Source organism: Stegodyphus dumicola, chromosome 5 (assembly GCF_044657685.1).
Source record: "Stegodyphus dumicola isolate Sdum_Otavi_A_Nest chromosome 5, ASM4465768v1".
Lineage (NCBI taxonomy): Eukaryota > Metazoa > Arthropoda > Arachnida > Araneae > Eresidae > Stegodyphus > Stegodyphus dumicola.
In genome coordinates, this window is record NC_140772.1 from 53,479,048 (window position 1) to 53,767,405 (window position 288,358).

Consider the following 288,358-nt stretch of genomic DNA (forward strand, 5'->3'; position numbering starts at 1 on the left):
TAGTCAATTTCGATGCAATTTCTATACATGCATTTTATTTGAAGAATTACCTTCAGAAATTTTTTGTATTTGTAGTAAAAGTAGAATTTCGACAAATGGGAGATGTTGATCCTAATTTTAGTAGATAAGTAAAACTTTGCAAACGAAATTAAGATGTTATTATATAGGTGTTTATACATCAGCATCTCAACTGATTTGTTCGATCTTTGTGGTTTGGTTTGGTTTATTTAATTATGGCAAAGCACACTAGGGCTATCTGCCTAAGGGGAGGGATGCCTTCGTGGAGGACTTTCTAAGGGAAACTGGCTCGTATACACGTTACACATGCGGAAAACCAGCCCGTTCGCGTGATTAGAACCTCGGACCGAACTACCAGTGTTCAGCGACTTTACCGCTCGGCCACTGGTGGTTCCTCAATATTTGTGATAAGCCATGTTTACTGGCTTCCATCAAGAAAATGTCGAGAAAAATAATAAATTACAAAACCATATAGTTTAGATCAAATTTGTTCGTGTACCCATAAAAGCATAGTATCAGTATGCCGTATATAATTAAAAGGGTCTATATTCCATCAGTATATGTACTCGGGTACCAGCAAATCGGTTTACCGACAAATAGCAAAAAATTGTATATGATGTTTACCGGTAAACCGACATCTTTTTAAACCAGTAATTCGGTAAACAACATAGAGTAGTAATGATGTGTGTCTGTCTTTTTGCTTTTGTTCCAGTGGAAGTTACAATAATAGCAGTCTCACATTGCTTATTATGAAAGAGAACTTTAATATTAAATACTAACAAACTTCAGTCTTAGTTGATTTTATCTGTAATAATTCAGGATGATTAATATATTTTATTCGGGTTACTGATATAGTTTCAATGTTTTCGAAGTTTTTTTCCCTACAAATAAAATTCTTTTGAAAGACGCTGATAATTTTCTGCCTCTTTTACACTTCTCCCGAATGTTAAAAATTTTATTTAAAAAGGCTTTATGGATTAAAATCTAATACAAATTTTGCAGACAATAAACATGCATTTTTATCTAATATCTGATACAATATTTAGGTTATAGTCGATAAATATTGCTGTTGAAACACTTCCAAAATACTAATTTATGTATCGCTGACCTTACATTGAATTTCATGCTTGACGAACTAAAAAATCAAAAAACCGCTTTGAGTAATGAATTTAAGAACGTTATGAAAACCACATAAAAAGAGAAAAAAGAAATATTTAGTCTGATGTTCCGCAAGGTCGCAATGATTTAAAATTAAAATGACAATGATGTCAACAAAAATAATGATTAAAATTACGAAAGTGTTCATAAAATCAAAATTACTGTAATTAAGAAGGTAGTCGTGAAATTAAATTGAACGCATATAATGCCTAAACACTAATACCCCAATTTGCGTTGTCCTTGATTTAGGCTGATTCGTTATGACAAACGTATGTTTTGGGAAAAGATTTTTGAAACTATCCTATAACATTAGAATGGGCCTGGTTACCTTTTTGAAGCTTTTAACTTTAAAGAAGACGATTTCTTAGTACATTGTGAAGGTAAAGGAGGCAGTAGCTGATCCATAAGGTGAATTAGTAGCTGGAGGGGAAGACTATATGTCAATATTAATTGAACATAATTTATCCATAAGTTTATCCAATTTATTGCTAGATTTATAGGGTATATGTATCAGTTTGTTTCTTAATCGGAACAAGAAATTAGACCCTTGCATTACCTGAATTGATTATGTAATTCCGAATCTTGTGTATCTTAGAGTACAGAATCAAGTTTACAGTAAATAAAGTAGTATTTCATTTTCTTTTTTAGTTCTACTTTTCACGATACTAAAATTAATTTTTTTTATGAAAGGGTTTTAATATACTCTTCATTTTAAAAGCATCTTTAATTTTTATTCGATCTTTTCCCTGCTGACATGTCAGTTTTTCAAATTAAAATAGTGCGCTGCTTATCAGAAAAAAAAAAAAAAAAAAAAAAGCAGAACCGTATGGGAACAATACATTTCTGAAAAGCAACTTTATACGTTTCTGTAGCAACAAGCATACTAATATAACATTTAATTCCTTTTGAAATGCGTATCAAGTGCAATAAATTTTGTTATTTTACCCTATTTGCCATTTTATACTAATTGTTAAAGGATCTTAAAATATTAAAAAAGAATATATGTTAAAGAATAACTATTAAAGGACTTTTCTTGTTAGTGACATATTTGCATTCGTCTGTATTTATTGTTTACCGAGATGACTTCATAAGAGTTCCCCATCAAAGATGCCAGTTCCGTTATTCAGGTTCGAACAGTGTTCACCAACTTAGAAGCTTTCACAAGAATATTATGTCATAAAACTGTCAGCACCTTTATCATGTTCATATTTTTGTCTTCAAAAAGTAACCTATATAAAGAGACGAACACCCTCTTGACAAGGAATGTAGTTTATTATATAACTTATTAATCTGATAATGGTTAATTTTTATAAACATTTAGGTCATTAGTTTAATTAATATAAGATATTCTAATATCTTACGTATCTAAACTTATCAGGTTCAATGTTCCGTCTAACCTTCTTCGGGAACATGCAAGGACCTGACTCGGAACAGAGAGCTTACTAAAGCTATGTTCAAAACTGTGGGAAGTAAACAGGATACACAAGAAGGGTATACAAAACCCTTTATTTTTCTCTATTTACAATAACTTCCGTACTTCGGAATACACAGACCCGCTACTTGGGGTCTAACGTAAAAATATAAAAATAGAACTAAACTCTAATTTAACTTTAAAATAATAAACGTGGAAGATTGGCCTTATATTAACAGGAAGCCGTATGTAGTACAGAGAACTGTGAACACTACAATACGTTTAAAAATTATCAAGAGGATTAAAACCTCTGGCCTGGAAGGCAACCAGCAACTGAGTAAACTTCTAAGGTAAGCGGCCTGCTTCGACTAACTGCTTCCTCCTTCTCGCTTGGCAAAAAGCCACAACTTAAGTACTTGGCGTTCGCCAGACAAACTTTGCATAAATACTTTAATGCTTATAATTCTGGCCGGAAGTAGAAAATGAGAAGTGATAGTAAAGATTTAAAATAAAATAAACGTTAGTAAAACTTAAGATCCTTACATACTTCCCGCCAGAGTTAATTAGTTTGAAACTGAGGTCTAAAACGATCTTGTTGAAAACTTTTAGCTCTAGAATCTAACGCGAGGCCAATCTTTTACAAACATTTTTCGCTAGAAACTAGAAATTTAAAAGAAAGATATTTGTTTTTACAATAGCAGCTCCCAGGATACACAATTTTTTCATCTGTACTGCATCTAAACAGGAGCTTTTATTCAAATATGGTTCCTTCCAGAGATCTGGAAGGAAAACTAGTTTAATGAAATGTTACACAAAGAAATGGCAAGTAACATGTATTTCTCTTAACATTCTTATTTCATTCATGACTATTTTAATTATCTCTTCCCGTGCTCTCTGACATGTGTTGTAAAAGAACACCAAACACGAATGTGTTTATGTCTATGTGTTCAACACTTCCTCCTACAATCAAAAGACTAACGTGTTAAAATTCAACATACCAAGACCTCGTAACACACCCTAATTTCAACTCTAAACCCTGAGGTACTATTCTGAAAGTGGCTAACTCTGAAGTGTAGCGTCAGAGAGCCTAACTACATCATTCAACCTTTAACACATATTCACCATGATTTAGTCTTTTTACAGTCACACGAATAAAACAAATTGTAACATTACTTTCACTTTTACCATATCACGGTATTTCTTAACATTTAAAATAACAGTTCACATTGTATATAAGAACATATTAACATGCCGTTGATTTTATACATTTGAAAACATACATTAGTAGTACATTGTTAACTTCTATTCTTTTCCAAGCAAGTGCCAATTCTTTCTACATTGAAATAATACATTTCAAAAAGTCTTTCAGACTAAAACTTCTTTCTTGCCAGAATGTTTTAAATAATATTTATGCAATAACTTTTTACAATATTTAAGTCTTTACACAACGCTATTATACATCAACTTTAGTTTTACACGCGAGTAATTGAAAAAACATAATACCAAAACCGGTAACAACTCATTTCTCGCCCTTTTGGCGATAAAGGTAGACCTCGCATGAGGTAAAACTTCTTGAAATCTGCCACTTGCAGTAAGAATGAAAGATTAACTTAAGTTTGCAAAGTAACATAAAATTTTACTTATCTTTGTGATATTCGGACATTCTTTTCTGGGCCCAGTCCTTAAAGGTAGTGCAGATAGTTGTTTGATTTATCCTCCTTCTTGTACGGGCTCACCCTTCAGTTCCTTCCTCTAGATGCTTTCTTTTTTCTCCAGTTCCGTCACCCTTGAATACCATCTTTTTCGCTTCTGCCTGTGGTCTTGGTCGTTTGATGGCAGCTGGTCTTGGCGGAACCTAGAAACTTCTTTCGTGTTCCTGCTTGGACCTCGTTGCTGGCCGTTCAAATTTTCCTTGTAACTTTTCCTCCGCCGCTGGTGGCCCTTCCGCAGTTCGGCGACATTTGCTGCGGAGAGTCCTGTCGGATGAGTAGATCTTCCGTTTTAGAGACGGATTATAGTTGCCGTCATTTCCCCTGGCTCTCTTTGCATACGTCGTCCTTATCCCTTCTTCATTCTGGGGGTGTTCGTTAGCTCTCTTTTCTGGACGGTGGAACGGCTTCTTTTTCTTGCCACCTTAAATTTTTCCGCGGGGAAACTTTCTTTTCACTTGCTCCTGCCTTTTAATGGCTTGCCCTTGTACTTGTCGTTTTTCCACCTCTGGAGCTTGTGCCTGCGGTGTCTGCCGTGCCGGATTCTGCAAAAGATCTTTGAAAACTTGCATTTTATTACGATCATAGTAGGGTTTGATTTGATCAATGTTTGCGGAGCAGGTTTCACCATTTCTAGCTTTTAACACTACTACAGCGTGAGTTATTTTTTCTATGACAAATGGTCCTTCAAATCGTGGAAAAAATTTGGCAGTTTTATCTTCTGGTGCTGAAGAAAGTGAATGCTTAATTTTTAAAACTTCATCCCCTACTTTATAAGTTACTCCCCGTCGTTTCAAGTCATAATAGAGTTTCTGTTTTCTCTGTGCTACTTCAGTATTCTTCTTTGCTTCCTTAATTAGTTTTTCTATATCACCCATTTTATATTCTGGGGCTCTTTGTTGCACATAAAATAATTTATCTAACGGCGTTATAATCTTTCTGCCTAAAAATAACTCAGCAGGAGTTTTGCCCGTCGTATCATGTTTTGCGGTCCTAAGGGCGAAAGCAAATTTATTGACATAGTTATCCCAGCTTTTATGAAAATTTTTAACATAACTACGGATAATTTTCACTATATTTCTGTTGACCCGTTCCGCTATATTTGATTGCGGCCGATACTGGACCATTTTTAAATGACATATGCCCAGTTTTTTGCACATGTCTTCAAATACATTACTTACAAATTGAGGACCATTATCCGATATAACTTTTAGGGGCGCCCCGTATTTTAAAATATATTTATTTAAAATAGAATCAGTAACTAATTTCGCGGAGGCTCGTTTTAAGGAACAATTTCGGTCCATTTACTAAAATGATCAACCATAACAAGGAGATAGCGACTTTTATTTAACTGACTTTTTCGGAAAGGGCCCAATAAATCGATGCCAATTATTTCATTTGGAAATTCGGATTTAATACTATTTAGAAACCCGGCAGGGCGGAAATTAATATAATTAACTGCTTGACATGTTGGGCAGGACTGGACATACGCCCTTGTTAACTTTTGCAGTTCAGGAAAATAGACTGCCTCGCGTACGCGTTGGATAGGTTTTCGAATACCAGCATGAGAAGCTAAAGGGCTGTCATGGAGCTCCTGCAGGATATTTAATCTAAGACTAGCTGGGATAACAGGTCGAAATTCGTTGTTGGAATTCGTAGTTTTTGTATAAAATAATAGACCATCTATTAGTTCGTAATGGGCCGCCCTATTTCTTATCGCCACAATATCTTGGTGCCTAAAATTTTCAGGATCCTTTAAATACTCATAAATGCTTCCAAACTCAGGATCCTTACCCAGTTCGGTTATTACAGTTTCTCGGGAATTTATTGTACATGCTGTGAGCATTTCCACCTTTACAGTATTACCTTGTTCATCTATTTTAATTCTTGATAGGGCATCTGCTACGATATTTTCCTTTCCGGGGGTATGCTTGATTACCAGATTATATTCTTGTAGCTTGAGTGCCCATCTGATTAACCTTGGGGATAAGTTTTTCCCTGAGTACAATCTAGTTACCGCCGCATGATCAGAGTACACTGTTATTGGCGCCTTTCCAAAATAGACTCGGAACTTTTGCACTACTAACAGAACTGCAAGTGCCTCTCTCTCGGTCGCGGAATAGTTTCTTTGTGTTTGATTTAAAGTTCGGCTAAAAAATGGCACGGGCTGCTGATTTTGCGAAAGTAGCGCTCCTACCGCATAATCCGAAGCATCCGCTGAAATTTCTAAATTCTCATCCTTTTCAGGAAATTTCAACACAGGGGCTTGCGTTAATGCTTGTTTTAATTTTTCGAAAGCACTATTGGCTTCGGCCGTCCACGAGAATCTTGCCTTTTTCCTTTTTAATTTTAACAATGGTTCAGCAATAGCTGCAAAATCTTTTATAAAGGACCTATAATATGAACAAAGTCCTAGAAAAGAAGAGAGCTTCTTTGCCGTGTTTGGAGTCGGATACTTTTGTACAGCGATTATTTTTGATTCGTCTGTCTCTATTCCTTTCTGAGATATTTTGTAACCTAAATATTTTAATTCAGGGGCTGCAAATTTGCACTTTTCGACATTAACTTTTAGACCGGCCTCATTTAATAAAGAAAACACCTGTCTTAAATCCTGTACATGTTGGTCGAGATTATCACTAGTAAATATGATATCGTCTAAATAGATAAATGTGGACTTTCCAAGAACAGGTCTTAACACAATGTCCATACATCGCTGAAATGTTGCCGGCGCCCCTGAAAGACCAAACGGCATACGCAAAAATGCATAAGTGCCAGACTTGGTTATAAAAGCAGTCTTAGGCACGTCCTTAGGCCTAACCCCTATTTGAAAATAACCAGTCGTCAAGTCTAAAGTCGTCATATATTTGGTGGATGTTATGTTCCTTAGAATTTCTTCAATTATAGGTAACGGATATACCGGATATTTAGTTATGGAGTTTAATTTACGGTAATCGATTGCGAATCTCCACCTTTTTGCATGCGTCAAAGGATAGTCATTATTTTTCGTACATAAAACCACCGGTCTAGCATAACTACTTGAGATGGGCGTTATGATCTTTTTACGTAGCATATCGGTGATATGCCATTCTATAATTTTTTCCTTATTCTTATCATACCGGTATGCTTTTTGGCGAACTGGCATTGAATCTCCGGTGTCAATACTATGGTTAGTAACCTGAGTAAATCCTGGAATATCACTAAATAACGAAGCAAATTCACTTACCACTTATCGGATTCTATCTTGCTCGTCATTAGGCAGGTGGTCAAGATTTAACATCGGCGGTTCAGCCTTTTCTGCACTAACTGGTTTCATTTCAGCTTAAGGGACGCTTCATTAAAATCCAGCGTTGCTTGTGCGTCTGAAAGAAAATCTATTCCTAAGATTATATGTGCTTGCAGATTCTTTACTATAAAAAACATCACCTTTACTTGTTCGTCCTTGATACGGACATATAGCGGTACTTTACCTATACACTTACATAGTTCTCCTTGCGCCGCTAACACTGTCGTATTATCCGAATTATATATGCGGTATTTCCTAAAATACTTCCTAAAAAAATCTTCTGCCACACAGGAACACTGCGCGCCGGTATCCAGGAGTGCGGTGGCTGGGATATTATTCACCAAGACTTCAATCTTCGGAAGAGTCAAATTTTTCACCATTACTGTATTTAACTTGAAGGAAGAGGAGTTTTCGTGGCCTTCGGATTTCCACACCCTCTCGTCAGCAGAAATCCGTTTTAGTTTAAATTATTTTTCATTTCCGTGCTTTCCTTCTTTTTCCACTGGCCTTGAGACTTTTTTCCTGGATTGCTATTGAACTGTCGACGTTCGCCGGCTGTTTTTGAATGCTCGGGTTTTCTTGCCAACTGATTCGCTTTGCTTCCGTAGCCGTGTGCTTGAGTTTGCTGTAGTCTTGGCGCACCAAATTGGTTCCGCTGTTGATATTGGCGTCTTCTTTCAACGTCCGCCGTTCTTCTACTTTCAAACTAGCTCAAATAACTTTTCCAGAGTAGTCGGATTTCTTAATTCAATAAAGTCTTGCACTTGGGGCAGTAACCTCGGCAAAATCACTTGAATTATTTCAGGATCCGGACGGTTTCCATACAAGAGTTTGAAGACGTGAATTTTTCTTAAAATAAAGCTTGAGAGGTTTTCGATTCTTTGTTGATATCAACAAATTAGAAACGAAACAACGAAATTAGAAACGAAATACTGAAAAGTTTCGTTTCTAATTTCGCCCGATCCCTTACAACAGGGAAGGCTTTTACTAGGGCAGTCTTGAAATTCTCGTAAGTATAGGTGGGACTTCCTGCTTGACCCAAGAGACTTCTGCCTATACATTTGAACCAGTTAAGCGCTTGGCCCCTCAAAGCGCTGGTAGCTAAGGTAACTTTTTGAAATTCGTGCACGGGGTAGAGCATGAAGTGGTCATCCAATTTTTCCAAAAAACTGGTTACCGGTGTGTTTCCATTAAATGTTGCTTCTGGTTTCATCGAAGCGCGTATGGTCTGGACGATGTAACCAAATCCTTCCAGGGCGGCAGCTGGCATTTCTGGATTCTGAGCCGCTTCTGCAGGCAGCACAGGTTCTTCTTGAAACTCGGCCATGGTTATTCTTCTTCGTTGGGCGCCACTATGACAAACTTTGCATAAATACTTTAATGCTTATAATTCTGGCCGGAAGTAGAAAATAAGAAGTGATAGTAAAGATTTAAAATAAAATAAACGTTAGTAAAACTTAAGATCCTTACAAACTGACACACAATAATCGTTTCACTTTCCCTAACAAAGAAGGAATGACGAAAACCATTACTCATTTCACAGAATAATTAGATACGGATTAGCCGCATGTGGATATTGGATTAGATTTATTTGATTAAATGCCATAGCACACTGCATCTATTTTTCTAATCCAAGCAGTGCTTTCGTGGAGGACTTACTGAAGGTTAAGCTAGGCTATTTGAACATGGCAAAGCAAACGAAGAATATCTGCCTAAGGGGATAAATGCCTTTGGGGAGGACTTTCTGAGCAAAACTTGCTCGTATTCATATTGTACATGGAGAAAACGACAAAAAACACCCATACCGCCGGCCCGTTCGCCTGGGTTCGAAGCCCTGCCGAACTACCAATATTCAGCCTTCTTAACCACTCGGTCACTATAGTCATATTATGTTATTTTTTTTTAAAAAAAAGCACTTCAAGACAGTTTCCCCCCCCCCGCATTTTTAAACGTAATGCGTGTCATTCATTGCACATCATTTATGGTTTTCACCTCATTTGAAGGCGTAGTTCGAGTCAGTCTTGATTCTCGCACTTTGTCAAATTTTTTAGCGTGCAGTTGAAAGCTGATTTAAATCAGATAATCTATGTTCCAAACTTTAATTTCGTTAAACCAAAGTGGCAACTAGACTTAAGAAAGAACCAGAAAGTAGTCTTTAATTTATTGACTATCATCTTTTCCATTTAACACCTTTCGTTAAGTTTAATATGAAAATTATCAAAGGTATTTTCTAGTTCTTCTGAAGAGTCAGCACAGAACAAAAGCATCATGTCGTCTGTACATGGCACTACATCGACTTCCTCTCCATAAACAGTTCTTAAAAGTTTATCCATAATGAGGCTTCAGAACAGAGGAGCGCTGCATGAGATTTGAGGACAACCACGATAAGCGTCTTCAGAGCCACCTTCCAAACTCGGACTCAGCTTTAAACAGAATTCTCTGCTTTCTCTATAAAAAAAAAAAAAAAAAAAAAAAAAAAAAAAAAAAAAAAAAACATCAGTTAATGAGTTAAAAATATTTTCGAGAACTCCTATGGTGTACTAGGAGGGAAAGTGAATGGTTTCAGAATATGGATGGTAAGGCATTGACTAGAATTCATTTCAATAATAGGGACGTCACGTATTGATTTTGAAAGGAAAAGGGTGCACGTATCGCAAACCGAAGAATTGTAATTGGCCAGACGGTCACAATAAAGTTGGTTGCAGGAGGGATGAATAAGAAATGATGAAATTTCTCAAACACTGTTCTCCATGGAATTATTGGGATTTGAAAATTCGTTTGATTTGGAAAACAACTTTTGACAGACTTTTGACGTGAGGAAGCTAACTCATCATGGACTTATTGAAATAGATTAACATAAAGGAAGCTGCATAGCTGAGCCATAATCAGAGGTTGCCGAATCTACAATGGTAAAATCTCAGCGGAAACTTTGGTCACCGTATCAAAGAACCACTAAAGGAGAGGCAGTCACCGCAGTTGAAGTGACAGACCTTTCTATGAACAACTTTGTATTGTGATTAAAGTATCTTAGTGGATGTCAATATGTTGCAGCTGAAGATGTGGAATGGCATTTGACCCGCAGACAGGGATGTCAGCAGGAAACTTTGTCGGATGATGTCATCATCGAAGCTGTCGCTGATGTGGTTTAAGATGACGATGATTTCGACATTAATGACAATACGATTTCCATTATAGCGCATACAGACGGAGCAAAAACATTGGAAATGGCTTTACGATTTGTGGAACAACAAATGGCTTTACGATTTGTGGCTTTACGATTTGTGGAACAACTTCGTCCATTCAGGTGATGCTTTTAATAAAATAGCAAAATTATACAGCGAGCCGCCGAATTTCCAGCCTTCAGCAGAAAAAAAAATGACTGAATTTTTTAAACATTACTACTAATAGCACGTAAAATATTTATAATAAATTGACACATTGAATAAATGCTTATTTTAAAAAAGTGCATTTCCATCAATTAAATAAATAATTTTTGTTTCATTCTCCACTTAACCGGAATTTCGCTTAAACTGCTTAAACCCGGTTGCATCTAAGCCTAAAACTAAACACTTCACAGATAAATAAAAAGCTGACCGAATTTCCTGCCTTAGACATATGAGTACCTGCACATGTAATATGACATGGTTCAAAAGCGCAGTTCTTGGAGGTATGTCCATGCTGCTGGCAGTGAAACGTCTCATGAGTGTGACAAAATGTTTTAATCGGTACGTATTCCAACCAGTGGAAACTGATCCATCCCCCAATGTTCGAACCTGACATTTGGCCAAGACAGAAAATGCAGTCATTACGTTTATATCTCATTTGAAATAGTAATTGTACACAGTCCTTTTTGGTACAGTCACAGTCCCATTTTTATGTCATTATCATCGATGCTTTGGAGATATTATATGAGACGAAAAGTCATAAATTTTTCGTCTTATAAAAAGTTTTTAAGGATCCTCAGGACCCTCTTCAAACAACACTCATTATCAAACTTATCTATTAAGCTTCATCGCGAGAACATAATTGTATGACGACTTCGCCATTCCTCCAGTAAATTGTGCATCTCGGTACACGTTGCACTGGCTCCGAAGAAAACGACTGAGTCACAAACGTCAATACCCCTTTGTGAATGCTTAATCAATACCTCGTTATTATCTATTTCTACTCGTTTAATATGCGCTCTGGGCGTTCTTTGCCAATCAATACATCATTTCAAAACCTCGCTCAATTTCTTAAAAAGAAAAGGATATCACTGGGAGGCAATCTTATAGACTGGTTAGACTAGTTTCTAGACTTTGATGGACAGCTATAACCAAGATATTATGCATGTTTTTTTACTTTCATCTTAAATAAGTCCTGCTCATAAATTTCATAAGTAATTTCTCAAAGATAGGCTGATGACATTATAGCCAATTAAACAAAAAATCAGCCAATGACATTATGGACATTCCCTAAGATTATAGCCCTAACATTATTATTATTATTAATAACCTAATACTAATCCCTAACATTATTATTAATAACATAATATTAATCCCTAACATTATTATTATTATTAACATTCCAATGACATTATAGCCCCTCCTCCCCACTTCTGTTCGTGGGTCAATAGTTTTCCTTTTTTAGTTAAATGAATCATCCGAATCACTCGAGAGTTTCCGAATCACAAGAGGAATTTCTGTTACTTCTTTATTAACGCCAACCTTCCCAAATGTACTGCCATCGTCTTTCGTAATATCGATCACTTCGATCACTACACTACCATGATAATTATATATTATATAAACACAGAGATACAAAAGTGTGGACCACACAGACATTTCTACTTTACAAAAATATTAAGTTAAGAATATTTCTACTTTACAAAATAATTTCTACTTTACAAAAATTTTAAGTTAAGAATACATCAGATAATTAAAGTAAAGCTAAAAAGATAAAATCACATAGTAATCACAGTAAATAGCCCATCAACGGCCGAGCGGTAAAAGCCGCCAAACGCCGGTAGTTTGGTCCGGGTTCGAGTCCTCGCAAACGGGCTAGTTGTCTGAGCATTTTCGTGGTTTTCCTTATGTGTATGAATCAGTTTCCCTTAAAATTTCCTCCACGGAGCAACCTCCCTTACCGTGAAGTGGCTAATGGCGGAGCACATAACAAAAAGACAATCACGGAAATATGGGTTACGGTTTCTCAAACTCAATGTTACCTCCTCATAAGGGCTTTTTACAAACACAAGAAAAGCATTTTATGACACCTTGAATAGAATTAAAAAACACAAGGGAGTGGACACCACGCCTACAAGGCGTTTTATGATACCTTGAGTATAGTTACCTAGTTTACAAATGGGAAATCTGTGAAGTAGAATCCTGAAATCATGTATCAGCTAGTACCTGAAATGAAAATTTTATATTGCCTTCAAGATGGATGCAGAGTTGCTGAATATGGTGGTTTATGCGGAGTTCTCCGGTCGAACTCTGTCCGATAGCCTTTCGGACCATTATAAGGTCCACCTGGTTCACGGAGTTATTTGTATTTAATCTTCTATTTCTTGTGTATACGATGTTATTATTACTGAATACGCAAAGACCACTGCCAATTTTAGAACAGATTGTTGATACGTACGTGTAGCTTAGACATGGAGGCTATATAATACTCCACAAGATCTATTAATACTTTATTTTGGCTGGATGACAGGCTGGCATCAGTTTGTTCCGCTCTTATTCCGTCGGGGAAAAATAGTGGTTTCGTATCGTGCAGGCTGTCTCCAGGCTCAACAAGCTGGCAGTTGTTGCCTCTCTTTTAATACGTATAGATGGTAAAACCTGTAATAATCTGAAGAGCTTCTGTGACAGTCGTCCAGCGGAGTTTACTAATGTGGAGGACGTGTACGCATTTGTGATGGTGTTCAAAAGTCACCTGGCTTTTGTATCTTCAAGTTTACTTCAAATATTGCAGAATCATGCAATGTTATGCCATTTATAGCCACTCTTTCCCAAAGCATAAGATATCTGGAGAGCCCCTTGGCTTGATGCGGATATTTGATCTGCACGATAGATGGAATTGGTGAGACAGGTAACATTTTCTTTGATCTACTGAATATGAAAAGTGGCAGATGGCTCAAAGACTAACAGTTAGGTTGGATCGGCATTTGCGTTCGGAGGTACTGTGAAACGTCTTAGGTTTCTTGAAGCGTTTTTGGTTTTATCCTCAGAAATGTTTTCCATATGTAATTGACACTTATTTCTAGGCAACATCGCAAGAAACGTATCATCTTTAACATTAAAAAAAATCTGTGATTTCGATGAAGGCATTTCATAATATTGACAATGATTTTAGTTTGGGAAGCAGTTGACCTCGATCCAAGTGTGAAAGGATCGAGATAACAACATCTTTTGCTGCTGGGCACTTGGATATGTAAGAATGTAGGAGAATGAATTGGCTGATATTGTAGCTAAGGCGCTTGTTGAAATTGTGCACCAGTCTATTGGTGATCTATCTATATTCTCATGTTCAGAAGCAAAAGCAGAGTGTTATATGAATGGCGGCAGATAGGGGAGACTCTTAACATTAACTGAGACGTGTCAAACACAGGGTGAAATGCTGGGAACTGAACGGAAATGAAAAATATTCTGTATATCAGAAAAATGAAAAAAATATATAACGTACAGAAATATTTAACGTTTGTAATCAGATATATGATATTTAAATAAAAAGGCGTTTGGCTTTTTATTGAAATGAGATTAAGAAGTAAAAAAATAATATTCTTAAGGACTTCATATATTCCTTTTAAAATGACTCAGTTTGTTAATCAATTACAGACAGAGTAAATTTGAATGATAAATATGTTACAATTTTCATATGGCAACAGACTCGAATGATAAGTGAAATAACGCAAAATCGTGCTTGGAGCCTAATAGCCATTTTGGGCAAAAAATGCGAAAGGAAATCTTAGTTTACAAATAAGTAATTAAAAAAAATACATCTAGTTAATAAAAAATATTGTTAATAAATGAATTAAAAAATAATAGAGCAATGTTTAAACAGCTTAAGTCCCATTCTAATACTGTGCATGTAAAAGATGAATACTTCCAACATAAAAATTATTTTCTAATTTTTGCATAGTACAGTCATGGGAAAACTACGGCTCTTTAGCATCTTATTTAATAATTTTAAACAATTTCCGACTGCTTTGAATCATCATATTAAGAAAAGGAAATAAAAAGTTAAATAATTCGGTTCTTGCCACTTGCTGCTTTGAAATTATCATTTTAGAAGAAACAGTGACTATTCGAACAGCAGAAAAGACAAATACATTGGCGGTGTCCTACGCCCATGATGTATCCCGAATGTAGAATGAATATGTGCAGTTGCAACTTGCAATAGAAAAACATATTTGCTGGCCCAGTTTATATCTCATGAATTAACTAAATCTTTTAAGGCTAAGTTTTATCTGTGTATGTTGATTTGCACATGATCTGAGTATGAAGAACTAAATTACTATTTTTATGCAAGGAAATTTTTCTCAATGTTCTCTGTCCTATCTCACTTGTTCCGGTCTTCTAAATTATTACGTTTTCTTTTGCTTTCTATTGCTTTTCTTTTGCTTGTTTTCCTATTAAAATACATTAGCAATTACAATAAGGAAAAGAAATTAAAATCTAAAAGAAAATGCTTAGATTAATATGTGAAAAGAGAGAGAGAGAGAGCGAGAGTTGAATATATGGCATATAATTTTAAAATTTAAACTTCATGTATTTTCTTAAATATAGATAAAAAATAACTTAATTTCCACATTGATTAATAAAATTCAGAATCCAGTTTGTCTCTAACTTTCAAAGCATCTAGATTAATTCCCAAGCATACGATTAAAACTAAAATTTGGTGAAATATGCTTTTCACCATCTTTGCCTTTAATTGTACAAACACACCATAGCATAATATCATAATCGAGAGGATATGATGTCTTTCATTTCCAAATGAAAAGAAATTAGGAAACAGGATATATCTGAATGTTTTTTGTGAAAATTGTGAATTAGAATTATTGCTCTCTAACAAATATTGTATAGATTTTAAAAACTGGTCGGAAAAACGTGCTTTTACATTTTCTTTTTCTTTTACCTCAAATTTCATATTTCATTGCGGAAGACAGTAATTATCTAGATCTGAAGCTAAATGTTTTAAATGGAAACTTCAAATATTTTTCCCGTTTAATTTATTGTTTTCCTTTACATTATGATTTTAATTTGTGAGCTGTGCCTCAGCAAATGTGCTGCAACATTCAGCAACAGATGGAATTATTCTTTTCTGTTCTTTTTTTTATTCTTTTAGTGAAGATCTGTGAAGTACTGAAAAATCGCGCCATCTCATATTAAGAAAAAATAAAGCTGAATCATTAGTAAGCATTGTTGCTGGATCATATCAGTTTTTTAATCTTTTTTTATAGTTCATTTAGAGAATCAGAGCGCAATCGATTCCAAAATGCGGGGAAAATGAAGTTCGTAGTATTTCTGTTACGCTACCGTGAAAAAAGTCGCGATTGTTTGAAAAGAGAGAAGAGATTTTAAATTACTCGAATTTTCCGTCTGCTGTGCAGCCATCAAACAAATCAAAAAGAATGTAAAGTATCCTAAGCGTGCCAATAACACCATTATTGAAACAATACCGGAAATCGTCTGACGTTACACTGCGCATGTCTCAAAATTCTCTTGTGCATAACCAATGAGTAAAGAGGCAGTCGTTCCACAAAGCGGGGATATCAAAGTAATTTTTTCCCTTCGGAACAGAAGTAAGTCCCGCTAATCTTCATATAATTGCTGTTGCCTTTCGTTAAATTCCGAAATTTATTTAAGAATATTTGAATACAAGCGCTTTGCTTATGGATTATTTGTGCATTTATTTTCTCTGTTATATAAAATTAATTTTGAAAATAAATATTAAATATGTCTTTCAATATTTTTTATATAGAATTTCTGCTTCCTTAAAAACAACTGTTTAAGACTGTTATCCAGAAGGTTTAATAAATTTATAATAAATTAGATTTGCTTAAATTTTCTAATATTATTATACAATTAGTTAATAAATTAAAACCATATAATTTAGATTATTTTTCCATAAGCAATAAAAGTAAATTTTATTGCGGTAGATAAAGAATTGGTATAAGGATAAAAGTTTGACTCAAAGAAAATTATTTTCTTAGTAATAAATACTTCAAAAAAAAAAAAAAAAAAAAAAAAAATGCGATATTGAACTGAAATTATAGAATAATTCGTAAAAATAAGAGATTTAGATTTTCAAACATGTAATAATTTGAAAAAATTTATAGTACAGAATGCTTTTGATGTTATTTCTGTAAATGTATAACTTGGGACCATATTACTTTTTTTAAATACCTCCAGTAAAGTGTTATCGTTTTAAGCGTTATCGTTTTCAATTTCAATAAAATCAAATCGGATATAAATAGATATTGTGGTCAATTCATGATAAATAAGATCTTTCATTTGCCTTTACTGAGTTTTTATATGAGTACGTTACTGAATGTAATATTACAGTTATTTTTTAAAAATTAACTTAATATTAAGTTAATTTTTAAAAAATAACTTTGTCTGGACTTCTTAGTACCATGTTTACTCGAAAATAAGATTCCTCTCGAATATTAGATTTTTCTTACATTTTATGATGCATTTTAAGAAATAAAAAGCGTATTAAATATTTATTTAATTTTGCAGTAATTCTGGGGAAGAGAATCTTATATTTAAACATTGTAATTATTCTATATGGCATGATGATTAAACTCCTTGCTCTAATTCTGCAGTTTCATTTATCAAAATATCCGTTCGTAAAACCTATCAAATTTTAGGGAAAAAAAAAAAAAAAAAAACTTAGTAAAAAAATGGAGGTCTTATTTTTCGAGTAAATATGGCGATACTTTTCAGCAGTTGTTATTTTATACATGAATATTATAAATAAAGTAAGTTTCTAGTACCCAATAATTGTTCGAGCTCAATTTTTGAGTACACTCTTGTCTGCAATTAAAATAAAATCTAATTTATATGGTAATATTTTGTATTAATAAAAAGACTGTCGTCATCTTTCAATCCCTCTCCTGATTTTTATACTAAAATTTAATACTTTTTTATAACATGTTGTGTTCAAAATTGTGATTCATAAACAAACGTCTGAAAGCTTTAGGAATTGATTTTTTTTATTTAATTTTAACATTTAGTTTTATGATATTTGGTTTTAAGAGTTGGCAAAAATAAGTATTACTTTATTTAAGATGAAAAGCGAAATACTTATGCATTTTCTAAATTTTAAAATTGTTTGGTATACTTTCAATTTTAAACATGTTTAATGTTAAACTCTTCTTTAAGTTATTAAACTATAATCTGAAGTCTTCTCAAACTGCAGATCTTTTCCTTATTTCGTGTAGATACAATTTGTCAATAATTGAGACAATATAAAAAGGGGAAATTTATCAAGTACTGTTGATTTAAAGGTGTAAATTTTATGAGATCGCTGATTTTGATTCAGTTATTATTAAGATGATCTACTTGTACTTATGTATGTGTGTGTGTATACACACACACATATATGCACATACACACATGCGGTATGCGCATACATTTTTTAATCTGGTCGCGATAACAGAAGAGTACCAGCTCTTCTTTTCTTGTATTTTTGTAAATGTTAATTTATTATCGCATTTAATCATCTGCTTAGATGCTCAGAAATAATTTATGTTTAAATTAGTTTAGCAATTATCTAGAATTGCTAATAATATCTAGAATTACTAATAATAATTTGTATAGTACAAATGAGTTATGTTTCATCTTTAATCGCAAAGTGTTGCCAAATGCAGCAACTAAAATACCTTAAAATGATTAAAAATTTTGCTTCGGCATTTTTATGTATAAACAGCATCAACAGAAAATTAATCCGATTGTTTCCTAAATTTACTAGTTGAGATATATTGTGTGTCGCTGTTTTAAAATTACTGAAGAATTAATTGATTTAATAATTTAGTAATCACCTATTTAACACCGCTTGTAAAACCCATTGTCGTGTAAACGAATTATGTTTCATGTTTAATCTGAAAGCGTTTATAAGTGTAGCAGCAGAAATACCTTAAGATAATTAAAGAAGTTTTGCTTCAGTTCCTTTATGTGTACACAATGTCAACAGGATGACGAAAATTACATTCTTTTTCCATTTTCTGTTTTCATTTCTTTTAAGTCGTCATGTGTCGCTCATTAAAAAATTTCTGAAAAATCATGAACTTAATAATTTAGCTTAATAATCACTTAGAATTACTATTAAAATGCATTGTCAGTTTATATACATAAAACAAAGGTTTCTGTATTACTATACTTGTTTGTCTATTTACTTTGATGTAAACGATGCCAACAGAATGAACAAATCCTGTTATTTTTCCTTTGCTGTTCTTGCGATAGATTTTGTGTCGTTATTTTAAAATTTAAGAATTTGTTTTCTACAGGATTGGAGGATTTTTTTCAATTTATTCGTATTTTCTTATTATCTAGGTATAATTGTGCGTCTTATAGCGCGGTTAATCAGAAGTCAGTGAGTCTTCATTTTCTGTGGCATAGAATTATTATTGAGTAATATTATAGTTGGGAGCTGACTAGTGAACATACGGGTTGAAAAACCACAGAATACTATTAGTTTAAGTCTGGATTAATTTCGAAGAAACTTTAAATGGTTTGTCATGTAATCGTAGTGGTATTTGAGGTGTTACGATGAATAACAAACATAACCCTATAGTGACACCAAACAAATGGAGTGGAAAGAGATAAGTGGTGAGGATTTACAATGCTTGATTAAGTATAGCAAATTTAACGTAGGTGACATATGATTCCTAAATTAATTTATTTTATTTGGTGGGATTGATGAGTGTATTAATGTATTGAAAATGATTAAAATCTATTGTAAAAACTGATTTGAATCAGTTTCTGCAACCAACTGTGAAATATGAAACAATGCAAACAATATTTAAATTTAATTTAGTATGTATCTGGCAATCGGTTAAAGAATTATATCTTCTGAAAGAGCAAAAATTTCTTCTTTCATAATTCTTTTTTCATTCTTTAATTACTTGAACCCCCTTTGATTCAAGTTTAACAAATCTTAGGAATTAAAACAGATGTTATGTTACATAACGTAGTTTCGCAATATGATATTTTCTCCATGTTAAGACTATCATCACGGATAAATAGTAACAAACAGAGGCTCTATTTAAAGCTATTCATACTTTTCAAAAAATAATCCCTTAAGAACATATTTAGAAACTCTTAATATTTTTTAATTGGATTTCCTTTTACTAGTTGAAGGAAGTTAAAAACAAAAAAATAAATTGTTGTCAGTATTTAAAGAAAACACATCCTTATCTTTAATAACCAGGAACTCTTTTTTTAATGTGCCTGTATTTATTTATTTTTTTTAATTAAACGATTTTTAATTTTCTAGATATTCAAGTCTATGAGGGTACACACGGTCTTCTAACAAAAAGCACTTTTTATATATTTGTAGTAATTCGGACTGAATGTTGCTGCAGAGGAAAAATAATAACGCATCGGGAAATTAATTACCTTAAATATTTATTTTTCAATGCTATTCGGCGATATATTCCATTTCACTTTCACTATACATTACATTTACAGGAATTTTAGAACAATACTTTAAAACATTCAATAGTTCACAGAAGATTTGGGTTTTAGAAAGTTTATGTTCACAATAATAGAGTCGTATCCTCTCCTTCATTCTATACAACTGGTTTTCGCAATTCACTGAAAAGTATACACTTAAGAAATAGTTCCCCATTTTTAAGGCCAAACGACAAAGCCAACCTGTTCACAATACGTTCACGGAGATACAAAACAAAATTCGAGGATGAATGTTGAAACCTCTCCGAAGAATATTTTTCTGATAAGTTGTAGATAGACTTCGCTGCGTCTCGGTATCTGTGAACGATGAATTAGTAGAGATCATTAAGTTTTTCAAAGCAAGAAGACTTGAAAAATATGTTCTGCTCTCGCCAGGATTCAAATTGCGAATCTTTGGCTTGCTAGTAGAATGTGTTATAATCACTTATATCACAAAAGCACTTTCAGTTAGGTTAAGTTACATTAGGTTATTCGAATATGGCAAAGCTACAAGGGCTCTCTGCCTGAGAGGAGGAATGTTTTCGTGGATAACTTTCTGAGGAAAACTGGTTATTCAAGTTACACAAGGGAGAATCATGAAAACCAACAATACAGTCGGCCCGTTCGCTGGCGACTGTATTGTTGTATTCTAATCCAAGCGAGGTCGAACTATCAATATTCAACGGTCTTAGCCATTCAGTTACGAGAGCACGCGCGGAGAAATACGATAATTCTTTACAATCTTCCTCAATGGGCTACTGGAGAGATACAGCAGACTAGTTAAGCAAGTCTAATAGTTGATGAATTATGATTCATAATGTTTTCAATCAGCCACCACTGAAGAAACCCCTAGGTTTTTCAGAGTCACGTGACGCGAAAAATCACGTCATCGCGATTCGAACCATGAATTTTCCTTTAGGATGTGCCAATCACTTAACAGCATGCGAGTAAGCACAAATGAATACGATACCTCTTTAAAAATTTATTCATCTTCAGACTGGCAAATTTTTCTCCTATTGAGGAAACAGGAGAAAAATTTTCAGATCTTCTAGAAATTTTCAAGGACTGGGACTTCTGCTAAGCGGCACAGGGAAGGATATTTCAAAGCAAACACAATCTTCATGTCAGGAATTAGATATATTAAGAATTTCAGCTTTATGAAAACTGTCAAATCTCTTGAAAGTAAGGAGCTTTTTTGCTGTACTTAGAAAATCATTGCCCATATTTCCGGGTCTTTCTAGTGAGATTACAATGAACTGGCGTTTCTGAAATTCGGTCTTCCCCGCGAGCTCAACTCTAATAAGGCGGTTGTGTTGAATAGTGGGTAAACACATAAAAAGAAAGGAAAATATTCCTTACCTCGTAGGTGGTATTTATTTCTTTCGACAGCGAAAATATCTGCAGTTTTTCTTGGGGAGCTGAAAATACTAATTCCTTAAACACAACCCTGGAGTTGCAGTGTCTGACAGTTACACTCTGTTGTATTTGAGAGATCTCAAACTTTTTAATAATCGGACAGGAAATTGTAGAAATTTTATGCAGTATGGTTAACCAGTTTGTAGAGCTATTTTTTTTTTCTCCTTTCCTTTTTTTTTTAGTCCAAAGGGATTTGAATCCCGAAGGACTATTAGTTTCGTTTTGGCATTTTGCGTCGGACTCATAAATGTCGGTTCACTTTTCAAACTGTTGCCACAAAATGTTAGAGTCCTGCATTATATTTGAAGAAATTAAATAATGAAAAATCTGCATAAATGTATGTATATTTCTCACATTGTCATAAAATAACGGTACATAGAGTCATCGAATTTTGAATAACGTAATCCTCCAACGAATATGAGCATGTGGAAGACCAAATTTGAAATTTGAAATTTGTTTTATGATCGATTTCCTATTTTTTAAAACTTTGACAAATTTTTGATTAACAAACTGAAGGATTTCAAAGCGAGCAATGGCAACGTTGTGGTGATCCACGGTTTGAAAATGGTTTCTGAATCAGAAGAGATTCGTGCACTAACCTAGTGCTTCGCATTAGAGAGTAAAGAACATCTATGATATAAAAATATACTTTTATTTACACAGCGAAAACGCGCAGCAACATTATTAACGAAAGCTAGTGGCGTCCGTCTAACAGGACGCATTAGTTGGGTAAAGGACACTTTTGATGGTTTAACAGCAGAAATGGAAGCCTTGAAAGTAAGAAGAATACCACTGCGTGCAGCCTTCACGAAAGCATATAATAGCCTACATGGACATTTGAATGAGTCAGAATTGAACAGTGATGTTCTATTATCGTTCCTGGAAATCCTGGAAGATAAAGGAATTCGACTACAACAGTTGGATGAAGAAATATTGGATCTCCTATCAAAATCGAAAGAAGTCTCGCAAGAAGAATATACTAAAGAATTTGAGTCATGTGAGACTTACAAGGAGAAATTAATAGCAGCCAGGATGAAAGTGAAGCAAATCACTGTGAAACTAGAGAAAAATTTGCTGACTCATGCATCGGTAAATGAAACCAGAACTGTTGATTCAAGAACAACGGCAACGAATTTGAAGCTTCCGAAAATAAATTTGATTGAATTTACAGGTGATCCACGACAATGGTTGAATTTCTGGAATACCTTTAGTAAGATACACGAAGATCCAGTGCTAGATGATCATTTGAAATTCGTATATCTGATCCAGGCTACTGCTGCCAAATCGAAAGCACGGGAAATAGTGCAGAGTTTCCCGACAACTAAAGAAAATTATCCGAAAGTCATCGAACATTTAAAGAATCGTTTTGGACGTGAAGATATTCTTATACAAGTGTACGTTCGGGATTTATTGAATCTTGTGTTGATAAATAATAATGCAACCAAAAAGGACTTTGCGCTATCATCGTTGTACGACAGTTTAGAAACAAAACTGCGTGCTCTGGAATCTCTCGGTGTGACTGAAGATAAATACGCTAGTGTTATTTTTCCGTTAGTTGAATCTTGCCTGCCCCCTGACATCTTACGCGTGTGGGAGAGGGAACGGGAGAGCTCGTCACAACAAGGTAAGAGCGATCTTGAATCTATTCTTCTGTTTTTGAAAAATGAAGTGATATCTGAAGAGAGAATTAAATTAGCGCGTTTTTCTTTTGATAAAAGTAGAAAATCTAAAAGTTACATTAATGATGAGTCTAATATTCCTACTTGTAATGATTTGTATACAGGAGACAAATTTAAAGAAAATGCTCCTATTAAGAAAGTTGAGGAATCGTGTTTATTTTGTGATAAGCCACATTTAACAGAAAAATGTTTTAAAGCTAGTACGCTTACATATCAGGATAAAAAAGATTTAATATTTAAGAAGGGTTTATGTCTATTATGCTTGAAGAAAAACCATATTTCTCGTAACTGTAAGTCCAAGGTTAAGTGTTTAATTTGCCAGAAAAGGCATTTGGCAGTAATGTGTCAACAAGTTCCTTCTCAATTGAAAGAGACTAAAGAAGTAGAGCCTTTGGCGAAAAACGAGGTCAATGTTTTGGCTAGCAGATCCGCGAGCTCCGATGTGTTACTACAAACATTAATCGTAAGGGTAAAAAATGGCAACAGGGAAAGGATAGTCAGAGGGATTATAGATACGGGTTGCGAGAGAAGTTATTTAACGAAAGATATTACAGATTCTTTGAAATGTAACAGTGTTGGTGAAGTGAAATTAGTTCATAAATTATTCGGAGGTGTAGAAACAAAAGAAAAATTGCATTCTAAATATATAGTTAATTTGAGTAGCCTTGATAATAAATATGTATGTAGTGTGCATTGTTTAAGTGAATCTGTTATCTGTTAAGAAAATACCTAAAGGTCCTTGGTTGAAAGAACTTCGTAAATTAAATATTCAAGTGTCAGATGTAGAGGGTAATGCTCTCGAAAACGAAAGTGACATTAAATTGTTGATAGGTTCTGATATTGCTGGAAAATTATTCACCGGAAATATTAAAGTGGTCCGGTCGCGATGGAAACAAGTTTGGGATGGATTTTAATGGGTAAAATTCCAGCGAAGGAATCTTCGGATATAAATGATTCTCTTGCATGTGTTTCTTTATTGCTAAACGAAAGATCAGCAGAAAACTTGTGGAAGTTAGACGTTATTGGTATAAATGACCCAGTTGAGTCTAAAACGAAAGCTGAAATTCATGAGGAGACCATGCAATATTTTGAGGAAAATTTGAATTTGGATTCAGACGGGAGATATGAAACTGCATTACCTTGGGTACTGGACCCCTCTCGCTTGTCTAATAATAAAACGTTGGCACAAAAACGCCTGACTAATACGCGAAGGAAATTATTAGATTCGAATCAAATTAAAGTTTATCAGGAAGTATTTAAAACTTGGTTGAAGGAACGAATTATTGAAGAGGTAAATGAAGGCGAAGTAGATAGAGAGCACTATTTGCCTCATAGGCCGGTTTTTAAAGAATCTAGTGAAACTACGCGAGTAAGGCCAGTTTTTGATGCTTCGGCACACGCCAAAGGAGAACTTTCCTTAAATGATTGTCTTGAGAAAGGTCCCAACCTAATAGAAATAATTCCAACATTGTTGAATCGTTTTCGGAAATATCCTCTTGCAGTAATTTCAGACATTGAGAAAGCTTTCTTGCAGATTGGTATAAGAGAGAAGGATAGAGATTATTTGCGTTTCTTTTGGAAAGGTGCAGAAGAAGAGAATACTAAAATTTACAGACATTGTCGCGTGGTTTTTGGGCTTAACTGTAGTCCATTTTTGTTAGCCGCTACGTTGAACTATCATTTAAATCGTGCCCCTGATCAGTTTGCAGTTACAGCCAACATTTTGAAGGAGTCCTTCTATGTTGATAATTGCCTGACTAGTTTTAAGAATGTTGAAGAATTGAATAGATTTGTACTAGAATCGAGAATGTTATTGTCACTGGGAAAGTTTAATCTTAGAGGATGGCAGTCGAATTGTGAAACCGAAATAATTCCCAACTCTAAATTAGATACATTCGTTTGCGTTCTAGGGTTAAATTGGGATTTGAAGGATGATACTTTTCTTGTAAAATTGAGTCACTAAAGAAAGAGGAGATTGTCGCGAGTAAACGAACACTCCTTTCTTGCGCGCATAAGTTATTTGACCCAGTAGGCTTCCTTTCTCCCGTTACCCTGTTCCCAAAGGTGATATTGCAAGAGTGTTGGAAATTACGATTAAATTGGGATCAAAAATTGCCAGAACATTTAGAAAAGAAGTCCATACAATGGGTAAAGGAAATGAAACTGCTGTCTGATGTCAAAATTCCTAGATGGCTTAATATTGACAGATCGGTTAACGAAGATGTAAGTCTTCATGTTTTCAGCGATGCCAGCAAGCATGCCTATGCTACCTGCATTTTCTTAAGAGTGAAGACCGAAAATAAGGTTTATTTAAATTTTATGCAAGCACGCACTAGAGTTAAGCCTTTAAAGAGTATATCCATTCCTCGTTTGGAATTATTATCCTGCTTAATCGGAGCACGCTTGGGACGTATGGTCTTTTCAGATTTGAACATGCCAAATTCAACTGACTCAACAACCGCTTTGTGCTGGATCCAGCGAGACGTACGGTGGGGAACTTTCGTTTGGAATCGTGTCCAAGAAATCAGAACACTTACAAAAATAGAAGATTGGCATTACATCCCTTCGGAGCTGAATGCCGCCGATCTCCCTTCTAGAGGCTGTTCAGTTAAACAGTTTTTGCTGTCGAAATGGTGGGAGGGCCCATCATGGCTGTTAGAACCAGAATCGTCATGGTCAAAAGGCACCGATTTGCCGGACGAAGAGATCATAAATTCAGAAAGGCGTAAATCAGTATTGACAACTCTTAACAAAGATTCTAAACCTGACAATTGGTATTACAGGTACTTTTCATCCATAAAGAAAATTGTACGCATGTTAGGTTGGATTCTTAGGTTTTACTTTAAATTACGAAGAATTACAAACGAAACCTCCAAAATTTCGTCAGTTTCGGAAATTGAAAGAGCTGAGATAACTCTTATGTTATTGGTTCAAAGAGAATCATTTAAGAGTGTGAACGATGATAAAATTAAAGACCTCAGACCTATAGTTGATCGTGATGGTTTGATCAGAGCTAAAACCAATATTTCTTATCGCGACGATACTGATGACTTTAAGTTTCCTGTAATTTTGCCATCTGATCATGCAGTAGTAAAATTACTAATAATGAATGCACATAATGAGCTGCTGCATGCTGGTACTTCTATGGTGATGTCTCATTTGCGGGAAAAGTATTGGATCCTCAAAACTCGTAAGACAATACGAAACTGCATTAGAAAATGTGTTAAATGTCAAAGATTTAAATCCAAAAGTTGTGATGTAACTCCAGGAATTTTGCCGAAAGATATAGTACGTGATGCAAATGTTTTTGAGATGGTGGGTGTCGATCTGGCAGGACCCCTCTGCCTTAAAGATGGTCGAAAAGCTTATATTGTTCTTTACACATGTGCGGTCTATAGGGCCATTCATCTGGAGTCAGTAACATCCTTGACAACTGAAGCTTTTTTCCAGTCATTGAGACGTTTCATTTCTCGTCGCGGAAGACCATCTATAATATACTCAGACAATGACAGTAATTTTAAAGGAGCGGAGAGCCTTCTGCATACAATTGATTGGGAGAGTCTGCGATCAAAGACCGCTGAGCAAAGAATTCAGTGGAAATTTATTCCTCCTTCCGCACCTTGGTGGGGCGGTTGGTGGGAACGTTTAGTTCAAATGGTGAAACAGATTCTGAGAAAAGTTCTAGGTCATGCTGCCCTGGATTACGAGGAGTTGCTTACAGTACTATGCGACTGTGAGAGAGTAATCAATACTAGGCCACTTACCTACGTGTCGGAAGACGTTGAAGATTCATCCCCATTAACTCCAAAAATGTTCCTGCGGGAGATTTCCAAATCAGGAGTACCTGATATCGATACAGTGGATAAGGAAAAACTGAGTAAACGAGCTAAGTATCTACAAAAGGTGAGAGAACAACTTAGAACAATATTCCGTGTGGAATATCTAGGACAGTTACGTCAGCAGTCCATTAAAAACTCTATAGCTAAACCTCTCCAGGTGGGTGAAATTGTTCTACTTGAAGATAACAACAAAAAACGTGCTTTTTGGAACCTGGCGCGTGTCATAAAGCTGCTACCTGGTCGTGATGGACAAATAAGACTTGCTGTCATAAAAACGGAGACTTCTGAGTTTCTGAGACCAGTGCAAAGACTGTACAGACTTGAGCTGGATAACCCAGTCCAAAAGGATATGACTGAAAATATTCCTATGACTACCAGCAGTGGTAGAACTGTGAAACCAGTGATACGTCTGTGAAATGTTTTGTACTTGTTTGAATACTTTGTAATAATTTGATTTATTTTTATTTTTCTAGGTTTAGTATTATCTGTTAATATGTCTAGGAAATTATGGAATGCTGCATCTCCAGGTAAATTTGTATTTCAATTTAATTAGAACATCTTGGTAGGCATAATTTTATACTTCAATATTGTATACTGTACTATTATGCATATATTATACTTAACAGATGTGTGAATTTACCTCCCAGTAAATTCAGGTGGGAGGAATATGTAGCGAATAGTTTATCCAACAGATGGCAGTATCTGCCAAGCTCCTTTGGTAATTGTCAATGCGCATGCGCAAGTGGAGTGTAAAAAAGAAGTATGTTATTAGGAGAATGAGCTTTCGTTAATAATGTTGCTGCGCGTTTTCGCTGTGTAAATAAAAGTATATTTTTATATCATAGATGTTCTTTACTCTCTAATGCGAAGCACTAGGTTAGTGCACGAATCTCTTCTGATTCAGAAACCATTTTCAAACCGTGGATCACCACAACAAACGTTGTGCTGAAAAAACATTTTTATCTCCAGCGCGTGAGTCTCTGTATCGGAAATTCTAAAGATATGCTCGTTTTAAAACTATTTTGCGATATTGCTGTTGCACTGGATCTTATGGTTTAAGTGCGAGGAACATGATATTTAATAAAGAAAGGTAACACACAAAATGTTAAAAAACGCCCCTTTGGACGTAATTTAAAATCTGAAACATTTCAGATTTTTTTTTTTTTTTTTTTTTTGAAGTAGGAGATGTAAAAAATGTGCAATGACCTCATCGGGACTCGATCCTGGACCTCTCAAATACGAATGGCCTATCAATTGTCATTTATTGGAAACTGTCACTCATTCCAGAAATTTAAAAACGAATTAAAGATAAAAGAAAATTGATAGTTATTATGGTAGAGTAGTTACTCGACGATGCAGAGTGCTTAAAAAAGATTACGTTACGAAATGTATCTTTAACAATTGGCTCCAGACTCATGGTTTCCAAGTCATGAAACAAATCAAATAAGAGAGGCTTTCATATTGTGGTAATTTTAGTTAAATGTCTTTTAGTAAAACTGGGTGAAATTTGAATTTTTATACGGCACTTAACAGAAAATCGTGCCAAATGAGAAAACTGTTTACCAATACCGAATTAATGAAACGAAAAATTCTAATCTCATTGCAATGAAAATTACCAAGTACCTTTTTTTATTAATTATGGTTACATGAGTCCTTTTAATAAAATTCTGTGAAATCTGATATTTTATGTGGCAACTGACAGAAAAACTTGTCAGTGAGAAAAATATTTACCATAATTCAATTAATCAATCAGTGAAGGTCCATTCTGATACAATGAAGATTATCCCAATGATTGTTTTTTAATTTCGGGGAATGCACACAACATCACCGAAACTTGCTAGGTATTTTAACCTTTCCAATGCAAATTTGTAAAAATATTTTTTACAGCAAAAATATTAACATATAAAAAGGGTTTTAAATTCACATTCGGAGAAAAAATTAAAAATTTCTTAACTAACGACATTTATTTTCTATCGTACTCCTAAAATCAACATTTTTGATTGGGAATAGAATGATTTATATAAATTCGATAGTCTCCATCAGGCCAATTTTGCATATTGCGAAACATTGGAAGGGAGGAGAGAAAAAGTGCTTAGCAGGATGTGGAAAATAATAAGTAGAGTTTCCTTTGTACAAACCTATATACAAATTTTAATTTGTTTATTTTTGACAAAAGTTGCCACATGACTAAAGCAACTAAGATAGTTCAAAAGTTTCAGTTATTTGATTCATTTTTTAAACCGAAATCATGTGTCTATGACCAGCTGTTCCAGAGCAATTTGGTTTTACAATCCTTTTTGAACACTTGTGTAGTAGCTTTCTCCATCTTCGAGTGAAATAACAAATTTAAGTATGAGAAGATTTCTATAACAGAATTTCCGACCGTTTAAATAGCTGAGATTTGATTTAATTTGGCTAGATATTGCGAGAGTTAACTAGCAGATTAACACTTTTAGTGCTGGCTACCCAAAGAGCTGGATTTATTTGCATTTTACGTGTACAGTTTATCAAATAGATATTGTAGTGTTACTTGGAACAATAGAAATTTAAGTTCTAATTCTCTTTGCATCTTGGTCACCAATAGTATTTCATTTTTATTTAAATTTTTTTTTTGTGATTTATTTAGTACTTTTAAATTCTGCAAAGATAATAACTCATTTGTTCATTCAAGTTCTACACGGAACGATATCACAAAGTAAAGGTGAAGTCAGATAATTGGTTGCTAAAATGATTTTTATTTTGAAAACGGGTTATTTATAGCTTATCTGTAAAGTCTGAGTTGGTTAGTTAGATAAGAAGACAACATTGGAGACTCACAGTATTATTTTCTAACAATAACGTCCTGCTTTAAATTGGTGGCCCACCAGCGGCCGAGCGGTAAAGTCGCTGAAAACTGGTAGTTCGGTCCGAGGTTCGAATCCCGCGAACGGGCTGGCTGGATGGGCGTTTTCGTGGTTTTCCCCATGTGTAACGTGTATACGAGCCAGTTTCCCTTAGAAAGTCCTCCACGAAAGGCATCCCTCCCCTTAGGCAGATAGCCCTCGTGTGCTTTGCCATAATTAAATACACCACACCACACCACACCTGCTTTAAATTGTCTTAAGTTTCGAACATATTAATTTATTAGTTTTGAAACTCTGAAGATTAGTAAATTTGTCAATAATTTTCTATTGCTACTTTTTTCCGATTTTGGCTTTAAAAAAATTAAATAGTTACAAAAAAAAAAAAAAAAAAAAGAAATTCTTTCAAAGTTAAATATACAAAATAATTACAGTTATAATTTGTTTTAGATTAGTTTGTGATTAAATTTATATTTTCTTTTCCTGCAGATTTTCCACTTCTTTGAATAACATGCTCGAAATCCGATATTTGATTCCAAGCATGTAAAGAGAAGAAAGCAATAGCTATGCGTAACGTGTGATCTGTTGAATGCTTTGAAGTTATTAGTTTATTTATTTTCAAGTAGAAAAGTTAAAACGTAAGCACATGCTTTATAAGACTATTTGACATTTCATTGATTTTCCTAATTGATCTCTAGAACTAGTTATCAACAATTATAAATAATAGTTGTAAATAGTATAGTTTCCTAATCATGGACATAGATTTTTAAACCTGTTTATATAAATAAAACTTCACTGATGAAGCAGCTATTTGCAGGTGAGAATGAGTGCAACTTGTAAAAATAAATATTGAAGTATAATAGCAATTCGCTATTTATTTTATTTTGTACATTTGCCTAACCAGGCTAGTTTGTATAGTTTCTTCTTACACCATTAATGTGTTTCTCATTTACTTTTAACCAGCGGACGCGTCGGGAAATGAAGCAGAGAAATTGAGACTTAAGTTTTAATAGGTTATTTTGTCGGTTAACTAGTCAAAAGGTTATTTCGTTCAGTCTGAATTCTTCTGTTTTGACGAAACGCGATATGGAATTAGCTGGATTCGAAGATCATTGGGCATTTTCCCTGAAGAGCCCGTAATGAGATTCGAATTAGGCTAATTTACCATTTACCGCTTCTTAGTATTTTTGCTTATGTCTTAAGTAACTTTTGTGTTTATGTTAAAATGTTTTAGGATTGTTAAAACTTTAATCAATGTTTTTTAACTTCCAATTTGAAATTTTTAACTTCCAAGTTTTACATTCACTTTTTATTTGTCAGTTTTCTTGTAATAATTTCTTTTTTTTATGTATTTAAACTTTTAATTGCAATTAATTTTAACTTAGTGTTAAAAATTATTCACGGGAGCTTTAAAGCAATAGCATGAAGAATTTCTTTTTTACCTTGTTTTCTAATTTTGCAGCTCAATGCGCAAAATTCTTGACCGCACAGGTCTTTTTTAGTTTGTTCTCCTTTCTTAAATTATATATACACACATACTACTACTACTACAAAATAATCATTAGTATTCGAAGTGAAAGTAGAGAAAATTTTAATCTGCACCTCGACTGTATGTCCCGAAAACTGAAACTAAGCTTGAATGAAATTCTGTACAGAAAGGAATCGGGGAAAACTGATTAAATTGTACAATATGCGTTTGATGCACTGGGGGTATCTTCGAGAATGTGAGAAAGAATATATGGGTATATAGTCTAATATGAATTTTTTACTATCTGTTTTCTTCGCTACAAATAGAGGTAATACATCTCGCTTAGAAAGCACTTTTATGATATTACTAATTTATTATGCTTTAAAATGTCCGTAGAAATTAAAAAACTTAAGGGCGATGTGGCCTAGTGCCACAACTGTAAACGTTTATACCTAGAAGCTAATTTGCATTCACCCTGCCAATGCAAATTAGCTTCTAGGTATATTAAATATTTACTGCCTCCTAAAAAGCTCGGAATGCGAATCTAAAGGAATTCTCAAACTAACTTGTTACCGTTTAAGTCAGTCTCACGCTGCAAATTACGTATAAAGTCCGAAAAATTCATTAACCTCAAAAAAAATTTTGAAATATCAGATGTTTCCCGTGCAGGATTCGTGGAAGTTCGTGGTGTACCATGTGGATATTAAAAATATCCAACCATCCTGGGTAAGACCCAGAAAAAATTAATAAGCCCTTTCAACCTAGCGGAAATTTGAAATTAGCAGAAAAACCTCCGAATGCTGCCCAAAATATGATGCCGCAGAATAGGGAATTGAGAAACCCTAGGAACAGTGATCTTACACTAAGAAAGAAGAAAGCTTGTTTAAAAAGTGTGTTATGCGCATTTAATAACGTTTTAAAATCAATGAGGAAGTTATGGCCATATTTCCGGAACTTTCTATATTTGACTTGATAAAAACCTTAGAAAAAATTCGTAACGCAAAGGAACCAATAGATAAGTTGCTTGCTTAGTACTGCTTTAATATATTCTATGAATTTTTCAATAGAAATTCCACAAGTGAATAATTTTTCGCATTTTCAAACTCATTTTTTTATTTAGGATTTATGGTTATTTTGGTGTACTATATTTGAGTTTCACTTTGTTTACAGTTGTGATCTTATATTGTTTTGTATTCATTTCGCTACGTGCTTTCTTAATTCTCATACCTTCTTATACGTCTTGATTTAACAGCTTGTGTCGTTAACTGGTGTTGATTTTCTCGCAGAGCAACTGTAAGAAAATATTCACGTGAACTATTTGGCGATTAACTTTCGAACTATTTAGCGACATAATCGAAAGTATCAAGTCTTCTGTGGAGTTAAGGTTGTAGGACCTATGTACTCCGGTATTGCACAAATCAACTGCTATCAGTTAAAAACATATATTAAATGGATGATGCACTAGAACTCAGACTGACGGAAAAGAAAACACAGGCACCAAGCATTTGCAAATTCGAACCAAGCATACGCATTTTCTGCTTACAGAAGACCAGAATCTTAATCTATAATGCCATTTGCCACTCTGGTAAAAACAAACGAAGAAGATATTTTGTTGCTTGATTGATAGTAACAAGATGCAGAACGACTGCTTTGAGGCTAATTGCTAGTCTAAATCAAGGATATGGATCAAGGCTAGTCTAAATCAAGGACTCACGATTTCCGAATCGGTGTTGGATAGATTCCTACATAAGGCTTAGCTGTTCATGTGGACCCTTTTTTCCTTCTCATATAATATCGGTTAGCGTTTTCAGGTTACTATGGATAAAGATTTCAGCGATGAAATGGCTTAAAAGACCGATGGGTTAGGCTATTCCCAACAACAACCATACGCCTTCGAAGAACTGTACGCCAGTTGAAAAAACGTGTATTCCGTCTATCTCGTCACATATTAATACTAACTTGAATTTTGTGAAATGAATAATTGCATCCTACAACCATTAGATCTGGAAAATAATTGACCAAATATGAAACCTCTAAATTAAAATTTTAAACACTAGTGTAGTTTGGCTTTACATTTCACTTCAACTTCAAAAGAACAAAAAGTAAAATTAACCATGTGATTGTTAATGGTTACCAATAAAAACAAATAAATAAAGTTTCAAATTCTTGCCTCATCGGAAGAAAAAAAATATCCTTTTAATAATAACGGTATAGCAAATTAGCTATCGAATGTGTCAAGTAAAAGCAAAATGGCGGAGTACGAATTAAAGGGAAAACTGAGAAAGTTGAAATACATATGGAATTTAATAATCAGTTTGTTCATTGATTTCATTTCTTAGGAGTTCTTTAAATGATTTTTAATAATTGAAGATTGTTTGCTAAAATATTTTTCCAGAATTTATTGCTCTGTGGAATTGTACAGCTTAGACCATTTTCTCTGTTTCCAGATTAACTTTTAATTTTAGTTCTTAATAAAAATTTTATTTATATATATTTTAATTTCAACATTTAATAAACATTTACTAACCACGTGGTTAAATTAGTCTCACATTATATTTTATTTATTTAAGTAAAGTAATAATATTGGAAAATTTACAGAAATGAAATATATTATTATTGGCGAACATGAAAATCGAAGATGACACATGTTATTTTCTTTAAGATGGCAAGCATGGAAGAAATATTTCCTTGCGCACACATCAATAAACAATGGAGTGAAACTTAAAATTTCCTAGTTATCAATTTCTTTATCAACTTATGAATAAGAGATGAAAATAGGGAACTTCGAGAATTTTTGTTTACTTTACGCCGTTTTTATAAAACTTCCGTGAGTAAGATGACTAGCGTTTTTATTTTCCTTGTTCGAAGTCTTTCGTAATCTTCTGCATGTAGCTAAGTAAGGCACAGAATGATAGACTATGTTTATGGCTGAGTAATTCTTATTGTGAAATGCTCACACAATATCTCGAAATTTCGTTCCCCGTAAATTGTTTCTAATTGCATACTGGTGGAAAATCCATTATTTAAGAATGAGAGAAAGCTCTTCTTTATTTCTTTTTTCAAATCTTCATATAAAAAAATTCTGGAATATTAAAAAGGAATTACGAAATTCACGGTTAAATCTTTTTAGGAATTTCACGACAAGACAGAAGGCTCTCTGGAGAAAGTATAAAACCAACAAAACAATAAAATAAATCTGTTGTTAAAGTAATAATCAACCTATTGTTGAGCAGAAAAAAAATGTTAGATTGTTATAAATGACATGTAGAAATAGAAGACTCACTTATATTAAAATTAATTCGTATATTTTCAAAAGGAATTATTTATTGTTCTGAATTGAAAGATAAATTTTAAGAGCTATTTTAAGTAACACTTTTTAATCTGATACCGTATGCTGAGAAAAATTTATATATATTTTTTTACTTATTCTCTTATATTTAAATTAAGAAAATATTTGGAGTTCAGTCAAATGTTACATATTTTTTAAAGTATTTTTCTTGTGAAAGCTAAAAGCAGCTGTTGCTAATTCTTGAAATAAAAAATCGTTCATTCTCAAAATAAAACATATTTTATTATTCCAAATTACAAGAAAAGCAGTATAAAAATTTCAGTAAGTAATTTTCAAAATTAAGTTTTTCCAGTTTTTACTCTCATCTAGTAATTAATTAATCAATTACAAAAACATTATTAGGCTTAGCGGCACTTAATATTAATATTGCTTTTTACTTCCTTCTACGAAGTAAACAGGAAGTATTGTAATCGCGAAAAGTTTCAGGCAGCATATTTCAATGAAAATATCCATTTTGACCGCTATCGAATGAAATTTAACGATGTTTTTGTGTGATATGTGTACGTAAGGACAGAATAAAAGACTCTTTTTTTCCAAAAAAATTATAAAACTGCTTTAAAATGAATTCTGAAGAAAATTTTTAGTGGCGTCTGTATGAACATATGTACGTACATATCTTGCATAACTCAAAAACGAGTAGCCTCAGAACGCTGAAATTTTGTATATAGGACTGCTATAACATGTAGATGTGCACCTCGTATTTTGGTTGCAATCGGCCGCACCAAACGTATATAAATATATTTATATATATATCCACTCTGTTACACGGCTCAGTGAACTCAGGTTCTTTACTCTTATATGTTTGTAAATTGTACATTTTTTGCTTTAAAAATGATTGAATTATGTTTTTTTATCTTCCGGTTAAGGTTTTTATGCCTTTAGTAAATCTGTATGCAATGTTTTCAGAATTATCAACAATTTTAAAGCTGTTTAAGTGGCGCTGAGACTTTTTTTTTTTATGGCGGCCATCGATTGCTTACATTTGAAACAGCAGACCAGTGGATTTGTTGCCAATCTGGAGAAACTTAGCTTCGCAACAACAAAGATAATGCCTTCATTTATTACTGCCAATTAAATCATGCTTAATCTTTTCTGGAATTTTTTCGAGGAAATAAGTGTTTAAGATTTACTTCGTAATTTTTAATATAGATATTTTGAGTTTTTATGTATTTTTGTCTTCTCACGAAGTGTGAACTGAATTAATTCAATGAGAAATACTCAATCGTCTGTGAAAAACTGTTTCTTTTTTGTTTTGTTTGCTTAATTTCTTTTATACATCCTTCTAGCTTTATTATAGAATTTGAATAGAATATGTGGGAACGATTAGATAATTCTTTAAATGATATAAATTTTGTGCATTCTGAATTATAATATGAACGAAATATAATACTGTTATGTGAACCTAGCGCCAGACTCTTGCTATGGTAAACAAATAGAGTGAATTTTAAAGATTGCATTTATTCTATTGTGGTTTATGCGCTGTCGGCGAAGTAGATTTAATTCCATCCAATAAGTTTAAACGAAATGCAAGAAAAATGCGCATAATTTAATATTTCGTACAAGGTAGTCATGTGGTGTACACATCAGATTTTTTAATTATACGATCGTGATCAGACTACCAGAAATATCTAAAATGTTTGTTTTTTAGTGAATGCACTGGGTTTGATGATCTAATTAGCGTTGAAATGTACAAAATTACGAAACTTTTCTAAAAGAATTTGATTATTTAAATGTTTTAATTGCATTTATTTATATTAGAGGAATTTTTATATACTATAGAAGCCTGATTGTATGACTCTGCTTTAGAACTATCACTGTCACAGGTCAGCATTTTCTTAAATTATTACGAAACATTACTAACCTTGAGAAAAGACAAGTAAGGGGTTTTATGCAAGACAAAAACATGAATCCCATGTTTGCCTCTTCCTTAAATAACGCTTAGTTTCAACTTTAAAAAGAATGAAATAACAGAAAGCTCTTTGAAATTTGAATAATCATATACATCTCGATAATTGAAATTGAATGATTTTTAATTACAGGAGCTAGCTTTAATCCTGGTAGGCAGAGATCTCCCATTGATATTGACAGTATTAAAAAGACGCTATCAAGTATCAACAGTTTCCTATAGAAATGTTATTTCGCATTGCCTATAATGTTTTAGCGCATCTTCGGCTAGCATTCGATAATGTCTATAGATTCAGTTGGATTGTATTATTTTAGATTGTGGCAAAGCTCACGAATATTAGTTATCTAAAGAAAGATATATCTTCACTGATATCTTTTTAAAGGAATTGGCTCATGTTCACCCTACACGTGAAAAAAAAAAACACGAAAACTTCCAAGAAGCCAGTTCGTTTGAATGCGATTTGAACGTGAGTTATTTTAGGTTATTTTGAAACAGAAGTACATGAAAAATGAGCAATTCTCTCGCCGGGACGCGTAATGGCAAACCGCACATTGAGTTGATCAATGTTAGGGAAATTTCGCTTACTGCGCATGCCCAGAATATAATTTGGTGCAATTACAACTTTGGGGCAATTTTAAAAGAAGATAAATACGGTATATGGTTGATATTGTGTTATCTGGGCGTAAACAGTTCGGTGTTTTAAAACTTGTTAGGTTGTAAGTTGCTTCATTACATAGAGTGCAACTACCGATTGTACACTATGCAAATTTTAGTTTAAGAAGTATTACAAAACAGGAAACATTACAAGATATATTAGTTGAATGCCTATTGTTTATAATTCTGAGGAAAAAAAAAGCAATTGAGTATTTATCATAGGTTCCATTTCTATATGCTTTAATAAATTAAGGAATAAATTCAGTTTAAATTACTGAATTAAAGTCAAATAACTGATATTAAATGTAATGTTTATAAATAAAATAAACCAAAACAAAATGAAACAGGAGCACACGCAATAAGTACACACAAATTTCCGGAGTATTTGAATTGTAAACAGTAAATACAATATGACAAACAGGCTTGTGTAGGGTTGCTTATGACCTTAGTCGCCAGTATTTCCTCCCACGCCAACGTTACACCATTCAGCATGCGCAGTAAGCGAAATTCTTTAACATTGACCAACTCAATGTGCAGTTTGCCATTACGCCGCCGGGGACTCGAGCCTAGACTTCTAGAATACGAGCCAAGTGGGCTACCGTTACTCCACGAAGCCATGCAGAAAGAAAATATCTTATAGTAAAGTAAAAAACAATAATAAAACGTGTTAAAGCGCCTGCCTCTTACGCCTTTGGTGATGTTTTTATATTTGCTCATTATATATTGGGCGGTTAAGTTTTCTACGTTTAACGACCTAGCGTAGTGTTTTGTTTCAACAAGAAAGAAACATATTATAAAATGGAACGAAACAGAGTTTTATGCATCTCGGCGCTAATTGCGTTATTATGCAAATACTCTTTCTATTTTAAAAAATAAAGAAAGCAATCACTATCTTATAAATGTTTAGGGAAATCTACCTGTTTTTGCTCACTGAAAAGGAAGCCTCATGTTTTCCAGAATTTCAAAGAGCCTTTCTGTAAAATCAAGCTCGGTTTGAAGTTAAATTTTATCTAATATACCTAAAGGTATATTAGATAAAATTAAGTAATTTATCTAATATACCTAAAGGTAGTTTAGATAAAATTAAGTAAGTATAATGTAATACAGCATTTAAGTGATATTAGTAACTGGATATAAAAAGCTCATTTTTAATGTTACTTAAATTATAGCTCAAGTAAGATTTCAAAATAATGAAAAACATGTTAAAAAATCAAGTCTTTTTTTAAGCATGAATTTGAAGTTGTATTACTCAACATAAACGACACCTTACAGATATACCAAGCAATAATAACAATTAGAGCTGAAACATTCCATAGATGGGTTTCATTAAGAATGAATATAATTTAAAACCTTAAAAAGACTTAATTCGGATCAAGTATAAACTAATTTATTATCTACCTAAACCCAATGGAACAAGGTTATCCATTGGTATTATCATAAATAAGGTTTAGCTTTTAAGCAGCACAGATTTTTCTTCTGGACGCATTTATTTTTGAAGTGAAACCTAATTTATAAAAGAAGATTAAAAGTGCTCTGTGGCATAATCTTTCTCAATTGCTACTGATCTATCACGCGCTTATGCGTACATTATTTCTGCATTCTTTTACTTTGGTCAACTTTAAAACCTGTGCATATAAATCTCGTACTAACAGTATAACTCAACAGCATAGAAGAGAGATATTTTATTGTAACACTTGATGAAAATATCGAGCTTTAAACGAACTTTTCCTGCTCCCGCAAATATGGTCTACGCAAACAATTCGCGTTGGTGTGTTTAATCATATTTTGTCAAACTATTTTTGGCATTTGAAAGATATAATATTTATAGTATTTGTTTGAACAACCCTCTTTATTTCACATTAAGAATCCATTATTTTTTTTATTAAAATTATTGGATATTTGAGCTTGTTATAGCAATCTACGTCTCGATAATCCCATTTAAACATTTTAATTAATCTTCCCATAAAGAGGTTGAGAAACCCTGTCCAATCTTTTTATATGAAGGGTCGCTTAAACCAGTGGTTTCCAGTTGGCGGCAGCTGAAGCAATTTTATGGGCTAGTGAATACATTTTATTTGTGCATTTGTTGCAAGTGTGGTGTTAAAAAGTTTTTTTTTAAGCCCAAGTTTACATTATTTTCATTGCCATAAAAATGAAAGTAAATAAAGCATCAGAAAATCTGAAAAGGTACTAATTAATTTATATCATGATATCATTCTTATTCAAAGATTTGATGACTGATTACTGATTGAAGATAAACTGATGAAAACTCATGATTTCATTAACTTTCATTTGTACTTGTCAAAACTTAAAAACGCTCAATTAAGAATAAGCGCTTTGTTTGAGAATACATTTTATGTGAAGAGAGTTTTTTGACAGTTGTAAATTAATAAGAAAAGAAGAATTAATAAAAATGAGAATGAGCGTCTACAGTCCGTGATGAAGATAGTTCCCAGTAATTACTCTCTAAGGTTACAAAATTTATCAAAATCAAAACGCCACCAAGTGTCGGGCTGCAGAAAACAATAATGATGTTTATAATTATTTACCATGCATATGTATTTTTATTTATGTGTTGAAAAAGAATTCAGTATATAAGAGAAAAAGAATAGGTTATCATTATTTATTCTCAAGTTTTATCCCACTTGAAAATTGTTCCTAATTTGTTTATTTTTAGTTTAATTTCAAGTAACTTATTAATTAGTATACATATTAGAATTATTTGAAATAGATATTTGCCTGAAAAATTTTTATTTAGCTGTCAATATGTTTGAATTACAAAGTGTGACCAACAAAAAAGTCTTGCAGGTAGAAACTTCAAGTTTCAGACTGAAAATAAATATTGTTGAATAAAGTTGAATTTTTTACTTTTGACAGTACATATACAATACACTCAAGTACTTTTACACTCTTTTCTGATGATTCCTAAAACACGTAAATTCAAAGTATAGGTACACTAATATTAATATACAAGTGTATACAAAATATAGGTACACTGCGAACTAAGATGCTCGATGAAAGATAAATTAATTAGCAGATAAATTGCAATTTTTATTGGATGACAATGGATTCACATACAGTATTTTATTTCACAAGAATGTGTTTCAAAATAACCATCTTATATTTTCCGATCCATAATTTTAATTTTTTTATTTTCTTAAATAGGCTTATGTTATTTATATAGGAAAACAATAATTGTTAGTAGTCTCTGAAAATTAAAGTTTAGCATATTTACTGATTCAAATATGTTAGACAGAGAAGCTTTACTTATCTCTACTACATCTAGCATATAAGATCATGTCCGATATGTAAATAAATATTTCTAGAGAATTCATGAGGTGTTCTCAGGGTTAAGGATGGATGGAAAAGAATAGAAGTAATTTTTAATCAAAATCTATTCACAAGCAATTTACTAAGCAACAAGTTTTAACATTTTTTTTTTATTACAGAGACCTTCAAATACAGAATTTTATTATCTTTTCCTATTAATTTCTAATCCGATTATAAAACTTTCCTATTGAGCATTATCTTTGAGTAACTATGTACATTTTAGAAACCCACAAAAAGCTAATTTACATGAATAACATCTGATATTAAAGAATCTATGAGCCACTATGTGAGTTCGCAGTTCTGGGGAAAGGTCATGCCATCTAAAGGTAGCAAATTTTGAACGCATGTAGTCTTGCACTTGAATATATGCTCCCCAAATCATTCGGGATCGGGTCTAACGATACAACAGCCAGCGTAGTTAATCACTGTACTCACAAAGCCGCAATTACAAACTACAATGCATAATTCATCAAGCATTAGATTAACTTCTGCGGATTGTTAGTTGCTAAGGACAAGTAAAAAGTTCATTTTCACCATAAAAGTTGCCAACATAAGATAAAATACAATATTATATAAATTCTCATTACTACGTAATTGTTTAAATTGACAACGTTTTCTTATACGTTAACGTTATTGCAAATTAATTTTAGCATTCAACGAGCACATTTAAAATAAAACTTATAGAAAGTAAAACTTAGTTCAAGTAACATACAATCCTTTTTGCCTCCCCCCTGCTCTGTTTCATATTACTATATTTCACTTTAACCGCAGCTGCGAGCACAGGTGTTTTGCAGAAAACTAAACACCATAGGCTACTAAACTGTGACAATGCTCTTTTTCTTACAGGGAATTGAAATAAAACAGCGCATTTCATTCTTCGAGGAAGACATGCTGTTTTTCAACATCTGTACTTCGTTTTCACATTCTTTTTGAATGATGTATATGCATTCGTAACAGAAGTGACGACTTCTTTATACACAGGAGGGCAATTTATATTGTTTGCGTGTTTGCAGAGAACGCAGCGCATTTTCTTTAGCTAATATTTAGGATTACATTTTGGAAAAGCAAGATAATAGTAGCATTTAGCCAAAATGTCTTTGTATATAGTTTAGTAAATGCAATGAACTCCTGACTACCCGGGAACGGATTAATCGTGCTTTGAATTACTCGAATTAAAAAGATTGTAGAGACATTAGGTTATTTTTTTGGAAGCAGGTAAAATGAAAAATGAGCAAACGCCTTCGCCGGGAATACCGACAGAGCGTGCAGAACCACTACACCACGAAGGCACACTAGAAAGGCGGGAGAAGTACCTTATAAGATAAAACCTGTTTATTGTAGAACGGCGGAAAAAATTACTATCACAAATCATTTCAATATTAAAAAAAATAATGATAAATCAACTACCATTCCCAAAATAATGTGTTCCATTAGATGGGCATAATAGCGTAAAATTATCTGTGAGGAACACAAAACGGAAAAAAAAAGTGTGAGCTAACAGCAGTTATAACACATGATATAACGGGACTTGGACCTTGTTTTCATTCACAATAACACGTAAATTGACTGTGATTAATCCGCCTATATGAACATCGTTAAATTACCAATTAAAATAAATTTTTCAATCTGCAGTACACTTGATTTATAATTAAGCTTCTGTTTCACATTGCCTCTTATGGAAATATGAGAGTAATGTCAGCACGTGCACCATGAAGCGAGAAGGAACACAGAGATTTTCTCCAAAGAGTAACGTGAATAGAAGCTTATTTCCCTTAGAAATTCCTCTACGAAAACATCCTTCTCTTTAGGTAGGTAACCTTAAAGAGAGGGATGTCTTAATATGTGTGCTGCATTAAAAGCGTATAATTCCAAATCCATGCAAAGGGTCAAGAACAAAGATAAGACAAAAGTGAGTGTATTCTCTATTGTTCTCTCTTTCTCGAGAACTTTGAATACTGATTTAATTAATTTAAAAAGATGTACCTATTTTACCACTTTTAGCTGCTTAAAAATAAAGATAAACTGCTAATAGTAATTTTCTCTTTTTTATAATACTGATTATTCTTAGGAGATATGTAATTTTTTGCGTTTATGAAATAGATGCCAATAAATAGGAAATTAGCCATTATTAGCTTTTAAATCCGAAATGCTTTTTATTAATTTTTGGAACGAATTTAGAAAACAAAAAATAGATATTCAAAGCAATTCGTTTAATTTGCATAGTACTCGTTGTCTAGTGATACGCTGAACGCTCGCATGTTATTCGGAATCTCTTGTATCTCTCTCTTAGGCTATTATCACACTTCCAATTGTTTCGGATAAAAAACTGTTTCAAACAATTTTTCTACTAAACGGCGCAAATTTTCTTCCTTTCGAAAAAACAAAATTAGAAGTTGCTAGTTTTCAACAACCAGTTAGCTAACAGCATTGAACTCCCCATCATCAGCCATCATTTGTAGAGGAGAACTAGTTTATTTCGGCTTAAAATGTGAAGTTTGCCCTTTACATGGAAATCCTTGGTGATTGGCTGGTTTATATCATGTGACAAAGCAATTAATCAAGATGAGCTAATCACGAAACCTTTCAGCTGTTATGCTTATCAAATGGAGTTATTTACAATCCGCTGGATCCAGCCAGAATTAGGTCCAGCAGTTATGGCATTTATTATTTAATCAGAGATTATGTATTTACAGTGGAATTGTTACGACATTCTAAGAATTTAGTACATAGATATTCTTAAGATTTAATTTTTAAAACTGTATATAATACATTTTTCTCAGTTCTATTTTATGTTCTGCAGTCTTCGGCCTTTATAAAATTTACAGGTATAATTAATTCAAAATAATATTAATCAATAAAAACAATGGCCAGCACAAAAGAAAAACTGGGCTAATATAAAATATAGCCCCATTAGTTCTTTCAAAATCTGATATTTAGCCTATACTGAAAAACTTACTCCGAATCAAAGCGAACTATGGAATAACATATTAAGGGTTTATATTTGACTCAATATGAATCTTGAAAGTCCATTTAAATATCTAAAAAGTCCATGATAAGTTCATATAATTTGTAACACAATGGGAATATTATTTAGCACTAGCTCACTATAAATCCAAGTCACAGTCACTGTAAACATTTAATTTTTAATAATAAGAATTTTGAACGCCATTAAAATTCTGTGCACTTTAAACAGCATCGAATTTTCATTATATACATTAAATTTTGTCGACAGTAATTGAGCAGTGAACAACTATAGTATTAAACTCAAAATAAAACAGTATTTATTAAAACAAATATTATATCATTTATAAACCCGAACCTATTATCTAAGAAAGTACATGTTAATTAGTTAATAAATTTTTACTGTAAAAGTAGAAACCACATTAGCAAATAAATACAGAATAAATAAAATCTTCAATAATATGTTCCATATTAACAAAATCAAGTCAACATTATCGACATTTTTTATTCAAGTAAAATTATTAGCCAATTTCAAAGTTATATTAATTAATATAAATTAATTAACTGAAATTGTGATCCCAGCTGATGAACGGAACACTGTCTTGAATTAGCAACATAATTAGTGATACATTTTGTGCTTTTATATTGATTCAAGAGAATACAATTGTTGCAAGAAAGTTTGTACATTACCAATTTTTTATATGTTTTCCATGAGTATGTGCAGAGTGTGCACAAAATGAGATATTCTTACAGTTTCTAATAATGTGACCAAACGCCGTATTATATGTATAAGTTTTCGAAAGGGACATTAATTAAATCCAACATAAGTCTTCCTCGAAATCCAACTTAGTCAAGTAATCTTTGTCAACTTTCAACCAATTTTTTTATCTGATCGCAAAATTTTGAAATTTCATGCTGGGAACAAACAATAGCACTTTTGGTTTTGAGAGAAAAGACTGCCTCAAAGCCATGGCATCTACTGCTGTAATTTCCAAATGAATATAAAAAATTACGTCTGAATCCATTGGAACCTCGGCTTTCTTGAGTTCAGAAGTAGCTTATTTAGAAAAAAAAAAAAAATGGTATTCTAGAATTTTTCACGTCGTTGCTGTTGCACAGCAAACCAATAATTCTTTACACTTTATTTCTTGTATGCCGAATTGAAAGTTTCAGTTTTTGAGGATTCATTTATTAATTGCGTTAACACATAATTATATTCGATTTAAACCCAACGTGGAAACACTGATGAAACAAGAGGAGTTTTCTCTTATTTCCCTGTCTAAATTTCCTCTGAGCATTTATTTAAAAACTATGATATCACATTTAGATATTTATCGCTGTTTTATTCATTTAAAATTTCCGCTGGATGCAAATTAGCATTTTAAAAAATTTTTACTTTTATTTATTTCCCTCTCTATTTCCTTTTTTTTTCGGAGGGGGGGGAGAGATAGCGTTCCCTGACTTTTACAGAGCATTGAAAATAATAATCTTTGTTAAGTCATGAGAAGTTCAAAGAGTGTGTGACTGGAAAGTAAATGTTCACAGTCTGCATCCTTATTATAATAAAGACACAATAACACGCCGAACAAACACTAATTCAGAAGCCAAACAACAAAAATCAGCGTTATATTTTCAAAATTTTCACATGCCTAGTTTCGATGCTTTTATCGAACCACCATCCTCAGCTGCAAAACGGCAAATGAGCTGAGGTATTTGCAGTTTTGCAGCTGAGGATGGTGGTTCGGTAAAACCATCAAAACTAGTCCTGTGAAAATTTTGAATATATAACGCTGATTTTTGTTGTTTGACTTCTGAATTAATCCTTATTATAGTTCGTAATTGTTTTACTTTACTGTAATTTCCAGAGCACCATAAATGAAATAAAAGGAATTTATTAAAAATAATGCTCATCAATAAAAAGTTCCATAGAATAAAATTCTAATTTATGAAAAAAAATTAAGGTATTTTTTGTAGAATAGTGTAGCTATTATAAAAATAGTTAACTGCTGCCAAATTGGTCAATAAATTAAAAAAAATGTTTTGATTTATTCATAGTTTTCTGCTATTAATAACTAGTTCTTTAAATTACTAACTGAAGCTTTTCTGCAAAATTATTCTTAGAGAATATACAGGGTGATCAAAAAGTCAGTATAAATTTGAAAACTTAATAAATCACGGAATATTGTAGATAGAGAGGTAAAAATTGACACACATACTTAGAATAACATGGGGTTGTATTAGAAAAGCAATAATCTGCTCAGAAAAGCAATAATTAGCATAAATTAATACAAAGCAAAGATGATGTTCTTTACAGGAAATGCTCAATATATTCACCATCATTCTTCAACAATAGCTGTAGTCGAGGAATAATGTTGTGAACAGCACTGTAAAGCATGTCCGGAGTTATGGTGAGGCATTGGCGTCGGATGTTGTCTTTCAGAATTCCTAGAGATGTCGGTCGATCACGATACACTTGCGACTTCAGGTAACCCCAAAGCCAATAATAGCACGGACTGAGGTCTGGGGACCTGGGAGGCCAACCATGGCGAAAGTGGCGGCTGAGCACACGATCATCACCAAACGACGCGCGCAAGAGATCATTCACGTGTCTAGCAATATGGGGTGGAGCGCCATCCTGCATAAAATCATACATTTTTTAAACTTTTTTTTGGTTCTAATAAAATCCCACGTCATTCTAAGTATGTGTGTCAATTTTTACCTCTCTATCTACATTATTCCGTGATTTATTAAGTTTTCAAATTTATACTGACTTTTGATCACCGGGTATTATAAACTCGGCGGTTTATAAACTAATAAAACTTGTCGGTTTATTTGCCTGAATATGGAAATGCATACGAGAGCTATCTTCTCGACTTAAGGCCTGATATGGAAAAAACCTCATAACAACCATTATACTCCTGTTTGAAAGGATTCATACTCTGGTCGGCTGCATGGGTGTTTTCGTGGTTTTCCATCTGTAACGTGTATACGAGCCAGTTTCCCTTAGAAAGTCCTCCACGAAAGGCATCCCTCCTCTTAGGCAGATAGCCCTAGTGTGCTTTGCCATAATTAAATACACCACACCACACCACACCATCATACTCTGGTCGAACTACCAATGTTCAGCGGTCTTATCCAGGCAGCCATTAACACGTTGAACGCAGCGTCGGTAATTGCTGTGCTTCAGCGACTGAGTATTGGGGGAGCTTGAACAAAGGACTACATTATTTCACCTTATTTTATTATGGTTTCACCTTCATCTTTTTAATTTGTTTCATCTGCTTTTTTCTTGTTATTGTTTTAGTATTTGTCTTTTGAACTGGGATAACGATGCAGGCACTGCACGCGTATACAAAACGGAAGCAGGTGACCTCCTAGAGTTACGCTATGGAAGTGTATAGATTATTTAAGAATAGAAAATTTTGATTTGTTTTTGAAAGTATTTATTGCCTATAATATCAAAAATGCTTGGAAGAAAAGAAGATAATGATATATCGAGTGAATTATTTTTACCATCCAAACGTCGACATCACCAAGTACTATAGTTTTAATCGTTAGAAAACGATAATTTATTAGACCAGGTAATGGAACTTGACACTGACAGTTGTGGCATATATGCTAACGAAACTACTAACCAAAATGAATGGTTTGATCTAAAAGGTAATTAGCCAAATATCGTGGCATTTATGAGTGCCTACAGCTGCTCAGAAACTAACAAATGATAAAGAATTTATTAATAAATTTAAATATATATTTTTTAAATAAATTTCACTGAAACTACTACATTTCATTTTTAACTTTCAAACTGTCGGTTCCTGGCGAGCGACGCCGGCCAAACGGAAAGTTCACTGCCGGTTCCCTGAGATTGACGCCTAGCTCAAAGCGTTAATAGATCATTATTCGGCGAAAGTAAGCCATTTGTACTTTTCCTTATGCTTTCAAGTTGACTTTACACTTCGAGCACAGATCTCTACGAGGATTTTTGGATTAAACTCCACAACTTAATTCATCTCAGCTTGTGGTCATTTTCTTTGATCAAAGAGTGATAAAGAAGAGATTTATTACGTTTTCGATTTTGAATAAGTTACTTACGGAAAGACGGGAAAATTTACTGACATTTATTTTTTTTTTCTTCGACAATCATACGAAAAGAACGTTAAACAGCAGAAATTTCGGTAATATCCACAATATAGCGAATCACAGAAAAGAAAATGGTAAATATTTTCTGTATTTATTGTACTACATTTAAACTATGTATAAAAATTTGCTTTCTTTTGCTGTAATAACGATTTATACTACAGTTCTAGAAAACAAATTTTCTTTTTAACTTACAATTTGTTGGCAATTCTGTGGAGGTCATAGTTCTTGAAAGCTGAATTTCTGATGTCGAATATCTTCAACAAAATTGAGGTATTAAAATATTTCTAAACAAAAGACGCAGGATAACTAACTACAACTGACTTAATTCAGGCATTTCTATGTAGCAGAGAAAATTCACGAACAAGTTTCTTTATATACAGGCTTTCCCGACAGCTCCTTTTTCGGTGGAAGTAAAAGTTCCTCAGAGCTCGAAAAAAAGTGGCATGTATTTTATCCGCAGCCCGCCTATATATCGCTTGAGAGAAAACAACTTAAAACGAGGAAGTAAAAACCTCTGTCCTCAGAGTGGCAGTTTCGAATTTTATTTCAAACTTCTAGAGCGCTTAGTACACGCCCTGCTGTTTTTTTACTGGTGACTAGAAGTCAGTTTAGACCTCAACTGGTGAATTCATTTGTTTGTCAGAATTTTTTGGGATTGTCAGTTTTAAATACACTCATGTCCATAAATTAAGGATAATTCGAAGTTACGCAGAAATCGAACTCTACAATAAATATATCACCTGTAAAATCACTACATACATCTTCAAGAATCATATGCAAATTTCAGGAAGTAACCAGATGACACCGATGGTACGTCACAATGACGAGAGTGTAAGAGAGTGATATATAAGGAATACAGGCAAAGAAGTAAAATTGTTCGCAGGTGCTTTATAAGCATTTCAGTGCAATAACCGAATACTTATGACACAAAGGACGCATTTGGATGATTTTTTACATGGTAGAATATCGGCCGTCTGGAATGTGGGCGTACCCAACTGGAAGTATCAGACGAACTTGGAATTGCCCAGAGTGTCATCTCCAGGCTTTGGCAACGATTCCAAGATGATCGTAATGTAAGTAGACGTTACAGCACAGGTCACCCCAGAGTTACAACGCCGAATGAGGACCGGTATTTGGCAGTTACTGCCAAAAGAAACAGGCGGAGCACAGCCTCAGACCTGTCTCGTCAGCTCTCTTCAGCCACTGGTATGACAATTTCAAGGCAGACCATCTACAGACGCTTAGGGCAGATTGGTCAATATGCTAGTAGACCTGTCAGATGCGTTCCACTTACTGCAACTCAATGTCGCCTGCGTTTAGCCTGGAGTAGAGAGCATGCATTGTCCTCACCGTGCAAACATCGAAAGCGAATGCCCTCAATCGGAGGATATCACCCGTATGGGCTGGCCAGCATTCTCATTGGACTTGAATCCAGTAGAGCACGTGTGGGATATGCTTGGCCGACGAGTTGTAGCCCGTCAACCTCCTCCTACATGTCTACCGGAACTTCGGAGAGCATTGCTTTTTGAGTGGGGTAATATCCCCCAAGATCATATCGATAATTTGGTACTCAGCAGGCCTAGGCGTTGTACGGACTGTATTGCATCGTCTGGGAGACATACAATGTATTAACAATCATATCAACCATGTAATATTTTTTTTTTTTTTTTGTAAATAGATTTTTTTTGTAATTTGCTCCAGGGAGAAAAAATCGTTAATTTTTTTAATAATATCAAACATATAGCATCTTTTTTTGCTCTTTACCTTTTTTTAGTAAATAAGCTTTACAAATAAGTCAAATTTGGTTTGCTTCTAACTCTTCCTTTGCCTGGTTTTGAATTATCCTTAATTTATGGACATGAGTGTATTTTATGACGTTGAGAAAATTCTTAGAAATTTCAGAAAGGGAAATGCACACGGCCAACTATAAAAAATGGGCGTCAGGGGTTTAAATTTAATGTGTGCGTATTGTATAGAATTGTAAAGTTACAATTTGAAAGACAGGATTGAAAACGTCTTAGATAGAGCGTTCTTACGCCCATGTTAAATTCTTCTCGAAGCTGCTAGTCTTTAGAATTAAGCTTTTGTGTGACTGCCATGATTTAGCAGCGAAGGGAAGGACACTTGGACCTTCAGTTAGGGACGCACAAAGACTGCTCGAAGAGCGAATTCGCTAAGTAATTGGATCATGAAGGCGCACAAAAATTGCACAATTGTAGAAGTAATCGAATGCTTTAAAATGCAGCAAACAGAATATAAATGATTTTTTATTTTTCATACCTCGAGTTATTTTGTTTTTCAGCAATTTTCGGTGTAGGTATGTCCATTAAAACTTTCAGAGTTAAGTTGCGTTAACAACTAATGGTATAGTTTAGTTTATATTTTCGCTTCAATTGATCCCATTTCAGTAGCAGTAGCCTCAGGATATGTTCTGGCAATTATCAGCGAGTTTGAAGGCGATACGTGCGACTCTCAGTACTTTAAAATCATCCATAAAATTTCTACAGACTAAGAATAAGAAACTGTAAAATAATATATATTTGGGAAAGCATAAGTTAGGTTTTTGTATATTAAAGAGCGAGAGATTTGTTGGCAGGTAAGTTAGAAAATTCGCTCGATTAGAAGTCCGAGAACCTAACTCGTGTTTTAGTTATCTCTACAGTTAATCCTTAGTCTTTGGTACGATTTTGAAAAATCTAAGTTGCATTTTAGGTTATTTGTTTAGCTATAAAATGCAGACTTGTAGATTCATTAGGACTTTAAAAATGAGCAATGCTGTCGACACGACTCGAATCTGGAACTCTCGAATACGCGCTGAGTCTGCTACCTTTACACCACGAAATCATGCAGAAAGAAGAAGAAAATGCCTTATATACTCTCCCCTTTTAAAGGGCGACTGGAAATTAGGGGACCCAAACGCCAAGTTCTGACGGTGAGGAATCATCATCCACCACCTTTTAGTTCCGGCGAAACTGTGTAGAGCCTTTAGGATTTTTTGAAGCAGAAAACACGAAACATGAGCATTGCGCTAGCGGAAACTCGAACATGGATGTTTCGAATACGTGCCGAGTGTGCTACGTTACACCACGAAGGCATGTAGATACGAGGGAGAAAGTACCTGATAAACTTTCCTGAAAACAAAAATACCTCTTTTGAATTTTAAACACCAAACAACTCGCTTGTATACGGATATTTTAATAATTTCGTAAGATTAAAAATAAAAATAAAATAAAAAGCAGAAATCTCGTAGCTAGAGACGATGACTGAGCACATATTTTTTAGGCTTATGAAAACTATTTCTAGTCATGTGGATTTCAGTGCAGTAAGTACAAAGATGTTACAGATGCGTAGAACAAATTTTTTATTTAGAAAATAGCATAACAAGCAAATTTCATCATGTTAATGTAAATTTCTCTGATAATAAGCTATGTCATATGAGTACAAATACACTTTTTTAATGTGAGAGTGATTCATTTCCATCTTGAATGGAACAGCACTGTCACCGGAAGAATAGTCGGAACAGTGGAATGATGCATTTATTTGTATTCCTCTTTACTTGATGCATTATCGGCTTTTTTTCTATTGAATACAAATAAGCTGATAAGTGATATGCGAGGAACTTCAGATAATAATAGTACGAGGACTGGAACATCTATTATGAAGGAAAACAATAATATTCGAATTCCAAGGTAAGTATTAACAATGCTTATTATATGATTTGGTAACCTTTGATTGATGACTTACGTAAAAATGCATATAACCGAAAATTTCTCCTTTCCAAAAGAATTCCAGAAAGTGCATTTTAGCTTGATGTGAAGCAATATACGTAAATCTGCATAAAGTTTGATGTGAACAATGCGAATCTGATAGATAAGGGCCGACTGAGAAAATGCTTAGAAATAACGAGAAAAACATACCTTAAACATTAAACTGAAAGAAAATTAATAAAAGCTCCTAATCCATAATTTTCATATATCTGCATTTTTACTAACCTTAAAATTGTTATTGTTGTTTTTGGACTAATCTTTCTTGTCTGATATCAGACCAAGCCCAATAAATTCATCGTGGCAAAGAGAACGATTGCTCCTGTCGTTGGCAAAAGTCTTGAGCACCATACAGGACTTCATTTCCGCCCCAATTTTGAAGGAAAGCACTCCGGGGGACGGGTCCAAGTGTCTCCCGCCTCTCTTCCTTTTTCACCAATCTCGAGAGAGAACTTTAGGTTCGCCTCATATTTTTAGTGTCCTCATGCCAGACACTACAAATTTACAAACATCCGTACATTCTCCGGGATTCGAAACCGGGCCTTTCGGTACGACAGGGTCACTAATCACTATCTCACTTGGGTGGCAACCTTAAAATTATACATTTTGATTCATTTTTAAAAAGTAACGGTTTGCTTATTTTTGTAATTTTGTTTCTCTTAGAATTCAACAGAATCTGTAGATATGTTTGAGGTAAAGTGAAATTTGTCAAATATTTAATGTTTTCAAAACCAAAGTAAAATAGCTCTTTTTTTAAGGAAATAAGCACATACAATATGCGTAAAAACTGATGGTTTGGATTATCCGTGTTTTCCAATTATCGGTGACCTGCTTCCCCTGCAGTAACCTGAATAATCGAAACTACACTATGTTAGAAAATTCGCATAGTTGTCATAAACTCGTGAATTTTCTGCCACCACCCCGTGAGGTCTTTGCTTCAGATGAAAATTAAAAGAGATGTAAATTCAAAATATAATAAATTAAACATTAAAGTGAAAAGAGTAAAAATATATTTAAGTGAGCATAGCTCGAGATTTGTTTCAGAGGAATTAAAATGTGTTGGCAAAATTCTGCCACCAAATATGCCTTTCTCATGTTCTAACTCCCACAAAAATGTGAATTAATTCTCTCTGAGATTAGTGTAAATTAATCTCATATTTTTATAGCTGTCTGTTGGTCCTACGTTTTCTCGAAGAAGTAATAAAACTTTAAACATATGAGCCAAATAACTGTGCATAACAGCTTCCTGTACTTGATATTTTTCTGTTGTAAATTTTTCCCATTTCTATAATTTCTCTGCAATGCTACCGTTTAAATACCTTATGTTTATTTCAACCGAATTCAGTTACCTTATTTTCTCAAGAAAAAGTTTAATATATCCTTTCTGTTGGCTTAATAGTATCTGATAGCTCTGTTATAAAATGTAGAATATGGTAATGTAATGTTTCATTTCCCAGCGAAGTTCAGTGCTGTAAAATTCATATGTTGTTCGGGTAATGAAAAATACATTTTAAAGCGATTTTACTAAAACTTCAGTTTACGTCTTTTTAATTTATTGAAAAAATTTTTTGTTGATTATCCCCACATATCTTTGCTTAAGGAACAAAAAAAAATTTGAATCTTTTAATTATAGAATTTTTAACGTCAAATACGGATTTCGAACAATATTCGAAAATCGTTCGATTTTCTCACCAATTCAGGTTTAATTATTTTAATATTTCAACATACAGAAATGTATTGTTGCGTGCGTACGTGTTCGTAATAAATTGAAAGCACAATTCCGATGAAAAGTGAATAAAATTTATTATTATCCCAAGAAATAAAACAAAAGGCTTAAATTTCCTCAGATATTCGTACAATATTGCAATATCTCACAGTAGTTATCTTTTAAACTACTCAAACGTTAAACAGAACTTAATTCAAAGAGCTAATCTGCTAATGTGAGAGAAATCTAATCTGATTTTCACCGCCAGTTCGCCACACTAAACAACAGTTTCTAAACAAACTCACAAAACAACTGAGCTGATATGTTTTCCTCCAGTTCTTTATAAGCTTTTTAAATGCACGAGAAAATTCTCGTATTTTCTCAATATTTTTCCCAAAAAGCAAAAGTGTACAATTACGAGATATCTATTTATTAAATGCGTGTGCTCCTGTATTTTTAATTTTTCGGCGTAGCTTTCTCTTCAACTAAGTCTCGTGCTGCATTGCACGGGGATATAAAACAATTTTAATTAATTCTATTTAAAAATAGCTAAATCAATATAAAAATCGTAACAGTATCAATAATAACGTTTTGAAATTTTCACAGCTTCTAAAAACTACCTCGTTTTGCTTTCTCTTAAAACAAGAATGATAAAATTTGCTAATTGGGTAATTTTATAGATTTTTTTTTAGTTTATGTTGTGTTATGACTTTAAGCAACAAGGGAAGTTTTCGTTTTTCTTTGTGCATCACGCACTTTCCCTCAGGTTTCAAGGATGTGATGCCATAATACATTTTTTTTTCATTAAGGATATTATTTTCTTTTCCGCATAACCTTCCGTACACATTATCTTTTTCCTTCCGTATATTATTACATATTTCTCCAATACTGATTTTATTTTACGTCTCCAACCCTTTTATAAATGCAATTTCGTTTTTCCTTAAAAAGGTAGATTTAGAGTTTTATTAATTTTGTTTTCCTTTTTTAAGTTTCCGTATAAAAAGATAGTTTAAGGATCAATTCAATGTTTAAAACTATGCAATGAAATCTGCAGTGTCATTTATATATTTTTTACATTTTATAAGCTTATGTACATTTTCCTCAGCATTTTATGTTAAATGGTGATTTTCTGGAATCTATAAAGCTTGTAAATAGATTTATTTAAAAAGACTTCATGCGCTGGCTGTAATGATTAAAGCAAAACAATTAAATTACTAATAAATTTATTCACTAATAAGTTTGACTCGTCAAAAATACATTTGCGGGATTACTATGGGTAAGTTTTTTTTTCATCATTACATCCATTCATTAATGCGAAAAAAGTACTTTTGTGGCATTCTACAATTTTAATCTGGTAATCCGGCTTCGCTAAAATCCAAACATGCCGGATTCTTGGACTTTTGCTGCAGTCATAAATATCTTTAATAACTAAGAAAGAAAAACTAGATTTTATCTACCGAAAAAGGGAAGCAGAAAGTTTAATAATTAGGATATTATTTTAACTTTTATTATTTATTTTCGCAGCTTACAAATCTTTCGTTCATAATTTTAATAGTCCTTAATTATTTTTGTTTGTGAATTATTAGTATATATCTGTGCACATTAAACGTTTTAACATGCAACCGAATGTTATATGTCTCCAAAAAAGGTGGAAGGTAGATAAAAACACCCTCCTTTTTCAAATTGGTACCGGTAAACGGATACTGGACATTTCTTCGTTCATTTTTTACCCATTTCTTTGACGGTTGAGGAAATTTCTTAGTGACATAAAAAAGCTGCAGAACAAACAAATTTGAGAAGGCTTAACCTTGAAGTTTTCTTTCTTCGCTTATGTATCGAGTAGATCGAATGTTGATATGGGTGTTAGTGCAACTTATAAAACTGGCAGCATCATTAAAAGAGGTACCAGAAGCTATTTATATAATCAAAATCGGCTGTGTCATTCCTCTAAATTAATTGTATTTACTTAATGTATAGCTTCTGGTTTAGGCTGTTCCATTCTTATTTATCTCCTAAAACAATATCATAACACGAGAAAATTCTATGTCATTTTAAAAAGAAGTTATTGGTATTCTTTATTGTTTGGTATCTTTTTAAAAACAGATGTAAACATTTATTTGAAGTTATTCATGTAATTCCTCACTCAAGATGGTCAATGTTTTTCTGCGATTAATTTTTTTCTATTAAATAGATTGATTTTTTATGAGATAAACAAACCCTTAACTGTTGACTCATACGAAAACCCTAAAATTATAAAGTTAGCGTTTTGTATAATCTATTAATATGTAGAGATATTAGGTTATTTTTGAAAGCAGCAAATGTGAAAAATGAACAACGCCTTCGCCGGGAATCGAACCACGGATCTTTAGAATACGCGTCCAGCGTTCTGACCACTACATTACGAAGGCATGCTAAAAAGGCGGGAGAAATACCTTATAAATCTATTTCTATTCTCTTATTCTAAATAGCTGAAGGACAATTAAAACAAAAATTTGGCAACTGGTATTTCTCATAAGCAAAATTGACTTGATAATAATTTTCGACTTATTTCATTAAATGAATTTCAGAAGTGCATACTTTTCATTAAAAAAATATACTCTTATTTTTTTTTGTACTAATTGCAATTCAAAGCCACATTTTTGTAAGCAAACGGAGCATCGTTCTTTTTCTCCTTCTTGACTCCTTGTCAGACTAACGATATAATCCTTAATTGTTTTAACTATTGGAGAAGTCATCTTCTCTTTTCCTGCTTTGACTATTTTCATTATGTTGAGAAAAAGTATTGCGGTTGAAATATCAAGGGATATTTCAATGACTTTACCTATATTAACATAATTTTCAAAGCATATATTTTTTGCATCGGTTCGAACAACTTTTCCTATGAACTTCGGATTCCAGTTACAGCTTTAATCTCATCAGATTAATACAGTTTAGCTTTCTGGAAGTAATTTGTATTTACGGTAGAGTGCACTGCAGTCAGAATTAAAACAGTGCGTCTGAGCATTTTCACGTCAGTTTCTGTTCCCCCCCCCTCATCTAAGTTGAAAATGTTATCTTCGTTATCTTTCTCTTTAAAACTTGGATAATGCTTCATCAAAAGGGTGTTACGAAATCCGTTTAATTTAACCATAAGCATTTACTGAAGGAAACAATTACGGAAAATTCGAATAACATCCGGTTTTGTAAATTTGAAGTCATGATATCCAAATCTATTTTTCAAAGTTACTACACTTTTCTTTCAAAAGAGGCACTGTTGATAAACAAGTTTCGATCCCTTACTTTCCCAGTATCAGGATATGTGGAATTACGAAATCGTTTGTTTGTTTTTTCTTTTTGGGGGTTCACAAGTGAGGGAACGTATAATACCGATGAGCATGAGCACTGAGAGTTCGATTAAGATCAATTCGCAGCAAAATGCGTTGGCTGCATTTGCTGGGATTTTCGCAATTTTCCTCATCTGTAACGTGAATAAGAGTCTACTGCAGAGTCGTAGCTAGGGTTTTCAGCGCCCAGGGACAACTGAAGATTTCGCGCCCCCTACTGCTTGCCAAGGTTGGAAAACATTTAATTCTAAAATGTCATAACATCAGTTTGGCGCCCCTTGGATTCGGCGCCCAGGGACAGATGCCCCCCTCTCGCTACGCCCCTGTTCTACTGTATAAGGTTTTAAATCTTTCCCTGTTGTAACTTATGACTAACCTTCGGGTAGGCATTAAGCGACTTATCGCTCATTCTGAAGTAAGAACAGAAACTTGGAAAAAGCGTAAAAGACAATTTAATTAAACTAAATAAGAAGAACAGAAGACACTCCTGGTGCTTATAAATCTGCCAGCATTTATGATGAGAACTCAAAGTAGGAATTCAGATGTAAAGCTAAGTTTAAATAACGAATAGCCAAAGACTACACAGAGTAATTCACCGCGAAGTTGGCTTAGACTTCACTGGCGTGAATTTAACTATCGGCAAGTATAATGCGAAGCCGGAGATTGAAATTCAAAACTTTAAAAAATTCAAAATTTAACATGTCTTACATTCGAATTTCATATTGAGGAACTCGACTGCATTCGACGCATTTTCACTGAAAAGGCATTTACTATCAATATAAATGGGGTGACCTTGGAATATAGGTTTAATTCTGCCCATCCTACAATGTGACAACATGTTATAAATGTTATAAAGACATATTATAACAATGTATATAACATGCTATAACAATGTTATAAAAAGATGAAAAAAATATACGAAAATATAAGTGGAAACATGTTTATCGAAAGGTAATCGCATTGTTACGTTTTTCTCTTCTGACACCAGTTGTTACGTTTTTCTCCTCCTTCGTACGAGATTCGTGAGTATTTGGAGTGAATAATGACAATACTACTTGATGAAGTATCGAAACACACTTTATTGGCTAGTATTGTCAGGAGAGCTCCAAAACACGTTTTTACAGTCGTCGATGAACTACTAGTTCGTTTCGTCGTCGAACGCTGACACGATCAGCGACACAGCCTCCATGTTATCAGGCTATCACGGTGGAGACAACTTCACGGCAAAGCGCTAGAGTACAGCTCCCGAATCTGCTTGGTCGTTCTCGAAACTCCACGTACTCTCGAGACTCTCCACGCTACAACTCGCGATGCACTCGACGACACACAGAGCACAGCATCCGACTCTTCGGTTCAGTCTTTCCCGGAGCTCAACACTCTCTCTCGACGATGCGCTAACCGCAATACACTACGAAACTCTTTCGGGGCACTCGACGATCCACTCGGCACTCGCTGCTCGGCTGTCAACTCTATCGACTCCGCAGGGATTGACTGGCTAGACGAGACACCAACGCGATACTAACTAACTCGCACTCTTGATGAGGCACTCCCTAACTGACTGCAGACTAGCAGGGTTTATATAGCTTTCGGCTTGTGTTCGAGAACATTCTGGGCTAAACCGTTAAGAATTCGTAAGGGTGGCAACCATGCCTTCCCTTGCCATTTTATGGCAACCCTAAAACTGCTTTGCGGGGAAGCCATCTTACCGCGCCTGTACATTTCGTAACAGTATTTATACATAAGGGGTACCAATAGAGATTCTTATGAAGTTTCTATAGTTATGGCTTATATGAAATATTACATATTCGTTGGGTGTAGATGACCAAGTTTACCTTATTCTCTGTTGGCATCTTCTTTCTGTCAACATTTTCCTCGTGCTTTGCAGGCCTTGGAACAATAACTTGCTGAACGAGTATTGATAGTAGACAAATAAATACTGCACGAGAATTTAACGAATGAATATATTTAATGAATTTTAATGAATTCATTTAAATATTGTATGAGAACGTAATCCTCAAAATTGCTCTACTTCTTTACGTTAGGCATAATTCTTGCTTCATAATTCTATGTTACAACTAGCATTATCAGATTTCACTAACTAAGAATCTTTTACTTTGAAATTCTATCATGTGATCAAAAGTAGTGAACCTTGTTGATGCATGTGAAGCCATTTACTTTACTTTCAACGGACAAATGCAAAAACTGTTCAAAAGAAGACCGAATTTCGTTGATCTTGCTTTATTGCTAAATATAAGCATGCTCGTATACAAATTTTTAACCACTGTCCCCTTCAAGGTACATCTCTCTAGTGCTATTACACCGCTGCCATTGTTTCTTCTATTTTAAAATGATATTCTTCTTCTTACTTTCTTCGATGACGTGCATTACTCTCGTCGCAGTTTCCTGAATTTCCTCTACGGACTGGAAACGATATCTTTTCAAAAGAGTTTATAGTTTGGGAAAGAGAAAAACCTTCCGCGACAAAATCCAAGGAATTGGGTGGGTTGGGAATAACAGAACTGCTATGTTTTCTCCTATAGTTGATAACAAGGGATGATGCGTGAGCTAGAGCATTGTCATGATGCAGCATTCCTGATTTCCCCCAAGTTCAGGTCTCCTCATACGTAGAGTATCGTTCAATCGTATCAGAATTTTCTAGTAGATTTCTTTAATTACTATCTGACAGCGTGGTACAAATTCATCCTGCACTCCAAATATGTTGGTCGTCTGTTGACGTGGAACGTCGTGCAGTCCTTGGATCTTCAGCAGCCGCACTTTTGCCCTCTTTAAAACGCCGAAACCAATTATAGCCCTGCATTCGGCTCATGCAGTCATCATCGATGCTTGGTTAAGCTTCGGAATATTTTTGTGGATTTATCACAATTTTACGAAAAATATGCTGCTAATGGCACTAGAATCGTGACGACTCCAGTTTATACAGAAGCAAAGGGCATCTTCTCTTCTTTTTAAAATCCAAGACATCCTACGAGGGCTACTTTTCATGTACCATTCAATCTAAAGTTCAGTAAGGAACTCTGTAATGAAACCATAAAAACTATCTGGAAACCATAAAAATAAATCCTTACTTTCCTAATGATGAAGGTCTTCGACATTTCGTAACGTGTCTTAAGACATGGAATCTCGGACGTTTGAAATTCACTGGTCAGTTTGAATGGCGCATCTCCGTAGCTATCGCGAACGTCCAACGGATGCCCCGCGCACTTCAAAACATCCGAGATTCTACACTGTGCCCGCGTTACGAAAATTCAGGTAACTCCATTATCAGGAAAGGTCATGACTTATGATCTTTAAATGTCAGTTTGGGATCACGATGTATTCATATTTTCCATCCTCTGCGAGTGGCTGTTTACAGTTTTCCTACGACATTCCCTAACAACCCCTATCTCGTTAGGATTAAATGAAAACTACGCGAACTGGTGAAACAGCGTAATAAAGGACAAAACTCGTATTTGAGAACTCGCATTACTATCTGATTGCAACTTTGCCTTCTTTTGCAATACGTTACCTTATAAGGTTTTTTCTCCCGCCTTCTTAGCGTGCCTCCGTGGTATAGTAGTCTGCACGCTCGGTGCGTATTCGAGGTGTCTGTGGATTGATTCCCGGCGAGGGCATTGTTTATTTTGCATCTTGCCTGCTTCCAAAAAAATGCCTAATGTCTCTAATTTGGCTTCCGAACTAAAGGGGTGATGAATGATGATTCTCCACATTCAGGATTTGGTGATTGGGTGACCTAAAACCCCAGTCGCCCTTTGAAAGGGGGAGTATATAAGGTATTTCTTCTGCTTTCTTAGAGTGTCTTCGTGGTGTGGTGATCTGCGCGCTGAGCGCGTATTCCAGAGGTCCGTGGTTCGATTTCGGCTAAGGCATTGCTCATTTTTCATCCCTCTTGCTGCGAAATAACCTAATGTCTTTACAACCTAGCAAGGATGAATGGGTAACGTAACTAATGTAGAAATAATAAGAAGCTCTGAATCAGGAAACAAAATTAATAAAGTAATAATAATAAAATTAATAACTAATTCAAATTTATAAAGTTATAATGACTTACTATGAAGAATCGTAAATTGATTTAAAATGCATAAATTAATCAACACATTATTAATTAATTGCAATTTAAGCAAAAAATATTTTTAAAGTCATACCTTTTGATTAAATTTAAAATGTTTAAGTAAATAAAAGAGAATTTTTATTATTGCCAATGTTGTTTTTCAAGATGATTATTTAGCAAATTTTAAAGTATTTTCGGAAATTTTGCTGAAATTTCTGAGCATTATTTTGGCAACTTACATTCATTTTCTGCAAAAAGAAAAAAGAAAGAGAAAAACCAAATTTTCCTGTATCCAGCAACATTAACCTTTAAAACAAGAAGAAACAAATGAATGGATATTCCGACTACCATCTAGTTTGACTTGATTGCACCTTTTTCTTTCTCTTTGTGCCATCGCAATGGCCATGAAAGCGAACATCTTTAATTTTTTTGTTGAAAAACATTTACAGTCTTCTCGTTACTACCTCACATAAAAAACAGTATTATTTCTAATCCTCGTTTCCTATTAAAAAAATAAATAAAAGCACACCATGACCTTGTCATAACAACCAATTAAACTTTCATTTTTCCCCAAAAAAAGGATTACTGACAACTATAGATATATATTATCAAGTTAACACGCTAAAGGAATTCTTTTGTTTTACAATACTTAGGATTTTGAAGGTATAATACATGTTGCGTGTTTGAAAATTGAAAAGGAAACTATGTTTCAGGGTCTTCTTTTCAACTTAAAATCTCTAAATTAAGGAAAATAAACGCTTAAAATTATATTTTTGCTAAAATGTAATATTTTTAAATTGAGATACTACCACTTTACTTTCATACCGAGAATACGCAACTTATTAAAGTAAAATAATTTTGAAATGCAAAAACTGCTGCTGCGTTCTGAAATGTAATACTAATCTATGAATTAGACAGGAAAAAATATTTGTTGAATTTACAAATCTTCTTCCTTTGGATCCTATTCCAAATCAATATTCATAATTTTGTAAACGGTTTAATGGGTGGCATTCAAACTGGGATTATCCGAGCCTCTTTTTGTCGCCATAACATTTTTTTTAGCCCAAAGGAGAGTTAGCCCAGAAGGGATTCTAGTCTCAAAACGGGATTTTAGTATGAATCACTTTTCAAATTGTCGCCACCAAATATTATCGCCGTATATTATACTTAAAGAAATTAAATAATGAAGAATTTGCATAAATGTATGCATGTTTTTGCATTGTGAAAAGTCAAAGGTACCTAAAGCCATCAAATTTTACACCTAGTCGTCCACCCGAATATAGACACCTGAGCCCGAATTTCGAATTTATTTATTGTGTATTTCAAGTTTTGTAAAACTTTAACGAATTTTTGATTAACGAACTCAGCGATTTCAAAGCGAGCAACGGCAACACTATACGGGAAAAAATTTATTATTTATTAATATTTCAAAGAGATGGTTTTGGTGAGCGGATTTTGTGTCATAGCAAAATGAGACAAATTTTCAGTTTTGAGAGAAATATTTGTTGCAGGTAGTTCAGAGATGTACAACTGTCTCTTGAATAATTTAAGTCTTTCATTCATTAAAAAAGTACACAAATTTTCGGACAGCAATAATTTACGATGAATATTACATACGGTTAATTTATAATGAAATTTTACCCTATTATTTCGCAAAGCCAAATGCTAAGAAAATCTTTAAGCAAATCATTTGAAACAATAGAGTTTATGTTCTACATCTACATTGTCAATTTCTGAGAGACTAATTTTTTAAACTATCAAACCAAGGTTAAATTTTAATTTCCTCTTATATGGTTTTTATATTTTTAAATTTTTATGCTTTTTGAAATTTTAATACCTTTTGAAGTTTTAAGTAATTTAATATTTTTACTTTTAACTCATTTAATATTTTAAATTGTAATTTAAATACTTAAAAACAAGTCGTGATTTTTTTTAAATTATTGGTAAATCTTTCCAGGTGTGACTGGAATCTGAAGCTTTTATATTGCATTTTAAAATTTTTTTATTGTTTTGGGATCCAAAATCTAATTTTCTGTATAAAAGCAGTTTCCTTAATTTGAACTAAGCGTAAAAGCAACTCATTTTTAACAATTGTTCAATACTTAATTTTTGCAACAAATTCTTAATTAGTATTTCAGGTGAGTGCTTTAAAATATTTATTTTTAACAAACCGATTTTCTTCCTAATTTTTTATAAAGGGCAAATAGGAGAATAAACTGAAGATGAGTGATAAGTCACCGAAATGATACATATTTAGATTTGTAGCTTGCACCAAAAATTACAGTATGACTTTTGACTTGACTTTGAAAAGAGAATAAAATACGCACATGTTTCTTAAAAGCAGGAAAGGTAAAATAGAGAGTTCTCATTTTAGTTGCAAGCATTTGTTTATTCGACGGCTTTTAATCTCTAACGAATTTCAGACAGTATTTCACAATTCTAAATAGCAACCAGCCTCATCCTAGGTACTGCACCTGCGCGAGCAGAACACCAGAGTGTTCTACGTTACGTCTCCGTAAAAGATAGGAAACTCCGCCAGCCAGCTTAAAGAGGTGCAGATTTCGTCTGCTGAGGACAGGTGTAACGGGTGCCATCATGGCCCGCTTTTGTCGTCTTTCAGTGTGTCATCAATTCGGAAATTTATTAATATTTTTAAATGTGTGTAAATTATAATTTATATCTGTGTCTATGCGTTGTGATAGTGATGTGAATAAAAGATTGATGCATCACTTCGTCACTATCCTTGTGTCTAGGATATTCATGACATCACAGCCATAATTAAACAAACCAATCAACCAACGTTCTGAGAGGAAACAGTAAAAAGTTTTAGGATTGAATTGTTCTGACTGGCGCGATGCAAGTAAAGGCTGTTTAAGGGTTTGCGTTGGTTTATTTGATTATAGAAAAGCACTCTAGATTACCTGCGTAGGATAGGGATGTCTTCGTGGTGGACGTTCTAAGGGAAACTGGCTCGTATTCAGGTTAAACGTGAAGAAAATTACAGGAGCCAGCCCGTTCACCTAGAATCGAACCTTGGAGGGGTGAAGTAGCATTCTAGAGTGTGCGACATGTTTAATATAAATTAAACATTTTGTTTAAAATTATACGCACGATATTGATGACCGTGCAAAAAATATTACCTGCGCTTGCGTTGATTCTAGTTTTGCAGCACACATTATTAACGTCTGTCACATTTTGCAATGTAATGTATGCTAGTTAATTCTTCTCATTGTGTCCTGCTCATTTCTGCTCTGTATCTGATAAATAATAAGTATACTGACAGTATAGAATCTCCAAAATATATTCTGACCAAAAGCTTTAATCGCAACAGAATTCAAGAGTTATCGTAATTGTTAAAATTACCAATCAGCAACAAGACACAGCGTATCGAGCATAAATTTACTGTACTGTGGTTTCGAAGAACAGAACTTTTATCTTCAATTGCAAGAGTCAAAAGGATGACAAATAAACATGTGCTCAATTATATTTTTTTAACCGCTTGGTCATTAATGCGAGATGAAAACATTTTGTCAGATATTTTCATCTCAACACAAGAAAACATTTTCCTTCATGTTGAGCCATTATAAATATTCAGTAACCATTTCTTTCTTTCCACGGATTAGCTATAAAAGTGCACCTACTTTTATAGCAGTCTGATTTTCATGTCTTTTCTTCCCCTTAAATAAAATTCTCAGTTCGATACTTAAAAACCCCAATCTGGATATGAAATTCTCAGGTATCATCGGTATCTATCAGGTATTTTTCAGTGCGGCTTAATATTCATTAGTCAAGCAAGGACAGTCTTGAATTTTTACACTGCGGAGCATGAGACATATGGTAGGAAAAAAGGAAAGTCCGATATCACCAGTACTGGCTGGCCATAAGAATCCCATTTTCTGTTTCTGTGCAGCCAAAATTATTTTTTAAAAAAATCTTCCGTCTACAAATTACATCTCCTCGATGCGATTCACATTCATAAAAATCTTTCAGTTTTGGTTAATGATCCCAAACCTAATCTATCATGCATTAAGCTTTTCAAGATATTATTTCATAGTTGCTTTGTGTTCACGTTTTTGTAATAAATGACGTCAGTATCTTTGTTTCCTCTCAACTGGAAACTTCTCGAATTCTTCACGTTATTTTCACATGAGCATACAAGTACTTTTGACACCTGTTCTTCAGCGTGTTCAATTCATTATAATTATCGTTATTAATAATTCAGATTTCACTTTGAACTATGTTAGCGCACTAAATAGAAGAACTAATATACTCACACACATACACCCATAAACAGGTGTAGAGCTATTAGGTTATTTGGAAGCAAGAGACTTGAAAATTGAGCAACGCCTTCTCCGGGAATCGAGCCGCTGACCTCTGGAATACGCGCGCAGCGTGCAGAAAACCACACCACGAAGGCATGCTAAGAAGGTGGGAGAAATACCTTGTATACTCCCCCTTTTAAAGGGCGACTGGGGTTTTTAGGAGACACAATCGCCAAAATCCTGGGTGTGGAGAACCATTATCCAACACCCTTTTAGTTCGGGCGCCACTGTAGAGACATTAGGTTAATTGGAAGTAGGAGATGTGAAAAATAAGCAACGTCTTTGCCGAGAATCGAACCACGCTCTCAATAACGCGCTAAGCGTGCAGACCACCACACCACGAAGACACGCTAAGAAAGCGGAACAAATACCCCTTATAGAGGAAAAGAAAAAGACACAGAAAGAAATTACCTGTCTGAAAAAAGACTATGCTCCCAGATAGCTAATAATTTAATTTTTATTTACTTATTTGAAAAAAGAATAAGCAAATGAAACTGTACCCACTTCAGCGAAATTTAACAAAAGTGAACTCTCATCTGAAAGATAGATGATAATGCACATATACGAGGATGTTAGCACATTACGAAACGATTAAGAAAAACCTTACTGTTTGCTTGTCCTCAAAAACATGCAAGTACCAACCTCCCCCCTTTCAAAGCACGAAAGCTAACTTTTAATAAAAATGCGATGGGATAAATTGATTCGGGCACTTTCAGCAAAATCATCATTTCCTCAAAGGACATCGAGATTTTGTGAAACATTTAAAAAAGGAAAATGCAACCATTTTAAAAAAATGTTTAGCATGAAAACAACGGATAAATACCCATAATCTCTAGACATGCATTTTTTTTTTCTATTATTATGTCTTTCCAGATGCATATCCTGAATTTTATAAAGGGCATGTTTTGCATCTAATGGTTCTGTGAGACTAAAGGTGCATCCAAGAGATAATAAGAGGTTTTGTTAACAATAACAACATTTATTTACAAGAAAATATACGAAAATTTCAATCAATTAGAGATATATTATTAGGCATCTCTGCCTTCCACGTCTTACACCTTTAGTATCCTGCCTGCCACTGACTATTAGGACGAACGCAGCGCCCTCTAGTCAGAATGACTCCGGAAATACGTAATACTCCCCACCTGAACTCACTTGAGTTCACTTACCATTGAATTTCAACTAAATTTACATTCAGGAACCATTTAAAATTACAAGATAGCATATTATATCAAATACAAAGCTCCAAAATTATTCAGTGACTTAACATACAAAAACCAATTACACTTTTAACTTCCAAAGAAAATTGTTCAAATATCAAGCATTAAAATATAAGCACAATTAAACTATAATTAATACACAGATAGAACATTAACAGGTTGCAACTCAATTAAACTAACACAATTAAGGATTAATTTCCAAATTATACACAAGTTGTACTGAGCGTCTTATTTGTCCTTTAGGAGTCTGAATAAGAAGAGAACGAACTTTTCCATCTCTTCCTTGATATAGCTCTAAAATTTTTCCCATCATCCACATATTTCTGGGATAACGCTCATCATTAATCAAAACAATATCATTCACTTTAAATGAAACTATTTTACCTGGTTGTGGAGAAATATAAGCTGATCTTAGATTAAGTAAATATTCCTTTCTCCACCTGTTCCAGAAGTGATTCAAAAGTGTTTGCTGATATTTATATTTCTTTACCAAAGAATTCCTACTAACATTTAAATTTTCCTTTTTATGTTTTATTACAGGTAAAGACACCAATCTTTTACCAATAAGAAAATGAGATGGGGTGAGTGGAGAGGGTTCTGAGGGTTCGTTGTACAGATACGTGATAGGCCTGGAATTAACCAGAGCTTCAATTTCCGAAAGAATAGTTTCCAATTCCTTCAAAGAGAGAGAGGATCGTCCAACAATTTTCTTTAAGCAGGTTTTAACCGTCCGTATCTGTCTCTCCCAGAAACCTCCCCACCATGGACTTTTTTCAACTATAAAATTCTAAACTATACCTTTAGAAGCAAATAAATTTTTAACTTGATCATTATCTATCTGATTCCACCATTTTTTCAATTCACTATTTGCTTTTTTAAAAGCTTTGGCGTTATCAGAATATATAGTGGAACATAATCCTCGACGAGAAACAAATCGTCGGAATCCTAACAAAAAGGAATCAGCACTTATGTTAAGAACTACTTCTAAGTAGATAGCTCTTGTCACTGCACAGCTGAATATAAGTAAATAACACTTTGAATTAAAATCACGAACAAAAAATGGTCCGGCAAAATCCACACCACATACATCAAATGGTGGATGCTCTTGAATTCTATCAGGCGGTAAAGGGGCAACCACCTGCATTACAGATTTCACTTTGAATCGTCTACAAATCAGACAGTTATTTAACACTTTTTTCACAAATTGACGACCTTTAACAATCCAGAATTGTTCTCGTAAATGTGTTAAAGTTGCATCAACACCTAAATGGCACATTTTAGTATGAGAATCACAGATAAGTAGTTCGACAAATTTATCATTAGATGGAAGAAGCTAAGGATGTTTAGCTCGCATATCGTTACATGAAAACTGTAAACGTCCCTTTAAACAAAGTAAGTTATTATCATCAAGTTCAGGATTCAAATTAAATATGCGTGAACTCTTATCGATAGTTCCTTTCGAAAGAAGTTGGGTAACTTCTGTACTATAATGTTTGAATTGAGTAGCTTTGATCCAAAAACGCAAAGCTTGCTCGAGTTCTGGAGCACATATAGGTCCATTTAATTTTGTAGAATTAGGTTTAGAATTGTGCACAAACCTTTTAATCCAAGCAGTAACACGCAGTAATCTACTTAATTTGCTGAAGTCATTAACGTCCAATAACGACGACATAGGTAAGTTTCCATTAGCTGAACTGGTTACCATGGAATTAACCAGTGTAGTCCGTCGCTCTTTCACTACAACGCGTTCATCAGAGATGTCATTAAAATGTTGTAGCGATTCTTGAAGAGGCCACGAGTAAAGTGGTTTAGACAACCAAACAGGGCCTGACCACCACAGAGAACTTGTAAGAAATCTCCTAGCTGATTCTCCTCTAGTAGTAAGATCTGCGGGATTGTCGGAGCCACTGCAATGGTTCCAACACTCTGGTAGAGTCAGCGACTGCACTTGAGCTACTCTGTTGGCGACAAATGGTTTCCATTGTTTAGAAGATCCTTTCAACCAATGAAGGACGATTTGAGAGTCGCTCCAAAAGAAAATTTGTTTCGCGAAATTAGGAAATAGACCTTGTAAATAATTTCCTAAACGTGCAGCGAGGAGAGCTGCCATTAACTCTAATCTTGCAAGAGTCAAAGTTTTTAAAGGAGCAACTTTACTTTTTGACATTATAAAGCTCACTTTGATTTGGCCATTGTAATTCACGTACCTTAGGAACGCAACAGCCCCATATGCCTTGGGACTGGCGTCACAAAACACATGAAGAGAAACTTCACTTATTTCTACACTTTCAAAAAACCTTCTTTCAATAGATACTGATTCAAGTTCACAAAGTTCAGAACACCAGGTTCTCCATTTATTTTGTAGGTCACTTGGCAAATCTTCATCCAACTGTAGACCACGTTCCCACATCTCTTGCAGAAGAATTTTCACAGTGATTACAAAGGGACTGATCAGTCCACATGGATCAAATATCTTTGAAATAACTCTCAAAACGTGACGCTTGGTGATTCTAGCATCAATGGAATCCCTAACATCTCTTAAATCTAATTTAATTTTATCCTCAATCGGATCCCACTTCAATCCCAAGAAACCTGTTCCTTGCCCGAGGTCAGTATTTTCCTCATATCCGTTTTCATTCCAAAGTTTATACAATTCCGGACAATTAGTTTTTAATTTCCTCAAATGAAATCCCGCTGCTTTTAATATCTCTATTGCCGTAGATGTTAAATGATAAGCATCTTGAACGGTATTGGCTCCATAGCAGAGATCATCAACATAAAGAAAAGAATTTAACATGTCATAACATTTTGGATGAAGTTCCTTAAATTTCTTTATGTGAAATTTCAAAACACAAGCCGAGGAAAATGGCGAAGTAGTTAAACCGAATGGGAGACGATTTAAATGGAGAGTTTCGGTTGAATGACCTACCTCTTCGGAAAACCACAAAAATTTAAGGTATTTTCTATCTTCCTCCGCAATCTCTATCATAAGAAAAGCTTTCTCTAAATCTCCGCAAAATGCAACTTGATATTCTCGGAATTTAAGAATTATGTCCAATAAATTTGCATAAAGATTTACTCCTGATTCTAGAGACTCATTAAGAGATTTATTATTTTCATTAGCTTTACTGCTACAGTCATAAACAATTCTAACTCGAGTTGTTTCCTTGTCATCCCTAATTACCGCTCTGTGAGGCATATAATATCCTAAATTTTTATCTTCATTAACACATTTTCCCACAATCTGACATTCTAACTGATCCGATATAATTTGTTTATACTGGTCATAAATTTCTTGATTTTTATTTAGTTTGTGCTTTAACGAATCAAAACGCTTTTTCGCAACCTCATAATTAGAATTCAACCCAACTGCAGGTCCCAAGTTTTCCTTCCACATCAATCTACAAACGTACCTTTCCCCATTAAATTCCAAAGAATTTTCAAATTTTTCAATCAATTGCTTGTCCCATTCAGAAAAGTTTTGTTTGTCTGACTGAAATTCTTCTATTTCCCAAAATTTTTTTAAATCGCACAAAATGGAAGAAGAGTCCATGACTAAACATACATTTTCATAATTATTAGTTAATTTATTACTTCCTTCCACTCCCGCTAGTAACCAACCGAAACAAGAATTTATCGCAGTAACGTTTTCATTTAACTTTACTCTCTCGTCATAAACAATATCCCAAAATGAATCGCATCCGATAAGTATTTCCGTCTGGCAGTCGCCAGAAAATGAATCAGCCAAAGGTAAACCTCTTTCCTTCAACGCACTGCGAATAGATACATCAGGAATTTTCAAGGACAAATTAGATATATAATCCGTTATGACAGCTTCTAACTCGTACGATTTCGAACTTTGATCCCTATTGCGCAACGTCAATGAAACGATACCGTATTCCTTCTCACGTGCTATTTTGTCTCCGAAAGCAAAAATAGCTATTCTTTCGTAGCGTATTGGCTTTAATTTTAATTCTTTAACTAATCGAGATGAAATAAAACTTCGATGACTACCATTGTCTAAAATAACATTAGTTAAGACTGAATTTTTATCCGAACAAGCTAAAACTGTACATGTTTGTAAAAAGGGCTTATTTTTGGTACATATATTACTATGAGACACAGAAATATTCTCGGCGCTTTTATTAGATTTAGATTGTGAGTCATTCAAAACAGTTTCGCTTTCCACTTGCTTCTCATAACCTTTCAAAGTAACATTAACGGGTTTATTTTTTCTACACACTGACTCATGATGAAAATTGCTTAAACAATTTTTACACCATATTTTTTCCCTGCATACGCGAGACCTGTGATATTTCTGGAACAACACCAGCATCTAGCTTCAGTCCTAAGCTTATTTATTTTTTGTTCTACATCCAATTTTTTACAACTTACGGAATCGTGATGACCGTCACAGAATAAACAAGCATTTTTTATTTGTGTATTTAACGCTGAAGCGGTTGATAAATTTTTAGGCTTTGAATAGTTTTTCTGATAAGTTTGACCACTTTGATAATTTTGGGAAAAGGATCGTTTTATTTCGTAACCTTTTAGGGGGCTCATCACAGTTTCGACAATTTCCCTAGATTCGACTTCATTCCTCAAAAACGTAATAATTTCCGAAACCTCACAATTCACTTCCCTGTTTCGTTTTCGGTGAAAATCTAACACCAAATCTTGTGGTAGCAACTTCAATAATATTGGATTCAATAAATGCCCATATGAACCCTCCGTTACATTTAATGAACGCAAATTTCTTATATTAACTTCTATTTCATCGTATAATTTACGCAAACCCTTAACATTAGACGAACTTCTCACGGGTTCTAAGCTTAATAATTTAGTCATATAAGAATTTATAATAGAATCAGTTCTACCATATCTTTGTTTTAAAAGCTCAAGACATGAGTCATAGTTTTTCTCATTCAATTCAAAACCCGCAACTACGTTATATGCAGGACCAGAAAGAAAAGATTTTAAATATTGGAATTTTTCAATTTTCGTAAGTGAATTGTTTGAACCGATTGCGCTATCAAAACAGTTTAAGAATTCCATAAATTTGCCAGAATCACCAGAGAATCGCGAAATTTCTAACTTTGATAATTTTAAAGCCGTAACAGTGTTTTCCGAAACACTAGATGTGTTAAGAACTGAAGAAGTCCGCTGAACATTTTCTGCTGCTAATTCTTTAATTTTGCTTTTTAGTTTAATCTTAGCCAACAATATTTTGTCATCGTATTCTTCCGAAGCTTTTAATTCGCTTTTAAATTTTTCCGGATCGTCTATGAGTGCTTCCACCTCTAAATCATGGCTTTTCAAGATCTGCTCTTTCGTTTCTAATAGTTCCAGTAGTTCTGATAATGAACTTACGTCTTCGACGGCTTCATCAAGCTTCTGCACTCTTTTAACTAGTTTAGTAACACTAGCGCGAACGTTACTTCTTTTTTCAATTATTTTCGAAAGCTTATCCATATTAACTCCGAATTTGTGAGTTCAAAAGGTCTTACCTCCACAGTCCAGTATGCAATGTTACGTATCCAAAAGCGTGCGTAAAGTATCCAAACTTCTCAGAAATATAATCCAGTAATGATGACTAATTGCTTCCGATATTCCACATTCGCGGACAAGATGCACCAATTTTGCATCTAATGGTTCTGTGAGACTAAAGGTGCATCCAAGAGATAATAAGAGGTTTTGTTAACAATAACAACATTTATTTACAAGAAAATATACGAAAATTTCAATCAATTAGAGATATATTATTAGGCATCTCTGCCTTCCACGTCTTACACCTTTAGTATCCTGCCTGCCACTGACTATTAGGACGAACGCAGCGCCCTCTAGTCAGAATGACTCCGGAAATACGTAATAGCATGTAGCTGAACACCAATTTTAAAAAAAAATATATATTAATGAATGTAATTTAGAATTACATGTATTTGAATGTGAGCGAATTAATAAAATGAAAAAAATTGCATAACATGTAAAATAATGAAATGCGCGTAGTAAAAATTTTAAATTCCTCAGCTTTAAGGTCTCAAATAGAAAATTTTCCGGTGAGGCTTGCAAATAATTTATATCCTACGTTAATCAAAATTCAATTTTGCTTCATTCATGTCGATTGCGCTATAATATATTAAAATTATAATAAGTAAATCCAATCTTTTAAATATCACTTATCATGTTACGAATACTGCTGGTGTTTATAAATGGTATAAATATACGTACAAGTTTATTTTCAGTCTCAAAAGAAAATCAGAGAACATTCAATTCAAATAATTCGTAAGACTATTGATGAATCTGCTTAATAAAGTTCCGAGAAAACTGGAATTAGAAAAAGGAAATTTCACTGTGTTCACAAATTTGATAAACGCCCACTTATGATTAGAAAAATATACATCAATCTCTAACATTTCTCGTTACACATTTCTTCTTGTTGGAGAAAGGGAAATTTATTTATTTATTAGCCCAAACGGGCAACGTGCCGAAAGGGTCTCTTAACTTCGTATTGGCATTTTGCGTCAATTCACTATAAACGGCGTTTCACTTTTCAAACGGTTGCCACCGAATATTAGAGCCCGGCATTATATTTAAAGAAATTGAATAATGAAGAATCTCCATGAATGTATGTATGTTTCTCACTCTGTGAAAAACAACGGTACCTAGAGACATCAACTTTTGAATAATGCAGTCTTTTCCTCGTATACGGGCATCTGGAAGCCCAAATTTGGAGTTTGTTTTATTACCTATTTCCTATTTTGTAAATCTTTAACGAATTTTTGATTAGCAAACTCAACGATTTCAAAGCGAGCAATGGCAACACTGTACTGTATGAAAAAAAAAATATCTCCAGTAAGCGAGACTGTGTATTGGAAGTACTAAAGATGTGCTCTTTTTAAATTACTTTGTGATATTGCTGTTGAACTGAATATTATGGTTTAAGTACGAAGAACATGATATTTAATAAATAAAGGTAATACACAAAAACGTTAAAAATCGCCCCTTTGGGCGCAATATAATATCTGATAGCTTTCCGATTTTTTACCGATTTTGTTTATTTATTTTATTTTTATTTTATTTATTTATTTTATATTAGCCTAAATGGGTGTTAGTCCAGAAGGGCTATTCGTCTCAAAACGGCATTTTGCGTCGAATCACTTTAAATGTCCAAATCACTTTTCAAATTGTTGCCACCAAATATTATCATCTTGTATTATATTTAAAGAAATTAAATAATAAAGTATTCTGCATGAATCTATGCATTGAAAAAGCAGCTGTACCTAGATGGTCATAAAATTTAGAATAACATAATCCTCCATCCGAATATGGGCACGTGGAAACCCGAATTGGGAATCTGGAATTAGTTTTGTTTTCTATTTAATATTTTGTACAACGTTAACGAATTTTTGACTAAAATACTCAACAATTTCAAAACGAGCATTGACAACCTTGGTAGGAAGTAAAACATTTTTTCTCTACTGGGTATTCTAAAGATATGCTGTTTTTAAATATTTTTAGCACAATGTGGCGTTAGCCCAAAGGCTTTTGAAACCTGTATGTGTCTGTAAATGAAAAAATGCGCGTTATGATATTTTTTCTATATTTTTTACTCTTACTTAAATTTATCGATTTTACCTAGTTTTATCTATTTGTGGAGCCAGTAGGTTTATCAAAGTCTCTAAAATCAACTCTTTTTTTATGAAGGCATATACATAACTTATCAATCGATTTAATATTTTATTGTTTCATTATCATATCTTTATAATGTTTTATGAATATGTTTTTTGCTTATTTTACCGAGGATGTATTCTTTATCATTCTTATGTGAAACGCTCTAAACCAATATTACAATCAGTGCTTAACTTTTAAATCAGAACAGCTTTTATATAGTTCCAGCAGGAACGTGAACAAAAATAAATAAAGCAATAAATAATGAATGATTACATGAAACAAAAATCTGATGTGTACACCACATGACTTTCTTGTATGGAATATTAAATTATACGCATTTTTTTCTTGAATTTCATTTAAATTGATTGGATTGAATAAAATCTACATCGTCGACAGCGGATAAACCACAATAGAATAAATGCACTCTTTAAAATTCGCTATATTTGTTTACTATAACGACATTTAGACTTAGACTCTATAATTGACCGAGCTATTGCGAAGAGCAATGTTGCCGGTTCCAAAATTAAAGCCCAAGGGCACTTGACATAAATAAATCCGGACGTGGAGAAAATCTCAGATGAGAAAACGGAGATAAGGGGAAGAAGAGAAGTACCAAAAGGAGCAAGACAATCCAATCGGACAAGTTCGCAAAAGGTGACGAGCGATCATAGCTTTCAAGGAGGACCCAAGACAATGGAAATCAATGACAACAATACGAGAAGATACACTACAGCAATAGTTCCAATGTCAAATTCAAATATAATTAAACAACACCAATCAGTAGTGCTAAATACAACACAATACAAAACAACTATACAACACAATTTAAATACAATTATTCAACGAAGCAACAGAAGAACTTCAATCAAAATCAGATGCATTGGAAGTGTAAATAGCTAACAATTGAGGATCTAAGTGAAAAAGTTGTCGTCTCCTCCCTGTGGGCTGCAAGTGGGCTGACGCTTCTATCTTCGAAGAGAATTTCATAATTAAAAACTTGGGAGTAATTAACAAAGTCACATTGCACAGCTTTGTTGAAGAATTTTTCATTAGATCTTCTGATGTAATCTGGAATCGTCTCAAGTTTTAAGTCTCTGTGTAAAAGTTTATTGCGGATAAGATAGTGAGAATCAGTAATAATGCGCAGAAATTTGTTTTGCACTACTTGTAATTGATGCAGTTGAGTTTGAGTGACCGTGTTCCAAGCAGGAGCAGCATAACAAAGTATCGGTCGAATGCAAGTGGTATATATATGTTTTTTGGTACGCAAGCTAAGATTTGAATGTTTTCCAATGACCGGGAGAAATCTGCATATTATGCCCATGGCTTTGCTCTTGACACTATTAATGTGATTAGACCATGTGAGCCTTTGGTTCAAAATAATTCCTAAGTATTTGGCCTTTGTGACCAGAGGAACAGCTTCCTGAAAACGGTAGAGGTCTTTAAAAGCAATGTTTTTCTTAGTTTTGCTAAGAATTAAAAGTTGTGACTTGCTAGCATTGATTTTTACTCGCCAATTTGTGCACCAGTCTTCTACAGCATAGAGGTAATTTTGCATTTTGTCTATTGCATGATTAGCTTGAATGGATTTAGTTGCAATCGCCGTATCGTCGGCATAACATGCTAACAGAGAGTAATTGTCCAAACCAGGGTGAGGAAAATCTGATATGTAGAAAAGATATAGTACTGGACCGAGAATACTTCCTTGTGGGACGCTGGATCTTATAGGTCTTGAATTGGATTTTTCATTTCCTTGAGCGACGAAGAAAGTGCGGTTTTGCAAAAAGGAGAAGATCAGAAGAATGAGCTCTCTAGGAAGTCCCAAGTTGATAAGCTTGAAGACGAGCCGCTCATGCCAGACGCGGTCAAAGGCTTTTGCCACGTCCAGCATAAGGAGCGCAACACTTTGCTTGTTATGGAATGCAGATCCCACAAATTCTACAATTCTTACTAGTTGTCGAGTAGTACTGAGGTTTTTTCTGAATCCGTACTGATCATTAGGTAGCAGGTGAAGAAAAGGTTCCAATCTAGTGAAAATAAGTCTTTCATAAATTTTACCAGGGCTGGATAACAAACTGATAGGACGATAGCCATCAGGCTTGGTCACATCTTTACCCGGTTTGGGAAGAAGAAAGATCTTGGCTTGCTTCCAAGGATCAGGGAAATAGTTGAGAGCAAGACAAGCGTTGAGAATACTAGCGAATTTACTGATAATTTTTCTAGGTAAGTTACGAAGCATTTTATTTGTAATTTGATCACTTCCAGGAGCTTTTTTGATGTTGAGATATTTAATAATATTAGTAATTTCCATAGGAGAAGTAAGCCTTGGGATGTTATGAGCCGAAGAAGAATGAAGCCAGGAATACACATAGTTTTCGAGAACATCTTTAAAGGTCTGATTCATAGGCTCCATATTAGGAGTAAACTGCTTTTCCAGGTATTCAGCGAAAATATCGACTTTATCTTTAAGCGAGTAGGCAATTTTAGTATCCGTATGAATAGGTCTGTTATTAATACTACTTCTTTTAAGATTTTGAAGATACTTCCACAGAGAACCATCATTAATATTAAGTTTAGATATAAAATCTTCTCTTGTTTCCTTTTTAAAATCAGTGATAAGTTTCTTGATTCTTCTATTAAAAATATTGATTTCTCTTTTAAGGGCAGGGTCCCAGTTACGGTGCCAAAGCTTCAGCAATCGGTTTCTTTCTTTGATAATGTCTCTGATACTGCGAGGAAGTCGAATATTATTGTTAGTTAATTGAATGGTAACTGTAGCATCTCTGAAAGCTTTCAGTATACTGTCAGTGAAGATATGAATGGCAAGATCGATATCCTGTTTGGTAGAAAGTGAAGTGAAAATAGGAGGATGTTTGATTAAGATATAGTGAAAAGTAATCCAGTCAGTATTATTTCTGGTAATAGGAGGGTCTTCTTTAGAAACACCAAGAGAAGCAATGACAGGTACATGATCAGATGTAAGTTCTGCCTTGACTTCCAAGGAAATAGGGATAGAAGTATTTGTAAGGATAATATCCAAGATGTCCGAGAGATTTGGAGAGGCAGGACGATAAGTGGCTTCAGAAGGTACATGTAATGCGACAGGATGATTGCAGATAAAATTATGCATAACACGTCCATTGGTGTTAGAACGACGACATCCCCATTCGAGGTGCTTAGCATTCATGTCTCCGGCAATAATAACTTGCTGATCTTCAGGAAGTAAGTTTTTTAACATATTTTCAGAAAGTCGGTTTCGTGGTGGATTATAAATAGCCGTAAAATGGATGGTACCAAATTGTGGGAGTATAACAGCAACAGTCACACTTTCGAATCCAGAAGCAGAGTTTGTCGAGACAAGACAGGATTGCAGAGAGTTTTTAACAAAAATTGCAGCTCCTCCTCTTCTTTGTGAAAGTCTATCACCTCTGTAGGTGCGATAATTAGCAATATACAGTCTATCGGCAGGAACAACATGCGTTTCAGAGATCATGCCAATATCTATGTTATATTCTATAAAAAAGTCCGAAAGTTCATCAGTTTTGTTAACAATGCCAGCAGCATTCCAATAGCAAAGTTTAAGCGAATCTGACTTACTGAATATGCTGGTCAGACTTAGTTTCATCTGATACTGTATTAGTGGCATTTTGGCGGATGTTTTGCGCAAGGAGTTGTATTCCTGAGTTTTTCAGGAAGGTGACTAGAGTATTAAGGTCATCAAATATCTTTTTTGCTTCTGCAATAAGATTTGGGGAAGGATTGTTATTAGCTTTGATGGCTTCAGCAAAAGACTTATTGATAATAAACCTATCAGCATATGATTTGATTTGTTCTTTTTTAGCTTGCTTCGGAAACTTTTCACAACCTTTAAATGAAGCTGTGTGGTCTAGACCACAATTTGCACATTTAGCAGGTGCATTCTTGTCTTTTTGACAGGTTCTTGAGTCATGGTTATCACCACATTTAACACATCTAAAGTCATTGTGGCAAGCAGCTTGTGAATGGTGAAATCCTTGACATCGGAAGCACTGGACTGGGCCAGAGCGTCCTTTATATGGTTCGACTTTGATATGTAATCCACAAATTTTGGTTTCTTTAGAAATTTCTTTAGATTTTTCATTTTTCTTCAGATTGATAAGAAAAAGACTATAACGAAACTCTGAATGCACAAAATTTATATCATTTGAACAATTATCTTATCGTTGCCACATGTTCTATTCAAATACTATAATAAAGCTAGAACGATGTATCAAAGAAATTATGAAAACAAAACAGAAAAGAAACAGTTTTTCACAGACGATTTAGTATTTCTCATTCAATTAATTCAGTTCTCACTTCGCGACAAGGCAAAAATACATAAAAACTCAAAATATCTGCATTAAAATTACGAAGTAAATCTTAAACACTTATTTCCTCGAAAAAATTCCAGAAAGGATTAAGCACGATTTGATTCGCAATAATAAATGAAGGCGTTATTTTTCTTGTTGCGAAGCTTAGTCTCCTTAGATTGCCAACAAATCTACAATTCTGCTGTTTCAAATGTAAACAAATATGTCCGCCATGTTATTTAAAACTTAACCGCACTTAAACAGCTTTTAAATTCATGATAATTGTACAAATATTGCTTCCAGAATTACGAAAGGCATAAAAACTTTAACCGGAAGATAAGAACAACATAATTCAATCATTTTTAAAGCAAAAAATGTACAATTTACAAACATATAAGAGTAAAGAAACTGAGATCACTGTGCCGAGTAACAGAGTGAATAAATATATAAATATAGTATTTATATACGTTTGGTGCGGGGGATTGCAACCAAAATACGAGGTGCACATCTACATGTTATAGCAGTCCTATATACAAAATTGCAACGTTCTGAGGCTACTTGTTTTCGAAGTTATGCGAGATACGTACGTACGTACGAACGTACGCTCGTACGAACGTATGTACAGACGCCACGAAAAATTCTCTTCAGATTTAATTTTAAAGCAGTTTTATAATTTTTTTGGAGGGAACGACTCTTTTATTCTGTCCTTACGTACAGATATCACGCAAAAACATCATTAAATTGCATTCGATAGCGGTCAAAATGGATATTTTCGTTGAAATATGCTGCCTGAAACTTTTCGCGATTACAATACTTCCTTACTTCGTACAAGGAAGAAGGGGATAAAAATATTAATACAATAAGGACGACTTACGAATGAACCCGCTTTTTCGTGCATCACGTTCCTTACGGCTTAAAGAGCCGAAGATCGCTTCTTATCAAATATCGCTTCCAAACATAAAACTCGTATTCTTTTCATGGTAGGGGGGGATTTCTCCATCAGATTGGACTATGCATGATACACTGAACTATAGTTAATTTTAATACCAAAGTGCTCCAAGAATTCGGTTATCAAAATGCTCGTAAATAATTCCTTTGATAGCACAGAACTTCTTTATCAAATCCCATTCTAGTAAATATATTTAATAACGCATCCACAATAGTAACAGACGTGATATCTTTACCGAAACAGCATCCAGATGCTGGGAAGACAAACAAAGTGCTATTTTTATATCATAAGGTATTTCTTCCGTCTCACTAGCTTGCCTTAGTGATGTAATGGTCAGCATACTCGATGAGTATGCGAGAGGTCTTGGGTTCGAGTCCCGGTGAGGGCACTGCCCATTTTTCACATCTCCTGCTTCGAAATAACCTAATGTCTGTACGATATATTTTTCCACTAGACATGGTTAGAACAGTCCTCACGTATGTATGTTGATTTACGAAAAAAAAAAAACTGTTCGGATATCATGGGGGGCAGTTTTGACGGATGCCTCTTCCTTGTCATTTGAAAGTTTTTCCTGAGAAAAGAAATCCTCTCATTAAAAACTCATGCTGTCATGGTACAGTGTTTAGCATCAAAGTATTAGATCAAAGCAAACGATTAACTGAAAACTCCATCTCTAAGCAAACAATATTTTAGGAAAAGCAAATTAAAGTATCATAGTTTTAGATATTGTTTGGTAGGTTGTAACATCTGTATTAAACTTGAAGTGCTTGTGTATAACTCAATCATCTTCCAGCTATATGTAAGTTCTAACAAGCATAAAAAAATCCCTTAGCGGGAGTTTTCGTGAATGGAGTGAATTTCAAAGTTCAAACAGAAACACAGAATAAAATGAAATTAGCTTTTGAGGTTTAAACTTAAAAGATACTACAAGGTAACAGTCTACTTGACTGGTCACTAAATGTAGAATAAAAATTTAAACTCAACTGAATTCAACTTTGTGACAATTCAGATTAATCTAACAGGAACCACAGTTTCCTAGCGAATAATAGCGCATTTAAATTTCAAGCACAGTTTATCATTTGGAAGAGATTTCCCTGGATTCTCTCACGCAGGCACGGTTGACCTTTAGTCCTTCGCCAGCTCTACTGATTCCAAGCTTACTTCCTTTCCTCTTCGCTCACATTTCTACGGTTTCGAGTAAGATGCTTTTTATACACCAACGCTTGCCATTTAAAATCTGCATAACTTTCTGGAAAGAACGAGTTATGCAAGAAAGGATTTAAAGATACAAATTTAAATAATTTTTTAATTAAACTGAAACAAAATTGTCACAAAGTTTTTTTGGAATTGCTTGGAAAAAATTAGTATTAAAACTCGGTAGATGTACTTTGTGTGTAGGAACTTCTAGATGAGATTTAGACAATGAAACGATTTCATTTTACTTCCGATTGCTTACTTTACAATGGAAGTGATGTAACTGAAGACGAAATGTTGGATGATATTCATTCGAATTCAGTCAGCTGTAAAAGTGACGATTCAGATCTGTTGCTTTCGAGAAAAGTTAATTTTTTTACCTTACGCAAGGTGACAATGAATGAAAAAAGATGTTCTTTTGTTAATTTATAACTGCAAAGCATGCGAAAGCTATCAGACTTAAAAGGGATGACAAAGAAAAAAAATTCTAAAAGAATCTTGCTCATTTTTACCTTACACATCGGGGAAACCATAGAAACCCCATATACTCTGCCCGTTTTTGCCAAGAAACAGAATGCGGAACGAAGTGCTCCATTTCTATCTCAAGTCTTATCCTTTCTCATCTTTAAAATAAAATGGTAAAAAAAGTACGCAGCTTTCTTTGTGTACGAGGAACGAGTAAAAACCGTAGCGCATAACATTGTCACAGTAGAATTGTACTTGACTGACTGCTTCTGCATGTATAATTTTTACGAAACTTTGAGTATTTTATATTTTAATAAGAAATGAGTTTTCAGATTTATTATTTTCAACATAAAAATTTCGAAATGTGAACAAACTTTAGCGCGCATGCATATGTTTTTCCTTCATATTTTACGTTTTTTTCCTGTATTATCGAAAAAAAATGTTTCTGTTTGTTAACTTTTCAGCATAACAGAATTATCGAGGCTACATTCTGATTAACTGTCGAACAGGGATATATTATAATGAAGCAAGTCTCGATATTCAGTGATGACTTTAGAGCATGCATAACCACTTCCGATCATAGCATATGATCTATTATTGAAGTCATCCAATAATTTTATGTTCAACTGCAGATTTCTTCATCTTCTATTTTAACTGTTTATAAACTTCACTTTCAAATGGACACTGAACAAGTGAAAAGGAGACGGAAGTATGGAAACGTACTGAATAAAAATACAAAAAGAAAACAGAAGTGAACCTAAAATGTATATTATATTCTTATACGTTATTCTTCATTTTGTACCTTCTACCTAAATACTGATAAAATTTCAATGAATTGCAGGTTAGTGAAAGCGATTGCAAGTTCGCGGTTCCGTAACAAACTAGCATCATTTTTATAGCAGATGTGAATGGTACTCTATAAAAGGCGTATACGGTACCCTATAAATTTCGTTTTAATTCAAAAAAGATTATTGACCATTAAAGTGGATCATCTCTGAAAAACTACACTGATGGTCATTAAAATAGCGACACCAGTAAGGAATGATCTGACGAACGTCAAAATCACGTGAAAGGAAGAAGAGGTTGGAATATGCAAATGATTATAATTTCAGCGCATTCAGACGAAGCAGGAGGGAGAAATGGCATCTGAAGCACTGCTGCATAAAAGGAAAGTTGTGTAGTGGATTTCTCATTCGGAAAGCGCTTTGTGAGGTCGAAGTTTTCTCCGAATATCGTGTTATGCCTCGAATAATAAGAAGAGATGCTTACCAGCAAGTGTCGAAATTCGATAGAGGCAGGTTCGTTGCCTATCGAGAGTGTGGATTATCATTCTGTGATATCGCCCGTCACGCTGGTCGACATCCAATTACTGTCATGCGAATATGGAATCAATGGATTGCTGAGAATTATACTGAACGGCATGAATGGTTTCAACACCTTCCCATGACTAACGCCCGAGAGGACAGACATATTGTGACGTCAGTCCTGCAAAACCGTACAACCATATCATGGACCATTAGTCAGGAAATGGGCATGTTTGCAGTACGCCCAGTATCAGCTCGTACGGTGCGTCGACGTTTGTAGCAGCATGGACTATCAGCACGGCGACACTTGACAATTCGGTTTCCCTTGACAATGCAGCATAGAGTGAGACGGCGACTTTGGTGCACCGAACGATAAAGTTGGATACAAGAGAGGCATAATGTCGTCTTTTCAGACGAGTCCCGATTCTGCGTGCAGTATTCTGATGGCCGTCTGGAGGCTCCGAGGAGTCCGCACGTCGCCTCCTTGTATTCAGTCTGGGCATAGGGACTTTGCACCTGGTGTGATGGTTTGGGTAGCCATTGGGTACACAACACGCACATCTCTAGTTCGGATTGACCGTAATTTGAACGCATATCGGTACATTTCTGGCATCTTACGTCCAGCGGTTGTACCCTATATTCGAGGCTTGCCGAATGCCCTCTTCCAACATGATAATGCAAAATAATATATACGTCGTGCTCTGTCCTTCTTCAATACACAGGGCAACAACTGAATACACAGGGTATTCAGTTATTGCCCTGACCCGCATGGTGTCCAGATCTGTCACCTATTGAAAAGATCTGGTCATAGGTTGCTGAGAGACTGACTCGCCACCCCTCTCCAGCTAATGCGGTTGATGAAATGGGACATATACTTGAAGCAGCATGGAATGAGTTGACAGTTTCTGTCATGCAAGCTCCGTTAAACTCCATGCCTAACCAGATAAGAGCTGTTTCTACTAATTTCGCATCCCTGTATATCCCCAAACTGTTTACAAATTTAATCATTTTGTTTTCATGCCATACTGTTTTCTTACAATAAATATCTTTTTTGTATTCGCATTCCATCATGGTGTTGCAATTTTAATGGCCAGCAATGTATAAAAAGACCACTGTATTCGCCGATGTGTGCAAAAAGAGGTTTAAAAGGTTAAGAAATTACGAATTGAATGCTAATGGCAGTCTGTATTCAGGATGACTAAAAGAATTCCAAAGTGGCGAATTTCAGGAATATCTTCATAAAGACCAGACATAAGTGGAAAAGTAATATAAATGAATAAGGGTATTTAAAAAAAGCCAACGATCTTTTACACATGTTAAATATATGATTATGACATTGATAATATTATTTTTGGTGGATAAATTTTGCTGTTTGTGGCAAGAACGGTGTAAAGATAAACCTAGATCATTATATAGCAAAACGCACATTTTTGATAGATAATACTGTAAATTTGATTATTGTGAAAGTTTAAAAATTACAGAAAAAGTTTAGTTATAAGGTAAACCTTAATCATTACGTCCTAAACCCGAAATACATTCAGAGCTTTGATTTCCAATGAGGAACCACTGAATTACTCTTTATCATTACCTTGCACGAAAGGAATTAATTATTGTACATATGTAATGTAAGAATTATTTTAGCATGTCATAAATATCGTTTCCTTTTTGCTTCAGGTCTTATAATATGGCTCATAATAAAAGTTACACTGTCTCAACAGGGCCAGGATGCCCACAGCCATACGTGACTGTTATCCCTGAGAAAGGAAGGCACACCGCGTGCTGCTCGGGTTGTGAGTATGTCGAACAATTTTTTATATTTTTTCATGGATAAGAATATCGAACAGTGTTGTGAAATTCATAGAATAATCTTTTGATTGTTATTAAATATAGTGAATTCAGTTTGATAAAATGATTCTGATTTAGCTTAGTATAACATAACTCCAATCCAAATATTTGGAACTCCAAATATTCAAATTGATGGTTGCTAAAATTAAATTGTCTGTTAACTTATGATTTTTAATGCTTCCATTTTCTGGTCATTCTCATTCTTAAATTTATTTCCAGAGAAACTGGCATGTATTCAAGGGAATTCATTCCAATGGGAAGGGATAACGAAAATCTCTCTCATCCTGTCCTTTTCCAGGAGTTGAACTCCCAGCGATTAACAGTCTTGCTCTGCCATTCGTGAGACACTTAGCTGAAGAACTAATTAAATTGAAATCTTAATAGTATATATTAGTTATAATAAGGGAATACCTCCATTTTTATAAGAAATTTATTTAAAAGTAAAAAATATTTGAAACGGAACTCGAGTTTCAAGATTATTTAAATTCTAATTTAAAAGATTTTCGCACATTTTTACTCGTTATATGTATCTGGGCTAAAATTATTTCATATTATCGCAGGTCGTGAAATTTGTATAATACAATTTTTTAAGTTGTAGTAAGAATCCAAAATATGTACTTAATGTCATTTCATACACGGTGCCGTAGAACAAAATAATGGTAAATATTGCTGATCGTTGTTTTTTCCATAGCTGTAAATAAAATTTTTAAAGTTCCCTGGTTGATCTGTAATTTTTTTACAAATTTTACTGAATTTATAAATCATATCTGTATTTGAATCCCTTGGTTAAATTTTTAAACTGCGTTATTCAGATTTTCTTAATCAGTTATGTCCTGCCAATGACTAAAGGTAAAAGATGATCGATACTAAAAATTCGGTGATGTTATGTCATGCGATGATTTGTAGGTACTTTATTTTTGTCCACGATATTTTCGACGACGATGTTTTTAAATTGCGAAGTTTCTGAACCGCTTTATTTTCGACCACGATATTTTGCAACACGATATTTTAGAACTGCGATGTTTTCTCGTTGCTTTCTTTTCTCCTATGATGTTTTGTACCACGTCATATTCGCCTTGCGTTGTTTTCTCCGTGACTTTTTTTCCGCGATGTTTTCGGCTGTAACCAAAAATTCGCCTCAACTTCATTTCCTAGAATCCAGTCCCTAGCTGAATAGAGTTTTTATTCCCTCTTCAGATTTATAATGTGAGTACGATCCAGTTTTTCTTCAGACTTCTACCATGAAGACTATCTTTTTGAGGCACATTTGCCCTGGCATACTCTATTGAACTCATAACTAGCATGGCATGCTCAGCTTAAGTGAAACAAATTGAACTAGCTCAATTTGATAACAAAGTATTATATTTTGCAAATTTTAATAAATTCAGTTCAAGTATAGAAGGCCAACAAAATGAATAACAAAGTATTATGCTAATATTTAAATTACCGTGCATAGTTAAGTAGCAATGTCCGGAAAAATAATGATATGATGTGTTAATAATTAAACTCTTAATTTTAGAAATTACTATCTTAATTTTGGAACTGAATATTATTTTCGTAATCGACTGAAGTTGAATGCAATACTTATGAATTACATACTCAGATTCAGAACTAATTTATCGGAGCATAAAGTTGTAGAGACATTAGGTTATTTCGAAGCAGGAGACAAGAAAAATGAACAATGCTCTGGACGGGATTCAAACCACGGACCTCTCGAATACGCGCCGAGTGTGCTGACAATTACACCACGAAAGCATGCTAAGAAGGCGCGAGAAATATCTTATAGGTTGTTCAGAATATTTTTTAATACTGAATTTAAGAATGGAGTTTGAATTTAAAATGAGAATCTGTTCTACATCTCCTCACATAATTATGAACTTTCTTCAAGCACAATCATCCGGCGAACGGATCCGAGTGTCTTCAGTCCCTATTTCCTTTCCACCTAGTTCTCGAGAAGACTTGCGGTTTGACAGTATTTCAAGTACTTACCTACCGTAAAGACACTGTACACTTATTTAACATCCATGCCATCTTCGGGATTCAAGATCAAATTCTAGGTTGTGGCAACCGGCTCTTGTTACCATCATGCCAAATGTATGACACTCTTATCCATTTTGTGATGTATCAAAAAGGGACTTTAGAATAGATTTAATTTAGTCCATGTGCCAGAAATTTGGCTTCTTATATAGCTTAGTTGGAGAGAGAATACGCATTTGAATTTTGGTTTTCACCTTACCTTTTTAACTAAGCTGATTTAAAAGATTTAAGATTAAGATTGAAGATTGAAGAAACAGTATGTTTTTCAATATATGCTCTATAGAAGGCGGGAAAGCAAAGAAAGAAAAAAAAAAGAAAAGATGCATTAAAAAGAAGTTTGAGTTTCCTGTTCCTCCTAATTTCAGTTTCCTGCAGGAATGTAAATTTGATATGACGTAGTAGTTGAATTTAAACGCGTTTCACAAGCAGTATTTAAACTGCGTGTCAAGAGTTCAAAAACGGTAGTAGCGGACTTAATTCCGATGTTTATGCTGCGACTTTAAAATTAGCTCTCTAGTTCGGTGTTCGACACCTTTCAATTTATACTGATATTTCTCGGCTCGGCTTTGCTGTTTGCGGTCGATGTAGCGTTAAGTTAAGCTAAGGAGCTAATCAGTAGATATCTGAATTTACTAGTGATTTGTTGCATTTTTATTTTATGTTACGTAGCCACAAGTGGGGGTGATTTGTGAGCACGAAGTGCCTGCATTTTTTTTTTTAATTTAGTTTAAATAAAAAGGTTATTTAAACCTTTCTTCTGCAGTATTTATTCTTAAAGACATAGCGAGAATTCGCTATTTTGTCTTCGACGTAGGGTCAAAGTTGAATGTTACCGAAGAATACCCATAAACTCTATACAATCAATTTCTCAAAGCATCCAATTATTGTATAAATGAAGAGAAATTTCATTCTACAGCATAACATCCTTTAGAATTTGTTTTCATCTTATCACAATATAAGCATATATCACGTACCCAGAGAAGACCTGGAAGCAGTCTGAAGTAAAGCATAAGTAAAATCGAAGTCAAATAGACACTTGGGTCGGAGTGATGCCGCCATCGACGATGCTAACAGGAATATTTGAATCACGGCAGAGTACAGTATGAAAAGGCAGTGGTTACTGTAGGGACTTGAAGACAAAGCGATCATCAGTGTGTCTGTCGAAATATCTAATCCATCATTATCAGAGATCTGGCATGTAACCAGTACACTGCTGACTTTTATGGCAGTTGAAAAGCAACTCAAAGAACAGGACCTCCTTTCGTGACGCCCACAACGCCAACCGTGAGCCATCGGAGTAATTTCTACCAAGTGGACTGTGCAGTGCCCAGAAAAAATATTACCTGTGCGCACCGACAATGGCGTCTGCAGTGCTGTCTAGTTCTTTCTATATGGAATCGCACTGATTAAATTAAATGTATCTTCAGCAATGAGTCCCATTTAGAAAGGAGCCACGATGAAAAGTGAAAAATGTCAGCAGACGTCCAAGACAACAGTTTGATACTGCAGCTCGTTACACAGCCCGATAATGTTGAGATTTGATCTAGGCTGCCATTTCATCTGATAATCCTTTTTGTTGCCATCCGTGACACCATTGCAGTTCAGCGGTATCTCGACGACATTACGATATGCTCTTATTTTCAAGCCACTTCGGACTTACGTTTCGTTAAAATAATATAGTACGTACTTATACAGTAATAATTTCTACTAACAGTTTTCATGCTTGTCAAGCCCTTTCTTGGCTAACTAGATTACCGCACCTCTTTCCAAAAGAGTCAGTTTGAGGTCTGATGAGCAGCCGCTTCGACCATTCCAGAATATCTCCAATTTGACTGATCAGTTAGAGGGCGTAAACGCTAGAAATTCCGCAGAAGCTTATCCGCTAACTCTAAGAGCCATTGTTAAGACGGGTAGCAGTTTGCATGAGGACAAGAGGAGGGCTAACGCCATATTAGTTTATTCGCTATATATGTCGCGTGACTAAAACATTCATTCCTTTAAAATTTTAATTGTTTCTTTTTCTGTATCTATACGTATATTAACCGAATTTCATTTTATTCGTATAACTGCTTTTTGTTTTATTCATATAACTTCTATTCCCCTTGGAGTCTATATTTTGGAAGATGGAGAGAAAAAACGCTTTTGTCTATACTGCTCATTGAAGTTACACTTCATTATTGTAGCTACAGCAAAATCTATATGTATCAATAAATTTTCTTAAAATCTCTAATTTTTGCAAACTAGTACATTAACAAAGTTTGATGTCTTTTCCTGGCTTGCTACCCTGTTATTTGTATGTTTATTTTAATCTGAGATTTTTATTGAAATAATTTTCAAATGTATTGTTTACAGAGTCTCGTATGTTGTATAGGAACATATGAACACTCACTGACTAGTTTTATACTGGATGTAATTAATTATGCGTTGACTATAATCCGTATAACTAGTGCTTCGCTGACTAATTATACGGAGTCTTCTTATTCCGTCATTTCTAACAAATCAGTTTTTCTGCATTATATAAGAAAGTCAAAATTTCTTCATTAGAAATAGCTATAAATTTTGAGAATTTATCCCGTTCTTCTTCATCAGGAATCATTACATTTCAGCTATATCACAAATACAATTAAGAAAATTTATATTGATACTGATAAATATACTGATAATTGATACTGATAGTGTCTTAAAAGTTGATGACGTTGGAGGTTGAACTAGAATCTGCTGTATAGAAGAAAAAAATCATAATTCGTAAAATACGATGCCTGTTGTGAAGAAAAACTCGGTTTTGTCTGTCTTGTAATTCTGGAATTTATTTTGCGATAGTTTTCCGTTTTAGGAGGCTTATGGTGGAATTTTCAGTCTGATGAAATTACATTTCACTGTTTTTTTTCTCAAATGTATTCTTCATTTTGTAGGAATAATAAAAGCCAAGTTTTATTTACCATCGAATTTCCTGTCGAGCCGCGCGACAGGAACGATTGTATAAAATTTCGTGGAAATTTTAGATATATCGGATAATTAATACTTTTTATGCTTTTTTACAGCACAATGGCCTGCATTCTCATTTATATACACTTACTCAATCCTTCATGACTAAACATTACATGATAATCATAAGCATACCTTCCACTCAGTTTTGGCTTAAAAGGTTTGTAGAGCTATTAGGTATTTTTGGAACAGGAGATGTGACCCAATCGCCAAATCCTGGTGGTGAAGGATCATCATTCACCACTTCGCGCCGTTGTAGAGCTGTTAGGTTATTTCGAAGCAGGTGATATGAAAAATGAGCAATGTCCGGGACTCGAACTACGGACCTCTCGAATTCGCGCCGAGCGTGCTGGCCACTACACCACGAAGCCATGCTAAGAAGGCGGAAGAAATATACTCCCCCTTTTAAAGGGCGACTGGGGATAAGGGGACCCAATCGCCAAATTCTGGTAGTGGAGAGATGGAAAAATTCGCAATGCCCTCACCTGGACTCGAACCACGGTCCTCTCGAATACGTGTGCTCACCACTACACCACTACACCACGAAAGCATGCTAAGAAGGCGGGGTAAATACCTTATAGGTTTTATACTGTTATGAAAGCTTCTACATATATAATTAGTAGAAAAAGTCTGCCCATCACATTCATTGCTTTTCAGTTACATTTGAATGTGAAGCACAATTAATTTTTCCTTAAATTAATTAATTTGAATGAGAAAAATTAAATGAACTTTACTTTCATTGTATAATTTATTTTTGAAATTAAGTTTAATTCAGAAGATTTAAAAATATGAGTTCAAGAATTGACGGAAATTCCTGTATTTTTTTTCTTTGAAGGGACGGCATCTGTTTTATCGGGTATTGTGGCTATCTTCATCATCCTTGCACTTAATTATCTAGGTGGTAGTAAAATTTTTCTAATACCTTTCGATCCATACGCTGGATTGGAGCCTATAGTGAAGCAAGGTAAGAATAGCATTTTTTACTCTTTCATTTTCTGATGTTTGAACTAACATTCGTTTTAGTATTTAAGTAAAAAATAATTGTATGTCTTAACAAGTTTTTTGCTTTGTACGTATATGATACTGAAATGTTTTCAGCATTTTTACAAATTTCAATAAGAAAAATATTACAGAGAGGAAACTACGTCAATAGACAGAAAGTTTTCAACAGCTTCTGTGTCAAACAGATAAAAATCAGTTAGCTCGAGCAAAGATTTTGGCCTCCGAAAATCTAAAACTGTGGCTTTCATTCCAAGAAGGAGAAACAGTTGACGAACCTCTTACCTCCTTATGTAATACGTTGCTTCACGTTGAATTTTAAAGGTTCAATATACGCAAGACCGCCCTCACAAAGATTTTTATAAATGCCGTATGTTCGCCATTCACCCCTAAACTTAGCCCTTTTCTTCCTAAATGCTTCAAATAGTATGGATTTAATGCCCTTTAAACCTATCAATAAAATCAAGTTCTCTTTCAAATACCTATTCTTCATTCGTGAGACATTTATAAAATTCTTTGTGATTTCAATCTTCCTTAAATCGGATAGAGTATCAGATCCCATGAGTTATTAATACTTCCTACTAAATTACTCCGTTTTTCTAATAGTCGCACTGTATATAAATTTTCACAGAAAGTATTATCCTCAGAAAACTCGTTATTCGGACTTGGAAAATCTTTTTATGTAACCGAACATCTAATTTCTTTCCTCATTAATTACAGTAAATTCTATTCACTTTTTGTCTTCCTTCTTTATTAGCTCACATTTCTAACAGCTGAATATCTATCCTAATTAAACCAGAACTTATTTCTCCAAATATAAGAAAATTCTTACTTAATAAGCACGTGGCACCCCCTCACATTTTCCAACTTTTTAACCCGTATAACTATTACCCAGCAGCGCTAGCCTCTCAACAGGAAATACAACCTGCTATGGTTTGTAGTTAATTTAGTAGTAATAAACAAAAGAGTAGGTTCAACAATAAGATTTTTAGCATTCCAAGTTATTAGCATTCATTAAAGAAGTAATTTTGGAACATAATTGGTAACTAATTCGTGCGTATATTAATTAATTAAGCTTATTGTAGCAACATTAATCACTGTTGAGTATAATTCTAATGTGTAACTCAATTCTAATTGCATTCTAACTACTTCATCCTTGGTGCTTGACCCTCATGAGCTAGTTGAACTTGTTTTTGTTTCTATTTCACCTTGAACATTTACAACATAATGAGTTCCACAAAATAAAGATTCCTAAGTGAATCGCCAATCAATTTGCAGATGTTTTCCTCGCTGAATTCTTCATTCTTCCCTCTTGAGATTATGTACCAACGAGGATATTTCTCAGATAACTGCCGAATCAGATTAAATAAAAATTTTACTTTCGTTAGTGCCATCTATGAGCAATGCATTGAACTTCTAATGAATATGAGGAACAACAAAAGTGTGTCCCAAAAAGTCTTTTTGATGAAATTCAGACTCAGATCACCCTGCCATGAAACCAGGCCCATGCCTTAGGCCTTAGGCCCATGCTTCCAATCTCGCGCTGTCTCTCTCTAAGCTAACATGCACACTCAAGCTTATTGCATTCGGAGATGGAACAGTAGCACATTCCCTTCTATCAAAGGACCTCAACATCAGAGTCAATTAAGCAATGTCAATTAAGTGTTCTGTTGGGTAACTGCTCTTGGCTAAGTGTCTCAGCTAAGAGGTTATCGGCTACGTGTCCGCGACGGCATCAAAATAATGAATTAAGTCAAAGATTTTATAAAGAAACTTTCCGATTTCGTAACTGTGTGTAAATCAGACATACAGTAAGACCCCGCTTAACGCTGTTTCGTTTAGCGCTGTTTCGGTTTAGCGCTCTTTTATTTCAACCCGGGGATTCCACGAAATCGCTCGCAGCATACGGGGATTCCCCGAAATATTATGCAGCGATAGGTTTCAAATACATATCCGAAAGAGTGTACTTGTATTTCTTGTTTGGTGTGGTATTGTACAGACATATTTTGAAGGGGTAAATGTGGAAGATGTCGAAGAAATAATTCAAGAAGCAGCGGCTAGTCTTTCTAATGATGAGCTCAAGGAATTAACTGAACAAGAAGAAAACAAAAATGTTGACAGCAGTGATTCAGAAGAAGAGCAAAAAGAACTTTCGACGGCGTTTGTAAAAAGGAGTTTGTCTACCATAACTGAAATAATGGATCAATTCATTGAAAATGATCCGAATTTTGACAGGAGCTCAAAAGTAAGGCGTGGTGTTAGAGATGCTCTATCCGTTTGTGAAGAACTTTTAAGAGAACAACGCAAAAGAAAAAGGCAAACAACATTAGATGCTTTTGTCACAAAAAGGCAGAACACTGAAAACGCGGAAGGCTAACTAAATATGACTGACTGAGAATTTTATTTATTTTTTTTTTAAGAATATTCGTTTTGTTATTTATATTTTGTTTTTATTTTTGCAAGAAATAATAATGTGGTATTAATTTGGGATTTAAGAAATAAATGTTTGGTTTTATTTTTATTAAAAAAACATACTTTTTAAATTTAATACCTAACCAATTTCCTAGCCATCTTCCCCTAACCCCAATATTTACATGTAAAGATAGCCTCGTTTAGCGCTGTTTCGCATTACGCTCTACTTTGATGGAACGTATCCCCCGCGTTAAGCGGGGTCTTACTGTATTTCATAACGACGGTGGAACTCGACATTGCTTCATTACTAGGATTACTAGACGTTCGAGATTAGCCCAGACATAAGGGACGTACTATAATTGCTTCTGGGATTGTCTCCAGAAAATTGAAAAATGGCTGGCAATTTTAAATGAAACATTTTTCATCTAGTTAATCATTTGTGGTACTAAATGCATCATCCCTAATACTTTTTACTTCCTTCTACGAAGTAAAAAGGAAGTATTGTAATCGCGAAAAGTTTCAGGCATCATATTTCAACGAAAATATTCATTTTGACCGCTATCGAATGCACTTGAACGATTTTTTGCTTGACATCTGTACTTAAGGACAGAATAAAAGACTCTTTTCCTTCAAAAAAATTATAAAACTGCTTTAAAATGAATTCTGAAGAGAATTTTTCGTGGCGTCTGTACGAACGTATGTACGTATCTCGCATAACTCAAAAACGAGTAGCATCAGAACGTTTAAATTTTGTATATAGGACTACTATAACATGTAGATGTGCACCTCGTATTTTGGTTGCAATCGGCCGCGCCAAACGTATATAAATATATTTATATATATATCCACTCTGTTACACGGCTCAGTGAACTCAGGTTCTTTACTCTTATATGTTTGTAAATTGTACATTTTTTCCTTTAAAAATGATTGTATTATGTTGTTCTTATCTTCCGGTTAAGGTTTTTATGCCTTTAGTAAATCTGAATGCAATATTTTTAGAATTATCAACAATTTAAAAGTTGTTTAAGTGCCGCTAAGCCTAATAATTTTTTTGATGGCGGCCATTGCTTGTTTACATTTTAAACAGCAGAGTAGTGAACTTGTTGCCAATCTAGAGAAACGTAGTTGCGCAACAACAAAAATAACGCCTTTATATATTATTGCGATTTAAATCATGCTTAATTCTTTTTGGAATTTTTTCGAAGAAATAAGTGTTTAAGATTTACTTCATTTTTAATAATTTAATTTTTAATAATCAGAAATTTAATTTTTAATAATTAGTAATTTTAATACAGATATTTTGAGTTTTTATGTATTTGTGCCTTGTCGCGGAGTGAGAACTGAATTAATTGAATGAGAAATACTGAATCGCCTGTAAAAATCTGTTTCTTTTTTGCTTTGTTTGCTTAATTTCTTTTATACATCGTTCTAGATTTATTATAGTATTTGAATAGAGCATGTGGCAACGATGAGATAATTCTTCAAGCGATATAAATTTTGTGCATTCTGAGTTATAATATGAACGAAATTTAATATTGTTAAGTGAACCTAGCGCCAGAGCGTTGCTATAGTAAACAAATATAGTGAATTTCAAATAGTGCATTTATTCTATTGTGGTTTATGCGCTATAGACGAATTAATTTAATGCAATCAAATAAGTTTAAATGAAATGCAAGAAAAATGTGTATAATTTAATATTACGTACAAAGAAGTCATGTGGTGCCCACATCAGATTTTTTTTTTTATTTTTTTTTATTATTTTTTTTTTATTGGGAAGATTGATCTTCAGAAAGAAGTCGATTACAAGCTCAACACTGAAAGAATGGTTAGTGTTGAAAGTGAATTACAAATATTCCCACAATGATTTAATATAACCATATAAAATCCAGCTACAGGCTTCTAACAAAATTTCTAACTAATGAAAAACATACAAAGCAGAACAACAAGAATTTCAGCCTTTCCCATCATATTCAGAGTATAAATGATGCAAAATAAATGTCTTGAAAACATCTTATTGTCAATGCCAATTTTTCTTTTATTTCTTTCTACTAAATTTCTTAACGTGCATTATGTACGCTTTTTTATCGCTGAAATTAATTTTCCATAAAACTTCCTGGACATGAACAGCCGCAGAAAGTTTTGGGGAAAGAGCAGGAGACAAATAATTATATCAATAAACATTATTTAATTTTTTAATTGTAGATTCAGAAATAGATTATAGAACACAGTATAACATCAATAAAATAATATGCATGGTTCGAGATTCTCGTTCTTAAAATATGGTAACCCTAGTTGTTGCTTAATTGATCAACTCTGATGAAAGCCTCCTTTTAGAGGATCAGTCTCTTTATAGGTCTTTTTCTGATTTTTTTTAGGTTAAGAATTCCTTATTTAGTGACTTACGTCACACAATATAATTAAACATTACTCAGAAGCTCTGACTATGCAAATCCTTGAATGAAATCTCAGCTACTTATCTAAATATTTAAACGTGCTGGCGCAACACATTTTCTTTCAAATAATGGTAAGAAATTTACGTCGTAATTTCCTCGTACGTGAGTTACATAATATGTAGCAACATAAATGCAAGAACTATATTTTATATTTTAATCCCAAGACCGGACTTTAATCCGGAAACCTTAATAACAACGGATTAATCTTTCAGCAACTTTTCCTTGCTATTTCCTTATTTAGCAACGGATAAAAAGAATCTGAGAGTCATGATGATGGTCAGACTGGAGATTTCGAGAGCCATCCGTCGAGCTATTCACTAATTTTTTTTTTACGTAAAAAAAGGTTAGTGAATGTAATGTATTTCTTTGCACGGAAAGATACAATAAAAACAAAATACACAACCGAACAGTTCTAAACACAAGATCTTGATATTTATATTTATCTTTCAAATATTGCTTCTAGTAAATGAAAAGAAATGTTTGCTTATAAGAAGGAAAAAATAAACTTCATATTATCTCGTAATATTTTTCTCGTAAAACATTGGAATTAAAATTTATTTTAAGAAATTTATTAGCTCACTTTGTTACTCATTACTGAAAAGTAAAACTTCAGAAAGCTTCTGTTTTCTATTATTTTAGTATAATAAACGTGTAGTAATTTAATTATTATATGTTTTTGTGCCTTTTCTTCTTATTATTTTTAAAGGACGACTCCAAGTTTGTCCTTTACAGCATGGCATCAGCACTGGAATTAAAACGATATATTCCACGTCTCTGCCACAAAAGAGCATCAGAACGACGTTAGAAAGATTTCAGCAACTCTTAACAAGTAAGTTTAAAATTTGCAAATTACTAATAACGAAAAGGAAAAAAAAGAAACTAAATTAATCAAAAAAACACTTAAATTTTCATCATATACGAGTTTCTTTGTATTTCATCGGTTTGACGTAATTAGATTCATGTAAAATAATTTAATTAAAGATAGTGGAAAATCTTCGTTAGCAAACGTCGGCGTTGAAAATGCGTTTTAAACGAGTGCAATTTTTAACACATTATGCACTGGACACACACACTGTTATTTCGATGCAGTGCCTCTTGCATCTTCTTGTTTACCCTTTACGCTCATTTCCCACTTCTGTTTTTCAACCTCAGTTTCATTCTTTAAAGTAAATCTATATTTTATAACATATAAAAGTGATTTCAATGTGCACATGCAAAAATAATGAACAATGTTCAGGATATGATTTCCATGTAATTAAATTAGGCTACGAATTGCTCATGAGATTGAAATCAAAGCCATGAGATGTAATTCCATTATTTGTTTATTTTACAGAACGATAGCTTTTATCATGCTATTTTATTATAACATTTCCATTGTCCACAGTCTTTTATTATTCGAATAACTTATTTTTTAATATTTCATGCAAATTCTTGAATGCTGAGTTATTAAGATACACTTCAGACCTAGAAAATCCCTGAGATAGAAGAAGAATATTGACAAACTTAAACTAAGTGCAAGCCACAAATTTTAGTATCACAGGACCGTATCTTCCAAAGCAAAGGGAATTAGTCATGGTTATATTTCTTCAAAATAAAGTGACTTATTTCAGAATTGTTTCGTCATGGAAATAAAGGCAAGATGCAATGGTTCCGCCAAAAACATTTTCCTCCTTTAGAAAATCATGCAACCGGAAAACATTTGCTGAAGTTTGATTCTCTGTTAACATTAGATGTTGCCCTATTTTGCTGGAGCCATAACATCTCGTCATTATTTTCATGACGAAGCAGTTCTGAAGCAAGGCACTTTATTTTGTGGAAATGAACTATGACTATTTTCCGTTGCCTTGGAAGATATGGTCCTGTGATTCCAAAATTTGCTAATCTACAATAGAGAGCAACGAATGCAACTAAAGCAGCTTTGCTCAGAACATTTGAAAACATGTCGCCCGAAGAATAAGAATAGAAGAATGATACTGTTGTAAGAAATGTCACTGTATATTTCATTGTTTTGAGGAAAATATAAATATTTGATAACTTGTAGGGTTTATATTTATTTTAACTAACATTTATCTTAAGTTTAAACTATCTTTCCTGTCAAGCCTTACTTTCCCCTGGAACTGCCAATGCCAGAATATGTAAATTTGAGTAGAACGCGCAACGTTATATTGGCGCCCGAACACTTATCGAACTGAAATGGCCGAAAATTGGATGGAAGCCGCTGGACAACACCAAGAAATGACAACTCAGTTAGAAGGATTTGGATACCTGGTCCACACTTTGAGAGCATCAATCAAGCCAAACGTCTATTTCGATGGAAAAAATTCGGTGGCGGTATTTCTCGAAGGTATAGAAAACCACTTTCAGCTCTACCCTGTGCCTGAAAGACAAAAAGTTGCCATCGCCACATCAGCACTAACAGGACAGGCCGCGCTATGGTGGAAAAACATAGGAAAATTTCTTCTAGGTGAATTTGGAAGCCCGACGTATACATTTGAAAATTTCAAAAAATCGTTAGTAAAGGCCTTCCCCATAGTGAAAGATCGCGCACGGCTGGAAGCCGAGCTATATAGTTTCTATCAACGGGATACAGCACAATTGACGGACTTTATTTTACGAAAAATCAAGCTAACGGATATGCTGTATGGGAAAAAACCCGATGCGGAGATTATTGAAATAATATTACCAAGATTGTTACCCGCTGTTCAAGACTACTTTGAAATTAGAAACCCAAGCACATTGCAGGAACTTTTCGAATTGGCGGTGAAGTTTCAAAATCGCAGAATAGCGGAAAAAGCGAGAGGGGAAACATATTCTCAACATACCCGAAGGAAGGAGGAAACCAGAAATGGAAATCGCTCATATGGGGGAAAGAACTATCAAGCTAACGCATCGAAACTCGAAGGTCAAGGCCCAAAAAGAAAATTTGAAAATAAGCATCCGCGTACCCAGAAGACACAGATTGAAAGGAAAGCTTTAAACGACTAGAGGGGCCTGTGAAAGGGAGGGTCCAGACCCCGGAAGTTTTAGAAAAACCCTCAAATAGACATCTAAATACAGTCATCGTAAAAAACTCACAGCTACCAATTATACAAGTCCTGGTTGGCGATGTACCAGTAGAAGCCCTCATCGATACAGGAGCAGAAGGAAATTTCATGAGTGAAAAGTTCTTCAAAAAGAATTTTTATAGGATACGACTATTTAAAACCAGAAATACAGAAATTATAGCGGCGCAAGGAAAAACATGTCACTGCATCGGGAAAGTATCATTAAACGTACAGGTAAAAGAGGAAAATCTCAAAGTATTAATTTTTGTGGTGAAACACCTGCAACACTCTCTTATTTTAGGTATGGACTTTTTAAGGGCCGCGAGGGCCAAATTAAATTTTCAAGATAGTTCCGTGGTTTTGGAGATGGATCAGAGGGTGGTGGAACCTGTGGAGACACCTGAATTGGACCTTAGCCATTTGAATGACCAGGAAAGTAAAGCAATACAGCAAGTGGTGAGTAATTTTTCTCATTTGTTTTCAGAAAAACCAGGAAACTGTCAAATCGTGACTCACAAGATTCAATTAAATGCCGAAAAACCTTGTAGGACTAAACCAAACTTGTAGGATAAACAAAAAGACTTAATCATCGAAGAACATATTCAAGAGATGTTAAAGAATAAAATAATAACGCCCATAAATAGTGAGTACGCGAATCCAGTCGTACTATGTAGGAAAAAGAACGAGTTTCCTCCTTCAGATAAAAGGGCTTGGAGGTTTGCTATCGATTATAGAAAACTAAATAGCATTACTAAATTTCCAGTTTACTCTTTGCCGGTTGTAGACGAGATCATTAGACAGATCAAATCGACAAGATATATGTCTACTTTGGACTTAACGTCTGGCTACTATCAAATAGCTATGAGACCCGAAGATATACACAAAACCGCGTTTATAACAAAATCGGGCACTTATGCATTTTTACGCATGCCCTTTGGGTTGTGTGGGGCCCCATCAACATTCCAGAGAGCTATGGACATTGTTCTAAAGCCTGTCCTAGGAAAATCAACTTTAATTTATCTAGATGATATAATTATAACGAGTAGTACGTTGGAACAACACATTAATGACCTCGAACAAGTTTTTAAATTATTAAAAGAGGCCGGTCTTACAATTAACGCCTCAAAATGCAAGTTCGCAACTAAAGAACTTAAATATCTCGGTTATAAAATTTCGCAAAAGGGTATAGAAACGCAAGATTCAAAAATAAAAGCTATTAAGAATTTCCCACCGCCAAGAAACTTTCGTCTTTCCTTGGATTATGTTCTTACTATCGATCTTTCATAAAAGATTTCGCTAATATTATTGAACCACTCTTAGTAATCAAAAGAAAAAAGAGTAAATTTACGTGGACAGCAGAAGCTAACACAGCTTTTGAAAGATTAAAAGAAGCGCTTATTAATGCCCCTGTTTTAAAATTCCCTGAGGGGGACGAAAACCTGGAAATTGCGGCAGATGCGTCAGACTATGCGGTGGGTGCGGTTCTTATGCAAAATAACCATCCGCTGGCATTTTTTAGTAAAACATTGAATCAGACACAAAGGAATTATACAGCTACAGAAAGAGAAACATTAGCCGTATTAATGGCTGTACACAAATTTCGAGTTTATTTCGGCAAATCGCCAGTAACAGTCTTTTCGGATCATGCGGCTGTTGGTAGACTTTACTCGGGAAAAAACCTAACGCCCAGGTTAATAAGATGGGCTTTAAAACTCCAAGAATATAATATCACAATAAAATATAAACCGGGTAAGGAAAACAATGTAGCTGACGCACTTTCTCGTATAAAACTGGACGACGAAGGAAATGAACTTAAATGCGCTGTGTTGACTTCAAAAGTTTTAGATTCTAGAGATACGGTTATTACTGAACTGAAAGCTGATCCTGAATTTGGAAATATCTATGCTTATTTGAAAGACCCCGTAAGCTTTGAGCACACAGATATCGATGCGATAAGAAATAGAGCAAAAAACTATGAAATAATAGATAATTTATTATTCTATACGAAAACAACAAACGAAAATCTTGAGTATAAGCCAGTCATCCCAGCCTCGCTTCGATTAAGCATTTTGAGGGAGTTGCACGAAAAAAAAACAGCGGGCCACCTCGGGGTCAGAAAGACTATAAAAAGGGTACGCGAGGCGGTATATTTCCCGCAATTATACAAAATAGTAACGGCGTATGTCAGGTCCTGCAATCAATGTCAGTTAATAAATGATATTAATTACAGCCCGGCCGGGTACTTAAATAGCATTCGCGCTACATTTCCGAATGAAATTTTAGGAATAGATCTCCTTGGTCCCTTCCCCCAGAGCGAGTTAAATAAAAATCGTTTTCTTTTCGTAATAGTAGATCATTTTTCAAAATGGATAGAAATTGTTCCTCTTAAACGCGCGTCAGCCAAAACAGTCGCAGATGCATTCTTACACAGATACATTTTAAAATACGGTGCACCGATAAAAGTCATTAGCGATAACGGAAAACAATTCATTAGTCAAGTATTTGAAAACATATGCAATGGACTTGGCATACGCCATATCAAAATGGTTCCGTATAGACCACAGGCAGAAAGAGTTAATAAAAACATAGTAAAAATAATTCGCAGTTACGTGAGCACACATCACAAGCGCTGGGATGGCTACATAAATGAATTAGCTTATGCTTTAAGAACGGCGCATCATGATACTACGGGAAAAACTCCAGCAGAATTATTTTTAGGCAGAAAGTTAATTACGCCTTTAGATAAATTATTCTTTGTGCAACAAAGAGAGCAGGAGTTTAAACAACAAGATGTGCAAAAGTTGATTGATCAGGCGCTTAAAACCTCGGATACGGCAAGAAATAGACAAAAGTTATATTATGATAGAAAACGCCGTGAAGCAGATTTTAAAGTTGGGGATAAAGTATTGAAGCGGAAATTTTCTTTATCAAGTGCCCCAGACAATTTTATGGCAAAGCTAGCTCCAAAGTTTGAAGGCCCCTATGTAATTCAGGAAATCAAAGGGGTAGTATTATATCTTAAGAACGACAGAGGGGAAATCTGTAAAGCAAGTCCCGACCAGGTGAAAAAAATACTATAATCCAAATGATTTTGAAATCCTTAAAAGTTTCTTGCAGGACTCAAGTCTAAACGAAATAGAAGGGCCAGAGACTGCAACAACTATTCCACCACCCAAGAAACGGAGAACTGAAGAGAGACCTAGCACTTCTACAACCCGGACGTCGGTATCAAAAAGAAAAAATGATTTTCAAACTCCGGCGTTTAAGAAAATCAAAAATACAGATGAACCGGGTAAAGAAACCGTGGTAAAGACGAAAACACCACCTACAAAGGATGGCAGGAGAAATTACACATCAAGGAGAACGCGCACACGGCCACAGAGTCAGGTGCCAGCAAGGCCGCCGTTCCGGAAACTGAAACGACAACAGGAGGCACAAAAATACGAGGAACAGAAGAAATTCAAGAAGGACTCCAGACCGGAGGACGTCAAGACCAGCCGTCCCAGGCAGAAACGCAAAAGCCAACAACCAGACGATTACTCCGTCAAGAGGCCAGCATGTAGAGGACGCAAAAGAAAGAGCAACGTGGACGACACTCGGAGATCAATAAGGAGAAGATTGACATCCATGAAACCTCTAACTTGGGATCAATTTTGCCAAAAACGGATGACGGAGTTTCAAGCATCGAAAACTCAAAGATAAGTTAAAACCTTCTATAAATATTTTTCTCTTTTGTTCCGAAATGTTATGCATAAGTACGAAGTTCTATGTTTTGACGAAAGTCAATATGTCTCGGTTGAGACTTAGTTTTGTTTTACTTTATTTAGCTAAGGCAAAAGTATTATTTTCTTTAAGTGTAAAAGCTAAAAACAAGCATTTTCTGTTGGTCGAAAGACTAATTCTGTTACGTTAAAGCCAAAATTTGGCCGAAGATTAAAAATAACTTCGTATTCTTGTATTAATAAGAATTTTACTTTCAGTGCCGCCAGCTTGGCGAAGAATGAGTAAAGTAAAAATTTATTTTCTCTTATTCATTTTATGGTAAATTGTAAAAATCATATGTATTAAAAATTTGTAAATGTATGTAAATACTTGAAGGTTATGTAAAAGTACAATTTAGTCTAGAAGCATAAGATTGTAGATGCTAAAAGTGAATGCTTAAAAGCAATGAAGTCAAAATTTAAGTATTAAACTGTAAAGTCATGCTTTAGAGCGAAAGCCTGCATGTTTAAAGATGAATGAGGGGGAAGTTAGAATGAATGTGTTTTGTAGGGTTCTCCACCTACATTTCAATTTTTAAGAATATTAAAGTAGCTCATTGAGTTGTAGAATGTCGAGTAAGGTGTGTCTATTTGGTCGTTGAATTCTAACAAATCATGGTGGTTAGGGGAAGTGTTGTAAGACTAAAACACGAATATTCCCGTTTGACACCACACACGGTGGAGAGCCAGGGTAAAGTTAAATTAATGCTTGAAAAATTGAATGAATGTGAAGTAAGCAATAACTAAGAAAAACGAATCGTTTAAAAACAAAAATTTATTGTGTCAAGAAAGTGTAAATTATAATGTATGTAGAAAGATACTGATACTTATTCCTTCCAGATGCTGGAAGGAAAGACCAAGAACCAAGATTGATTGATGAAGTCCAGGAAAAGTTGCTGTAAGAAGAAAGCTTTGTAACGAGCAACAGAATTTTAGTATAATTGTTACATAAGATTTTTTTTTTTTTTTTTTTTTTTTGTGTAAACGAGGTTCTCGCCAGTTAGTTCAGAATTAGATAAACTTACAACAGGTCGTTTGTAGGACCTGCTTCCAAGTTTTCCAAATTCTGGCAGCGGTAAATGTAGGGTTTATATTTATTTTAACTAACATTTATTTTAAGTTTAAACTATCTTTCCTGTCAAGCCTTACTTTCCCCTGGAACTGCCAATGCCAGAATATGTAAATTTGAGTAGAACGCGCAAGCATTCAAATTATCAGCGGAAGTAGTATGATTTAAATAGAAGGAAACGAGTTCGGTGTGAGATATTCTTACTTAGCGAGCGCGGAGGTAGTTAGCGAGAATTGAAGAACCCCGCGTTGCGGCCTATGTGCTTGGCGGGAAGTAGTGGAAATTGTTCCAGTGAGCTTCAAGTCTGCTGAATTAGCAGCGGTATTGTAAAACACGGTGAGTTAGTTATTTTAGAGAGCCTCGTAGTTAGAATCTTGTCTTTACTTTCTTTTCAGGTTATTATTTTTATTTCACTGCCAAGTAGGCACAGTCTGTAAGCGTCAAGAGGACGCAATTGTAATTTATTACGTTGAATAAAAAGGGACTTAAACCATTCACAAGCTTCTATCTTTTATACAAGTTTTCACAGTCACCTCTTGGTTGCGTGCAAGTTGGAGGCGCGCAACGTTATAAACTATTTCATGGCGCTTATGATTTCAGTCTCAAAATCGTCAAATTCTAGTTGCTCACACTATATATTTCTTATTAAGTAGCGGCTCGATGGAACTGCTCATAAACTTTGCGAGAAAAATCATTTAATGCATATTATACTTTGTTTCGCCGTATTATACATATGTACTTCTCACCTGCCTTTAACTGCTGAAATTTTACTTCATATGTGTTACTTAAAATACACTGTAAAGTATAAGTTAGGTTTCTAACCTGTTATTTTATGTTAATATCCTTTTCTATCAGTCTCGTTTCTATTTATTGCCGGAATGTAAATTGTTGAGCGCGAGATATTCAAATGAGATAGAATGTAGAGAGTATTTAAAGGAAGATTTTAGAGGGTAAAATCAGAGCGTGTTCTGCCTGTTTGAAGATCGCGTTGCTGAAATTGATTCTGCAGAGTTGAGTTTTATTCTTGCTATTAGGCTTGTTTACACCGACTTCAGTCAAAGCCAGCTTGCGCTCTTGTTATACTGTGAAGCCGTTAGGTTATATATAATTTCATTAGCTTTGGTTATCCATTATCTTTGATTTAAGCCAAAGCTGTAAGCACTAATTGATGCCGACTGTAAATTTTATTTAGATTAATTCTATACCTTTGTTCTTGTCTTTTTGGTTCTTATAAGACATAGTGATAGTTCACCAATTGTCATTTAGAGTTCTGGTCTAATTTTATGCTACGTAAGAAAGCCATACCCTATAACATGTATAAAAATGTAACCCTATAACATGTATGTAATAAAAAAAAATTTTAGAAGTACTGAAGGGGAACACCGAGAAATGTAGTTTCTAGTAGTATGTAGAAATGTAGAAATACTGATTGCGCAGAACGTAGATGGCATATTGAAGAGAAAGAATTCTGATTGCGTAGAATGCTAATCCATAATGAATAGGAAACTTGGCAGTCGAGGCGGATTAAACTCCATTTTTATTTGAATTCACATTTAAGGCCACAATTCACTTGGCACTGTAATCGTGCCTGTTTCCAGAATATTTACATTTTTGATACTGTTGCGATAGGAAGAAAGAACAGCGAAATTGCGTCCAATCAGCACAGAAGGTAGAAGCTAAGTACGCATATATCCAATATGGAAGATCGCCGAGAGGAAGGATTTGGTTTAGGTTAGAAAAGTTTCAGTTCTCAAAATTTTGAGTTCAAGTTTCTACGTCATCAGCTTTACACAAGCTCTGTGGAATAGAGTAATCTAGAAATGGCGCAGTCAGGAAAGTTATTACTACTTTGAGAATACAGAGAGGAAATAACCAAATTAAAAATGAGGAATTAAGAAGCTATCACTAAATTAAATTATAAAGCTGTTTACGTATTTTTACCTTACACGTGTATTTTTTATCCCACATACACACGTCTTAAATGGCTGCACCGTTAATTCGGAAGATGGAAAGTTATTGTATATTTCTAAACACTAGAAATAATTTAATTATTCTCCGTTCAGCGAATTCCTAACACACTCATGTCCAAAATTATTTTTACTTGTATGAAATCATGGATTTCTCAGAAATTGTGAATTATAATTTTATGAATTTGTACGTGAATACACAACATCAAAACACATAATGAAAAAAGAAAATTTTAAGAGTTCTCCATATGATATAAACAGTAGCATTAAACAACAAAAATGCGGTAACTATAAAGATATAAAGGAGATAAAAGATGTGTGTTATAAGGATATAAAAAAGATAATAACTCGGAAGAAAATTAAGGCATATGAATTTAATATGGAATGCAATCTTCCCTGACAAACATATCATAACATGTTTTCATGCCAGCAATAACATTGTTAACATCAGTTTGAGGAATTAATTTCGACTTTTCCAGCGTTCTTCAGGGCATTTACATATCCAGGAGCAAGATGCCTCCGTGCAACTGCTTTCCAAGGTAGTACCATAAGTTCTCTATTAAGTTAATATCAGGAGACATGGCTGGGCATTATATTCGCTCAATAGCTTCACTTTCAAGCAATTCTTTAACCACGTTAACTCTATGTGGGCGAGCATTACCGTTCGTAAATAAAATGTCAGATTCATATGCACATCTGAAAAGTCTTACATAAGGTTCTATGATAGTGTTTCTCAACCTCTGTGCCGCAATCAATTCCTTTATACTACTGTGGCATACTACTGTGCCACGAAAGATTGTGAAATGTGCTTCTACGGTTTTTGATAAATAATTAAAATTGCATGTGTTTTGCAACTTTTTTTTTCAATTGCGGGCTCTAGCCACTACAGGCGTTGGCCGCTGCTAAGACCGGAAGCGGTGGTTATTTTATTATGGAGACACCTAATAGGTGGTCTACCGTTGCGTAGTATGAAGGGACAGACAACATGGGTTTCGTAACTTTGAAATAGTATTTGTAATTACCTAGACGGTTTCTAAAAGATAAGTTTTTAAATTTAGTTTTATTTGACATTATTATTTCCCAACTGTTACTGATGTTAATCCAAATGTACTCTTTCTTAAAATTAAAAGGTTTGTGAAATAAATAAGTCTTTAAATTTCTTTAATGTGATTGCGTTGCTATGAACTAATTAAAAATGATTTTATTCATTTAGCCATAATGGACAAATATTTAATAAAATATAGTGCTTCACATACAGAAGATAAACAAAGAAAAAAGCAGAATTATGAAGATCACTGCATCGAATTCGGATCTACCGCAATTGAAACGAAAGCCCCTCAAATATCATTCTGTGTAATCTGAAAAAAGAAACTTGCAAATCAAGCTCTTGTTCATAGTAAACTGAAAAGACATCTGGGAACTTCAGAAGGTCAAAAATAAACCAAGAGAATATTTTGAAAATCTGGCAGAGCAGTAAAATAAAACAGAAAAAAAAAAATTAAACTATATAAGGGTGCCAAAAAAGCGATTGATTGATGCGGTTGAAGCGGGCTACAAAGTTGCATAACTAATAGTACAATGCAGAAAAGCACACACCGCTGCCGAATCTATCATTGCACCAGCCTTAATTATCATTGTTCAAACAATTCTGGGAAGGGAAGCAACAGAAAACATCAAGAAAGTATCATTATCTAGTGGTACAATATCACGTAGACGATTCGAAGACCGATCTTCATAATAATAATAATAAATTCGAGCATTTTGAATCTTGCAACAGTGAAGTCTAGTCACTTCAGATTCATGAATAGGCAGATATCAGTAGGAAAGTACAGCTTTTTGTTTTCGATCGATTTGTTAAAGATGAAAAGTTTTCGAATAAGTATCTTTCCTGCAAAAATTTGGAGAGCACGATACCAAGAAAAGACATATTTAAGCTTGTAAAAGAAAACTTTTCAAGATTTTGTTTTCTGTTATAAGGTATTTCTCCCACTTCCCTAGCGTGCCTTCGTAGTGTAACGGTAGCAGGCTGGGCCGGTATTCCAGAGGTCCGTGGTTCGATTCTTGGCGAAGGCGGTTGCATATTTTTCATCTTTTCTGCTTCCAATTAACCTAATGACTCTACACTGTGAATAAACTGCTTTTGTGTTTGCAGAGATGGATGTCCATCAGTATTGAGAAACTAAAAGGATTTATCACATTTGTGCCAATAAATCCAAATATTATAAGAATCCACTGCATGATTCAGAGACAATCTCTCCTTCAATGTCTTCAACGCCACATATGTTGACTGTTATGAATCAAGTCATCCAAGTGGTCAATTTCATCAATAGTCGACCATTTAATACGCGAATTTTCTCCCAGTTGTGCGAGGCAATGGATTCCGACTACAAAAATCTTTAATAGCACACCGAAATGCGTTGGTGTTTTAAAGAGAAAGGTTTTGAAACGACTTATAAACCTGAAAGCAGAGATGATTTTGTTCTTGGAAGTCGGAAAAACATCTTTTGAATTTTCTTTTCATGATGAGATTTGGTGGCTTAAAATTATGTTTCTCTCAGAATTATTTGAAACGCTTAACTAAATATAAGTCTTCAAAGACCATCCGAGAATGTTGCCACATCAACATCAAAACTTAAGTCATTTGAAGAAAAATTAACGCTGTGGAAATCTGAAATATCAAAAGGAAATGCTGACTGCATTCCGGGTGTCAATGCATTTCAGTCGAAAAAAAATTACACACAATTACATGCATCACGGAAAAACTTCAAACCTCACTTAAAAACTACTTTCCTTCACTTTCAGTTGATAAATATGAGTAGTTAATCAACTAAGCTATTAAATTTTTTCTGCTTTTCCATTTTCATGGTTCTGTGAATCTAGATTTTCAGCATTGTTAGAAATGAAGTCGAAAAAGCTAGAAAGACTTTTAAAAGTTGACGATGAATGCGAACTTGTCTGGAGACTTTGGAACCTCGTTTTGATTCAATTTGTTCAAGAAAACAGGCTCATTTTTCTGATTGAATAAATTTTGCGAGTAAATAATTTGTTTTTCGTATCATACAACTTTTACATTTTTTATATTCAGGTGTGCCACAAATAATTCTAGACATCAGTGAGCCGGTGAGCCGGCAACCAAAAACAAGTTTGAGAAACACTGCTCTGTGACTTCTTTCCGATATCCCTAGCCGGTCACAGATCCGCTGGTGAATAAATGTATAGGTGATGTACGTTTATCGATCATTTTTCCTCCCAACGCACCTGCATTACCGAAACGATCCCGTTCAATAATGTTCTAAGGAAGATTTCGCATTCCTGATTCGCTTTGGCTGTAGATACAAATAAATTTATAATCTGATGTTAACCTAAACCTCAACTCATCAGTAAAGGGAACATGAGACCATTAGTGTTCACTCCAGTTCTGATATTCTTCGCATCAATTAAAGCGATCTCTATTTTTTTGTGCAGGCGGTGAAACACATACCCTTGGTTTCCTGGCATAAAGACCTTTTGAATTAAGTCTTTTATTAAAGTTTGAAGGGATACAGCAGTTACAGTGGCAGTTGCATGCTCTGATCTTAACTGTCGAGAAGCAGACCTCTTGTTACGACTGTCAGTAATAGCCAGATATCGATGTTTAAGAAGCAGTTATTCGTTTACTACCTTGTCTCCTTAAAAGAGTTTTCAGAGCACATCTATTATCTGCCTTGAAATATTCACACATCTCACTGTTTCTATGATTGTCTGCCCTTCTAAGCGGCCGGTGATTCGCTAGTTAACATATATTTCAGTTAAATATAATGATACTTCGGAGATACTTCTGATAATACTGGTCTTCCAAATGATACTTAGGAGCCATAATAAACTGTTTGGTGAACTTATACAAACGCTGAATTGAAGAAATTCATTCAGATACTCACTTTACGCAAAGAGATTGATTTACCATCTGATGATGTAATGCCTTGATCTGCATATCAGAAACCATTAGATCACTTTTGATTGGATAGTGCTAATTAGGCTTCCAGATAAGTGCTCCTTCAATTTAGGAAAAAATAAATAATCACTGGTGCCAAATCTGGGCTATATGGGAGCAACTTCAGTTTTCTCACTTGAACTTTTGAAGCAGTTTTTGAGTTTGGCAAGCAGTATGGGGCCTTAGATTGCCATGCAGGAGGATGAGACCTAACACTCAGCATGCCAGGGCGTTTCCATCAGATGGTTTCACGTAACTTGGGCAAAATGACACAATAGCGATCGGCAGTAACAGTGTAGCCATGCACCAATTACTATATCAGAATAATGCTGCTTGAATCCAAGAATATGGCTACCATAACTTTACCGTTACCTTAAACTTTTGGATCTTCAACGATCCAGAATTTTAAAGTTCTGGATTTTCGGGTCTAGATATTTGAGGTACCACTCTCGATCACTAACGAAAAAGAAGTTTAAAGGTGTAACCTTAAGCTTCTCTGGGGAACGTGCAGAATCGCCCACTGCTTGGCGCATTTTTAAGAATTGCACATACTCGGTATCCATGTACACATCGACCTATTTTCACTTAAAACAAAATCCCAGAATTGCACAAAAATGGCATTGCGCACTCCCTTGACTTTATCCGTGTACACATTGACCTATTTTCACTTAAAATGTCAAAGAAAATTGACAGAAATCCAATTCTTCTTACTCTTGTAAAAAGCGCCAAAGAAACGCCAATCAAATAAGTGGGCGATTCTGCACTTTAGCCGCTTCTCTTTCGTTGATGCTCCAGTGTATTTCCACTCCATGGTGCTCTTTTGGTTGTGAGGATGAGATCAGGAAGTCACGTTTCGTCTCCCAAAACAATGTGATTAATGAAGTGCTGGAGGTCTGAGTGATACTGCTGAAGAAACGTGGCACTGCACATCATTCGTGCGTTTTTCTCTTCCTCGGATGATGCACGTGAACGCGATTGCTCGCACAGTTACCCGTCGATCATTTTGAATTATTTCTTCAGCTCGTGCCGAGTTGATTTCTGTCGCTGAAGAGCTTGAATCGCCACTTGCTGCGGTATTTCGGTTTTCCAAACAACCTCTCTGCACTACTGAAAACAGCAACACCATTTCACTAAATGTTACCTGCTCATTACTTCTTCACCATAAACTTCCACGATTTGACTATGGATTTTAGATACGGTCACATACTTTGCCCATTAGAAATAAATCACGGTTCTTACTTTCCTGCAGTCCGCTTTCCTAAATGTTTTGCCGTTTCAATCACACTAATACCGCCCAGACGGTATAGTGGTTAGGAGAGCCTGACTGTGATACCAAAGGGACCGGATTCGAATGCTCGAGAAGGCATGGATGTAAAATTGTCTGTTCTTTCATAGGATATAACGGTGGCCGCCTATTAGGTGCCTCTACAATAAAATGGCCACCACTTCTGGCTTTGGTAGTGGCCAATGCCGATATAGGCAAGTGCCTGCCATTGCAAAAAAAAATCACTCTAACGCGTCTGCGAACTTACGCTACCTATACGGACTGGTCCGTGACACTTATTCGAAAATCATTTCACCGACGAAACATTAAACGACAACAGTTAGCCGACACGTATATTAATCCCGACATGGATATTTAGCATACAGGTCACTTAGCCGACAGTCATTTAACAGACACGGACATTTAGCCGACAAGACATTTCAGCCAGCAGCAGGTTTAATTGATAACACGTATATATAGACATCCTTATTTATTTGAGAAAATGGCTGTTTCCAGGGTACCCAACTAGAAAGTTTATAAATAACCATACTTTTCACTTTACTATTTAAGAAACTCTGGATTTTAAAATTAAGCATAAAAGGAACTTTATTTTGGTGTAGATTTTGAAATCAATTTCGAGAGAAATTAGACATATTGGTTCTATATTTTGGTTTGGTTTGATTTATTTGATTATAACAAAACACTTGAAGGCTATATGCCTAAGGAAAGGGATGTCTTCGTGAAGGACTTTCTAAGGAGAACTGGCTCTTATGAACGTTAAGCATGAGAAAGCCACGGAAGCGACCATGCAGCCAGCACGTCCAACAGGACACGAACTAAGGCCCAAACTACCAGTGTTCAACGACTTTAATGCTTGGCAGATGGTGGACAGGGTCTCTGTATTTCGGAATTGAGATAGAAAATCTGAGCAATCGGAAGAGAGAAAAAATTTTGTGTTTGAATAAATGACTGGAGCAAAACGGTAACAAATGTAACGCGATTTGTGCCGGAAGATAATAATGAAAAGTGAAAAAGCTAAGATATTATACATTTCTGAAAGCGTTGAAAAATTAATGGCATTTACTAAAGTAAAAAAAAAAAAGTGTTAGTGTGAAAGGGTTCAAAGAAATCTAATTTACATTATATTTGTTCTCGCTTTGCCTCGCTCATTCTTTCTATAATAAAATCATTTCACTATTCCGATTGCTGAAATTTTCTTTCCCATTTCTGAAATTTAGAGACCTGTATCTAATTACTCTCGGAAAATATTTCAAAATCTACACCAGAATAAAGTTGCTTTTGTGTCCACTTTTAAAATTCGTAGTTTCTTTAACATTTTATTAGGTAAAAAATATGGTACTTGTTCATAAATCTTCTCGTTGGGGTACCCTGGAAACAGCCTTTTTCCCCAGATAAATGTAAAAAAATTTTACTAAAACATAGTCACATGTTTTTTTTTATATGTACGCGTTAACAGCTAAATGTACTTCCGCTAAACGTCTTGTCGGTTAAATGTCCTGTCGGCTAAATATCCTGTTGGCTAAACGTCTTTGTCGGCTAAATGTCCGTGTGTCCTGTAAGCTAGATGTCTCTGTCAGCTAAATGTCCGTGTCGGCTAAATATCTTGTCGGTTAACTTTCCCTGTCTACTAAATGTACGTGTTGGTTAAATGTCCTGTTGGCTAAGTGTCCGCGACCGTACGCTTTAAGACAAATAGCGCAATCTGTTTCCACTCTAAGAAAAAATATTGCCTCCACAATAATTACTTTTCAATGCTAACAATCTTTTTCTTAACCCATCTACGTATAAATTAATAAATTATGTATGGAAATGAATTTTCAGAGATGTAATACTTAAATAAACGACGAGGATTTGAGTAGATTCAACATTAAAAAATACACAAGAGTGTAAAACGAAGGCACGATCAATCTGAAAGTAAGTTCTCTTACAGGAGTATAAACATAAATTTATATTCTTTATCCTACATCCTACAGCGAGATTAGCTGTCGGTCGATCGCCTGCTTATTCAGAATAATGATAAACTATTATTTTTTGTTTCCTTACACTCTAGTAGATCGCTATGTTTCTGTATGAAGAAGGAGAAAATACTTTCTCCTCTTCTGAAAAAGATGGCTAACCTTGTTTACATTTTAAGATAAGAAAAAACAATCTGGAAGTCTACACTTCAACGTGGCAGATATTGTTTTGATGTACTACCAGTCCGGTTCTTTAAGACAAGTTACGCACAGACAGACAAACACACACATACATATATATACAGGGTGTCTCAGTATCACATTTCAAAACTTCTAGGAAAGATAGAGTGCACCTCAATGACACAGAATCATATAAGGAATGCAGAGTCTGAAATGCTTTTCTGACGCAGTAAATAACGTTGCGCGAAAGTTCCGAGAGTTCTTGAAAAGTATCATCATTTCGCTGAAGGACGCAGAGTTAGTAGGATGAACAATTATACGAACGCAGAGTTAGCCGATACGCATTTGGCATGGGGCTGCAGACTGTAGTGGACCAGCCGCACAGGTTTGTAAGCGGAGCGATATCCTATGAGGAGTGCACCTAGCCATAATTACTTTGCAAGGCTGCACCAGAGGTTAACTGAAACAAATTCTTTTCAAAGAACTGCCTTGAATCGGGAACTATCAGCACGGATTCCGAACATCGAAGAGAATGTGCTACATGAGGTACAGGGAACTACGAGCTAGAGTACGCAAAGTACAGCGCACGCAGTCAAAGTTTCCCATTTCAGCATCTGGAAGATTCTTAGAGAAAACGAAATGCATCCATTTCATGTGCAGCGTATCCAGGCACTTCAACCGGGCGATTATTGACCTCGTCTTCCTTTTGCACAATAGTATATTGAGAGGTGTGCTGCAAATAACCGTTTCTTTGTTAATCTGTTGTTCACTGATGAGGCATTCTTCACAAGGGAAGAAATATTCAACGCACATAACGCCCATCTCTAGACGGTAGAGAGCCGTCATGCAACACGACGTCGTGCAATGCAGAGTTGGTTTTCGATTAATGTTTGGTCCCGCACTGTGGAGCATCACCTTATCAGACTTTAATTGTTGCCTTTTCGTCTAACCGGTTGTAACTACTTGATCTTTCTGCAGCAAGTCATGCCACAACTCTTAGGTGATGAACAGAGTTCTGCATCGATGCGACTGAGAATGTGGTTCCAACACGACGGGAGCCCCAGCCCATTTTAACTATAATGTTCGCACTCACCTAGACGTCACATTTGGCCAACAGTGGATTGGACATGGTGGTTCGGTGCGTTGGCCTGCTCGATCAGGATGTATCATGTCTTGATTTCTTTTGATGGGGTCATATGATGATACTGGTTTATGACAACCCAAGTGGAGAACGCGGAAGAGCTGGTTGCACAAATCGCAGTAGCAATTGGGGAAATTCGCGATATGCTTGGAATATTCCAGAATATTCGGAATTCCATGTACCGTAGACATGAGGCGTGCCTGAAGTCGGTGGACGAAACTTCGAGCTCTGTCTTTGACTCATGGTACTTTTGTTCATGTAAATTTATTTTTAAAACGAATATTAACTTATCTTGTGTCTTTTAATTTATAATGATTCTGTGCACACCAGCACGTCAGGAAAGCATTTCCGACCCTGCATTTTTATATGATTCCGAATCATAGCAGTGCACCCTACCCCAGCTAAAAGTTCTGAAACGTGGTACTGAGACACCCTGTATATATATTTGTATTTGTGTTAAAGTGTGTGCATGTGCATACGTGCGTGTGTGTTACATACTTATGAGTACTGTCTACAAGGTATCGTTTAATCCAGCATCAAAATTTTTATAAAAACCTAGCAATGTTTTCAGTACAAATCCAGTTAAGTCGATGCACTTTTGCAAGTCAGCTCTCTTTCTAACTGTACTACAACAGCATATATCAAGTCGAAGTTGCAATGTCACTTGTTCGTTGACTTGTAAGATCAATTTGATGGAAAGAATGATGCATTATTTCTATGAGGTGATGGAAACCAGTAATTTTCAGAGCTGGTCTGCGCCACTTGGAAAAGACAAAAGTCGCGGCATTTAAGCGACCGTGTAAAAAAGATGAAGAAAGAGTTCTTTCTGGGTTTCGTAATAATTCAATATTCCATCAACGATTAATTTAGGGCCCTGAAAACTGCTAAATGATCTCGATGATACTGGGTTTATGGGACACCTTGCATATTTTTTTTTCTTTATAATGTTCCAGGAAATAATGTTTCTGTTTTTACTAAATATACATCTTATCTGAGAACAGCTAATATTCCTATTTTATTAAGTGCATATCTCGTATTTCAGATTACCCTTTAGATCCAGGAGAAAGATACAGGAACTGCTGGTTAGAAAACCCAACTAGTGAAAATCCTTGCTACTTTGATCCTCGATGGATAGAGGAAGTGTGTTCAAAGAATGACAGCTATGGTTACGAGGAAGTTAATGGCGATTTTAACCCCTGTTTTGTCTTGAAATTTGACAAAGTGAGTGATAATTAAATGCAAGAATGGGAGGAGGTAACAAAAGATTTAAAAAGCTCAGTAATATAAAATCTTTCTTTGTCAAATTGAGCGTTAATTTTCCTCGATAAAATCTTAGCAAAAGAACTTTGTTTTATATGGTGAAAATGTATTCTGTGTCGTGTTTTCTGATAGGAGCTTTCAAAATGCAGTCTAAATGTACTTTCTAAAACAAATCAGTTAATGTTCATTAATTCCAAATCGAAATGTTAGAAATCTAACTTTCTAAGCCTTTTTCTTTCCACACACTTGAGAAAGATATTTCTCTGTATATATTTCTTTGAATTCTTTTAGCTTTTGTGCACTTTTGTCCACTTTAAACAATTTTTCATTATTTTCCTTTATAATACATTTTTTAATAAAATTCCTTGAAAATGTATTAAATAAGAACTTATTTCTTGTATAAAATTTCCTTCTGATTCTGAATCCAACAAGCTTTATATTGCGAAAATAGCTAGATGGGAAGTTAGATATGGAAGCTAGAACAGAAGTTATATATGGGCAAAAATGCTTCTTAGCATACTTGGTGACAAAATGTTTTCGCCAGGTCTGGTTTATCTGATTATGGAAAAGCACTCAAAAACTGTCTAGGTAAAGGTAGGACTTTCTAAAGGAAACTGACTCGTATACACGCTACACATGGGGAAAACCACGAAAAGCCCACGCAGCCGGCTCGTTCGCCAGACCCGGACCGAACTACCAGTGCTCAGTAACTTTACTGCTCAGCCGCTGGCGGGCCTGATTTCAGAGAAAATGCGATACTAAGGGAGTTAGACGACTTGCGTTATACATGAACGGTAGCAACAGAATAAATATTGATACATTAAATACTTTTGCATGTAAATATCCGTGATTAAAGCTATATTTCCTTTTCTACGTGCTTCGTGCTTATTGTATTTCTGCGTTCATATTCCACATTCCATTACACACTGTATTGTGAAAATTGTTATTTTTACCATAAATCAGCCCTTAAAACTGAAACCGTTAGTTCTATTATATTCTTAAATTAAATAACATAGCTTTCTGTCTTGTTGTTATTTGAAGTAATTATGTATTGTTAACAAAACCATCTCGGTTAATTATGAGACAAATTTAAGACTTTTTTAGAGCAGAGAAAATTTGCCCTGACTCTGCTGACGAATGCTTTAACTGTTTATTTAGAAATTGACTTTTACAGTCGAAGGTTAATTCTTTAGAAATAAGTAAAGTTCCTAAAACTCCTTTTAATTTTTTTTTATTACTATTTATTGGAAGACTTGTTTTTAACAATCCTTCAAAAACTTTTCTATACCTCTATAACGGGGTACTTAGAAGGAAGGTAATATTCTATTTAGTCGAAAATCAATTTTATAGTTTTTCAAATAGTTAATATTTTTCGCACAAGATTGATAGCTAACTCTGGGTAAAACAAAATATCTTTACTCTGATCATGTTGTTTGATGAATAGAATCAAATATTTTTTTAATACATTGATTTAAATACATGGAATTACTCAGCTTCTTGAAAAACGACGTTTTCAGAAACATTCCATCATCTTTCATTTGTGGCGTACCATACCATCATAATGATTATTATTTAATTTTTTTGCTTATTTTTCTTTAGGGTTATTCTGAAGTGTATAATGTCAGAGTTAAGGATTGCAGAATTCTGAATTATAATACCTAATACCTCCACGGACATTATTACCAAATATAAAATATGGTGATCCATCACCTATGATGACTTTATGACATTTCCAGGTGGAATTCATTTCTTAAAGATATTAAGGCAAATATTTTCGCTCGAATTCTTTTAGCTTTTGTGCACTTTGATTTTATCTTTTGGTATAAGATTTTAAGCTCACATCTTCCTTATTTCTATGAATAATTCATTTCGATAACTTTAGTTTCCTTGCTACTTAACGAAAGGAAGTTTCCGACTTTTGGACGAATTTCATATAGCCATTTTCATGACCTTTTTGATATCTGACCATTTTTATGATGTTTAAACAGAACAATTTTGCTCTTTTTGGTATTCCAATCGTAAAAAAATACGATTTTTTCCTAAATAGTTTTCGTTAAATCAGTTGCCATTTTATAAACATTTCCAGCATTAAATGAAATTATTGTTATTTTTGAAGAAAATGACATGCTGTTTGCGTTTTTCTCTCTCTTAGCTCATTCTTAACCATGAATTGTCTCATTCTTATCCGAGATGCTCTTTACATGAAGTAATTTAAATTGCATAAAATGTAATTTAAATCACATAAAATGTATTTTATACTTTTCTTAAAAGTAAAGTAATAATATTTTTTATTATAGCTGAAGTTATGGGAACCATTGCTTGTAGAACGGTATTACCTTCATCCATCAGTCACGGAAGACTATGATCCGAGTTTTTTGCCAGTGGCGTGCTCCGCGAGGGTAAATACAATTTTTTAAAAACATAACTGCTATAACAAGCGTTTTTCTGCAGATACTTTGAAGAAGACAGATCTTATCAGTAATATCAATTAATGGCTCTTGTGAGCTGCAGTTTAATAAACAGCATACAGAATTTGAAATGCAGAGTATTAAGCATTTAGAATAATCAAATATTCTCTTTCATTTTAGCTATTAAATGGTTTTTCTTTCGATAACGTATCACATAAGTCCTGCATGATATGAAATTTAATAATTATATTTCAAAATGACTGCCCTTGTTTTCAACATATAAATCCCACGGTATGTTGAAAATAACTATATTGTTACGTTATATTCTCTACCTATTCTTCTGACACCAGTTGTTACGTTATTTTCTTCCTTCACGTTCGTACGGGGTTCGTAGATTTAGAGTGAATAACGACGACGCTTTATGAAGTATCGAAACACACTTTATTTGCCAGTATTGTCAGGACAGCTCCAAAACACATTTTACAGTCGTTAGTGAACTACTATAAACACGCTGACACGATCAGCGACACAGCCTTCGGGTTATCAGGCTATCACGGTGGAGACAGCTTCCTGCAAAGCAGCCGACTCTGCTTTCCGGAGTACAGCTCCAGACTCTGCTCGGTCGTTCTCGGAACACGAGACACACGAGCACAGCTCCTGACTCTTCGGTTTAGTCTTTCCCAGAGCTCAACACACTCTCTCGACGATGCACTAACCGACTCCTTCGGTGGACTCGACGACCCACTCGGCAGTCGTTGCCCGGTTGTCAACTCGATCGACTCCAAACGGCTCGCTAGACGAGGCACACTCTCTGAGAGACACTTCCTCTTGATGAAGCACACCCGCTGACTGCAGACCAGCACGGTTTATATAGCTTTCGGCTTGTGTTCGGGAACATTCTGGACTAAACCGGTAAGAATTCGTTCCACAAGGTTCTCCATCAAAATGGGCGATTTCTCGCCAAATGTGGCAACCCTGCCTTCCTTTGCCGTTTTATGGCAACCCTAAAACTGTTTTGCGGGGAAGCCATCTCACCGCGCCTGTACATTTCGTAACAATATTAAAACACGTTCTGTAATGATGGGCTAAATCTGATAAAAAAAAACATAACGGATCTTTCGCGGGGACGACTCAGTGATCTCTCGGTATCTTGTCAAGTATTCTGCAAACTTGCTATTCATTTCTTCTGAAATAGTAGAACATCTTATTGATGATATAACAACATGAGCCAGTATTGGCAAAGATTATGATCTTGTTTAATACTTGCGGATTGTATTGAAATTGATATTCATTTTAAGAGAGCCTTATCGTAGTTAACCAGTCTCTAAGCAACAGGTAAAAGATATGGAATATGCAGCAGCAATATGAAAAGCCTACGACTTTGGGTAAGATACGAAACCAGAAAATTTTGTTTTACAGATAAGCTGCTGTTGCTCTTTGAGCTGTCAGAGGCAGAAACCAGCTCTTATTTTTGTATTTTGTATTGCGATATCCTTCGCACAAATATGCCTGCTCTTAATACATTACAGAAATAATTTCTTTGTAAAGGGATGGATTCAATTTTTAAATGTTAGACAATCTTGACTGCTTAACTAACCCACTCAACCATTCATTATTTTTCCTTCCCAAAGGCAGCTTGAGTTTACCTATTCAAGATTAACTGCCAGACGTACTACTTGGCTTTAAACGAAACTCGAATCAAATTACACACGTAAACAAAATTCATTAGAATCACAAATGTAGCGGACTGTATCACTTTTAAATGTTACTTCTGTTAACAGAAATTACACACACAAATGGGAACCTATACATATTTTACTCAATGGACACTCCTGACTCCTGATGGACTCGTTCACTTTTTTTACCAATGTATTAATTTTGGTTTTCCGGTTTAAATAACTGAACAAAGAAAATGAGGAGTCATACCTTACCACATCTTTTTACATTCCACTCTTAACCGAAAAATGAAGCAGAGCCCGATTCGTTCTAATTCACCTAGCAACAAATGTAGCTATCCCAAGAATAATCGTAAATGAACCAACAGTACAATTCTGAGGGAAATTAAATATGGTTAAAACAGTACAAAAACTCAAAATGTGCATTTTACTCAACAGCGATTTTCATAATAAAACAGGAAGAAGACCAATTTTTATATGAAAATAGAAAAATAAACTGATAATTTTGTGTATTTCATTTTTAATCATTCATATGTAATCTCTCGATGCCTCAATGAACTTTTTAGGTCTGCTGAATCGTTGAGTCATCCATATTCAGTTAAAGGATTCTGGAAAGCTTGTTATAGGAAATAAAAATAGTAAAAGTTAGACTTCAGATTAAAGCGGAAAAATGAAGAGAATTATTAATATCAGCCGCATAGTGGTTCCTAGGCAAGTTTTGTCTATACATTCGATTTCCTCCAACGTAATCAACATCGGTACATTAGTTCAAATAAAAAGTTTAATGTTAGAAAACAATGATTGAAGCACCGTAAAAGCCCAACACCTTTGAGAAACAAATTTGTCTCTCAATTCAGCTATATTTTTTGTAATATATAATTCTTCTTGTTTCCTTCTAGAAATTAATGAATACCATTCGATATATAAAAAATATTTGTTGAACAAATCTGATTACAATAAGATAATAAAGTAAACCAGTTAATTTATATTTTAATAATTTTACATATCACTTTGTTCATATTTTAATGTTTTTTATGCTGGTACTCAGTGGCGTAAATAAGGGTATGCAAGGAATGCCGTGGCATAGGGGCCCGTAGGCTTAAGGGGCTGAATGTTCTGCTGAACGTCATTTATATGTCGCAGATAGGGGGTTCTTGTAAGCAGATATAACAGCCGAATTCTGTGTTAAAAAAAATGGCTATATGCTTTAACTTTGATTCCCCTTTCAAGTCATTAGCTATAACCGAGGACAGACTGTTGTTCGGGGTTATTGTGATAACAAGTTCTGAATTTGTTGAGGCGAGTACGTAACAATGGCTGCAAAAATTAAGATACAGGAAGTCAGGCCCCTGAAGTTCACTAGAATTCGCAGTAATTCAAGTTTCAGGAAATGAATTCACTATAAATGGCGTATCTCTTATCAAATTGTTGCCGTCAAATTTTATCGCCCTGTATTATTTTTTTTAAAATTAAATAATGCAGATTCTGATTGTATGAAGGTATGTTTCGCGCATTTTTAAAAAACGAAGGTACCTAGAACCATTAAGTTTTGAATAACATAGTCCTTCACCCAAACATGTGCACCTGGAAGCCCGAATTTTGAATTTCCAATTTGTTTTATTATTTATTTCATATTTTGTAAAGCTGTAATGAATCTCAAAGGGAGCAGTAGCAATACTGTTCGAAACAAAAACACTTTTATCTCAGCGCATGAGAGTGCTGCCAATCGTAAAATGTGTAACATATTTATTTATCTTTTAATTAATAAAGTCGTCTCTATGAAAGCAATGTGTTACCGCTGATAGAAGAAAAATTATTTTATCTTTCTCACGTTAGCGTGTTGCTATTCAGTAAAGACTAAGATTCTTTCATACTTAATCTAGAAGGTTACTGAAAAATAAACTAAGCGTTTTAAAAGCAACAAGCACAGTTCTTGAGAACATTTTTTTTACTACCTCCTGATGTGACTAATTTAAGTAAACATGTTTAAAATCATGACATGTTTAATTAGAAGTATTCAATATTTTTATGAAATTATATTAGCGGACTCATTAAATTCGCTATGCACTTTTTCTTTTTTATGATAACTATATTATGTGGCTTGCCGTACGAGCAGCTAGTTTAAAAAAAAATAATGTAGCGACTATAGATAGGCTGTTTTTAAATATATTGTGATTTTGCTGTTGAACTGAGTTTTATACGGCTTAAGTTAAATGAGCGTAATACTTAGTAAATAAACTTAACACATAAAAACTTAATTACGCAGAAAACATTGTTAGCTATCTTACTAAGAAAACTGGATACTGAACGGAAAAAACTAAAAAGAATATAAAAGTGTATGCTAACACTTAATACTCCATCCAGAGTTCTAAACATATGCTGCTATTCAGCTTTTAAAAATTTTGTGATATTGGTGTTGAACTGTATGTGGCGTAACTGCAAAGAAAACGATGCGTAGTAATAGAGCTAAAAAGACCCCCCTCCCAAAAAAAAAAAAGTGCGTTCGAGATAAAAAAAAATGCTTTATTTCCTAAAATGTTGCCATTGCTCGCTTTGAAATCGTTGAGTTTCGTAATCAAAAACTCATAAATGCTTTACAAAATATGAAATAGATAATAAAACACTTCCCAAATTCCAAATTTGAGTTTCCAGATGCCCATATTCGGTGGAGGATTACGTTATTCAAAATTCGATGGCTCTAGGTACTGCCGTTTTATCACAATGGCAGAAACATAACATACATTTATGCAGATTCTTTATTATTTAATTTCTTTAAATATAAGACAAGGCTCTAATATTTGGTGGTAACAATTTGAAAAGTGATTCGTCGTTTATAGTGCTTCAACGCAAAATGACAAAACGAAATTAATAGTCCTTCTGAATAAATTGCACCTTTGGGCTTTAAAAAAAAATCTGAAAGGCTTCAGATTTTAAATTACGTCCAACGGGGCGTTTTTTTAACTTTTTTTTAGGGGCCCCCAAGAAAACGTTTTGTATAGGGGCACAAGAGTTCTAGTTACGCCACTGCTGGTACTATAGAGTATCGCAAAAAACAGCTGCTGCCTCCTACCGTCACCATCGAGATAGATAAGGCCTGCGTGCTGAGTTACTACGTCACTGCTAGTGGACCGGTCTTCGCGCAGTTTAGCTTCTTTGCTAAACACCCGTTTTTCTAAACCTATTCTATGAAATTGGTATCTCATACTATAAAATCAGTCTAAAACAAAATTACAAGCGGCAATATAATGCTTTACAAAGCTTATACGAATATGAAATATTTTCATTTTTGTTGGTATTTATTTTCAAAACAAAATTATTTGAGAATGGTGTGGTGCTTTTAAAAGCAAATCATTTCTTTGAAGAAAAATTGGTTTTAAAATTCAAGTAGCTAAAATTTTTACCTTGATTTTTCTGCACTGTCTTTGTGTCTCTCGTTCATTCTCATCACCGCATCAATTTTTTTTTTTTTTTTTTGTTTCACCCACTACTTTAACAAAATGTTTGCCAGTGGGAACACATGTTATCTCTCATTCTATAATTATTGCATATTTTTTATATCTATCATATTAATGTAGCAGGATTATAAAACATCAAACGAATGCAAGAGACTACTTAATATTTAGACTAACATTTAAATGTCTTATATCAGTCAGAAAATTTTTCTGAATGTAATAAATTACTAAATAGTCTAGTCTTAAAATTATTTCTTACTTACATATTGTATGTTAATCTGTATTATAGTTAATGTTTTCCTCTTAATGCTACATAATTATTCGACAGAATCTGTAGTTAAATTGAGATAATGTTTATTACATAGCTCTGAAGACTATCAATATTAAAATTTCAAATAAGACAGGAAAAAAGTTTTTTAAATAAAGTTATACACAATTTTCTTGAAAATATTTTAAAAATATACGAAATACTTAAAAAGCTTTTAGAAACTGAAATTTCTTGCAAATATTTGCATCATACCTATTTAACTATAAGCGTTACTTCTGTTCTGAAAATATTTTTTCTATTAATATCCACATGAAAAGAAAATATAAATCCTAACATCATGTTCAAAACTTTTCTGTATAATGTAAGCAATTTTTTTAACTTAACTTACATAGCTTTTGGTGGTGCCACGTACTCAAATTAAAGATTGTAATTTAAAAGATAATTAAAAAAAAATTTTTTTTAAATTGCATTGAATTGAAATACAATGAAAACAAATATGTCTACATATGAATTCAATTACTAATGCTTCTTCAATAACTGTACATTTTTAAAATTTCATTTTGCAGTTTCGCAATTTAATTACCTTAATATGAATCTTACATACATTACTTTAGAAACTTTTCTATCATTCTCAGAAAGATTTATATTGCATAACAAATTTTAAACAAACTGATTGCATGATAATAACATATATAAAAGTGAACAGAAGCTATATTAGCTAAACATATGCATTTAAGTTTCATCATGATAAAATGATATTTAACGATTTGCAAAAAACATTGATATTTAAATTTAAGAACACAGTACTCAGTCAAGAATCAAAATTACTCTCCATTTGATATTCTACATATTATGTAATGAAATAAGTGTTATGCTTTTAACCCCTTAGGACAGTTATTTCATATAAAATAAGTTTCCAATTAAAATAAATAATCATAAATTTTGCTGACAATTTTTATAGTACTAGTGTTAGTAATTATTACAAGAGATGATGCTTCAGATGTCAAAAGTAAACATAAATTCAATTCTTAAAACATAATGAATAAAAAATTACAACTTATAAAAGCCAACAAAAAGTTTGCTGAGGGTCCCTTAACCGTGACGTCATAAGCCAGTTTCGTTTCAGAGCGCAGGCCTTATCTATCTCGATGGTGACGCTCCTACGCGGCAATAAAAGTTATGTACAATGCGGGAAATGGGGGAAGAAAAGGGGGTACAGTTCTATATCTCCCGTTCTACTGGGCCGATTGACAAAATTTAAATTGCGTTCTTCATGTCTCGAAAGCGCGACCTAGGATATATATACTGCACTTACATTTATATACAGCACTATTGTAACATAGGTATTTTGACACAAAATCGGACTTTTTCTGAAATAACATACCAAATTTTTTTTTTTACATATTTCGATTCTACGACTCAAATTATGTCAGACTGCAAATTTTTGAAAAAAATCTTACGAGTAGTTTTTAAACAATTAGCTCTCAAAATTTTAGCTGTTCAATGTTAATTGAATTTGGCATATATTTATTAATATCTCTTTTTTTTTCTATTAAACGGATTCTTCCTTTCACATTTCGAAATTTAGGTTCATTCCAAATAAAATTCACCCATTTTTTGTGTTTTATTTTTAAATAATTTTTCAAAAAAAATTTAAATTATAACCTATAAAATTTTTATCATCAACTTAAAGTAGGTCGATTTCTAAGCATACCTGCAAAAAATTAGAGTTTTTTATTCAAAATTTTCTAAAATATACACGAATCTACATATTTTCGCGTTTTGAAACTTGGCATCTTTTTTTTTTAGCGATAATAATGCCAAATGTGTTTTATGGATTTTGTTACAGTGAATTGCCACAGCTATTTTTAACCTTAAATTTAAAATTTCACGGAGAATTAATTATGTGAAATTTTTCCCCTCAATGATGCGTAATAAATATTTATTAATACTATATGAAACGCTATTTTTTTAAATTACAGATGATATTATTCAAATTTTTATTTATTTTTTTTTAATTTCTTTTTTCCTTTTTTTTTAAATGTTTGTAAGAGTAAATTTTTACCTTCGCAGTGTAATCGTCTGCTAATTTGCTTTAACTTCATTTAAATTGAACTGTCTAAAAGTGAAAAAGTTCGTTTGATGCTTATTTTCACAATGTTTTTAAGCATACAGGACGTTGACAGTCTGTGTCATGTCCCAGCTTTAAATATATATATATATATATATATAAATTTTTTCAATAATCCTTTTAGAAATAATGTTTTAAATAGTAATTTTGTCTCGTGTTGTAGATTATATAAAAAAACATGTTCTTTAATATAGAAATTGTTAGGCTTTAAAACTCTAAATAGTACGATTTAGATTGTTTGCACCCGCTATAAAAATCGGGCCACTCCGTGGTACAGGATAAGTGCTGCTGGAGTGGTTTATTTCTTTCTCATTTAACAAAAATCTTTTGATTCAAATAATTATCCTTTGGACTTTGCTTTAAACTTGCATTTGATGCAACTGATATTTTTAAAAAAAATTATAGGAATACAAAATTTATGGAATTCAACAATCGAAAAATCTTAATTTTCTTGTGTCAGCACTGAAAACAAATGTAGAAGTAATGAAGGAAATTGGGGGAAGAGCAAACATTTAAAGAGGAATCTACTTCAAGGAAGTTGGGTGTTCAAAGAGAAAACACTTGGACGTGCATACCAGCAAATAGCAGCAATTGAGTTAGTACTAACAGAACAGACAAAAACTATATCATTGCAGATTAAATTGAAGAGCGACTGGTTTCCGACTATATGGTTGTATAAATTTAAATTACATCATAGAACATCATATGGTATCATAAACGGAACATCCCATGATTTCTCAGTCGAATTATTTGAAGATTCAGGAATTTATCCAGTGACATGACGTTATAAAGTATTACTGCCGCTCCCGCCTTCTTAGCTTGCATTCGTGGTGTAGTGGTTTGCATACTCGGTGCGTATTCGAGAGGTCCGTGGTTCGATTCCCAGCAAGGGCATTGCTCCTTTTTCATTTCCTCTGCTTCAAAAAAAAAAAAAAAAAAAAAAAAAAAAAAACCTAATGTCTCTACAGTGGCGCCCGAACTAAAAGGTGGTGAATGATGATTCTTCACCACCAGGATTTGGCGACTGGGTCCCCTAATCCCCAATCGCCCTTTAAGGGGGGGAGTATATAAGGTATTTCTCCCGCCTTTTTAGTGTGCCTTCGTGGTGTAGTGGTCTGCACGCTCGGCGCGTATTCGAGAGGTCCGTGGTTCGATTTCCGGCGAGGGCATTGCTCATTTTTCAAGTCTTCTACTTCCAAAAATCCTAATGTCTTTAAAACGTATATGGATATCATCTAAAGATGTTTTCCCTCTTGATGAAACTGGTCTTTCCTTTCATCTCATGCTTTCAAAATGCTTAACCACTAAAGACTGATAAAGGCTCTTACCAAATTCTGATGAAATTGGATTATTAAATTACGGCAAAGCAGGGCTATCTGCCTAAAAAGAACGATGCCTTCGTGAAGAACTTTCTAAAGGAAACCAGCTGGCATAAACGTTATAGTGAGAAAAAACACGAAAACGCCCATGCAACCAACCCGTTGGCCGGTATTCGAACCCCGGAGCGAGCTACCAGTGTTCAGCGACTTTGCCGCTCGGGTGTTTGTGGGCCTTTATGAAATGGAAGGCGATAACTTTATTTAAAATGAATGTCAGAAAAACGAAGATGTTTCGAAAAGTTGGATGCTTTTTAATATACTTGAAGAATGCCTGAAGAAAAAGAGCAATCCATTAAGAAGAAAAAAATAAATTTTTGCACAAAATTTAGTATTTTTTTAAATTTAAAACTTTTTAATCTTATGATATTTGATTCTTGCGATTTCAAAAATAAAATATTTAACTAAACTATGAATAACATTTTAAGAAACTAAATGTAAAATGATAAAATTGTAAGCTATATAATAAATTTCTCCCGCCTTCTTAGCGATTCTTCGTGGTACAGTGGTCAGCACACTCAGCGCGTAATTGAGAAGTCTGCGGTTCGGTTTCCGGCGAAGGCGTTGCCAAGTTTTCATCTCTTCTGCTTCCAAAAAATACTTAATGTCTCTACAGCTATTTAAAGCAATATATGCAAGTCATCCTAAGTTAAAATGTCGGTTATACATCTTTCTCATTTATATATTTTTTCTAAACGGAACATTGAAAGGCGTTTTAATTGTGCTTTATTGTATTTTCTCTTTTAATATATTCAGTTTTCAGATGCATCGTAGTCTGGCACACAAAGTGTTCTTCCGAAAAAAACGCAATTCAATTAAATAAAATAAAATCCTGGAAAATTTATATTAATAAATATATTTAAAATGCTCAGTTCGAATGAATAAATAGAAAATTTTGAAACAATTATCTGAAGAGACAATGGAACACAAACAATTAAAATAAAAGTCTAAAAATTTAAAAATTACCTAAAATAATAACTATGACAAAAAATCTGATAACCACATGACTTCCTTCTACGGAATATTAAATTATACGCATTTTTTCTTGCATTTCATTTAAACTTATTGGATTGAATTAAATCTACTTCGCCGACAGCACATAAACCACAATAGAATAAATGCATTCTTTAAAATTCACTCTAGTAGTATGTTTACCATAGCGACATTCTGGCGCTAGATTCACTTAACAGTATTATATTTCGTTCATATTATAATTCATAATGCACAACATTTATATCATTTAAAGAATAGAATTATCTAATCGTTGCCACATGTTCTATTCAAATACTATAATAAAGCTAGAACGATGTATAAAAGAAATTAAGGAAACAAAACAAAAAAGAAACAGTTTTTCACAGACGATTGAGTATTTCTCATTCAATTAATTCAGTTCTCACTTCGCGAGAAGGGAAAAATACATAAAAACTCAAAATATATGTATTAAAAATTACGAAGTAAATCTTAAACACTTATTTCCTCGAAAAAATTCCAGAAAGGATTAAGCATGATTTAATTGGCAATAATAAATGAATGCGTTATCTTTGTTGTTGCGAAGCTAAGTTTCTCTAGATTGGCAACAAATCCACTAGTCTCCTGTTTCAAATGTACACATAAATGGCCGCCATAAAAAAGAGGCACTTTGAGAACTTTAAAATTGTTGATATTTCTAAAAATATTGCGTACAGATTTACTACAGGCATAAAAACCTTAACCGGAAGATAAAAACAACATAATACAATCATTTTTAAACAAAAAAATGTACAATTTACAAACATATAAGAGTAAAGAAACTGAGATCACTGAGCCGGGTAACAAAGTGAATATATATATTTATATACGTTTGGTGCAGCCGATTGCAACCAAAATACGAGGTGCACATCTACATGTTATAGCAGTCCTATATACAAAATTTCAACGTTCTGAGGCTACTCGTTTTTGAGTTATGCGAGATACGAACGCACGTACGCCACAAAAAATTCTCTTCACAATTAATTTTAAAGCAGTTTTATAATTTTTTTGGAGGAAACGAGTCTTTTATTCTGTCCTTACGTACAGATATCACGCAAGAACATCGTTAAATTGCATTCGATAGCGGTCAAAATGGATATTTTCGTTGAAATATGCTGCCTGAAACTTTTCGCGATTACAATACTTCCTTTTTACTTCGTACAAGGAAGTAAATATATATATAAAGAAAACTATTTGAAAAAAATAAACGATGCACCTTTATTTACGCAGTTCGAATGGGTAAATAGAAATTTTTAAAAGTAGTTATTCCAAAGAAACCATGCAATTTAAACAATTAAAATGAAATTCGAAAAAGAAAAAAAAAATACTTAAAATAATAACAATTATAATTAAAAATATAATATAAAGAATATTATTTGAAAAAAGGAACGATTGTGTTTTTTTTTTTTTTTTTCCCCCGCTCACGGGAAAGGAAAATAGGTTGCGATATATTAAGAAGTTCGTTAAGTGAACTCTTCTTGGCGCAAACTGAAAAAAAAAAAAGCACCAACATAAATTTGTGAATTTCTCCGTAAATTTCGCCTCAAATTTTACAAAATTTCATATTTAGGCATAATTTGAGTTGTAGAATCGAAATATGGAAAAAAATGGTATGTTATTTAAAAAAAGTTCGATTTCGTATCAAAATAATTATGTTAGAATAGAGCTATATATAAATCTAATATATATTCTAAGTCGCGCTTTCGAGACATGAAGAACGCAATTTGAATTTTGTCAATAGCCCCACTAGAACGGGAGATATATAGAACTGTCTTTTTTTTCCCCCCACACTGTACAGATCATTGTTTCTGTGCAACTTTAGTCAGTTTCAATTCGGACTCCTAGCGAAACATACATGTTTTTGATCCCGTATGGTCGGGAATTCATCATTTTCGATTTTGGTTTTTAGTTGTGATAGATTTCAACAAAATAACATTGGTTGTTGTTGTAAAGTTGTCTTTAGTATAATAGACGAACCAGCGCACCTCAAAACAACATCTATAAAAAGATAATTAATAGAAATTAGACAATTAAGCTTATAACTCAAATAAATGAAAAAAGTATCAAGAATGCAATTTATTTAAACTATCATAAATAATTAAGTTTTTTTTTTGTTTGTTTGAAATATGATGTTTTAAAAAAGTGAATAATGAAAGTTGCATGTGTTAAGTTTTTCAGTTTTCTCTGACCCCCCTTCCCGAGAAAAGTCTTCTGTTCCTCTTTCCCGGTGAGCCATAATGTTTTTTTGGAAAAAAGGGAAAATATTGGTCAAAGTGATGATTTCAGTTTAAAGGCTCCTCAGTTTGTGATTAATTTCTTAAGTTCATAACTTATAAGGTATTTCTCCCACCTTCTTGGCATGCCTTTCTGGTGTTTCTGGTTTCTGGTGTTGTCTCTACGCTGGGCGCGTATTCCAGAGGTCCGTGGTTCGATTTCTGGTGAAGGCGCTGTACCTTTTTCAATTCTCTTGCTTCCAAAAATATACCTAATGTCTCTACAGTGGCACCCGAACTAAAAGGGTGGTGGATGATGAATCTCCACACCCAGGATTTGGTGATTGGGTCCCCTAAAAACCCCAGTCACTCTTCAAAAGGGTATATAAGGTACTTCTCCTGCCTTCTTGGCATGCCTTCATCGTGTGGTGGTCTGCACGCTGGGCATGTATTCTAGGGGTCCGTGGTTCGATTCCCGGCGAAGCCGTTGCATCTTTTTCAATTCTCCTTCTTCCAAAAATATACCTAATGTCTCTGCAAGCTTGCCTACATATTCCGAGCTCCCATTCGCTTTTTCAGCTGTGCCTTCATTTTTATTTTATCGCTATTCAACTGTTACATCTTGAGTAATCTCATTCATAATTTCTTGATTTAATAAAGCTCTATTCAATGTATTCATCTTTCTATAATCGCTTTTTCAAGTTTCAGCTTATATTTTGAAAATCCTGAACACTAAATATAATTTCAGTTTCTGGTTCTTAACTCAGTAACAAAATCTTCTTTGGTAGAACCTTCTTTCTTTACAATATTAAAGATGAAAGTCTTCCTCCCCCCCAAAAAAAAACCATGATTTTTATATGCTTAAACTTCATACTAAGCCTTAGCAGTGAAATTCGTATCCAAAACAACGAGATGAAGTCGTTGATCCAAAATCGTAAGATTTGTAAAAAACGACTTTTTTTACCTTTTTCAAGTACTGTTCATCTAAAAATGAGAATTTTTTTAGATGGTGCACAAATAATACACACGAGGATAATAAAAAATTCAGTATATTGAAAGTCTTTTTTTTTTAACTATAAATAAGGAATAACGGTTTCCTTATTCAGTCATCTATAATGTAGACCGGTGACTGAAACATTTTACTAAAACTCCTTTCTGTTCATGCTATAATGAATTTTAACAAAATATTGATGAATATTATTTTTTGTATAAATTAATTTGTTCTATCTATATATTTCAGAACGACAATGGGTCATACCTTCCGAATGAGATTTTAATATATCCACCCAAAGGATTTTCACACCTTTATTTTCCAGAAGTGAAATTCAATCCTAATTATTATTTGCCACCATTAGTAGCGGTTAGAATTCGAGGAATATCAAAGGGGACAAATGTTACAGTTGAATGCTCGGTAAGCAATTAATAAAATTTTATCAAATATTTATTACCTGTTATTGAAAAGTTTAAGTAATGAAAACTCTAAATGTACAAAATAATGAAAATTTATTTTACAGCTCATCTGTATAATAAATTTAACCCAGGTTGAACTATGCGTGTTCAACAACTTTATTGTTGGTTAGCTTTACATTGAATCTATCACTGTTCATTTTACGTTGGATAAAGACACAAATCCTGCATGAATTACAACACAGATGATTAATATTATCATCTATGCATTACCAAAATGACATGTTTTTACCATGCTATAATAATGAAGACTTAATTTTCATAAATGTTTATTTGCACATTTTTACATTCCTTGTTGGCTTTACTTCAACTACACAAAATAATAAAAATAGAAGAGCAGGATTCATAACTAAGTTTCATTTCTCTTGGATACATGTGATGTTAATATATTTCTTATACTACCTTAAATAATGAATTTAGTGATATAATAATTTAGACATTTTAAATTAGCACATAAGACACCCTTTCACAGTTATGCATGATTTTGGTCTTCTGAAGAGCTTGTCATCTCAGAAAGAGGTGATATTTAATGTCAGTGTTTCATAAATGTTCTCAGAAGTACTAGTCATTTTAAGAGGTAGCCACTAAAAGAAGGCACAATGTAAGCCAATATACCTTCTGCAGCTGATATCTTTTTACAACCAACATTAGTTCATCATTTCCAAAAGTTCATTACCATTAAAGCTAGTATTTTAGCTCAGCTTATTGAATGCATGACTTGTTTGAGTCCACTTTTCAGCTGATACTATATAACCTTACAGTTATAACCTTTCAGCTGATACTATATAACCCCAAATGGAATTAAATTTCTAGGAATTGTACACAGCTTCTGAAATCATCAAATGTAATATGCTTAAATATAACCATACTATACAACACATTGCATTAAAATAGCTGTTGCCAAATGTTGTGGTCTTACTTTTCCTCACAAGAAAAAATAAGATTTTGCAAAAATCACCTATGAAGATATCTACGCTTTTTTAAATAATAACTATTCACTCATTATATCGCGTTAAGCATTTTGAACCCATGCTTTTATACAGTAATAGTAGTTCTGTAATTTAATATGAGGAAAAAGTACTTTTTGTGGCCCTTATTTCTTGAGCACAAATATATGTTTTTGTTAAATTTCTCTAAAACTGGTGGTGCTTTTGAAAACTAGATCATCAGGCACTGCTTGCTGTATCTAATTTGCCTTTTTTTATCTTATTAACTACTACAAGAAGTGTGCGATTCGAGTTTCTCTGGAATAAATGGAAACTGTACTTTGATTAGTATGCACTTCAGTCATTGAAGAAAAAATTTTAAAGTACACATTAGTTTTTTTTTTTTTTCTGATAGTGTTTCCACATTAGTTTTCTTAATTCAAATGAAACCTGTCGGAGAAAGGAATACAACCAGCATTAAGAAATCTGTTGATAATCTTTCAGTTTTCAATTTAACTCTAAAATACGGAGGTTTATAACAGTTATAAACAATCATCATCACATTTACACATAAAACACATCGACTGCCAAGTTCCGAAAACCTGGCAATTTTCGAACTGAGAGAGAATTCGTTATGTAGTAGGTGTCACTTAATGCTATCGCAGTTCACGTTATAATTCGGATATTGTTATTGAATTGCGGAACTCCTGCCCATCTGCATATCAATAAGGAAAATGTATCCCTTATCATGCTCATTCAGTTAATGTCATTAAAATATCACAGAATGATTTTTTTAAACTAAAATAAAACTCCAAAGGGTAAAAATAGAGTAAAAATCTGCCATATGACAGAGACGTGTTGCCGAACAGCTTAATTTTGATTTACAGCAACTGGCTGCACTGCACTACACAGAATTAATAAATAAGGAAGTGGAATTCTAGATAATGCTAAAATATCTCTTTGCTTGTTTTGAGCTTCATAATTTTTATGAATACAATCAAGCACCATTATGGAGAACTTCAAAGGACTGGAAATTAGGTTTCCTGTACCTGATCTGATAGGAAAAATGGATTATTTCACAACAATGTAAAAACTCAATAATGAATAAAGAAAAAAATTGATTACCATCCTCACATCTACCAAAAGAAGTGAATAATAAATATAATTTTTAATACCTGGCTGGCAAATTCATTTGCCTCTGCCTGAAGCATTTGTCCAGATATTACCAAATTACATATTCTTTGAATGGAGAACCATTTTAGAAATGCAGTGAAAGGTCGTGAAAGAAACAGTGAAAGGTCGTGTGACCATTTTACGCTGCATTAATATGTACGATTAAAAAATAATAATAAATAAAAAATAAAACAGTTATCAGAAAGAGCCAATCCCCGATACTTTGAAACAGTGAATGCACCAGTGAACTATAATCATAATTCAAAGCCATGAATGATGTCAGTAATTTTTAATAAATGGCTTTTGAAATGGGCTAACAGATTGAAGAAGATCCTTTCTAAGGAGAAACTCACAGCATTTAACATGAATACCACTCTTAAATATATGAAAGTAGTATACTTACCAGAAAATATCACAGCCATGTTATCAATGGGCTTATCAGACTGATGAAAAAACATAAATTGCTAGTGTCAGAGTCCTTTATACCATGGATGCACAAATGAATTAATTAGCTAGGAAAACTAATCTTTGCATTTGCTAAATATGTTTTGGAACAATGTTCCTACAGACTTCCAAAGTAGTATCAGTGACAGAAAAAGATACCTTCTGACCGTTTCCCGAAGATAAAATTAAATTCATTTATGAGTACATAAATGGCCAAATTATTTCCAGGAACATTACGAATATGATAGTTAACAAATGAACTTTTATGTAACAATAACAGACAATCAAATATTAATGGCTTTTCTCCTAATTAAAATGCTGTGAAAATAAATATTTCCATGTTTCCAGTTATATCTGTTAAATTTCATCAATATTTTGAAGCATTTTCTTTTCATCGCTTAATATCATCAAAATAACTCTGGACAAGCATTATTACACAAAGCAATGCCTACCGTTGTAGTTACAATATTGTGCATCATTTATAAGCTTTAACTGCAAACATGGCTGTTAAACTTGAAATATGCACAAATGGGAGGTTCTCACTTGGAAACTGGGAATTTCTGAATTTTCATGCTGATGGAGGGACCACCACTCCAAAAAGAATTAGTTAAAAAAAAAATCCCAAAGTAGGGAAGGAAAGCTTTTATTTATCAAAGCAATTTTTATGAAAATAAAAATAATAAACATGCATACTGTTGTGCCAATAAACTTAATGAACCATATATTGATGTAAAACAAAATTAAATACAAAGATAAACTGATTAAACATTTGTTGAATCTCTATAAAAAGCTCTCTAAATGTTTACAGTAGTTAAAGAGAATTCAGATCAAATAAAATTTAATACAGTCAAAAGTCCATAATCTGGAATGATCTATAATCTGGACCTCAAAGCTACAAACTTTCTGCGCATGCGTAAACACATAATACCTTTACACATGCGCATAATATGTTTACGCATGCGCACTTAATGTATAACAAACGGTATAAGCTTAGCTAAAATTATCTAATTATCTATTTCAGTTAATGTTGCAGATTGCGTTGTTCCTTAATCTTCTAATTGGATCCGGCTTATTATTTTTTGCAGACTGTTAGAGCAATTTTATAAAAGTAAGCTAGAACTTTCGATTGTATCAGATAGAATTTCCGATGCTGAAGCTCCCAAAGGATCTACAAAGCGAAAGTATGTTTCGATATCCATCAAACAAAAAGTGGAATTGCTGCAAAAAATGGATAAAGACATGAAGAAGGTGACAAGAATTTTTATAAAAATTCAGTAACAGAGTTATAACTTCAATTTTCATCCATCTATATTTTAACTCTCATTCCTTTAACCCAGGTTCACATACTTTTTTTGTTGTTGTTTTAGTTGTGCACTTGTGTGCAAAATAAAAAAACTGCACATTATGCCAAGCTTTTGTGCAAAATTAAGAGAATATGCCCATTATGCCATATTTCTGAAAACCTAATGAACAGGTTTAATGAAATTTGGTGTGAATATATATTTATAAAAGAGAAAGAGATTACAATTCAGAAGTCATTTTATATACGCATGATTATCAGTAAAGCTCATAGTGCATGGATGTCCAAAATCCATACTGTAATACTGAACTGAAAATGAGTCTAATATAGGGTATACACACCTCCTCACAGACAGACAGGTCAAGCACCATGATGGCCTATTGAACAGGAGGCAGATGAGAAGTCCCTGTGGCAGTTGATCGCACTCCTGCAGCAAGGCTATATTCACCTCAGAATGGTTCTCGGAGGGGGATGACAAGATAAAGTTCCCTCTTAAGAGAGTACTAGACATGCTCTATAAGGTTAAGGTCATGAGATCTGGCTAGCCAATTCATGTGGCAAATATCTTCACTTTTCAGCTAATCACTGGCCAGCTGAGCTCTATGTGGATGAGCATTATCATCCATTAACAAGAATACAGGACCCTGAAACTGTGCTCCTGGAAAGTTAAACATAGGGCTCTAAGATCTACTTTGTATAGCTTATGGCAGTCAGGAAAGCTCTGTCAAACACATACACAGGGGTGTACGGCTGTCCAACATAATGCCTTCCCAAACTATTACACCTTCACCACCATAATGATCCTTTTCCTTGATGAGGGAGGGATGGTTTCATGAACCAGACTCTCTTCAGATACAAGTATGCTGAGAACCAGTGTCCACTAAGAATCTCAACTCATCCATAAAAAACACAATGCTTCACTGAAGTTTGGTTCAAGGCATTGTCTGCACTGTGCTAAACTTGCTATCGTGTGTGCTGCAGTGAGCGGGATGCAAACGTTGGGTTTTCTGGCATACAGCCCTATCTCATGAAGCCTTTGGGCAACTGTAGACCATGAAACTCAGTTTTAGTGCCAGCTTAACGCTCATGTGAGAGCTGTGAAGATGTAGCAGTCCTACATCACCATGCTGAAAGTGTCAAATAATGATACTCGTTCAATGTTGTGAATCCTGGTTGACCTTGCCCAGGTCTGCTCAGCATGAATCCAGTGCTTCAGGACACTGGATCTTCCTGAAGCTTCCACATGGTGCAAATGACAATGAGCATTATGTTGAGCTTTGTAGCCACCCTGTGCTTGTGGATGGCCTGCCTCCAATCTACCAATAATTCTGCATATTATTCCATCATCAATACGTTCGTGGCTACTTATTTTATCTCATACCTAATCAAATTTACTCAATTCTTTTGAGAAACATGATGAATGTTGCGAAGGCGTACGAGCACACAATTCATCCAAAATCCTCCATGTGCACATACTCCTCCTCAATCACAGCTCGGCAGATATGCTCGTAAAATTTACTCGATTCTTCTGAGAAACATGCCAAATGTCACGAAGGAGTACGAGCACACCAATTGCCAAAAACCCTCCATGTGCACATATCTCCTCCATAATCACAGCTCCGCAGACAAGCACATGTAGGGTTACACATTAGACTTAGACACATTAGAATTATTAGCCATTAGACACATTAGAATATTTGTGTAATTCTTCGGCACTATAATTAGTACCTTTGGTTTAATACTTTTTGTAAATAAAGACATAATTTTCAAATTATCTTAATTTTGTAAACAAGTGTATTATGAAAGCACTGAATTTAACCACACAAGAAGTGTTGGTAGCTATGGAACAGTAATTAAAGAATTTTTTTTAATTCTGCAATAATTATGATGGATTTAAAACTTTGATTCAGAGATACCATTTCTATTTTCATTATCTATTTTCTAAGCTATATAATTTACTTTGTATTATATTTTCAGATTATTGCACGCAATTCTTTCCTCTTATGGGACAATGGAATAATCAGCATTACTTTTCAAGCAGCTTAAGATGGAAGTTCATGTAAAGACACAAATATAAGTGGAAACATATATGCATTAGAAAACTACTGCTTAATACAGAGCTTAGTACTGATTATTTTATATCCATCTGAAAGCTGGAACAATAGTTAAAACAAATAATATATGTTTAAAAAAAACATAAATAATTACTCCTTTGAAGTATGACAGTGTTTCTTTAAAGGAGAGAAAGATATGAAACAAAGTGAAAGATATAAAAGAATGATGGACTGATAATTTCTCTTTAAAGGTTTCACTTGATATAGGAACCTATCTGTGACGAAAATGAAAAATGTACAAGTGTGCATTTTTTGCTTTGTTTCCAGTAGAAAATCGTTGTTTGATTTTAGACAGCATATACATCACTTAAATAGAGATTCATGCCTAGGTAGAAGATGACATATATTTATAATTTAGCAATATATGTATTACATCTGCACTGCTTAGCAACACAATGAATTCAGATGAAATGTAAATATGTATTAATTGATATGTATTGTATGATGTACAAAATATAAGTTGAAAAAAAATCAAGATGACATTGGAAGAACTGAGCTTTAATTCTTATAAAACATATAACAGTGCACTGTACAAAAAATACATATTTTAGGGTCTAATGAGAAAGAGGATTATGATTGTTAAATTTATTATAAAGGAAACAAATTTTGTGTACTACTTTTTTGGTTTCAGAATTATGCTTACTGTACACGAAGCACACTAAAAGCTCCTATGTACACATAACATAAAAGCATTCACTACATATACAAATTTATTACAAACAGCATTCACAACATTCTTCTTATACCTAATGAAATCAGTTTATTGGTCTCACAATTTGAAGAATCAAGCCTCTTTGCTAAACTGATAGCAAAGTTTTATTCAACTTTGTTATTTTTTTACATAAGGACAATGTTTCAGCAAAACATCAAATACTGAATGTTTTAATTAGCATAGATGTCAACAAAGTATCACTTGGTTGTGTGTTAAATACAAAGCCATAAGGACAATCCCAACTGACTGTATATAACATAATATGGGGAAATAAAAAATAAATCATGACTCTTTTCTGTCTTTTCATTTGATTATACTTCATAGCACATAAAACGTTTTAGACTGTTTATATATTTCCACAATAAATTCATGAAATAAAATTTGTGTAACATTAACAACAGAAATTAAAATTCAGACATGATTATATATTTACACCAGTATGAAAAATCCAATATTGTTCACTTTCATAATTATGAGGTATAACAATGTTAAATAGAAAAGCTTTATAGTAAACATTATCCAATTGAATGTATGCAAATAGCATACTGTCTGGAGATGAATTTCAAGCAGGCTCGATATGTTCATGGAGTTCAAGTAATCACAAAGTCACACCACAGTAGTAACATAAATATCACACGACAAAATTTAAATATTTAAATCAGCATCAAGCATACTGCAAAATAATATTTACTTATAAAAAAGCTAAACTGCATTATTCATTTTGAGCCTTTTTTATAGGGGAATAATTCCTTTATAAAATTTTTAATGTGGTAAAAAAAGCTAAATTTTCATTATTAGAAATTATTATTTAATAAAAATAACATTTGATTCAAGAGCTAAAACATAATTTCCCTCAGCATCACAATTCACAAAATTTGGACCTCTTTGTTAGGATACACTTTGCCATTGGTGTTTAAAACTGGAAAGATGGCCAAAAAAAATTTAACAACAATCTTTTTCCTGATTATTTTTCATCACTTGAAATTGCAGCTAAGATCTTGAAGGATAAAAAATAAGTTCACATATGTATACATATATATATATATAAAGACTTGGAATGAAATTCTTTTCATGAAAAAAAAGGAAACCTTACAAAACAACAATTATCCACCAATGCACAGCCAAATGACAAGCCAGGGTTAGGACACAATGTTCCGCCTCTTCTACCAACTGAGGAATAACGGACAGGTGCTACTGTGTGTGATGCTATAGATCTCCACAGAAGGCATCAAATAATTGTTAATATAAAAAAAGAAGTCATGCTTGGTTGGATGCTGGTTGTAATAAGCTACTCACATCCCAAAGCTTAAAAAAAAAAAATAATTATACAATCAATATCCAAAAATAATGAAAATAATAATAAATTTAACTAAATCCAGGTTTAATACATTTAGTCATTTCTTCGAAAATATATTTTCAATATCATAATAATTTAGTTTTACACTAAAGATTCATCTATAAAGACAAAGCACATTATACAATAACAGCCTTAACAGTAATTACTGGGTTATTTGGAAATCATTTTGTTTTTCCATAATGTTACTGTAGCAATGCATAGATTATTTTAATATTATCCAAAATTTTTGTTTGTTCATTTTTTTAACTTATTTTTGAAAAAGCATTGTGGCTACTGACATATAAGTATGCATTTTAAATAAGGCTTATCAAAATTGAAGAATATTTACATAGATATTTTATATTAAAGGATGGAAAATAATTTTTATCACATTTTACTTTTTTTTTCTTTGCAAAAATAAAAGAGCTGCATATGCATATTAAAAAATATTCCTGCTCTGTATTCTGATAATGAACTAATAAAGTACACATGGCAGAAATAATATGGAAAATTATGTTCAAGTGATTTTACAGTTCAAAATCCACCTTAAACTAAGACTGATTATGACAAATAAAAAGCACCGATTGAAGCTGATTGTAACATAACTGTATGTGAACTTGCTGAGAGTCTACAAATTCAATAAAACCACTGATGATCATTAGAGAAAGCTTAGTTATGACAGAAAGCTTGATGTTTAGATCCTACATGAACTTAAAGAAATTCATATCAGCATGATAATGTATCAGCACATATGATTTCCTTTTAAAACATAATCAAAATGATCCATTTTTGTAACAACTGATAAATGATGAAGATCATTGACGAAGCCTAGTAAGATACAGATACATATAAGACTGATATTCATAAAAAAAAAAAATCAAAATTACACTAACAGTTTATTGATACAAGAGAACAATTTATTTTGAGCTTTAACTAAGGAATGAAAGAATTTCAATATGAACTGTCTATATATAACAAAACTGAAAGATGCTCTGCAACAGAAATGACCAGAACTGGTGATTCACAAAACCACAGTGTTCTATCAAGACAATTAAAAAAAAAAAAAAAAAAAAAAATGATCTACAGTCACTCATCAAAAACTACTGAGATGTGCTAAAACATCCACCATAAAGCCCTGACACTGCACTTCCAGGCTATCATTTGTTATATCTCTGCAAAATTCTTTAACAGGTAAAACCTTCACTTCAGATAACTGAAAAATACCATTTGGAATTTTTTTTTTCATTAATTAATTTCTTTAAAAACAATACAGGGTGACATTTGGTGGCAACAATCTGAAAAGTGATATAAAAATAAAAAGATATTTTTAATATAAATAATAACTGCTTTAAATTAATACCTGTAAAGATGCAGAAAAACAGAAAATTAAATTTTTTTGTCTTAAAAATTAAGATTCAATTTTCTTTTAATGAAATATTTCCTATGTTTATTCATATTTAATAGTTTTTAAATTTTTAAAGTTTTTTTCTTATGACCATCCCCTCATTGGTACAGTCACTGCCCAGTTTTCAATTATTATTATTTTTTTTTTAAGATTATTTTTCCATCTTCCTTTTTTTGCGCAAAGTTATAAAAACTAAAGTAAATAATGGAGGGCTATCAGGGACCTTTGGGAAAAGGACCACTTTCTCAGGGAAACTGGTTTATATTTATCTTACACACGGGGAAAACCATGAAAAACTAGACATCCAGTCTGTTTGCCTAGATTCGAATCCAGGATATACTAACAGTATTTATAAATCTTAATCACATGCCCAATGGTGAGACCATGTAAGACCATAACCATCAAACACATGAATATAAATATATATATGAATAAATAAAACAGTAAAAAGCAGTTCAAAACCTAATCCAATTGTGTTCTGAAAAGTAGCAACAAATGGTGGTAATGCAAAACAAATTTAAAATATGTTTAAAATTAATAGAAATAGATTGTGTTTATGTATTAACACAACCAAATTGGAACAGTTTGACTTTTTTTTTTTTTTTTTTTTTTTTTTTTTGCAATGGGAAAAGTATAAGTTACTTATTGGGTGGTAGCTGGCAATCTTTATAAAGAGATTCTGAACTGTTGATATTTATTGCTATTTGAAAAACACCACCAACATATAAAAATAAACAAGCTTTAACAATTTAAAATACAAATTGAAATTACTTAAATAAAGACCATACCACACTTTTAAAAGTAAAATCCATTCTTTGCAAACTTCTTGTATAATTGTTTGCACTGTTCTCGCTATTTTTGCCAAATAAAGAACTGCACATGCTGTCCACTAAATTATTTGATCATTGCTCCCTTTACCAATTTTTTTTGACAAAATACTGTATTCCTACAAAAATGTTACTGCAGTTTCTTCCATAGCTGGCAATTCTACAAATGCATACTTTAAGATTGAGTTAAGGCAAAAAATATCACAATTTGTCTATAAAAACCATTGGAACTTAGAATACAACACAAGGAATGCATATGAAAATGGTGAAATTGCTTGACTGAAGAACTATTATGAGCACAGTTGTCTGGAGAATGGTTATGCACATGATTACCAGAGTCTGGTATATTCTAAAAATTTGCTGTCTCTACAACTAAATTGGTTGTGATAATATGTAAGGTACTACATAGATTATGGATATTTCTACATTATATGCATTCTTATAAGAGTGAAATCATTTAATACTCCACATATAATTTGATTTTCTTGTTAATATTAACCTAACAACACAGCTGCAAGTTCTTTATAACAAAATTCATTCTGCATATTATGTACTTTAGAATTTTAGAAGTTACGCTTCATGCATAGTAGTGATATATAAAAATAAACATAAGTAGTCAAGAAATAAAATTCTAAAAACATTTTAGAACATATGAATTTTAGAACATATGAATACACATTATATTTCAGCAACTGCTTCATTCAGAAAATACATGAATTATTGTCAAAACAAAAATATAGATAATTCACTTAAGTATGCATGTGCAATATGTTACCTTTATTACTTTATCTGCTCCAACCGTTAATAAATGAGAGCGAGTTTCATCCAAATGCATATGAAGAATACTGTGGCGAGCATCATGAAAAGAAGCTAGAGAAACTCGACTGATGGAAATAAAAACAAGATACGTTATACAGTGAAATTTTATAATAAAAAATGAAGAAATTTTTACAGAATTAAAAATAATATTTACTCAGCATCTGTTATGACTGTGTAGCATTCATCACATACTCGAACATCAAATTCATAACCCATTATTGGTATTTTACTTTGGTTGCTACTACATTTATCACATACAGCTTTTCCACATTTTCTACAATGATGCTGTAAAAGTATTTAAAATTAAGACATATACATTCATATTTCAAATTGCATACCACATACATAAAATAATATTTAAATAAGCAACTTTTGAATAAAGGTGGCTAATATTTGATGATTTTAACTCTCACGAAATGAAACATTGGAGTTTTGATTTCCATTTTTCAAGTTTATGATATTGCCATACTATAATATTAAAGATGTTCAACATTTAAAATCACATTTTGGAAAACTACATGGTAGTACAAGCTTGTATGTTATTACAACAACATACTTTATATAGAAATTTAATTACTGCTAATTTTCAATAAAAAATCAGTATTTTCATTATGTATCTTTACATCTTTATAATGTCATGAAAATTAAATTTTTCTAAAAGGGTTCTACAGTAAAGAAAATATATTAATCCAAGAGTATTATCTAAATTCTTGAAGTGTAGGAAACTATATCTTGCTGAGCAAATATAAATTTTGGGAGGGGTAAAAAGGCAGAGCAAAATTAAATGCCATGAAAAATTTATAGGGCAGAAAATTACGAGTTCATACAGTGATATTAATCATGTGGGCTTTTTTCCCCTCCCCTTTTTTTAAGTTATAGCAGTTTTTACATTTTTTATAATAAAATAAATATAAAATTGTATGCTGAACACTTCCAATTACAATTTAACATCCTGAAATGTTATCCATTAGAGATTCAAAAAGTTTTTTAAAAAATTTAATGTACATACATGTAATATGATTAAACACACAGAAACATATTAATTTTTATATAATACTTGTAAGATTTTTAGAGTAAAATATAAAAATCATACATATATATAAATTTTTATATAAAAATTATAAGATTAAAAAAATTGCAAATTTCAATTTAACATCCGAAATTATTTCAATCTAGGCAGTTATAACAGGCCTCCTAGTTTAAATAATAGTTCTCCATTAAAAAAAAATAAATAAATAAAAATAGATTGCAAAATATTATATTTAAAATGAGCTTTCAAAGCAGTAAAGCCAAATGGTCAGAGGGAAAAAAACTGCTATATTATTTCGTTGTAAATTAACAACGATTTGTGCACTTGTTTTAGAAAGAAATGACTTATTTTTTCAAGAACATTTATTTTACTAGATGCATTTATGCATGAAGCAACAAATATGTCCTTCAAGTGACAATACAGTATTTATTACTTTGACAGAACATGAAATCTGCAAAGCGAAAAGAATAAATATCTCAAAGAGATTTTCCCCTTTCAGATGTAAAGAAAGAAAAAGAAGGGGTTGAAAGAAAAAATTCTGTGAAATACAGACACTCTGAGCAAAAGGATGCTGGCATACAAGACAGAGATCTTTTTCAGGCACAATTTTTTTTTTTTTTTTTTTTGACAGAATTGAAGGTTGATTTCTTTTATTGGCAGAAATGAAGGTTGATGTTTTTTGTTGGCAGAATTGAAGGTTAATTTTCTTTCAAGATTCTTTTACTAAACTGATCAAAGATTATATTGAAAACATAGTCAGAGAATTATTAATCTTCTTTTTACAAGACAGCCTTTAAAAGAAACAGTGCCAGTTTTTCTGGGAGGAAGGTGTGATAAAATTCCAGCTACAGAAGTAACTTTGAAATAAAAGGAGTTGAACTCTACCAACTAATAAAAAAAAAATACAGCAATTTTAAAGAAAGTTCATTTTCTTTAAAAATATGAATGGCACAACAAGAATAAATGACTGAAAACAAAAGATAAATGAAAATACACTTTACAGTAGATGCCTGTATATGTTTTGGAAAACATGTGATTCACGAACTTTTAACATTTAGCTTGAAAATATTAAGCATTTATTATATATAGTGATAAAAATGTGAAAAAAAAAAAAAAAAAAAAAAAAAAAAAAAAAAAAACTATAATGCTGCTAACGGGCAGCAACTTCAGTTCAAGACAAATTCAGCTTAGATTAGAATACATTCTAAACATCTATTTAAATTACTTCACCTGTCTTATTCCAATGACTTTTTGATCAACCATTGCTTTAATATTCCAAAAGAAAGGCTTTGAACACCGTTGGCAGTAATCACTATCAGCCCATTCAGGAGTCTTTAAAATAAAAAATAAAAAAAGTAAATATTTGTGCTAAATGTTTAATGAATAACATGGAAATTTTATACGTGTGCATTTTCTGCATGCCATTTTACCAAATTTAAATTGATGATCTATAATCTGGAAAAACCCCTAATCTGGAATTGCCGAAGTCCCGACGAGTTCGGATTATGGACTTTGTACTGTACTTGTTTTATTATCCATTTAAAATTTTGTAAACGAATTTTTGATTAACAAACTCAACGATATCAAAGCGAGCAATGACAACACTGCATGGAAAAAACATTTTTATCTCCAGCGCACGAGACTGAGTCTCAGAAAGTCTAAAGATATGCTCTTTTTAAATTATTTTGTGAAGCGAATTGAATTTTATGGTTTAAGTATGAAGAACGTGAAATTGTAAAATAAAATTGTTGAAAAAAAGGCCCCTTTAAGCATAATATAAAATCTGAAAACTTTCAGATTTTTTTTCTTATTATTTAAAACTTTGAATAAATTTTTAATTAAAAAAATCTCAATTATTGGATTAGTGAAAATATAATTTAATCAAATTAAGATGTGCATAGAAAACTAAATAATAATGACAATCTGTCTTACTTTTGTTACATACCATTTTTCAAGTGATTTTGGTTATACCGTGTTATGTGTTCTTGGCAATAATTATCTGGCACCAAGAAACAAAATATGAAAAGGTACCAAAAGTTAGATAAAGTAATTCAAAAAACTCATTTAATTTATTTACTTTAAAATTTCATTTATTTATTTACTTCATAAGAATTGCATGCTATACAAAAGGAAAACACGAAAAAAAATTATCATAAATTATAATTTTTTTTATATTGCATGTAATTATGCCAAACTGAAAAAACATGTTGAAACTGTTATGTGAACAATTTACTGTTGATGACATTTGTTATAGAGGAAGTAAGTATTTTTTAAAAACAATTAAAAACAGAACTTCAAAAAATTAAAATGGAAATAATTATAGCTAAGGTTACCAAGAACTCCATAATATTCATGAATTGCTGAAAAAAACAATCAGTGTAATACTTAGATAATGGTTACTTAAATATTAATGGATATGTTTTGTTATCACTGGCATCAAAAAAATATTGCTGATACATGATCTGGTATAATTAATCAGTACCAAGTTTTTCAATAGCTTGACATGGTAGCAGTTTAAAAATAATTCAAAATCTGAAATACAAGATTTTCATCAGATTAGAAAATTGCATGCTATAATTATTCATAAAACATTTCATGAAAAATGGACTACGATTTTAAAACAACGAAGTGTTGCTTTTATGTAATTATTTGGATGTCATATATAAGGAATAAAATTCAGAAATTTTATGTCTTTTCATAGTAAACAATACGTACTTGTTTTCTTAACTAAAAGCTAACTTTTCATCAAGCTTTCATAGATTATTCTTAACCAATAATCTATGAAAAGAAAATACAACCAAAGAGGTTAATTTTAAATTATCTGAACAAAATTTTGTAACTTTTTTTTCAAAATAGCAGTAATTTTTACATTATTTTAAGTCTCTCTCTCTTCACAGAAAGCATTTAAATTATTCTCTGATGAGTAATTTCTTAAAAAAAAAAAAAAAAAAAAAAAAAAAAAAAAAATTACACAGCTGAGTATACAAATAAATATGTAAACATTTTCTAATAACGTGATGAATTAACTAATGTATGCAAAAAAAAAAGGGGGGAACTTTTCATTTTGACATTTAATAACTGGTTGCTACAGAAGAAAAATTTTGTAAACAAACTTGGCAATAACTATGAACTTCAGCTTTTAAAACAAAACACATTCTAATCTAACCAAAGAGCATGATTTGTGTGTATCCAGGATAATGAAAAGAAACAAACTTATTTGAAACTAGAATTTTAAAAAAATATCTAGTGGAGTTCCCACCCATCCCCCAATTTAAAATATTTTTGCAAAGAGAAGATTAGCATCTATCAACTCATAAAAAAAAGAAAGCTATCACTAAAATAAACGTAACATAGCAGAATAAAAGACTATTTGTTATCATTCTCAAAGTCAGAAATTAATTATTTTCCTTAGTTTTTTCACTAATTCATTAGATCAAAAATAATATGTACACAGAAAAGAATACATGTTTCAACAAGCAAAACCATTACCTACTATTGCATCAAAAGTATGCAGAGTGTCAACTAACCTGGTCAACATGAAATGCTGTCCACTCAAGGGGTGTTGTCTTCAATGATGAGACGAAGTTTGCACATGGTGCAAAAAATCAACAAGTGTGAATTTAAATATGGAACAGCAAATGTGAGTATCCCAGTCTACATGCACACTACCGAATGCTCAAGTCTTCCTATACCAAAATGACGATCTTGGGCGACATACATGATAAATGAATAGATAACATAAATGATAGATTCTCTGGCAGATGAAACTTTATGTAACTTTACTACCTTCACTGAATACTTCACTTCACTTTCCAAACATATTCCACAACTTAATGTGACACGATTATTAAAGTTCCCAGGCCATTTTTCAACAAAATAATGCTCCACCAAATAAACAGACCCAGTTTAAAAATTGAACTTTTCTAGGCCAGTCTACATGCACAAGCATGTTTTTGAGATAAAATCCTGCTTCTAAAATTTTGATGAATTCTTAGCCAATCAAGAAGCTATGAATATAAGCTCACTAATTTCTTTACTTTTATGTTATTTTTTTAAATGGCTGGAACATTCTGCAGTAACGATTATTTCCCTTACATGATACTTATTAATAATGATAAGTTATTGATAAATAATTTTGTTTCCTTACATAATACTACTATATTACACACATATTTTTTCATTAAGCATAATTTCTCATCTTTTTATTATTTGTATCTTAGACATAGTAAGATGAATTTATTCTTTAAATTTAACAGGGTTGCCACTCAAACAGGAGAATGAAATTCCCTGACTTTTCCAGGTTTTCCAGGTGTGTTTCAAGAAAATTCCAGTCTATCCGCGTAATGTACGTTGGCTGTGCTAAGAGGTAAATTAATTATGGTATTACTTGCATTGTGTAGCAAACTCACTTAATTATTCAATAAATCCCAGAGGACATTTATTCTTAATTATTCTTGGTATACTTTGTTTGATAATTTTGTTTAGTTTTCCACTTAAGAAACTTAATAAAATTTAAGATATATATATTGGATAACAAATGTATGTTTTATTTAATTATTACTCATGATCATCACCAGTTCAACACGAGGCTAATCCGGTCCTTATAAATCACAACGCAATGCTAAATAGTTAGGTTAGATTTTAGGTAAATTTAATTTGCGTGAGGTATGTTCTTAAAACCTTAACACTTGAAAACACAAATATAATTATAATAGTTGTTGTTTTCTCCACTGAAGATTGAGATTAGAATCTTCCCAATCTGGAATAAAATAAGGCTTTTTTTGCAGACATTCTGCAGCTAAACGAAAGAAAGAAATCTATTTTAATATATTGAGGTATTTTATATTTATTTTGCAGCATACATAAGGAAAAAACATGTGCATTAAATTTCGTGATGGTATGTCATCATACTGCTATAATTAATTTCAGGATTATGCCAGAGAAAATTTCCTGAAATTTGAAAACATTATTTACTAATAATAAATAAATTTAGAGGGAAGAAGCAACATTAAATTATATGAATAACATAAAAATAATTACTTAAAAATTGAATTAGAATAATCATCTTTATTTTAGCGAATATAGTTATATTACATGGCTAGCCTAGATGACTGATTACTATTTTTTTATTTTACTGCAAAATGGCAAGGTATTTATTAAAAAGAAAAAAAAAGGGTTAAAAAAGATTTTGCGGTAAAATTCTAGTATACGGTAAGGCTTTGGCACGATTTTGAAAATTGTCGCCAAGACCAAAATGACCCGTTTACTGCGCATCAAGATGTCGCCAAATCCCATTATTATTCTAACCAAAGAACGTCTATGTAAAGAAGAAAAGGTTCCATACAAGTAAAATGCTATTACGCCGCTAGAATGCGGAGGGAAAATTTGCCAAGGGATTTGGCGACAGAACCTGGCGGTCAGAATTTCTCTCTCCGCGATGTGTACAGGAAATTGAGAAACACGTGTTAAGGAAGAAACGCTCTTTGACAAAAAGAAAACTACGAAAATCCGTTTTTAAATTATTGCGAAACATCCAAGAAGAAACGTTTTATCAAAGGACGTTTCTTCTTGGATTTTTCGCAATAATTTTAAAAACGGATTTTCGTAGTTTTTTTTTTCTCTCTGAAAATAACTAATCCATGAATTAATTTACTTGCGCCAAAAAATATTTTCTTTTCCTTTAGAGTTTAACCACTTGCGCTAAGACTAAACTTCACGGTTGCGGTGCCGTGCGCTACAATATAACAAGCGGTAAAGTGTCTCATTTACGCCGCTCCGCATCTGCGAGTGCAATCCAGAGCTGTAACTCGAGAAATAAACAATCTCGTTGTTAGGCGACATGTGCACCACGTTATTTTCATTTTTGCGATAAATGCTTATCGACGTGGTGTTCACGTCGCTCGCGGTTTGAGACAAAAGCATCTTGACGTGCATGGCACGTCTTTTTAGCGCAAGTGGTTAAAGAAATTTTAAACGATATTCATTTTATGAACTCTTGATAACGTGACCTTCGAACTTCGACACCGGTTTCGAGCTTTGGTGACAGATATATCAGACATGCACAGCTGTTTCCCTCTATGATGGAACGGAGCCACAGCCACGTCTGTTGCAGAGAGGTTTTCCTTCTTTACAATACATATTCTTTGATTCTAACCTCCATAGTACCATATACTAGGATTAAACCCATTTTGTTTTATACGAGAACAGGTACTTTCTTTAGTTCATGCACTGCACATGCGAGCCAGCTACCCGAATGACACTCATGTGATACATAATTCGCCAAAAAAGTTACCTCTTCCGACGTCGGCGCAAAAATCGCTTTTTTTGGCGGGATCGTTGTATGAACTTCCCTGACTTTTCCAGATTTTGACAAAAATACTTAAATTCCCTGACTTTTCCCTGAATATTTTGGTCAATTTTCGAATTCCCTGACTTTTCCCGGTTCTCCAGGTAGCGTGGCAACCCTGATTTAACCTCTGCAACCTACAGTTTTATTTGTTCAATAGTGTAGTCCAATATTAATTTTAAAATTCCCTCTGAGCTTTTATACCATTAATTATGTTATGAATTCAAAATATAAAAAATTATCTTTAATGATAATTTGATTTTAATTTCATTTATTAATAATTTTATAGTATTCTTCAAACACTTGTTCATATAAAGACTTCCTCTTATGAACATTCCAATTAAACATGTATTTTCCTTTCTTGTAAAATGAGTAATTTTTCTTTCTGCAGAATCATTTTTGATATCATTTTAACTAATCCTCTTCTTCACTCATTATTGGTAGACAGACTAAAAAAAACTTTTTCATTCTCTTAGACAAGAATTTTTCATCATAAATTTTAAAACATCTAATTATTTCATTATGCCTTCCTTATTTATTCTCAATTCTGACTAGGAAAAAAAAGGGGGGATCCTGCAAGTTTACTTACATGAAATCTAGCAAAAGTGGAATATAAAATAATGTTTAATTCACAGTTTTCTATGCTACAGAAAAAAATGATAACTGAAAACCATTTTGCAAATAGCTACAAAATGCTATATAGTATATCTATAAGAGATAACCAAACAAGCTACATGAATACCTACTGATCAGAATTGATTTCTATACAAAAACACTTGGGGGGATAACTCTCAAGTTAAATATAAATACTATGCTTCAAAATAAAAGTTTAACTTTTAATTTAACCCTCACTAAATTTAACGCATAATTTATATTATTGTTACATGTATGGAATTTGAACTATATGTAATTTTTTTTTTTTTTTTCATAATGAATCTATTATTTTCAGGCAGTTTCATTTCTGCAATATTTTCAAACCAGACAAAGTGAAATCGAAATCTGAAATACAGATATTTTACACTAGATTTAAATATACGCCCTAAGTAAATGTATTTTAAAAGGCCCAACAAATAAAACTAAAAATAATCCTCACCTCTAACCTTTTCACTTGCATATTCCAAAATACTATGGTACTGTCTTCAGATCCAGAAATTAGTTGTTTTGATGCATTGGCAAAGCAAAGTGCTGTTACTTTATTGCTAGAGGAAACATACTATCAGGTAACATATAATTATAAATAATCAAAATGTAGCCACAACAAAATGTCATTAAACTTTTGAAACTACAGCTGCATATTATTAAAGAGCCATATTAAATGCTTAACAAAGAGTATACTTTTACAAGTAAAGCATACAGAAAATTTCTTAAAATAATTATATAATATATTTTTTAAACAGTTTGTTGTTGTTATTGCATGAATCATAAAAGTTTATTTTAATCACTGACAGGACAAAAATTTCTAAATGCAAGAGTTGAAAACTAAATCAATGCATTAGAATTAATAACTGACATATATACATTTCTTGTTCAGGCAGTTTAATCAGTACATTTTAAAATGAAAGAAAAACAATATCAAGAAGTTTAATTACATGTTTAAGCTATTAGTAACTATTTTTTCATAAATTAACTGTCAAAAATGTATAAATAAATAATTAAAATTGATAACAAAGTTTAAATTCTAAAGTGAAAAAGAGAAATTTTTCTCTGGTGCAATAATTTTAATACAATAAAATTATCCTTAAATATTCAATACATAGCAAATACAATTAAAATTATATCTCATAATTCATCTAGGATTACTTTTAACATTTTAATGACAGGATGCACGGATGACATTCTAAATAAAATTTACATTATCTACGAAGAATATGAAATGGCATTTTTATGAAAAGGAGCATTTTCTAAGCAAATGATTAAAAAAAAGATGTTTTACTCTTTTCAATTATTGTGGTTAATAAATGATATATAGATTTAAATCTTGAATGTGCATGCTTTGTAACAACCAATGCACTTTTTAAGGTTTACAAATTATTATTTCCCATTAAATTAAATATCATTATTTCCTATTAAATGGCAGCTGGCAATGCCTATCATAAAAATCAAACAGCATAACACACAAGCAGTTTGATAAATTTGCATAAATCAGAGCAACTAGGAAAACAAGTAACAATCATCATATAAAATCACTTCTTGCACTTTATTGAAGTTGATTTCTATCTTGCTGTATTTTATACCTATATTCAAATGTTAAATTTACTCTTTGCAAAAATGGTGATTGTAGGAATGATTAATTTAGTTATTATAGTATATTTTCGTAGTAATTTTATATAGTTGTACAGCAGACAGCAGTTAAACACACAGAAAAAACTATTTATCTAAAAGTTTCGATCAGCCCGGTTATTAAATCAGTATTATTATTTATAATCTTTTTAAAAGTCGGCCATCTTTTTTTATATGATTGCCATCTATCATGCGTGTTTTGATCAAAAGCAAATTCAAAGAATATTCCAATAATCTAGCTTGATTATTATTTTTACAACCTACATTTGTTAGCTGAGGAATATTCCTTTTATTTTCTAATCACAACATTTCCCCCTTTATTGGTGACAGATAACATTCCAAACACTGTTTATTACAAGAGATTAATCTTAAATTCTGTTTCGCCCAAGTTAATTCTTATGCATTCTGTATTTTTGGTTATGGTGCCAGGTAATTAATCATTAGTAAAATTTAATCTACATTAATTCAAACAAAATCCAATAGTATTCATGCTAGTTTCAAAATTTATAAGTTTGGCATAAAAGTATAAAATATTTATTTGGGGCATTATACTTTTTGTTGTATACCATAGTTTGGCATAAAAGTATAAAATATTTATTTGCTTTATTTGGGGGCAGGGGCAACTCTGGCTCAAATTATAGAGCAAGAATTTTTTTAAATATAATACTTTGTATAGGAAATGTTAAACAGAACAATATCTTAGAGGATTTCCTCCCCCCCCCATGGCAGGCACTTGACTATAACGGCATTCGCCACTCCTAAGTGGTGGCCATTTTATTGTGGAGTACTTTAAAATGCCTTATAGGCGGCCACCTAAAGGCCTTATAGGCCTAATAGGCAGCCATCATTACCTCCTATGAAGAAACAAATAATTTTACATCCATGCCTTCTCTGGGATTCGAACCCGGGCCCTTCAGTATCACAATCAGGCTCACCTAACCACTATACCGTCTAGACGGCTATAGAAGAAAATTAAAATTAATAACTGTAGTTTTTGTAACTGAGTCAAAAATAAGGAAAATCACATTCATTTCAAAATGTTATACTTCTCAACTACATTTAGATATTGAAATTATGTACTAAATTATGTTTTGTTTATTTTATGAAAGTAATTAAAATCTAAAAGCAAAAAACTTTATAATTTTGGTTGGTAAAATAATCAACACAATTTTTCCCTCCACTAATTGTTATTGTGACCTCTCTCCCTTGTCTGACAGTAACATCAGAATAAGCCTACAAAATTCAACGTGGTAAGGAGAGCAAGACTGCGCCTATCGTTGGCAAGAGCCTTGAGAACCGACAGCACGATTTCGCTAAATTCCGGCCCCCAATTTTGAAGCAGAGCACCAGTAGGGATGGGTCTGAGGGTCTTTCACCACTCTTTCCCTACCCCTAACATCTTGAGAGGACTTTCGGCTCGCCACATATTTAGAGTACCCCCATGCTGCACAGACACTATACATTTACAAACATTCATGCTTCCTCCAGAATTCGAACCCGGACCCTTCGGTATTGTAGTAGGCTACCCTACCTAACCACTATACCATCTAGGCAGGCTCCCTCCACTAATTTATGTACTTATCATACCAAATAAAAAAGTTTAAGCAGAAACTTTAAAAATAATCTTTTTGTAAACAAAAACTAAAATACATTATGGTAAAATAAGAAAAACCTATATAAATAGACTAAAAGTAACTACGTAATGCCTTTACTCTTCTCTATATATATATATTTAGTATGTGCTTTTTTAGATGGATGTTTATTAATTTATCCTGAATTCAATTAAATGCCATTTTATTCTTCAGCCGTTTGACTACTGCTAATTTAGAACTACGAGTACTTTTTATTTTAAAACAAAATTAAAACATTTTCTTTAAATATATATATATATATATATATATATATATATGCACAAATTTTCTTTGGTATTAGTTTGGCAGTAATCCTTCACTTCTGCTCAGTGTTTAGTATCAAGTCAACAACACTTTAGAATGTTGTGAATATAATTTAATGCAACATAATATTGGGTTAATCTCTTTTATCTGCATTGTCTATCAAAGTATTACGAAGAGGTATTCACATTTTAAAATAGACATAACTTTTAACCCTCTCAGCATTACGGCCGGAAAATTCCGCATAGAAGGCTGCCTTCTATATTCATTATACATGAAAATTTCTGATAGTTTTTAATGTATCTGATATCGGTTTGGATGTATATTGGAAGAAAAGGAATTAAGGTACAAAATGAGAGAGTAATTTTTTAATTAAAATCAAGAAAATATCACATATTCATGACATTTTGAGGAACTTTGAAATTTCAGGGCTAAACCTGTAATGCTCGGAGGGTTAAATGATATTTTTTATGATAAATTCAAATATGTCTAGATTCTAGACAATTGCAAGCAAGATAAAAAAAATTCATAATGAACACTTTTTATTGAAAATATCCAATTTGAGGAGAAATTTTTAGTAAAAACTAAAAGGGGGAAAATAAAATATTTTTTTTAATTACGTAATGCAAAAATATTTGGGAGGATTAAGATCATATAATTAAATACAACTTAGCACATACAAATGTAATAGTAAAAGAATTATTGATCATTACATAAACATTAGAAGTGTGATATTTGAAAAAATTGTTAGAGTAAAAATTAATTTTTTTTATTACTGTTTGTAAGGGGAAAAGATAAATTAATCTTAAAACTTATAATCATATATTTTGAATTACACTAAAAATTCTTCTGAATTTTATACAATGTTTAAATATAAATTCATAGACTAAATATTCAAGTAAATTGGAAATACAACTTATGCAAATTAGAAGAACAACAATACAAAATTTGAATGATTTTATAAATAATTATAATAATGGGGCATTTTAAAGTGCATTTCCCCCTCTAAGAGTGAAAATAAGTATTTTAAAATAACATGAATACATAATTTAAAATTTCTTACTGATGCCCTTGTAATTCGTAAGCTGTACCCTGCTGTCCTCCAATATCCCACACAATGATTGACTGATCAAAACTTCCTGAAAATAGAAGCTTCCTTTCTGGGTCCCATGACAGGCAACGTATACTACCTGCAAAGAAAAATATTATAAAAAATATTAAAATTACAATAAAAACTCTTTAACTCCTTCCCTATTTTGCCCGTTTCGGGCCTTTACTGATTTGCCCGTATGGCGTACGGGCAATCTGATTTCTATTTCGCTTGCACTGTTTCAACCGTATTTTTTCCAATTTTAGTAACAAATTATTCATATAGATGGCGATAATTGTCCAGTAAATGATAGTTTGCAGTTTATTGTCTGATTGGTTCAAAAGCGCGGGTTTTTTCCGCATGTTTTGCATCAGAAGACGAATTGTTATCTTTCAGTGTATAGCTTTCTGGTTATATTTTACTAACCGCCTGATAATTTTATTGATGTAAGAGTTGAATAATATATTTTTACTTTTAAATAATGGATAATTCAGAGCATATGGAGCTAATTTCTTGTGATTCAAACTGTGACTCGGAATAAGAAACTGAATTATCTGTAAATGATAGTAGTGAAAGTTTACTAGCTGACCTGGATATTAGTGACTCTGATAGTAGTACAGATGGAATCAGTCAAGCAAGACATTTTTTTAAAATTAGTTGTGATAATCCTTCGGATCCGCCTCCTAGATTTGCTTTCACTGGAATTCCAAAAATTAACTTGGATATCGATCAGACTAAAGGTAAACTTCAGTTCTATGATGCTTTCATAGACGATTATTTGCTTGACCTGATTGTTTCTGAAACAAATAGATATGCTGAGCAATGCATAAAAAAAAAGTACACTTCATAGGCATTCCAGGAGCAAAAAATGGACACCAACATCGAAAGATGAATTACACGTATTTTTTGCTTTGAATATTCTGCAAGGTATTGTAAAAAACCAGTTGTTGAGCAGTATTGGAGCAAGAAGCATTCTACACCCACGCCATTTTTTCCAAAAGTGATGTCATATCGCCGCTTTCAATTAATTTACAGTTATTTGCATTTTTCAGATAATGTCAATTTTGACATAAATTCTCGTGTGTGTCCAAAATATGGTCCGTGCTAAAGCATTTAAAAACTCGTTTTGAAGAAATGATCATCCCTGAATGTGTTGTTACCATAGACGAGAGTCTTATGTTGTTCAAAGGAAGTCTAAGTTGGAAACAGTATATTCCTCTAAAGCGATCACGCTTCAGAATAAAATTGTACATGCTTTGTGAGTCAAAGTCTGGATATGTATGGTTTATGATAATATACACCAAAAAAGGAACTGTGTTTGATGAAAGTTACAAACATTTGAGCAAATCTTTGCAGGTAGTTATTACACTTATGTAACCACCTTTACATAAAGGATACTGTCTGACAACTTTTATTCATCTCCTGAAATAGGAAATATGCTCATTAGTTACTGTACAGATATGTACGGAACATTAACACTTCAAAGAGAGGAAGTTCCTAAAGCACTGTTGACAAAAAAGGGCAAATGCTTGCTTACCAGAGGGGAAAAGTGTGCATTACGAAATGGATGGACAAAAAAGCCGTATCTCTCATATCTACAATACATAATGCGGAAATGGTTCAAGTATCCACTTCGACGAATGAAATTAAACGAAAAGCTAAAGTAGTTATGGAGTATAATAAGACAATGGGTGGTGTAGATCGAATGGACAAGAACCTAAGTAATTATCCTGTAATAAAGAAACGAGGAAAGAAATACTACAAAAAATATTTTTTCATCTTCTAGACATCTGCTTATGGAACGCTTATGTTTTGTATAAAAAGCACGGCGGTAAAGATACGAATTTATAGTTTCGATTGGAAATTATTGATCGACTTATTGAAAGGCATGCAACAGTAGAAGAAATAAAAGGCCGTCCTGGATATTTACCAACCCACTAAGACTAACAGAAAAACATTTTTTAGAGATTATTCCACATACAGAGAAAAAACTAAGACCAGCAAGACAGTGTTATGTGTGTTCATTGAAAAAAAAAAAAAAAAAAAAAAAGACAACGGCAAAAGAATTAGAAAAGAGACAAGGTATTTTTGCCCAGACTGTGATGTTGGACTGTGCCTGTCGCCTTGCTTTAAGATATATCACACTAAATCAGATCTTTAAAAAAAGAAGATTAAGTATGTTTTGTATCAAAACATAATAGTAAATGTAATTGAATTGTAATCGAAAATATCTGTTAAGTAATTGTATTATTTTAATTGTAAATGTAACTTCAATGTTTCGCATTCATGTAGGGGGAAAAAACAACTTGCAGGGAAAATTGATTATTTTCATTAAAGAAAAAAAGTTGTAATAAATGCTTAAAAATATTAGAAATGTTAATTTTAATAACATATCTTTACTTAAAAATGTAAAATGAACCAGAAAATACAATAAAAAATGTGACATTTTTTTGATCGAATTCTGGAAAAAAATGAAACTGTCAAAGGGTTAAAGACTCATTAGATTTAAATTATTGTGAATGACAATTTCAAACTGTTAGGCTGATGAAGTATTTTTAGCACTTAAAAGCCTTTGCACTTGAGAGGCAACTCTAAATCACCACTTGATTTGATGTGATAACTCTAATGGTGACTCCTAATCACCACTCAGTTTAATGCGATAATTTGAGCTGTAACGATACTTATTTCGGTTTGATTTGGGCAATATCCCTTCATGACTGTATTTAACAATACATGCATATAAAATAACTGCCAATCTTTAATCTTAAATAGGTTTTTTAGATTTATTACTATATGCGTCCTCGAAGTTAGTTCGAACTTGACATTCGTGGTAATAGAATATTATTTTCAAAGTTACAGAACTCAATAATTAGGGAATATGATGAAGAAATCACTTTAAGAGAAAATGAATTCTATTGTTTGCTGATGAAGAATAAAATTACGTATATGCATAGACCACTTGACAACAGAGAAAAGAAAAGCAGTGATGAAGAGAGCGATGAATATAAAAGGTGCAAGAAGGCAAAAATTTGATGTAATAGAATAGTGAAAATGAAAGCAACAGTGATTCAGCAGAAAAGAGAGAAAATTCAGAAAGGATAACGTGCACAGAAATTGAAGAAATACCACAAAGTATACCATATGTATCCCGCGAAATAACCACAAGATTGCAAGTATCTTCAGACATAAAAGGACCATAATATTTCTTTCAATTGTATGTGAAATAACTAATTTAGCTGTAAGAAATTCATGAAATATGTGGAAAACTGTTTCAAGTTGCTGATTCGACCAAGCAAAAAAGGCTTTGAGTGCAAAGGGCCAATACAAAGTTCGAAATTTGGACATTCATTATCTGGAATGATCTAAAATCCGAACCTCAAAGCCACCAAAAACATTTTCTTGTAGGCTTTATGCATGCTCATTTTATTCGTGCATAATAAAACATCTGGAGAGTCCCGATTCTTAATTTCACTGCGACACTAAATAAAATACCTTGTTATTGAAGAAACAATTATTTTAGCATAAATTTGTATGATCAGTAATTTGGCTTTGTTGCTGCATATGTGCTTGGCATACATCTCAAACGCAAACATTCCCCATAGATACATCGTTGATCTGACGCCAACCCGGCGAATCATTATTCATTATACTTTCCTTTCATCACCGCATGCTTATCAAAACATGACAAATTGAGTAATGACTCATTTAACGATGACTAAACACTATTTTTATGTTAGTAATTGAATAATAAAGGAGTATGGTAACCTTTTATGTTGACATTATGCCTGGCAATGATTACAAATTTAAGTTAAATGTGCTAAAAAATGTTGACGAGGAAAAATTTACCAAAACTTTCTTTCCATATGCTAAAAATAGATTTTTTTGATGATACTCATAGACTCAAAGATTACATTTAGAGCTATTTGAATTAAAAAAATAACTGATTTGTTATTCACATAAACCCAGAACCAGTGCCATCGAGTCAGAGAATTTAGGAACCACAGAGACTGCATCAGGAGGTAAGATATCTAGCGCAGACTCTCAACAAGGCTTAAGTATATGGTGAGAATTTATTTCAGAACTCTGATGAGCCTTAAGCATGTGCAAGAAATAGACATAAATATAATGAATAACTAAACTAATACAATTCAGGCTTAATTTGTGTCAGTGCACAATAGAAACAAGATAAAGTATAATGGAACAGCTTGTCGTTAGTCGCCAAGGTCATGATGCATAGCCAAATATGTATAGTGAAGGATAGCTAAATTGGATGATGATAGCCACTAATTTTAAAGGTTTTTGGATATCACAAAACCAAGGTGAAGTTTTCCAATTAACGGATTTTGTAAAGAAATGTGGAGAAGCAGTAATAAGTGAAAATTATATAAAAGAAGTTTTTCATTGCAATGACAATGCTTCTCAATCATCAATCAATTAATGAATGGCAAAATCTGTAGTATGGTTCTAGATCCAGAAAAAAACTACTACTGATAGTTAAGAAAACGACAGAGAAGTTACTGAGAACGAGAAAATTTTGATTGACAAGTTAGTCGGAATTCTCGAGATAGCAAATTAGCAGTTACAGGACTTCAACAATGTAACTCAACAAGAGATTATGTCTGTCTACAGAATTAAAGAGAAAGTATCAGCGCAGAAAACGAAGCAACTTGCATTGAAAGAAATGTTTAATAAGGTAAATAAATATTACGCCTTTTTTTTTTTTTTTTTTTTTTTTTTTTTGTAAATTTTGAAACTCTTTAGACCATATATACTTCATTATTTCATAAATAATGATTTCATATTTTTAATTTTATAATTTCTACATGTCATCTTACTAGATTTAAACTGATGATCCGGAAAAATCTTAAATCCGGAATCGCTGAATTCCCGACGAGTCCGGATTTCGGACTTTGCACTGTAGTTAAACTAGCATATTGCACAAGTAAATTTAAGCCAATTAAATGTCTCCTAATCCTCCATAAAAAGGTGATAACTTTTCATGCATTTTTTTAATATTGCCCTTGAAAAGGCTATTAGTGATGCTAGAATTATAACTAGAGGTTATTTTAGAGACTACCATATTTCAGAGATCTACACAGTTACAAGCATACACTGATGACAGACATTATTGGCAGAAGTAAACAGACGGTTGTGGAGACTTATTTCTCAAGAGTCTGAAACGAGAGACAATGGATTAAACATTAATGAGCGCAAAATAAAATTTATGACAGTAACTAGTAGAGTACATAATTCCTTCCCACTACAAATAAATTCTTACACTTCCAAGGGTGTTTCTCAGTTTACGTATCTCAGTACTATCATCTCTAATGATAACAATATTAACAATCTCTAATGATAAACTTGAAATTGACTATACATTATTTAGAGAATAATAGATATTATCATAGTTGTTAGTGTCTAAATTTTTTTAAACTTCAAGGCAAAAATAAATCTTTATACAACTCTTATTAGACTTATTATATAGTATATTACTGAATGCTGGCCATAAACAAAAACAGATGAAGAAAGACTTCTAATCTTTCAAAGAAAAGACGGCGAAAAATATATGGCTAGTTACACAAAATAATAGATGGATAATTTTCTTTAACCATGAAATACATAGAAAATACAAACAACCTAATATTCTTTAAGTCATCAAATCTTATTGTATCAGGAGGCTTGGACATATTTTTAAATGTGACAATTTGAACCCTGTTAAAAAGGGTGACCTTTGCATGTGTAGAGGATAACAGGAAAAGAGGAAGACCTCACACAAGATGGATGGAAGATCTGAGGAGGCAGATGTCAATACTTTAAAAATTAATCATTGGCAGACTGTAGCAACTAATCGGATCCAATGGAGGAAGCTTGTTGTGATGGCCTTGCCCTGTAACAGGCTGAAGAGCAACTGAAGAAGAAATCCTCCACAAAGCCAACCCTCTCCTTACAAAGAAGCTTAGCTAAATTAACAAACTAAGTACTTAAACATAAAAATAAGTGGAACACAATGTTCGATGCGGTCTTTTAAGACTGTAAAACTAGACATATTTTATAATGAAACATTTCTTTCTGATTAATGAAAAATTTCTCATTTTTCTAATAAAGAATCTTATTTTATATGTATTAAATCATGTTTCTGATTTATATTAAGATGAAACTGAGAGTCAGTTTCTAGAAAAGATAATAAATCCTATTTCTGATAAATTTTTTAAAATTGTATCTGTTCTACTGATGATGATGCAAAAGCAGCTAACAGCATACTTCAAAGTCTTTGGGGAAAAATGTGAATGAAAATCAGATTTTTTACATGCTTAATTAGTAAAATGTTAACTAAAGGAGATGAAAGAATACTAGCATTGAAATCCATTATTAAATATGGAACTTACATATTATCCTGTTGACCATGAAACTGTCAACAAGCACCATGATACAGCACCAATTATGTATAAGCCTACTGTTACAATTTCTGAGCTTTCATTATGTAACTCTGATTTTCAATAAGCCACACTTTTTTTTTAATAAATAAAATTATAAACTAACAGTTATAGCCTTTTTTCCCCTTTTTTGCATTTTGAAAAAAAAAAAAAAAAAAAAAAATTATACTTGGGACTTGCCTTCTACAAAACAGTAAGCAGTGGATTATTTCCCCAAGTTATGGGATCCTACCATCAAAAAAAAGTGTGCACAGAAGGAATATGAAATGTTTTATTTGAAAACAAACAGTGGTGATATGACATTAAAAACTGTGAGAATATCCATTAGAAAATAAATTAGGGTTATAGAATCACATTTGTGACTGTACTCCAGTCCATTCGCAGATAGTCAAGAGAACATCTACTTAATGGAGAAAACAACACCAATTATGTATATATCTGGATACAGCTAGAAAAAATAATAGATTGAAACAATTACCTGCAAGAAGTCTGTCCTCAAAAGCATATTCAATAGACCTTGCAAGAAAATCGGATGGCCTAACAAAATACAGTGCAAAGTCCCAGATCCGGACTCGCCAGAACTTCAGAGATTCTGGATTTTTTTTTTTTTTTTTTCTGGATATTAGATCATCAATTTAAATCTAGTGAGATGGCATGTAGAAATTATAAAATTAAAAATATGAAAACGTGATTTATGAAATAATGAAGCATTTATGATCTTAAAGGGTACCAAAAATTTAAAAAAAAAATCTTAATATTTATTTGTTTACTTTACTAAACATTTTTCTGAATGTAAATTGTTTAAGTTGCTTAATTTTTTTTCCTTGCTAATACTTTCTCTTCAATTCTATAGAAAGCTCCACTGTACAAGTCTTGTAGTTGCTGTATCAAAAATTCCAACTAACTTGTCAATCGAAATTTTTTCCATTTTCAATAACCTGTCATTTTCTTTACTATCAAGTGGTGTTTTCTGGATCTAGAATCATACTACAGATTTCGCCATCCATTGACTGACTGCAGATTGGTTCATTGTCATCACAATGAAAAACTTCTGTTATGTCATCTTCATTTATTACTGCTCCTCCACATTTCTTTACAATTCTCCTACACATTTCTTTACCTTTTATAGGAAAATTTCACCTGTGGTATGTGATATCATAAAACCTTCAAAATCGCAGTTATCATCTTCATAATCCTCACCACGAAATATGGTAGATGGACACAAATTATGTCAAGCATTAAGTATCCGGAGGCACATCCCTCCAACAATCCTGCAATGCTCTACGCAGCAGATTTTATGCTAAAATATTTCAAAAATTATTGAATAGTCTTGCCGCTATTCAAAAAATTTAACATGGATTCTAAAAATGCTACTTTTTATTTGCATGTCAGTGTGTGCACTATTCGGATATCCATAGGCTGAATGATGGAAACATAGTTTAGAGGAAAGAATAAGACAGATAAGTTATTTTTCATTAAAACTAAGTGAAATACGAGTCAAACAATTGTCTACAATCAGAACAATTTTGGGGTCATCAGGTAAATCAACTGAAGTCAAATTTTGCCAAGCTTTGGGTATCAAATGATTTTCAAACCAATCATACATTAACGCTTGCATCATCTGTGCTCTTTTATTTGCATGATATATAACAGGAAAATCTTTACTCCTTTAAATGCTCGAGGTCGTGTATTTTTTCCAATTATGAAGAGTTTACACTTGCGCATTCCTGCAGCATTTACACATGCTAAAATTGTTAGTCTAGCTTTGGAATCTTTGATACCAGTTGCAGCCTTTTCTAAGGAGGTTACTAAGGTATTTTGCAGTAGATACTGCCAGACAAGACCAGTTTCATCAGCATTATAAATTTGTCCTGGAGATAATGTGCGATTTATCTCACTTGTCTGATAGTAATATCAGCACAAGCCCACGAAATTCATTGTGGCAAGGAGTGCAAGATTGTGCCTGTCTTTGGCAAGAAGAGCCTTGAGCACCATACCATTGCCCAGCCCAGGGATCGAACCTCAGACTTGTGGAGCAGCTGCACGACACGCTAGTCACTGCACCACAGAGGTAATGTTTCACTATTAATGAGTTCAATGAATTCATCCGCAAATTGTGCATCAGCTTCAGTATCAGCTGAATCTTTTTCACCTGAAATTTTTAATTGTATTATACCATGGCGACTTTAAAACTTGGTTAACCAATCTGTGAAATATGTGCAATGTCAAATATGTGGTTTCTAAGTTCATTTCTTCATGAAATATTTTGTCTTCAGCCATTAGCATCGTTCAATCATTACTTTGTCACGATCATCACTTTTAGCATAGCGAATAAATTTTCTGTTATTCATTGTGACTGGGGTGCCGGAATCCACAAAAAATTGATAAATTTTTCTGTTATGTCATATACAATTAACTTTCCAATGCCATACTCATCACATAGTTTTGAGACAGATATACCCATATCCATTTTTTTGCAGTAATTCCACTTCTTGTTTAATGGACATCAAAACATGCTTTTGCTTTGTAGATCCTGTTGCAGCTCCAGAATTAGAAATTCTTTTCGACATAATTGAAAGTTTAAATTTTAGTTTTCATAAAATTTCTGTAATTATAACAGCATACAAAAAATAGATCAAATCAGAAAGTTAAGGAACAGCGCAATCTTTATATTAACTGAAATTCTTTAGAATCGGTAAGGTATAATTTTAGCCTAGCTAAACAGTGTCCACTATACATTATTGGCTATGTAACATGAGATGGGTGACGAAAAACAAAATGTTCCGTTAAATTTTGTCTTGCTTCTATCGCGTACCAAAACAATTAAGCCTGAATTGTATTATTTTAGCTATTTATTACTCTTGTACGTGTTTAGGGCTTATCAGAGTCCTGAATAAATAAATTCTCATATATACTTAATTTACTGAGCGCTGGCGCTAGATAATTTGCCAGCTGATGCAGTCTCTGCGAGTCCTAAATCCTACTACCAAGCACCTCCCTATGTTCTAAATTTTTGCTGCCCCTTAATTTTGGGTCCCAGTGTTTTCCCTAAATTCTAAAAACTTTACCATCCCTTAATTTTGTTACTCGGTGCATCTCTAATGTAAAAAAATTTTGTCTTCCCTAAATTCTGCTGCCCAGTGCAGCGATACGAGCTCCAGCGCCAGTTCTGGGTTTTTGTGATTGAAAAATCAGTTATTCTTAATTTAAATAGCGCTAAAATGTAAAATTTTGGCCTATGAGCAGGGATGGGAAAACTATGGCCCGCGAGCCATCTCCGGCATGCTGGAAGGTTCTATCCGGCCAGCAGATAGAATTTTAATTTACCGGTCCGAGGCAAATTTAAAAAAAATATATTATTTATATATTAGATATCCATCTCCTTTTCTACTTCGTTTAAATGTTATTTTTTTCCCTTCCTTTTTTTCAAAGGACTGTTGATCTTTTTACTTTCTATAATATTGTTCTACAAAACGTAAATTGATGGAAATAACAAGCACAGAGAGCTTTCAATTGGTAAAGTATTAAAAACGGGAAGTTCTTTGTTATTTATAGCTGTAGATTGACGTCAACAAGCGTTGTTGCTTTCTTGGAGAGCAGACATATGGGAATCTAATGTAGTTGAATTAGATCTCATATGGGGCTGACCGCGCATTTTAAGTTCCAGCCAGCGGCTTTTCCTTTTGGGGCAAGTTCTAATATTATTGATTGCGTACGGAAAGATTGCGGACATATAGTATCATTGTGAATAGTGGTGAAATTAATTAAAAGTACAGTGTAGCTAGTGCTAGTTTGGGTTATTCATAAAATATTTCAACCTCAAAATGGCTATTAAAAAACGTAAAGTTGATTTAGAGTGCCGTGCTTTTAATGATGAATGGACCTGGAAATATATATATATATATATATATTTTTTTTACAGTTGTAAAAGATAAACTAGTGTGTCTCATCTGCAATGAAGCTGTAGCAGTCTTCAAAGTCTTCCCGTCATTTCCCATCTAAGCATAAGAATTCCAATTACGAAGCAATATCTGAATATGAAAAAAACAAAATGCAGAAAGTCTTTGTAAAAAATTATCCCGCCGACAAAATTTTTTTAAGATAAACAGTATCCAGACCTCAAGATTTTAGTGCCATTCAAACAGAATTGGATATTTTTACCATACTTTTCAACGTAATCGTGAAGCAGTGCGTTCAGATTTGCAGCTTGAATTAATTGAGTTGCAATTTAACAATGCCAAAGTTAGAGTTTTACAATCGAGTTTATCGAAAGTAAGTTTCCCAAATTTAATATCTCACGACCAGAAAATTAGTGCTGTGTTTGCTTCATCTTATATATTTGAACAAGTGTTTCAACTATGAACCTTAGAAAGAATTATTTCAGAAGTAGACCGACAGATGAACATTTAGCCTCGTTCCTTAGAATCAGTACATCTCACTTCGAACCTCAATATCAGGAACTTTTAAAAATGAAATCCCAATTTCATTCATCTCATTAACATATTTAAACTGTAATACTTGTATATTGTTTTTAAAATTTTAGAAAAAATTATCTTAGCTCTCCAAACCCTTTTTTTTAAATTTTTGGCCCATGACCGAAAACGTTTGCCTATTCCTGTCTATGAGTATCATTAACAAAATCTATTTTTAACACATGGAAAGAAGTTTTTGTTACATTTTTACTTGTCAACAGGTCAGCGTCAACACATTTAACTTAAAGTTATAATCATCGCCAAGCATAATGTCAACATAAAAGATCTCCATACTCTTTGTTAGTCAATTACTAATATAAAAAAATAATAATAATAATTGTTTAGGCATTGCTGCACGAGTCATTACTCATGTTGCCATGTGTTGATAAACACATGGTGATGAAAGCAAAGTATAATAAATAATGGTTCATCAGGGATCAATAGTTGCAAAATCAACAATGTTTTGGCTTGACATATATGCCAAGCAGATATGTAGTTACGAAGCCAAATTGATCACACAAATTTATGCTAAAAGGAATGTTTCTTCAATAATGAGGTATCTTATTTAGTGACAAAGTGAAATTAAGAATCAGAATTCTCCACATGTTTTCTTATGAAGAAAAAAATCAAATGCACATGCGTAAAGCATAAAAATTTTGTTGTTGTTGGCTTTAATGTCCGGATTTTAGATCATTCCAGATATCTATATTGTAGTAGAAATTGAAAAAAAGACTTTTTACGATGCTCAAAAATGAATCAGATTGAACACTTCAGAAATACTTCTGCAGAGAGAGTGACAAATACTTTATTGGAAGGGTTATAGACATAAATGTGGATCAGAAATTCACAGGAAAAACTCTGGCATATCCTTTAACTTTCACAGCAACAGGATAATATGCAAGACCTGAACTTGTTATCAACATTTAAAAAAAAAAGTGAGTAATAAAACAATGCATAAAAAAAGAGTATAAATAATTCATTAGAAATATACTGAGTTTATTCTAGCATTTTGGAGGGAGAGGAGGGAAAGACATTATTTCAATGAAATAAATCCTTTCCTGCTCATTTTTGTTTTAAAAATTCATACTTTTGTATTACACATATTTATCACAATAATATTCCAAAGACTATTTTATTAAAAAATACCAAAATAGCAGTATTACATTATTCACTGTTTAAAACAATATGCAAATTTTATTAATTATTTCAAAGGAAACTTCTTTGATGTATTTATTACTTTCAATTTATGAATTCAATGTTCTATAAAAATGTACCGCCACTTGGAAAAATATTTGTGAACCTTGTATGCAAGTGATGATGATGGTAGTCGATTTTCTGACGCAAAACCTTAAAAGTTACATGTGTCGAATGCACGTCACATACTTTGAAACAGCATGCTTATAAAATAAAAAAAAAAGTGATAAAATGATGAATGATGTAATGAACAATTACATAAACTCTGATAATGATTTCAGATTCAAAACAGGACTAAAATCAGAAAACATGAGACACATTAATAGGCATAGTATTAAAATACCAGGAAACAACTTCAAAGCAAAATTAAATTGCATAATAAAGAGCAGTCTCTTTCAGGTACTAAAATTGTTTGCCAATGAGCCCTTTCCCTATAATATGGTTAAGAGGTAAGTCACAGTCACTAAACTACTTCAATTGAAGTCTATAAAAATGATAAAAAAGTCTAAAAAAGTTAGGTTTGACATTTCTCAACTTATTCAGAAGCTCATCATCCCAGAATAACTGTAATTTAGGATTTTCTGCATGATGACCATTCTAATAACCATTGTAAGGGACAAGCTGATTTGGATATTGCAGATTTAGATGTTGTATCTGCCAGCTCATTCATTACCTTTTATGCCTACCTACATGTCCAGGGACCTAGCAATGAAGAATCTCATCCAAGGCTCTTTAGTTTTTGATGTAGTCTTAGGGCATCGATTAACAGTAGATTCTGGGTGCCAGAAAGCTTTCTAAAGCTTTAAGTGTACTAAATATAAGCTTTAAGTGTACTGGTGTAATTCAGCATTAAATTCAGAGCACGTATTGTGCAGTTGCTTGCCCTCGGTATGACCTCCAATCACAAACGATGGTCCTACACGTCCAGGTGTTTTTGAAACACTTGTATGTATGAGAACAAAACTTGTATTCTTATCTGTGCTCAAGAAAAAGCTGCATATATACTTTCTCATTAGTGTTCCTCTTATCAAGACGATGAAAGACATCCTGAAGCTGAATTTCAGGATTGTCCCAAGGTGGGATTTTAAGATACCTGAGCCTTAATATCAGACATACAGTACTTTTCCATCAAATGTTGAGTTTTTCAGAGAACAGATATATGCAAACAGGCTGTGCCACAAATAATAAGTTATAACAGTCATGAAGCCCATAGATCTGGTGAGGATGATCAGGTTGTGACATAAAATTGAATACTGATGAAGAGATAACTGTTCATGCCTTAATTGAATTGATGGTTTGTAACAGTAAACATAGATGCTCTGAATATATGTTTTGAAGGCTCCTCAACAAATTCTCAGAACCTGATGATGTGCAAGGTCAAGTTTCAATAAAATACACAAGACCATACAAACCCATTAATAACTGAGCCACAGTGTAATCTGGAGCAGACAAGTGCTCTGTAAATACAAAATAAAGAAGATATTCTGTGACCCAGGTGTTAATCTTTAAAAAGATTTAATACATAACATGGGGAGGAAGCTTTTTCTCAAACATTGTGTCTAAAAACTTTACTTCAGGTAGAACTGGAACATCAATGAGCTACGAAGGTGAACTTCATGCTCAGGAGGAAGATTCTGCTTTTTGCAAAAAATGTACACAAACGGTCTCCTCTTTTGAAATAGGAAACCCTGTTCACTTGATCACTTCTGAATAAAAGCCATCTACAACTGTGTCTCCACATATCTCATTTGAAGGTCATTAACATACAATAATCCTGAAACAGTAAAAGGAAGCTCTAAAAACAGACTTTATTCTTAAGCTAAAAAGAGTACAAACACAGCCCTGAGGCACACTCTCTTCTAGACAGAAAACAAATGATAACACATTCAATCATTCTTGAAATAACTTAACCTTCAAAAATGTTTTTATGAAAATTGGAAGACTATCACACAAGCCACTGGTGTAAAGCTCACATAAAATGCTGTATCTCCATGCCTTGTTTTAAAGTCTTTTGAATGTAAAACAATATCTAATTCTTTTGACAAAGTTTTTACGGATACATGTTTCAAAATGCAGCCTATTATCTACAGTTGTTCTCTTACAGAAACCGCTCTGCTACCACAAGATTCCCTTGTTTTTTCCTCTGAACAATATACTAGACCATGGTTTACCATTTTTTCAAACAATTCGCAAATACAACTCGTAAGTGCGATGTATCGGTATTTTGAGAGGTTTTTAGAGTCCTTTTGCTGTCATAGCTTGAAGAATGACAAGAGCTTTCTTCTACACACTGGGAAAATTATGCACATTCCATATTTGGTTGTAGAGAGTGAGGAGGGCAGTCAATGTCTTATAAGAAATATGCTTCAGCATTTCATAATTCACACTATCTAAATCCAGATTAGACTAGTGGGTTTACAACATAGCTCTACTTAACTTAAGCATGGTAAATTTTCCATTATACAACTCTCAATTGGTAGGGTTAAAAGCAATAGGAGAGTTTTCTCAGACAATTTTACAGAAAGAAATGCCAATGGGTAATTGTTTCCACTTGAAATGGCAGCAATTCTATTTGCAGTTTCTTGTTTGCTGACTCCCCTCCCCAGCCATCTTTTTCCAGGAAAGAAAATGAGTGATCTTTGTACATTTCACAAGCTTTATAATTCTTTTTTACACTTGTTCGCTTGATATAAAGGATGTTATTCCAGACACATAGAAAATCTAATTCCTCTGACATTTGCATCTCACTCTTCTTGCACTACTTTTTACTTCCTTGTACGAAGTAAAAAGGAAGTATTGTAATCGTAAAAAGTTTCAGGCAGCATATTTCAATGAAAATATCCATTTCGACCATTATTGAATGCAACTTAACGATGTTTTTACGTGATATCTGTACATAAGGACAGAATAAAAGACTCATTTCCTCCAAAAAAATTATAAAACTGCTATAAAATTAATTGTGAAGAGAATTTTTCGTGGCGTCTGCACAAACGTATATACATACATATATTGCATAACTCAAAAACGAGTAGCCTCAGAACGTTGAAATTTTGTATATAGGACTGCTATAACATGTAGATGTGCACCTCGTATTTTGGTTGCAATCGGCTGCACCAAACGTATATAAATATATATATTCACTCTGTTACTCGGCTCAGTGATCTCAGTTTCTTTACTCTTATATGTTTGTAAATTGTACATTTTTTTGCTTTAAAAATGATTATGTTGTTTTTATCTTCCGGTTAAGGTTTTTATGCCTTTAATAAATCTGTATGCAATGTTTTTAGAATTATCAACAATTTTAAAGCTGTTTAAGTGCCGCTGGGCCTTTTTTTTTATGGCGGCCATCGATTGTTCACATTTGAAACAGCAGACCAGTGGATTTGTTGCCAATCTGGAGAAACTTAGCTTCGCAACAACAAAGATAATGCCTTCATTTATTACTGCCAATTAAATCATGCTTAATCTTTTCTGGAATTTTTTCGAGGAAATAAGTGTTACTTCGTAATTTTTAATATAGATATTTTGAGTTTTTATGTATTTTTGTCTTCTCACGAAGTGTGAACTGAATTAATTGAATGAGAAATACTCAATCGTCTGTGAAAAACTGTTTCTTTTTTGTTTTGTTTGCTTAATTTCTTTTATACATCATTCTAGCTTTATTATAGTATTTGAATAGAACATGTGGCAACTATTAGATAATTCTATTCTTTAAATGATATAAATTTTGTGAATTATGAGTTATAACATGAACAAAATATAATACTGCTAAGTGAATCTAGCGCCAGAGTGTCGTTATGGTAAACAAATACTAGAGTGAATTTTAAAGAATGCATTTAATCTATTGTGGTTTATGCACTGTTGGCAAAGTAGATTTAATTCAATCCAAGAAGTTTAAATGAAATGCAAGAAAAAATGCATATAATTTAATATTCCGCACAAGGAAGTCATGTGGTATACACATCAGATTTTTTTTATGTCAATAAGGTTTGTTAAAGTGAGGTACCTGTAAAAAGCTCCTCAAACATTTCTCTACTGTTTTAGCATCTCTTGGCATTCAGGATTCCACCATAGTTTTGAATACTTTGATTGTTTGTTGATTTATTTATTTTACAAATGTCAAACATTAGCGTTTAAGCCATTAGATCACAGGCTCTCCAGTACTTTTTAACAATGTCCTCATATTGAGAAAGTGCAGTACAATTATTTAACTCTCTGAGCGGCCAGGGTTTTCACTAAGAAAACACAAATTTCCCAAAACTAGTATGAGAACAATTTTTTTTTAAATTTTATTTTAATGTAAACCTCTCCTGGAATTTCATATCTGAATTTGTGTACTTTTAATATATTGCCTTAATTTCTTCGGCATATTTTGATATGCACGTATATATACATTCTTAAGGTTAAAAAAATCATAGGCTGACTGGAGTCACACAAAATACACTTTGGGGAATCTACCACTCCGATTCTGTAGAGGAGGTCTTGCAAACAATCATGTCTGGTAAGATGTCTAAATAGAGCTACCGCTGTCTTTCTTGGAAAACTGGGAATGAAAGTTGTCTCTTCTCCCAGAATCCTTCATATTGTATCAATAGCACGTTGAATCATATCCTGCTTAAGAATTTTCTCAAATTAACAAACAATTTAGTCGTTTGAAAAGAAAGTGGTCAATTAATGCATTGCATTATCAAAGTTCCTTTCTTAGCCAAAGTATCAGCTTTTTCGTTTCCCATAATTTCCCAGTAAGCTGGAATCCATTCGAAAGAAATTCTGTGTGCCATTGCCTTAAGCAAAGGCCTACAGTTTAAGATTCTTTGAGAACTATTTGGTTATTCAGAAGTGCTTGAAGCACACTTTTGGAATATGACAAAATGTTAAATCTGCTACAGCTTTGCCACTCTCTCATCTTCTTTCTGATGATTCTTTCTTGATGTCACCAGTATAGATAGTGTAGCTGCCTGAATTATAGTATTACTAATGGTTTTAACTGCATCATTGCTACTACTGCTGTGAGCTCTACTCATCTTTTGCTACTACTTCTGTGAGCTCTACGAGAGATGAGAATTCTCACTCTGCCCTATTCAGTATAAAATGATACATGGGATTTACTCTTTCTCACACATGAGATACAAAGGTAGGGAAATTATGTGCTTGCAAAAATCATTCACAACATCAAGTATAAATATGTGAATATCAAGAGCACGAAAGGTCTTCCTAGACATGTGGAATTAAATATCTTGTTCTTTATTGAAAAGCTGAGGCAGTGATCTTTCATAATTTCTTATCATCAGGATTTACATCCTTACTTTTCCAGAATGGACTAAGCCACTTAATGTCAGTTATTATGATAAAGTGTTCAGGCAATTGTTCTATTAGGTTATCTAAATCTTACTGATTGATTTGATGTTTCAGGATAAATAAACTGAACAAAGAGAAACATAATCGGCCACTCAGACAGTATAGTGGTTAAAGACACTACTGCTGTACTGATAAGCCTGGGTTTGAATCCCAAAGAAAGCATACATATGTGTAAGCATACAGTTTGTATGCACCAAAGAGGGAATCAATACATAATGCTAGCTAAATGTTCTCTTAACTGGTAAGTCTCTTAAGAGGGATGAGAGACCCTCAGACCATAGCCGCCTTATTCTCCCTCAAAATTAGGGAGAGTTGCACTGTTTATGCGGTGAGACTATACAAGGTACGCTGAAATTCTGTTGTCATGACTACTTACACCAGTATCTGTAAATTTATTTGGACAGCAACAGCTTGGAGGCCTGTGTTCAAAGAAATGGAATTAGAGGGACAATCGAATTAGAATCAAGTGAAGACCTACACCTCCAATGACATGCTCATCCTAACAATCTTTCCTAGTGAAAGAATGCCTCTGAAACTTAGCTTGTTCCACACATTTTACAAAAATCTCTTGAATTGTCAAGCTTATAGGATGATATAAATTGATCATACCTTTGATATTAACAACATTTTGGTTTAGGCCACGATTTTTCCATGAAATAGGGTGGTCATTATGTTGGATGTTTGCTCTTTTGGTGCCTTTATATTTTTCATTTCATGGAAATTAACATTTCGGGATATCCACTCTATCTTCCACGTCCAACTCGGAATCCAAATTTTCTGAGGTGATACTATCGAATAAGCTCGCATTGGAATTTCTGAGGTCTTAATTTTTTCTTTTTTCTCTATTATTTCCAGTTTGGTTAACATTCATTTCTTTATTATGTGGTATTTTAACTATTGCTTACATTGAACACGTAAAATTAGTATATGGATTCAAAATGATGCTCTGACTAAAAGGCTGAAAATGATAGTACCCTGCTACCCTTCAACTGGTCATTTTAACTGCAATAAGTCAACAGTATTAAAAATATCATTCAAAGTGATGTTGAAGTAAAAATATTCACCGATTGCAATTCTTAAAATATAAGATTCAAACTTTATATATTTTGCAAACAAATTTAATATTCGAACAGTTCGATTTAATTTTACACAAAAGCATCTTTAGAAAATGACATTTTAGAAAATAAATAAAACAACTTTTTACAAAAAGTACCAATTAATTTTAATTAAAAAAAAATCACATTAATGTATTAAATATTATGTACAAAAAGTCAGCAAGTCTTTTTTTAGCTTATTCTATCTTTTTTTTTTTTTTTTTAATGATCGACCTAGTACAGGATTACATGTACATACATATTATTTCATCAATCATGAAACTGTCAAAAGCAGCATGATTTAATGCCAATTATGGATGAGTATGATGCCACAACACACTCATCATATTTGCATTTTTCATTTGATGCAACTCAAAAATCATTTGACTGATTTTTAATAAGCCATGTTTTGTTTTATGAGTATGGATATTATTTAATTGTTATTGCTGTAGTTTTTCTTTGCATTTTGAAAAAATATTAAAATTCGGGACTTGCCTTCTACAGAACAGCAAGCAGTGGATTATTTTTAAAGTTGTGGGATCCTATCATCAAAAAAGTATGTATTGATGGACATGATATGATACTTTATTTGAAAACGGATACACAATGGCTATTGACTGGCATAACTTTAGCAAGATCTCTGGCAGCTTTCATATTTCAATAGTAGCCAGTTTTCATGGTTGATGGGATAATACATAAATACTAGATTAGAATATAGATGTACAAATGATACAGAGTCAAAAATTGCAATGTGTGCAATTAAAATAATGAATTAAATCACCAAGTTATTGTGACTCAATCAGAGACAATCAAAATATGACCCAAAACTTTTATCATTTCAGAAATCTTATTCAAAGATTAGTTAATGACAACTAATACAACTTCAAGGATTAGTTAAAGATATTAGTTATTATTAACAAAAAATATATTGAAAATAAGAACATAAAAGTTATCAAAAAATCTTTACCCAGAAATAAATATATATTGAAAGTATAAATACCTGAATGTCCCTTTAATGTAGTTATAGGTTTATAACCAGAATCTTCTATTTTTAGCATAGTCACTTGACCAGAATAATCTCCAATAAAGACATGTTTTGACTGTGCATCGAATCTTTCAGTAAGTCAAGGTAACAATGTAATGCATAATTCTTCAGCTGATTACATGAACATTACAATGCGTACATATAAATATATGACAAACAATAACTAACACAGTAGGGAAAAAAATGTTCAATGGAAACTATTTAAAATAGATAACATAAGAAAATCAAAATTAATTATAAATTAAATATTGAACTTAAATACTAAGTTGGAAAAATACACACAATGATTCAAAATTAAACATATATCAAATCAATCTAGAATCAATCAATCATATAGCCTTAAGATAAATTTGAGTACGATATACATATTTTGAAGCCATGCAAAATATTTGACACATAACGAGTTTTTCAAATTTAAAACTATTTTATCAATTCATAATGCTTTTAAGCAGATAAGGATCATTTATATTTTGAAAAACATATTCTGGGATCCTAGGTAAAATATGAACAATTTTCAGAGAGAGAAAAGAACATCAAAGATGATTTTAATCGCATATGATTGATATACAAATCATATAAAGTAGGTTATACATCTTGCATTAAATATGCTTTTAGCATATTTTACATTTTGCATTATATGCACTGGCTTTGAAGCATCACAAATGCAATATATTTCATATTCTTTTCAACTGTTTCAAAATGGATGAAGTTCTTTAAATAAAAAAATGTAGACTTCTGACTATTCCAGCCGATCTAAATTAAGAGTCTTCAATTAAGAGAGATCTTCAATTAAGAGCAAAAGGAAATGATCCTTAATTATTTTTTGTTAAATTTCCTAAAGTCAGCACACAGTTCTTCGTTACACAACACAATTGGTGCTGCAAATTCAGAACTGTGCAGCTTAATAATATCATCTTGTAACCATTGCCATATTTGAGGCTCAAATCTTCCCCAGCTAAGAAGCATTCCACGTGGACACATGCTAACTGGGATCTCATCACTCTAAATAATGTTAGTCTTCAAATCAGCACTTTTTGTTTTGCATGGTTACAACACTTGGAAATACATTTACAACACTTGCCATTTAAGCTAGAAAACTTAGTTGTGATACTGTTTTTCATATTGGATTCAGCTTTATTCTCCATAAATTGAGAAGAAATATTCTTCTTCAAACCCATAATTCTTATGTAGGTTTATCATTTTCATCCTCTTGTAATTCAAGAATCAACAGCCAACCTATTGACTTGGACTGCAGAGTCAAAAGAATTAGTTTGATTCTTAGGTTTATTCTTAGGTCAACAATTTAAGCTTAATTCACATTAACACTTCTTTACATTTCTCTAACACATATCTTTTCAACATTTTAGAAATATTTAACATACTAGTCACATCAGTGCCAATTACTATGTCACAGCAAAAATTACTCAAAACATAAATATTGGTGAACAGTATATATTCATCAATCGATAATTCAGAAGTTGAGGAACCTATAGGAACAACTTCTTTTCCATCGATGCTAACTGAGGCTACATTATTAAGATCTAGTGAGAGAGATCCAGTTTCAGTATAAAATTTACAACTTATCAGAGTGTCATCACTTTTTGCATCTAATAAAGCATTCATTATTCCGAGAATTTCAATATTCTTAAGAATTTTCTGTGGATACTTGAACTATGAATAAAAGATCTCTTTACTTCTTTCTGAGAGCAAGTATTTGTTTTACAGCCAAAAAAGTTCCATATACAACACCGTATTGAATCTATTTTATTTTGCCTATCAGCAGATTTGGCTAGTTTCATTATAATTAAAATATTTGAAATTTAGATTCTTTATTAAATTTTATACCGAGCTGAAGCAATTAATTTTATAATCTAAAATTTTTACACTGTCCTTTGCTTTTTTCCTCATAGTGAATGTAATTCTTTATATTCATCTATAACGTGTTTCAGAAATTTAAATTTTTAACTCTGGGTAGAATGTCAGTGAAATATTCACATATCTCTTTTGGTAATTTCCATTTTAATTGTTTGGTAACTATAAGATCTTTATACACTTATACTTCAAAACCTTTTATTAATTACATGAAGAAAAGGTTTAGAAGTAATTATTCAATTCAAAGACAAATTCCATAATGATGCAGAAATTGCTTTTTATGCAAAATAAAATTTTGCCTAAACTACTCTGGACTCAGTTTAATGCACTTAAGGTAAACATTTCAAGCTGGTCAGATTTCATGTGACAAATTTATGTCTAGTGAAAATAACCAACAGAAATGTGACCCAGTTCTTTTAGTATATTCATTCTATTGATCTGCTTTCCAAACAGCTTTCAATAAATGCTGACAGCATTACTTACATCATCTGCATCATTAGCTTCAGTAAAAGCTTGTTCATTATTTGTAAAAATAGACGAAGAATCTGTACTTTGCTTAATTTGATACCAAATTTTAGCTTTCTCGATTAAAACGCATGCTGTGCATTTTTTAGTTTAATTCCTACTCCCACTTTGCTTTTCCTAATTTAATTTTTTCCTTCTACTAAGTGAGAACTTCTAATAAATTATTTATTAGTTTTCTGCTTCAACAATTACATTGCATAACTGAACAACCCTTAGATTTGGCAGAATAGTTAAATCTAACTCATCAGACATACTTGTTTCACAACTATTGTTCTTTTTGGTAAGCCTAACTGCATAATACCAAAGAAATTCTTAAAGCAGCCGTTGTCAATCTTTTTTGCATCGTGTTTGCCTTTCACCATTGCTAGATGATCATTTCCCCTCTCCTATTCAAAACTCGAAAAGTACATGTACATATATTTAGAACATTTTTTAATGTGTTTTATAAATTAGGCAAGAAAAAGCTGAATAAATAAAATGTTGATAAATACCAAAACTTGAATAAAGCTTTTTCTTTTACGAAAAAAATTCATTCATAAGCTAAAACTAAGTGCTTAACAGGTAAATAAGAGGTTAACTGTCTCCCACCCCCTAAAACTGCTCTTGGTTAAGAACTTTTGCTTTAAAAAAAAGACATCCATTTTATCTTTATTTAATTATCTGTATTTATTTTACAGGGTTCCCTCATCCCCTTTAACTATAATAAATAAACATTTTCATACAATAAATATATACTTAAATTAGCTCAAAAACTTTATTTTGCATTAGCATAAAAAATTGAAATACAGCATCTAAGAATCCCAACTCTCATACCCAATTTAAAAAAATACATTTTTTAAAAACAAACATTATTGTTCTTATTGGCATATAATTTTTAAATGATTTAATATTCTCATATAAATACAAATATAAGAACCAATTTAGTACTTATTATAAGGGATACTGCAGAGCTGTACACCAAGCGTTGCACTGAAATCCTCCAAATCGCTGTCCAGTTTCTGAACAATGCCACTGAAAATATTTATCACGACCAACACTTAAAACCCATTCAGACCACACTGAAAATACAATATCTACCACACGAGCTTGATGAGCTAAAAATATACATACATACATACATAAATACATATACAAAAATCAAGATAGCTTAAATTAAAAAGCACAAATATTTATATTAATTTGCAAATGAAATATTTTAATATTACAAACACTCTAGCAGAAGTGCATGTAGAGCACACAAAATTTAAGATCTGGAATCACTCGGACTTCAGTGGTTTCAGATTTTAGATCACCAGTTTAGATCTAGCCAGATGACAGACAAAAAAAAAAAAGTATTCTTCATTAACAGTTCTTTAAATACAAGTTATTTTTACATAAAGAAAGATTTTTCCTGAATTGCCATTCACATGAAATTAATATGTGATTCGAAACTAAAATGGCATTATTTTCAGGATTTAACCATAATACCAATATTAGCTGCTCAGTTAATTGTTTGATGGCTAAGGCATTGCAGTGTAAAGACTTCAGATATACTACACCCATTTAGCATTTCTAGTCCATTATAATTAGAAAAATTCAATTTTTTTTTTCCCCCAGCTTCTGAAAACTTTTAAATTCATGGCTCTCATTATCTTTATGAAATTTGGTAGCTGGCTGTACACTTGTGTGCAAAAATTAAGGACGAGACGGTTTTTTCAATATAACTTAGTACAAAAGCTTTCCAAATCAACACATTTAGTACCGTAAGATCCCCAATACGTAAGAACATGAGTAATGTAAGCAACACTTACTTAAAGAGAAATCAGAGGGATAAAAAGAAGTTTTATTGAAAAAGTAGCATGGAGCGCAATGCGACTGGAGGCCGAAACATCCCTGTGATGGCTGTCCAGCATGAAACATCCGGTCTTTAATAGGGGATATGATCTTCCCTGACTGCTAGGCAGGTTTCACAGTGTCTGCCCATACGGAAAATGAGGGTGTCAATGAGTTGTTGAGGCATTGCTGCCCATTCGTCTTGCAGCGCCAATCGAAGCTGCGGAATCGTTACTGGTGGTAAGGTATGAGCTGCCAAGCGTCTGCCTAGAAAATCCCATACATGCTCGATGGGATTGAGATCTTACACAGACAACATGCTTTATACTACTCAGACACTCCCCCATTACGTCTACCTGCATACCTGCGCATGTGCTACCGTACATCACCTTACTTAACCTCCTGATTGGTCTTTCTGTCCGCTCTGCCTCTTCGTTCAGCTGATATGCTAATTTTTCGACTTCGTCCTTAATTTTTGCACACCAGTGTATATTATGGCAAGCATGTTTAAAAATATATAGAGATACTTCCTTTCATGAACTTGCTAACAGTCCACACATATCAAATTTCATGTAAAAATATTTCAAAAATTCTTGGATGGTCTTACTTAAGCATAATTTTTTAAAAAGCTGCTTTACAGTTTAAAGCCTACAGTTTCAGAAAGAGTTAAATGGAGTTATCATTTACTAAAACTAATTTTGATAAGATTAAAAATAGATGGAACAAAATAATAAGCTGCTTCAAATAAAAGTTGATGGAAGAGTGCAATATGCTGTGCTAACTGAACGTGGGTTCCTCAGATTCCAATTCTTTCTCCCTTTCCAAATGCTGTGCCAACAAAGTATGAGAAAGATTCCACTCCAAATAAATATACCTTGAGGCTTATTTATTCTTTATGTGAGAGAGAAAAATGCTAACCCTACTTATACAAACGCAACCTCTAAAGTACAATGTCAATAAATGTATTGTCATGGGCCATGGTGTGAATACCTAGCCACCGGGTGTTTGCAAGCGATATACAAAAATCTCATTTAGTGTGGATAAAAATAGCTTTTATGCCACACCTGCATTTTCTTGATTCCCATACTTTGTAAAAACAAATATATATATATATTGTTCCTAGTGGTCCACATACTGGATGTCCAAAATTTGGACTTTGCACTATATATGAAATAAACCAATTCTAAATAAAAATATAATCTGTCTACATTTTGCAAGGTAAAATATATTTTAATGAGGAAATTTAAAGCTGAAACTATATTTTACCTGAGTAGTAGAATTAACCACAACGGCCAATTATTTATAAATTTAGCACAATAGGGAAAAACAGCATTCAATTTCTGTTCAGTTTCAAAATTTTTAATTACATGACTGACCAACAAAAGATTGTTTTAGGGCAGAGAAGGAAAAAACTTACAATTCTAGCAAAAGAGAGATTTAAATGCAGATTTAAAATCTTTTTCATCCTCCTCCATTTCATGATCAATTGATTTAATCTGGTAGCGGAATATTTCCAGAAATATTTTCAAGAACTTTTTATTAAAACTCAGAGGAACAACTTATTACTACTGGGTTTATATATAATTTCAAATCAGACATTACCAATAATTTTCTTACTAATCACTTAAAATGTATGCAACTAAAAGCAATCATCGAATTATCACGAATTATCATCTCGTAACAATTTAAAGTACACAGTTGTCTTTGCATCTCCATAAAAATTTACATTGACTTACATTTGTGGATGAATATTTAAGATATGTTGCATACTTTAAAAAATAATGTTTAAATTATGTTGTATATTTAAAAAAAAAAAATGCTGTTTCTCCAAATTCAAAATGGTAAACTCCTGTAAAATCTTCATATTATATCATTACACATCTACAAACATATTACTTTCTTCATTTCTTTATTACTTTATTAAGCTAATGTTTTTAACTGAATTTAATAATAAAAAATACAGTACAAAGTCCATAATCCGAACTCGTCGGGACTTCAGCGATTCCGGACTAGGGGTTTTTCTGGATTATAGATAATCAATTTAAATCTGGTAAGATAGCATGCAGAAATTATGCAATTAAAAATATGAAACCGTAATTTATGAAATAAAGAGCAATTATGATCTAAAGAGTATCAAATTTTACAAAAAAAAAACTTAATATTTATTTGTTTACTTTATTAAACATTTCTTTCAACACACGCATGCCTAAAGCATGCAAAAAAAAAGTTCGTGGCTTTTAGGTCCGGATTATAGATCATTCCAGATAACGGACGTCCGGATTACAGACTTTGTACTGTAGTACACAAAATCATATAACGGAAAATAAAAGTAAAAAATCTGATGTGGCTAGCACAGGACTTCCTGCCAGTTCTCTGTTAAAATACCAAGGAACCTTTAAATAAAATTTAACATCCGGTAAATCATTTGTAAACTAGTTAATCATTTGCAAAATTTAATTTGTTATTTCAATAAAGAGAAGTCTGCCAGCAGCCAAGCGGTAAAGCTGCTGAACACTGGTACTACAAACTGGATTTGATTCTAGGTGAACAGGCTGGCTGTAGGGACCTTTTTGTAGCATTCCTCGTGTGTAACACCGATATAAGGCAATTTCCCATAGAAAGTCCACCTCAAAAGCATACCTTGCTTTAAGTTGATAAACCAAACACACCAATAAATAACACATCGTTCAATAAGTCCCGGGACTAATCGACAGATGGCGTAGTAATATCAACATGACTTCATTGTTCGAAAGAACTAACCTTCAAATGACATGTGTCCGATTTTCATGGAATTTGGACCGGAAACAGCGAAGCTATTGTGGTGAAAGTGACACTACTTGTGCATTTGGGGACAAAATGGAGAAAAACGAATTTCGAGTTTTGACCAAACATTGCTATTTAATGGGCAAAAATACCGTCCAAGCTCAGCAATGGCTTGAAAAATGTTATCCAGACTCTGCTCCATCGAAAACAGCAATTTGCTGTTGGTATGCTGATTTCAAGTGCAGTCGCATGGATACAAATGATGCAGCACGCTCGGGTAGGCCAAATGAAGCAGTCACTCCAGAAAATGTGAAACAAGTGTCGAAAATCGTGATGAATGACAGCAAAGTGAAAGTTTGCGAGATTGCCGAGATGGTAAACATATCAACTGGAAGTGCGTGTGCGATTTTACATGAAAAGTTGGGCATGAAAAAAGCATTTTCCAAATGGGTGCCACGTGTGCTCACATTGGAACAAAAAGCAACGAGTCGACGATTCACAAAACTATTTGTCACTGTTTACTCACAATAAACAGGATTTCTTGTGTTGGTATGTGACAATGGACGAAACGTGGATCCATTATTTCACTCCAGAGTTGAAACAGCAGTCAGCTGTGCGGCGTGCAGCCGGTGAAACCGTCCAAAGCGTCCAAAAACACAACAGTTAGCTGGCAAAGTCATAGCATGAGTGTTTTGGGATGTGCGAGGAGTAATTTCCATCGACTACCTTGAAAAGGGAAAGTCTATCAATAGCGCCTATTACAATGGGTTACTGGTGCATCTGAAGAACAAAATCGCAAAAAAACGACTGCACATGAAGAAGAAAAAAATCCTCTTCCATCAAGACAATGCCCCGTGCCATAAGTCAATGCAAACACTGGTTACATTGAACAAGTTGGGCTTTACTCTGCTTCCCCACCCACCAAACCTCCCCAGATCTAGCCCCTAATGACTACTGGCTGTTTGCTGATCTGAAAAAGATGCTCCAGGGGGAAAGATTTGGCTCGAATGAGAAAGTCATTGCTGCCACTGAAGCTTATTTTGCGGACAAAGACAAATCGTTTTACGAGCATGGTATAGAAAAGTTAGAAAAGTTGGAATGATTGCATAGCACTTGATGGTGATTATGTTGATGAATAAACGTGAATTTTGTGAAATGGGTGTTGTTTTCTTAGTTAGTCTCGGGACTTATTGAACGATATGTTAGAAAGGTATGTACTATAGAACTTTGAAGTATGTGAAAATTGATTTTTCTAAAATTATACCAACATAATTAAATGTTTGTACATAAATAAACGCATACCTTTATTTTTTAATTAGAAATGTATTTTACTGGGCAGTTGAATAACATATAATTTAACTAGATTTTAAAGAAATTTAAATGTTTTAATTTAAAATACATACCTTAAAATGAATATCAATTCAGTGTTTTTTCTATATTATTTCTATAGTATCAACAAATATAAATTCATTTTGATCTGCATATATATATATATATATATATATATATATATATATATATATATATATATATATCCCTGCAATATAATAATCAATAAACAATACTTGTTATTGTTCTCCATTCATTGATTGAATGTATTTTTGATACTGGGCACTAGATAAGGTTTACACAGAGTTTTTGTACCAAATCTTCAGTAATGACAGACAGTCACCCAATAGCTTCCTCATCATAGACGAGATCTGATAGATATAAGCTTTTAATTTTCTACCACACTGCTCACCAACCTTCTAGCAATATGAATGGGAGACATGCAGACATTTAAACTATACATTTTATATTCCATAATTATTCCACTTCAATAATTATTCTTATAAAAGTGTTCCTCTTTTTTCATGAATTTAAAAAAAATATATAGTTTTAACAAACAGGTGCTAGGAAAAGAATACGAAATATAATAAATCACAGTAAATGTACCATTCACATTTCTGCCAAATTTCCAGCTTCTTTTTAAACAGCTATGTATAAAAAAAAAAAAAAAAAAGGAACTTCTACAATAAATAGCATAACAATGTATTAGCTTGCAATCATAGAACATAAAATGAATATTCCAAATACTAGAATAATAAAAATCTGACTACCTAAATAATTTCTTTGATGATTCATTCTATTATAATCTTCAGACAATAGAAATTCCTGTAAAAGAAGAAAAATTTCTGATGTGAATTATCTGAACACTAAAAAAGTATTAAAAAAGATGACTAAGTAGTTCCTTTCATGAGATGAAAACTAACTACAGAGAATATCAACAATAAAAATACATATTTTAACACAATAGAAAGAAAAATACACAATATTCTTTAATAAGAAAAGTTATATATTAAACTTTAAAACATGTACATATGAACAAAATCTTAAAAAATAAATAAATAAAAATAAGTTTAGTATTTAGCTTATATGTATTCTTCAGCAGAACTCAAACTATTGGGCGAGTCCATAAATTGGTGCGCATTTTTTGGTAAATTTTTAAACATAAAAAAACACAATTTAACATTTTAATCAATTATATATTTTCCTCCATTATCTACAATGTCTCTCCATCTTACAGGCAGCATTTTTATGCCATTGCTGTAGAACGACTCTGGTTTTAATGCAAAAAAACTTGAAAGTTCATTATGTACATCCTGTTTAGAATTTAATTTTTTTCCCAGTAAAAAATTTTGCAAGGCACAAAATAAGTGAAAAGCACTTGGGGCAATATCTGGGGAGTAAGCGGGATGTGGCAAAAGCTCCCAATTAAATTCACTAATTTTTTGCAGAGTTGTTCGAGCTGTACGCAGTCTAGCGCAAACGTGATGAAACAACACTTTCTTGATATTCACCAATTATGGGCGTTTTTTGATCAATTTTGAGTTTAGACGTCAAAGTTGTTCACTATAAACTTCTGAATTAATCATTTGATTTGGTTCTAACAGTTCAAAACATCCTGAATGGGGTTCATCATCAATTCTGCGTTTTCCAAATTACAATTTTTTAAACTTCTGGACAGTCTTTATACTAATAGTGTGTTTACCATGTACACTATTAATTTTATTGCTGCAAACCTGGCAGATTCACCACACAAAATAAAAAATGTAGCACAGCACATTTGTACTGATTATCTATATTCAGCTTCTATGGGTACTAAAATGTGTTCGATATTTACAAAAGTTAGTGATGAATTGAATAATATGTTAGTCAAATGCTGACAAGTTTCAACAGGTTCAAAATTGTATTGTTTTAGTAAATACGTCATAATGAATTCCACGCATACTCTTAATGCGCCCGAACTTACAGATAGACCCGATACTAAGCCATGGTTTCTAGTGAAGTATTTTTGGAGACCAAGGACTTATGTGAAAAACTACTGAACACTGAGAATTCAACTCAAGTTTAAATCCCATAAAATAGACTGATTGCATAGGTGTTTTCATTATTTTCCTTTTTTTTAACATAGAAAATCCTCCAAGACTACTCTTCCTTTAGGGCAGATAACACTGCATATTTAACCATAATGAAATATACTGTTCATCAGAATAAATGGATAATCTGATAAAGAAATATGGGTGCTAATATTACTGTTTAAATACAGATTAAAGTTTTCCACCAATAAGCAACAGTAATTATTTATGTTAACTATCAGTGAATGCAAAATTGGACTTCCACACATAGGTTAGAAGATGAAATCATATCAAGAACTTGAAACTATTTTTTAACTTTGAACTAGTCGGCGGATAGCCCGGTAAGAACAAAACTGTAATCAAAGGCAGTTTTCTGCCATTGTTGGTTAGAAGTAGCCATGAAGCAACTACAAAAGAGTCGGTTTTAGGTTTGCAAGATTTAGTTCTGCAGAAACTTAAATCAGTCCTTTTACTGCTATATAAAGGTTTCACAAAGATGTATTTTTATGTGAAAATACTAACGGTTTGTGTTTTATTTGTTTCATCTTCCAAACAGGCTCACTTAAGGTGATGTCCTTATGTTCAGTGCAGCCAGAAGAATGGCACAACATGTTGGCTATTGATGAGCCACACCCTTTGATCTAATACTTAGCTGCAGTGGATTGGCAACAGTGTGTTTTTCTTCTCTCGTAAGATAGCAATGTGTGCAACTATAACTTGTAATGGACCAGCATTTTCTGCAAATAAATTTGTTTTTGTTATTGTTTATGTTTTCTTGCCACAGAACATAAAACTTGTCAAGTCTGTTTTAATGAAAATAAATTATTGTAGTGTTTTTTATAGGGTTGCCACTCTAACAGGAAAATGAAATTAACTGACTTGTCCAGGTTTTCCAGGTGTGTTTTAAAGAATTCCAGTCTATCTGCATAATGCACAATGGCTGTGCTAAGAGGTAAATTAATTATGGTACCCCTTGAAAACACAAAAATTTGCCAATTACATACGACTTGTATATATATTACATACGACTTATAATACATAATCCCCGAAGCATTACTATTATAACTATAATAGGAGTTGTTTTCTCCACTGAAGGTTGAGATTAGACATTTTTTGCAGACATTTTGCAGCTAAACGAAAGAAAAATCTATTTAATGATATTTTTAAATAAATTCAGGTATTTTATATTTATTTAGTAGCATGCATAAGCAAAAAATATGTGCATGAAATTTCGTGATGGTATGTCATCATACTGCTGGAATTAATTTCAGGATTATGCAGAGAAAATTTCTTGAAATTTGAAAGTATTATTTACTAATAAATAATACATAAATTTAGAGAGAAGAAGCAACATAAATGACACAAATAACATTAAAATAATTATTTAAAAATTGAATTAGAATAATCAACGATATTTTGGCGAATATAGTTTAAATGGTTAGCCTAGGTGACTGACTGATTACTATTTTTTTTATTTTACTGCAAAATGACAAATATGGCACTATTAAAAAGGGGGGGTTAAAAAGATTTTGCGGTAAATCATTAGAAGCGGGATGAAATTCTTTCCACCTAGATTACTATAATATTTAATAACATTTATTCAGATGAATGCTCTTAAACTAAAAAGAGAAGAATACTAACCGATATGGTACCATTATCCATACCAACAAATAAACGCTTTGTTTCTTCACTATATACAACGCAGGAAGCTGGTGCTAAAAATTAGAAATAACTTTCAGAATTTCAAGCATATTTCATAAAAGAAAAAATGCTTTTGACTATAATTAAAAAAAAGTACCAAAATCAAAAGAAACCTTACATGGCATATAATGGCAAATGCTAGGCCAATACTGACCAGTGTCTCGCTTTAACCACACTCTAACAGTCCTGTGTTAAAAAAAAAAAAAAAAAAAAAGCATAAATCCCAAGAGTAATAGAGTAAAAAACTAAACTAATTTAAATAAACACCAGAATTGAGCACTGCAAACAGAAGATTAAAAATAATCGCTCTGTTTGAGAATACATTTATATACGAAAAGTTTTTCCGCAGTTGAAAATTAATAAAAGAACCGAATTAACTGATGAATATCTACAAACCATGATGATGATAATTTATAGTAATTTCTCTCCATGGCTATGGATTTTGTTAGAATTCAAAAGTCAATAAGTTTCAACTTATAATATGAAATAAAGAAGTTCATAATTATTTAGATACAAACATATGTAATTTTAGTTATGTGTCAGAGAAAAATTCAATAAATACAAGAAAGAGACTAAGAGATTATTCATGTTCAAATTTTGTCCCACTTAATAAAATTTCTGTGAAAATTTAAAAAATTTACATGCTTTAATTAGTTTTAAGTTATCTAATGCATTAATTTAGCATATTATAATTATTTGAAAGATAATGTCAGTCTAAAAATTTAATATTTAGCTGCCAATGAATGTAAATTACAAAGCATTAACAACAAAGTGTCTTTCTTATGGGTTCCAAACTTTAGATTTTAAATAGAAAATAAATATTAATTTGAATTTTTTCCTTTACAGTATATTATTCTTATTTTTTATTTACAATCTAATAAATATTTAGTTAGAGAAATTTAAAATTTATTTCAAATAATTTTTATTTTGTTAATAACAATTTTCATTAAAGAAAAATAGAGTTTTGGCCTGTCTTTTCAGATTTGGCCCACATGCAATTTGAGTTTGACCAGTGCACTAAATCATTGAATACAGAATGGACACTAGTAAATTTCTTTAACTAAAAAAAGTTAGAAAGTAAAATTGTAAAAGCATTTAGTGCATTAAGATTAGGTATAAATTAAATAAGAATACCTATTAGCAAATAAAAATACACTCCCTCAATGATTGTACTGAATTTTCACAAAAGTTAAACGCAAGAATCCTGATCAGAAAAATTAAATACAATACAAAGCTTAATTCCCTAATAACAAAATAAAATACACAGATAGATTAAAGAATTAAAATTTGCTGTCAGACCAAAAAACATAAAAGCATTATTATTATTATTTTAAAGGGATTTTTACACAGGCTCTTCAAATATGCAAAAAGTAAGCCAGATGTATGTACAAAATGATTTCTTTCTTTTATATTAACATAACAAATGATTTTTCAGCAGAAATACAAGCATTTCATGATATGCCTGTTGAAAATATACACTTAGATCAAGGAGAAAAAACGGTTAATCTTTGGATTATGGTAACTTGGCGATTTTTTGGCGACCAACCCTACTACAACAACCTGCTAATTTTTGTTTGGATGCCATTTTGTTTTCACGGAGTAAAGGCATTTTTTTTTTTAACTCAACATATTTTCCCAACAATCTGCTAGCCGAATTACGCTTATGCTAGAACTTTTATGGAACAAAAGTGCTTAATCATGACGAAGATTAGGTGCGAAATTGGGAGAAAGTGCAGAATCGCCCACTGCTTGCCGCGTTTTTAAGAATTGCACATACATGGTATCATCCATGCACACGTCGACCTATTTTCACTTAAAAAAACATCCTAGAATTGCAAAAAAAGGGCATTGCGCACACTCTTGACTTTATCCATGTACACTGCTAAAGTCCTAGCTAGTAACCTTTATCGCCTTACCAAAATGTCGCCAAGCTACCTGTTACCATATTCCAAAGATTAGCCAAAAAAACAAGTTTTGCCTAGGCTGTTAATTCTTACTAAACCTTGTGAAACATTCTACAGACATGTTCAAAAAATAAAAAATTATTACCCATTAATTTAAAAATTTAGTTCTTATATCTATACTATATAATCATATACTATTTTCTACTGTATGATTTAGTGCAGAGAAGCCACAAACTTAGATCTTTTCAGTTGTTACTGCTCCAAAAATAAAGGGTAGTAAATTTATAAAAATTGTAAAAGGATTTTCCAACTTTACTAGTGTTATGTTATAAAAATATGAAAATAACCAAGATTTCCTTCAAAACTGATATACACTTTAATACATTTTATATCTTGCAATGTTAATTTGAAAAAATATTGTAACTTGTAAATGATTTTTAATAATAAATTCTATAAAACTTCATAACACACACTTTTGCACAAAAAATCATAAGGATCCGGTAACTACCTGTCATCACTGACACTGATGACACCTTCAGCACTAGGAACAATGACAGCCATGTTGATGACATCCTGATGTCCTTCCAATTTACTGATAAGTTGTGGTTTCCTTGCATTCACAAACTGTGTGCTGGTGCCAGCAATGGGTTTAATTTCAGCAGCCATGACTAGTTCTGTGTTCATTACAAAACACACTTATGTAAAATATAATAACAATTTCTCAATACATTTATAAGAATAAATAAGAATTTACATATCACTTAAAATCAGCTATTTATTTTTGACTCCCAGTCCCTGTTTCGGTTCATTCCTATACTGTTAAGGCATATCGTAGTGGCAAAAGAATATAATATCAAACTTTTCTGAATTGTACACATAAACGTTTCCCTTGTGGAAGTTTCTTGAGGATTCTTTTATATTAAGTCGTTTAATCCCCAAAAGAGTTCATAAATACCTTTCTACATCTTCTCACCAGTTAGAATTATGATTAGCTTTCAGCTTATTTCTAAACATGTTTTTTACAACAACCCTTTTTAATTCCATCGCAACTATTTGAATTTCCAGCCATTTGGTCTTAAAATTTTGAAGGCAAGTTTGTTAATTTTAATTTATTAGTTTGATCTTTAAAATTTGTAATTGCCTACATGTTTTCAATTTTAATTTTGAGGTTGTATCATTTTTTATCTTCCTATGATTTTGAATTAATTTTATTTACTTCTGTTTTTTAAATTAAAATGAGAGTGTAGGGGATATGTCTTCTAAAGTAAACTTCTCGCTCAGATTAATTGTGTTCTTAATAGAAACTTTAAGATTATTTGCTATTTTGATTGACAGCATGCAATATGTTTCTGGAATGTGAATTTATCAATAATCTACACATCAATAATGATATATTTAAAATTCATACATAGCAACATATATCTTTTAAAACAGTAAACTTCTTAATATTCTGAAAAAAAAAAAAATATTAATCTTATAACATGTAAATTCACTTGATACAAAAGCAAAAAATGCAAAATTACCAATTCTTTTTACATACGCTTCATATTTCTGTTGAAAACCTTTACCATTAATCAAGAAATTATCTTAAATTATTAAATTTCTGATTATTTATATTATTCACTTTTGGATTAATTCCTCCAAGTAAGTTTTTAATGTTACCTCAAATACTCCATACTGTTTTTTCAAACTTTTTTAAGTAAATTCACATAAAAATTAAAGTTATGAAAGAGCTGTAAGTTACTAGTGAATAGAATCTCTTCATCATACATACCAGCTCAACAGTGCTTAAATACAGAAGTTTTTGGATAAGCATCTAGCAAATTCTAAACAAACAAAATATGGCATAAAGTGAAAATATAATTACAAACTATAAAAATTTAATGAAAAAAAAGTATATTGTTAAAAATACTGAATATATAAGTAATCCAATACTGAATACTAAAAGAACCACTTTCTCCTCATCAAAAATTTTGTTGAATATATCCAAGTTAGTTATAATAAATTATGTGAATTACATTGCATTACACAATTTATTATGCTCAACTCGCATTTTATATTTTCTCAATGAATTATTCTTAAGTTTCGCACAAATCACTTTTCAGAATTCGGTTTAACAATCAGTTGCAAAATATTTTTAAAACTTACTTCTCTAAATATTTTGTAACAAAAATAACTGCAGCATAATCTTAAAATTCACAACACAGAACTGTAATGCTTTTTTCTGAGATTTATAAAACAAGGAGGAGGAATTTATAAATGTCGCGACTCATTAAATTACCTCTCATTTAAACATTTTATGTACAATATTAATGTATGTAATGGGGAGGTTACGTGGAATGTTGTTTTCTCTTTTATCCGTTTTAACGCACAGCTAATCAAATACTTCAAACGAAAAATTTCTGATACAAATTTTATGTTTACCAAGTTCGTTTCAAAGATAAAGCGGCTATATTTTAAGGTTTCAGATATGATAATCTCACAGTAAAGAACTCCCACAATAATACTCTAACGACGGTATAAGAAGTTGCAGAGCTAAAATATCTTACGAGGCAAAGCAAGACCTAAATTTTCCACAAGATGTACATAAGGCGTTAACCAACGAATATCACCACATTACAAGTGTCATGAAGCAATTCATTAAACTACAGAAAAAATCATATAAAAATACATTGATTATTATTGTTGCCATACTTAATACCAGCACGTATCAGTTTGCTAAACTATAGCGTTTAAATATTTGTTCCTTACTGCTCTTAAAATATGTGCACTCAACAAAAATAAAAAAAGTAAAAACATTAAGTTAGCTCGAGTTATATTATTAGTTAACCCTTTCGAAAACTTCGGCTAAAAGTATTAAGTCATCTTTCAAGTTTTCGAAGCTAACCAAAGTCACAAGACCTGCTTTCTATGTAATGTTTTCTTGTGTAAAATATTTAAGTAAATTATCCTAATGTAATGAAAGATTAATTAAATATGAAAATAGTGCATCTGAATTTGTAGGAAATTTTTTATTGGAATAAAAATCTGAAATTTCGTTGCATATTTCTGAAGTGTTTCTTTCGTTTTTGTTAGGACTTCATTTTCCATCTTTTTTAATATGCATCTGAGATGTATAATAATTTAAAAAGAAAACGAAATAGTTAACGAAATGTAACAAATGTGAAATGACAACATGAATATGGATTGAGGAAGGTCACAAACAGGTTTTTATTCCTGTTGAAGACAATGGCTGTAGGTAAGCCGAGAGTCATAAGGTTAAATTACAATGCATTTCAAGTATTTCATTTCTTTAATCAAGTTTTTTTTATCGCACTTGTTATGCGATTAAATTGCAAGGTTCATAAAAGATCATGTGGCTCATTTATTTCGTTTTATTGATATCAAGGCAAAATAATAATCCCACTTACAGTTATTCTTTTTATATACGCTGTTTTTATATAATTAGTTTAAATATTTCACAGTTTTACTTTTCTTTTCTTTTTTTTTTTCTATTTTTCTTTTTGAATGAACTTTTTATTTATTTTGATTGAATAATATTATTCTCCTATTTTCCGAAAGGCGTACGTACAACAGATGGCGCGGCAATCTGACTTTGCTTTGATTTTCAAGCGAAGTGAATAACCGTATGACTTTTCAACTTTCTAACTATAATTAAATAGCTCGTAACTGAAGTTGTTTCAGTATGTGGTGAAATTTTTTTGCCGGCAATCTCTAAAATGGAACAAAGTATGTAATAAATGCAATCCTTTCTTGTTTTATCGCATTTGTAAACTGATGTGTTTTAATTTTTTTTTTTTTTTTTCGTCCTGGGAAAAGCTTTATTTACAAAATTTGTGAAAAGAATTTTGTACTTTAAAAGATACGGCTATTGAAATAATCCTCATATATATTATTTATATTTCTGTAGAGCAGTAAAAATAAATAGGAGTGCGTAACTAAGTATGAAATATTATAAATAAATCACATGTACTCTTAATTACGTTTTTTAAATGTTCGAAGATGTTTTTTAACCCATTCATAACAGATTTAAAAACAATTCAGCACAAATAAGGCCAAATCTACGTAACTGGAATTGTTAAATTTCATTCGAATTTTTTTTCGTTTTTACTTATTATAAAAAATACGGGTACTTTTCTTTTAACATCGCCACATAGGCAGATTTTCTTCCAGTCTAATACAGTTTTTGATATAACATTAAAAACGCTCTTAAATTGAAACTCAAGAATAAATGAAACCTTTGATAGCAATAACTTTAAGTTATTCCTGAATTTTTGAATGAAAATTGTTATAATGATTATGAATAAAAGTAATGTTTTCTCTCAAAATATGAGTAAGCTATATGAAATGATATAAAAAATAGAATCTGAAAATTTCATACTAAAATAAGCAACTTTGGATGTTAAAAATGATAAAAATCAGGGAAGTTATCAGTTAATTTAATATATATTAAAATTTAAGCAAAAAAGCAACCTTATTTTGGTATAGATTTTGAATAATTTTTTTTTTTTTTTGAAGAAAAGGGTGTTGTGTCTAATTGTCTTTGAAACTGATAGCTTTATTCTAAACCTGCCCAAAGTAAAGTTGCTTTTTTCCTTAATTTTAATTTTACATTTGTTCTGTTCTTGCATTTAATTATGTGGATGCTTATTGTGTTTGGCAAATGTATCTACTTGGAGATTTAAATAAAGGCAATAAGTATATATCATGAAGGTAAGAGAAAATTATTAAAACAGTAATTGCAGCTGACTCATTATTTTTGTATTAAAAATGTGTTTTCATTATGTTCAATTTTTTAGGTAATTTTGCATATGTAACATTGGCAACTGATGATGATTATACTCGTGGAGCCTTGGTATTGGCTCATTCTCTTAAGCTTGTAGAAACCACACATAAATTAGTTGTACTAGTAACTGATGGTGTATCCGAGTCATTTAGGTAAGTTATAGTTTTATATATGAGACTTATTATGGCAGTACTTTTATAAATTATCTTTTTCTCCATCCCTAACTGAAAATCGTAATATATTAAATAATGTCATTGAAACGAATTTTATATTAAATATTTTAGGAAAAATGGTAATAAACATTATCTGCAGAGCTCTTCTTCCCCTCCCCCTTCCCCATTATACAAGAATAGCATATTTATATAATTTAGAAAAGTATTGATTGGTTTTTTGTTGTTTGTCAAATCACTTTTGCATAATTCTATGGCCAAGAGTTTGGATGCTTAAGATTGTCTACTTTGGCCATTAAGTACGATTGCTGTATCATGGAAGTACCAGTATTTCATTAAGCAGATTATGTTTTACTGTATTATTTAATATAAAATCAACAAGTATTGCTGTAGCTTATTAATGTGTAATAGCTTAAGTTAAATTAATGGTGCTTTTAATTGGTGATGAGGTTTAAAAATATTTATAACTGATTTGGTCTATATTAGTGATAAAATTAGCTAGAAAGTAACTATAAATATCACAGTTCACTTTTAACAACTGGTTCACTGACTCCAAAATATTTTAATAAACATTTCTGCCAAATTCAGGCAAACTGGCTGAATTCCTTCAATGCTTTTCTTTTGTCAGGTGTATGTAACTGAGCATTTTGAATAACAATATATTATCTGAATGTGTATCTGTTGACATATACTTAGAAAGTTATAAGAGTTTAATTATATTATGTACATTAGAAATCGGTGTTCTAAAATTAACAAGACTTGTGAATTGTTTGAAGTTGATATTAAAGCTTCGTTATTGATCGGATGTTATTGCTATTAACAACCATCACTGAAGAAAAATTTTTGAAATACTCTAAAACTTTCCAGGTATTGCTTTCCTTTTTAAATATTATATTTTAATTTGTTTAATTCAGTTGATTCTTTGTTAATTTTCATGTAGTGATAAATTCCTTTAAATATGTGTAATTATCTTTTCCATGTCCTTTTTTAGAGATAACTTGAATAAAGTATATGATTTGGTTGAACATGTTAATGTCCTAGACAGCAGAGATGAAGAATCTTTATTATTGATGGAACGTCCAGAGTTAGGTGTGACTTTCACAAAATTGCACTGTTGGAAATTAACCCAATTCTCAAAATGTGTATTTCTAGATGCTGATACTCTGGTAAACTTTTTTTGTACTATGAAGATTCATTATCAAATATAATCAGTATTTTTTTATGTGCTGCTTGTAAAGTAATTAGTATATTGGGTACTCATTCTATTAGTAACCATTTTCGGCAAACAAAATCTGTCGCTAGAGAATGCAATTTAGCACCAAAAACCAAAAAAGGCCTGACTAAAAAACCCCCTTCACTTTGATTTTATGTAACCAAACTGGGTGCAGTGGAGTATTTTCAAACTATTGGCAGTACTATGTCAGTTCACATATTCACAAAATTGAAAGACTGGGGTGTGACAAAATGCTGCACAACCATGTGACATCTTTTAGATTTGTATTTAAGAGAATTTATCTTGCACCTAGTTCACAAACAAGATGACTATTTTGTCGCTATTTTAAATGCTATGTGGAAACCAAAGGACAACTTGATTTTCTAATTAAAAAGTAATCTGTGCCTTCAACCTTCTGCTGGAATGATTAGCCCAAGTTTAATGCGATCTTTGCTAACTTTCATGATGGGAAAACACAATATTATTCATAGAAATTGAATGTAAAGGCTAGTTTAACCATCTAAAACCGGGCCGAAATTCTCATAATATAGCCTTCAGACCGGCACGATCCAAAACACTTTTGCCCACTCTTTGACATTTTCCTAATGAGAAAAGTCGTTAGTCCCCTCCATGGATGCAGTAAAATTTAAATGTTTGTTGGACGCTGTTCCTTAGTAGATGGGTTGCTAGATTTGCGATTTTTTCGATGATTATTTTGCTTTCATTTAAATGAAGTTCTAAATAAATAGTGCACAATTTAGAACAAAATGTATGCAATGTTTATATTTCATTTACTATTTCTAATCAATCTCGGCAATAATTTGTGAATTTTATAACTTTGTTTTCACACTTCATTTATATTTGCATATTTTTGTATTAGAAATTAGAAAACGAAAACAAAATTTTACAAAATATAATAAATACGAACTTTGTAAGTCTGCAGGTTGGAATGCGATTTTTAATAACATATTTTCATTAACAAAATATTGGTAATGACTAATTTAATGAAATAATAATAAATTCATTAATAATATTTATTACTATTAGATGGTTAGAATGATACATGGTTCAATACAATCAATATAGATGGTTCAATACAATTAGATTTTGAGATGAACTTACAGCAATAATAAAGCTTTACATAACAATAACAGAGTTTTAAATCTGCTTTTTTCGATAATTTTGTTATTATAACATAAAAAAGAAAATCAGAGATACATTGGTTGCATTCCATCATTTAACTTTAATAAATATTACATTGTGCTATCAGGCAAAGGACGTATATCTTTAACGAGAATTTTTCTTTGTAAAATTGTCTTTTGTTTATGTTAGCAGAGAAAAAAAATCTGTGACTTATACATGCAATCATCAAAAGTATTTTTCAGTACAGTTTTAAATGTTTATGAATAATTATACGTCAGTTTCCTTTCGAAGGCAGAAATTTCTTTTAAAACCATCGTTATAGCCAAAGGTTGAAGTCTATTTCATTTTTAACGAATATTCTATTTGCACGTAATATATTTTCTAATTTATTTTAGAAAGAGTAATCTTTCACATTTTCAAAGGAATAAGGGCATACTGGGTGTTGACACTTACGATGTAGTAAATCTGTTTTTCATATTTCCTCCAGTAATGAAAACAATTACCCTGGAATATTTTCAAAGCAAAATTAAAAAAACTGTTTACGCCAAATTTTGCATAAAGTATATTCTCGTGTATTATTTAAAGTGTGTAATTTTTTATTTAAAGTTTCTCTTTGAAAAATAAAAAATCATGAACGAAGCAAACTTAATTCATGAGAAATAACTTTGAAATGCAATAATTCCATCGTAATATAAAATAGTGGAGAAAAGTGCAATACACAGCTTATTTATTCACAAATAATTCCCTCATATGCCTAATTTATGTAATGTCGATTGAAAAATATAGGTTAGTAAATTAAACCGGTTATTTCAATACTTTTTCTCTATCAATTTTTTTTTTACGGGCCCGGCAGTAGAGCGGTAAAGGTGGCTGAACATAGCTTGCTCGGGTTTGAATCCCGGCTAAAGGGTTGGATTCATGGTTTTTGGGTAATGTAAATACAAGCCAGCTTCCCTTAGAAAGTCATCTGCGAAGGCATCCATCCCACCTTTGTACAGGTAATTGTTGCATGCTTTGATGTAATTCAGTAAGCGAACAAAATTAATCAAATCAAACCGAGAGAACGGGTTAATTACATGTGGAGTTTTCCATCAGGAACGTAAATGTGAGCAATTTTCTTTTAAAAAGGTTTACACAAAAGCATCCATCCCCTTAAGCAGATAGCGTTTGTGTGCTTTTGCGTAATCCAACCCTAATTCTTATACATTTAATAGTAAGTTGACATACATCTTATTACAGACAAAATAACATTCCTTTTTTAAAGATAAATTTTTTATTAACTTGTCTGAATTCCCTTTATCTCTTGAGGAGTATCAGAATTTCAGAAAATAAAACTGGCCGAAATTTTATGCAAAGTAACTGATGTTTTTATTCAATTTAGTAGAAGCTACTTGAGCTTTTATGATATTTAAATACTTTTTGGCAGATGCCATCCTAAAAGAGCGTCTAAAGATAAATTGGTTTTATTTAATTTACAATAAATGAAAATCATTCAAAGCAATCATTGAATGAATGAAAATCACAAAAACTATTATGCATGCAATTGTCTCTTATTTATCTCCTGATAAATCAGACAAAATTGCCTACATAATAGAAGCACTTTGAAAGAGTTAACGGTTCTTAAGGGTTTTCTGCACTCTAAAAATAAAAGGGTCAAAATAACATCTTATGGGACTTTTCCGTTTCACTGGCGCAAATCTCGCCAAGCAGACTTTGTTGGCAACAGCATACAGTATACACATAAAAAATTTTAGTTCTGAGAATTTTTTATTTTAAAGGCATAAACATATTAATATGATTTAAAATTTTGTAAAAAGACATTAAGAATTTATTATGCTTTCATGGTTCAACATCTTGATTCACCAGTTCGTATCATGTGATTTCATCTCGGTAAACTACGCTACAAAAATATACCCTCAATTATCTACATTAATTTCAAGTTTAATCTTAATTTGGAATACAAGTTTAAATGCAAGAGTAATTTTACCTTTCTTTTATTTTCGCGTTCGGGTGAGCAGTATAATTGTATCCTAATTCACTTAATTACCGCAAATGGTCTTAGGGTAAAAAAATTTAACTATCTTTTGTAAAAATTCTACATAATTGTATGTCAGTATTGAAAGAAACAATCAATCTGATAAGAAATGGCTGCGACTTGTTTTGAAAATGAAGCGTAAAAGGTTACCAGCGATGATATTCTGTTTGGCATCAGTTGTACCATTATTGCTGACTTTATCATTTGCGATGGCAACACAGAAAAGTACCCATCTTATTATTCATAAGTATAAAAAGGAAGTAAATGATAAAAGCAGTTTTACCTATTTTCTAGAAAGGATATCTGAAATATTAATCTAATCTTATTTGCTATGATTAAAAAGCATTAAATCTGGTAAGCTTAAACAGCATGCAAAATTGCTGACATTTTAATCATAGCAAAAGTTAGTACTAAAATTATGAGACAGTGCTCTAATGTTTGAGAAAGAGATGGCTTCTATTTGATTTTCAAGTATCTTGATGCAAAACGAAACCTGCGATTTTTGTCAAAATGTAGCCAAACTGATAAGAAGAGGAAAACAATGCATAGCCAGCGGCTATTCTGAGCAGAGACAATGGATCATCCAGAGATCTACAGATAGGCGATTCTCTAAAATAGGGAGGGAATGGCTGGTACGACAGTTGTATAACAGCCAGCATTAAAGTCATTTTCCTGGTACAACTGCTGTACCGCCAGCTTTAGAAAGTTAATGCACCCAAAATCAAAATATGTTGCTTTCTAATTTCATAAAAAAAAATGCTAAAAAAATGCTCTATTTATCTGCTGTATAGATTTTCTTTGTAATTAGTCAATCATTAATTTTCTGTTTGAATTGATATTAGTTAGCAGAAACCTATGTTTTTATTTCATTCAATCTATCTAAGCATTCGTCTCACTTGTATTAAAAAAAGAACTTGAAATGTAAATTATGAGTGTTTCAGTTCACTTGGTTTTCTAAATGCATTCATATTAAATATTAACATCTGGATATTTTCATATTTTATTGTAATTAAGGTATATAAAGGCAACAGTGTAGTGAAAAGAAACTGTATCTGGTAATGCTATACAGATGCAAAATTAGTATTATTGTGCAGCTTCTATTTATTTGCCACGATTGAAAAAATATATATATTATTCATATTACTGATATTGGTGTCATTCTAAATATGCAACCAGCCGAAAGTCCTCTCGAGTATTTGGTGGTAGTGGAAGAGGGGTGAGAAACCCATCCCCCCCATGATGCTCTCCATCAAAATTAGGGAATGAACTGAGTAAAGTCATACTGTCGCCTGTATGGTGCTCAAAGCTTTTGCCAATGACAAGCGCAGTCTTGCACTAATTGCCACGATTAATTTCTTGGGCCTGTTCTGATGTTGCTAAGTAAGATAAGTCACAACAGCAACATTAAACATGGCAAAAAAGGTTAATGATCTCATGTCTTAACAACTGTGCTAAATGCACATCATAAAGCTTATCAAATATCTCAAGATACTATTCAGGATCGGGTATAAAGAAATGCCTTCTAAAAGTCATTAAGTACTGATTCAGAAGTCAAACAACAAAAATCAGCGTTAATTCACAAAATTTTCACAGGACTAGTTTCGATGGTTTTACCGAACCATCATCTTCAGCTGCAAAACCGCAAATGAACAAGATAGGAAATAATGTTTAGATAAGATAAGAAAGCCTGGACAAGAATAAGCAAGTGGCGCCATCTGTTGGCGAAACCAGAACTAAAACATAATTTCTCTAAAAGCCGAAGGCAAATTTGGATTGGAATTAGGATCGTTAACTAGAACAGAAAGATTTTTATGAATGTGAAATGCCTCTAGAAAATCCAGTTCTCCAATGGAAGATGTTTTTTGAATAATTTTGGCAGCAGAAAAATTGAAAGTGTGATTTTCGGACCAACAATGTTGAGCAACAGAAGACTTCTGTGTTTCCTTTTTTCTAACATATGCCTCATGTTCTTTGACGCGAAATTTTAAGGCTCTCTTAGTTTGGCCAATGTAAATTAAACCGCACTGGCAAGGAATCCTATAAATACCCCAGGAATTCATATCCGGAATGGGGTCCTTGAGTATAGAAGTTGGAATTTTATTGATGGGAGAGTAAACAACCCGAAAGTTAAATTTCTGCAAAATATGTGCAACTTTATAGCTAATTGATGGAAAGAAGGGAATGACAACAGAATTTTTATAATCTCCTAAAATAAGAGTGTGGCTTTTAGTGTGTTGAGATGAGAATTTTTTAACTGCTTGATTAATAATGTTGGGTGAAAAGCCCCTGTCAATAGCTATTGCTTTTAAATAATTTAGTTCTTCATCAAGGGCTAGTTTGGAGGAGCAAACTTGAAGAGCACGGAAAACATAGGAATAAAATGAAGCTAACTTTTGTTTAGTCGGATGACATGATTTAAAGTGTGGTGGAAGGCAAACCGATGAAGGTTTACGGTAAACTGTAGTACTGAAGTTGGATGTGTTACGTGTGACCAGAATGTCGAGAAACGGAAGAGAATTGCAAGTCTCAAGTTCAAAAGTGAACTGAATAGCAGGATCAATAGAATTCATTGTTGAAAGAACTCTATTTAAATCATCTTTATTACCTTCAAACAGGGTAAAAGTATCGTCTACGTAGCGGAACCATGCCGGGAAGTTTAAAGTTTCAAACAATTTTGATTCATAATAATGCATGTAGATATCAGCCAGGATGGGACTGAGGGGGCTTCCCATGGCTAATCCCTCAGTTTGCTTGTAATATTTATTTTGGAAAACAAAACGTGTTTGTTTCAAACAGAGTTGAGTGAGAGAAATTAGCTCATCAATTTCGATGCAAGAGAAATGAAATTCGCGAAGTCTGGTTTCTAGACATCTTAATGCACCTTCCACTGGGACATTGGTGAATAATGATTTTACATCAAAAGAAACCATGAGTAAATTACGAGGAGAAATGTTTTTAACCTTTTTTACAAACTCTATTGAATTTTTTATGGTGTAAATGTTATTGTCTAATAGAGTGGAAAATCTAGAAACTAAATATTTAGCTAATGGATACGAGGCAGTACCTAAATTTGATACAATAGGGCGGAAAGGAATACCACTTTTATGAATTTTGGGAAGAGCATATAATCTGGCACAATTCGCAACAGATGGGATAAGCGAATGTTTTAAGTTGCTTGAAATGATTTGCGAAGATTTGATCGCAGTTTTTATTTTGGATAAGTCCGAAGGTGAAGGATCTTTAGGGATCGGATTATATGGTCCTTCGTTTAAGAGTTTAGTGACACCATCGATGTAAGTGTTCTTATCCATGACGACTATCTGGCCACCTTTGTCGGCCTTTGAAATGACAATATCCGGGTTAGAATGAATCTCGCGCATTGTAGCTCTTTCTCTCGCAGTTAGATTTGGTTTCAAAGGTTTATTATTGAATTTCACATTATGAGCGATAAGATGCCTAATCATTTCTTTCTGTGAATCTGAAACTTTACTGAACTTGAAAGCTTTTTCGATAGGAGCCAAAATCTTTGGAATCGAGGGTTTACAGGTTTGTGAGAAGTTAAAATTATATTTTAGAATTCTCTCTTGTTCTTCTGAAAGACTAACATTAGAAATATTAACTATTGGCTTGATGTTTACAATGGGAAGATTTTTTGAACTACTTGAACTGGAAGACTGTAAAAGAAGTTTTTCGAATTTAACTGCAAGGGTGTTTTTATGACGGTTAACTGCATTCTCCGTTCTAGACCAAGACTTTTGTTCAAGGGCAGTGAATTTTGGATATGTTTTAGCGAGTTCCAGATGAAGCTTATGGAGTTCATGTTCAATTTTGGACAATTGTTGACGTGTATCCCTTATCACGGACCGAAGTAAGGCAAGTTTGCAATTTAACAGAATTCTTGAAACGCGACTCGAAGGTTTTTGATTAGATTTGATTTGAATAAAATTGGGGATCAATTTTTTACATTTACATTTAAGTAAAAAGTCAAGATGATTCAGGAATTTTTGCCGTTTCAGGCGTAATTTAGTGAAACGATTAACGGATGAAGGCATGATAAACAATGCAGAAAATCAAACTAAATTAACTGAGCAATAATAAAGTACACACAAAATAGCAGAAAAATCCCTCACTGAAATGAATAGAAAACAAAATGTTTGTAAGCAAAATGCATGAAATCAGACAAGCAAAGCACAATATCCAAATGTACAAAACATAAACATAACTTGAAAATTGCAAAAATGTACTCACCGAAACTCCTACAATCACAAAATGGCGGCCACACCACGTGCAAAAAAGAAAGCAAAATGTAAGCCTGTTTGGGGCTTCTATAATTAAGACACAATAACACGCCGAATAACACGAGACCTTATAATTTCGGCGTGTTATTGTGTCTTAATTAGTCATTAAGTAGTATGATTTTTCATCCGAGTAAAATGCTTAGTAGTTATTACATGTTTTACTAGAAAAGCTGGATAATAACATATGAAAAATGCAGTTTATGGTAAGAAAGCCAAATGAATGGAAGAAATTTACAGTATGAAATTTAAAAAACATTCATCTTACTTGTTGCAACGTGAATATCAAAAGCTTACATTTGAAATTATGTAAGATTTTGGAAAAAAGTGCATTTCATACATAAAAGCCAACACAATTCATAAGCTTTAAATATATGTAAGTAAAATCAATTATGAAAACTCGCGTCAACTGTGAAAGTTGTAGAGATGCCACCAAATTTGTGCCAGTCAATCTGACAGAAGTTTAAATAAAAAGGTCATTCATTGTTTGCTTAGTTAAATAATTTACAAATACAAGTCATGGATGTAGCATATAAAATGTTTAAATTACTTATCATTTTTTAATGTTGCATTGTCGCAAATTGTAATAATTTTTTTCGAATATGCAAGGGAAAAACAGATGAATAGCAGTTAACTTTATTCTTTAAAAAACTAAACCACCTTATCAAGAATAAATTTGGATTTTTATAAAACCCAGGCAGAGACCTTATAATTGGGTTCCGATGTTATGTTTATCCATCTTTGTCGTTAAATCGCAACATTTGGAAACAGTCTCTTATATGTGCTTTATGATATATGCCTTAACAAGTCTCTCATTTGCTTAATTTTTTAGAGAAGGAGGAATTTAAAAAAATATTCTGGTTGCTGAATACTGGTTAGTAAGGTACTGGGTCATAATGCTGCATGTATTTTTAGTCATCCTTTGCCAAAGGTGGATTTTTCATAAATGTTTATGAAAGTTTTGTCTGAAAATTTTATTTTTCACCTTAGTATCTTTAAAAGATCCTGATGTGAAAAAGTCGCTCAATTTTAGATAATTTCAGATTTAACTGGTATGAATCGTAAATCCTAAGACGTTATAATCTTGATAGTATTACAATAGAAGCATCATAGATAATGTTAAAACTAAAAAGAAGTAATTAATCCCTTGAGGTCTTCTACAATTGAAGATATATTTATTGATAATTTGTAAATCAATAGTAATGTCTTTTGATCATAGTAATGACCACTGATTATTTCCACATAATAGTTATTAATTGATCAAATCAATTAATAACTATTAATTATCAAATCACTTATCAAATATCAATATTTAATTAATTGGTTTAACAGTTGGCGAGCACATCAAGTTAAAAGAGTAGGAACTCTTTCTCTGATAATTTAAACCACATATGGCATTCAGGCTCAAGAAAAATTGAAAGACACCTGAAAAATTCTAATATATTTTTATCTAAATATTGCCTCATAGCATTGTTCTAGCTTAGATTTTCAAAAAAAAAAAAAAAAAAAAAAATGTCAGAAATAAAAAAAACTAAATATTTTGCTCAAATGTTTTAAGAATTCTTATGGAAAAAAGATTACTACCTCTTAAATTAATGAAAATTATGAAGTAATGGAATGCTTTCATTCTTGATTAAGAAGGTATAAAGTTAATTTAAATGAAATATAATTACAAATAAATGATTAATAAAATAAACTATTGTATTCAAACAGAAACTGTTAAGTAAAATTTAAATAAAGCTAAGTGCAAAAATAATTCGTAAATTAAAGAAAACCAAACAATTAGAACTTGAAAGTTTAATTTTGAAAAGTATTATCAGAAAAACAAATTAGGTAATTTAATTGAACTTTACTATATTCTTTTGAAACAATATTGTTACTATTGTATGTATTTGATATTATGACTGCCTTTTAACTTTTCACCAAGTATGTGCAGTTTTGAGAAAACATAGTATATTGATTGCATTTTAGTTATTATTTTAAAATGAGAAATAGATTAATTGGTCATTAATAGGTTTGCATTAATCTTCTTTTTTTGTTCTGCTATGGTTGCAAATAAATCTTCATTTTTTTTAAATTTGTAATAATTTCTTTGAAATTTTATAATTTTGTCTTAATGTGGTTTTATCATTTTATAGCTTTTCCATTATTTTATTGTGTCATGTATCCAATTTATAATTTTCAGGTCTTAAAGAATTGTGATGAATTGTTTGAAAGAGAAGAGCTTTCAGCAGTGCCAGACATAGGATGGCCGGATTGTTTCAACTCTGGTGTTTTTGTTTTCAAACCTTCAAAAGAAACGTATAAAAAATTGCTAGATATGGCTGTCCAACAGGGTAGTTTTGATGGTAAATATTTATTTAATTTTGTGGTAATCATTTTGTCATATTTTACATTAATATTTTTGCTGGAATCTGAGCATTTGTTTCACCTATCCAATACATTTCCTATGAAACTGATCAGTATTCTATATAACTTAAATCCAGTTTGCTCTGAAATAGGCCTTAAAAAGGCTGTATCTCCCTATTTGAGAATAATTTTTTTTTTTTTTTTTCCAAAGAAAATTAGCATTTCTAAGTGGAAAAAGCACTATATTTGTTGAAGAGGAAAGATTTTCATCATATATCAGTTGTAAATTTGTTATAATTGTGTGAGCATAGAGGCATGGTATCTCATATATATATATATATATATACTTAAAAATGCATAAAAAAAAAGCTATTCTATCGAATGTTGAAATCAGAGGGTGTGGATAATCAAAGTATCAATATTCATTTTCATGAATTTAATTTTCAAAATGACCTTAAAAAGGTCTCCTTAATTTTCATTGCATGAATGATATGACGGTACTTTTCCGTTTCGCCGGCGCAAATCTCGCCAAGCAGACTTTGTTGGCGACAACATACAGTATAAACAGAAAAAATGTTAACAAATGTTAGTTCTAATAATTTTTGATTTTGAAGGCATAAAAATTTTAATATGGTTTCATCATTTAAATTGATCTCATCTCGCGTAAACTACGCTACAAAAATCTAATTCTCTCAGTATTTACATTAATTTCAAGTTAAATCTTAATTTGGAATAAAAGTTTAAATGCAAGAATTATTTCAATTCGTACTAATAGCTTACTCAGAAATTATGTAAAACCGTAGTGCTTTACTTCGCTAGTGCATTCTCATTAGAATGAATGAATTTAACTCTTGATTTTGTTTTTTCTATATTTTCGCCTTCGGTTGAGTGATGTGATTGCATCCAATTGACTTAATTACCGCGAATTGTCTTAGGGCATAAAATTTAATTATCTTTGTAAATATTCTCTGTAATTGTATGCCAGTATTGAAAAGAGCAATCAATCTGATACGAAATGGGTATTTGTGTTTTAAAAAGGAGGCGTAAAAGGTTACCAGCGAAGATATTCCGTTTGACATCAGTTGTACCATTATTGGCGACTTTATCGTTTGCGCCGGCAAAACGGAAAAGTACCCATATGACTTTATTTATAATAGTTCCTTTATTGATGAAAGATCTGGGATATAATGATGTTAAAAATTAAGCAAAGTAAAACATCACTGTTTACAATATTTGATATCAGAACAAAGCATCAGATCTTTAATTGCCTAGGCAAATGTATGGCAAATCAGTCAAAGCTGCAGGTTTCATTAAAGAACTAAATATAAAATTTAGCTATCCTGTTGTTTAAATATGTTTAATTAATACTGTCATTTAAACTATTGAAATTTAGCCTCTTTTTATTTATTTATTTATTTAACATTCATATTAATTATTAAGCTTTCTTACCGCTGACCACTGTATTCATGTCACATATATAAAAATAAAATTTATGTCTTAAATTTTTCATATGAAAACATTGCCAACATTAGATAAAACCATAAAATGCGATTTAGGCTAATTATAGAGTACATGCTGTTTCTGCATGAAAATAAATGTATTGCTTTAGCCTAATCTTCAAACAGTGAAATTATCCTGTGTATATCTTTTACTGCATAGTATAAGTAAAATGTATCCAAAATCAGTTTAAAAAAATGATAAGTATATTAAAGCTCCATTTACCTTCATAGAACAGCTTTAAAATTTAAAATATCAGCTTTCCTATGCTTATTATGAAAATCAGGATTACTGAGAGAAGGCAGTGAATAACAGGCATCTTTTTGCTGCTATATTTCACTGTGTTAGCACCCATTCTCACTTGGTTTATATTTTGCGTATTAAAAATAATTTATTAAAAAAAAATAGTTCTTTGGATGAAGATACAAAGGCATGTCTGTATGTAGTGCCAGAATTTAAATAGTTTACTAAATGCAAGAATATTTTAAAATATTCATTTTATATTTAATATTTATGCAATGAATTTATGTTTATTTTTGAGAAAATATATTGTTTTCTGTAGGTGGAGATCAAGGGTTATTGAATATGTTCTTCAGTGACTGGTCAACAAAAGATATTTCTCGACATTTATCTTTTATTTATAACATGAATACAAGCACTTGCTATACCTATTTGCCTGCATATAAGCAGTATGTAGTTTAATACTATTTAAATATTATATCTTGTTTTGCATTATATGTTCTTAAGTATTATATGCATTTTGGTTTAAATCTTAAGTGCCTTCATAATAAAGAGATCACCACTTCTGGCCTCAGTACTAGTCAATGCTTATAAAGGCTAAAGCCCGCCAATTGGAGGAAAAAGAGTTTAAGGCTTTCATTACAGATATGTCATAAATTAAAAGAAAAATAATTTTGTTGATTTAAAACTTTATATATCTAATAAATTACAATAATTTTATCTTTTAATAAAATAATTTTATTGGGAATCTTAAAGCAATCAGGTTGCTAAAAAAGCACCAATCTAACCAGAAATTTTTGGTGGGAATAATTCTGCAGTTGACCCAAGAATATCTTCAAAATAATCCTCTTAGCACTTATTTGCTTCTGCCATGTAAATTCAATGTTATAGGACTCCATGTGGCTTATTTTGTGTAACTGTTTTGTTGTTTTTGTTAAGAACTTTAATCAGGAAGTTCTCCCTTATTTCATGACACTGGAAGGTAACATTCTTTTGGCATTGTTTTTTCAAGGTACGAAGAGATGCCAATTTTGTTAATTTTATTTGGTCCTCAGTTCAGTCTTTATTGGCTAAATGTTTTGACCATTCTTTCTTCATAATAATATTCTAGAAACCAAGAAAGAAATTTTTTATGTAGGAAACCAGTTTCCAACTTGATTTTTCTTCTGTTTTAGTTATTGCAGACTTGCTAAGCTTCTCGATTTTTGACTGCAATCCCGTCAATCCAGTTTGCAACATATTTCTCCAGACTTTCCCTTATTCCTGAAATTTGAAATAATTCACTTTTCCTTTTGATTTCTCTTTTTAAAAAGTTTCATCTACCCCTATGCATGTAGAATTAGATGTGTCTGAAAATGCATAATCCGTTTCTTCAGTGGGCATCAAGTGTAGCTTCGAGTCATGGTGTGCATTAGGTATTGGGCACAAAGCAAAATCAAGACAGTCCCCAGCATTTCTGATGTTGGTAAACAGTGCAAGGTTCACGTGATTGTTGAAATTGTTTAAGAATTTGCCGTATTATGTGTTAGCTGTATCTGCAGGAATAATTAATACTCATTTGATGTATTAAAACACTTGCATATACAGGAAACACAAGAAGATTGTATTAAAAAAAGAGGAGATTAAACTTTTCTGTGGAAACAAAGCATCAAAATGTTATTATTGCAGATTGACTATTTTCTGCTTTTTTACTTCAACAAAATCTGCTGCTGAGTGCCTCTCAGCAGCAAATAGTATTCATGTAAAAAGGCTGTTGATCATGCTGTGGTTTTATATAGAATAAATATTTATATAGAATAATTTATATAGAATAAATATTGCTTATATTTAAAGCTTTTTTTCTGCCTTTCTATGGATATGGATGAAAGCAGTAATACTGATGTAAAACTTTATCCAGTTGCTTCTTTTTTTACTTTGGTTAGCTTTAAAAATAGAGTATAATTAACTTTGCGCCTCTGTTTTGGAAAAGGATTCTACAGTCTTTAATATAGCACTGCTAATTATTAAAAGTTCATTATAGAGGAATCCCTCTTTTTTTTTTTTTTTTTTTTTTTTTTATTTTCTTTGTTCATTACTGTCTTTGAAAAGAGCTCTGAAATGAAAGAAAAATTGAAATAATTCTAACACCTGCACTACTAAAATAAAAAGAGGCTTGAAGCATGTTTGCACACATTAGTTATCCTTATCATGTTTTCAAATTTTATTAGCAAAAAATAAACTTATATTACAATTGTGTTAAAAGTTATGAAACTAATTTTTCTTAAAGAAAACAAGATGTTCTGTTGAGTGTAGGTAAAACTCTTTATTTTTATTTTAAATAATATTTTTTAATGTTTAAAAATATTTGAAATTTTAAAGAAACTAAATGTTTTAAATAATTAAATTATCATTTATACTATATTATTAGCCTAGAACAGTTGTTAGTCTCAAAATGGCATCTTGCACTGCACATAGATTTAGATGCTTGACTAAACAGACTGTTTTAGTGGAATTTATTGTGTAAATAAAACTTAATTCAACACAAGAATCAAAGAAAAATAATTAACCTTTATTGATAAATAAGGTTGTGCCAGTTATGCAAGTTAAAAAAAAAATTACTAATACAAATTTTCTGTTAATTTTGCAGACTTTAAAATATACCACAGAGATTGTCCTCACTAAAAATTAAAATAGTGTACTGAGGTCTGCTGAAGGAATTTATTTTTCTTTCTTTGTGCATGTCTATTTAAAGATATAAAATTTTCTTTTGGAAAAAAGATGTAATAGAACTATTTGATGTATAATAAGAGGCAAAGCCTATGTTTCTTTGCACAGAGATTTTTAACACATGCAACTGTTGCATATGAGCAAGTGTTGATGCATGTGCTTAGGCAATTTCAGCTTCGTTCTGGGCCTTTTTTGGAGGAAGGAGAGAAGCTTTTGCACATCAGGTGGCTGAGTGAATAAGGCCATTGAACATTACTAGTTAAGTTCATGTCTCTGAAAACATTCTTTACAATGGCGCATCCCCTTAGACAGGTAATCGTTGTATGTTTTCTTATAAGTAAGAAACTTTTCAAGAGTGGAATAGAAGTCATGTATTGGGCTATTTGACCCAATTCCATGACCAAGTTTGTGCTATCTTCGCAAGAAGGAAATGTCACCAAACTCATTTATGCAGTATGAAACATTAACTCACATCATCAATAAAGAAATTCCTGGTCAAAACATTTGATGATATTTAATCAGTAGGGACTAAAAGATCTCATGGCCTTTTCAACTTGCAGATTTCAAACCAGTTGAAGTCTTGTGATAAAGATATTTAGTGTATAAGGTTGGTCAGCTAGATTGTTCCATTTTGTTAAAATTAAATTTATTGTCTGAATTTTATCATTCTCCAACCACAGACAGTGATAACTCTTTGAATTGCTTCATACCTTGTAGTGGAAGGTATGTATACTTACTGTTATAATAAATAAATTAAACAAAATATCATTTTCATTATTTTTGAATGTCTTCAGTACCATCTATAGTTTCTGAACAAAAAATTTTGCCCACTTCTTATAATACTTTCAGCACAAACTTCACTTCTGTATTGAATTCTCTTTTATTATGTACTTTTAAATTTATATGGACATTTGGATCAGACTTTTCAAAGAAATAGGAAAAATTATCTTTTATTTTGTAATAATCAGTTATCATAATGTTAATCAAAACAAGGAGAAAAAAAACCAATGTGTGTGTTATAAATTTAAATTACGTTTAGTATAATAGTTTAATGCTTTAAAAATTTTAATGGCTGTCATCTTACCTTGATACTCTTTTTTTTTTTTTTTTTCTGATTGTAAAGTTTAAAACATGCATTTTAAATTAGAATATTAAATAGATTGGGCATTTATTTTGGTATCATTTTCTAGCTCAAAATAAAATTATTTTTCTAGTAGTATTTTATGTTGTTTAAACAAAGAACTTTGTATTGTTAATTTTTTTATGAGGAGCTCTTCTTAATTTAATATTTGAATTGGTGATATATTTTTTTTAGGTTCGGGCAAAATGTTAAGATAGTACATTTTCTGGGTAACAAGAAGCCTTGGATGTATAGCTATAATAAAGAATTGAAAACTGTTGCTCCAGCTGAAGATTGGAATCATTCTCATGAACATTTAAAATATTGGTGGACAATATACACTGAGCATGTTCTTGATGAAATTCAAAATGTAAATACTTCCGAGTTTTATTTATTTTTTAATTGGATGATCATTTCATCATGCAATAAGAGTATTGTGCATTTTTATTGTCCCTGTTAGTTAATACTTTAGTTTAGTAGTTTTTCTCGCATAATTTGACTGCTCCTTAAATTTTATATGGAACAGTTTTGTGTTTACTATTTTTTCTGAAAAATTAAGATTACATCTAAAAGACGTCTTAGGTTTCCAAGGAGCTGCCAATTAAATATTAGCACACCTATGGCTGAATGGATAAGAGTAATGAAGATTCGTAATTCGATCTGGGTTCATTTTTTAGTGAATGGACTGGTTGTATGGACATTTTCGTTAATTTTCTCCAAGTGTAACATAAATACAACTTAGTTCCACTTTGAAAATTCTTCACAAAGGTGTCCCTCTTCTTAGTTAGCCCTTGTCTGCTATGCCATAATCACCTGAACTAAATCTATGAATTAAGAAAAGGTTATTGTTTATATATTATTTACTTTTCTCTTAAATTATTTTAATGCATTATGCAGATAATGGGCATAAAATCTTCCATGTCGAATGTTTTGTGTACTTACAGTAATACTACGTTTAAATACTCAGTATTTAAAACAGATTTATCATTTCTTATTGTTATTATTATATTATTTTAATAGTGTTTTACATTTTAAAATTATTTACTTTTTTGTAGACTGGAATTGCTGAAAGCTTCTCAGAAATGTCTATATCATCTCCTAAAACTGCTGAAGTGCCACTGCGTAGTCCATTATTGGAGAGAAGTTTGTCAGATGAAGCCTCTAGATTATATGCCTGGGAACATGGGCAAATAGACTATATGGGGAGAGATTCATTTGAAAATATACAGAAAAAAATAGATGAAGTAATAAATAATAAAGAAAAATAAATATATTGTACTGCTGTCTGTGACAGTATTTTTTTTTTTTTTTTTTTTTTTTTTTTTACATTCGGTAAAATTTGCCTGAATTGAATGAATTTTTGTTTAAAATCACTTAGGTCAATGAATATATATATATATTTTAATATGCTTTTAAAACCCACTTTTGCAGGCTAAAGAGTCTTGGTAAAAACAGATTTTGTAAAATTTTGCGTGGAAGAATAGTGATTTTTAATTAAGTTAAATTATTGCAAGCACTTCATTTGTTTTGAACATTCATTAATACATTCTATGCAACGATAAAATAACTTGAAAATATATGTTTGTAAAAAATCTCATTTCAGGTCTTAACTATTGAATTATTAAAATATAAAAAAATACATATTAAATTTTCCCATTGAAGATCATAAATTGTCAAACTTGAAATCCTTTTACTGAGATTGTGCTAGAAAGATTAGTTTAGAAAATAAAAAGATGCAAGTCTTTTTAATAGATATTATATTGACATATGCTGTCTGTTTGTTGCTGTCTAGCAAAGACTTTCAGAATTTGAATTATTCAGTGCTTCAGTATTTCAGTTTCTCTTTAGTTAAGATATATTTTTAACTTTTGGATGAAAAAATGAGTTTTGCTCATTAGATTCAAAGTGTCAATTTCTAGATTCAAATTGCTTTTCAAGCCTTTAATTTATCTAGTAGGATTTCATTAGTAATTTAAGTTTTTCCCCCCTTTCAAATGGATGTTTGAATTTGAAATCCTTTTAATCTTCTATATTGCATGATATATATGGTCAATTATATTTATATCTTATTTTGTTAAATACTTATATCTTTGACAATTTAAAACTCTTGTCATAAAGGGATTAAAAAAAGCAAAATAGAATAAAGTAATAAATTTCTTTTAGAACACTGAAGAAGCTGTTTTAATTGTTGCTATTCTGAGTTAGATTTGGAATTTGAAATTTAATTGAATAATAAAACAATGTACCAGTAGTAATTTCAAAAATATGCAATTTATGTAAATATAGGAAGCTGAATTCATATGGAAGATAGTTTTATTAAATTTATATTATTCAGTATATAAATTATTTTTCTCTAGAATTTACTTTGCTCTCTGTGTTTTAATTCATAAATATTTAAAATGTATTAATTTAGTATAAACCAAACATTTCTGTATTGCAAGTATGAAATGTGTCTGCTATTTATTATATTCATCATAAAACTTACCATTCCTGTATTTTCCAGAATGCTCTTATAATGTGTAAAATCATTCATCACAGGTGCTTTTTATTTTTTGTATATTGCATAATGTTGTGTTTTATTATGTAACAGTATTTTTCTGTGTTTATCTGTAACTTAGAAAAGGCTTTATCATGACTCTCTTTTTAGGCTGTTCTGAATTTATACTGCTTTTCTGTATAGCAAATGAGAAGAGCTACCTCTGTTTATTATTTATATTATATATGTACATATGGCCATAAATACAGTATGTTATTTATGGCCATATGTATTTCTATATGCATACATTTACTTTAATATAAGGCTATAATTAACATTTTATGTTATTAATAAACATATTTAGGAGTATGAACATATATGTATGTGTGTGTACATAATCACTGTGGTTGCTTTTTGAGCAAAATAGTTATTCATTGCTAACCCATTATAAAACAGCTGCTGTTATGCATTGAATTGTAAATGCATCTAAGTATTTTCAAAGATAATGTTTGTATTTCAATAATAGTTAACATTCTTTATCCCTTGTGAAGTTTGTATTGTGTTTTCATCTTCAGGAAATGAATTCCTTGCTCCTAATCAGAAACATCTTCAGGAGAATCTTTGCAAGTTTTTGAACTTTTGTATTACACTTCCATGCTGTTATCCTCCACACGGCTTGGCAAGTGTTAGCATAGTGTGAACCATAAAATCTGTATCTTTGATATGGTATGGCAAATAGTCAGTTTTCCAAGTTTTGCCATTTGACATCAGATATTTTTTATCTTTCAAATTATAAATGTGTGGAGAAAAGCAATAAATGTACTTTTTAGTAATTTAAATCTTAATTTTTAAAATATATATTAACTTATATGTCAATTGTGTTTTAAAAAGTGTTTCTATAAATTAAGGGAAAGCTACCCTTTTTCTTTTAAAATGCTACAATATTGCACAAGTGTTTTTTCCATTGGTTATTTTAACTTTTTTACTTTATATTCCTTTATTTCAATGCTTTTAGAGAGACTTTTTATCTGTTATTATTTATGTTAAAAATCGAAAATCAGTTGAACTAAACACAAATGTGTAATTTCAGTTCATAAAAGTATTTTTTTTTTAATTTTAATTTCTGTAATGAAAATTTATTTAAAATTTATGCGTCCTTTAAAGTATTTAAGCTCTTAATAACAAGAAAAAATATTTATATTCAACATTTCAAAATCATAAATATTGCCCTGTAAACATTAGCAAAACTCCCATCCTATTCACAAATGTTTCATTTTTGTACTTTGTAACCTTTTCAGCTGTTAGATCATGAAATTTTATTTGTGCAATAGCATGTGCATTGTATGATTTGAGTTTTGTAAGGTCCTCGAGAACAAGCATCTTGCGCATGAAGCAACCAACATACATATATATATACTGTATTTTCTGGTATATAACGCACATCTATAATTTCAAACTACATTTTTTAATTTTTAGGTATATTTGTGGTATAATGTACATCCAATTTTTCACGAACAATCCTAAAAGATACATGTACAATGCTCTAACCTTTTGAGGTCACTTATTCGAATAGTGGCAAACCGCACTCGCAAGCGATAAGGGGAAGAATATGTGTGTGGGTTAAATGCTCGAGAGAATAAATATTCTGGCAAAGAGGATGGATTATATTCAATGCAGCTATCCAAAAGAATGCTGTTGTAGAGCATTTCCAACCTGAATGAATTTGTGGAATTAGGTGTTAGATGTTTTCTCTTTCTGTAGTCTTTTGAAGTGAAAATCAAAGGCTTTAGTAAATTGCATTTGTGATTAAGCATTTGAAATACAGTTGATCTAGTTCTCCTTCAAGTAGTAAATATGGCTCCCGTGAAATGAAACACATTGTTGGTTTCAAATGGAAAGCCATTCATTTTGCAAAAGAAAATAGAAATTGTGCTGCAGCAAAGGTATGTCTTTTTTTTTCTTTTTAAATAAGCGGCATTTTGGTGCAATCATTTTTATATACGGCGTATAATGCACACGTATAAATTTAGGTGCTATTTTTTTGTATTAAAAGTGTGCGTTATACCCTGAATATGTGGTATGTAATGAAACTGGAGTCAAATTTTTTTTTTTTTTTTTTAGTTATACAATATATATTAAATTTTTAACTGTTCCTTTATAGTAAACACTTCTCTTACTGCCTTTCTTGGTTGCTTTCCAGAATTTTAAAATAAATTGTTGAAGGTGTTTTGTTTTTACACGAGGGCTATCCAGAAAGTAGATTACGTTTTGGAATAAAAAAATAAACAAAGTATAGGAAACAAATTTTATTATATACAGATGAAAGCCACACTCAAATACTACTTTTCTACATAGTCACCATACAAATTAAGGCATTTATCGTAGCGATGTACGAGCTTGGAAATTCCTTCGTCGAAAAATTCGGCCGCCTGCGCCTTCAACCACTTCGTTACCTCTTCTTGCAGCTGTGCGTCGTCATCAAAACGCTGCATAGCCAGCCACTTCTTCATTGCTGGGAATAGGTGGAAGTCGCTCGGTGCCAGGTCGGGACTGTACGGCGGATGAGGAAACAACTCCCACTTAAAAGATTCAAGAACTTTACGAGTGACATTTGCCGTGTGGGGCCGGGCGTTGTCGTGAATCAACAAGATCTTAGAGCTCAACATTCCTCTGCGCTTGTTTTGAATTGCTCTTCTGAGTTTTTGGAGAGTTTGGCAATACCTTTGAGAGTTTATTGTAGTGCCTCTTTCCAGGAAGTCCATCAAAATTACACCTTTTCTGTCCCAAAAAACAGTCGCCATCATCTTCCTTGCCGACATTGTTTGCATGCATTTCTTGGGTTTTTGGGGAGAACTTGTGTGCCCCCACTGCATTGATTGCAATTTCGTTTCACAGTTCACATGTTTCACCCATGTTTCGTCACCAGTAACGATGCGATCGAGTAAAGAGTCACCATCCTTATGGTAAGCGTCCAAAAAGTTCAACGCTGCAGCCATTCGCTGATTTTTGTGGTCCTCTGTCAAGATTTTTGGAATCCATCTTGCACAAAACTTGTGGTAACCAAGCTTTTCGCTGATGATTTCGTGCAACAAACTTCGCGAAATTTGTGGAAAACTCAAAGAAAGTTCCGTTATTGTGAAATTTCGATTTTCACGGACTTTAGCATCAACTTTTTCGAGAAGTTCGGCGGTCACTATGCTGGGTGAAGATGGCCGCGCTAGCCCCGCCCCTAGCGGACACAGACGGAAACGTAATCTACTTCCTGGATGGCCCTCGTATATGCTAACAAAATGTCTCAGAAAACATGACTGCTTTTTGAGAGTGACCATCAAAAATGTTTAAAATTTTTCTTAGAATAACTTTCCATTTAAATATGATGATTTTCTTGTAATTTAAAATAAAATGAAGTGTAACTTATATTTTTCTTAAGAGTAAAAATCATTTCTTATTGCTCTGATAGTTTATTTTTTTCTGGATATTCCTTATTATATAAGCTTTAAACATTCCTTAATGTAAGCAATTTTTATGCACAATTTATTTTCTCTTCTTGTTTATGTTTCATATTTACAAGCAAGTTTGTTTCCTGTATATCGTTTAAAGTATGTTTATGAATAAAATTTGTAATGATAGAGATATTGTTTATAATTGTAGTGCTGTATTGTAAGGTGCTCAAATTCATAACTTGTTGATAGTTGTTGTGACTGATAAACTGTATGAAAACTAATGAATGAATAATTTCATACAGAATTATCATTTTTAGTTCCTTGCACATCTGTCTATTGAATTTTTGTTAAGTTTTCCATTCTGTGTTAATATTTTAACTGAAAATTGTACATTCCTATGATTTAAACCAAAATACAAAAGTATAGCTTTGTGCCATTATTTTGTATAAATGAGCTTTGTGTCACATTCTATTACAAGCATAAGAAATTGTAGAAATTTCAAATGAATTTTATATAATAAATATGTATTTTTGCATTGCAGGTTTTATTTTCATTAAATTCAGTAAAACAATTTATTTCCTCAAAAATATGTATACACTAGTTAATGCATAGGTGAGATGTGCATATTATAGCATGAACTGGTATAAACCATATAATAGTTATATACTTTGCTTCATATCTGTGGTTATGATGATTGTGAAGGTTGAGTCCTTTAATTTGCTGAACTTTCCTAATCCCTTCTATGCAGTAGTGAGAGCATATATTATAATCATAAATGAAGGGAGGGTTGTTCTGACCTTGAAGTGCCTATTTTAGTAGACTATAGTTTGACAATTTTTAGTTCAAACAGCCAGTTATTTTAAAACACAGTTATTAGCCAGCAGTGCTGTAAATATCATTTACTCAAATATATGGATATGTATGCTGCATCTACAAAATTCCTTATATAGCTTCTATTATTGCAACTGCTGTTCATAGACATATACTTCCACTTACAAAACTATTTAAAAATAACATAGGTACTTGTGCTTTGGTACTTTCAAATTTAACAAATCTAACTTTTTATATAGTCACTTGGTCTCTATAGTTATATTTAGGAAAAATTTATACTTATTATAAAAATGACTGTCATATGAAAAACTGACCACTGTATTAAAATTTGAAATCTTTCAGCAGCCACACACAAACTAAAAAGCCAAATTGTGTAATGTTCCTATTCCGTAATTCAAAAATGTTGTGAAATGAATGGCATTAAAATTTGGATGCAAAATAAGCAACATTATTTATTGGAAAGAGAAAAATCTTCAATCAGTACTTCTGCATAGAAAGAATGAATACCCTAAAATGGTGCGTTTTATTTCTGCAGTTAAATCATTGTTAACTAGAAAATCCGTCAACACAGAAATTGTAAATTACATCTGTAGCAACAATAAATAAAAATGTAAACTGATATTTAAAACTTAAAGCTAAAAAAATAATGTTCACCAGCTTTTGCCAAAGCATGTGACTTAACGCAGAACAATTTGTAAAACCTTGTTTGGTAATTATTTAGCAGGAAATAAATGGAAATACATTGTGACCCTTAATGAAGCGTGAATTTTCCTAAATGATTGCAAGAAAAAATTTATTATCGAAAATGAAGAGAAAAAAGCGAACAATGTTCATTCTGTTGATGCAAAGAATCTTTTAGTAATGGGTTTAATGATTGTTGTAGGATTATTTTATAATGGAAAATTAAAAAGAAGAGTGTTAAAAATTAACACATTATCTCAAGAGAAAGTTTTACGTCTGACATTTATAGAAGAAATTCCATTTCTTTATCCCAATGACTTTCAGAATGAAACTTAAGACAATGTAACAAGTCATACTTTGAAAAGTACCACTGGATTCCTTGAAAAAGGGAAGACTAATATGGATATTAAATATATTCCTTTACAGTGTATTCCTACAAAGTCCACTCATGTTTCTATTGTGCCTCTTGTTTCTTGAAAAGAGATCTTTGTAAGCACAAACCCACCATGAGTAATGAACTGGAAAGGAATTAAAATCAATACACCTGGAAATTTTACAAAAAGCCCTTCTATCTTGGAAATCACGATGCAGACTTACAATCCAGAAAAAAGCTGTCAGATGATCATTTAAAAAAAATACTCTTTACATTTTAAACATTAATTAAATCCCAAACTTGTTCTAAAAATGTGTAAACACGCTCTTAAAAATTTTTATTCTAGTAAACACTTAATTCGCTTTGTTACTGGTACATACCCAAATTGTAATATTTGCATAAATTAAAAATCTGATGTGTGCACCACATGACTTCCTTGTACGAATATTAAATTATACCCATTTATTCTTGCATTTCATTTAAACTTATTGGATTGAATTAAATCTACTTCATTGATAGCGCATAAGCCACAATAGAATAAATGCATTCTTTAAAATTCACTATATTTGTTTACCATAGCGACATTTTGGCGCTAGGTTCACTTAACAGCATGATATTTTGTTCATATTATAACTATGTGTCGTAACACAATTAAGAGGCAATCGGCGTAGGGCGGCCTTTACTAATATATTATCAGAGTTGCCAACTCTCCCAATTTAAGCGGGAGACTCCCGATTTTCGATCGGTCTCCCGCCAACCCGATTTACAATATATTTCTCCCGACTTTTTCTTATTCTTAAAATTTCTCACGACTTTTATGCAACTTGGCTTAATACTTTGTTATATGAATTAAAAAAAAAGTGCTTTTGGACGTCTGAAAGCAACTGAATTATTCTACATTATATCTAAAACAAAACCTTGCTAATCAGATAGCTTCTGCTTTGTGAGTGAGAGCATTATACGTATCCAGAAACGTTCTCCAGTTCTCCAATGGGCTTCGAGCTCCACTGCGTGTCAGCTGGCATATATTAACCAATGAGGACAAAGCAAGTTGTTATTTGGACGTACTTTAGTTATTTCGTTCATTTTGTCCAGAGTTGTGTGAGTACACGTGCCTTAAGGAAATAGTTTTAGAAATTATTATCTTTTGTTACGTCTGCGAGAAAGTGAAATACTCGTGTACATTTCAAAAATCGTACACAGTTGACTTTCCTTCCATTATTTCCTCAAAGAAATGTAATAAATTTGCGATTTTTCGATTTCGCATGGTGGAAGGGCGGATGTTCTCAAACATGTACTTACTCAAAAACACAAGGATAACATGAATTGTTTTTATAAAAAACGAAAAATTAAATTTTTCTTCGGAAACAAAGGACCAAAAAGTTATTAATGCAGAATGTCTGTTCTCTGCCTTTTTACTGGAGCACAACCTGCCACTGAATACATCGGGGTCACGCTGCAGCTTTCTTTAGAAAAATGTTTCCCGATTGTGAAATCGCTAAAAAATACTCAAGGTGCAAGAATCAAAACAGGATCAATTGTTAAAGAAATGAGTTTGAAAAATAAATCTTCAGTTATTGATTGCATTAAAACAGCTCCGTTCTGCCTCTCTACGGATGGAAGTAATAATACCGATTCAAAACTGTATCCAATTGTTGTTTCTTTTTTTGATCCAGAGTCTTCAGAAATTGAGTGCAGTTTACTTTATGTTCCTACTTTAGAAGGACATTTGACAGGCTTTAATATAGCACAGCTAATTATTAAAACTTTAAAAGAAAATGCAGGCCCTCTGGATAATTGCTTAGCACTTGGTGCCGATAATGCACCAGTATTGGTAGGCTTGGAAGACTGGTGTTGCAGGCATCTTAAGAAAGGAAAATTCAGATTATGAGGTGCACCTGTCACCTCTTAAATTTAGCAGCTGAAAAAGGGGCAGCTTCTTTACCAATAAATGTGGATGAACACATTGTTGATATTTATTATTATCTTGAAAGAAGTTCTAAAAGGAAGGAAAAATTTAAACAATCCATCCAAGTCTTCATTCAAGTTTTTTAATTGTAACAGCTGCATAACAGTAGTTTACAATTAGAAAACTTGGATGAAGTTATAAAATCAGCTAGGATTGACACCCAGTGGAGTTTAATTGGAAAAGTGAAAGGTGCTGATGGAATTGTAAAATATAGTGAACTGTCTAGAATTGTGTTACCATCTTGACAGTTCCCTATAGTAATGCGGAGTGTGAGAGGATTCTCAGTGTTGTTGCGAAAACGAGGACTAAATTTAGATCTAATATTAGTGATGACACATTCGAAAAACTTTTATTAGCGAAAACAGGCCTACGTGGCAATTGCTGTGAACAAAATTATGAAGTTTCTTTCTTAAAGAGAGCAAAATCTGCCACTGTTTATAACATTTGTACGAAAAATAATTAAAGTGTCTTTTTTTTTTTTTTTTCCCTTAAACGATGCAAGTAATAAAAATGTTTTTTATGTGTAAGGTATTTTTGTGTTGCTTGCATTTAAGAATTAGTTACTATTTAAAGTTAATTCATTATTAAAAACTATATTTTTACCATTTAAAAAGTCTTTAACATTGTGAAAAATCTCCTGATTTCTTAAAAAAATCTTCTGATTTTTGAGTGTCATAGGTTGGCAAGTATGTATTATAAATAGGGTATCTTTAATGATGAGTTGAATCCAGTAAGATGAAACATACTTTTTGCACCTAGTGCAGAGTCTCTAGAAGAGACGTAAACGGGGCCCCACAATGTGAGGATCTGCAGCTTGAGTATTTCTGCCGCTCAGCTAGCTTGTCTTGAGAGAAGCTGCGAATTAATCTTGATCTGCAAAGTTCAAAATAATCTCGATGGCTTGAAAAGCTAGAATATCTGAATAGAGTTTCTGCATATTTGATTTAGCGGTATCGTTGATTGTAATATATGACTTGAATTAGTAAATCCAAATGGCCTTAGGAGACCTTGAAAGAAATGTGTAGAAAATCAGTTATGATGGAGATCTTTCATAAAGAAATTACAGAAGTATGTGCAGCAATCACTTCTGTACCACACTGACCCAATGTTTTTTTCAAACAGCTGCTCAATGTTGTGCTATGTGTAGCTGTAATGGCAACCATTCTGGCCTTTGGAGTACTCTAAGTAGCTGTATAGGTACAAGTACGAGAAGACTGTATTAAACCTGGTCTAACCTAAGGTATATTTGATTATATTAACCTGTAATTATCCTCGATATTAACACACAATAAAGAATTTACTTTCGTTAAAGTGTGTATGCTTTTTTCTAACGGATCCTTTGTATATGAAAACAAAAGTTGAATTATTCTCAGTGAGTGAAAATTAATCTGTGAAAGGGAATGAATGATTAAATCAGTCTGTTATAGATACATGCTAAATAACTTTGAGCTTCAGTGCTAAACTATTTTTGAAGCCTGAAACAGAGTTATTGATATTTAAGAAGTGTTCCATGATTTCTGAGTTGCTACTTTATATATCTGATGAAATGTCAAGTCCCTCCTCTTGCTTTTTTGAGTTAGCAGCTCAGTTTTATATGTGTAGGATAAAAAAAAAAATGTAAATAAAAATTTTAACTTTAATTTGCAGTAGTCTCTTAACTCTAGAATTTAATTTGGTTATTTTCCCTTTCTGTGCTAAAAATAGTAACCGCTCTTAATAAATTACTCTGAATAGCATTATTTCAAAACTAATCAATATAATTTGATTTCTGCAAAAAGCTCTTGATGTAGATGTTTACATAACGCTTCAGTAAATAATGATTTCCAGTTTGGAAACCGAAGCATTATTGTCTAATCTGAACAGAAATTAAATCATTCTCAACGGGAATTTCATCTTGAACACCTTGCTTTCTCTCTCTCGCTTTGCTTTTGCCATCTTGCAAACGTCTGCTGCTCCATTTGTCATCAAATATATTTTTAAAAATCGGTGAGATACCGAAGTAATTCTTCAAACACAGTTGCGTTTATTGCACCTACTCATTTGTGGCTGCATATGCCAAAAATAAAAAAGAAGTGTTCAAATGATTTCTATGATTCCAACTACTTTATACATCATCGTGCTTTCATCATTAGATGAAAACAGCTAAGTGAGGTTGTCCCCAATGTGTGATGTACATATGAAACAATTTCTTTTAAAACTCCTGAGTGAAAACGTCAAACTAGGCCAGGCATGTGAAATGGAATTTTTAGAGAGAGAAAAAATGAACGGCTTATGTCTTGGGGGCAATATTACTTTTGTAGGGTATGTAAAAGACATCCCATTTTCTAAACATGTAGACGTAGAAGAAATCTGGAACCTATGCAGATAATTTTAGCAAGCTTTGCCTTAATTAAGTAGACAGCCAACCAAAACTAGGTATCATATCAGATTAATTGGTTACTTATCAATTGAGATAAATTATTTGAGGACCCCCTGTTGACAGACGCATCTCTAAAGTTCTTTCTAAGGAAAAATAGCTCTCATTACAATCTGCTTGGTAACAACTACCAAAATCCTGACCAATCAGTTCAAATTTTAAAGGTGTTATTTGGCACCATAACCCAGATGTCTTTAAAGGCATCTTTTCTGCTGTCCTTAAGTCTTTATTTTAAGATTGTGCTCGAAAATAATAATTGTCACATTCAGCTTGATTGCCGCCCAGCCGGTGTAGTGGTTAGTGACAGACTGCTGTAGCGATGGGCCTCGGTTCAAATCCTGGAGAAGGCATGGTTGTAACTGTCCGTCCTGTCATAGGAGGCAACGATAGCCACTTATTAGGTGCTTCCATAATAAAATGGCTAATGCTTCCAGCCCTTGTAGTGGCGCAAGGCTAGTTGCTGTTAAATAAAGCGCCTGACCATTGAAAAAAAAAAAGTTTGATCTTTACATTATGGTAACTTGGCGATTTTTTGGTGAAAATTTGGCAACCAACTCTCCTACAGCAACCCTCTATTTTTTTTTCCCCGCCGCCAAAGACGTGTTTCTTTTCTTTTTATCTACTGAACACTTCTTCCAACAATCTAGTAGCCGAATTACACTTATGCTAGAAATTTTATCAAACAAAACTGCTTAATCATGACAAATATTCACTGCAAAATTGGGAAAAAGTGCACAATACCATACTCCTTACGCGTTTTTCAAAATAACACATACACATAAACCATGTACACGCCGACTTATTTTTACTTAAAAAAACATCCCAGAATTGCACAAAAATGGCATTGCGCACACTCTTCACTATATCCATGTACGCTGCTTTTTCCTCATAAATTAGAAAAATTTCACGAAAATACATGACAATTTTCTCAATCTTTCAACCCGGTAAAAAGAACATATATGAAATTACCTGATCGCGAAAAAGTATTTACCCTTTACAAATAGGAACATTTCCACATATAAAATAAATAAAATATCCAAAAACTTTTACCTCTAAATCATCTATTACATTATACACGTCACCAACGAATTCATACCGCAAGCATTACAAATACTTAGTATCAAATATTTAAATTATTTCCATGCACGTTTATTTCAACTAAAACGTATACCAAATTCCTACAAACATAAAATTCACAAAATAACTATCATTTCATTAAAATATAATTAAATTCAAAAACACTACTTAAAATATAAATGAGCACATACATTAAATTAATAAAAATTACCTTACAATCCTAATTACTTTAAACTAAATCATTGCTAATAACAATTTTCCCAATAATACCAAATTCCTTTCCACCTTACATTTAGAACAATGTATAAAAATAATATCCTCAAATAATTAAAAATACTAACTTACCTAATCTTCTTCAGAATCTTGATTACGTGGCGGATACACTTTTCTAATTCATTCAATAAAATTATTGAAAGATTTTTTCTGCGAATTTTTCCTCCATACTTCCTCCGCTAAATAAAAAGCAAACTTCTCTTTATCACAATGCCTAAATACCCATTTCGAATTCACTTTAGTTAGGGCCATGGGATCCAAAAATTAAACAACACTGTTTCACACAACACAGAATAAAGCTAAATACAAAATTTCCACATTTTTTCCCGATTTCCCCCCTTTTCCGATTAAAGAACCGTAATTCGTCCATTAATATCACATGACATATCCCATGATCTCTCATTTCCCTCACGCAAAATAATGCGTAATCGGAACTGAGTACTGCTCACATTATTACCAAAGTCCCAGGTAGTAACCTTTATCGCCTCCAAAATGTCGCCAAACTACCAGTTACCATATTGTAAAGATCAACCAAAAAAAATTCTGTTAGATGTATTTAATGTACTTCGCTTTCCTTTGTGGATGAAGTGCCATCTGGCAGACTAAATTGCAATTAAAAATTTTGCAAACTAAAATTCCTTTACAAAAAGCTCTCCATTTTATGCATTTCTCTGCTGATTGCATTGCTTTTGAATTGATCTTTGAATCATTATATATATCATTTCATCACCATTACCTTCAAAATTCCTCTAAAAAAAGGGTCCATGATTTTGGTAATTGCTTTGTTTCTGAATACATTTTGTAATTTGTTTTTAATTTTTTAAACGTAAACCATACATTTGTGGTAATTGAAAAAAAGAAAAAAAATCTGAAAGTTTTCAGATTTTTTTTTTTTTTCTTTTTTTTTAAATTACAAATTATTTCAAATTTACAAATAATTTTTTATTATTAAAAATTATTTTTCATTATTGCAAACCATTTCGAACAGTAGCATTTTTTCGAAATACTTTTTCCCGCGTGTTTGTTAATGCCATTCTTTACATTTAGTTATCTTCAAGGTATTTAATATGATGAAAAATAGTAAATGATAATTTTGGAAAGTATAAAAAAATTACAATTTAATTAGTAAAATTTTAAATATTTCCTTTCCAAATTTTTCTATTCGAGTTGACGTTTAATTTCATCTATCAAATATTTAAGGCTTTCCGAATTTTCATGGTTTTGCATGGCATGGAATTATTTAAGCATCGTCGATGGTTACGGGAGTATGATTTTAATACTTTCATTTTGATTATATTAGAAAAATTATGTTATACAGGATGATCCAAAGTTCAGTAACGTTATTACTCCCAAAGGGGTGTTTTTTTAACGTTTTGTGTGCTACATTTATTTATTAAATATCATGTTCTTCGCACTTAAACCACTAAAATTCAATTCAACAGCGATATCACAAAATATTTATAGAATATAAAACAGAATATCTTTAGAATTTCCGATAGACATTCTCACGCGCTGAGATTTTTTTTTTTTTTTCCTTTGCAGTGTCGCCATTGCTTCGCTTTGAAATAGTTGAGTTTGGTAATCAAAAATTTATTAAATTTTTACAAAATATGAAATAGATAATAAAACAAATTCAAAATTCGGGCTACCATGTGCCCATGTTCGAGTAGAGAATTACGTAATTCAAAATTTGATGGCTCTAGGTACCGTCTTTTTTTCACAATGCGAGAAACATACTTACATTCATGCACATTCTCCTTTATTTAATTTCTTTTCAAATAATACATGCGATAATGTATGGTGGCAACAATTATTTGAAAAATGATTCAACGAAAATACCTTTTCGAGACTAACAGCCCTTCTGAGATAACGCTCCTTTGAGCTAATAATCTGGTTGCTAAATATAATAATGTATTATTAACTATTTATCTTGTCTCTTGACGCTGAATTGAAATAATTCGATTAAGTTTGTTTTAGAGCATTTTATTTGGAGTGCTCATAAAAATTGCCCACTTGTTGAGGTGGACAATCAATATGCGGTCATTCTGGAAATGATGCTGTATTAACGAATTTGATTAAATGAAAACGTTTTAAATTAAGCGAGCTTCAAACTGCACTTTTGTTGATAGTTATGTAATCATCAAAATATCTACGAGATCTCTTGCTGGTGATCTATCATATATCATACTGCAAAACTTCTTTCACATCTCGGAAACTGAGGTAAAGTAAAACTTGCAAGTGAAGTTTTAGTGAGTAGGGACAATGCGGAAACTGCTGTGCTCATTATTTATTCAGGTAACTGTGACATTGAAATTAATTGTTATTGCAATAGAATTATCGTGAAGGAGGGCCCAATCCTCAGCTATCCAACGTGCTATGCGAATTGCTATTATGCTGCATGATTTTCAGATAGCAAATCTCATTGGTTGTTTTTATTAAATGAATTCTTACTAAATGACGCCTTCTCTAACAGAAGAACATTTCTATAATTTCTATCATGAAGCCTTTGAGTGGTCATTTCGAATTATTTTCCTGTCAATGATTGTTATTACTTTCAGATGCTAATTTTGTATCTGGTATCACGGTTTGTCATAAACATCGCACTTTCGTGACGACTTGCCATCGAAATAAGGGATCCATTTCAACTGCATCAATAAACTCGATCATACCTTTGATTAAGTTGATGTTCTGCAAAGAAACATGCTGTCTCTTTCAGTGACGTCTTCTGCAGTATAACAGCTCCGAAGCGCTCGAAGGCTGTCTAAAGATTGCCTTTGAGCAAACTGACTCATTTACGTTATACAGCAAGAAAACTATAAAGCTGTCTTGCAGCGCGTTCGTTCGCTGGAATTTGAGGCTGGGTAGAAGCACCAGTGTTCAGCAATTTTAGCATTCTACCGCTGATGCGCTCACCAGCAAAAGAGTAACGGCAGTGCTGTGTAAGTAGCTTGGTTTCGTATTGCCAAATTGGGCCACTCTTGACCTAGAAAATAAGACTACAAAATGCTGATTACCGGAGTCTATTGCTGGTGATTAACTAGAATGGCTCCGTGGGACTTTAATAGTTTTCTCTTACCGATAACATAGATATGTGCCAATATCCCTAGTAAAGTCCCCCCAAAAGACATCTCTCTTATGTGAAACAACTTTCAAACTCTTCGCCATAATAAATAACTTATGAATAAATTTTTCAAAGTATGACATCAGTCCTGGAATTTTTAAATCATTATATAGTGATTTTTTTATGGAAATAAAAAAAGAAAAGTTAAAATTTTTTTTTCACGTATTTCCTTAAAATTTTCTGTACTAATTATATTTTTATTTTGTTATATATTTTAAAAATATGGATATGAAAATATTCTACCAAGTAAAATCAAAAACAAAATTGACAAACATGTCTTTTATTTCAATGCTCTATGATTTTTAAGAAATAAATACCACAGACAAACTTCATGAAAATTTGTGCAGTGACACACTATAAAACCAGCTTTCTGTTTCCATGTGGTGTCAAAACAAAGAAAAGTTTCTTAGAGAAAGAAAAAAAAAGAAAATCAGTTTGAAATTTTCATTGAAAGAATTATTTAAAACGGCGAAACAACAAGAAATATGTATTTTACATTATTAGCACGTAGTTCATAATTATTTGCATGTCATTTGAGATGCAAAATGGAAAAGTTAAACTCCTTTTTTTATAAGGACTAGGAAAGTCGGTAAATATCACTTAGAGCCACTTTTCAGATTTATCAAAACTGATTGTTATGATAGCTCTGTACCAAGTAATTCAACCGTTTTTATTTTTATTTTCTTATGAATATAGTAATGATGTCCCAGAAAAACTACTACACATAACACACAAATATTTGCTAACAGCAAAAGACCTAGACCAGCAGCAAAGCTGGATGGAGCTATACATACGTCGTTACTAAAGTCTGTTTTTCCAACATAAAGCGGTTTTATTTCTTTGCTGTCTTTTGTTACAAATTCTAAATCTGTCGTTGCTATCACACGTAAGGTTTGCTTAAGGCCCAGCTGTTCATTTTCCCCTATTTCTCTTCTTCCACGTCGTCTTCCTGGTCTCCTAAGCTTTGATTTGATGTATTCTTTTTGAGACGGATATCTATTCATATACTGAAAGCCATCTCTATCTAGAAACTCTACATTCGTGCTGTGGTGACTGTAATAATGCAAAGGAATGCCATTGTATAGGGTTAAAGGTGGCAGAGGTGCTGGCGGGACAAAAGGTCTATAATTTTGAAATTCATAACTTTGTTTTGCTTCATAATTATCTAAGGGTTTTCGTGCTTTTACTCTATAATCATCGAATTCCATTTCTGGAAAGTTCTTTCCCAGTGTATCTTCTTCATTCACTTTTCGATTAGAGCTGTATTCGTAATAATCCGATACTGCTTCCTTGCTTTCGACAAATGCATCATTGTATTCATTTGACTCAATATATGAACCAGAATTTAATTCAGCTGTTGTATTTTCTTCTGATTCAGATTTTAGAAGTTGGTTTACTACTTGGGATTGAATATCGTGTTCAAACAATTCATTCTCGTTGTCATTTTTTGAAATAAGGGCATCTGCTTCATAGCTCTGATGTTGACTTCCATTTAAAACAGTTTCTTTGTTGGTTTCCGTAATCAAATCTGTTTCTAAAGGTTTTTCAGTATTTTCTTCGAATTCTGAGTTTTCAGTACTTAAAGAATGTTTTATGAAGTCTTGATCAACAGTAGAAAGCAGCAAAATATCATGAGTAGTAGTTTCTATCTCAGAAAATGATTTATTTTCAGTCTTGTTCAGTAAATTCTGTATTTTTTGTTGCAAAGGGAAATTTTTTCCTTGCGCATTTACATCAAAAATATTTGGAAACTGCGAATAGTAAACATCATCTTTGTTTTCAGAATACTCAGCTTCTTCCTCAAAAGGGTGTTCTTGTTTATCTTGCCTATCCTCTGCTACTAGGTCATCAAATAAACCATAGGGATATTTACTGTAGAAAAAATTGTGGATATCGGGACTACTTTGTAATGGTTCAGAATCTTGCTCTTTAGAAACATTCTCATTTCCATTTACGCTGTTTAAAGTATTAAGATTGGAGGAATTTTTGTAAGGATTTGGTCTGGAAGTAATAACAGTTGAGAAAGGATAAGAATCTTTATAGGTAGGAATGTCATCTGAATCTTTATCAGAAGGTTTCTTTTCGGGGTTTGCAGGCAACGAATCTCTTCCTTGCGTGCATGTACCAGGGCAGCCATTTCGGCATATTTCTACAGTGCATTGAATTGTCACTTCAACTGTTTCCGGAAATTTAAATGCATAAAAATGACTATAAGCTATAACACTAGCAGTTCCCTTTGTTTCTGTAGTCTTCTGAAAAGGAGACATCATTTTGGGTCTTAAAACGCAACCATCTTCATCCGTTAAATGGATAGGATGCTTCTGGCCATCGTGCGCTATGCAGGATTTCACTCGCATATCAAACTGACTTTCACTATCTTGAATGGCAACGACTAAAGTCAAAGGGCTTCCTAAAGGAACAAGGCCTTCAACTTTAGCTGACCATGGCCCTTTACCGTCTTGTACTTCAAGCCAGCAATCAACATCATCACCCTGAAAATTCATTTCTACCACATCCAAGTCTGATATTGTTATGGGCATCTTATACGCTGATTTTTCGTAACCATCATGCCATTCGCAGCGAATTTTTTTGGCTTCATCCCAGGCTTCTATTACAATGTCGTCGTATTGGATAATGATAGTATTCTCATAATATTTTCCTTTAGGATCTGAACGCGTTCCACATTTATCATATTCTACGGTAAATGTTGCTTCAGTAATGTGTGAATGAGGAGCCACATGAACACATCGGGAAGAATGACCATTGGCTTTGGAATAAATAGTGCCATCGAAAGGAGCGCTAAATGCTAAATAGATTGTCATCTCGTCTTTTCCACAATCCACACTTAATTTTGTGAGTTCTGGAAGCCCATCTGGTGGTCCAGATCTCCAGTTAGTTGTGCCATCACCCCATGACACCTGCAAAATAAGAAGTATTAAATAATTTTTATATTTTTGTTTCTATTATTTATGGCACAATGTATTACTTTAAAAATATTAATCACATGTAGGAGGAAATGCACTTTCTTATGAAATCTAAAAAATAATTTTATATAAAAGAGGTTTAAAGTAATAGCTTATTTATGTGTGCTCTCTAAAAGACTTAGAAATACTTTTCAGCAATATACATATGTGATATTTGTGAAATCAAAATTCTATCGTCCAAAGAAATGAATGTTTCTAAAAGGTGGAAGACGAATTATCGTCCACCACCTTTTAGCTCGGGTGCCACTTGCAGAATCATTAGTTATATTGAGGCAGGAATGCGAAAAATGGACAGCGCCACTCGCCCGGATTCGAACTCCGGACCTCCTGAATTAGCGTTGAGTGTGCTTTCAGTTACATCACAAAGGAATGCGGAAAAGAGGGAGAAAATACCTTATAACTGTTATTTTATACTACTGTAGCGAACCTCCAAATGTATGAGAAACGGATAATGAACTGTATGGATATCTTCGATTAAAACGATAATAATAAACATATCTTAAGACGCCATATGATATACATGACGAATGTGAATTGGTTCTCTGTTATTCGAAATTTGTGAATGAGTTGCCAGACAGAACTCTATTCCATTCTGATGCTTTAAGGTAAACTATGAAATTTTCGCTATTCAGGAAAAGAGGCATTAGTGAACTTTACGAGATAGGGGCTGTAAAGTTGATTCGCATTTTGGGACATAAAATTTTAATTCTGATTGGTTGGTTTTGTTTAAGAATAAATGCTCTCCGAGTTCCGTCTTTTGAAAAGGGTTTTTTATTGTGGTTTGTCTCATTTCTCTGATTTAATCAGAACAAGTCCAAGAATTTTCTTCATGGCAAAGATTGCGTCTGTTATGAAAAGCCATTACGTCTGCCATTGGCATAGGCCTTGAGCACCATATAAGTGATAGTACGACTTTGCCCAACTTCACCCCAGCTGTGGAGAGCAACCTCAGGAGATGGGCGGGAGAAATCTCCCTTCCATCTTTCCCTTTCACCAAACCAATCAAGAGGACTTCTGGCGTCATCTATTTTGAGTGCTTCTATGCCGCACAGATACTATGCAGTTACAAACATGTTTACCTTCTCTAGGATACGAAGTCGAGCTCAACCACATAGTATCCAAAAGCACTACCGCTATACCTAATAGGGTGGCATAGGATATTCTTTATGAAAGGTATTGAATCTTTGCTTTGGAAGCATACATACCTTAAGGAAAGTGGGCTGGTCAAACTTCAACACTCTGGGGTCATAGTTATCACCACTCGGACTACGAGGAGCAAAACAACTGCAATAACTTTCATCCAGCAGCTTTTAATCTCTCCGACGGTATCAGCATAAATGACCAAAGAATTCAGAGCAACAGTAATAACCTTTTCACAGATGGCTCCAAAACTGAGAACGGCATGGGCAGCGCCTTCTGTAGACTGGAAAATGGAGTTGTAACATTCGAGTAGAAAATTAAACTAGGCTTGAACAACTCGGTATACCAAGAAGAGCTTCTAGCTATCAGTGCTGCAATTAGATATGCGAACACGTGTCAACAGGAGAAATTCTCCATACTCAGTGATTCGGCATCAAGTCTGGCGGCTATCGCAAGTCAAAACAGCCGGAGTCCTTTGGTATACCGAATTCAGAAGCAGCTTCTGACAATGCCTATTTCGCAAAGACCCACTTTAAAATGAGTTCCCGCTCACACAGGGATTCAAGGCAATGAAGCCTCTGACCTCCTCGCCAAGCAGGCAGCCAACTGCACTGATATATTAGAAAGACCAACTAAACTTCCTCGGTCTCATATTAAACGAACAACTTTGACAAGTCTGCTACAAAATTGACAAAGCAGATGGATAGAGGCAGAGGTAGGACGAAGGACATTTCGCTTACTGCCAAAAGTTAACATGGAAATAAAGACCCACTGTGCTAGCCTAACACAGTTCTTGACAGGTCATGGACCATTCCCAGTATACCTGAACAGATTCAGACTTAGGTATACTGCTTTCTGCGAATGCGGAGAGGAAGGTGCCACGGACCATTATTACTTCCATTGTGTACATACAAGAACCTGGCACTTGAAGAAACCAGCGGACTTTGCCTGGGAAATGTGGACGTCTAACACACTCAAAAACAGAGTAGCCCTTGATAAAATAGAGAAAATCTCACGACACTGCCTAAGCAGAAACAACCGTGAATAATATTATGTTTCAAATGTTCAGAACTTAAAGCAGATAACCAGAATAACGCTTAGTGCCTTGCACTTATCAATATGTAAAAACTGTTATTAGCATGTAATATTCAACCTTGTTACTTTGGAGATTTCCCTGCCGTGATGGTATATAATTCCGTTTGGTTCATGTCCGTGGTCGGAAGCCATCATAGCGGTGCACTCACTCACTCACTCACTCACCTTAAGAAAAATAATTGCGTACCGGATTGTTGTCTAGCTTGAGTGCTCCCATACCGCACAGCTACTATGTAGTTACAAACATGTTTAAGTTCTGTAGGATACGAAGCCGATCCCAACCACACAGCATCCAGGAGCACTACCATTAAACTTATTAAGGGCCGTTCCCACTGGAGATTATCTGAGCTAACGGAATCAGTTCCATGTGTCGACTAGCTCCGCTGTGCCTGTAGTTCAGATTTTTGAACTTGCTGCCGTATGGGAAAAAAACTGGTTATGGATGGTTGTGTTCGTTAGCTCAGATAAACCCCAGTGGGAACGGCCGTTTAGGGTGGCATGGGATATTCTTTATGAAAGGAATTTAATTTTTGCTTTGGCAACATATATACCTTAAGGAAATTAATTGCGCACCGGCTTATCATCTATTTTGACTACCCCCATACCTCACAGATACTATGCAGTTACAAATGTGTTTACATTCTCTAAAATACGAAGCCGAGCCCAACCACACAGGATCCAGGAGCACTACCGCTGTACCTATTAAGGTGGCATGGGATATTATTTATAAAAGATATTAAATCTTTGCTTTAGAAACATACGAAACGTAACATACGTTAACGAAAACAATTGCGTAACGAAATTATTTTCCATTCTTTATCTTTTTCAGAAGAGCGAAGCTCTCACAAAACTCTTCGAGCAAACTCTCTGCTCCCTTATTTATATGACAAAAATTCACCCATGTGCGAGCTGTAAATCTTCTGTGTCAGGCGGCGTTAAGGTAATAAGTTAAGGCGAACGTTATTGAAAAATACAATATCGATATCTGCCGGAAATACAGTTTATCCAAATCAACATTTGGTACCACATGGAAGAATCGGAACTTCGATAATATTTGCTTATGTAAAGAAATTTGGATACAAAGGTGACCAAGCATAAGCATGTTGAAAAAGCATTGCTGAAATGCTTCAGATAAAGGCCAATGGATTAACAATACACTTTGGAGAGACTGTCTTTTTGTTCTCAGATGGTCGATTAAATAGGTTTTTAGAAGCGCGTGAACATTTCTTCAGAAAAAAAGTTCGGAGAATTAAGCAACATTTCAAAACAATATCTCCAGCCAATACCAGGAAAAAGGCATTTTCAGCGTATATGAAAGTGTTATGTTCTTACAAGACCATGCAAAACCAAATGTTAAAATTTAAAAGCCAAAGATGCACTGGCAGAAAATTGTCAAAGTGCTAATCATAGCTTTTGTGTAGACCAATATGAACGGCATTGAGCGACGTAGGCTTTCGTAAGTCAAAAATCTCAAAAACTAAGATCTTAAAAAACGTGAAAATAAGGTTAAAAAATTGTAATTATAAGGAATGGATGATGCCAAACTTGAAAATGATGCCAAATGGCTCTTCTTTCTCCCTTCAATTGAATAAACGCGCGCTATATAATTTGTATTTCGGAAATGTAAATTATATAGCGCGTGAAAAGCGTGGATGAAAGGAGAGCGACAGGAAAGTTACTTTAACTAAAAATTAACTGTTTGCCAAAATAAATAAATAAATCCTCACAAGATTATAAGGTATTTTCTCTCTCCTTTCCGATTGCTTTCGTGATGTAACTGGACAGCACGTCCGGCTAGTGATCGAGAGGTCCGGATCGAATCTCGGCGAGGGCACTGTACATTTTTCACATCTCCTGCACCGGTATAACTTAATGACTCAACAAGCGACACTCGGACTGAAAGGTGTGATCGATAATTTGTCACCACCAGGATTTGGCGGATGGGTCCTCTTAGCCCAGTAAGCTTTTAAAAGGGGAGAGTATATTTTCCCTTCTTACCCCGTGCTTTCGTGGATAACACGTCTGGCTAGTAAGGCGAGTGTTCGAATCCAGGCGAGGGCAATGCGCATTTTCACGTCTCCTGCAACGATATGACCTAACAACTTTACAAGATTGAGAAGCAAATATTATTATTATGGGAGAATTCATATATCATTTAACTATATCATTTATTTATTTCAGTAGGAAAAAATCTGAATGTTATTAAGTATTATTGATTTGTGTTATTAAGTATTTTTGAGAATGTTAAATGAAATGTGTTATTGCGTAATAGGGTAAATGTGTTTTAAAATTTGGCAACTGATTTGCTGGTATATATGCCAGATTCTGCTTCGCTTTGGTGCAGCACATTCTTATCGGATGGAGTTGATATGTACCTTTCTGAGGTCAGCCAATTAGCTTTCTCCTCATAGCCAACAAAAGAGACAAACGTTTAGTTGACATTTGACTTCGTTTTTCGATAACTTCTGTCGGGTGCTCGCACCTGAGTTTGAATTTGGTTTTGAGCCGGTGTGGCTGATAGAATTTTGTAGGATGTTGAGATAGTACCTGAGGGGGAAAAAAGTTTAACTCCGTGGTTGTTTTTTTAAAGTACACAGGATTAACCTTTGTAAATATTCCTGCCACAGTGGAGACCAAAGCTGTGATGCATGTTATCAATAAATTTTTAATAGTATAAATTGTAGAACCGCAAATGGAGGAGTCTATTGTCAATAATACAGATAAAATTCACGCCAGCGTAATGTTACATATTATTTTTGTTCCCATAAATCAAGTAAAAGTTAAATTCGTCAATTTTTCTTCTGTTATTTATTTTTAGCGTTTTTATATTTTTTATGGATAAAATATTTATTCACTTATAAATGTGTAGTTCGTGAAAGATCAAAACCATAATATTTATGCTTTAAATTTATGGAAATAATCTATCGTGTGAAAAGAAACTGGAAAAGAAAGATCAACCAATTTAATAAATGCGCGTAATAATTGTAATTAAATCTTAGTATGAATTTTTTAACTAAAGCTATTGTTTACTTCTTTTGGAAGATGAGACATTTTGAAACAGTTCTCTTTTTCTTTAATGATTAATAATTCAATTTTTACACGTTTTTCTTATCGGATTGGATATAGCAACAGGGATCGACTGCACTTTAAAAATAACAGTTCTTTTGAAAAAGAGGAAAAGCTATATTTAAAGAAAATTAATTGATTAAAAATGAGGAATACAATTCTCTACTTTCTGATAAAATATTTCTAAACAGGTAATTAAGGTAAAAAAAAACCATAATCGAGTTATACGTTTGTTGAAAAAAATATGACTTTTTGTTTCTTCCTTAACCATCTACCCGTTTGAATATTGTTGCAAAAATATAAGACGAGTTTGGTGTCTCCTTACACTACAGGCTATTAAAAGTGCAGCTCTGTGAAAGCCAAACGTTTTCTGAACCGTATTTAATTAAGCAGATAAATCATGATAGAAGGATGCGCTAATTTATGATCATGCTTCGATTCGACTAACGGAAATATAACGATATCAGTACTTCACGTAGCCACCCGCCATGAGTGGCAATAATTGAACAGCTAAACTCTTATGTTGCGGCATAGAAAAAGAAACTTTATTTAGAACATGCTACTCCGTGTGGATATCCGTTGCCAAAGTCGTTCCTGTGCTGTGCAGTCACAATTTGTTTATGGCGTGCGAATAGTTTTATGATAGTGGTCCAGATACCTTCAGTAGTTATTACACTCATGTACATAAATTAAGGATAATGCAAAATCAGGCAAAGGAAGATTTAGAAGCAAAACAAATTTGACTTATTTGTAAAGCTTATTTATTAAACAAAAGGTAAAGAGGAAAAAAAAAAAAAAGATGCTATATGTTTAATATTATTAAAAAATTAGCGTTTTTTTCTCCCTGGAGCAAATTACAAAAAAAAAACCTATTTACAAAAAACCAATATTACATGGTTGGTATGATTATTAATACGTTGTATGTCTCCCAGACGATGCAATACAGTCCGTACAACGCCTAGGCATGCTGAGTATCAAATTATCGATCTGATCTTGGGGGATATTACGCCACTCAAAAAGCAACGCTCTCCGAAGTTCCGGGCTACAACTCGTCGGCCAAGCATATACCACACGTGCTCTACTGGAATCAAGTCCGGTGAGAATGCTGGCCAATCCATACGGGTGATATCCTCCGACTGAAGGCATTCGCTTACGATGTTTGCACGGTGAGGACGGGCGTTGTCATCCATAAACACAAATTGTGCGCCCGCCCATGGCGCCCCGAAACAACCGTATGTTGTTCCAGAATGACGTCCCGATAGATTTGGCTTGTCATGGTTCCAATTTGAACATGCAGATCAGTTCTGGAACCCATAATAATTCCACCCCAAACGAGCACTCCTGCACCACCGTAATGGTGTCGTTCAATGATGTTTTGATGTTATCTTGGTGGTAACGGGTACCTGGAGCTCTCCATATGAAAGTCCGGCGAGAATCAGACTGTAAGCTAAACCTGGACTCGTCGGAAAACATCACACAAGCCCACTGTGGCGGTGTCCGCAATGCATGCTCTCTACTCCAGGCTAACCGCAGGCAACAGTGAGTTGCAGTAAGTGGAACGCATCTGACAGGTCTACGATCGTGGTCTGCCTTAAAATTGTCGAACCAGTGGCTGAAGAGAGCTGTCGAGACAGGTTTGAGGCTGTGCTCCGCCTATTTCTTTTGGCAGTAACTGCCAAATACCGATCCTCATTTGGCGTTGTAATTCTGGGGCGACCTGTGCTGTAACGTCTACTCACATTACTATCATCTTAGAATCGTTGCCAAAGCCTAGAGATGACACTCTGGGCAATTCCAAGTTCGTCTGATACTTCCAGTTGGGTACGCTCACATTCCATACGGCCGATAATTCTACCACGTAAAAAATCATCCAAATGCGTCCTTTGTGTCATAACTATTCGGTTATTGCACTGAAACGCTTATAAAGCGCCTGCGAACAATTTTATTTCTTTGCCTGTATTTCGTATATATCACTCTCTTACACTCTCGTCATTGTGACGTACCATCGGTGTCATCTGGTTACTTCCTGAAATTTGCATATGATTCTTGAAGATGTGTGTAGTGATTTTACAGGTGATATATTTATTTTAGAGTTCGATTTCCGCGTGACTCCGAATTATCCTTAATTTATGGACATGAGTGTAAATTCAGTAGATGAGAAATTAAAGTACAAATATAAGGTCATGCAGGAATTCTTGGATTGGATATTCGGAGCCGTATGAGGTGGGGCCTTTTCTTGACCATAATTCGTCATAGGTAGTCCCTAGCAAAATCCAGCATCGTAGGGAGGATGAGCAGAATCCAACATCTCAGAGCTGTAAAAGTAGTTTTCAAAGTTTCGACAAAAAAATATTAGAAAATTATTAGTACTATTAGGATCAAAATTCAATGACTGCCGATATCACAATTACAGACTCCGGATGAATTTGGCGGTGCATAATGCTAGACTCAGTCTATCGTCGTGGTGTCATCAGTTGTGGATGTGACCATCACAAATGCAAATCATATCCAGGATTCATTGCAGCACACCAGTCATGCTTTCATTTGAGATGTTCTGGGCACTTCTGCCTGTTGCGTAAAATCAAAGATCATCGAATTAAAGCGATACTTAAGAAAATTCTCCGATGGTGGAAATTATATTAAATTGTACATAAGATTTGACAAATGGTTATAATTAGAATTTAGAATGTTGCCATGAAACATACCTTACTTCTTGAGGTAGGACATTTTATGTGGCTGTGTCATCTCTAATAGACAAGCATACAGAATGTTTGTATTCTTGTTTGATTACGTAAAGGGGCATTTGGTATCCTTTAAGCTGGTGAATTCATCCCACTGACTCTGTACTCACATCACTTTACTCACATTCTTTCTACCAAGAGCACTAGTTTTATGGAAGGATTATTCTCAATTTTGAAACTGAATTACTCTCTCTCAACTAAAGTTATAAATGTGCTGTAAGCCTGTTCTTCAATGAGGTATAGCCTAAGATGTTCGTGCAGGAGTTGACGCAAGTAGGCGAAATTCTAATATTTAACTGCGACTCTCTGTTCTTCCCTCTTACCGCTTTCATAAGACTTTACTAGCACATATGATTTTTATATTAATTGGCACTATTAATCATTTATGTCTTCCTATCCATCATCTAAATTTCGGGTTAAATACATGTGGCCATTTAAATAAAGTCGTTTGAATTTCCGACACGGAAAAAAGGGTTATTAATCCAACAAATACTAAATGGCTGCTGAATTAAAAACAACAGAAGGAAAAGGAATACTAGTAATTTTAATTTTTGAAAAGTTACATAATCTATCCCAATTAATATTGTGTGGAATATAAGCCATATGAATACATTTTTAAATCATAACTTAAAAATATATTAAAGGAAGTAGGAGGTTTCTAACTATCTATAAAAGCAAGTTTTAAGTAACAACCAGAATTTAAGTTCAAAGGCATAGAAACTAATCAATTAACCCTGAGAAATATTAACTTTATTTTTTCAGCTAAATTTTTATGTTTGATATTATACGTATTTACAGTCTACGTTATACGTCTGATATTATTTTATGATCATGGTTACGTAACTTTTATTATTAAATTAATCTACGTAATTTTTAATTAATAACGAACAATCGAAAATTGGAAATACAAATTATGTTTCTGTCTAATATTATATTTTGTAAGGATCAAGTAAGGATGTATATTTGTTGTATCAAGAGGAGGAACTTTGTGTAGCAAAATTCAAAATTTTTAGCACTTCTACCTCGAGCAGTAGAATCTGTACAAGGAAAAAAAAAGAAGAGTTGCAATCTCGAAATTTAAAATTTTCTGTTGAGTGATTCATAATCTGTAAGTTCTTGTATTTGGTTTAGCTTTATTTTTTCCGATAATAAAAATATATACAGCTGATTTCGATTAACAGTACACCTGTTAACTAGAACAGGCATTTACATAGAAAAAATCTTAAAAAAACAGGTCATCACTTTGTATACTTGACATTCACAGAGTTTTAAAAGTATATTGCTTAAAAATAAATATTGAATATTAATCTCATATTTGAAAAAATTCAAAAATAATAAATGCTCTTTAGACTTTCATTTTTGTCTTTTGTTCGTCAGGAAATGAGTAGCTAAGTTTAATATTTGAGCTCAAAAAGAAAATCAAGGAATGCCCGGAATTCTTTCAAATGTATCCTAATATATTTTTATATATTTCAACAATACTCCATGCAGGAATGCAGCCCATTTTTTGCCTTCGATGTCTGTTTTCATATTGTTTGCTCACTGTCATTCAAAACAGCAAAGCATAGGAATACTCCATATAGATTATTTCAGCAATAATTATCAGCTGTCGAACGTTAAAATCGCTGAATGATGGTACCTTGATCTGGGTACGAATACTGGCAAACGGCCCGTCTGCATAAGTGTTTTTGTGGTTTTCCTCAGGTGTAATGTGAATAAGAGCCACTTTCCCTCAAAAGTGCTCCATGATGCCAACAACTTAAGTTTATGACCCTCGAGTGCTTTGCGATAACTTATATAATCCTAATGTTACTGAAACCTGGCAAGAGCATGCAAATTTGTTACGTAAATTAAGAATTTAAATATCAAAGATTCTAAAATTTAGCCTGTTATCTTGAGATGATTGAATGCCTTGTATGAGAAATAAGCTTATGCTTGAAACGATTATGAAATAATAAATTACTGAACAGATAGAAAAAACGCAAATATTATCTTTTCACAAATCGCTGTGCATAACTCATTTGAATGAATAATTTAAACTTAGTGAACCATTTGATTGGCTTATTAATTTTTGTAATTTTTTAAAATGAAACTGTGTATAATCAAGAAAACTGTTGAACTGAATCAAAGGAATTTTCATTCTGGCAATTTGATGTTTAAAATGCTATTAAGAAAAAAAAAAAAAAAAAAAAAAAAAAAAAAAAAATCTGAAAGGAGCGTTTTTTTAACATTTTCTCTGTTATCTTTATTTATTAAATATCGCACTTAAACCATAAAATTCAGTTCAAGAGCAATATCGCAAAACAGTTTTAAACTGAGACTATCTTTAGAATTTCCGATTCAGAGTCTCGCGCGCTGGAGATAAAAATGTTTTTTTCTGTACAACGTTACCATTGCTCGCTTTGAAATCCTTCATTTTGTTAATCAAAAATTCTTTAAAGTTTTACAAAATATGAAATCGATAATAAAACAAGTTCCAAATTTCAAATTTGGGCTTCCACATGCCCATATTCGCAGTAGGATTACGTCATTCAAAATTGGATGTCTTTATGTACCGTTGTTTTATCACAATGCGAGAAATGCACATACATTTATTCAGATTTTTCATTATTTAATTTCTACTTCAAATGTAATGCAGGACTCTAACATTTGGTAGCAGCAGTTTGAAAAGTAAAACGGACATTTATATTTAACCAACGGAAAATCGCAAAACGAAAACAATAGTCCTTCAGGGATAAAGCCCCTTTGGACTAAAAAGAAAAGAAAAAAAGAAATTCAAAGAGATTTTTTTCCACTTCATAATGTTGTATAAGTCGGAATTTTTAGTTCCAAAAGCAAATTTTAATTTTAGACAAATGAATCTGATGATTCATTTAATATAATATTTAATAACTTTTCAGAATTTCCTCTTAAAAATTTTCAGTTTTACCTGTTAAAACTTAAGAATACTGCAATTTGTCTCCGTTAGTTTAATTTAATTATTTAGTGAATATTACAATTTATAACGTTTTTTATTTTATCATTTAAGTCGCTTTACAGAAATGGATACAAATAATATTTTGCTTTATTTGCATTAAATAACATTGGCTTGTATTTTTAACCAGATTTCATCGTTTCAAGTTCTTTGCATTCAATACCTGAAAGTTCACTAAATTCTTTAAGAGAGGTTCAGTAACTTCTTCAAGATTTGCTGTTACAAAGGAATCTAAAACTTCCGTACTCTAACGAAACAAATAATTTACTTATGAAATATTACTTTTTTTCCCCCGCTGCAAAAATTTACGTTCTACTTTTTGAATTTTTTAATCATGATGGAAAATTCGTAATGCCTGAGATTCTTTGAAACAACCTAAGATTTTTAGGAGCACAAAAGAAACCGAATTTTGCTAACAAGTTTTCACCCTTTGTCTGCAATTAGAAATATCTAACTAGATTCAGCCTAAAGTGCACACATTTGCCCATTTTGCTGCATGATGTGATGAAAGTTTATTTTGTATTCGATACAAGAATTCCTAAATAAGAATATAATGAACTAAGTTTAAATTACATATCATATTTTCAGGAAGTAAAAAAAAAATATGGCGGTCGAATACAAGAAAATTATCTTTTTGTCCCGAAACTTCCGCTATTGACGAACTGTGAAAGTACATTTATGCGAGCAAGCACATCACTATTGTGAGCGTTCCTTCGTGCAGAAACGCTGAAAAGGTCTTCTTTGTGCCAAAGAACAGTATCGCGAATTTGTAAAGAAAGGAGAATGAATTCAAGAAGACATCAGACAGCAACTTGTCTACTGCCACGGAACAACATCTAAGCTGCTTTTCGAATTTGTTTGCTATTCGTGTTTTGGACACGGCAGATCATAGTTCATAATTTGGATACGCATGGCTGATCTGGTTTCCAAATGCTATAGCAAAAGGGCTTGAAAAGAGGGTTAATGCCAAAACCTGGAATGCATTCTTGCAATATTTAGATTTAACATAAAAAACATAAAAAGGTTCATCCGATTATATGGATGAACGTAAGAACATTACTTTTTACATTTCTAAAAATTTTCTTAAGAATAAAAATGATTCAACGGAAAACTTGCTTATTTTTTTAAATAGCAACTCACTTTTTTTTTTTTTTCATTTAAATCGTTTAAAGTAAAACTATTGTAATGTTAATTTGTCACCCACGTGGCATCCCTTAAATACATATTAGAAGGAAATTCACTCAGTTGCCATTGTCTGCATACAATTCTTAGCATTAAAGACTAAAGCTAGAATATCGCTGTTATTAAGACAAAATGTATTTAAATAAATTTTAAAGAAAAATAAAGAGCAATTCAGTAGCTAACTAAATATCGTACACTATTTTTACATTAAAGTCATTAATCAAAAGAAAGTTTTGTAAGGAATTATTGCATTCTATCATTCGCATTCTTGTGGCGTAAGCGGCTAGCATGTTCACCTAACAGAAGGAAGTTCTGTGGTTCAAATCCAGGCGAGAATAAAGTGCAGACTTCCTTTTTATGCGGCCCACCAGCGGCCGAGCGGTAAAGTCGCTGAACACTGGTAGTTCTGTCCGAGGTTCGAATCCCGCGGACGGGCTGGCTGCATGGGTGTTTTCGTGGTTTTCCCCATGTGTAACGTGTATACGAGCCAGTTTCCCTTAGAAAGTCCTCCACGAAAGGCATCCCTCCTCTTAAACAGATAGCCCTAGTCTGCTTTGCCATAATTAAATACACACACCACCTTTTTATGCATCGGATAATGAAGTATGATCGTCACCACTTGGATTTGATAGACTGGGTCAGATATTCCTAAAGTGAGCAGTAATGAAAGGAATAATCGCATTATACCCCATACTCGCTGTCTTAGTGTAAATGATTATTACATCCAGTTAACGCTGGAAAATCCGTGTTCGAATCCTGGCGAGGGCGTAATTGAATTTCCCCGTTTGTATTACGAAAAGCTTATAAGTTTCTACAAAATATCTCTTTCCTTTCAGTTTCGTTTAGAAATTTTTTAATTACTGTAATATTGTTCAAGATGTATGTATATTACTTAAAAATAACAGTACCTCATTGCTTGAAAATAACCATATAGCTTTCACTAAAATTTACTCCGGATCTGAGTGCATTACTATTGTTTGAAAATAACAGTACTTTACTATTATTAAAAAAGAATACATAGAGTAACAGTATTTACATGTTCGTTAGCTAACTTTATTGTTCCAACATGCAAATCAGTAATAACTTTAAGTTAACAATAAGAATACTCATTGTCGGATTTAGACTTGATGAAGCCCTAAGCTATTTGAAACATGGGGCCCTTTATAAGTCTGTTATAACTATATTTATGTATACTATATCTTATATTTTTGGGGGACCCCCAAGAAAGTGACGGCCCTAAGCCATAGCTTGTGTAGCTTATACGTAAATCCTGCACTAAGAATACTTTCAAAGATCGCAGTTTTAAAAATTTCTCAATTTTACCATTATGTTTCCTTCGCAGCTTTGATTTCACATTTGAAATGAAAAGGGGGATTACGTTTATGTAGTCCATAAATGTTATGTTTTTCATATTAACGTTGCTTGTAATTGTTTGATGAATTGCAACTGCCTTTAGCTCTTTCGCATGTAAAAACGCGATTCTGTACTTCACACAGCTGCAGTACGATCAAAGAAAATGTTTTAAAAAGTAATTCTGAAACTAAGGATTTTTCTTCAAAATGGAATCCCTATAATTGCTTATAAAACTGATTAATATGCTAACTTTACAGTTATTAAATATGATCTGAATGAGTCACACTATCTCAAACGAATTTTATCAAGCAGCAAATTAAAGTTCAAGCACAGAATTAGCACAATGAGGGCAATCTCATTAAAGATTAAAATATCTGAAATAACTTAAATAATCATAATTTTTTGCTAGTTCAGTTTCTTATTAGTGATTGACCATGGTTTTTACTAAACTACCGTTATTAAAAAATAAAACACCTTATGAGATAATCTGAGAATTTTAATGGCCCAGAAGTGGCCGTTGAACCTTAGTAATTTGATCCGGGTTAAAATCCTTCTAAATAGCCTACTGCGTGGTCATTTTTGTGTGTTTTTTCATCTGTTACTGGAATATGAGCCAGTTTTCCTTAGAAAGCTCCTCACAAAGGCATCTCTTCCCCTAAACAAATAGCTCTGAGTGTTTTGCTATAAATATATAAAACAAACTATTGCAAAAGTTATTTCCACGCATGTTGCATGTTTTTGTTTCCCAGTCAAAGGCATGCTTGTTACTCTTTAACATAGCATCGCTGTTATTATTTCTGATGTAAAATTGTAAGTAAATTTCGTAAAGAGAATCATTTTTTTTTTTTCCTAATTAAATTATGTGATAAATTATTTTTCTCCCTTTATTTCATTAATTACTTTATGAGTTTAAAATAAAAACATTTTATTTTACATTTCCTTATTGCGATTACAATGGATGTTGATTTCTGGTAAGAAAGACCTGTATCTTGATGACGAAAGCCAGAGTCTGTATTATAAGTCTAAGGATTGTAAGGGTTTGATGGTGTAAGGATGAAACTAATGAGCAGTAGAATATGTGGAAACAAATTTTACATCCAAGAAAACACCTATAGGTAATTCTTTAACACTTCATAATTTGTATTTAGTGTTTACTGCAACACGGAACTTTTCTTTGTCATAAATAGAAATTCTAAAAGCAATTCACGGAGTTGTTCATAAAAACATAAAGTTAAGCTATTTTTAAATTGTACGTATTTTTCGCAGCCTTACATCATATCACTGATGTGATGAACTTTATTTTTATATCTTAAGGAGTACATTTATCACACATTGTTCTAAAAATATTTCGTCAAAAACTTTAAATGATTTAGACGTCGCTTTATCAAATTACATGTTATTGTAATTAAAAGGTTAATTTTAAGATCTGTTATGCTTTTGCTAATAAGATGACATTATAAGTAAAGTAATTAATACTAATTAATAGTTTTCTAACAGCTTAAAACTATCATTTCGTAATCTTTAACGAATGCTGTGATAATCCATATTATGAATTACTTTTCCTCTTTGCTCGTTTATAATTTACCCATTTTGGTACTTTTCCGTTTCGCCGGCGCAAATCTTGCCAAGCAGACTTTATTGGCGACAACATACAGTATACACATAAAAAATGTTATCAAATGTTAGTTCTAAGAATTTTTAATTTTGAAGGCAAATATTAAATAACATTTTAATATCGTTTAAAATTTTGTAAAAAGCCAATAAATAAAGACAATAAATTTGTAAAATAACATTAGTTTAAGAATTTACTAAAATTCAACATCCTTTTTCCGCCGGTTCGTGTCACGTGAACCCAAGTAATCTCATCTCATGTAAACTATGTTCATCTCATGTTCTCTCAGTAATTATCTACATTTTACAAATTTATCTACAAATTTGCTACATCTACAAATTTACTACATCTACAAATTTAAACTTATAATTTGGAATACAAGTTTAAATGCAAGAATTACTTCAATTCGTACGAATAGCTTATGTAAAACCGCAGTGCTTCATTTCGCTAGTGCATTCTTGTTAGAATTGATGAATTTAACCCTTGACTTTGCCTTTCCTATATTTTCGCCTTCGGGTGAGCGGTGTGATGACATCTTAATTAACTTAATTACCGCGAGTGGCCTTAGAGCATAAATTGAACTATCTGCTAAAAATTCTATGTAATTGTATGCCAGCATTGAAAGAAACAATCAATCTGATAAGAAATGGCTGCGACTTGTCGAGGATATTCCGTTTGGCATCAGTTGTACCATTATTGGCGACTTTATCGCCTGCGCCGGCAAAACGGAAAAGTACCTACAGTGTCTCACTAAAGTGATGGGACACTTGTGCTTTACAAAAGGAAACTGTAATAAAATTAATTAAAAATATGTAAACATTTTTTGTGGGTGTGTTTCATTCTTAAATTTAGTAACAATTATTACATAACATACATTTTCTCAAAATATTAAAATATTAATTTAATAAAAATACAATTGTTTAGAACGGAGCAAAAAATGGCTCACATAAGTGATGGGACACCATTAGATACTACTACATACTACAATAAAAATATTTTTGGGGGTTTTTATTTTTACTCAAAAGCAATTGGCAATAATTTATAAAATCGTCTGCAGTATTTCTCTCCAGTTTGTTTTAGAATTTTTGTGTTTTTTTAGCTCTGTGCAGCCATGAATGCTAAACGAAAAGAAACTTTGCCTGAAATTCGAAAATTAGTTATTAATTTGCATATTGAACGTCGAAAATCTGTTAGAGAAACTGATGAAACAGTTAACTTAAGTCATTCAACAGTTTTCAATATCATTAAACGATACAAAAATAATCATACGATTCAGGATAAAAGAAGACCTGGCCGACCATCAAAAGCTATCCAATGGAAGAAAGCGAATTATCGTTCGAAATATTAAAACAAAATCCAAGAATGAGTGCTCCTAAAATTGCTGCTGATTTACAAGCATTATATTGAGTAATTGTTAATCCTGAGACTATTAGAAGAGTAATTCGATCTGCTGGATATGACGGTAGAGCAGCGAGGAAAAAATTCTTCGTAAGTGAAAAGAATAGAAAACTCAGACTGGCTTTCGCAAAATCCAACATAAATAAGAATTCTGATTACTGAAATGAAGTTATATTTGCTGATGAGAGTAAATTTAATATATTTGGTTCTGACGGTAGAATCTTGGTGTGGAGAAAACCCAGGAAGAATTTCGCAAACAGAACTTGGGGCCAACAGTAAAACATGGTAGAGGAGGAGTTAAGGTATGGGGGTGTATGTCGCCCGCTGGAGTTGGTAATTTTGTTTTTATTGACAGTATAATGGATCAGTACAAGTATATTGACATTTTAAATCAAAATTTGAAATCTTCAGCACGAAAATTGATCCTTCATAACGATTTTAAATTCTAACAGGACAATGACCCCAAGCCCACTGCTTTGAACGTTACACTCTGGCTGCTGTATAACTGTCCTGAAATAATAAAAACACCACCACAATCTCCAGACTTAAATCCCATACAGAATATTTGACAAGAATTCGAATCAAGAATTCGCAAACACACCATTTCTTCAAAATAACAACTAAATTTGACGCTTCAAGAAGAATGGGGTAAAATCATTCTAAGAAATCCCCCAAAAATTAGTCGGATCCATCTCAAGAAGATTGAATCATGTTTTAAAAGTAAAAGGAAATCCAACAAAGTATTAAAACCTTTTAAAAAGTAAATTTTTGGATAACAGAAAAGTAAGTGTCCAATCACTTAAGTGAGCCATTTTTTGCTCCGTTCTAAAAAATTGTACTTTTATTAAATTAATATTTTAATGTTTTGAGAAAATTTTTGTTATGTAATAATTGTTAATAAATTTAAGTATGAAACACACTCACAAAAAATTTGTACATGTTTTTTTAATTTATTTTACTACGGTTTCCTTTTGTAAAGCACAAATTTCCCATCACTTTTGTGAGACACTGTAAATGGGAAATCAATGTTAATCTTTTATTAAGTAAAACGATTTCTAGAATTTTAATATAGAAAGAAAATTAAAGTACAATTAATGCAAATATATGTACGTATCAACAACAGTAATGAAAATATATTATTGAAATTTTTTTCTCATTTAAATAGAGAAAAGCTTATTGCACTGAAAAAATAAATTAATAATAATAAAAATATTCATGTATTTGTTAAACACTTCCGAAAGAAATCACTTATTCTTCGGAAAAAAAATAATAAATAAATAATGCGGTAGCTAAAAATACTCGTTTTAAAGACTGAAAAATGGATACGGAAGAAGATGTAAATTAACATATAAATGCCATCAAATTTGTAATTTATTATTTTACTTTAAATTGTGGAAGAAATATCCGTATTAAGAGTAGAAATTTTACCATAATAACACTAAAGAGTTTGGTTCTTTTTGGTACCATGAACTGAATTCAAACTCTGCGCAGACGTACAACAAATAATCACTTGGTCTGAAGCAAACGATAGAGCCTTAAGAAGGTTTAAAACAACCTTTTTGTTAAATAAGAACTTTAATATAAACGTATGCTTCTTGCTTGACAACTTCTGGCCAGGTAATTTACAATAACACTCAAATTCAAGATTTAAAACTTAGTAGGCAAAGGCTGTACATTTGATTTAAAGTGAAGTTTTCTCAAACTTCTCATCCGTCGTAACAATTTAAATATCAGCAACTATAATGCAAAGCCGAATAACAGAATTTTAGATGCGTTAGAGAGACGTGTGGCCTCGAGACGCAGAAACACGCTTTCTTAAATCCGGAAACCTCAGCTTAAATATTCTTCAAACTAAATTTGCATTTTGCTTGGGAGAAGGAAGGAAGAAGTGACAGCAAGGATCTAAATCATAAATAATTGGCTAAATTAACATAAAGCGGACTTATTTAAAATTTTCTATATCTGCCTTAAAGATGAATACATTTGAACAGTGAAAAAACAGGTGATAAAAATCTATTTCTGAAAACGTATATAATATTTTAAAATTCATAAGTGCTACCTGTCTGTGAGCCACTGTCACCTGGGGAAGAAAGTAATTAAAATTATGTTTTATGGCAGGCTATTTACATGCTTTGTATACATTAAGAAGACATGATTATAATATATACAGTGAAGCCTCACTTATACATTTACCATTTATAAGTCGTTTCTTCTCTGTCCCGGTTTATTCTATACATGTTAGAAGTAAATTATTTCATTTATGGGACACATGGCTCCAGTTTATATGATACGTAATTTTTTTTTTTCATCACATATTCATCAACATTTCTTTTCACAGCTCAAACAGTTTCTCGGACGTCAACACGGACACGCGGAGCATTTGGAAGTTCATATCGGGATACGACAGGAAGAATGGAAGGCGTGAAATACACTCATGTCCATAAATTAAGAATAATTCGGAGTCACGCGGAAATCTAACTCTAAAATAAATATATCACCTGTAAAATCACTACACACATCTTCAAGAATCATATGCAAATTTCAGGAAGTAACCAGATGACATCGATGGTACGTCACAATGACGAGAGTGTAAGAGAGTGATATATACGGAATACAGGCAAAGAAGTAAAATTGTTCGCAGGCGCTTTATAAGCATTTCAGTGCAATAACCGAATAGTTATGACACAAAGAACGCATTTGGATGATTTTTTACGTGGTAGAATTATCGGCCGTCTGTACTGTGAGCGTAGCCAACTGGAAGTATCAGACGAACTTGAAATTGCTCAAAGTGTCATCTCCAGGCTTTGGCAACGATTCCAAAATGATGGTAATGTGAGTAGACGTTACAGCACAGAAGAAAACATCATTGAACGACACCGTTACGGTGGTTAAGGAGTGCTCGTTTGGGGTGGAATTATTCTGTGTTCCAGAACTGACCTGCATGTTCAAATTGGAACCATGACAAGCCAAATTTATCGGGATGTCATTCTGGAACAACATGTACGTTTGTTTCGAGGCGCCATGGGCGCACAATTTGTGTTTATGGATGACAACGCCCGACCTCACCGTGCAAACATCGTAAGCGAATGCCTTCAATCGGAGGATATCACCCGTATGGACTGGCCAGCATTCTCACCGGACTTGAATCCAGTAGAGCACGTGTGGGACATGCTTGGCCGACGAGTTGCAGCCAGTCAACATCCTCCTACATGTCTACCGGAATTTCGGAGAGCATTGCTTTTTGAGTGGCGTAATATCCCCCAAGATCAGATCGATAATTTGATACTCAGCATGCCTAGGCGTTGTACGGACTGTATTGCATCGTCTGGGAGACATAAAATGTATTAACAATCATACCAACCATGTAATATTGGTTTTTTGTAAATAGTTTTTTTTTTTTTTTTTTTTTTTTTTTTTGTAATTTGCTCCAGGGAGAAAAAATCGCTATTTTTTTTAATAATATCAAACATATAGCATGTTTTCTTGCTCTTTACCTTTTGTTTAATAAATAAGCTTTACAAATAAGTCAAATTTGTTTTGCTTCTAAATCTTCCTTTGCCTGATTTTGCATTATCCTTAATTTATGGACATGAGTGTATCTCAGACCAGACAAGGACTGAAAGGTGAGTGGAAGTGGATCACTTAAGAGGGGTAGAACAGACAAATGCAGTCCGCTGATCAGACAAGTTTGTTGATAAGAGATGCTCATGGATGACTGAAGATTCTTATATCATGAGAGTAAGGTTATTATAACTGGACTGTTATCTGCGTTTTGCGCTTTCAATGCTTTACCTATAATTCAAAATCAAAAGGCATATCAGTTGATACTTAATTTTTTTTTCCTTTAGGAAGGAAAATTAAAATAAGCATCAGTGTTAAAATCTTCCATAAAATCCAAAATTATTTACTTACAATGAGCGACAGAAATAGAAACACATCGTTCTAAATTTTATGCTAAACACAATATAGTTTGTTTTAAAAAATTCAGTATCGAAATGTTTCAAGTTTTATAAAATGCATGCCATATTTTAAACAAATTAAAATGGGTCACTGATGAATGGATAATAAATTTGAATAATAAATTTGGATGACAAAATTAAATTTTTAAACTTGTTTGATAGCAGTGGCTTAAAAGTAGTATAATAATAGTATTAAAATTCTATAGCTAAAATATGCACATATCATTCTCAAACTCAAATTTCGAGTATGCATCTTTCTCACTCATAAAAGGTCTCATGAAAGATGTAGAAAAAATTTTTTACTATGCTCATTTTGCTATCATTTGTGCTTATCGTTTTATAACTCTTTATTTAATTAGCAAGTAACAAAAATCTACGAATATCAAGAATAGCATAATATAATACACAGTAGAACCCCGGTTATCCCACCTTTGGTTATGCGACGTTTTCTTCAGTCCTTACATCACCAAAATCTAATTCTAGAAATTATACTATATCTATTATTAGAGCATTTCATTCAAAATATACCGTCTGTTATTACTACCTCAGCATAGTTTTAGGAACAGCAGCTTGAAGTTTTATAGACAATAGCGTAGGGTTAAATTTTAATTATCCAGTTTGCCGTATCATTTTGCCTTTACTTTCATTTCCTTCTTAATCATTTACTTTTTAGTATTTACAAATTAGTTAATGCATAGTGGAACTTCGGATCACGAATATCTCATCACGAACAAATGGGCTTACGAGCAGATTATCTAAACAAAAAGTATCTCCTAAGATGAATGGTGTCTCTACTTACGAGCAATCAAGTTGGCATCAAATGATTTTTAAAGGTATTTTGAGGTAACCTCTAAACAGAGCTAACACTCAAAGAATTTGAGAAACATCATTTTAATAATTTCCATTGCTTAACTCTTATTAACAAAACCTTGCAGTAGCAAGTGGCAGGATCATAAATTCGGCCTGGAGGAAATTATGGCCAGGTTATGTTGCAGGCAGAAATTCCGAAGGTTTTGATACTAAGTGTTACATATACATATATATATATATATATATATATATATATATATGCGTGGCGTATATATAACATTTTGTCTCCAGTCAATATCATAGGCTCAGAAATTAACAATGAAAAGAGTATACTAGAGAATCATAACAATGAGTTCAGCAAAAAAGAACCGAAGTACCTTCAGAAACAGCACCAAAAGGTAATCGTGGATGAAATGTCTTAGCGAAGCAGGATCGTGGATGAAGTGTCAGAGCAAATAGAACCAAAAGAATGGAAACTTAATTCTTTGATCCGGAAAATTTGTGCAAAATGGGGTAAGATTCAATGTTTTATGTAATGATGCCACCCTGATAAAGTTGTAGCAAGGAAACGGCAGTGCCATGTCTTACTTTAGGAAACTTTTCAAACGTAAACAATAATAAATCACATAACTGACAAATTTTGAATGAAACAGAGGCCCAGTGAGTATCAGACAGATTCGAATGGCAAAGAAGATGCCCTAAAGATACGTTTACCTGGCGTTTTCATGAAGGGGCTTCTCATCTAAACAATAGCATCTCTTCCTTAATATTTTTTCTTTAAGCCGTCTACACTCCTTCATAAGGATAAGGTAAAACTAAATTTAATCTTCGCCCATTTCATCTCTTTAAAACTGGGTTTAAATTTCTTTTGTCTTAGATTAACATTATTTTTGTGTTATGAGCTTCTGCGCAAAGTACTAGTTTAAATTTTATATTGTAGCAATCATTTGTGGTCCAGGAGTGAATTAATCTATTTTACATTAATTTCTGTTTATGAATAGTTTGAATAATGAACGAATTTTATAAGAAAATTAAATTCGTGAACCTAGGTTTTATTGCACTGGAGATTAGTTCTTGAGTTCGAGAGGAACCTTTGGCAGCATTGCTGACTGGCCACTCTATTACTGCTCCTTGCCACTGAATTGCTAATTCGTCTTTAGTTTCAATAACCATCTTCGCTTTGTGAAGATACTGAGGGCGAACTAAAGCTTATTTAAGCGCGTGTGATTTTGTATTTAATATTTCAATTTGACTGGAACATTTATTCAGTTCTATTAGCTAGCTTGTGTAACCGTTAGGTTGGTGAGTAAATAAAAAGGTTTGTTTTAATCATTCATCTGAATTTGTATGTACAGTTCTTTAGAAATAAAAGAGGGAGATAAGTGGTCGTCTGCCTTTACGGTTTTAGAAGTTGACATTTAAAGCAGTGTGGAATCGTGAAGTGGAGCGCGCCTTGTATGATTTCAGTTGGAGATGCTGCGAGTTTTAGCCTACCTCCTATAAGTTTTCAAGATTACCGACAAAATCCAATGGAAGGTTCTGGCTATTTTACATTTGACAGAGAACTTCGAAGAAGCCAGCCATCAGCTTCGATGGCAGAAGCTATAAACTTTAAGTACATTAAACTTTATCGAAGAGCTGGAAAGAGACCTTCTTATGACCAATTGAGGAGCACCAGAAGCTCGAGAGATAACAGTCTCTGTGTTGAAAGGGCAAGTCCTTACCTGGTTCAGTCGAGAAACGTTTTTTAGAGTAACCTGGATATAAATTGAGAAAAGTCTGTTACAGTAATCCGAAAGCAAAATGCATAATTTTGATGCTTTCAGAGCGTCATCGGTTAAAGGATTTGTTGAAGTAAGGGAATTGCTTAGCTGAAATATGATTATTTTGAAAATATCAGGAGAAGAACTGAAGTCGTTTGTGTTACGGAAAGTTGAAATTGCACAGATACTGAATGAAATAAAACCGGACATCGAAGTAATACATGTGATTGTTCCAAGATTACTTCTGTAGGTACAGAACTTTGTGTAATTGTGGAATCCCAGTACACTGGAAGTATTATTCGAACTCACGATGAGGCATGACAGTTGAAAACAGAATCTGCGGTTAGACATGGTAATATGCCTGGTAATAGTTACATCATAATTTTGGCGAAAGGAGGCCAGATTTAACAACGATTGAATCTATGTCAGCTGCAAGGTGCACCGGGAAAAAAAAAAAGGATGGCCCAGCGGGAAGAAAAACATGAAGCGGTCTACAGTGGAACAAGCATAGAAGGGAAGCTAGACTACTACAACGGCGTTGAGCAGGCCCAAGGATTCATTACCAGATGAAGTACTAGTAAAAGCCTATAACATATTTCTATGTGACGTATTGACTTATTTAATTATGGCAAAGCCCGAAGGTTAGCTTTTAAGGGGAGAGATACTTTCGTGATAACTTTTCTAATGGCTAAAAGTTGGTAATTTAGTTACGCTGCAGAACGGTAAAGAAGGTGGTTAAAGATTGGTTGTTTATTTGAGGCTGAAAGTGGTTGTTCATTTGAGGTGAGCCGGTTGGCTGCATGGACATTTTCGTAGATTTTTTACATGTGTAATGTGGATAAAATTCTGTCAATAATCCTTGCTGGACTTTTCGCTTAACTTAGAAAGCCCTCCACGAAGGCGTCAGTTTCTAGGGCAGATAGTCCTTGGGTACTTTTGCCAAAGTCAAATATACCATATTACTCGCGAAAAACCTAACACTGCGAACTCTTCTAGAAATGACTTCCCTAGAAATTTGTAAGAGCGAGGAAAGCTTATATAGCTCCTGATTTGACTGTTTAATTTTGTAACTCAAGCTGTTTTCATTAATTTGACTAAATTCTGCATAAAAGAGATTTTAACAATAATTTCTAATGCAATTTTTATCTTGTGATTGTTCATAAAATTTAAAAGAAGAATTATTATATGGAAGTAGGAAACATTTTACTGAAGCTCTTATTTTTACATGAAAGTAGCACATTTTAAAAGCACTTACATTTATATGGAAATAACACACGTTTTACTGAAGTTTAAATATAGTAGTAGGAAGCTTTAAGTTCAACTTATTTCTTAACTAATTTCTTCTTCTCGTAATTCATTAAGTTTAACTAATTTCTTAATTAGTTTTAATTAATTCTTGCGTCAAACAATGAAATATCATTAATCTTGCATATGTATTTGTACTAAGATCGACAGCTGCATTTCACCTTATTACGGCCCATTTTCATTTCTCGCATTTTTTGTCATAATGTATGTATCTTTCGTCTTTTCGATGACTAATTAATCCTTCAAATTTAAGATATTAATAATTTTCGGCAATATTTGGAAAGAGAATTACCCATATTTTCTCTTCGCATAATTCGCGACACTGGCTGTTTTCCCGCAAATTATCTTTCCATATACACCGTATGCGAAGAAGTTGGCTTCTGTAGAAACATAAGAAAACAGTATTAAGTGAAAGAATGATCTGATTAGATGCAAAAAATTCATCGAAAATGTGATATCAAATTACTGATGGGACTGTATCAGAGTTTCAAATATGTTTTAAGTTCGATTCAGTGATTAAGACAAAGATTATTTGTGTGATTAATATAAATATTACGAATATAAAGGTATAATGCTAACATGCTTATGTGTATAACCACTGAATTTAGAACACGATTCAATAATTATCTCTTACAGTCTCTAAACGGTAGCCACTTGCTTTCAATCATGTTAACGGAGCCATCCTTTTCATGTCATTGCATTGCAGAAAGCTACACATCTAAAATTCATTTTAAAGAATGATTAGTTCTAGACATAATGAAAGCATTCATTATACTTGATATAAATGTGTAGTATTTATCAATTAATTCTATTCAAGATTTGCAAGCATGCAGCATAAAATATTTGCAATCCTTCTTTCCATGTTCGTCTCATAGCCACCTGATCTGCTTTAACAAACTATCCATAGGATCATAGTTTACTATTTTCTATTAACAAATAGGTTTTTAAAATACCTTCATGACAGAAATTTCCCTCTTCGCAGATGATAGAACAATATTCGTCCCGATATAGAACAGAAAAAATTGCCCAACAAATTACAATTATTTCACTATTATAAATCTGATTCATTGAATGAAAAATCGCAATTCACTCTCATAAAATACCGGTAAGTATATTTCAAAATATAATCAAAAGTGAATAGATACACGCCGCAGATGCAGTAGAGTTCTAAAAGACTGATAAAAATGCGAAATTTCCATGGACACGTTTGTAAATGCTGGTTCTTTCTGATAACTCCTAGAATGTATTCATGTCTTCAGTGAACTATCGAACGCAATAATACCGGATTTCACTCAGTTGGCAAACATTCAGAAATATGCCTAGCTGAATCATATAAGTATAGGAAGAAAAGATACTATACCTCTCAAAATAATGCTTTAATAATAGAATATGTCAGATTTAGTAAATTTTACTGTTTATACTTTATGGCTCCCAAATAAATATACTTAACTGTTTAAAAAATTTAATTTGTAAAATAGTATTTCATGGGATGTCTCATTTCAGCCTTTTTCACTCCAGGCTTTCTGAAATGGCAACAAAACCGTATAATTATCTTCTACAGATGTTCGGGAGAGAGAACATAAAAAATCAGGCCACTTTTTATCATGTCATAGGAAAATTCTCTTTCTGATTTTTTAACAAGTAAGAATCAAAATATATTATAACTTAAAATTGCATTGTATAACGTACCACGCTGATTTCACTGCCACTCGACATTAAATTTGCTTTGCTTCTTGGCCACCAACTATATTTTGTTAGATTCGGATATTCATGTAGTAAGAACTAGTTTGATTAAAAATTTCAGTGTTGCAGTATCGACGTAGTTAAAATTGTCAAAGCGTTTTTACAAGACTTTCTGCAAATCAAACTACCATTGCTAATTAAAAAAAAATAAAAGCACAGTGCACTGTACTCGAGGACGTTTCATTCTGAAAATGAAATTACGAAAAGAAAAGCGTTCCTAAACTGGTTTTGAAATACATACACATATGTTAATAAAATAATAAGGATCTAATTCTCTTTCAACGCATGAAAATTATATTTGACACTTAATATTAATATTAACTTAATATTACTTATGCCAGTGTAATATCACAACTTGGTCATAGAATTGAAGTGCATAAAAATAATACAGAGAGTTTTAAAATGGACTTTAATTTAAATTTGTCGAATTAAGAAAAAATGTCCACGTAAACAAGTTAAAACAGATTTGTAAAAATTATGTAGATATTATGCATTTTGATGAAAAAGTGGAGGAGTTTTTATTGTTTTTAAAAGAAAATGAGTGTAATTTATTTTTAACACACTAATATAGCATGTTCCAAGAGAAATATCATATACTTTTTCTAATGTAGAAATTATTTAAATAACGTTTTAGCCTATTCTAGTTTTCAATGCATCCGGAGCGAAAGTTTTCTCTGCTTTAAAAAAGGGTAAAATACTGTTTAAAATTAGGGTGTCAGAAGAAAGGTTAATCTGTGTGCCTGTAATTGTATATGTGGAACAAGAAGTGTTAAATATCTCTACTTTGAAAATAATTAATAAATTTGCTAGAAAGAAGTCAAGAAATTCTCTTTGACATTCATCTAATTAAATAATCAATTAATTTAATTTTAAAGTATTCCATAAAATGTTTTGTCAGTCTGATGTTTTATTTTTCCCCCTCAGAATATTTGATGTCTTGATATGATTTTAATTTTTATTAATTAATCTTAATATGCGGAGGAAATAATATTAGAACATTAAAAAATAAAATAAAACTAAATTTCAGTGGCGCAATAACCCTAGTGGGCCATGGCCTGCAGTGCCTACATTTCTGTTTTCCTGTCCTTGAGCCACGGGGTATATGAGCAGATGCCCTGGACAAGTGGTCAGCTTGTGACAGGCCACCTGGTGTTTAATCCCCAAATGAACTTGGTACTTATTTTATCAACCCACTCAAGGGATGAAAGGCTGATTCAATCTTGCCCAGCCCGAGGATCGAACCCCCGGACCCGTGTTGCTGCTGCGCAACGCGCTAGCCACTGTTCCATAGGACCTCAAGGGAAAAAAAATATTCAATCATAATTTTATTAAAATATTCATATTACTAAGTAATTGCGTGTATTTAATTATTTATTACCCTTTAGCATAAATTACGTTTCTAGTATATACTTTAGACCTCAAAAATCTTACCGCCAGGGCCTCCAACTAACTTAATTCGCCCCTGACTTAAAAGCTGCACATATAACTATTTCAGACGCTTATTTCCCAGGAGAAAGCGGTTTACCAACAAAAATATTGTAAGAAAGTCTTGTAGCATATTTTAGAAGAGAATCTTATAAACCTTTTTATCACAAAAAAGAGAAGAGAAACTTCCGTCAGTTGCTACTGCTCTTATATAAATGAGGTCTTCAGTAACAATAGTCACGAAAAGTAAATATCAAATGCATGAAAATATAAACCAGTAAATATAAAGCATTCTCTTCATCTCAAATAAAGAGATTTTTGTATGTAGAGACCAGCAAATAGATTGAGGTTTCTGATTAACTACAGAACAAAAATAAACGTAGGCGTGTAATTAAAACAAGAGCAACAGAATGAAAATTAAACTTTTCAATTTACTCAAAGAATAGATTCTGCCATTTAATTTAGTTTCGAAATTCAATAACTTAATTTTTTCTTTTGTAACAAACGATGACTCTAATTTCACTCCGATATTCTATTGGAAACTTTTCCTTTTTGCTTTTCCCTTCATGTCAAATAATCTCCTTTTGTAACAAACGATGACTCTAATTTCATGCCGATATTCTATTGGAAACTTTTCCTTTTTATTTTTGGGTTCATGTCAAATAATCTCGTCCCGCCTGCTAAACAAAAGGATGACTTATTTCTATTCTTTTCTTCCGTTTACGCTTAATATTTGTTTTTTCTTAGACTGCTGTTACACAGCAAAACAATTAACTTGAATCTTTCGCTACTCATGAAAGATTTCTTCTTTTCATTATTGATAAATCTTTTGGAAATTTTTATTGCCATTATCATATTCTTTCAATAAAATCAATCACAACAATCTTACTTTCATTTCACTTTTCTATTCTATTAATTACAAAACAAATAGAATTTTCAAGGGCTTGACTTCCAGGTTCCTTTATGCTTTACTCATAAAATTGATATTTTAATTCTTAAAGAGAGGACAAATATAGCTTCTTTAAGAATTTAAAATAAAATATCTTTTGCCAATGTGGTTTAATGTACACTGCTAAAAAAAGCAGGGACAGTTCTATATCTCCCGTTCTACTCGGCCGATTGACAAAATTTAAATTGCGTTTTTCATGTCTCGAAAGCGCAACTTTGGATATATTTCTGAAATAACATACCAATTTTTTTCCATATTTCGATTCTACGAATCAAATTATGCCTAGATATTAAACTTTGTAAAATTTGGTGCGAAATTTACGGAGAAATTCAAAAATTTATCTTGGCAAAATTTTGTCAGTTTGCCCCAAGAATAATTCACTTGGTGAACTTCTTAACATGTGGCAACCAAATTTCCTTTCCCTTCCATTATGCCGGAGCTGAAAAAAAGGCACCTCGTTCCTACCTTTTTACATTGTGCATGAACGGAAAAAAAGCCACTTCATTTCTACTTCTAATTAATTTTAGCAAAGTGTCTAAACCACATTTGATGTTTTATAGCTTTTAACATATATGCCAAATTTCAAAACGGGCCAATATATAAATTCACGTATATCTTTGGAAATTTTGAATAAAAAACCGTAATTTTTTGCAGGTATGCTTAGAAATACGTCTACTTTAAAGTAGATGTATTTGATGATGGTAAAAGTTTTATAGATAATAATTCAAAAATTTATAAAAAAAAATTTTAAATACAAATTTAAAAAATAAATCATAAAAAATTGGTGAATTTTATTTGCAATGAACCTAAATTTCGAAATGTGAAAGGAAGAATCAAATAAGTTTAATAGAAAAAGATATATTAATAAATATACACCATACTCAATTAACATTAAGAAGCTAAAATTTTGAGAGCTAATTTTTTAAAAACTACTCGTGCGACTTTTACAAAACTTGGTAATGTGGTGTAATTTGAGTCGTAGAATTGAAATATGGAAAAAAATTGGTATGTTATTTCAGAAAAAGTCTGATTTTGTATCAAAATACGTATATTAGAACGATGCTATATATAAATCTAATACATAGCCTAAGTTGCGCTTTCGAGACATGAAAAACGCAAGTTGAATTTCGTCAATCGGCCAGTAGAACGGAAGATATAGAACTGTCTCCCCTTTTTTTCCCCGCAGTGTACATTCTTCACACTTAAAAGATTTATTTCGGCTTAAGAACAAGTCTTACCTTAAGAGAAGAAATTAACATATCTTCCATTGTTAGTTACTGATGGACTATTAATCATTCTATCAAAATTTGCTGCTTTAAAATTGTTAAAATCACTTTCTGAGTTAATGAAATAGCCTTCTTTATAGTCTTTCACATGCGTTATAAGTTGTTAGCTTATTTATTTTAAACGAAATCCTGACTATCTAAGATTTAAAGTAGCAATCCCAGTATTTTTGCATTTTCATCTCATAGCATTTATTCTTCCTTTTTCCTATTTTCTTCCTTAATAAATGATTTTAAATCTTACTCAACATTGACGGAAATTGAAGTGAAACAATTTGACGTTACTGATGGAACCAATAAAATAATTGATTTATGTAGAATAATTTGATACTAGAAAAGAAATCTGTGCTATTTTTCTGGGTAGGAGCATTAAGCCTTCCTCCCCCTGAAATCAAAAACAAATTTAAGAGAATTTCTGCTGGTTATAATGTTCAAATTGGTGTGCAAATCTGGTTTCTATCGTGAAGAAAAGCTGCTTTCGAAAAACATATTTATAACCGACTTTACTCATAACTGCCTCGTATATATGTTATACATGGGAAAAAAAACCCATTCAGCCAGCCCGTTCCCCGGGATTCGACCCCCCCGGACCGAACTACCAGTATTCAGAAACTTTACCGCTCGGTCGCTGGTGGGTAGAGTACAGAAGGAGTATGGAAATTTCTGCATATTTTTTGGCCCTTTTTCCAGGCAGAGCTAAAATACATTCGGTGATCATAAAGAAATTATTCCATTTCACTTCTGCAATGTTAAGGCAGTATTTTTTTTTTTTTTTTTTTTTCTTTGTTCGAAATGTTACTTTTTCTGCAGAAGTAATAAATTGCAAGTGCAATATTAAAGACACTGATTCGCCTTTCGATAAGATTATAAACTCTAGGGACATAAATTATTAGTAATCATAGTTATCTTACTCTTCCAGAAAGCGTTATAGTAATAATATTTTTATTTTCATCTTATTTAGGCATTTCAAATTGGCCAACATTGGGCGTCATAATTTTTTTTATAACAGAGAGAAAAAGTCGAATGAGGATTAATATAAAAACTGCAGTCACATTATAGTCAGCTTTCTCGTATAATAATCAAAATATTGATACTGAACGTCATTCCTTTAAATTGAACGTCTTCATAGAAGAACCAAATCATCTGGAAATGTGAGATATGATATGGGACTTTGATTTGAAAATGAATAAACAATGGTAATGCAAAGTGAAAAAATTATGACAGCGAATATCCTTTCGAAAAAGAATTTCGTTTGAGGTTAATTAAAAAATTATGTGTTCTAAATTTGTGTTAAAATTGTGTGTTATTAATTAGTACTAAAATTAATGTTACAAAATTTGTTGTTGATTATTATCTAATTAAATAAAGAGCGATCTGCACTTTCAAATTTCCTCCGGAACAAATAGGAGTCTCCGGAATCTTTGGAGTACCCACCGACTTTCATGGGCAAGAAGAAAATTCATAAGTACCGAAATTTCAGAAATCAAATTTTCGAAGATAATCGGATGTAAGTTTTGGGAAAACACAATCAAAACTTGCATTCTACTTAAGAAAGAAGGAGCTTAAAAAAATAACAAGGCTCTAACTCGCGACATATTGGATTTCTGTAGTTATGAAAGAAAGAATGAATATTTCAACAATACGTTTCAGAGGAATATTAATTTTCTTTTATGGAAAAGTGGTACCGCACGTAGGGAAACAGCGATTTTTTGTGTAGCCCTTAAGATTTGGATTTTAGAAATGTTTACAGAACACATATAAAAACACCGTCATTTTTGGTTAACGTAATATGTCTACAAAATTTTAGGATTTGTTATTATACAAAATTAAAAAAAAAAAAAAAAACCTTCTCAGCACTCAGTATACAATCCTTGTAAGTCAACCCAATGCTTAGCATGTTTAAACAACTGTTCGATTCTTTCGTGAATTTCTAGTAACTCACAAAATATTTTTAATTACAATGTGAGTCTCTAGTTACGGTTTTCTGAATCTCTTCAATGCTAGTGAAATAATGGTAGGGAACACAGAATAGTCTTTAAATACCAAATTGGAAAAAAAGGTGGTAAGTGACTAAGAATTGTGATATTTTCCTTTGCTAGAAATTATTTATGAGAACGGAACTGTATGGGCAAAAAATCCTTTAAGTGCTTAGGGCATTTAAATCGACCCTAAGCCTTACCATTATGTCTTCATAAAATGTGAAGCTCATCATCTCTCTCTCAGGAATTAATCTCTTGTGAATTATTCTTTCCCAATCAAAAAGGTCGTTAAAATAGCCTTCACTCCAGATTTCTGAAATCGCAATTTCTGTGGCCACTGTGAGCCTTCTCCAATCCAAGCACATAATCACCGTTTTGCCTTAATCATAAGTAAAACATCAAGTTTCAATTCCAGTCATAATTTCTCGAAAACATTTGCTGTATTCCCCACTTTATGGCAAAACTTTTCCTATCCTTCGCTCAACTAACGATTTCCATGCTAGATGTTCCATTGTATCAAGTTCAGCTGTTAACATGTTCGCTGCCAACCACAAGTTATCTCGCAGGTCGAAGTTTGTGTTTAGACTCCAACTACGAGTTAATTCGTAGAACGCTTTTGTTTTTCCTACGCCACATACGATCAAATTAGCAGTATTTTCATGTTCTTTGAATGTATTCGTAGTATTTTCATGTTCTACGAATATACTCGTAGTTGGCACTGTCATAAAACATTTTATTGTAAAAACCAACTACGATATAACTCGTATACTTAATAAAGCAATTAAAAATTATCAGAAATCAGTATCTTTCCCATAACTGCATGTTTTGTATTTTTATTTTACAATTAATTAATTAAAATTTGTTGGCGTGGTGGAACAGTTTTTGAAAATGTCGCTAGGCAACGAACGTGTTAACTTCGTAAGACATTCTATCTGTAGATATATTATATACTCATAGACGACAAAAAAAAAAAAAAAAAAAAAAAAAAAAAAAAAAAAAGAAGACGCACCGAGAAGATAAAGAAAACTGGACACAAATTGATATGCATACAGGTTTCGACAGAAAATGCAAAATTTTACATTTTGGCTGCCAATGAATGAACGGTTATCGCTACAGCGCATCTGATCTGTGCAACTAGGAGGATATTTAAGAGGAGAAATTACGATTCCAGGTCATAAATTCTTCCCGAATTTCATTCCATTCTCCACATTTGAGCAGGAGCAATGCCACTATTAGACGATACTAATACAGAAGTCAAACAACAAAAATCAGCGTTAGTTTTCAAAATTTTCACAGGACTAGTTTCGATGGTTTTACCGAACCACCATCCTCAACTGCAAAATCGCAAATGAATGATTCATTGAAAATTAACGCTGATTTTTGTTGTTTGACTTCTGTATTAGTATTTATTCAGCGTGCTATTGTGTCTTAATTATTAGTTGATGTTGGCAGGAATGGGTGAACCATGGCCGCACACAGCGTTAAGAAAGAAGTAGTAGGCCTAGAGAAATGACGGAACGTGAAGACCGAGCAATCGTCAGAGCGACACTTTCAGTCCCAGATGCATCATTATCAACGATTGTACGTGCAACTAGTGCTTCAGTGACCTCAAGGACCATTCATAGACGGCTGACAAAAACGGGGCTGAGGTTACGACGCCCCTTGCGCCGACTACCATTGACCTCTGTACAACGTCAAGCCCGTTTGCAGTGGTGTCGGGCTTATTCGCACTGGAATGTCACTGACTGGAGTAGAACAGTCTTCAGTGATGAGTCCCGCTTTGAACTGAGCTCCGATGACCAGCGAAGGCGAGTCTGTAGACGCCCCGGTCAGCGGTGTGATACCAACCTGACTGTCTTCCAGCAGACAGGCCGACAGCCAGAAGGATTGGTCTGGGGTGCCATTTCATTTCATTGTAGGACCCATTTGGTTGTCATCCGTCGCAACCTTACAGCACAGCGGTACGTCAACGAAGTTCTAAGGCCCGTTGTGTTGCCCTTCATATCACGCCACCCTGGGCTTACATTTCAGCAAGATAATGCCCGCCCCCACACTGCACATGTTTCTACTGCTTGTCTTAGTGCTTGCCGAACATTACCTTCGCCAGCAAGATCGCCGGATCTCTCTCCTGTTGAGCACGTTTGGAGCATTATGGGCAGTGTCCTCCAACCAACTCGGGTTGTTGACGATCAGTTGAACATAATTTGGCACGATATTCCTCAGAAGGACATCCGCAACCTCAATCAATCGATGCCAAGCCGAATAACGACTTGCATAAGGGCCAGAGGTGGACAAATGTGTTACTGACGTTTTCACTTTTTCAAGTTTCACTATCACTTCAATAAATCATTCAATTTTTCTCAAACTGTAATCATTTGGTTTCCTGTACATGTACGTCACTTCTACCGATTTTCGTCCCATTCGGATAACTGCTTCTTGATGCGTCGGTTTTTTTTTTTTTTTTTTTTTTTTTAAATCTAATAGTGTATTTTAGAAAAAAAAAAAGTGTTGTAGTAACAAGTAACAAATGCTGCCTGTTATCGGTTGGAAGATATGATGGATTTTATTAGAAAAAGTAGTGCTAAGACTTTCTAGACACTTAGTCGGTATTATTATTTTACATCTCTTTTTTTAAATCAAATTAATTTTTTTAAATTATGTTTTGAGTGTAATAATTTCAAATTAGTTCCAAAATGTTTGCTTGGATGTAAGCACTGAAGTATTAATTTAAAGGTAAATAAAACCCAATTCCGATTTAACGATTTCATACTTAACGATATTTCTGGATTTGACGAATTTTATTACTTTCTCAAAAGAATTAACAAAAAATATTTTATTCCAATTTGCTGACTTATCAAAACTTTTTAAATTTTTCTAGATTTCTTGATTTTTCTTGATGAATGTGGGAATATATGATGTACCACGGACAATGGCGAACCGCACTTCCCATAATGATGATTTCTGAACATCGATTAATCAGGTCTGGTGAAAAGGGCACAAGCATTTTCGTTTTCGACGACCCACCGTTTCAGAATTCAGAACCAAAAGTTATGCATTACGACGATTTTATGCTTCGGTAATCAGTACTAATCAATCAAAAGATCATTTCATGATTTTGTTTTCTATTTATCGTTCGTATTTTATTTTAGTTGAATTTTTACTTTTAATTTGGTTTAAACTTTGCACAACGTCTGGTTTACATGCTTTCTAAATTACGGTTTGTAATTGATCAGATCCAGCCTAACTGAAAACTGATGCTGTATCTTAAACTGAGAAATGACGCTCTGTCCGGTCTTAAATACTTTTCGCCCGGCCGCCAAGAAATTTTCAGTACCTTCGGTTTCTCGAAATTTCTAGAAGGCATGTATAGTCATAGTCACTATAAGGGCCGCGTACAGTTGCAGTTACATATAGAGATCAATTACAGTTTTCTAATTACAGTACCAATTACTGTTGTATGAAGACCGGATCAAAATGTCGCCAAATGGTCACCAAGTTAAAAAACTTATGGTACTTTCTCGCCAAATTTGGTGAAAAACCTTTAGCCGCCCAAAACCATCGCCAGCTTTATCTGACAAATTTAGCGAGATAGCCATTGAATGGACTTGCCCCTGTAATCTTATTTTTTCTGAGGAGCAATGGAATATTTGTGGCATTTCATCTTATATTATACAAGAGATGCTGCAATTTTACGTTTAATTTCACTAAAATTATTTACATATATACAAAATTCATAATATATACCAGATATGAAAATAACTGCAAATATTTTACTTTTAATGTCTAAAAGTGTGAAGTAAAACTATTTGACAATCACTAGTTAGCGTATTTCTTTATTTCCTTTTAACAGTAAAAGTTAGTGTCTATTAAAGGGAAGAGTGCGAATAACTTTTTCAAATAGGAAAGAAATATTTATAGGATTTTTCCTGTTAGTTTGTATTATAATGATGTCAATTGCTATAGGAATTCGGAATCTTAGCAAAACCTACTTAGTTAATATACGAGTTATTATGTACGAGTTAAATATGTATTCCTCGTACAAATTATACTTTTATTTAGTTATTTATTTATTTTGTATACACTGCTCGACATTGAAAATGCAACACCAAGAAGGAGTGGTCGAAAATTTATGCAAATTTTAGAGTAGACGCACGTCACTGAGTTATGTGAATGATGTGAAATGCGCAGCTCTCCGACGCACGTGAAGTAAGTTATAAGGGAAGGAACGTGCAGAATGGGCAATATTCGTGTCGTTATTCATGCCAGATGAATTATCGAAGAAAGTTGGTTTTTGTCCCGGAGGATACGTGTAATAGGAGAGAATGCCAGGCCGCCGTCAACGAAGCCACTTCCTGCCCAGATACACGATTTTACGAGGGGTATGGTGATCGGGTTGGTCCTTACATCAAATCTCAGCTGATATCCACATGGATGGGAGCACGGTGCATCGGCTATGGCGAACATGGTTGGAACAAGGAAATGTGGGAAGAAGGAGGGGTGCAGGTGCAGCCAGAGTGACGCCAGCACGCGTGGATCGACGCATCCGCCGACAAGCTGTGGCGGATGTCCCGCAAGATACTCTGGATGTTCCCGTGTCGACTGGAACCATTTCCCGCCGATTGGTTGAACGTGGCCTGCACTCACGGCGTTCGTTAAGAAGACTGCCATTGACCCCACAGCATAGACGCCAACGTTTAGAATGGTGCCGGACTGGAGCGATGTGGATGACAGAATGGCAAAACGTCGTGTTCTCAGATGAGTCACGCTTCTGTTTATCCAGTGACAGTCGCCGCATACGTGTGTGGCGTCGACGTGGAGACAGATCTAATCCGGCAGTAACTGCGGAACGCTCCACCGCGCGACAACCTGGCATAATGGTTTGGGGCGCTATTGCCTACGATTCCAGGTCACCTCTAGTTCGTACTCAGGGTACTATGACGGCCTTGTCAAATAACCAAAGATCTACATTTTTGGCCCTATACAACAAACAGTGCTCGTGAATGGTTTCAGCAGATTCTCATGAATTAACTTACTGCATTTATTTACTGCATAATTTACTAATCGGAGTGCTATATAAATACATCTCTGCTAATCATTCTTTAAATTTAGTGGATAGTTTAGCTGCAGAAATCTGTAGTGCCGCGGTTTAGTATTTTATTGGGTGCGAAAAGTTATTTTTTTCCTCTCTCTTTCCCCTCATCGCTGAAAAATTGTGAAAATAATTTAGCGGGAAATTATTATCCGATACCAAATAGTCTCAAGAGTCGTACTCGCATTAACAATTGGTTACAATCATGCAGAAGGAACACTACCTGATATCTGTGGTTCCAGTTTGGAAAAGAAAGTATAGTGGAGGCCATAATTTTTTAAAAAAAATATGCAGGCATGAAACATTGTTCATGATCATAAATTGGAACCCCATTTTATAGATATTGATTGTCACCAGAAAATCCCTACAAGCAACTAAATGCATCCTATAAAGAAGTTCCTTTATTAAAATATTTGGAAAATTTTATTGCTGGATTCCGTCGTGAATTTTTTAACATAGTGAAAGAAACAATTGAAATGACATTTTTTTGACGTTTGAAGAACGGAATTGCAGGCCATAAGAAAAGAAAAATCGTTTTTGATAAATGTACTGTAGGATCTAAATCGTTTTCAATATGTGAAAATTATTTTAATGTCTTTTAATATTGATTGTTACAATATAATCACAACTTGCTTGTAGGAATAAAATATATATAAACAGCATATAAAATTTAAAAATATTCTTTGATTTAAATTTGTTGAATTTTAAAAAAATCCTGTAAAAATTAAAGCAATTTTATGAAAACTATGTAGATGTTGTTCATTTTTATGATGACATCAAAGAGTCTTTATTTTTTAAAAGGAAATGAAGACAAACTTATTTTTGACACATAAGTATGTCATGATACAAAAGAAATAAAATCAGTTTTTGCCAACAAAGAAATTACTTAAATCTCCTTTTTTTTTTTTTTTTTTTTTTCATTTTTTCACTTTTCCATTTTCCAGTGCATCCGAAGAAAGATCTTTTTCTATTTTAAAAAGGATAAAACTATTTAAGAAATATGTTGTCAGAAGAAAAATAAAACTATATAGCTCTAATATATATGGAACAAGAAGCATTAAATTTCGAAAATATTTGAGGATTTTGCTAGAGAAAAGTCAAAGAAAAAAATTTATTAAACTTGATACTTGATAGCCATCTAGTGTACAAATCAATCATTTTAAACTTAAAATATTTCTTAAAATGTCTTATTAGTTTGATGTTTTACTCTTCTTTCCCATAGAATATTTAATTTCCTGAAATAATTTAAATTTTTATGCATTTTATCTTGACATGCGGAGAAAATAATATAAGAAAATTTTAAAATAAAATATTAAATTATAATTTTATTAAAATATTAATAATATTAATTATGATTATTTAGTTATCTATTACATTTTGTTTCTAATATCTTTTCGAGCAAATCAGGTACACAAGTACTGTCTTAGGGGCTTCAATCGTTTTACCTCAGGGGCCTCCAACTGGTTTATCTCCTGTTATTATGATGTTATGTCCCTCCTCTTACCAGTTATTATGATTTGGATCTGTACTTTAACATATTATTCCCGTATTCTTAACCAGAATGTAAATTAGTTTGTTTGTGCATTTAAGTTCAGGTTTTGGGGTCTTGAGAGAGAGTGTGTGTGTGTTTCTGGCATGTGGGGTACGTGTTTAGATTCTGCCAGCTCTGGTACAAGGTAACTGTCTCGGCTTTGCATTCTCTCGCCGACGATATTTTAAACATACTAGCCGTTAAATTATTGAACCAGGTTATAGCTTAGTAATTAATTGTGTAATCTTAGACTACTGATCAACGTTTAAATTTATTTTACTGTTCTTATTTATTTGCTTCACTACAAACTGTGTTATTGTAGCACAAAATCGTGCTCTTATGTTCATAGTTCCATTCACCACAAGGTGTGGTTGTTGTAGCAAGTCGTGTTCTTATGTTCACAGTTCCGTTTAAATAAAAAGATCGTTTTAATTCCTAAGATTTTGTCATTCGATCTCAGGCCAAACAATAACTCTCAAATATGTGTCAGTGTTATAGTACTAAATTAGCAGTATTAGATCAAATATAACCTTATTGCTTCTTTAAAAGTAGAAACATTTAGTCACTGAGAAGATTCATTGCCTGACATGGTAGACCGTCTATCATTATATTCCGAAGTAGTGCCAATTTTTTGGTACTGACAATGCATTTAGAAATATAAATTAGAAGGATGTCGAATGTAATGAAACTGTGAATCCCATCAGATGGAAGTTCATTCTATCCCCAGCTGCCTAGTGGGATATATGGTGGACGCAATTAATTCATTAAGATTAAGACTCATTCAGTAAGAGTTTTAGGACATTCCTCGCTTTGATTGTGGAACTATGAATATGGTCATGAGGAAGCAGCTATTAATGACAGATCTCTCACTTATACCTCTGAAGACTGGAGAGTTTTGATAAATTTGACGCTCAGTTGTATGATATTGCTATGTGATGAAAGAGATGATCCTGGGAGTTCTTCAGGAGAAAGTGCGAACATAAACTCATACAACAAGAGTAGTGAAATCTTCCAAAAGACTAAAATATTAAACTTTGAGAATTTGATTCATTCCCATAAAATCAAAGCTGAGAGGATTTTAGAACCCAAATGCTCTTGTTTTGCAACAGATAGCGCGCATGTTTAAGGGGAATTTCCCCGAAGCTAAAAACAAAATAGTAATGTAATCATCCTGTGATGGCCTAGATCAAAACTTATCATTTTGTATTGTAATAATAATGTACCTTATTATTTTTATAGTAAAATATTTAAACTAAGTATTTGTATCTCTAATCTCATATAGTTTTTGGATTAATAAGTCAAGTCTTCAGAATTAGAGGTAAGAGAAACTTACCTTTTCTCTGTAAGGTTATTATTATTTTGAATGAACCAGTTATTCATAATTTCAGCTTTTACTACAGTTTCTATTTTTTGTTTCGTTACCAGAAGTGTAAATCTGTTATAGAGTATTTAAGCTGAGGGTTTTGGATTGTAAGATAGCGCGTGTTTTTGCCTCTCAAGGCCGCTTTAATAAGTTTCCCAGCTCTGATAAGATTGAAATTAGTCGGCTTGTTTTACAGCTACTGTTACAGCTATTTAAATTGTATGTCGGCGAGAAATTCTAAGCCAGCTTAGAATTAAAGTTAACTGTATAGTCTTCAATTACTAGGCTTTAGTTAAATCCATAAATTCAGATTAATTTCAGATTTAAAAAAAAAATGTTTTTTTAATCTTTTCAAGACTCTGCAGTTCTTTTCGTATACAGCGATAATTCGGCTAACATCTGTAAGCAGTTTGATACTAGTTTATGCTACCGAAGAAAGTCAAACTCCTAACTGAACTGGTAGATTCGGTTATTATCAACAGAAATGTTTCTTTCAGTTCAGAAACTGTTTTACCACATAAGTATCTAGTTGTTGATCTTAGAATACTTAGTTGCAGCTCTTAAATATGCGGTTCATATGATTTACTTGAATTCAAAATTTACAGAAGCTTCAAACTTACAGATCAGAAGTGGCTAACTTCATATTGACATGAAATTTGCCACTCCTGATACATAAATTTAGTCTTGCCATATTTGGAAGTGATTAACTTGCATTATTATAAGAGCCTTCCTCATCGATGTAAATTGACAAATCCATTTTACAAGTCTTTATTATTAGTTTAATAGTCTTTATTGTTAATTCAATTCAAATAATAATTTTTCCAAGTCTTTATTATTAATTCAAGTCAAAAAAAAAAAAAAAAAAAAAAAAAAAAAGCAGCGTTATAGTTTCGAATTTTCACAGGACTAGTTTCGATGGTTTTACCGAACCATCATCCTCAGCTGCAAAAGCTCAACAGTAAAACCATCGAAACTTGTCCAGTGAAAATTTGAAAGTATAACGCTGATTTTTGTTGCTTGAGTTTTCCCCCGTAAATTAATACTTGTACGGCGTTTTATTATATCTTAAGTCTTTATTATCTTATAAGGTATTTCTCCCGCCTTCTTGGCATGCCTTCGTGGTGTGGTGATCAGCACGCTGGGCGCGTATTCCAGAGGTCCGTGGTTCAATTCCTGGAGATAATGCTCATATTTCATCTTCCATGCTTCCAATTAACCTAATGTCTCTCCAGTGGCGCCCGAACTAAAAGGGTGATGGATGATGATTCTCCACACCCAGGATTTGACGATTGGGTCCCCTAAAAAACCCTAGTCACCCTTTAAAAGGGGGGAGTATATAAGGTATTTCTCCCGCATTCTTTGCATGTCTTTGTAGTGTGGTGGTCTACACGCTGGGCGTGTGTTCCAGAGGTCCGTGGTTCGATTCTCGGCGAAGGCTTTGCTCATTTTACATCTTTTATGCTTCCAATCAATGTAATGTCTCTACAATCTCTAATGTATCATTAAGTTGCAGTTCTTAGAAGTTACTGTTCGGTATGACATAAGATTTTAAATTTATCATTCAAGTTAAAACTGTACATTGCTTAGAAGGATTTATAAGTAATGCTCGTTCTTCTTCGCAACTTGTACTTTTATTTTATTTTTAATAATATTTTTGACTGACTGCTATAGTAGTTTTATAATAATTTTCCTTCTGACAGAGAGCCTTGGTGATGCACTTAGTAGCATGACTAGCAAACAGAAGATCCGAAGTTCTAATCTCTGCAAAGACATACTTGATTTTTCAAGAACGCCTTACTTGTTTCTTGCTTCTAAAAGCCTAATAGATTCTGCAAGTTGACCCAGAAATGTGATAAATTTAGCTATACTTTTGCCGGGATTCGAACTCCAGATCTTTCGATTGGCTAGCCATATGCTAGCTAGACCAATTACACCATAACGCACTGAAGAAAAAGGAAATTTTTTATATTTCTTTTAAATGGGAAGTAAAGTTCCGTATAATTTATATTACTAGTTTAAGATACGTACAGTACCTCTAACTAATAACTTACACTGTTACTGTAATCATTAATAGATATTGCTAATAATTATAAATCTTACGGAATATTCGCTCCTTCCAAGAAGACCATTAAATGTGATGGCTGTTCAAAACAGTACATCCTTTACTTTCTTAAGAAACGAATTTTTCTAGTCAAAACTTCTGAATTCGTCATTTTGAAAATCAAGTGATTAAGAATAAGGTTTCGGGAAAATAAGATAAAACGACTTTTGTAAAAATGAATAAACATTTCGTTAACAAAAATCTTTTGATTCGCTCTGAGGTAGTTCTTTTGATTGCGCACATGATGTGTAATGCTCGAAGGCACTTTGAAGGAAAACAGTAATATTCAAGAAAAGGAACTGAATAATACTTTCAATTAATAAAAGTTGACTACTATGTTATTCGGAAAGAGGTCACCTCACATTATCATCTTTATAACAAGATTCTTAATGATAACTGTGTGAACGATAGCTATCTTCTCCTTAAGGATGTAATAACAATATGAAATAATGTCATTTACGTGCTATTCACGTTATTTACATCCTTGTGTCGTCGCTTTCGAGTGCGTGACTTCAATAACGTGCGTCGGAAGTTCCATGCATGGGCGAGGTCGAGAGGTTTATTTTTCATTCCATGCACCTGTGAATTCTACCGCCGAATGGACAGACAGCTCACATGGGACACGTGACCCAGCAGTTTTTCGTTATCAATAGGATTCAGATAGCGTTAAGAAGTAATAAAAGCTTTACTTTAAGAAGACATTCTTTCTCCGATTTTCAATCATTTTGTTAGAATTCATAGCCTCTGATTTATGACCGTTTTATGAGATGCATTTTTCGATAAAAATTAACAAAGCCGAATTTCCATAATTTTTATTATTTATTTATTTTTCCCCCTTTGTACGAGAGATAATATGAACTCCAGGCTTTCAGTGGAATTAAAAAAAAAAAGTATTTTGTGCAGAATCGTTTTACTTCCAATGCAAAATATTTCCGTCCGTGTTTGCAATTTATTTTTAGAATATTTTTACAACAACGATATAATAAAAACAAGACCTCTTAGGAGACCACTATTCCTATACAGACGCTTTCTCTGTATTTTCAGTTTATTTTTAAAAAGGTTTTACTATCATATACAGAGATACACAAGTGTTTTCGGACACTTGCGTTCAACAAATTTATTTGCAAATATCAATTATTAAATATTAGAAAAATTACTTTACTTTTCTTTTACTAGTGATAATCTTTTTTAAAACCTGCATGTTTTGAAAAACGTTATTCAACACGTTTTTGGTTAAAAAAATTATTCAAAAGTTTCTGAAAATGAAATAACGTTAAGTATTCGGAAACTTTGAACAAATAGTTTATACATTGGATTATATTTGTTTTCGGATATTTGTGTTTTTAAATTTTATTTGCAAATATCAATTACTATATATTATCAAAATTACTTTTATCTTCTTTTACATATAGTATTGCCCATCTTTTTTAAAACCTGCTTTGTTTTGGAAAATGCATTTAAAACGGTTTTTTTTTTTTAATTATTATTAAAAAAAATGTTCATTCAAACCGTTCTAAAAATCAATTCGAGCATTTTGAATGAGCAGGTTGAACAACACATAAGTATTAGAACATTTTGAATTAAATTTAATTTTAAAATAAGAAAATGAGGAGGGGGAGACATTTAATATTTGGTTGGATAATCCTTAGCGAAAACAACGATTTTCATACACTTTGCCATGAATTTAATTCAAAATTTTGTGTAAGAATTTTTTCGTGCAAGAATGTTCCATTACTTCGTAAGAATTGCTTTTACCAGAGTTTTCGAAGAAATGTCATGTTTCCTTATTCTTTTCTCTAACTCACTCCATACATGTTCGATAGAATTTAAATACGAAGAATATGAAGGAGTTTTCATAACTTCTGGACAACTATGTAACCACAAGCAGACATCTAGGGCTGTACATTTAGGATCTTTATCCTGGTAGAATTTGAAGGTATTTTGCATTCCAAGTTTTCTTGCGGATGCTTTCAAATTTTCATTAAGAATATTTATATATTATACAGATCCATATTATTTTGTATCTTTATTATGGAGCCACCTAACAGGTGGACCACGTTGCCGCCTTTGAAGGGACGGGCAAATTGCATCCAAGCCTTCTCCGGGATCCGAACCCGGGCCCTTAGATACGGCAGTCAGAGTCACTAACCACTTGCGCGTCTGGGTGACAGTATTTAATATAAATTGGGTTCACAAGCGACAACCTATTTCGAATAATATTACTATATATTATCAAAATGACTTTTATTTTCTTTTACATATAGTATTGCCCATCTTTAAAACTTGCTTTGTTTTGGAAAATGCATTTAAAACGGTTTATTATTATTATTATTTAAAAAAATTTCATTCAAACCGTTCTAAAAATCAACTCGCATAAGTATTCGAGTAGGTTGAATAGCAAATAAGTATTCACATAAGTATTACAACATTTTGAATTAAATTTAATTTTAAAATAAGAAAATGAGGAGGGGCAGACATTTAATATTTGGTTTATTACTTATTTCCTGATAAATGCCATAAAAATTTAGGTTATTTATTTAACGATCTCTACAGCGCAACAGTAGTTTCTGCCTAAAATTCAAGTCTTTATATAATGTTATTAACTTCCTAATAAATGTTGCGAAGAATTAGGTTATTTATTTATCGATCACCACATGCCTACAGTAGTCTGTTCTTAAAGTTCAAATCTATAAATTATTTCGTGGAACTCTGTTTCCAACTTATGAGTTGCAGTTTCTTGAATTTCTTTACTAAAACGGTTCGAATTTCAGTTCCATTAATATCTCAGTCAATGTATGTCATAATTCTAGAGAAAAGGCGGGAGAAAGGAAATTATACCAAATGGAGTAAATGTGCTTCTCATGGTAATGTTTCTACACGATAAATTCAGGCCAGTAATAGCATCTGCATAAATAATCATGTGTAATTATTCTTAAAACAAACAATTTTTTACGCATAATTATTGACAATCCTAATATCTATGTGAGCGTTCTTAGACTGTTTATAAACGACACAGCATTCATTTAAAGCTAATAACACTGGCATAAATTAAGTAATAAATGGTAAGCCACTTACTGTTATGCTAAATGGCAGAAAATATGATGTGAAAGCGATTAATCCGTAAATCTTCATCATCAGCTGCCTGTAAGAAGATATATTCGAGGTTAATATCGCGAAGCACAATCTGGAATATTTATTGACAGTGACTTCAAGATAAAAACAAGATTTTCTCATTGCAAAACAACCTCTATAGATGAGCTTCTTAATACTTAAAATACGTTAATAAATTAAAATCTAAATAAAACACTTGAAATTTCTACTAAGATTGAGATTTCTGAAAAGTGATGAACAATTTTATTTCGAGAAACTATAAGGATAATAGTAACGTTGGAAAATATAACTGTATTTGAATATCTAAATTAGAAAATGCTAGTATAATTTTAACGCATGATTTATTTATTATTATACCATATTTTATTTATATGTAATTATTATTCTTATTTCAGTTTTTAACTGTCTCAAAAAATAATTGCATACACAAAAGACAATTTTGCATTATATGAAGCGCAAACGATATTTCATTTATGTATAAACACTACTTTTACACTTTTTCGCAGATGATGCTTTTATTTTTGTCCCAGCCCAGTGATCCAAGTCCGGTTATCACAATATTAGTCACGTCCATATATTTATGATCTGACTTTTTTTATTTCTTAATTGTTTTAATTATCTTCACTGCATGTCCTAATCTGCTCTTCGCTGTTATCGCCTTTTATGATTTAATTTTATCGTAACTTTTTCAAAGCAATCGAAATTCTCTCTTTTGTCAAACGAGAAATTAAGCTGAAGAGCTTCATAGCATGAATATCTTTTTTACAGGTTTCGAAGGAGAAAGTTATAACTACAATGCAGATAACTGACTACTCTTCAACTGTTTGTATTAGGTTTAAAATTATGTTATTTTAGTCAGTCTCATTAAAAATCAAGTTATGAAAAATGAGAATTTCTTTAACATTGATTTACCGTATTGATGCGTGCGTACGGGTTCGTAACAGACTGAATGCACAAGTTCGATAACAGATTAATAAAATTTATTTTTATCAAGAGAAATATTTAAGAACTCTGGAATTTTCCACAGAAATATTCGTACAAGTGTTCACGGTATCACACAGTATAATCATTACTTACACCTCAAACTACTCAGAATGTTAAACAAAACGCAATTCAAAGCGCATTTAAAGAGGGAGCTAACTCGGATTTATTTCAGTTCACACGGTACTACAACTCGCAACAGCAATAACTAAACAACTAAACTGAGATGCTCCCTCTCCAGCTTTTGATAGTTTTCAATCGGCCACCGAGATATTTCTGTTACTTTCTGCTTCTCGAAATTACTGGAAAGCAATAAGAGTGTGGAATTACTGTTACAACTAACATAGTGGTTAATAACATTTATTCAATTTCAATACATATTACAGCGATACAAGGACTGGGCCCAAATGTCGCCAAATCGTTTTTAAATTTGGCGTCTTTTGGCGATTTCTTGCCATATTACTGAGATACCCATTTACTCAATGCTAAATGCACTTGCCCTGTAATCTTACTTTTCCGGCATAGCTTTCTCTTAAAATTTGTTTCGCGTTATATCACATGTACACACACACACACACAAATCGCATATAACTGCACTAAAATCATCTATGTATAAAATTCGTAACAGTATTAACGATACTTTATGCAATAATTTTTCTACAGTTTTATGCTTTTGACATATAAGTTTAGTTTAAAACTGCCTGTTAGCTATCGAATTTATTTTCATCAATAATTTTCAGTCTGCTTGGTTAAATAATGTTGTTTTGATTGCAATAATTATGTTACCAACACATTTGTTATATTCACGATACAGCAGTTTTATTTAAGTATACAGAACTGCTCAGAATAAATTTGTCAACTTTGTTCTTCTGCACAGTAAAAAAAAAAAAAAAAAAAAGTCTGAACAGATAGTTTTCTTCTACATATTCTAATTTAAAGTAGTCTGTAGTTAGTTATTTTGACACATGAGACTTGAAAAATAAGCAGTGCCCTCGCCGCGACTCAAACCCTAGACCCACTAGTCACACATAAAGATATTCATTTTAAGGTAGAAAGCCCTTTTTATGTTTTGACACAGTTAATCAATTAGCCAAAGAATTGAATAAAATCTGAAAAAAAAAAAAAAAAAAAAAAAAAAAAAAAAAAAGATTATTCACATTGAAAGTTTCTGTTACTATGCTTTAGTTATGATGTATGTTTTAAATAATACTTTTTCATTCAACTCCAGAAATACTTAATTTAAATTTTGGTGAAGTTTTCATTTTCATTTTAGTTTGATTTTAGTGTTTCAAAAGTAAAACTACATACGTAATTCAAATAAATTTAAATCAAACAATCGAATCCAATGGTTTGCACAAACTTATTCTAATTAAACAAATAGCATAATCTTTTTTAACTTAAATATCCATGCCCATACGTATATATACTACATATATATATCTGCATACTACATATATGTATCGTACATAGTGCATGTATGTATCTGAATGAATGTACACATATGAATGTGTACATGTAATCATGCATGTTCTTTTATTTAGCAATGAATGACAGAAGTAAAAATTAAATGTCTATTATTATCACACGGATCTTTATATTTTCTAAAAGAGGCTTGTCATTGTATTGTAGATAAACTCATTCAAAATGGGGTATTTGTGGCACATTCAGTTACATATGGAAGACGGGAAACTTGACTTACATGTTTCTGTATAGAAATAAGACTATTTTATTATAATAAAATTTACAAATACATAACATTATTTCTAAATTAGCATTGCTCAAAACTGAGGAAAGTGATGCTCGAAAAATTATTCCAAAACACGAAAACTGTGCTGTTTCTAAGTATTCGATTCTTCTATAACATATGTTACCGTGAAAGAACGAAATTGGAGAATGTCGACTTTCACCAGAGAATATCAACATTCACCAAATACGTCGGTGAAAGACCGAATAGTTCACTATATTCTTGTATATTCGGACCCTCACCGGTGTACGTCGACAATCACAGATATGCTCTGGTGAAAGTCGGAAAGAGAGGTCATAAAGTGCCATAATAGTTTAAGTTGTTGCAGTAAATAAGATTTGAATCACATAATTTAGTAAGTTTTTTATTACTGTTATTTTATTTTCTCATTTAGGACGTTCTGTATAATTAAGTAAGTTTTTAACTTCTATTATTTTCCTTTCTCATTTTGAATGTATTGTGTGTTTTAAGTTCTCGTGTTCTTAAGTTCTTATTTCAAGTTTCAAGTGCGTTTATTCGCGACTGAATTACGGAGAAGAAAATATAATATTGTTATATGTTCAACATTCACCATTAGTACATGGTGAATGTCGACATTGACCGGTGTAAGTCAGAAATAAGAGTATTTGGAAAATATTTCGGACATACACCAAGAGACTATGTGAATTTTAACATTCACCGGTGAAAGTCGACATTCTCCAGGTTTCGGTGTTTCACCGTAACATATGTTTTACAATTTCACCCGAAAAGGTTAGGCACAGTTACGACAAAGACTCTATAACTGAAATTTTGTTGTTTTTTCCCTTTTTGTAGTCGAAAAGGGTAATTTGTTCAGAAGGACTATTAATTTCGTTTTGGCGTTGATTTTGCGTTGATTCACTTTTTAAATTGTTGCCACTAAATATTATAGCCCTGTATTATATTTAAAGAAATTAAATAATGAAGAATCTGCATAAATATATGTGTGTTTCTCGCATTGTGATAAAACAACGGTACTTTTTTTTTTTTCCAGTGTTTCTGAATTATCTTACTTATTCATATCAAATAGAAAGTGCGGGCATTTCTGAAAATTACCGAATCTGTCTCATAAATGAGCATAATATGAATTTTGTTATCCGAATATCATCAAATGTTTTTAGTCCTGATTTATTTTCTTTTACCAACTTAGGAAGTAAAAATGAAAATCTTTCACATTTTCTTATTGCAAATAAATTTTAAACACCCTAGATTTCCATGTGTTTACTCACTTAAAAAAAAAAAAGAAATTAAATATTCTGAATATATTACTTTATCATTTCATTGAAATGCCACTGAAATTTGAAAATTGTTTTAAAAGCAACAAGCAGAAATTAAATATTTTGATACTAACGCTTTATCATTTTATTTAATTTCCACTGAAATTTTGAAAATATTTTTCAGACAATTCCTGTAAGGAAAACTGTGTTATTAAAAAATTATATGTATCTCATTAAATATTTGTTTATACTTCATAAACTAATTTTACGATTAACTAAGACAACTACAGAAATAATCATAAAAATTAAAATTGTATCTCTTAAGTGTCACTAAGTAAGTAACAGAACTAAAGGAGAAAGTAAAAAAAAAAAAAAATTACCTGAATTATCTTGTTTTCCTTTTAGATTGCGATAACTTTGGGAAAAATTTATTTTAAACAATATCATAATAATTTCCCATTTTATAAATTCTTCATTCTTTTCAAGCTAGAAACAAAATAACACTTTAGTTTTTTATAATATTTAACACATGCTTTCTTGATGTTTGCAGCGAATCGTCAGTTTGAAGAACACTCGAATTTCCCCATTCACACCTCCGACTGCCTTTGCAACTCTAATCTCGAAATTGCGATGAGACGCCGTATAAGCTGAACATACGGCTGACGAGACACATATACTCAACGAAGCATCCAGAGATTCTAAAAGGGTCTCTATACTCCTTTGTTCGTTTTTCTTTGAAAGCACTGTAGGAACGAGCGATGTGAAGAAGATTTATAAAGTGGTAGTGCTTTAGTTTTATATTTCATTTATTCATGAAAAGTACTGTTTTGGTAGAAAGCAACCATTTTATAAACAGAAATTCAACATCCTAGTTCACTTCTCTAATAACTGTTTATAGACTTATCATCATCCGAAATCAAGAAAATTTTTTTTGTTTGTTTGTTTGTTCGTTTAAAATGAATTAATGAATAAGATTTGAAGATTCTCCTGTATAATAAGTACATATTTATTTTTTATTTATATATTTTTTAATTCTTTATAGAACTTTTAATGCTAAGGTTCTCTTTATTTCTTTATAACTAATGATACGCTCTAGAAGTACGTGTTTTCTTCCCTGGGTAACGGGAGACCAGAAATTTGCCATTGGTAGTACAAGCGTAGTTTCGCCCCTTCAGCCCCAATTCTCGACAAGGAAAAACTCGGAGAGCCATCCGAGGGACTCCCACCCACCTTCTCCTATCGCCAAATTCTCCAGAGGATTTTCTGCTTGTTAAATTACGAACAGGCGAATCCATAACGATGCCATTCACGAAGAATTAAATATTGCTAAAATTGTAGAAATCATTAGGTTATTTTGAAGTAGGAAATATGAAAAATGAACAATGCCCTCGCCGGGACTTAAACCTGGAACTCTCGAATACACGCCGAATATGCTACCGTTACACCACGAAGGCATGCATAAAGGAGAGAGCAAATACCTTATATATTACCCTTTTTAAAGGGCAACCACGACCCAATCGCCAAAGTTTGGTGGTGAAGAAGCATCATCCACCACCTTTTTTTAGTTCGGACGAAACTGTAGAGTTCATTAGGATTTTTAAAGAAGGGAACCCGAAAAATTAGCAATTTCCTCGCGGGACTCGAACCTGGATCTCTCGAATACGCGCCGATTGTGCTACTGTTACACCACGAAGGCAGAAGACAGCAGAAAAAAATCTTTCTATGATTTTTCTCAACTTTCTTTAGATGATAGATGGCCATCAACTCCCACGCGATATGTATATTTATCGCCACGCGGTTTGTATATTTATCGGGGTATATACTATTGTATAATTATTCTTGTGCCGCCGAAACGGTATAGTGGTTAGGGAAGCCTACCGAAGGGTGGGGTTTCGAATCCCGGAGAAGGCATGAACGCTTATAAATATATAGCGTTTTTGCGGCATGGAGGCACTTTAAATATATGGCAAGCCGAAAGTCCTCTCATGTGGTTTGGTGGTAGATTACTTTCTAAATGTTTAGATTGATGAACTCCTATTTTAGAGAACAGGTAACTATAACAATGTTTTAATGATCCAGTAAGGTATTATTATACTTTTCAAGGTATTATTATACTTTTCAAGGTATTAAAATACTTCGGTAGTATTCGAAATTTTTAAATAATTGAAAATATTCAATATAATCATTTTTATTGCATATCTGTATAAACTAGAGTGTAAAGAAAATGCAGAACGTATTACAATATATATCATGCAAAAGTGATCTATGGTCATTTTCTAACCGCATTAAATTGCTAATACTTTGGGGTATAAGCTGTCCAGAAGCTACATAATTTTGCTTTCCTTCCTTAGAATTTAATATTTAAAGACAGTTCATATTTTTCCAAAATAAATCTGGGTTCTATAACTTATTAAAATTTTATTTTATTTCTTAATTTAACACCTTCTTACCCCCTCTTTCAAAATAGAAATATTTCAAAAAAATATTCTTTGGCTTGCAATGTTTATAATAACTATATTTCTTAATACCTTTTTTCCCCTCATTCTAAACAGAAATACTGTAAAAAAAATTCTATTTGGCTTGGTATATTTTTTAATAGTTTAGCTTTTAATACTACTTTCAGTTCTCCATTCATTTTTTCTTTAATTGCTTTCCTTCCAGAAAAAGAGCTAAATTATTTTGATAACTGGATGAAAGGAAAACCGTTTTAGTTCTCTATTTTATAGAACATTTACCTATTTTATTATCTTGTTATATAACGAAATGTTTCGTTTTGAATTAAAAGCTTTTATAAATCAACACAATCATAGACTCCAAATTAGTTAACAACAATCTTCGTTTCCAAATTAGCGATTTCTTGCTTATTCTATAATACTGAACAAATAGTTATGGGTACAAAAGTCAGTAGCTGGGAAACGTGGTTATGGAAACTAAATTACAGGTTATGGAAACTAAATTAAAATCAATAGTTGGTAGAGCCTCCACGAGAGGTAATTACAGCGTGGACCCTCCGGGGCATACTTTCCACAAGTCTTTGTATGACAGCTAGTGGTATGTTCTTCCACTCTGCTTGGAGAAGACATAGAAGTTCCTTCACCGATTTTGCACGGGTAGTGCACCCCTGAATTCGGCGATGCAACTCGTCCCAGAGGTTCTCGATAGGGTTCAGGTCTGGACTCTGGGCAGGCCACTCCATTCGATGAACTCCATTGGCACCATACCAAGCATTGGTTAACATCGAAACATGACAACTCGCATTGTCGTCCTGAAAGTAACAGGAGTCCAACCCTTAAAACTGCCACAACGTAGGAAGCACATTGTCATCCAAAATAGTGCAGTAGGCATAGGTGTTGAGCTTACCATGAATGGGGACCAAGAGTCCCAGCCCATACCAGGAGAAACACCACCAGACATAATTCCACCTCTGCCGAACTTGACTGTTGCACAATGCATTCTGGCAGGAGATGTTCTCCAGATAGATGCCAGACCCAGACCCTGCCATCCGAACGGTAAAGGATGAACCTTGGTTCGTCACTCCAAAGAACCCGTTTCCACTGATCTACGGTCCAATTTCGATGTGCTTTGCACCACATTAACCGAGCAGCGCTGTTAGACTTTATGATGAAAGGCTTATGGGCAGCAGCACGACCATGAAAACCAAGCAGATGTGCTTCGTTACGGAGGGTATTCGTTGAAACAATACTCCCGGATGCCTGTTGAAACTCCTCGCGGATGAGGGCCATCGGTTGGGTGTGGTTCTTCCGAGTTTCTCTGGACAGCACTCGTCGGTCTGTATCTCCCAGTTTCGTTGGTCTGCCCACTAGAAGCACATTTCGACAATCACCGCTCGCCTTCCACTTCTTAATCACATAGGCAACTGTAGATTTTGGGTACTTCAGATCGCTAGATATATCCCTTAAGGATCGGCCACATTTGTGATAACCGATAATTATACCTTTCTCGAAATCAGAGAGCTCCGAACTGCGAGGCATCTTGCATGCGACTAAAGCCGATGCTGTTTTCTACACGATATATACCGTCGGAATCCGTGACGTACCTTAGGACCGCAGATATCGTCATTTGCACAGGTGTCCAAATACTTATTGGTAGTCAGTGTATAAACACGATTCAGTTTTATATTTAATTTAAATAATATGAAAATATCATGTTTTACAATGCACACTTTCAAAATGTAATTAATTTAATCTAAATGAATCGGTACAATACAGAGCCGTACCTTTTTTGGGTGAATCAGACATTTAAAAATAATGCGGCACAGATACTGTATGTATAAGAATTTGGAACGTAATAAAAATGTTTAGGAGAAACAGTTATGAGATTAGTTTCAGATATTAAAATCTGATGATAAGGCTCTGATGGCTTACTTTCTTTAAAGTACTTCATTTTTCTTTAAACTAGACCGTCTTTAACGTTTTCATTTGATTTCAAACTGTTAAAATGTCAAAAAGACATCAATACATGCTTTAGCAATGATGTTATAGTTTTTTTACTAGACGGAAATTAAAGAAACAGTTTCTTTAGTATACTCTTAACTGAAGAGAAATAGATTATTTGATATATTTAATATAAAAAAAAATGAAAACACAATGTGAAATAAAATATGAAAGCACGTTTATGCTATTCATTTTAGAAACTATGCAATTAAAACTGAATTTCAGTATTTACTTAAGTTCAAATTGAAACTGGCTGTATTTATGAAAATAAAAGTAATTCCACTACTTAATTTTGTAGGAATAACTTTACAACATTTGCTAAAATTAAAAAATAACGAAAATATAAAACTCCTCCTCTTACATTAAAAGAAATATTTGTTTGTCCCACAGTATAATGCAGCGCAATTATACGGAGTTTTCAGAACCTTCGATTGACTCTCCAGGAATTGGCTTTCTGTTATAAAATTTCCAAACAAATTTATTTGCTTATTTAAGTGCGACAAAGAACTGAAGTCTGTCCCAATAGAAAAAATTCCATGAAGTTATATTTTACCTTAAAATCAGTTTTTCTTCCCCTGTTTGGCAAAGACTTTAGTTTAATTCATCAGTGTTTTATAATATACGAATTTCTAAGTTATCACAATGAAATTTTTAAATTCTTTTGTGAAAGATTCATTTCTTAATTTTTCTAAGCTTTTTAAATACGATTGCAGAAATTAGTATCTTTTCATTGTCTATTTCTGCAAATGATACATTAAAGCAAAAGCTTAGATAAGCTTAGATAATTAAATTAGACGTAATTAGAGGGTTAGATGAAATTTTTAAGTTTATAACAACAAAATAAAATATCTTGTTTGCAGAAGCGAAATATATTAATTTAAAATAAAATTATTATTTCAAATAAAGTTTATCGGTGAAGCTTAAATATACATTTCGATTTATAGTAATTTTCATTACATTTATAAAATTGTTTACAATAGGTTAAATTTTCTTAAAATACAATTTGAAATTCGGTTTCTTTATAACATGAAGTAACTTGTACTTTTAGAGACAAATTACTATTAATTTATATTCTTTTGTCATAAGTGAAATTTTAACTTCTTTCATATATAAGTAACTATGAAATGTAATTTCCTTATTTTTATATTGTTATCATTTAAATAAGTTATGTATCTATTTAAAAGATTAATACTACAAATATATTCTCTTAATCTCTCATGTAGCAAATACTTTTGCGCAGGTTTTCATGTTTTTCTTAATATATAAAGTGAATACGAGTTAGTTCCTTAGAAAGTACTCCACAAAGGCATCCATTCTCTTAAATAGTCAGCCCTCGGTATGTTTTGCCGTATTCAAATAATTTGACCTAAACTAGGAAGTATTTTTCTCTAACTAAATCTCTTAATAAGGAAATTGGGTTACTTTAACAACACAAATATATTATACGTAGAAGTGAGACATAATTTGCGAAAAGAAAAGATCTAATATAATAAATTTTAAAACTAATCTCAGATATTTACATATAGGAAACATGTAGAAAAGTTCAGTGTTTTAAATTAATACGCCATTTGTAAAGTTATAATAATTAGAAAACGTGTTCTATATAACTAAAGTGTGGTTATGGAAGTATTGCATCATTTATAATGTGGCGCTAAGTACAACGCATGGAAGTAAGTAATTATTTTGCGAATTCACATCCACATTACAATGCGACATTTCTGCGACGTCGTACCGTGGTCACAAATGTAATGCAAAATAGAGAGGTCACTGCAACGCCACAGTAACTACGTGTGCTGTATGGGAAGGTTCTGGCAACCATTCTTCCATGAATTATACGGACAAGACTCCAACAACTATTCTTGTATCTATAAACTGTTTACAAGAAACCACTCGACAAAATGAGTGGCAGGTGCGCAGCCTAAAAGTATCGTCTCAGATAATTGTATCACTGATTCCCTCTGAGAGGGAAACCTAATGGGGAAAAAAAAAAAAAAAAAAAAAAAATCTGAAATTTTTCAGATTTTAAATTACGTCCAAATGGGCGTTTTTTTAACGTTTTGAGTGTTACCTTTATTTATTAAATATCATGTTCTTTGCACTTAAACCATAAAATTCAGTTCAAGAGCAATATCGCAAAATAATGTTAAATTAAGCATATCTTTAGAATTTCCGATATACACAGTCTCGCGAGCTGGAGATAAAAGTATTTTTTTTTCTATATAACGTTGCCATTTCTCGCTTTTAAAGCATTGAGTTTGTAAATCAAAAATTCGTTAAAGTTTTACAAAATATAAAATCTATAATAAAACAAATTCCAAATTTGGGATTTCAGATGCCCATATTCGCAGTAGGATTCAAAATTCGATGGCTCTATGTACCATTGTTTTATCACAATGCGAGAAATCGACAAACATTTATGCAGATTTTTCATTATTTAATTTCTTCAAATATAATGCAGGACTCTAACATTTTGTGGCAACAGTTTGAAAAGTGAACCGACGTTTATGAGTCCGACGCAAAATGCCAAAACGAAAGCAATAGTCCTTTGGGACTGAAATCCCTTTGGACTAAAAAAAGATATATATATGTGTGTGCGCGTGTGTATGTGTGTGTGCACAGAGATGCACTTGATCAGCAGGGGACAAAGATTAAAATTGTGGAAATCTTGAGGCAGAAGGTGAAACGGGCAAAATACTCTAAAATTGCTCATACATAGGTCCGCGCACTCTCCCCTGATCTGCTTCTTTCAACACAAACATTGGAAAAACTTTTTTTTTTCGATTTTATTGTTAAGCTTTGCACACTATTCCTTTGTCTATTATGTAACACATTCTTAAGGTAGTTAACATCCCAGCATCTGAGTCCATTTCCATCTCGAATGGGAATGCAACCGGAAGTTGGAGCTGAAGATTGAGAAAAAGCTTAATGCCTTTCTCGATCACTCGGTATAATCTCCAGAAGGAACTTCTATTTTTGTCTCTGCATCGCGAATTAAGTTTGAAATTGAGCATTTTATTTTTAATTATTAGAATTACGAAATATTTTTGCTGTTTGCTTTCCTTAGTATTTTAGGTATAATATTTTGGTTTTTAGCTATTAGAAAATGGCATCAACACGAATCTTTCTTCTGCTCGAACATTGGCTTTTAGTTGTGTGTTCGTCAAGTTATCAAGAATTAAAAACGATTAATTGAAAAAATGGTCTTTTCAGATTTAAAAACTGATGAGGGTCTTAAATCGCTTGACGAGCACTTAGCCGATCACAGCTACATTGAAGGGTATTAATTCTATACATTGTACAGATTTATTAGATTGAAAATGTATCGTACTTGATATAATTTCTTTTATTGAATGTATAACAATCTGTAGTTAAAAAAATACGTGTTGTTGAGTTTCCTTACTTATGTATAAGAAAGTCAATTATTGATTATGGTGATTGATATCGTACTTTTTTTCACTTTTAGTTTTCAACCCTCTCAAGCTGACACAACTGTTTTCAAAGCGTTATCTAAAACTCCAGATTTTAAATATCCTCATGCATTGCGGTGGTACAACCATATCAAGTCATTTGGAAACGGTGTCACTAGGTAAAATGACTTTAATTGATTCAAGATATCTTTAAATGGTCAAGTCTGTTAGTTGAATTGCCGCATTTAGGTCTTATGAGCCGGCATAAAATATGTCACGTCATTTAGAATTAGGCAAGGCGTAGAATATATAGCCATTAAGAAGAAGGAAAGATAACTGTTATCCCTGATGATTAATAGGTATATTCATTCCTAAGCAGACATGAATATTATGTTCACTAGTTTGTTAACAATTTTGTAAATCTTTCAACTACTGTACGTACAACAGCAGTTATTATAATTTATGAGTTGTCTAACATTTGTAAATTTTCCTTTTTTTATGTTAACTTATATGTGCATAATATGTGTGTGTATTTTTTGTTCCTTAATGTTAAATATGTTAACAATAATGCGTTGTAAGTTATCAAACCTTCACTTAATTGCATACCTCTGCAGTGATTTGTTATTGCTGTTGACAAACAAATTGTGTTTTGGTGCCTGTGGTTTCTTTGCAGAAAAGATGAATCTGATAAATATATTGATTATGAAGAGTGGTGAAAATGTGCTTTAACCTACACTGTTGCTGCATTTTTTAAAATCGAGATATGGCTTTCACCAACATACATTGTGCTATTTAAACAACAAATTTCTGTGTTAATGCACATTCACTCATGAAGAATATATTCAAGCTGCTTATCTGAAATGTTTATACTTGTTTTACCTTTTATATTCTTCATATAGCTAACTTTTTGCAAATGCATATACTTTCAGAAAGAGATGCCACAAACACTGTATACTTATCAAGTGCTGCAAATTTTTTTAATGTAAATAATACTTTTAAAAATTCATTAAAATAACTCACCAGTGCTCATATCTAGAATCAGTTGCATTTCATTAACTACAACAAATTTCATGTTAACTAAGTTTGAGTTAGTAAATGTTGTGAGCCCCATTGTAAATGCTAGCTGTAAAGTAATCATCATATCTTATATCTGAGTACATAAACATACCCTGGTATTGCTAATTATTTTTTTCTTTAAAGGAGTCACTCCCTAGCTCCTCATTGACAGAGATCATCAAATATTTATGTGCATAATACTGAAAGTTTTTAGACAAAAGCAGGATGGATCATTATATTGTATATAAATATAATATGCTTTTGTATTATGATATATGAGCACATTACATTTTTTCAGACTGTATCTCCTTAAAGCTGATATACTTAGCATCCTTTCAAACCATTCCTGAAAGTAGTGTTTTCAAAATTCAATAAGTGCACTTATCAAGCAAAGGTAGATGTTATTGGGATAGAAAATGATGTTCCAAGTAAATGTTGCTTAATTTTAGAAAGTTATTTAAGAGGAAATATGGGCTTGTAAGCCAGATTCGTCATGTATTTGATTTTTGAAACCTTTAAAAACTCCACTATTTGTGCTGTGATATTCTTGGGACATTGTTACAGTGAAAAATTATTCAATTTCATGTCTTTTTATATGACCAGTTTTGAACAGTAGTTGTAAACCATTTAGCAGTAATGTTACATATCTCTATCATAATACTGTCAAGTCTATTAGTTTGTTAAATAAGCCCAAAAGAACTTGATAGCTATTAGTTTTTTTTATATCATGTAGGCCAAATATAGAATATACCCAGTATAGAATTCACTTTGAATTTTTACAGTAGAAATTGAACTCTCCAGCACTCTGGGCAACTGGAATATTTTTGAAGAACTGAGCATGATAAACGTCGCAACACAATCATAAGTTCTGTTTAGATTTTAGTTTAAAAAAAGGGGGGGATACAAGTTTGAAAAAAATTTGGGATCTATCTACCATGAAACAGTATGCAGTGGAGTATCTTCGGCTAATCTTTGGAATATGGTAACAGGTAGTTTGGCAACATTTTGGTAAGGCGATAAAATTTACTAGCTAGGACTTTAGCAGTGTACATGGATAAAGTCAAGAGTGTGCGCAATGCCATTTTTGTGCAATTCTGGGATGTTTTTTTAAGCGAAAATAGGTCGACGTGTACATGGATACTGTGTACGTGCAATTCTTAAAAACGTGGCAAGCAGTTTGCGATTCTGCAATTTCTCCCAATTTCGTACCTAATCTTCGTCATGATTAAGCACTTTTGTTCCATAAAACTTCTAGGATAAGCGTAATTCGGCTAGCAGATTGTTGGAAAAAAATGTTGAGTTAAAAAAAAAAAAAAAAAAAAAAAAAACTTGCCTTTACTTGGTGAAAACAAAATGGCGTCCAAGCAAAAACTAGCAGGTTGCTGTAGCAAGGTTGGTCGCCAAAAAATCGCCAAGTTACAATAATCCAAAGATTAACCGTATCTTCAAAATTAAGGTATCCTGGCATCAAGAAAAGTTTGTTAACGGACACAGTAAGCAGCTTTATTTGAAAATACGTAAACTATGGCAGTGCGACATAAAAAATTAT

At 32.8% G+C, this 288,358-nt stretch overlaps 5 protein-coding genes across 14 annotated transcripts in view; 3 read left to right on the forward strand and 2 right to left on the reverse strand.

The window, feature by feature from the left end:
* The first annotated feature begins 16,211 nt into the window (after positions 1-16,211).
* LOC118187403 (sodium/potassium-transporting ATPase subunit beta-1-like) lies at positions 16,212-137,456 on the forward strand. 3 transcript variants are annotated; one of them, XM_035357618.2, is made up of 8 exons: positions 16,212-16,364; positions 83,809-83,924; positions 89,837-89,965; positions 95,572-95,694; positions 114,280-114,458; positions 116,795-116,896; positions 130,270-130,440; positions 136,317-137,456. In XM_035357618.2, exons 2-8 carry the CDS (start codon positions 83,819-83,821, stop codon positions 136,383-136,385), a joined length of 879 nt encoding a protein of 292 aa, XP_035213509.1. In that variant the 5' UTR covers positions 16,212-16,364; positions 83,809-83,818; the 3' UTR covers positions 136,386-137,456. The 3 variants fall into 3 exon arrangements, with proteins under 3 accessions (XP_035213509.1, XP_085672791.1, XP_035213508.1); XM_035357617.2 differs by lacking the exon at positions 16,212-16,364 and adding an exon at positions 51,317-51,509; XM_085816665.1 differs by lacking the exons at positions 16,212-16,364; positions 116,795-116,896 and adding an exon at positions 51,313-51,509.
* Positions 136,931-190,657, reverse strand: Wdfy2 (WD repeat and FYVE domain containing 2). Of its 8 annotated transcripts, none has more exons than XM_035357615.2 (13): positions 190,514-190,657; positions 188,271-188,436; positions 185,977-186,044; positions 185,799-185,872; positions 182,859-182,913; positions 177,128-177,278; positions 173,743-173,855; positions 154,164-154,290; positions 150,022-150,127; positions 143,813-143,914; positions 141,707-141,837; positions 141,509-141,617; positions 136,931-138,470 (listed from the first exon to the last, which is right to left on the reverse strand). In XM_035357615.2, the coding sequence occupies exons 2-13, from the start codon at positions 188,426-188,428 to the stop codon at positions 138,423-138,425; spliced, it is 1,242 nt and encodes a 413-aa protein (XP_035213506.2). In that variant the 5' UTR covers positions 188,429-188,436; positions 190,514-190,657; the 3' UTR covers positions 136,931-138,422. The 8 variants fall into 8 exon arrangements, with proteins under 8 accessions (XP_035213506.2, XP_035213505.2, XP_035213502.2 ...); XM_035357614.2 differs by having other exon boundaries at positions 190,464-190,644; XM_035357611.2 differs by having other exon boundaries at positions 190,457-190,644.
* Positions 190,658-191,351: 694 nt separating this feature from the next.
* Gyg (glycogenin 1) lies at positions 191,352-215,775 on the forward strand. Its single transcript, XM_035357609.2, has 7 exons — positions 191,352-191,491; positions 192,562-192,700; positions 193,710-193,884; positions 203,590-203,752; positions 205,813-205,939; positions 209,512-209,686; positions 210,372-215,775. Exons 1-7 carry the CDS (start codon positions 191,482-191,484, stop codon positions 210,582-210,584), a joined length of 1,002 nt encoding a protein of 333 aa, XP_035213500.1. The 5' UTR covers positions 191,352-191,481; the 3' UTR covers positions 210,585-215,775.
* A 10,471-nt stretch (positions 215,776-226,246) lies between these two features.
* On the reverse strand, positions 226,247-278,490 carry LOC118187399 (uncharacterized). Its single transcript, XM_035357608.2, has 3 exons — positions 278,273-278,490; positions 273,897-273,963; positions 226,247-228,894 (listed from the first exon to the last, which is right to left on the reverse strand). The coding sequence occupies exons 2-3, from the start codon at positions 273,954-273,956 to the stop codon at positions 226,612-226,614; spliced, it is 2,343 nt and encodes a 780-aa protein (XP_035213499.1). The 5' UTR covers positions 273,957-273,963; positions 278,273-278,490; the 3' UTR covers positions 226,247-226,611.
* A 6,973-nt stretch (positions 278,491-285,463) lies between these two features.
* The window catches only part of eEF1beta (elongation factor 1-beta), a 26,128-nt gene continuing 23,233 nt past the window's right edge, over positions 285,464-288,358 (forward strand). Inside the window, exons 1-2 of the mRNA XM_035357607.2 lie at positions 285,464-285,623; positions 285,810-285,932. Of these exons, the coding sequence (XP_035213498.1) occupies positions 285,544-285,623; positions 285,810-285,932 (203 nt within the window). The 5' untranslated portion in view covers positions 285,464-285,543. The remainder of the gene's footprint in view (positions 285,624-285,809; positions 285,933-288,358) is intronic.

Excerpts from the sequence above, each read along its gene's own strand:
- Wdfy2 (XM_085816664.1), bottom strand. The coding sequence starts at position 188,446 with ATGAACACAGAACTAGTCATGGCTGCTGAAATTAAACCCATTGCTGGC. Across the intron at positions 185,873-185,976 it reads CATTTGCCATTATATGCCAT|CACCAGCTTCCTGCGTTGTA; the intron begins GTAAGGTTTCTT and ends TCTAATTTTTAG. Across the intron at positions 143,915-150,021 it reads TGCAAGTGAAAAGGTTAGAG|ACTCCTGAATGGGCTGATAG; the intron begins GTGAGGATTATT and ends TTTATTTTAAAG.
- LOC118187403 (XM_035357617.2), top strand. The coding sequence starts at position 51,430 with ATGCGAGGAACTTCAGATAATAATAGTACGAGGACTGGAACATCTATT. Across the intron at positions 51,510-83,808 it reads AATAATATTCGAATTCCAAG|GTCTTATAATATGGCTCATA; the intron begins GTAAGTATTAAC and ends TTTTTGCTTCAG. Across the intron at positions 130,441-136,316 it reads ATGTTACAGTTGAATGCTCG|ATTATTGCACGCAATTCTTT; the intron begins GTAAGCAATTAA and ends TTATATTTTCAG.
- LOC118187399 (XM_035357608.2), bottom strand. The coding sequence starts at position 273,956 with ATGATGAAGATTTACGGATTAATCGCTTTCACATCATATTTTCTGCCA. Across the intron at positions 228,895-273,896 it reads TTCTGCCATTTAGCATAACA|GTGTCATGGGGTGATGGCAC; the intron begins GTAAGTGGCTTA and ends CTTATTTTGCAG.
- Gyg (XM_035357609.2), top strand. Across the intron at positions 192,701-193,709 it reads GGTGTATCCGAGTCATTTAG|AGATAACTTGAATAAAGTAT; the intron begins GTAAGTTATAGT and ends GTCCTTTTTTAG. Across the intron at positions 205,940-209,511 it reads TATTTGCCTGCATATAAGCA|GTTCGGGCAAAATGTTAAGA; the intron begins GTATGTAGTTTA and ends TATTTTTTTTAG.